The sequence below is a fragment of the Bos taurus genome, chromosome 1 (genome assembly GCF_002263795.3).
Source record: "Bos taurus isolate L1 Dominette 01449 registration number 42190680 breed Hereford chromosome 1, ARS-UCD2.0, whole genome shotgun sequence".
Lineage (NCBI taxonomy): Eukaryota > Metazoa > Chordata > Mammalia > Artiodactyla > Bovidae > Bos > Bos taurus.
In genome coordinates this window covers 151,470,954-151,759,311 of record NC_037328.1, presented here as the reverse complement: position 1 = coordinate 151,759,311, position 288,358 = coordinate 151,470,954, and the positions used below count along the sequence as shown (strand labels likewise).

At 42.0% G+C, this 288,358-nt stretch overlaps 2 protein-coding genes across 5 annotated transcripts; one reads left to right on the top strand and one right to left on the bottom strand.

The window, feature by feature from the left end:
- The first annotated feature begins 79,252 nt into the window (after nucleotides 1-79,252).
- COL6A6 (collagen type VI alpha 6 chain) lies at nucleotides 79,253-195,244 on the top strand. The gene is made up of 36 exons (XM_015474150.3): nucleotides 79,253-79,346; nucleotides 81,660-82,247; nucleotides 83,520-84,140; nucleotides 85,235-85,795; nucleotides 87,206-87,763; nucleotides 90,157-90,732; nucleotides 93,902-94,471; nucleotides 101,030-101,373; nucleotides 101,458-101,536; nucleotides 106,673-106,827; nucleotides 110,812-110,904; nucleotides 112,264-112,317; nucleotides 114,796-114,867; nucleotides 114,953-114,979; nucleotides 115,303-115,347; nucleotides 115,438-115,491; nucleotides 116,266-116,328; nucleotides 125,147-125,212; nucleotides 126,441-126,494; nucleotides 133,201-133,236; nucleotides 135,374-135,436; nucleotides 137,062-137,124; nucleotides 148,699-148,761; nucleotides 152,927-152,989; nucleotides 153,830-153,880; nucleotides 155,704-155,739; nucleotides 156,443-156,505; nucleotides 163,058-163,120; nucleotides 164,269-164,304; nucleotides 164,422-164,458; nucleotides 166,762-166,773; nucleotides 170,597-171,090; nucleotides 177,496-177,592; nucleotides 180,874-181,545; nucleotides 185,579-185,675; nucleotides 193,394-195,244. Exons 1-36 carry the CDS (start codon nucleotides 79,280-79,282, stop codon nucleotides 193,611-193,613), a joined length of 6,813 nt encoding a protein of 2,270 aa, XP_015329636.1. The 5' UTR covers nucleotides 79,253-79,279; the 3' UTR covers nucleotides 193,614-195,244.
- A 1,471-nt stretch (nucleotides 195,245-196,715) lies between these two features.
- Nucleotides 196,716-283,180, bottom strand: PIK3R4 (phosphoinositide-3-kinase regulatory subunit 4). 4 transcript variants are annotated; one of them, NM_001100314.2, is made up of 20 exons: nucleotides 282,732-283,180; nucleotides 280,733-281,516; nucleotides 272,432-272,565; nucleotides 270,550-271,132; nucleotides 266,336-266,470; nucleotides 263,694-263,915; nucleotides 255,862-256,035; nucleotides 246,744-246,889; nucleotides 244,345-244,548; nucleotides 236,834-237,035; nucleotides 234,745-234,932; nucleotides 233,809-234,019; nucleotides 227,868-228,033; nucleotides 214,836-215,000; nucleotides 204,340-204,551; nucleotides 202,651-202,782; nucleotides 199,072-199,172; nucleotides 198,406-198,494; nucleotides 197,996-198,104; nucleotides 196,719-197,286 (listed from the first exon to the last, which is right to left on the bottom strand). In NM_001100314.2, the coding sequence occupies exons 2-20, from the start codon at nucleotides 281,463-281,465 to the stop codon at nucleotides 197,116-197,118; spliced, it is 4,077 nt and encodes a 1,358-aa protein (NP_001093784.1). In that variant the 5' UTR covers nucleotides 281,466-281,516; nucleotides 282,732-283,180; the 3' UTR covers nucleotides 196,719-197,115. The 4 variants fall into 4 exon arrangements, with proteins under 4 accessions (XP_005202187.1, XP_024856833.1, NP_001093784.1 ...); XM_005202130.4 differs by lacking the exon at nucleotides 202,651-202,782 and having other exon boundaries at nucleotides 196,716-197,286; nucleotides 282,732-283,177; XM_025001065.2 differs by lacking the exon at nucleotides 255,862-256,035 and having other exon boundaries at nucleotides 196,716-197,286; nucleotides 282,732-283,177.
- Nucleotides 283,181-288,358: the final 5,178 nt, after the last annotated feature.

Genomic DNA, 288,358 nt, shown 5'->3' with positions numbered 1-288,358 from the left:
GATAGAATCTAGAATGGTGAGTCCTTTTCAGGTTATCCATTTACTTTGCACAGATTCATTAAAAAAAAAAAAAAAAACCACTATCTATGGCAGCTTTAGCCTTACAAAATGTACTTCTTAAAGAATAAGACTTAAAAGTCAAAATTACTTCTTGGTCTATGGGCTGCAGGATGGATGTTGTGTTGTTAGGCATAAAAGAAACATGAATCTTGTTGCACATCTCTGCCAGAGCTCTTGGGTGACAAGATGCATTATCAAGGAACAGTCTACTTTAAAAGGAATCTTTCCTTCTGAGCAGCAGGTCTCAGGGATAAAACTGTTCAGTAAACTGCTGGGAGCCAGCGTGAGGAACTCCGCCCATGGCAAAGGTCATGAGGAAGGAGGCTCAGCATGCGCAAAGGCGGGATCGAGCCTCAGGAGTCCCCCTGGAAATTCTCGAGCATCTACCCCTAAAACCAGAGTCTGCCTACTTTACTGCTTTGTGCTCTCACCTACACCTCTGACTTTACAGGGGGCTGTCCCCCACCACCTCTCTCTGAAAAAGAGTTAACTTACAGCTCCGGTTAATAAAGTTCCTGGGCGTGACAAGAGTGTTTCAACCTACAAACTCCTTTGGAAGTCCTCTAGCCTGCCTGAACAGGTTCTTCCGGCCACATGAGATTGTTCACAGCCTCCCAACCGTGAGAGGCATGAGATGTTCTAAACTGTCTAAATACAGATTCCTTTGAGCAGTTAAAAGATTGATTAGAAATTGTATTGGTGAAGGGTTTTTCACTTGTTGGGCCAATGTTTGCTGCTAAGTTTCTATATCCCTTACCTACTGTGTTCCTGGCAGTGTATTGATTAATATAATTGGTGTATAGGAATGTAAGTAGTAGCTTTAATGTTTGTAACCTTGGACCCTTGAGTTAATTCTTTTCTTGTTATAGCCCACCACACCTTTGCCCTATATGAATGCAACTTTATCTAATGCTTTCGGAGTGTGGCGCTTGACTTTAGAATAATCACCTTTAGAGAAAAATAAGTTTCTGAAGAAAGGGTCATAAAATGTTAACAGGTCCCCTGGCCAGAAGATGATGTAAATCACCTAAACTTTTGCATATGATAAATTTGAAAGCTTGGCTTCTATAAGGATCAAGGACTGCTGACCTTCCCCCATTATCCTCCATGCACAACTTAAGGTATAAAAACTACTTTGGAAAATAAAGTGCAGGCCTTGTTCACTGAAGCTTGGTCTCCCATGTCGTTCTTTCTCTCACCTTCTGGCTGAATTCCCATCTGGAGCGTGGAGGCTCATCAAGCCTACTAATTATGCCTGGGCTTCTAAGATCTGACCAGGGAGGCCTTAGTGTCTCCTCTCCTTCAGGAGAACGGGAGGATGCCTGTGGCCTACGTAGGTGACACAAATTCCTTGTCTTGGAATTATACTGGCTTTCCACGTAAACCAAGTTATTCAGCCTCTTTTCTCCACTGAATTTCTTCGCTGAGCTATCCTTATTTAACCACTCTTAATATCTTTAATTCTATTGTATCCTGATCGCTGAAGCCGTCTCCCCTTTGAATTCCCTGGATCCACCGGGGCTGGACCCTGGCAGTAAACCATGTTGTAGATAGATGTGCTGTCATCCAAGCTTTGTTCTTCCATTCATAGAACACAGCCAGAGTACATTTAGCATAATTCATAGGGGTCCAGGGATTTTAGGAATGCTAAATGAGTACTGGCTTCAACTTCAAATCACCAGATGCATGTATATTACCATATGTGAAATAGATAGCCAGTCCAGGTTCGGTGCATGAGAAAAGTTGCTCAGAGCTGGTGCACTGGGACAATCTTGAGGGATGGGATGGGGAGGGAAGTGGGAGGGGAGTTCAGGATGGGGGACACATGTAGACCCATGGCTGATTCATGTCAATGTATGGCAAAAACCACTACAATATTATAAAGTAATTAGCCTCCAATTAAAATAAATAATTTACAGAAAAGAAAAATAAATCACCAGATGCATTAGCCCCTGACTAGAGAGTCTGCTTGTCCTTTGAAACTTGAACCTGGGCATTGGCTTCTCCTCTATAGCTATGAAAGCCCTAGGTGGCATCTTCTTTCAATACAAAGCTGCTTTGTATACATTAAAAATCCATTGTTTAGTATAGCCAGCTTTATTAATGATCTTATTTAGATCTTCTAGGTAACATGTGTCAGCTTCTACATCAGTATTCCTGCTCCACTTTGCACTTTTATATATGAAGACAGCTTCTTTCTTTAAATCTCACCAAGAAATCTCTGATATCTTCAAACGTTTCTTTTGCAGTTTCCTTATTTCTCTCAACTTTCATAGAATTGAAGAGAGTTAGGGCCTTGCTCTGGATTAAGCTTTGGTTTAGGGAATGTGGTGGCTGGTTTGATTTTCTAGACCACTCAGACTTTCTCCATATCAGCAATAAAGCTATTTTACTTTCTTACCATTGGTGTGTTCACTGGAGCAACCCTTTTCATTTATTTCAAGAACTTTTCCTTTCCATTCACAACTTGATTCACTGTTTGCCATAAGAGACATAGACTTCAGCCAATTTCAGCTTTCACCATGCCTTTCTCAGTGAGTTTTATCTTTTCTAGTTTTTTATTTAAAGTGAGAGATGTGTGACTCTTCCTTTCACTTGAACATTTGGAAGTCATTATAGGATTATTAATAAGCCTAAATTCAATATGATTGTGTTTCAGGGAATTGGGGAAGAGGAAGAGATGGAGAAACAGTCAGTTGGTGGAGCAGTCAGAACACACACAACACAAGAGATCAAAATGTCTAATAGGAAGATGCTGGGCTCACTTCCCCTCATAAACACATCAAAACTGCTACTATATAGAGAGAGACTTTCACTGAAAGTGGTCTGGACAGCAGGTTGGCTTCTCTACAACTAAGGCCGTGAAGAAGAATCCACATGGAGTCTTATAAGAAGTGAGAGAAAGCAATCTGGTCAGTACCCACTTTACTAGCAGGGGACACAGAAGAGGAGGGGATATCACAGGCTAAGGGATCCTCCTTGGGGGGGTAAGAGGTACAAGACACATATTAGACACCCCAGACCTGGAGTCTGACATCAGGAACACAAGCTCCCTTGGCTGGTCTGAAAATCAGTGGGCCTAGCTGGAGAAGAGAAGCAGAAAATATTAAGAAAAGGTGGCAAGAATACATGGAAGAACTATTCAAAAAAGATCTTAATGACCCAGATAACCACAATGGTGTGATTACTCACCTAGAGCCAGACATCCTGGAATGTGAAGACAAGTGGGCCTCAGGAAGCATCACTACAGACAAACCTAGTGGAGGTGATGGAATTCCAGTTGAGCTATTTCAAATCCTAAAAGATGATGCTGTGAAAGTGCTGCACTCAATATGCCAGCAGATTTGGAAAACTCAGCAGTGGCCACAGAACTGGAAAAGATCAGTTTTCATTCCAATCCCAAAGAAAGACAATGGAAAAGAATATTCAAACTACCACACAATTGTACTCATCTCACATGCTAGCAAAGTAATGCTCAAAATTCTCCAAGGGAGGCTTCAACAGTATGTGAACCAAGAACTTCCAGATGTTTTAGCTGTATTTAGAAAAGGCATAGGAACCAGAGATCAAATTGTCAACATCTGTCAGATCACTGAAAAAGCAAGAGAGTTCCACTAAAACATCTAATTCTGCTTTATTGACTCTGTCAAAGCCTTTGACTGTTTGGATCACAACTGTGGAAAATTCTTCAAGAGATGGGAATACCAGACCACCTTACCTGCCTCCTGAGCAATCTGTATGCAGGTCAAGAAGCAACGGCTATAACCAACCACAGAACAACAGACTGGTTCCAAACTGGGAAAGGAGTCCATCAAGGCCGTATATTGTCAACCTGCATATTTAACTTATATGCAGAGTACATCATGCTGGGCTGGATGAAGCACAAGCTGGAATCAAGATTGCCAGGAGAAATATCAATAACCTCAGATGTGCAGATGACACCACCCTTATGGCAGAAAGTGAAGAGGAACTCAAAAGCCTCTTGATGAAAGTGAAAGAGGAGAGTGAAAAAGTTGGCTTAAAACTCAACATTCAAAAAACTAGGATCATGGCATCTGGTCCCATCACTTCATGGCAAAGAGATTGGGAAATAAGGGAAAAAGTGTCAAGGTTTATTTTTGGGGGCTCCAAAATCACTGCAGATGGTGACTGCAACCATGAAATTAAAAGACCCTTGTTCCTTGGAAGAAAAGCTATGACCAACCTAGGCAGCATATTAAAAAGCAGAGACATTACTTTGCCAACAAAGATCTGTACAGTCAAAGCTATGGTTTTTCCAGTAGTCATGCATGGATGTGAGAGTTGGACCATAAAGAAAGCTGAGAACTGAAGAATTGATGCTTTGAACTATGGTGTTGGAGAAAACTCTGAAGAGATCCAACTTGCAAGGAGATCCAACCAGTACATCCTAAAGGAAATCAGTCCTGAATATTCATTGGAAGGACTGTTGCTTAAGCTGAAGCTCCAATACTTTGGCCACCTGATGCAAAGAACTGACTCACTGGAAAAAAACCCTTATGCTGGGAAATATTGAAGGCAAGAGAAGGGGATGACAGAGGATGAGATGGTTGGATGGCATCGCTGACTTGATGAACATGAGTCTGAGTAAGCTCTGGGAGCTGGTGATGGACATGGAAGTCTGGTGTGCTGCAGTCCATGGGGTCGCAAAGAGTCAGACATGACTGAGCATCTGAGCTGAACTGAACTGAACTGAATAAGAAATCAAGACTGCCTTTGAAGAGCATCTGCATAGATTTAATGACTTCCCATAATAGCCTGGAGGCAGCAGATTAAAAATTGCCTGGGGCTCTGACCAGCTTGCCAGGGCCAAGCCAGCATGCCTCCCAGTCTGCACCTGGCTCCTGCCCCAGCTCCTCTAGCTCCAACACTTTTCCCCAAAAAGGAAGAGGCTGACAGGGCCAACAAGAATGCACACAGTTGGACTCAGTTGGAGGAAGCTGAACCAACATGGACCCCAGCCCTTCCTCTGACCAGGTGGGAGGCAGTTATACTCCAGTGCACAGACTCAGAGGGGAGAGAGACCAGCTCCAAAGCGGAGCCTGCCACCTCTGGAGTGCCTGTTCCTGTACACATGTGTGATGGAGTAAGGACAACTCAGTGGTGTGGTACCAACCACTTGTACAATTCACTCTCCAACTAAGGCTTGCACACTGGGGAAAAAGTAAAAGCAGCATAGAAACGCAGTCCCAAGCCCTCAGGCACCAATCATGCTTCAAGGCAAGGCAGAGACTGCTATCACACTCATAAGAAACCCAACTCCCTCAGGTCTTCAGGACTCCAGGGCTCCTGCCCTAGCCCTTTGGACTCCAACTCCACCCCTGATATGATGGAGATGGCCAGTGAATATAAGAGAATCCTCAGATTGCAGCTTCCATAAGCCTCTTATTCTTATCCATGAAAGGCCAGACAGAATGAAAACCACAATCAAAGAAATCCAATCAAACTGATCACATGGACCACAGCCTTGTCTAACTCAATGAAACTATGAGCCATGCCATGTAGGGCCAACCAAGAAGGACGGGTCATGGTGGAGAGTTCTGACAAAACGTGGTATACTGGAGAAGGGAATGGAAAACCACTTCAGTATTCTTGCCTTCAGAACCCATGAACAGTATGAAAAAGCAAAATGATAGGACACTGAAAGATGAATTTCCTAGGTCAGTAGGTGCCCAATATGCTACTGGAGAACAGGAGACATAATTCCAGAAAGAATGAAGAGACGGAGTGAAAGCAAAAACAAAACCCAGCTGTAGATGTGACTGGTGATGGAAGTAAAGCTCAATGCTGTAAAGAACAATGTTGCATAGGATGTTAGGTCCATGAATCAAGGGAAATTGAAGTAGTCAAGCAGGAGATGGCAAGGGAGATGATCAACATATTAGGAATCAGTTGACTAAAATGGACTGGAATGGGTGAATTTAACTCAGAAGACCATTATATCTACTACTGTGGGCAAGAATCCCTTAGAAGAAATGGATAGTTAACAAAAGAGTCCAAAATGCAGTACTTGGATGCAATCTCAAAAACAACAGAATGATCTCTGTTCATATCCAAGGCAAACCATTCAATATCACAGTAATCCAAGTCTATGCCCAAACCAGTAACACTGAAGAAGCTGAAGTTGAACGGTTCTAAGAAGACCTGCAAGACCTCCTAGAACTAACACCAAAAAAGATGTCCTTTTAATCATAAGGGACTGGAATGCAAAAGTAGGAAGTCAAGAAATTCCTGGAGAAACTAAAGTCAAAGAATAAAAGGAAAGACATATCCATTTGAATGCAGAGTTCCAAAGAATAGCAAGGAGAGATAAGAAAGCCTTCCTCAGTGATCAATGCAAAGAAATAGAGGGAAAAAATAGAATGCGAAAGACTAGAGATCTCTTCAAGAAAATTAGAGATACCAAGGGAACATTTCATTCAAAGATGGGCACAATAAAGTACAGAAATGGTATGGAACTAACAGAAGCAGAAGATATTAAGAAGAGGTGGCAACAACACACAGAAGAACTATACAAAAAAGATCTTCATGACCCAGATAATCACAATGGTGTGATCACTCACTTAGAGCCAGACATCTTGGAATGTGAGGTCAAGTGGGCCTTAGAAAGCATCACTACAAACAAAGTTAGTGGAGGTGATGGAATTCCAGTTGAGCTCTTTCAAATCCTAAAAGACAATGTTGTGAAAGTGCTGCACTTGATATGCCAGCAAATTTGGAACTCAGCAGTGGCCACAGAACTGGAAAAGATCAGTTTTCATTCCAATCCCAAAGAAGGGCAATGGCAAAGAATGTTAAACCTACCACACAGTTGCACTCATCTCACACACTAGCAGAGTAATGCTCAAAATTCTCCAAGGGAGGCTTCAATAGTATGTGAACCAAGAACTTCCAGATGTTCAAGCTGTATTTAGAAAAGGCAGAGGAACCAGAGATCAAATTGTAAATATCCATCAGATCACTGAAAAAGCAAGAGAGTTCCAGTAAAACACCTACTTCTGCTTTATTGATTGTGCCAAAACCTTTGACTGTGTGAATCACAGGAAAGTGTGGAAAATTCTTCAAGAGATGGGAATCCCAGACCACCTCACCTGCTTCCTGAGCAATCTGTATGCAGATCAGGAAGCAACAGAACTGGACATGGAAGAACAGGCTGGTTCCAAACTGGGACAGGAGTCCATCAAGGCTGTATATTTTTGTCACCCTTCTTATTAAACTTATATGCAGAGTACATCATGTGAAATGCCAGGTTAAATGAAGCACAAGCTTGAATCAAGATTGCCGGGAGAAAAATCAATAACCTCAGATATGCAGATGGCATCACCCTTATGGCAGAAAAAGAAGAGGAACTAAAGAGCCTCTTGATGAAAGTGAGAGAGGAGAGTGAAAAAGCTGGCTTAAAACTCAACATTCAAAAAACTAAGATCTGGTCTTAGTGATGGTATCTGGTTCCACCACTCCATGGTAAATAGATCAGGAAGCAATGGAAACGGTGAGAGACTTTATTTTCCTGAGCTCCAAAATCACTGCAGATGGTGACTGCAGCCATGAAATTAAAAGATGCTTGCTCCTTGGAAGAAAAGTATGACCAACCTAGTCAGCGTATTAAAAAGCAGAGATATTACTTTGCTGACAAAGTTCTGTCTAGTCAAAGCCATGGTTTTTCCAATAGTCATGTATGGATGTGAGAGTTGGACTATAAAGAAGGCAAAGATTGATGCTTTTGAACTGTGGTGTTGGAGGAGACTCTGAGAGTCCCTTGGACTGCAAAGAGATCCAACCCGTCAATCCTAAAGGAAATCAGTCCTGAATATTCATTGGAAGGACTGATGCTAAAGCTGTACTTTGGCCACCTGATTCAAAGAACTGACTCACTGGAAACAACCCCGACGCTGGGAAAGATTGAAGGCAGGAGGAGAAGGGGATGACAGAGGACAAGGTGGTTGGATGGCATCACCTACTCCATGGACATGAGTTTGAGTAAACTCTGGGAGTTGGTGATGGACAGGGAAGCCTGGCATGCTGCAGTCCATGGGGTCACAAATAGTCGGACCTAACTGAGCAACTGAACTGAATGATAGGACCAGATGCCATGATCATAATTTCTTGAATGTTGAGTTTTAATCCAGCTTTTTCATTCTCCTCTTTCACCCTCATCAAGAGGCTCTTCAGTTCCTCTTCACTTTCTGCCATTTGGGTGGTATCATCTGCATATATGAGGTTGTTAGCGTTCCCTGCCCCCCACAGTCTTGATTCCAGCTTGTGATTCATCCAACCTGGTATTTCACATGATGTACTCTGCATAAAAGTTTAAATAAACACTGTGATAATGTACAGCCTTGAGGTCCTCTTCCAATTTTGAGCCAGTCCATTGTTCCATGTCTAATTCTAACTGTTGTTTCTTGACCTGCATATAGCTTTCTCAGGAGGCAGGTAAGGTGGTCTGGTATTCCCATCTCTTTAAGAACTTTTCACGTTTGTTGTGATCCACACAGTGAAAGGCTATCTCCTAGTCAATCCTTTCTCTATGATCCAATAAATGTTAGCAGTCTGAGCTCTTGTTCCTCTGCTTTTTCTAAAACCAGTTTGTGCACTGGAAGTGTTTTGTTCACCTACTGCTGAAGCCTAGCTTGAAGGATTTTGAGCATAACCTTGGTACTACGCAGGAATCTTGTTTGTTTTGGTCTCTTGTACATCCTTAGTGTATAGAATAATGCCTCCCACTCAGTACATGCTCAATGGATCTTTCTGCAGTGAGTGATGAATGATTAAACAGCCCATATATCACCTCATACACTCCTATGGCTTCAAGTACCAATTTTATAATGAACCCAAATCTCATTTCCAATCGAGGTCTCACTTGTAGGTTCCATACCCATGTGTTTCCATCTGGCCACTGAATATCACCTCTTGAACAGCTCCCAGACATCTCAAACTCAAAGAAACTAAAAAATAGAAATATTTCCGTCTTGCCTCCCCTGTTCAAGCCCCCTCTCCCTCCTGGGTTCACTATCTCAGTAAATGGCCTCACATTTAAAGTCAGAAACTTGGGAGTTACTCTAAAGTCATCTTGCACTCACCCACATCCTGACAATTACCTGCTCTACCTTCTCCATGTTCACTTCATACCAGGCCCCTCTATTGTCCAGCCATCAACTTCCATGTTTTCATGGACACTGATCCCTCAAACTTCCTAATTCAACCCCAAGTTCAACATTTATCCCAAGTATCATCTCCCTCCAGGATTCCTCTTGTGGTACCCAGAGCATACAGACCACTATCACATTAATAATTGGCCTAGCTACTCCTCTCCAATACAAGACTCCACGGTCCTAATTGTGGAGACCATAGCAGAGCACATGCTAGTACCTAAGGCTGTATCTACCTCATAGTAGGTATTTAAAACATGTTTGTCAAATAGATCTCAGTAAAACAAGTAAGATGCCTGCATTCCATCAGATCAGATCAGTCGCTTAGTCGTGTCCGACTCTTTGCAACCCCATGAATTGCAGCACGCCAGGCCTCTCTATCACCAACTACCAGAGTTCACTCAGACTCATGTCCATAGAGTCAGCGATGCCATCCAGCCATCTCATCCTCTGTCGTCCCCTTCTCCTCCTGCCCCCAATCCCTCCCACCATCAGAGTCTTTTCCAATGAGTCAACTCTTCACATGAGGTGGCCAAAGTACTGGAGTTTCAGCTTTAGCATCATTCCTTCCAAAGAAATCCCAGGGCTGATCTCCTTCAGAATGGACTGGTTGTATCTCCTTGCAATCCAAGGGACTCTCAAGAGTCTTCTCCAACACCACACTTCAAAAACATCAATTCTTCGGCATTCAGTCTTCTTCACAGTCCAACTCTCACATCCATACATGACCACAGGAAAAACCATAGCCTTGACTAGACGAACCTTTGTTGGCAAAGTAATGTCTCTGCTTTTGAATATGCCATCTAGATTGGTCATAACTTTCCTTCCAAGGAGTAAGCATCTTTTAATTTCATGGCTGCAGTCACCATCTGTAGTGATTTTAGAGCCCAGAAAAATAAAGTCTGACACTGTTTCCCCATCTATTTCCCATGAAGTGATGGGACTGGATGCCATGATCTTCGTTTTCTGAATGTTGAGCTTTAAGCCAACTTTTTCACTCTCCACTTTCACATTCATCAAGAGGCTTTTGAGTTCCTCTTCACTTTCTGCCATAAGGGTGGTGTCATCTGCATATCTGACGTTATTGATATTTCTCCCGGCAATCTTGATTCCAGTTTGTGTTTCTTCCAGTCCAGTGTTTCTCATGATGTACTCTGCATATAAGTTAAATAAACAGGGTGACAATATACAGCCTTGATGAACTCCTTTTCCTAATTGGAACCAGTCTGTTGTTCCATGTCCAGTTCTAACTCTTGCTTCCTGACCTGCATACAAATTTCTCAAGAGGCAGATCAGGTAGTCTGGTATTCCCATCTCTTTCAGAATTGTCCACAGTTTATTGTGATCCACACAGTCAAAGGCTTTGGCATGGTCAATAAAGCAGAAATAGATGTTTTTCTGGAACTCTCTTGCTTTTTTGATGATCCAGCGGATGTTGGCAATTTGATCTCTGGTTCCTCTGCCTTTTCTAAAACCAGCTTGAACATCAGGAAGTTCGTGGTTCACATATTGCTGAAGCCTGGCTTGGAGAATTTTGAGCATTACTTTACTAGCGTGTGAGATGAGTGCAATTGTGCGGTAGTTTGAGCATTCTTTGGAATTGCCTTTCTTTGGGATTGGAATGAAAACTGACCTTTTCCAGTCCTGTGGCCACTGCTGAGTTTTCCACATTTGCTGGCATATTGAGTGCAGCACTTTCACAGCATCATCTTTCAGGATTTGGAATAGCTCAACTGGAATTCCATCACCTCCACTAGCTTTGTTCGTAGTGATGCTTTCTAAGGCTCACTTGACTTCACATTCCAGGATGTTTGGCTCTAGGTCAGTGATCACACCATCGTGATTATCTGGGTCATGAAGATCTTTTTTGTACAGTTCTTCTGTGTATTCTTGCCCTCTCTTCTTAATATCTTCTGCTTCTGTTAGATCCATACCATTTCTGTCCTTTATCGAGCTCATCTTTGCATGAAATGTTCCTTTGGTATCTCTGATTTTCTTGAAGAGCTCCCTAGTCTTTCCCATTCTGTTGTTTTCCTCTATTTAGCTTAATGTATGATGAAAAATACAGATTATCATTATAAAAATGATTCCAGTCCTTCAGAGTGCCTGACCCATGGAAGTATTCAATACATATTTTGTTGAATCAAAGAGTAAACGCAGAGGAAGCATCCTTGTCTACAGCAAGGAAGCACAAAAGCAACATGAGATCAAGCAATGGTGACTAATTCTAAGACACCAGACTTCATAAACAGTGGTGGAAGGAGGACAGAAGGGCAATGCAGAAGCCAGAAAGAATAGGAATAGACATAAAGGGCCCTGAGTCTGGGTTCTGATCTACAGGCAGTGAGGAGCCCTTTAAGATATTAAGTCAGAGATACGCAAATCAAAACCACAATGAGGTACCATTTCACGCCAGTCAGAACAGCTGCGATCCAAAAGTCTACAAGCAATAAATGCTGGAGAGCATGTGGAGAAAAGGTTGGTGGGAATGAAAACTAGTACAGCCACTATGGAGAACAGTGTGGAGATTCCTTAAAAACCTGGAAATAGAACTGCATTATGACCCAGCAATCCCACTACTGGGCATACACACTGAGGAAATCAGAAGGAAAAGAGACATGTGTACCCCAACGTTCATCACAGCACTGTTTATAATAGCCGGGACATGGAAGCAACCTAGATGTCCATCAGCAGATGAATGGATAAGAAAGCTGTGGTAGATAAACACAATGGAGTATTACTCAGCCATTAAAAAGAATACATTTGAATTGGTTCTAATGATGTGGATGAAACTGGAGCCTATTATACAGAGTGAAGTAAGCCAGAAAGAAAAACACCAATACAGTATACTAACACATATATATGGAATTTAGAAAGATAGTAATGATAACCCTGTATGCGAGACAGCAGAAGAGACACAGATGTATAGAACAGTCTTTTGGACTCTGTGGGAGAGGGAGAGGGTGGGATGATTTGGGAGAATGGCATTGAATATAATATAATATATGTATAATATAATATATGAAATGAATCACCAGCCCAGGTTCAATGCATGATACAGGATGCTTGGGGCTGGTGCACTGGGATGACCCAGAGGGATGGTATGGGGAGGGATATGGGTGGGGGGTTCATGATGGGGAGCACGTGTACACCCGTGGCAGATTCATGTTGATGTATGGCAAAACCAGTACAATATTGTAAAGTAATTAGCCTCTAATTAAAATAAATAAATTTATATTTTAAAAAAATTTTAAAAAGTTATTAAGTCAGCAGAGTGATTGAAAAGATGTGTGGTCTAGAAAGATCCCTCTGTCAGGAGAATGAAAGATAAATTGGCATGAATCAGGTGGGTTGGAGTGGGTAAGGAGATGGCCTGACTTCGGAAGGTCCAATAGAAGATAACTTTAGTAGCTTAAGGGTTTAAGCTGTGAAGGTCCACCTGGATTGAGTCCTGGATTTGTGAGAAAAGTAAACCTGGATATTCCCAAGCTGATGGAAAACACATTGATTCTCCCAAAGGCTGAACTATGAATGTACAAGGCTCCCAGAATCCCATCACTGTTATGGTAGAGCACCTATAAGTATGGATTAGGTTAAGAGTCATCCATGTTTTCTAATGAAATTCATGACCAGTTTGATGAGGCTGTTATAGGCGCCAAAAACCCATTCAAGCACATATGCTACCCATACTTCCTCGGAAGTTACAGATGTTCCTCAAAAAGCTCTGGAAATACAGCAAACAGAACTGGCCAGTTGCTCATTATTTCTCTGGTTCAGAAATTAAGGGTTGCACAATGGGAAGATTGGGGTCATTTTAGGCAACCACCTGCATTTACAAGATCTTTCTTCCTTCTCTGCATTTTTGCTCTAGTTTAAGTGAAAAGAAGCATTATTCTTTGGGTGCTGGTCAAAGTTTGATCCAGTTGTAAAATTGGTTTGGGCATCAAAAGATGCATAAAGCAGAGTATTTTGAGAGATCCCAAAACAATATGTTGAGGGGACTTGACTTGTTGTCAAGGCAATGCTATTGAGTCTTCACATTATTGATCTGACATGATCATTGGTTCTGGCTAGATCATGAGTCAGAGGTTTCTGAACTGCAGAAGCCATTCTATCAGACCGGTATTTCCTATGGTGCTATAATAAAACAGGCATTGTTTGTATGTGTGGTACACTCTCACAACTTCGGTGAGTTGGCTATTGGCTAGAAACCCTGTTAGCAGGAATTACATCTGCCTCTTTCAATAATGATCCTCAAGTAAGGAACGTATACTTGAGTTTTGAAGTGTATTTTAATAATATTAATGGTCTAGGAGAATATGAAAAGCTGAATTAATTTTAGTCATTTTAGGTAAAAACAACAATAACTTGAATGTTCCAATGTTTATGTGTGTGTTCCAATGTTATCTCAGTCTCCTTTGCACCAAAGCCACGGGACCCACAGAAGAGTCTCCATTCTGTAGTCACCTATCCTGGCTCTACCAAGCCTGTGAACCAGAACATGAACATTCAGTGAGGAGCATGCTGCTGAGTCACTTCAGTCGTGTCCGACTCTGTGCAACCCCATAGACGGCAGCCCACCAGGCTTCCCCGTCCCTGGGATTTTCCAGGCAAGAGTACTGGAGTGGGGTGCCATTGAGGGGCATGAGTAAGTGTCTTTATTTACATTCCATGGGGGAACAAACTAAAATTAATGACCTGGCCAAAATTACAGTTGGTGATGGTCTGAGTCTTGAAGTTATACCCCAGACTCCAGAGTAATCCTTGTTCTATGGGAACCATCTCTGCTTTGAACTCATCAACTTGTCGAGCTGACACTCCATGCTATACAAGCACCCCCTAGGCTAGACTGCCTGTGTTCAATTCCAATTCTACCACTTCCAAATTTGTCTTTCTTTAGATTTAAAATTTTTATTCACTTAGTATAACATTAAATAGTCAAATTTTTAAAACACTCTTAGTTACCGGGTAGAGGGACAGTGGAAACAGAACTCTGTCTTCCCAGTCTTTGCTGCTGTTGTTTCCTTTGTCTGGGACTCTCTTTTCCCTGTTGTATCACTGATCCTGCTCACAGTGCCAATTCTCTCATTGCATCTCACTGTGCGCACTGCTCATTGAACCCATGGTAGGCAAGGTGTGAACTAAAAGGCTGGAAGAAAACACAAGGAGCCCTAGCAACTGCAGATGCATTTATTTTCTCCTGGCTGGGGCAGCAGCCAGTAGCTGCAGATATAATATAATACAACATAACCACACACAACCCTCCAGGGCTTTTCCAGGGGAAGGTGCATGCACAATGCTATATGTGACCTCAGCTGTTGCATAATCATTATTCACAAAACGTGGAGCAAGAGCAGAGAGGCCAATTGGCAAAGAGAGCCTGACCACGACATCTTAGCTAATTTCTTTCCCTACACCTGCTTTCATGCCTATCTCACTCTTTAGACTTCAGTTGGAGCTTCATTTCCTTTGGGAAGAGTCTTTTGGCCCTGCAAGACTTGAATTAGGATCCCTTCTTCTGTGTTCTCCTGGCCTCACTTACCCCACCAGCAATTACCACCCCGGTTCCTGTTTCCGCTTGTCCCCCAGTGAGACTGAGAACGGAGAGCTCGGCTTGGTTTTGCATCCCAAGCACCTAATAGTAGCAATTACTAGGTGCTCAGATGTTTGTAAAATGAATGCATGGATAGACAAATGAATGGACAGTCAGTGGATGAGAGAGTCAGAAATACTCTGCTTTGGACCCTGAATTCCAAGTGGGGACCTCCGAGGGCACTTGACCTGCACCATGGAGTGCGCAGGGTCTAGTCTCCCTTCACAGGCAAGTTGGAGCAGTTCCCACCACCCTGCGCATCTGGCAGGCGCAAAGAAGGAGCGCACCTCCAACACCTCAACTTCTCCGACCTCAGCTTCCTCCCGGGTCTGCAGCCCGGGGTAGAGGTTCCACGTAGGGAAGGGGTCGGCGGGGCACTGGCAGCCCCAGGAACCCCTCAACGGCTTCCATCCCCTCCCTGCGGCTGCGGCCCCTTCCTCGGGGACGCGCGCTGGGCCGGGGCCGCCGGGGCGGGGAAGGGTCGGCTCGGGGCGGGGAGAAGCGTTTATATAGCAGCGAAGAGGGGTTGGGAGCTAACGCCCGCCTGTGGGACACCGGGAGGCCAGAGGCTGCCCGCGCCGCCTCCGTCCCTGCCAGGGTCTCCCCGGTCACCGCGGGTCTCCCGGGCGGGGGGCACTGGGCACTGCGCTCCCGCGGGTGCCTTGCGCTCTGCTTCGCGCGCTGCAAGGAGATCTGCTCAGACTCGGGAAGGGCCGGGGACCGCGAGGACGTTTCCCCGAGGTAAGTGCTGGAGCCGCGGTTAGCTGGACCGACCAGAGCCAAAACTAGGTTGGCAAGTGGTCAGTGGTTGCATGGAAGGGACGCGCCGGATGCAAGGGGCTACGTGAGGACCCCGGTAAAGAAACGAAGGTAAGAAGCTCAAACACGCTTCTTCTGTTTCCACCTTCTCCAGGCAGCGTTCGCTGCCCTTCATTGCGACTTTTTCTCGTATCCTCCCCTTGGAGCGCGCACAGCACACTCGGGTCGCTCTCTGCACCCGGCTCCCTGTCCCCCACCGCACGACTGCTCCACTAACAGTGTCCCCACGCCCAGCACAGGGTCTGGAGTGTGGCAAATACCCGGGACGGCACGGGAAATGAATGAATGAGGTTATAACCAGCCGGGGTCAAGAAAAGTCCCTTCTAAGCCCGTTCAGACCCTGCCTGTACGTTTGCTCCTGCAGTCACCCACATTCATTAAAGTTGGTTGAAGTTTTATTGTTGACTGAAGGGAGGAGAGAAGACGGGGGAAAAATCCGCCCTTTTATGAATGCCCAGTAACATTCTACAATGAGTGGAACCCTAGCTTACTGGCTCAGCGTCAAATGTGCAAATGATGTCAGCGGGGAGCGGGTAGAGGGGCAGGCAGGCGGGAAGAGGAAAAATATTGGCTCTAGGAAGTGATTTATTTTCTTCTGTGTCCTTTGTGATAAAGATTTCTCATTTCTCTTTTTAGAAGTCTACTCTATAGAGATATTAGAGGTGGCCTTTGTCAGTTGGAGGAAAGGTTTCCATAGGGGACTAGGATGGTAATGTCGATTAGCAATAGCTGAGGTGTCTGTAAAAATCATGAGGCTTAAGACAGGAAGGCTATTACAAGTCTTTCATTAAGAATTTCTGCAGTTAACCAAATCTGCAGTCATATTGCTTTTTTAAAAGAAGGATCTATTTGATGAGTACTATTTTAAGATAAAACTTTCCAGTATGGCATTGTGTAATACATAGGTGGCCTTAAAAGTTTTCCTTTATAAAGGAAGTTATCAGCTTTCTCTCTCCTTCCACATTTTATTCCAAAATATTAGAAGTGCAAAGGAAACCTGAAAGGGAAGCTTATCTTCTACTCAAAAGGCTGGATTAGAAAACTGTCCAAAAGGCCGCTGTATCATGTGAAATCAAATTTTATGGTGTACATAAAAGACTTTAGGGGAGGAATCCTTGAAGAATCATCTTTAACCTTTTCTGTATCAAGAAAAACCATCTACTTTTACTAAATTTTCTTGTGAAACAATTCTCAGAAAAGACCTTTGTTAAATATACTTGCAACTTGCACTTTTCACATCCCTTCAGATAGTCCAAATTGCAAGAAAGTTTGGATATTTGGAATGTTTATCAAGAGTGAATTTTTTTAAATCTATTTACATGGACAGTGCCAAGAGCAACTAATTAAGACACTAAACAAAAGTCAGATTATAAGCACTGTGGATAAAAGTTGGTGCATTATGCATCGATATACATGGTATTCTATGTAGTCCTGCTAATACAATAGTATTAAAAATGACTGAAAATACCTTCTTTGACAGTAAATATCTACTGTCCCTGAAATTTCTCAAGAATATACCATTGCCAGGTATACAATCTACAAATAAATAAAAGTGATCCCAACTAATGAGGGTGTATTTGTAACCAAAAATCACTCATTCTTACAGTCCCAAGAAATAAGTATGAAGATCAGATTGTTCTATGCTTCTTTTATAAATGTCATGAATATAAGACTTCTTCAGGGTGATCAAAAGTTGGACAAAACCTTTTTTTCTCTTGTCCTGATCTTTTTGTTGTTTCTTGTCTTTGCTGTTTAAAGTAGGAAGTGGATAAGCTTTGTTATGAAAAGAATCCAGATTCAAATTATAGAAGAGCTTGAAGTGAAGTGAAAGTCGTTCAGTCGTGTGTCTAACTCTTGCAACCCCATGGACTATACAGTCCATGGAATTTTCCAGGCCAAAATACTGGAGTGAGTAGCTTTTCCCTTCTCCAGGGGATCTTCCCAACCAGGGATCGAACCCAGGTCTCCCACATTGCAGGTGGATTCTTTACCAGCTGAGCCACCAGGGAAGTCCATAGAAGAGCTTGGACAGCCGCTTAATCTCTCTGAGTCTTTTCTCACCCGTCACAGGGAGCATGATACCTACGTACCTCACAGGGATGTGTGAGGAAAGAAAAAAAAGATTCTTATAAAATGCCAGGTACACATGATCAATAAGTGAGGGTGATGGTGATGGTAGTGGGAATTCTTAAGGGTCAAGGCCCCTAGGAGTGTTCCCAATAATTCATTTATCATTGAGCCCAATTTTAGTCCATATTTTGAGCTCACTGAAATACCTTGTTGCCATGCAGTGTAAGATGATTGTAACATGATTCATAGACATGCATAGCTCACCCAACGTTGTAATCTCCCTTTTCCACCTGGAAGTGTTCCCGTTGGTGGAGATCATTTAAGGAAAGACCAGTCACTCAGGCATGCTGCCATCCCGAAAGAGCTGTTTGGGAGTTGTGGCTGTTCTGATTCGTTCCGTGTCTCTTTGCCTCTTCTGCTTTACAAGTTAGAGGAAATTTTCTAGAAAAGTCCAGTGGTGCCTGCAGGTCGAAGACTTTGAAAAATGCACCCACTGTTTTAGTGTCTTTGGATAATGGTTTTGTGGTAACAAAAATATCTTTCTACTTTCAGCAGAAAGGTATTAAGTTTACATTTTCAGAATTTTAAATTGAAGGCCTATAAAGCAACCTTCAGTTCTTCAAGGGAAAGGAAAACTTAGAAAGTGTACAGGATGCTTTACAGAACAGTCAAGGCCAAACTTTTTTCAATGAAGAAATAATAGTTAGAAAGATTTGGTCTTGCTCCTTATCCAGATTCCTCGTCCTCCTTCCAAACTTGTCTTTTCTTGGGGTGACCCCAGGGTGCTGACAGGGAAATTTGGATGAAGATACTATGAGAAAAAATGGATACTGTTTGGCTAACATAAGCAATGCACAGAAGGAAAGGTCTCCTGTGGCTCTTGTAACCCTTATGTTTCCCACGGTACCTGGCACTTAGTCGGTACTCAAGAAATATTTGATAAATCAATGACTAATTTTAAGTCACTTTGCAATTTTAGTGAAAGAGTCTGGCTGAAGTACCCTTTTCATGTAAATCTGGAGCAGTTACACTTAGAAAATCCAGACGAAAGAATCGGGATCACCTCTTGCTTATGTCTTTTGCTAAAGAAGATTCTAAATCTTACCTTTATGAGTCATCTTGATTGACTGAGATAACCTTAAAAACTAACACTTTTTATGATTCCAAATAGCAAACCTCAGGAAATTTGCTGATTTAATTTTGCCATGAAAAGAAAGTTTTCCCCCAAATGCTAAAAAGATGAAGAGGAGGCAAGAAAAATAAAGCATCCAAACCAACTCTGTCTCAAGCCTTAGCATTCCCCTTAAGTCACAAAGAGATAATAAATATACATTTAACCATTCTTTTAGCCATTTATAGTTAAGGATGAGGTATTGATTTGACTCAAACATGTTTTTGCAGTGCTTTAAGTACTGTATCCTAAACTTAAGAGGGGAAAGATTTTGCCAGAGTTAGTTGGCAAAGGCATTTGTGTTGGCTTGAAAACCCATAAGCTAATCACTTATTGAGTCCTTTAAAAACAACTTGATGAATGTCTGGCAAGATATTATGACTGAAATTCTCCATTGCATGAGTCCAAATACAATAGAACTTTGAAGATTCTGGGCGAGTCAGAGTCATATTTGGCGATGTTTGTTTGGTGGGGAAAAAAAATACCAGAGTGTATCAAATGGCCCATGTGCTATCTTTCAGTACCCCACCTCACCATAAGTCAGTAGGTGTGGATAACACTATGATCAATCCCATTTATGTATGCATGTCTTTGGGCAGATGGCGTTTTGTGTTGTAGTAGATTTCCCTGATGCCCAGGCTTTTCTCTTCTCCACTGGCTGGCAGAGGATATCAGAGCCTTGTGCATGCCCCTTCTGCATTCGGCGTTTCGCTGCAGGCTTCTTATGTCAAGCCCCCCTGGAGGCCTTGAGGGTTTTCTCTGGCCTTGGGAGCATGGTTGACTCATGCAGAGCAGGCTAGAGGGGCCTGGAAGTTAATACTCTGGGAGCAACCCCTTAGCCAGTAACTGATGAAAGCTGGTGAATAAGTATCCTCTGGCTTCTCACACCTTGGGGGAGGCCACTCTTGAGGTCTGATCTTTATGTTCTTCCTGAGGTGCCCAAGGGGATGAGCTCCAGCTTCCCAGAACACTAACCCACTTGCTCATTCACAGTTCTACCTGGCTCCCTGTCTCACCTCCCTGCCCCTCTACTAGTGATTGGAAGGATCCTCTCCTCAATAAACTTATTGCACAAATTCTTGTCTAGACTCTGCCTTGAGGGAACCCAACCTACCACATGCTTGTTCAAGGTTTCAGTAAAGGCAGTGTTTTAGCCCTAAGTATTCTGTAGATTGTATCCTAGCCAAAAAGTGAATTGTATTGCTCTTCGTCCTGCTTGTGATGCTAGCTGTCTTGCTGTTTCTCACCATGTACACTATTCGCTGAACCCATGGTAGGCAAGATGCGAGCTGAGAGGCTGGAAGTTTTCTTAGCATTTTTGCTAGGAGCCATGGGAACTGCAGATGCATTTATTCTCTTCTGGCTTGTGCAGCAGCCATAGCAGCATATGTAACACAACATCCCCACACACAACCTGTGTCCAAGCGAGTACCATGTGGCATGCATGAAGTGAAGTGAAAGTCGCTTAGTCGTGTCCGACTCTGCAACCCCATGGACTGTAGCCCGCCAGGCTCCTCTGTCTATGGAATTCTCCAGGCAAAATACTGGAGTGGGTTGCCATTCCCTGCTCCAGGGGATATTCCCAACCCAGGGATCAAGCTGGGTCTCCTGCATTGCAGGTGGATTCTTTATTCACAGGTAAAGAATCTGCCTGTGACATGCATGCACAGTGCTGTAAATGATCTCAGCTGTTTCACAGTCATTATTTATAAGGCGTGAATGAGAGCCTGAGCATGCTGTCTTGGCTAATTTTCTCTCTCCCCAACTCTGCCCCTTCAGGGTCTCCTGTCCCACAGATTATGTAGGTTCTGCCCTCTGTAGCATCCTCCTAGCACACAATGCCGCCAGTTGAGCACACATCCCGCAACAGCAGTAGAGGCTACAACAGCAAACAGTTACATCCCCAACACATAGCAAAACTCAATGCCAGGCATCGCAAGGAATGCGTGTTGCAGTCCTTGCCCTCACGGGGTTAGAAGAGCCACCCACTGCATGTGGAGCGCCTTTGTCTGCCATGGCCAAGTCCAGTCCACTGGCTGTCCTTGGGAGAGTGCAGGAAAGCCTCTGCAGAGGCAACTGCACTCCTGCGGAATTTTATTACTATGGAACCACACATGCCAGGCCCACCCCTTCAAGCTGGGGATTTTTCTTTTTACGGCATTCACAGCTCATCCATATGATCAGTTTTCTAAATCTGAGGACACAGCCTTCACAATACACTGTCTACATCATAGGACACAGCCTTCACAGTACACTGTCTACATAGGACACAGCCTTCACGGTACACTGTCTCCATAAGACACAGCCTTCATGGTACACTGTTTCCATAGGATGCAGCCTTCACAGTACACTGTCTACATCACAGGACACAGCCTTCATGGTACACTGTCTCCATAGGATGCAGCCTTCACAGTGCACTGTCTACATCATAGGACACAGCCTTCACGGTACACTGTCTACATCATAGGACACAGCCTTCACAGTACACTGTCTACATAGGATGCAGCCTTCACGGTACACTGTCTACATCATAGGACACAGCCTTCACAGTACACTGTCTACATAGGACACAGCCTTCGCGGTACACTGTCTACATAGGACGCAGCCTTCACGATACACTGTCTACATGATAGGACACAGCCTTCACGGTACACTGTCTACATAGGACACAGCCTTCACGATACACTGTCTACATAGGACACAGCCTTCACAGTACACTGTCTACATAGGACATAGCCTTCGCAGTACACTGTCTACATAGGACGCAGCCTTCACGGTACACCATTCTCCATAGGACACAGCCTTTATGGCACACTGTTTTAAATAGGACACAGCCTTCATTCACAGTACGCTGTCTACATAGGACACAGCCTTCATGGTACACTGTTCTCCATAGGACGCAGCCTTCATGGTACACTGTCTGCATAGGACACGGCCTTCATGGTACACTCTCTACATAGGACACAGCCTTCTCGGTACACTGTCTACATCATAGGACACAGCCTTCACGGTACACTGTTCTACATAGGACGCAGCCTTCACGGTACACTGTTCTATATTGCACACAGCCTTCACAGTATACTATTCTAAATCTCCATCATAGGACACAGCCTCTACAGTACAATGTTCTGCATAAGAAAGTGAAAGTGAAAGTGAAGTCGCTCAGTCGTGTCCGCCTCTTTGCGACCCCATGGACTGTAGCCTACTGGGCTCCTCTGTCTATGGGATTTTCCAGGTAATAGTACTGGAGTGGATTGCCATTTCCTTCTCCAGGGTATCTTCCCGACCCAGGGCTCGAACCTGGGTCTCCCGCATTGTAGACAGATGCTTTACCATCTAAGCCACCAGGGAAGTCCTATGTCTGCATAAGACATAGCCTTTAGAGTATACCTTCGCACAAATCAGTCCGTATTTTCATCTGCATAACCCAGCTGGGGCCCCCGCCAGCTCGGGCCCCCTCTGGGGTCTTCACACTTTCAAAATGGCATCTCACATGCTGTTCCTTCTCAATAAGGACCCACAAACCACCCCCAAGCTCTGGGCCTACTCCTGTGTCCCAGAGTCACAAAAGCCAAGATGCCATGGCTCCCCTTGCTTTCACCAAAATTGCTTACCCCAGTCAACCAACTCCACCTGAGTATATGGTCGATATGTCATGAACTCAGTCACAATGGGGCCCCTTGGGGATGCCCTCCTTGAACCATTGGCTGCTCATGCTTCACTTTTTGCTATGTGACAGTCCTCACTGCCAAGTGGGGACTGGTGGTCTCACAGTGCTCCTTGTCATCATCCCTCATTACCCCATAGTCCAAGGCACTGGGCTCCTCAAAGCCACATGCCTCTTGCTCCAGCATGCATGTGCAATGCTCTAGCCTTCCTCCTGTCTCTGCAACGTGTGCCCTTGTGCAGCGTCACAGAGCTCACTGTCCATATTCACCATCAAGGCAATCAGGAACACCCACCCCCTGGTTCCAGTGGCAGTATGCCACTCTGTCCAGCAAATGGGAATTCACCCCCTGTAACACCTTCTCAAGGCTGTTTGGTGACCAGTCCACCACCTCCCAGTCTTCAACCAGGGCCCACACCAAAAAGACCCTGGCCACCAGGTACCACATGCTGTATGGCAGCCACTGGCTTCTGCCATCCAGCAGAGTCTTAGACTCCTCTACCTTCTGTGTGTCCTGCTGACTGTGCCCATTGTATCGCTGACCCTGCTCACTGTGCCAATTGTTCTCACTGTTCCTCATGGTTGTGTGCTATTCAACTGAACCCATGGTAGGCAAGGTGCAAGCTAAGAGGCTGGAAGAAAATGAGAGGAGGAACTTCAGACACAGTTGTTCTCCTCTGGCTGGTACAGCAGCCATAGCAGCAGATGTAACAAAGCACAGCATCGCCACACACAACCCGTGACCAAGCAAGTACCTCATGATGCTCCTGTGCAGCCCTACAAAGGCTCTCAGCCGTTACATAGTCATATTTACAAAATGTGGGTTCAGAGGGCCTGAACACATCATCTTTGCTAATTTTTTCTCTCCCCACATGAATCAAGAATGGAATTCTTGCTTTCCACAGGATTTTGAACAGAATTTTGTCCCCAGCTAGTGCTATTTCAATTGTATCTGGGTCAGTTGGCTTGTTGGTTGTGACCTGATCCTGAATTCCCATAAGCTCTCTGAGAACAGTGTCAGGAGCCTGTGGAGGGAGATATCAGCAAAGGCTCAGTGTGATCCCATCTTTAGAGACATAGCATCTTCCAGGGGTTATGAGAAGTGGCTCAAACCCATGCTCCGCAGAATGGGACCAGTGTCTTAATATTTCTGGTGGATGTTCCTACCTGCTCACAGCTTTGGTCACCATTTCTTTCCTGTGGTAGTGGTCTCTCATAGGAGATATGGAGATAGGTAGAAGTGGATATTGATAGGAATTGACTCACATGATTATGGGGGCTGAAAAGTCCATTTACAAGCCGAGGCCCAGGAAAGTCAGTGGTGTCATCAGTCTGAGTCTGAAGGCCTGAGAATCAAGAGCTCTGGTATCCAGCAGCAGAAGTAAATGGACTTTCTAGCTCAAGAAGGAGAGCAGATTCACCCTCCCTCTGACTTTGTGTTCTAATCAGGCCATCAGTGGATTGGGTGATGCCCACTTGCCTTGGTGAGGGTTATCTTCTTTATTCATTCTGTCAATTCAAATACTAATCTCTACAGGAAACACCCTCACAGGCAAATCCAGAAGTAATGTTTCATCATCTCTTGCACACGTAGTCGCTTCAGTCGTGTCCAACCCTTTGCAACCCTATGGACTGTAGCCAAGCTCCTCTGCCTGTGGGATTCTCCAGGCAAGACTACTGGAATGAGTTGCTATGCCCTCTTCCAGGTGATTTTCCTGACCCAGGGATTGAACCCGCATCACTTATGTCTTCTGCATTGGTGGGTGTGCTCTTTACCACTAGGGGCAACTGGGAAGCCCTTAGCATCTCTTAGCTCAGTCAAACTGACACATGAAACTTACCATCACATTTCCCAGTTACTTACTAATCCACCTCTAACCCCAAGCCAGACCTCTCCATGGAACTCAGACCCAGACATCTAACTGTCCAAACATCTTCCACCAAAACAGCCTAAAAGCCCCGTTCTTCTTCCGAGTCTTCCTCAGTCCTATCTGATCGGTCTCTACATCCTGCCATTTGTTTCCCATTGATTTCGGCAAACCCCTCTCCATCCTCCCTGTCATCCCTGCTCTTGGTCCCCAAACACCATTTTCTTTTTCACCCAGACCACAATTACCTCCTTGACCACCTCCCTGCTCTGATCTTTCTCCTAGCATTTTCCATATTTCAGCTTCAAGTGAGTTCCCTAGAACTGCCCGCTCTTACTTTTTTTCTGCCTAAAACCCTCCATTGCCTTTGGATTTTAAATTTAAAATCCTTGTCATGGTTGAAAATCCCCCACTACCCAACCTTTATTCACCTCTTTCTGTCTCCTGCCTATTTCTTTGCCACCACGGCCAATCCTTCAGGAGACATTGCTCTCTCACCTCCTGCCATTAACATTTGGAATTTCCTCGACCTAGAACAGTACTCTCTGGACTTAAATCTGGCTTACCCCTTCTCTCCCTTTAGGCTCAGCTAACACGCCCATTCCTTGGGAAAGTGTTACTGAGTCCTGCCCAGTAGGTAAGATACCCTTCCCTGAGTCCCTACTGTACCCTGAGTTCCCACCATTCCCCCTGAACTGTGATTGCTGTGTCTTCCATGTTCACCAGGTTATCTTCAGTACTAACCACTTCTTAGATAATAAATATCCACTGTAGAATAAATGAACTGAAATCGGGGCTTCCTTACTAGCTGATGACAAAGGGCAAGTCACACAACCTCTCTGAATTTTCATTTTCACATCTAAAGTATAAATCCTATCCAAACACAGAGGTTGAGAGGATTTTGTTAGTTGGTACTGAACTACCGCACAATTGCACTCATCTCACACGCTAGTAAAGTAATGCTCAAAATTCTCCAAGCCAGGCTTCAGCAATACATGAACCGTGAACTTCCAGATGTTCAAGCTGGTTTTAGAAAAGGCAGAGGAACCAGAGACCAAATTTCCAACATCTGCTGGATCATCGAAAAAGCAGGAGAGTTCAAGAAAAACATCTATTTCTGCTTTATTGACTATGCCAAAGCCTTTGACTGTGTGGATCACAATAAACCATGGAAAATTCTGAAAGAGATGGAAATACCAGACCGCCTGACCTGCCTCTTGAGAAATTTGTATGCAGGTCAGGAAACAACAGTTAAAACTGGACATGGAACAACAGACTGGTTCCAAATAGGAAAAGGAGTACGTCAAGACTGTGTATTGTCACCCTGCTCATTTAACTTCTATGCAGAGTACATCATGAGAAATGCTGGGCTGGAAGAAGCACAAGCTGGAATCAAGATTGTTGGGAGAAATATCAATAACCTCAGATATGCAGATGACACCATCCTTATGGCAGAAAGTGAAGAGGAACTAAAAAAGCCTCTTGACGAAGGTGAAAGAGAAGAGTGAAAAAGTTGGTTAAAGCTCAACATTCAGAAAATGAAGATCATGGCATCTGGTCCCATCACTTCCTGGGAAATAGATGGGGAAACAGTGAAAACAGTGTCAGACTTTATTTTGGGGGGCTCCGAAATCACTGCAGATGGTGACTGTAGCCATGAAATTAAAAGACACTTACTCCTTGGAAGAAAAGTTATGACCAACCTAGACAGCATCTTGAAAAGCAGAGGCATTACTTTGCCAACAAAGATCCGTCTAGTCAAGGCTATGGTTTTTCCAATGGTCATGTATGGATGTGAGAGTTGGACTGAAGAAAGCTGAGCACTGAAGAATTGATGCTTTTGAACTGTGGTGTTGAAGAAGACTCTTGAGAGTCCCTTGGACTGCAAGGAGATCCAACCAGTCCATTCTGAAGGAGATCAGCCCTGGGATTTCTTTGGAAGGAATGATGCTAAAGCTGAAACTCCAGTACTTTGGCCACCTCATGTGAAGAGTTGACTCATTGGAAAAGACTCTGATGCTGGGAGGGATTGGGGGCAGGAGGAGAAGGGGACGACAGAGGATGAGATGGCTGGATGGCATCACTGACTCGATGGACGTGAGTCTGAGTGAACTCTGGGAGTTGGTGATGGACAGGGAGGCCTGGTGTGCTGCGATTCATGGGTTGCAAAGAGTTGGACACGACTGAGTGACTGAACTGACTGACTGACTGAACAGAAGACTTTTCTTTTAGATTCATCAAGATAAGCATTATGCTTGACCTGAGCCTGTGATATTCTGCGATGGTAAAGCCCATGTTCCAGGATGCCTAAGTTTAAAGGGCACTCTGATAGATGGGCTTTGGGTGGGAGCCAGAAGGAGGAAAGTACCATGTAGCTAAAATTATCTTGCTTTCAAACCCTAGGTGAAGTGTGTGCTTGGAAATGAAAGTGATATAATAACAAATAAGGTACCTAATTCCCTCACACACAGTTTCTTCCAAATAATCCTTCTCCTCCAGCTTCAAGATCTGCATTTCCTGGATTAATGCCACGAATCCAGTTTCTAAACCGAGGAGCTTTTTCCAAGAGTTTTGCCTTAAAATATTATTCTCCACTGCAATTCCTCTCAGTTTCCCGCTTCTCCAGGACTGCTGTCATTGTTCTTGAAACACACCATTAAGCCTCTCATTCTTGGGCTTCCAGGAATTTCTGAAAATCGTTACAAACCCAGTTTCACATTTGTAGATGTAACTGGGTGGAGGCAAGCACTAAATTAATTAACAGATTTGCACTGGGCAATGATTAAGGCAAAAAACTTTTTATATTTAAGTAATGGAAAAGTGGTTAAATATATAATTTGGGTAAAAATTAGGATAATAAAGCACCTTCAAGAGCTATGTATCTGCACATGTTCAAGACTTTTATTTTTAATTTTAATTATTTAAAACTTTCTTGAAATACAGTTGATTTATAATGCTGTGTTAGTTTTGGTATACAGCAAAGTGATTCAGTCATACATACATACAGATAGATTTTTTAGAATCTTTTTTTTTTTTTCTAATTTTATTTTATTTTTAAACTTTACATAATTGTATTAGTTTTGCCAAATATCAAAATGAATCCGCCACAGGTATACATGTGTTCCATTATATATTATTACAAGATACTGAGTTAGTTCCCTCTGCTATACAGTAGGTCCTTGCTGTTCATTAATTTTATTTAGTAGTTTGTGTATATTAATCCCCAACTCTTACTTTATCCCTCCCCTCCTTTTCCCTTTGTTAACCATATGTTTACTCTCTACATCTGTGAACTTATTTCTGTTTCATAGATATGTTCATTTGTGTTGTGTCTTAGATTCCACATATACAAGTGATAGCATGTGATAACTATCTCTCTTCCTGACTTATTCCACTTAGTATCATTATCTCCAGGTTCATCCATGTTGCTACAAATGACATTATTTCATTCTTTTTATTGCTGAATAATATTCCATTGTATATATATATATGTGTGTGTGTGTCTGTGTGACAGTGAAAGTTGCTCAGTTGTGTCTGACTCTTTGCGACCCCATGGACTATACAGTCCATGGAATTCTCCAGGCCAGAATACTGGAGTGGGTAGCCTTTCCCTTCTCCAGAGGTTCTCCAGGGGATCTTTCTGACCCAGGAATTGAACCAGGGTCTCCAGCGTTGCAGGTAGATTCTTTACCAACTGAGCTATCAGGGACGTCTATCACATCTTCTTTATCCATTTGCCTGTTGACAGACATTAGGTTGCTTCCCTGTCTTGGCTATTGTAAATTGTGCTGCAAGGACATTGGGGAGCACATATCTTTTCAAATTATAGTTTTCTCCAGACATACACCCAGGAGTGGGATTACAGGACAGAAACTCATTGAAATTGACTTGGATTAATATTTTCAAAATTTCATTGTCAGTTTGTTGTTTGACTTTTCATTAGATTACAGGATCCCACTCCTGGAATATGTTTGGAGAAAACTATCATTTGAAAACTATAAATATTATAGTAGTTCTGTATTTAGTTCTTTAAGAAAGACTTTTAAATATTATTTGGTAAGTTACTGCTTTGGCACACCTACCTAAGTCTATGGCAATCCAGTTTATTTTTAATATTAATTTATTTATTTTAATTGGAGGCTAATTACTTTACAATATGGTATTGGTTTGCCATACATTGACATGAATCCATCACGGGTGTTCATGTGTTCCCAATCCTGAACCCCCCTTCCACCTCCCTCCCCATCCCATCCCTCTGGGTCATCCCAGTGCACCAGCCCTGAGCACCCTGCGTCATGCAATGAACCTGGACTGGCGATCTGTTTCACACATGGTAATATACATGTTTCAATGCCATTCTCCCAAATCATCCCACCCTCACCCTCTCCCACAGAGTCCAAAAGACTGTTCTATAATCTGTGTCTCTTTTGCTGTCTCGCATACAGAGTTATTGTTACCATCTTTCTAAATTCCATATATATGCATTATTATACTGTATTGGTGTTTTTCTTTCTGGCTTACTTCACTTTATATAATAGGCTCCAGTTTCATCCACCTCATTAGAACTGATTCATATATATTCTTTTTAGTGGCTGAGTAATACTCCATTGTGTATATGTACCACAACTTTCTTATCCATTCATCTGCTGATGGACATCTAGGTTGCTTCCATGTCCTGGCTATTATAAACAGTGCTGCGATGAACATTGGGGTACACGTGTCTCTTTCAATTCTGGTTTCCTTGGTGTATATGCCGAGCAGTGGGATCGCTGGGTCATATGGCAGTTCTATTTCCAGTTTTTTAAGGAATCTCCACACTGTTCTCCATAGTGGCTGTACTAGTTTGCATTCCCACCAACAGTGTAAGAGGGTTGCCTTTTCTTCACACCCTCTTCAGCATTTACTGCTTGTAGACTTTTGGATAGCAGCCATTCTGACTGGCATGAGATGGTACCTCATTGTGGTTTTGATTTGCATTTCTCTGATAATGAGTGATGCTGAGCATATTTTCTTGTGTTTGTTAGTCATCTGTATGTCTTCTTGGAGAAATGTCTGTTTATTTCTTTGGCCCGTTTTTTGATTGGGTTGTTTATTTTTCTGGCAATCCAGTTTTTAAGTTTGCTGAGCCTGGGATGCCCAACCCATCCTGAAACACAAAGTTTATGAATGCTCTTTATTTCTGTACATCCCCCAAACTTGTGCACACTTAGCCATTTACCGGCTTCCCTGGTGGCTCAGCTGGTAAAGAATCCACCTGCAATGCGGGAGACCTGGGTTCAATCTGAGTTGGGAAGATCCCCTGGAGAAGGGGAACAGCTACCCATTCTAGTATTCTTGCATGGAGAATTCCATGGACTGTATAGTCCATGGGGTTGCAAAGAGTCGGACACGACAGAGTGACTTTCACTTCACTTCACTTCAGCCATTTGTAATTAACAATCATTATACTGAGAAAAATGGGTAAATTAATGGTTGACAGCATTGTCTACATTTGAGACCCACTTCATAAATCCATATTTATGTAATCCCTAGATGCAAAGTACTTTAGATAGATGATTTTTTCCTCCCCAAAGCCTGAAGGTTTTATGTATCTCTTTTCTCCTTTTATTTATTTCTTGCTCCATTAGTTCTTTCCATTTCTTCATGAAGAAAGCTGCAATTAGGCATGGATGTTCTGCTGTTGTCTCAATCAACAGCTATCCAAGGAACAAGAAGAGACTATGACTCCATATTTGTATGTCTGTAACTCCCAGCTGAGAAAGATGTGTACCTTGCATGCAGAGCTGTAGCTGTCCAACCAGCTTCATCCAGGAGCAATAGGTGACAAGGTTAGAACCACCCGGGTAGAAAGATATGGCTGCCTCCAGATTTTTTTCACACAGTGGATCTCCAATACTCTATGTCATGGAAATAGTCTGAGTGAACTCTGGGAGATGGTGATGGACAGGGAGGCTTGGCATGCTGCAATTCATGGGGTTGCAAAGAATCGGACACGACTGAGCGACTGAACTGAACTGAACTGATGGATACTCTATGTCAGTTACCTTATCACTTATTAAGCATGTTATATGCATCATCACATTTCATCCACAACAACTCAATATGAAAAGTGGTACTATCATTATCCCCCTTTCACTGATGAGTGTCTGAGTGCATGAATTTCTTAAAATCACACTGGCCTGAGGGGTATTTGAATTCATGATGTCAGAGCCACTGCTACCTGTCTATTCTGCTGGGTCCTCTAGAAAATGTTTGCTTCTAAAGCCTAGAAGCTTCGAATGCTGACACTCAACTTAGATCCCTGCATGATCCAAATAATAATTCATAAGTCGGGTTTTTCAGGATAAAGGGAAATTCTGACTCAATGTTATTTGGTTTTCATTTATCTCTTTCTTTTGCTTTTCAGTGGACTGAATCTTCGTCATTGAAATTGACTTTGTTTAATATTTTTAAAGCTCATTCTCATTTTGCTCTTTGACTTTTCATAGGATCCAAAAATTTCAGAGCAAAAATGGGTCTTACAAATTATTTCAAGTAGGTTTTGGGCTTCCCAGGTGGAGCTAGTGGTAAAGAACCTGCCTGTCAATGCAGGAGATGTAAAAGATGCAGGTTCGATCCCTGGGTCCGGAAGAGCCCCTGAAGGAGGGCGTGGCAACTCACTCCAGTATTCTGCCTGGAGAATGCCCATGGACAGAGGAGCCTGGTGGGCTACAGTCCATAGGGTCACAAAGAGTCAGACACAATTGAAGCGACTTAGCATACATGCCCACATGTTTTGTAACAAAAGTGATTGTTTCTCCCCCATCCATCTCCACAATTAATATTTATAATGTCCTCCCACTAATCTTGGGATAAAAGCAAAAATCAATAGTAGATCCTGCAGATTCATGCATGGCCTGGCTACTTTTTCAGCCTCAACAAATGCTCCCTTTCACTCTGTTTTATAGTCATACTGGACTTCTTTTGGCTCCATGACCATTTTGTTCTTTCTGCCACAGGACCTTGACACAAACCATCCTCCCCTAACACACTCCTTTTGGCCTGGTTAACTCTCACCATTCCTCCACATATCACCTTGAACAGCAGCCCCTTAAGAGAGCCTTTCCTGACCTCTGAATTAATCATTTCTCTTTATTACATGTCATCCCAGCGTATGATAATTTGACAAATAATTATTGAGTGTCTTTCTATGTGTTAGCCTTATTTTAGGTGCTGGGAAACAAGATGGGCCAAGTCTTACCTCCAGGGAGAATACAAGTAATAAAGTCAACAAACATGTTAAATGCTAGGGAAAAACAGGTGTTTAATGGGGAAGTGGTGACAGTAAGGACATGGGAGGTTATTTCGGATGGGTGGTCAGGAAGGCCATCTCCTGCATCTCAGGAGGAGCTGACATTTGAGCAGAAAGCTGAGTGAACTTGGGAGCAAAGCAAGATTACCTGAGGGAGAAGGGACATTTCCAGACAGGAACAACATGGGTGTGAGAAAAAGCAAAGGAGGCCAGTGTGACTGAAGGTGGGTAATGAGAGGGAGTGTAAAAAGGACGAAATCAGATCAGGGGGCATGCCCTCTGTCCTAGAGACTTGTGGCCCATGCATGCAATACAGGGTTTTAATCTAAGCTTCGTGGGAAGTCATTGGAGATTTTGAACATGGGATATGGATCAAATGTATGGTCTCCAAAGATCATCCTGCCTAATGCCTAAAGAAAGTATGAAGAAGGGCAAGAGTCAAAACACGGAGACCTGCTAGCGTCATAGCCCAGGCAGGAGGCAGTGGCGGCGTGGATCTGGGTAGGAGGTGGCAAGAGTGGTTAGATTTGCAGGTCCTGTTGGCAGGCTCACCGACGGATGGGCTGAGGAGCCTCAGGGAAACGTCTTCTTTTCAGCACATAACACCGCTGCCATTTAACACTTATTGGTGTCGTTCTTTCAAGAGAACGTCGCTCTCTCAGTGGGTTGGAAGGTCCACAAGGATGAAGACCACATCTGGCTTTACCCCCTGCCCACCTGCTGCCTACACAGGGCCTCACGTTTAAAAATGAATGAATAAATAAGTATACTGACGTGAAGTGAAGTGGCTCAGTCGTGTCTGACTCTTTCCAACCCCATGGACTGTAGCTTACCAGGCTCCTCCGTCCATGGAATTTTCTAGGCAAGGATACTGGAGTGGGTTTCCATTTCCTTCTCCAGGGGATCTTCCCAACCCAGGGATCGAACCTGGGTCTCCCACATTGCAGGCAGACAGACACTTTACCATCTGAGCCACCAGGGAAGCCAAATAAGTATATTAAAACTACCTAATTTACAGATGACGGAAATGAGTCTCTGAGAGTTGAAGTTAAACGATCGGTCTAAAAGGTCTCTCAGTCTGGACTAGAACCTACTTTTCCACCTTCTTCATGCAAGCTACTTTCCCTTGTACAGTGGAGCTCCTTCCAAACTCTGCATTCTTTTACTTGAGGGAGGAAGGGGTTACCAAATGTACTGCAAATACTCCTGATGGGAGACTCCACACAATGCAGCAGCATTGTTCTAGTAACCCCTGTGAGGCTCTATTGAGGCAACTTGAGTCTGTGACATTCTTTCTTTCTTTGAGCTTGTTTTCTTCTGCAGGAAAAAATAATTGACCTTATCTTAGTATGTTTTGTTTTATTTATTTATTTGTATTGTATTTTATTGAAGTATAGTTGATTTACAGTGTTGTGTTAGTTTCAGATGTACAGCAAAGTGATTCAGCTCAGCTTCCTTTTCAGATTATTTTCCCTTATAGGTTATTACAAAATATTGAGTATAGTTTCCCGGGCTGTACAGGAGGTCTTTGTTGTTTATTTTGTATATGTTAATTCCAACCTCCTAATTTATCCCCCTTTCACAACTATACATTTGTTTTTTATGTCTGTGGGCCTGTTTCTCTTTTGGAAATAAGTTCATTTACATCTTTTTGTCTCATTATCGGTGAGTGTTATGCCTCAGACCAGAAGGAGGTCAGCCTAAGCCATCTGACTTGAGCTGTTTAAAAAAAAAAAAAAATGCTACAGCTTCAGACAAGAGCAACTGGCGTGCTTAATCTTCATACAAGAAGTTAGCCATTCAAAAATGTTCACTCCCCAAGGGCATTTTGGAATAAAAGTCAGTTGAGGCAAGCTGTGATTAAGAGGGAAAAAAAGAACAGAATGCAATTAAGAGTTTCTTTGGTTCACTTGGAAGGGAAAAGCGGCCTGAAATGTAGCTTTCTCAAACAGTGATCACATCCTTGGACCTCTGCCTTTCTAATCAAATTCCTGAGATTACAGAAATGTACATATGTACATGTATACGTACATATATATATATTTCATTTAATGAACAGCTGGTAAAATTGGATCCTTACTCTCTGCTCTGTGGAGCTTTACCAAAGCACTTCAGTGTTGCCGTGTGATTGAATACTAATATTTAACCCTGGAATACAAAGAGAAGAAATTAGATCTAACCTAGCTGCGCCTCACCCAGGAGCTTCTACACGGTACCCTTCCTGATCTGCACAGTAATTGGTTCTGTTATTTTCCATGTTGACTGGGAAAACACACACACGACCTAAAAACTCTGAGTTGAGTTTTATTGAGTGTCTTACTGAGGACTATAGCCTGCAAGATAGCTTTTTAGTAGCTCTGAGGAACTGCTTTGAAGATATGAAGCTTGGGAGGTACAGGCCAATGTAGTGTGATTTTGGTTAAAGAATACATGCAACCCAAAACGCACCTCAGTAGAAGGTCACTGCTAATTACAAGGAACACATTTTTCAGTTAAAGATTTTTCAGTTAGTGCTTTTGTAGGTATGGGAAGATGTAAGGATGTGGGTTCATAGAAATTTCTCCTAAAATATATCTAATTTTCTAAAGTCTTCTTTGGCCTGTTTCCCCAAAGCACAGAATATCTGTTCCTATTCTTCATCCTTGAACTTCTTTCAGAGTGTACTATAGATTAGCGACTACAGTGGCTAATGACTTAATCTTGTAGGACCAGGTGGTGAGTGACATTCCTTTGGTTTACATCCACCAGGTCGCCTCCAACATTGCCCACATTCTTCTTTCCATTGCCACTTCTTGGAAGCACCACTCAGAGTGATTTGTACCTTTCTGAGCTCTTTCTCATGCCGTGATTCCTAGCCTCCACCCTTGTGAAGCTTCCAGTCTAGCAGGGGGACAGACATGAATCAGATAAACACTCAAATGAAGGTTTAAACACAGATTTGTGATGTGTTATGAAGAAAAGTAATAAGGTGCCATGGCAGAAAAGTCACAAAGGAGATTTAATTTATGAGGACAGGAGAGGACCTCCCTAAGAAAAGAGGATTGCAATAAAGACCTGGAGGATGAGGACTTAGCAAAAGGAAGGGTAGAGGGCAGAAAAGTGGCCAGACAGATTTCCCTGGTGGTCCACTGGCTGAGAATCTGCCCACCAAAGGAGGGGACACGGGTTCAATCTCTGCTCCACAAAGATCCCATGTGCTGCAGGGCAACTGAGCCCATGAGCTGCAATTACTGAGCCTGTGCTCTAGAGCCCACGCTCTGCAACAGGAGAAGCCACCACAGTGAGAAGCCTGTTCACTGCAGTCAGAGTAGCCCCCGCTTGCCGCTGCTAGAGAAAGCCTGAGTGCCACAACAAAGACCCAGCACAGCCAAAAATTAAATAAATAAAATTTTAAGTGGTCAGAGAAACTACAGTGAGGTATCACCTCATACCAGTCAGAATGGCCAGCATCAAAAAATCTACAAACACTAAATGCTGGAAAGAGTATGGAGAAAAGGGAGCCTTTTTGTACTGTTGTTCCAACTCTTTCGCTGCCCAGTAGACTGTAGCCCATCAGGCTCCTCTGTCCGTGGGATTTCCCAGGTAAGAATACTGGAGTGGGTTTCCATTTCCTTCTCTAGAGGATCTTCCTGACCCAGGGATCAAACCTGCATCTCCTGCTTGGCAGGTAGATTTTTTGCCACTGAGTCAGCAGGGAACCCTCTTGCATTTTTGGTGAGAATGTAAATTGATGCAGTGTCTATGGAGAAGTCAGGACAACTGCTTCTTGGAAGGAAAGCTATGACAAACCTAGAAGGTGTGTTGAAAAGCAGAGACATTACTCTGCCAACAAAGGTCCATATAGTCAAGGCTATGGTCATCCCAGTGGTCATGTACAGTTGTGAGAGCTGGACTGTAAAGAAGGCAGAGCATCAAAGAATTGATGCCTTCAAGCTATGGTACTGAAAATTCCTGAAAGTCCCTTGGACAACAAACCAGTCAATCTTAAGGGAAATCAATATTTCCTGTATTATATTATATTCCCTGAATATTCATTGGAAGGACTGATGTGAATCTGAAGCTCCAGTATTTTGCTCATCCCATGTGAACAGCCAACTCATTGGAATCCTAATGCTAGACTCACTGGAGTCCCAGTCCCTAATGCTGGGAAGGATTGAGGGCAGAAGGAGAAGAGGGCATTAGAGGATGAGATGGCTGGATGGCATCACCAATGCAATGGACATGAACTTGGGCAAACTTCAGGAGATGGTGAGGGACAGGGAGACCTAGCCTGCTGCAGTCCATGGGGTGACAGAGTCAGACACGACTGAGAGACTGAACAACAACAGCAACTGTGGGAAACAGTCTGGAGGTTCCTTAAAAAGCCAGGAATGAAACCAGCACATGACCCAACAACCCCACTACTGGGCACATACCCTGAGAAAACCATAACTGAAAAAGACATGTACCCCCCAATGGCAGCACTATTTACAAATAACCAGGACATGGATGCAACCTTGATGTCAGTTGATTGACTGGATAAAGAGGTTGTGGTCATATATGTACAATGGAATATTACTCCTCCATTTGAGTCAGTTGTAGTGAGGTGGATGAACATAGAGCTTATTATACAGAGTGAAGTAAGCCAGAAAGATAAAAACAAATATTATGTAATAATGCATATATATGGAATCTAGAAAAATGTTACTGATGAGTCTATTTGCAGAGTAGAAGTAGAGACACGGGCACAGAGAACAGACTTGTGGAAACAGTAGGGGAAGGAAAAGGCGGGATGAGTGGAGAGACGAGCATGGAACATACAGTCTACCGTATGTAAACTAGATAACTAACGGGAAGTCGTTACATAACACAAGGGGCTCTACCTGGTACTCTGTGACAAGCTAGATGGGTGGGATGGGGTGGGAACATAGGCAGGAAGTTCAAGAGGGAAGGGACATATGTATACTATGGTTGATTCATGTTATTGAACAGCAGAAACCAACGCAACATTGTAAAGCAATTATCCTCCATTAAATACACACACACACACACACACACACACACACACACATATATGGAGATGCTCAAAACCAAAAGGTGACCAGAGAGAATGGCAGTGGTCAGAGGGCACTGGGCAGGGCTTCTCAAACCTTGCTGCACATACACATTGCCTGGAGATCTTGTTACACTGAAGGCTGATTCACTAGGGCTGGGGATTCTGCATTTCCAGCAGCCTTTGAGGGTGTTCTGCAGGGGTTGAGCTGAGAACAACACTCTGAGTAGCAGAGGTGTATGGCAAAGGTTGGTGAAGTTCGTCTGTAGAGAGTCAGACACTAAACATGTTAGACTTTGTGGGTCCTGCTGTCTCTGCTGCAACTACTCCCCAGTGCTATTGTGGTGAGCAGTGACTAGCATTCAGATCAATAGACTGTGGGTAAAGCAGATTACCCTCCATAATGTGGGGACTTCATCTAAGCACTTAAAGCCTCTAAGATAGGACAGGACAGTCTTGTAGGATGTTTAGAAGTATCCCCACCCGCTGCCCACTAGATGCTAAACACACAGACCCCTCCTCCCTCAGCAAAAATCAAAAAATCTCTCTAGACATGATTAAATGCCCCCAGGGACAAAAAAATCTCCTCCAGTTGAGAAACACTGGTATAAATAACTTTGAAATGCAGGCACCATTGCTCCAATTAAACGAGAGCTGCCCTGCCGCCCATGTAGGTCTCTTAAACAAGTTTATCACTTTCCACAAAATCAGACTCAAAACCCACTTCCAACAAAGGTGACCCTCCCTCCTCCAGATGCCACTTCTGTGACTGTCTTTCCTTTATGCACATTACACTCCATCACACTGTTTTCCAAGAGTCTTTTTGTAGTCTCACACATGTGTATACTTTGTCCTCTTGCACGGAACCAGGGGCAGCCTTGATAGGAGGAGGAGATAATTGTACTCAAGTCCAGATACTGCAGTTTGCCACCGTGGGTCTTGGGAGAATCACTCATCCTTCCTGAGTTTCAGTATTAATATCGATAAAATGGGAAGAGTTGAGTCTCCTTCACAGAGCTGTTATAAACTTTCGAACTATGAAAGCACAGTATCTCTGTCGTGTCCAACTCTTTGTGATCCCAAGGACTGCAGCATACCAAGCATTCCTGTCCTTCACCATCTCCTGAGCTTGGTTAAATTTATGTCCTTTGAGCAGTATTGCCATCCAACCATCTCATCCTCTGTTGTCCCCTTCTCCTCCTGCCCTCAATCTTTCCCAGCATCAGAGTCTTTTCTAATGAATCAGCTTTACGCATCAGGTGGCCAAAGTATGGGAGTTTCAGCTTCAATATTAGTCCTTCCAATGAACATTCAGGACTGATTTCCTTTAAGATGGACTGGTTGGATCTCCTTGCAGTCCAAGGGGCTCTCAAGAGTCTTCGCCAACACCACAGTTCAAAAGCATCAATTCTTCTGTGCTCAGCCTTCTCTATGGTCCAACTCTCACATCCATACATGACTACTGGAAAAACCGTAGCTTTGACTAGAGGGACCTTTGTTGGCAAAGTGATGTGTCTCTCTGCTTTTTAATACTCTGTATAGGTTCTTCACTTTCATGCATTGGAGAAGGAAATGGCAACCCACTTCTGCCGGGGACCAGCCCCGGCTGATCCAGGGTATTCGAAGGAGAGACGGCATAGGCGAGGATCAGGATACGATAGCTTCAATTAGGTATTAATTAAAGATATAAAGAGTAATAGAATAAGGATAGCTCAGTAGGAAAATTCAGTGGAGAAAAGAGGCTGAGTAGCTTGGTTTACGCGGGAGACCAATAAAACTTCAAGACAAGAAGCTTGCACCACTTACGTAGGCCGCAGGCGTCCTTCCGTTCTCCCGAAGGAGAGGAGACACTGAGGCCTCCCCGGTCGGATCTTAGAAGCCCAGGCATAATTAGTAAGCATGGTGGGTTCCGCGCTCCAGATGGAGACTCAGCCAGAGTGAGAAAGAGAGCGACATGGGGAGACCAGTATTTCGAGAAACTGATCCCAATTCTTTATTTTCCAGAGTCTGTTTTTATACACTGAGATGTTATACAAAAGTCACGTGGGGACAGCAGTCCTGACTTTTATTAAAGTCAGGTGCTTCACACAAATGTATACAGAGGTCTTAGGGGTGTTACATCATCTTCTGGCCAGGGGGGCCTGCTGACAATTTACGACCCTCTCCTTGTGACAGCGGTCAGTCAATCAGGACACTTATTTCTCCAGGGCTGATTATTCTCAAAACAGACGCCACCCAAATAAAGTTACATTCCTACAGGGTGAGGGTGTAGTGGGTTTTAGCTAAGGAAAGAATTTACTTAGCCTAAGGTCTAACGTGATTAATATCAAAGGTTAATACTTATTTCTTCTATATATTCATTAATGTGTGTAAGGGCAGGGGATGTGGAGACTTAGCAACAAACATTGGCTCAACAAATGAAAAACCCTTCACCAATACAATTTCTAATCAGCCCGTTATACTTATACTAATAGTTTTCTAACTTCTCTAAAGAACCCGTTTTTAGAGGGTTTAAAGCATCTTGTGCCTCTCACGGTTGGGAGGCTGTGAGCAATCACATGTGGCCGGACGAGCCTGTCAGGCAGGCTAGAGAACCTTCAGAGGAGTTTGTAGGTTAAAACACTCTTATCACGCCCAGGAATTATTATAAACTGGAGCTCTAAATTAACTCCTTCTCCAAAAGAGGTGGTGGGGGACAGCCCCCCGTAAAGTCAGAGGTGTAGGTGAGCACAAAGTAGTAAAGTAGGCAGGCTCTGGTTATGGGGGTAGATGCTCGAGGAGTTCCAGGGGGACTCCTGAGGCTCGATCCCGCCTTTGCGTATGTCGAGCCTCCTTCCTCATGACCTTTGTCACGGGCGGAGTACCTCACTCTGGCCCCCAACATCTCCCCCTTTTTTATTTCTTAAAACAACCAGATGCAGCTCAGTCGCGAGCTTCCGAATGCTCTGCCGAAGAATCCTGACAATACAAGGAAGAGTGATTATGAGAAGTAGAATTAGAGACTAGGGATATTAGACAGAATATTTTTTCCAGAAATAAAGTTAGAGAAGGTGTGAAAAAAGTCATTAGCTGCTCCAGTGGCGGTAAAATCCAGTCGAGAGTGTTCCAAGGTCTGTATTTGATTATGAAGTTTCCCTAAGTCCAGGCCAATATCAGAACTGTTCCAAACACCTGAGATATGATTTTTAATCTTTTCCCATTCATAATCTGTCTCGTTTACCTTCAAAGATGTCACGCATATCCACCTGTAATCAGCGTGGCACGTCAAAACCATCTTCACCTTTAAAGCCTGTAACTCAATCCCAATATGCATAATTGCTTCTTCTAAGGCGTCTACTCTCATCTCTAATTTCCTATCTATAGCTTCCTGTGTTGCTAGAGTTAAAGAAACAATTTTAGACATGGTATCAACATATTGGGCAGTATGCACTTGTTGAGTCAATGATATTGCTGCCGCAGTAACAGAAGTAATTGTTGCTATCAAAGCTGATATTCCTAGGATAAGCAAGACCACAAACCATCGCGATCGCATTAAATCCTGCAGTTGTTGTAACACAGTAAGACCATAGCTATCATATAGGCACCATAAGATAGGATGGGCATTGTTAACACCACAAAGGAGCAAACATTACATTGAGGGTTTAAATAAGATGAAAGCATACATTGTTCACAAGTCACTACGTTAGGTCCACCTGAATAATTCATGCCTACATTAAGTTTGTTGGAGTCATTAGTAAAAAGGAAAACATAAGGCAAGGGTGGATAAGCTAAAACAGAATAAGTAGAATTATTTTCTGGTTGGAGTTCACGCTGCAGCTGCCCTGTCAGTCTCGCCGGGATCTCGATGTTTATCTTGTCTCCCCTGCCAGCGGGCTCCTCTTTTGTGATCGAAGCAATGGGGGCTGGGGGTCTGCAACATGGAGAATCAACCTGTCCCGGATCTAAATTGGAGAATTTGCATCCTGTGGAAAAATACAAGCACATCCTCGACCGCTAGTTAATAATGGGTCAGGACCCTTTCACTGTCCTGAGAGGAGGTCCTTCCATTTGACTAACGGTTTTGCATTTAATTGCTCCAGGCACCAATGACGAAGCATTGCAGTAGTTCCAGCCTAAACGGCATTTAAAATATTTATTACAAAAAGAGCAAGTTGCAAGATTTGATGGGGAGAGCTATACTTAAACTCCCCTTCTTTTAATTTTTGAATTTGAAGCTTTAATGTTTGATGTGCTCTTTCCACAATGGCTTGTCCCCGGGGATTATAAGGGATGCCTGTATTGTGTTTAATTTGAAACTGTAAACAAAATTCCTGAAAAGACTTAGAAGTGTAAGCAGGAGCATTGTCAGTTTTCAGAGCTTTTGGTAGGCCCAAATATGAAAAACAAGTAAAGAGATGTTGTATAACATCTTTAACTGCCTCTCCGGTACGAGACATTGCAATAAGCACATGAGAAAAGATATCTATAGTTACATGAACAAAGAAAAGTTTTCCAAATGAAGAGATATGAGTTACATCCATTTACCAGAGTATGTTAGGTTTGAGACCGCGAGGGTTAACTCCCATAGAAACAGTGGGGCAGTGTAAGCAAGAGCGCACAATCTCCCTAGCAGTTTCTCTGGGAATTTGGAATTGATATCTTAAAGCAGTAGTGTATTGATGAAGTGAGTGAGAGGCTCTGGCCTCCTCAATCACAGTAGCCACTATATTTCTGGTTAAGTCAGCCAAATCATTAAAGGCATTTAAAGGGCCGGGCAATCCGGAATGAGCCCGAATGTGTCCAATGAAAAATATTTTATTTCTTTTCCAAATTTGTTGCTGTAATTTAGTTAACAAATGAAATATGGTAGTTTTATTTTTAGACAAAAAACGCAGTTTCAATGTGTGGAAACAACCTGACAATATACTGAGAATCAGAATAAAGGTTAAATTCTTCATCTGCAAACATAGCAAAAGCCTCTATGCTGTTTGAAGTTTCCCATGTTTCTAAAACCTTTTGGTGATTTTTAGTAACTATGGAGGCTTTACCGTCTGCTGACCCATCAGTAAAAACTATTTGAGCATTTGGAATAGGAGATTGTTTACATCTGACAGGAAAAATAACTGGATGTCTGGATATAAAATTTAGCAAAACATGCGAAGGTAAATGATGCAGAATTTGACCACAATAATTTCCTATGGCAATCTGCCAGTCCTCATCAAACATTAGAAGAGCATCAAGTTGTTCCTTATTATATGGAATTACAATTTCTGATGGCTCTTTACCAAATAATTTAATGCTCTGCTTTTTTCCTTTAATATCAAAGTAGCTATCAATCCTGGATAAGAAGCCACTACATTTTTAGTTTGAGCGGGAAGATGGACCCACTCTAGGGGGCCGTTTTGCTATAAAACCAATTTTTTGTCTGGCTACCACAATTACACCTATGGGGGTTTTATGGTAAAAGAATTGTCAAGCAGTTGTCAATTTAATTTTTAAAATTTTTAAAATTTTTAAAATTTGCATTTTAACAGCATAAATTTTGGGATATGTTAATTTAGGTCTAATGTTTAGTTTAAGTCTCTATATAAATTTAAATAATAAATGCATAATCTCCTTATCTCATTTTGGTATACAGATATATCTAAATGCAAAATGTATTTATATATGTATTTATACATGGCAACAAGTATAAACTTATTGACATAATCAATATACTTGAACTAATCTTTATAATTAATATGTTAATTAATATATATTACAGCAATACAACACGTACACAGCTAATACCAGCCAACACAAACCAATGTACTGCAATAATACATGTCACACATATACAATTATACAGTATATAGAACATATATCATCACAGCACATCAAACCATACCAATTAATATCAGCCACACACATTATACTACTGCAATATATATTTGATTATACAGTATATATATAATATGCATATATACTATACATATTAATTATATACAAATTAATTAAGTATAGATCTATAAATAGAATTAGGTATACCTCTATTATATTTTATTTATACCCATACCTAATTAGGCGAACTGCAATTAGGCAAATATATTTATATTATGTATTTATAATAATATATATAGTATTATTAATTGTACCGCCTGTTGATAACTAAGAAATTGAGAAAACCCTTCTCTGAGTATCTCCTATTTGAGACAGCATGTCCCTCCCCCATAGGGTAAAGGGGAGCGTAGGAACTACGTAGGGTTGGAAAGTTCCACAGGTATCTTCAAACTGCCAATCTAACATTTTTGAACTTTTAACTACTGTGGGGGCTTGAGGGCAAATGAAACAAAATTTGACCCCTGAAATCTATCAGGGCAACTTGCCTATCATCACTACTTTGTAAAAGACTTGCAGTTGATCCTTATTGAATGGAATTACTATATTTGCTACTTTTTTTTTTCTAAAAAGTTCCACGCTTCTTTTTTCCTCCTTTTATAATTAATTGTGCCACCAAGCTGGGATAAGATAAAACTATTTTTCTTGGGGTCACTGGTAGATGGAACCAATGGGCCTTTTTGTCACAAGCATCCTGTAGGTGTATGTTTTATGGCAAGAATAATTTAATCTCATCTTTTGGTAATATTAATCCTAATTAACTGACCATTTAAAGTCTCATCTACTTTAACAAAAGCTAACTCTGTCTCATTAGTCAACTTTCTCTTAGAACTGGAATTAGGATCAATTTTTAAGCAATCAAATAAAGGCTTTAAATCTGCAGTAGTCAGTTTTAAATGAGGGCATATCCAATTAATGTCCCCTAATAATTTTTGGAAACCATTTAAAGTTAGTAAACAATCTCTCCACAGCTTCAAAGGGGCATTATCAGTTTTTAAAACTTTTGGCACACCTAAATATGAGAAGCAAGTAAAGAGGTGTTGCACAACATGTTTATAAGCTTCTCCAGTTAGTTTTGTAAACCAAATCTGGTCTATAGCTTTTTAGATGACAAGTAACCATCTAATCTTTGCTTGGATACTTCCAACAACAGGAAACTCACTACTCTTCAAGGTTTTAAACTCTCCCTCACCCTTTTTTTTTTTTTTTTTTTCTACAGCATTCTCACCCCGCATATCACTTTCTCTAATCCCACCAACTCATTTTTAGTATTATACGTGGGCCAGGAACTAGGCCAGTCTTTCCCAGCAATGTTAAGAGATGTCTGTTCCTGTGTCTAATAGCCCTGACATTTTATTTTCTTGAATTAAAAGATCTTTTAAAGGCCTTGGAGCTGTAATTTCCTGCACCCAAAAGGCTAGATCACTAAATCCAAATGTTCTGTGGCTCCTAGCCTGAGAAGTCAAGGTTTTTCTTGTCTGATAATAAGGTAAAAAGCAAAAGCTGTGTTACTCTTTGACCTTTATTAATTTGCACAGTTTTAGTAGGCGGTGAGAACAAAACTTTAATTTCTCAATACAATCAGAATCTACTACACCATGCACCACCGAAATTTTCTTTTTCTTTTTATTCATTTATTTTTTCTTTTTCTTTCTTTCTTTTTTTTTTTTTTTTTTTAAGAAAGCGAGCTACGCCCTAGCACAAGTCCTACAATGCCCTCAGGTAGGGGGCCAGCCACTCCCGTTGGAATTGGAGTAACCTCGTCAAGGGTTAATATTGTTGCTAAATCCCCTTACCGTTTGGCTTTTCTCTTAGCCTGGGTGAGACCCCCCTGAGGGGGTTTTCTCCAAGGATCACGCTCTGCATATTGTGCATGCAGTCTGTTTTAAAAGCTCCACTGTTTAAAAAACTTTTTATCTTTTTCAGACTTAGGCAACACTTTGAGAGGCTTTGGGGGCAAAGTGGGGAACTCTTGGGCCCTGGAAGGCGCAAACGGAGGCGGCGGCTATCGCCCCAAATCAGAAAGTGGTGGATAAGTTTTTTTAAAAGTTTGCGCAGAGGGGGAGGTAGCTCGCCAGGGCGTCTGGCCACAGTGTCCTGTAAGTCCTCTCCTCTCTCCTCTGCTGATTTTTTCTTCCTTCTTCTCTTTAAATCTTTCTCAAGTTTTCTTTCCCTCACTCTATCTTTTTTCCTTCCTCTTCTCTTCTCTTTTACTTTCTATCATTTCCTTCTTGTTTCCCTCTTTCATTCTCCCTTCTTCCTTCTTACTACCTTCTCTTTCTTTCGTTTCTTTTCCTTTACCCTCTTTCTCTCTAACTTTTTCTTTCCTCCTCCCTCTCTTTCTCTCTGTATCTCTTTTTCTAACTTCCTTTTTCCCTTTTTCTATCTTGCTGCATTCCCTGATTCCTTCCTCCTCCGTTCCTCTCTCCTTTTCACTCTTTAGTTCTTTTTCTATCTTTAGATCTTTCTCTATATTCTTTCCTTTTTTCTTTTTCACTTTTTTCTTTTTTCTTTTTATTTTTCTCTCTCTCTCTTTTTTTTTTTTTTGCTTGGGTGAAGCCCCCCTGAGGGGGTTTTTCTGCAAGGAGTAGGCTCTGTATATTGTGTATTTTTTTTTTTTTTAATCTTTTTCAACCTTAGGCAATGCTCTGGGAGGCTTTGGATGTAAACTGGGGAATTTTTAGGCCCTGGGAGGTGCAAGCGGAGGTGGAGTAGTCGCCTTAAATCAGAAATTGTTGGATAAATTTTTAAAGGTTTGTGTAGAGGGAGAGGGGGCTTGCCAGGGCGCCCGGCCGCAGCGTCCTGTAAGCCCTCTCACTCCTCGGGAGGTAGAGCACAGTGTCCCTCCTTTTCTTCGTCAATGGCAGAAAATATGATCTGCGCAGAAGGTGGAGACCCACTACCATCCACCGCTATAGCCTCTCCCATAGGTCATCCCACAGCCTCATGACGAGGGTCCAGAACATTTTTAATCATATTTATAGGATAAGTGTTTAGTTGTTTTTTCACCTTCACCCAAGTATCTAAATTAAAGGTAGCTTCTTTAACAGTTTCAAGATTACTTGTATAAAGAGTTGCCATTCTTAGTTTCAGTGTTATCCATGTCAGAAAGTTAAATATAATAGAAGATAAAGCTTTTAGCTTTCAAAAGATCAGGCTTTTCTTTGGCCTTTTAACTTCAGAAACCATTTTTTCTCTCTAACTCTAACTCTTTAACACTTTCAACACTTCCCACTCCTACTCGCCCTGTCTATCCTACAGGGGGGTCCGCGGCACCCTGAGTGGGGTCCTATCCGTCCCTAAAATTCAACACTGGGGGAAAGGGTTGAGGACCTACCTTCGAATCGTCCCTGTATCGGGCGCCACCTGCCGGGGTCCAGCCCCGGCTGATCCAGGGTATTCGAAGGAGAGACGGCATAGGCGAGGATCAGGATACGATAGCTTCAATTAGGTATTAATTAAAGATATAAAGAGTAATAGAATAAGGATAGCTCAGTAGGAAAATTCAGTGGAGAAAAGAGGCTGAGTAGCTTGGTTTACGCGGGAGACCAATAAAACTTCAAGACAAGAAGCTTGCACCACTTACGTAGGCCGCAGGCGTCCTTCCGTTCTCCCGAAGGAGAGGAGACACTGAGGCCTCCCCGGTCGGATCTTAGAAGCCCAGGCATAATTAGTAAGCATGGTGGGTTCCGCGCTCCAGATGGAGACTCAGCCAGAGTGAGAAAGAGAGCGACATGGGGAGACCAGTATTTCGAGAAACTGATCCCAATTCTTTATTTTCCAGAGTCTGTTTTTATACACTGAGATGTTATACAAAAGTCACGTGGGGACAGCAGTCCTGACTTTTATTAAAGTCAGGTGCTTCACACAAATGTATACAGAGGTCTTAGGGGTGTTACATCATCTTCTGGCCAGGGGGGCCTGCTGACAATTTACGACCCTCTCCTTGTGACAGCGGTCAGTCAATCAGGACACTTATTTCTCCAGGGCTGATTATTCTCAAAACAGACGCCACCCAAATAAAGTTACATTCCTACAGGGTGAGGGTGTAGTGGGTTTTAGCTAAGGAAAGAATTTACTTAGCCTAAGGTCTAACGTGATTAATATCAAAGGTTAATACTTATTTCTTCTATATATTCATTAATGTGTGTAAGGGCAGGGGATGTGGAGACTTAGCAACAAACATTGGCTCAACAAATGAAAAACCCTTCACCAATACAATTTCTAATCAGCCCGTTATACTTATACTAATAGTTTTCTAACTTCTCTAAAGAACCCGTTTTTAGAGGGTTTAAAGCATCTTGTGCCTCTCACGGTTGGGAGGCTGTGAGCAATCACATGTGGCCGGACGAGCCTGTCAGGCAGGCTAGAGAACCTTCAGAGGAGTTTGTAGGTTAAAACACTCTTATCACGCCCAGGAATTATTATAAACTGGAGCTCTAAATTAACTCCTTCTCCAAAAGAGGTGGTGGGGGACAGCCCCCCGTAAAGTCAGAGGTGTAGGTGAGCACAAAGTAGTAAAGTAGGCAGGCTCTGGTTATGGGGGTAGATGCTCGAGGAGTTCCAGGGGGACTCCTGAGGCTCGATCCCGCCTTTGCGTATGTCGAGCCTCCTTCCTCATGACCTTTGTCACGGGCGGAGTACCTCACTCTGGCCCCCAACACACTTCAGTGTTCTTGCCTGGAGAATCCCAGGGACGGGGGAGCCTGGTGGGCTGCCATTTGTGGGGTCACACAGAGTCGGACACGACTGAAGTGACTGAGCAGCAGCAGTCTCATGTCCATGATAGAAAAGATTTGATTTATAAGCAAAGGTCCAAGAAGTCAAGAAAACATTATAAATGATCATATGAATCAAGGCCAGCATTTTGGGCAAGCTCTCTACTTCTGATGTTGTTGTCTTCTCGTCCTGGTGTGAGTGTAGTGTAGCTCCTAGGTTTGCTATAGCTTTTCTTCCAAGGAGCAAGTGTCTTTTCATTACATGGCCACAGTCACCATCTGCAGTGATTTTGGAGCCCAAGAAAATAAGGTCTTTCACTGTTTCCATTGTTTTCCCATCTATTTGCCATGAAGTGATAGGACCGATCTTATGCCCTGATCTTAGCTTTTTGAATGTTAAGTTTTAAGCCAGATTTTTCACTCTACTTTCACTTTCACCAAGAGGCTATTTAGTTCCTCTTTGCTTTCTGCCATAAGGGTGGTATCATCTGCATATATGAGGTTATTGATATTTCTCCCAGCAATCTTGATTCCAGCTTGTGCTTCATCCAACCCAGCATTTCCTATAATGTTCCCTGAATAGAAGTTAAATAATCAGGGTAACAATATACAGCCTTGACATACTCCTTACCCAATTTGGAACCAGCCTGTTGTTCCATGCCCAGCTCTAACTGTTGCTTCTTGACCTGCATACATATTTCTGAGGAGGCAGGTCAGTCTGAAATTCCCATCTCTTGAAGAATTTTCTACAGTTGTTGTGATCAAAATAGTCAAAGTTTCGGTATAATTAATAAAGCACAATAGATTTTTTCTGGAACTTTCTTGCTTTTTCAATGATCCAACAAATGTTGGCAATTTGATTTCTGGTTCTTCTGGCTTTTCTAAATCCAGGTTGAACATCTGGAAACTCACATTTCATGTACTGTTGAAGCCTGGCTTGGAGAATTTTGAACATTACTCTTCTACCGTGTCAGATGAGTGCAATTGTGTGGTAGTTTGAACATTTTTTGGCATTGCCCATCTTTGGGATTGGAATGAAAGCTAACCTTTTTCCAGTCCTGTGACCACTGCTGAGTTTTCCAAATTTGCTGGCATACTGAGTGCAGCACTTTCACAACATCATGTTTCAGAATTTGAAATAGCTCAACTGGAATTCCATCACCTCCAGCAGCTTTGTTTGTAGTGATGCTTCCTAAGGCCCACTTGACTTACCACTCCAGGATGTCTGGCTCTAGGTGAGTGATCATACAGGTTCGTGACATTGTATAGGCAGCATCGATCAAGACCATGCCCAAGAAAAAGAAATGCAAAGAGGCAAAACAGTTGTCTGAGGAGGCCTTACACATAGCTGAGAAAGAAGAGAAGCTAAAGGCAAAGGAGAAAAGGAAAGATATACCCATTTTAATGCAGTTTCCCATCTATTTGCCATGAAGTGATGGGACTGGATGTCACGATCTTAGTTTTTTGAATGTTGAGTCTTAAGCTAACTTTTTTACTCTCCTTTTTCACCTTCATCAGGAGGCTCTTCAGTTCTCCTTCCCTTTCTGACATTAAGGGTGGTGCCATGTGCATTTGTTGTTGTTCAGTCGCTCAGTCGTGTCCGACTCTTTGTGACCCCATGGACTGCAGCACGCCAGGCTTCCCTGTCCTTTACCACCTCCCAGAGCTTGCTCAGATTCATGTCCATTAAGTCAGTGATGCCATTCAACCATCTCATCCTCTGTTGTCCCCTTCTCCTCCTGCATATCTCAGATTATTGACATTTCTCCCGGCAGTCTTGATTCTAGCTTGTGCTTCATCCAGTCTGGCATTTCTCATAATGTGCTCTGCATGTAAGTTAAATAAGCAGGGTGACAATATACAGCCTTGACATACTCCTTTCCCTATTTGGAACCAGTCTGTTGTTCTATGTCCAGTTCTAACTGTTGCTTCTTGACCTGCATACAGGTTTTGCAGGAGACAGGTAAGGTGCTCTAGTATTCCCATGTCCTGAAGAATTTTCCACAGTTTGCTGTGACTCACACAGTCAAAAGCTTTGGCATAGTCAATGAAGCAGAAGTAGATGTTTTTCTGCAATTCTCCTACTTTTTCTATGATCCAACATACGTTGGCAATTTATCACTTATTCTTCTGCCATTTCTAAATCCAGCTTGAACATCTGGAAATTCTCATTTAATGTACCATTGAAGCCTAGCTTGGAGAATTTTGAGCATTACGTTGCTAGCATGTGACATGAGCACAATTTTGTGGTAGTTTGAACATTCTTTGGTATTGCCCTTTTTGGGATTGGAATGAAAACTGACCTTTTCCAATTCTGTAGCCACTGCTGAATTTTTCAAATTTGCTGGCATATTGAGTGCAAGACTTTAACAGCATCATCTTTTAGGATTTGAAATAGCTCAGCTGGAATTTCTTCACCTCCACTAGCTTTATTCATAATGATGCTTCCTAAGACCTGTTTGACTTTGCACCCCAAGATGTCTGGCTGTAGGTGAGTGATCACATCACTGTGGTTATCTGGGTCATTAAGGGTTTTTTTGTACAGTTCTTCTGTGTATTCTTGCCACCTCTTCTTAATATCTTCTACTTCTGTTATGTCCATACTGTTTCTGTCCTTTATTGTACCCATCTTTGCATAAAATATTCACTTGGTATCTTTAATTTTCTTGAAGAGACCACTATCCTTTCCCATTCTATTGTTTTCCTCTATTTCTTTGCATTGTTCACTTAAGAAGCCTTTCTTATCTCTCTTTTCTGTTCTTTGGAACATAGGATTTTTCCCTCTAAAAGCAGAACAATTGCTTTCACATTTTTGGTGAAAGAATAACCAGTACAGGGAGTGAAATATTACCTTGAAAAATACTAAACAAACAGTAAATACATGAATTTGCATGTCGTAGTTTGCATTTTGTTTTGATTTATTTTCTTCTCCGATACCTTTTAAAGTAATGTAGGCAGAGTCCTTTCTGTGTCCTTCTGATATTAATATATAAATTATGTATTGGGACAGTTGCCAAGGCAATGTAGTTTACCTCATTAGACTTCAAGTCCCCAGAAATGATGGTGCTCACTTATAATTCTACCTACCTCCCTGTCCACGTCTTTATTTCCTTACTGAGCACCCATGAGTGAGTGAGTGAGTGCTAAGTGGCTTCAGTCATGAGACTCTATGGACTGTAGCCCACCAGGCTCCTCTGTCCACGGGATTCTCCAGGCAAGAATACTGGAGTGGGTTGCCATTCCCTCCTCCAAGGGGGATCTTTCCAACCAAGGGATCGAACCCACATCTCTTATGTCTCCTGCACAGGCAGGCAAGTTCTTTACCACTAGCACCACCTGGGAAACCCTGAGACCACCCATGCTTGAGACCAAATATTTGTCTTTCAGAATTGGCTGAGGCAGCCCTCTTCCAGAAAAATCACCTCTTCAACCCTCAGCCCTCTCCCCTGCCAAGGCATCCACATGATGCTTTTCTGATTTCCCACAGCCCTCAGGGTTGACCACCTGCATCATAGTGCAGATCTGGCTCCCTGCCTCCTCAGTCAGACTGCGAGTACCCATGCAGAGGGCTGTGCTTGCTGGATTGGGTGTTCCCAGGGCCTGGTGCACTGTCTGGCTAAAGCAAGTGACTGTGCTCATGAGTGTGCTGATGACTCACTAGGCTTCAATCCCATTCGCCCACTGCCTCCACTTCCACAATGCATGACAGCAGAGATTCAGCACCTCAAAAAAGCTAAGCCTAGATCTTTCCCCTGTGCCAGTTATTTAATATTGCAAAACAAATCATTCCAAAACACTGTGATCTAAAAAATAGCAGTTTATCTCTTGTGGTTTTGTGGGCTCTCCTGGGCAGTTCTTGCTGAGGGGCTTGATTTGATGGCGGTTGGGACTGGAGGTATCAGAAAGCTTTTTAGTCACACACCACTGACAAATTGGTTGAGGTGGCTGGATCATCTGAGGGCTGGCCAATTGTCTCTTTTTTGTCACTTAACTCTTCTATGAGTCTAGCTTCCTCCTAACATGGTGGCTTCAGAATCAGTTCAGTTCAGTCTCTCATTTCTGTCCGACTCTTTGCAACCCTGTGAACTGCAGCACGCCAGGCCTCCTTGTCCATCACCAACTCCCAGAGTCCACCCAAACCTATGTCCACTGAGTCGGTGATGCCATCCAACCATCTCATCCTTTGACATCCCCTTCTCCTCCTGCCCTCAATCTTTCCCAGCATCAGGGTCTTTTCAAATGAGTCAGTTCTTTGCATCAGGTGGCCAAACAACTGGAGTTTCAGCTTCAACATCAGTCAATCCAATGAACACCCAGGACTGATCTCCTTTAGAATGGACTTGTTGGATCTCCTTGCAGTCCAAGGGGCTCTCAAGAGTCTTCTCCAACACCACAGTTCAAAAGCATCAATTCTTCGGCATTCAGCTTTCTTTATAGTCCAACTCTCACATCCATACATGACCACTGGAAAAACCATAGCCTTGACGACACGGACCTTTGTTGACAAAGTGATGTCTCTGCTTTTGAATATGCTGTCTAGGTTGGTCACAACTTTCCTTCCAAGGAGTAAGCATCTTTTAATTTCATGGCTGCAGCCACCATCCGCAGTGATTTTGGAGCCCCCCAAAAATAAAGTCTGACACTGTTTCCACTGTTTCCCCATCTATTTCCCATGAAGTGATGGGACCGGATGCCATGATCTTCGTTTTCTGAATGTTGAGCTTTAAACCAACTTTTTCACTCTCCACTTTCACTTTCATCAAGTGGCTTTTGAGTTCCTCTTCACTTTCTGCCATAAGGGTGGTGTCATCTGCATATCTGTGGTGATTGATATTTCTCCCGGCAATCTTGATTCCAGCTTGTGCTTCTTCCAGCCCAGTGTTTCTCATGATGTACTCTGCATATAAGTTACATAAGCAGGGTGACAATATGCAGCCTTGACGTACTCCTTTTCCTATTTGGAACCAGTCTGTTGTTCCATGACCAGTTCTAACTGTTGCTTCCTGACCTGCATACAGATTTCTCAAGAGGCCTGTCAGGTAGTCTGGTATTCCCATCTCTTTCAGAATTTTCCACAGTTTATTGTGATCCACACAGTCAAAGGCTTTAGCATAGTCAATAAAGCAGAAATAGATGTTTTTCTGGAACTCTCTTGCTTTTTTGATGATCCAGTGGATGTTGGCAGTTTGATCTCTGGTTCCTCTGCCTTTGGACTTTTTACATGGTGATTGGTGGCTGCTTCTCCGAGAACCCCATGAACAAGGATGGAAGCTGCAGGCTTCTTAGACATGCTGTTGAAAGTCTCAAGACATCACTTCTGCCACATTCTACTGATCAAATACATCATAAGGATAACCAGGGTTCAAGGAGAGGGAAATTAGATCTCCCTCTCAGTGGGAGCAGCAGCAAAGAATTCTACCACTTTTCTAATGAGTATAGTTTCTTGTTCCTGACAATGATTTCTTTTATTTTTTTTACTTCTCAGTAATTTTTTAAGGGAATGTATAGTGGAATGAAATAGAAATTCATTTATTCTCTATCTGGGATACTAAGTTTCCTTACCACCCTGGCTTTCATAAGACATGAACAGTCCCTTTTCAAAAGTCCCTTTTTCCTTCTTAATTCTTATGTTCTATTGCTGAGAATTCCTTTTTCTTTTCTTCTTAATGATTAAAAAAATACACATAAAAGAACAACATAATAAATATTCCTGACCCTAGTGTAATACTAACATCGTGCAATGGTTGTTTCAGCTGTAGTGGTGTGGGGTCAGGGAGCATGGAGAATAGATAAGAAGGAGATGGGCTCAAAGGATTTATAAGACTCAGATGCTACAGTGCCTTAATGGATATAAGGAATTTTGAGTAGATGTATGATATCATCTTATTTTCTAGTTTAAAATAAATCACTCTAGAAGAATTTGTAGTTGGGTAAGACTGGAAGAGGAAAACCAATTAGGAGGCTTTTGCTATAACCCAGGTGAGACAATGGGGTCTTAGATTAGGTTAGAAGTAAAAATGGTGTTGAGACATGGTTGGATCTGAGATCTATTTTTTAAAATAAAATCACACTGGTTTCTGGGTGTGAAAAAGAGAAATCAACAATCACTCGCATAGTTCTAGCCTGGGCAACCTTGTAGAGGTCATGCATTTTACAGAGATGGCAGATGCAGTTAACAGGCATCATTTAACAGTTAATTGTTCTTTAATTATTGTATTTGTTACAGGCCAATAGTCAAATTGTAGGTCTGTGTCCCTCAACACAGACAAGTACTGTGTTCACGCTTGACAGATGAGTTGATTCCACTTCTATCAGCTAATAGCTGTGTGACTTTTGGCAACTTGACTCAATCTTATCTGTAAAACAAGTATAGTATTTATTGATACTCATTGGGTTACTGAGAGAGTTAAGTGCTTTCCTTAGAAAAATGGCTGGCATATAACAAGTGCTCAGTATATATTAACTCTTCTTATTCATTCTGTGAATCCTCCCTCCAACCAGGGATCGAATAAGTTACTCTTTGCTGTATTTGCTCAATGTAAGGTCAGAATACTGTTCATACTGTTCATGGGGTTCTCAAGGCAAGAATACTGAAGTGGTTTGCCATTCCCTTCTCCAGTGGACCACATTCTGTCAGACCTCTCCACCAAGACCCGCCCAACTTGGGTGGCCCCACAGGGCATGGCTTAGTTTCATGGAGTTAGACAAGGCTATGGTCCGTGTGATTAGATTGATTAGTTTTCTGTGATTATGGTTTGTGTGTCTGCCCTCTGATGCCTCTTGCAACACCTACCGTCTTACTTGGGTTTCTTTTACCTTGGACGAGGGGTATCTCTTCACGGCTGCTCCAGCAAAGTGCAGCCGCTCCTCCTTACCTTGGACGAGGGGTATCTCCTCACAGCCCCCCCTCCTGACCTTGAATGTGGAGTAATATGAAAAAGCAAAATGATAGGATACTGAAAGAGAAACTCCCCAGGTCGGTACATGCCCAATATATTACTGGAGATCAGTGGAGAAATAACTCCAGAAAGAAGGAAGGGATGGAGCCAAAGCAAAAACAATACCCAGTTGTGGATGTGACTGGTGATAGAAGCAAGGTCTGATGCTGTAAAGAGCAATATTGCATAGGAACCTGGAATGTTAGGTCCATGAATCAAGTCAAATTGGAAGTAGTCAAACAGGAGATGGCAAGAGTGAACAATGACATTCTAGGAATCAGCGAACTAAAATGTACTGGAATGGATGAATTTAACTCAGATGACCATTATATCTACTGCTGCGGGCAGGAATCCCTCAGAAGAAATGGAGTAGCCATCATGGTCCAAAAACAGTGTCTGAAATGCAGTACTTGGATGCAATCTCAAAAACGACAGAATCATCTCTGTTCATTTCCAAGGCAAACCATTCAATATCACAGTAGTCCAAGTCTATGCCCAAACCAGTAACACTGAAAAAGCTGAAGTTGAGCGGTTCTATGAAGACCTACAAGACCTTTTAGAACTAACACCCAAAAAAGATGTCCTTTTCATTATAGGGGACTGGAATGCAAAAGTAGGAAGTCAAGAAACAACTGGAGTAACAGGCAAATTTGGCCTTGGAATACGGAAGGAAGCAGGGCAAAGACTAAGAGAGTTTTGCCAAGAAAATGCACTGGTCATAGCAAACACCCTTTTCCAAGAACACAAGAGAAGACTCTACACATAGACATCACCAGATGGTCAACATAGAAATCAGATTGATTATAATCTTTGCAGCCAAGATGGAGAAGCTCTATACAGTCAGCAAAAACAAGACCAGGAGCTGAATGTGGCTCAGATCATGAACTCCTTATTGCCAAATTCAGACTTAAATTGAAGAAAGCAGGGAAAACCACTACACCATTCAGGTATGATCTAAATCAAATTCCTTATATATATAGTGGAAGTAAGAAATAGATTTAAGGGACTAAATCTGATAGATAGAGTGCCTGATGAACTATGGATGGAGTTTCATGACATTGTACAGGAGACAGGGATCAAGACCATCCCCATGGAAAAGAAATGCAAAAAAGCAAAATGGCTGCCTGGGGACGCCTTAAAAATAGCTGTGAAAAGAAGAGAAGTGAAAAGCAAAGGAGAAAAGGAAAGATATAAGCATCTGAATGCAGAGTTCCAAAGAATAGCAAGGAGAGATAAGAAAGCCTTCTTCAGCGAGCAATGCAAGGAAATAGAGGAAAACAACAGAATGGGAAGGACTAGAGATCTCTTCAAGAAAATTAGAGATACCAAGGGAACATTTCATGCAAAGATGGGCTCGATAAAGGACAGAAATGGTATGGACCTAACAGAAGCAGAAGATATTAAGAAGAGGTGGCAAGAATACATAGAAGAACTGTACAAGAAAGATCTTCACAACCAAGATAATCACAATGGTGTGATCACTGACCTAGAGCCAGACATCCTGGAATGTGAAGTCAAGTGGGCCTTAGAAAGCATCACTATGAACAAAGCTAGTGGAGGTGATGGAATTCCAGTTGAGCTATTTCAAATCCTGAAAGATGATGTTGTGAAAGTGCTGCACTCAATATGCCAGCAAATGTGGAAAACTCAGCAGTGGCCACAGGACTGGAAAAGGTCAGTTTTCATTCCAATCCCAAAGAAAGGCAATGCCAAAGAATGCTCAAACTACCACACAATTGCACTCATCTCACACGCTAGTAAAGTAATGCTCCAAATTCTCCAAGCCAGGCTTCAGCAATACGTGAACTGTGAACTTCCTGATGTTCAAGCTGGTTTTAGAAAAGGCAGAGGAACCAGAGATCAAATTGCCAACATCCTCTGGATCATCGAAAAAGCAAAAGAGTTCCAGAAAAACATCTATTTCTGCTTTATTGACTATGCCAAAGCCTTTGACTGTGTGGATCACAATAAACCATGGAAAATTCTGAAAGAGATGGAAATACCAGACCACCGGACCTGCCTCTTGAGAAACCTATATGCAGGTCAGGAAGCAACTGGACATGGAACTGAACATGGAACAACAGACTGGTTCCAAATAGGAAAAGGAGTACATCAAGGCTGTATATTGTCACCCTGCTTATTTACCTTATATGCAGAGTACATCATGAGAAATGCTGGGCTGGAAGAAGCACAAGCTGCAATCAAGATTGCCTGGAGAAATATCAATCACCACAGATATGCAGATGACACCACCCTTACGGCAGAAAGTGAAGAGGAACTAAAAAGCCTCTTGATGAAAGTGAAAGAGGAGAGTGAAAAAGTTGGCTTAAAGCTCAACATTCAGAAAATGAAGATCATGGCATCCAGTCCCATCACTTCATGGGAAATAGATGGCGAAACAGTGGAAACAGTGTCAGACTTTATTTTGGGGGGCTCCAAAATCACTGCAGATGGTGACTGCAGCCATGAAATTAAAAGACGCTTACTCCTTGGAAGGAAAGTTGTGACCAACCTAGACAGCATATTCAAAAGCAGAGACATTACTTTGTCAACAAAGGTTCGTCTAGTCAAGGCTATGGTTTTTCCTGTGGTCATGTATGGATGTGAGAGTTGGACTGTGAAGAAGGCTGAGCACTGAAGAATTGATGCTTTTGAACTGTGGTGTTGGAGAAGACTCTTGAGAGTCCCTTGGACTGCAAAGAGATCCAACCAGTCCATTCTAAAGGAGATCAGTCCTCGGTGTTCTTTGAAAGGACTGATGCTAAAGCTGAAACTCCAATACTTTGGCTACCTCATGTGAAGAGTTGACTCATTGGAAAAGACCCTAATGCTGGGAGGGATTGGGGGCAGGAGGAGAAGGGGACGACAGAGGATGAGATGGTTGGATGGCATCACCGACTCGATGACATGAGTTTGAGTGAACTCCAGGAGTTCATCACCGGTGAATGGACAGGGAGGCCTGGTGTGCTGGTGTCACAGAGTCGGACATGACTGAGAACTGAACTGAACTGAAGGTCAGAATATTTTTCAAACATTTTTCAGTTATTTTTCGGTCTCTAAGTCATGTCTGTCTCTTTGTGATCCCAGGAACTGTAGCATGCCAGGTTTCCCTGTCCTTCACTATCTCCTGGAGTTTGCTCAAACTCATGTCTATTGAATCAGTGATGCTTTCTAACCATCTCATCTTCTGCCATCCTCTTCTCCTCTTGCCCTCAGTCTTTCCTAGCATCAGGGTCTTTTCCAATGAGTCAGCTCTGCATCAGATGACCAAAGTATTGGAGCTTCAACTTCACCATCCATCCTTCCAGTAAATATTCAAGGTTGATTTCCTTTAGGATTGACTGATCTTATCTTATGCTGTCTGAGGGACTCTCAAGAGTCTTCTCTAGCACTCCATTTCAAAAGCATCAGTTCTTTGGCACTGAGCCTTCTTTTTGGTCCAACTTTCATATCCGTATAGGACTACTGGGACTAGTAGAGAAAATTCATGCCAACTTAAGCATGTTACCGTGTCTGAATCTCTTTGGTTATCTCTTGATTTTCTTAACCTCCAACTTAGGAGGTCAACAATTAAAGAGGATCAGTTCAGTTCAGTTCAGTTCAGTTGCTCAGTCATGTCTGACTCTTTGCAACCCCATGAATCACAGCACGCCAGGCCTCCCTGTCCATCACCAACTCCCAGAGTTCACTCAGACTCACATCCATCGAGTCAGTGATGCCATCCAGCCATCTCATCCTCTGTCGTCCCCTTCTCCTCCTGCCCCCAATCCCTCCCAGCACCAGAGTCTTTTCCAACAAGTCAACTCTTCCATGAGGTGGCTAAAGTACTGGAGTTTCAGCTTTAGCATCATTCCTTCCAAAGAACACCTAGGACTGATCTCCTTCAGAATGGACTGTTTGGATCTCCTTGCAGTCCAAAGGACTCTCAAGAGTCTTCTCCAACACCACAGTTCAAAAGCATCAATTCTTCGGTGCTCAGCTTTCTTCACAGTCCAACTCTCACATCCATACATGATCACAGGAAAAACCATAGCCTTGGCTAGATGGACCTTTGTTGGCAAAGTAATGTCTCTGCTTTTGAATATGCTGTCTAGGTTGATCATAACTTTCCTTCCAAGGAGTAAGCATCTTTTAATTTCATGGCTGCAGCCACCATCTGCAGTGATTTTGGAGCCCCCCAAAATAAAGTCTGACACTGTTTCCACTGTTTTGTCATCTATTTCCCATGAAGTGATGGGACCGGATGCCATGATCTTCGTTTTCTGAATGTTGAGCTTTAAACCAACTTTTTCACTCTCCTCTTTCACTTTCATCAAGAGGCTTTTGAGTTCCTCTTCACTTTCTGCCATAAGGGTGGTGTCATCTGCATATCTGAGGTTATTGATATTTCTCCCAGCAATCTTGATTCCAGCTTGTGCTTCTTCCAGTCCAGCGTTTCTCATGATGTTCTCTGCATATAAGTTAAATAAGCAGTGTGACAATACACAGCCTTGATGTACTCCTTTTCCTATTTCGAACCAGTCTGTTGTTCCATGTCCTGTTCTAACTGTTGCTTCCTGACCTGCATACATATTTCTCACGAGGCAGGTCAGGTGGTCTGGTATTCCCATCTCTTTCAGAATTTTCCATGGTTTATTGTGATCCACACAGTCAAAGGCTTTGGCATAGTCAATAAAGCAGAAATAGATGTTTTTCTGGAACTTTTTTGCTTTTTCGATGATCCAGAGGATGTTGGCAATTTGATCTCTGGTTCCTCTGCCTTTTCTAAAGCCAGCTTGAACATCAGGAAGTTCACGGTTCATGTATTGCTGAAGCCTGGCTTGGAGAATTTGGAGCATTACTTTACTAGCGTGTGAGATGAGTGCAATTGTGTGGTAGTTTGAGCATTCTTTGGCATTGCCTTTCTTTGGGATTGGAATGAAAACTGACCTTTTCCAGTCCTGTGGCCACTGCTGAGTTTTCCAAATTTGCTGGTATATTGAGTGAAGCACTTTCGCAACATCATCTTTCAGGATTTGAAATAGCTCAACTGGAATTCCATCACCTCCACTAGCTTTGTTTGTAGTGATGCTTTCTAAGGCTCACTTGACTTCACATTCCAGGATGTCTGGCTCTAGGTCAGTGATCACACCATCGTGATTATCTTGGTTGTGAAGATCTTTCTTGTACAGTTCTTCTATGTATTCTTGCCACCTCTTCTTAATATCTTCTGCTTCTGTTAGGTCCATACCATTTCTGTCCTTTATCGAGCCCATCTTTGCATGAAATGTTCCATTGGTATCTCTAATTTTCTTGAAGAGATCCCTCGTCTTTCCCATTCTGTTTTTTCCTCTATTTCTTTGCATTGATCGCCGAGGAAGGCTTTCTTATCTCTCCTTGCTATTCTTTGGAACTCTGCATTCAGATACTTATATCTTTCTTTTTCTCCTTTGCTTTTCACTTCTCTTCTTTTCACAGCTATTTGTAAGGCCTCCCCAGACAGCCATTTTGCTTTTTTGCATTTCTTTTCCATGGGGATGGTATTGATCCCTGTCTCCTGTACAATGTCACGAACCTCATTCCATAGTTCATCAGGCACTCTATCTATCAGATCTTGGCCCTTAAATCTATTTCTCACTTCTACTGTATAATCATAAGGGATTTGATTTAGATCATACCTGAATGGTCTAGTGGTTTTCCCTACTTTCTTCAATTTAAGTCTGAATTTGGTAATAAAGAGTTCATGATCTGTTAAGCCTAATTCCTACTTTCCACCATCCTAAGCCATGTATGCTTTTAATTTAGCTGCAACAAATAAAAAATATTTTATCAATGACCCAATATATTTCATTACCTCTCTGGTCCTTCAACTCTCCAAATAGCTGATGTCATTGTTGGCTTTTGTGAATTGTGTCAGTATGGCTGCCCTTCTGTCATTTCAGCCAAATAGAGAAAAAGAGAAACTTGGAGATTAAGAGCCTTTATCCAGAGTTAATGGGTTCAACTGCAAAGAGCAGGAATTCACAGTTGACATTCGTTGAGAAAGAAGATAATTTAAAGAAATAATTTTCAGTAAAAAATAATTACAAACAGATGACCGGGTACATTCTAACACACAAGATAAAATTCCTCCTTCCTCAGAACTTGATAGCATGCAAAGCTTTGCCCCAAGGGAAGCTCTGTGATGTAGTAAAAAAAAAAAAGTCCTGGACTCAGAATTCGGGGACTGGCTGGGATTTGGGCAATGTTTAGCTTCTTTAACCCTCACATATTTCCTCTGTAAAGTGGGAATAATAATTCCTGTCAGCCTCACAAGGCTGCTATCAGGATTCAGGGAGGTAATGGCTGTGACAGGACTTGGAAAGGTGCAGAAAATAATTCCTCAGCAAAGGTTACGCCTATAAAAGCCTGTACAAGTATTGAGTCAAAATGTGTTGGGGGGAAAGCAGAGAAAGTAAATACATACCTTCTAGGTCATTCTTGCTGGTGTTTAGTTGCTAATCACATCTGACTCTTTTGCAACCCTGACTGTAGCCTGTCAGCCTCCTAGATCCACGAGATTTCCCAGGAAAGAATACTGGAGTGGGTTGCCCTTTCCTCCTCCACGGATAAAACGTGCATCTCCTGTGTCTCCTGTATGGGCAGGTGGATTTTTTTTTTTTACCACTGAACCGCCAGAGAAACCCAGGTTATTCCTTAGACAGTGTGTTTTCTAGGTTGCTTTACTTATAAGCTGTCCCACTGTGAAGATGGCAATTACAAGAATAAAAATAATGCTGATAGTAACATGTATTTAATATCAACTGCATAGCAATGCTACACCAACTCCTTTGCATGTATCAGTTCATTTAATCCCAACAACAGTTCCTTGAAGTGGCTGTGGCTACAAACACCATTTTATAGTTGAGAAATGGGCTCAAAGGATTTAAATTACTTGCCTGTCCTGCAGTTAGTGGGTCACATGAGCAGGATTTTAATCGTGCAGTCTGATGACAAGAGTCTGTGGGTCTAACTACGGGGCGACACAGCCTAGAGCTGAATCGTGGTGTAACTGGACTGCAACATCAGTGTTTGTGTTGCCGAGTCATCTTTAGTGTAGTGAATCCCTCTGGGCCTCAGGAATTTTTTCTCACTCCCCTGTGCCCTGGTCACACCCTCTCCTGTTCCTACTATTTCCTGCTACTCGACTAACACAGATGTTGTGGTCTATGTTGGTTTGGGTGAAACTTGCTGCTGTAGCAAATACACCTCAAAAATGTACACTGGAAAGCACAATAAGTTACTCTATCACTGATGGATCAGAACCGGGTGAATACACATGAATACATGAATACACATGTTCATGGGGCAGCCCCTCTCTACGGTCATTCCGACCCCAGGTGGACGTAGCTCCCCTCTCTTCAACGTTTGGCTTTGAGATTGTCTCCGTTCAAGCAGGGGAAAGGCATGGAGGGCCACCCTGCAAGAGGCATCGGGCTAATTGAAAGCAGGTGATGTCACTTCTGCTCCCATTCCACTGGCCAGCACTCCGTGGGTAGCCTCTGCAAGTGGGTCTGGGACATGCAGTCCCCAGCTGGCAGCCACAGCTCCATGACATCTCTACAACATGGAGGAAAGCAGTACAGACATTTGGTTAACACCTAGAGGGGTCTGCTACCAGACTCATGAGGCTAGGTGGTTTATCAGGGTGAAAATTTGTTGATCTAAGTTCCTTTATTTGGATCCCGTAAGATGCCATGGTGAGTTATGTATTCGGGGAAAGTTTTTTTTTGATCAAAAGATGTTCATGTTTCCTTGTTTCCCATGCCACTAAAATTAAACTTTTCACAGATAACAGTCACAGGGAGAGAAATTTCTCCCTGTAACTGTTCCATACCTGCCCACAACAGATCACTAGGCCCTTGGCTGAACTGCCTTTTTTTTCCCTCTCTTTCCTCTAACTGTATTTAACTTTTAAAATTGGTTACTCTTTTCTATACATATATTGGCTCTCAGGTACACAGATAGGATTAATTCTAAACATTAGTTCATTATACACATTCATCCATAGGTCCTTTCTATTTATTTGCTACTGTGTAATAATATAACAAACCCATGAAACTCTACCCATGTGAAAACTGGAATATTAACAATAACATATATCTGTAATAAGTTCCCTGTCAATTCCATTCCCCTGCCTCCCACATCCTATACATCCTAGGTCATCTGTTTATTATTCTTTTGCTTTTTTTCCCAATAGATTTTATTTTTAAAAGTAGTTCTAGATTCACAACAAAACTGAACGCAGGTACAAAAAAGGCACAGAGATTTCTCATGTACCCTAACCTCGCCGTATGCACATACATACCACATCAACACCCCCCACCAGAGTGGTACATTGGTTACAACTGATAAATATACATTTACACATTATTACCACCCAGAGTCTATATATTATGGTTCACTCTTAGTGTTGCACGTTTTAAAGTGAAGTCGCTCAGTCATGTCTGACAGTTCTATGTTTAAGTTTTGAGGTTTAAGTTTCTGTGTTTAAGGTTTTGAGAGATCTCAATACTGTTTCTCATAATGACTGCACCAATTTATATCACCACGAACAGTGTACAAGTGTTCCCTTTCTCTATATCAGCAATTTCTTATATCTTGTCTTTTTGATAATAGCCATTCTAACAGGTGTGAGCTGATCTCATTGTGGTTTTGATTTGCATTTCCCTGATAATTAATAATACTGACCATCTTTTCACTTGCGTGTTGGTCATCTGTATGTCTTCTTTGGGAAAATGTCTATTCAGATCTTATGACCATCTCTAAATAGAGTTGTTTGGTTTTTTGGTATTGCATGAGTTCTTTATGGGCTTCCCTGGTGAGTGCTTTATATATTTTGGATATTAACCCCTTATCAGATACATGATTTGCAAGTATTTTCTACCATTGGACAGGTTGCCTTTTCATTTTATTGATGACTCATGAACACCTCACCTCACATATGTATGCAAGAGCTTCCCCAGGAGTAGAATTGTCCGGGCACAGGGCTTGAGAATGTTCACTTTTATAAGATAATGCCAAACTGTTTTCCAAAGTGGTTGTACCAATTTACACTTGCACCAAAAATGTATATGAGGTCTTGCTCATCTATGTCTTGCTCATCTATTAATTTTGTGAGACTTTTAAATTTTTGCTGATTATAAGGTGACATCTCAATGTGATCCTGATTCATACTTCCCTGAGCATAAATGAATTTGAATATTGCTTCATATGGTTGGTGCCTATATGTTTTTCAGGCAGGTCTATGCTTTCAGTTTATGTTTTTTGCCCAATTCATAGAAATTCTAGGAGTATTATATATTTTTAATACCAATTTTTTTTCAAAAGTTTAAACTTTTTATTTTGTATTGGGGATATAGTTGATTAACAATATTGTGGTAGGTTCGGGTGAACAGCAAAGGGACTCAGCCATACACATACATGTATCCATTCTCCCCCAGACCCCCCTCCCATCCAGGCTGCCACATAACAGGGAGCAGAGTTCCTTGTGCTATACCATAAGTCCTTGTTGGTTGTCCATTTTAAATATTGCAGTGTGAATGACCTTCCCAAAGTCCCTAAGTATCCTTTACCTCTGGCAACCATAAGTTTGTTTTCTAAGTCTATATGCCTCTTTCTTTTTGTAAATAAGTTCTTTTGTATCATTTCTTTTTAAATTCCAACTGTAAGGAATGTCATATGATATTTCTCCTTCTCTATCTGACTTACTTCAGTTAGTATGGCACTCTCTAGGTCTATCCTGCTGCTGCTGCTGCTAAGTCGCTTCAGTTGTGTCCGACTCTGTGCAACCCCATAGATGGCAGCCCACCAGGCTCCCCTGTCCCTGGGATTCTCCAGGCAAGAACACTGGAGTGGGTTGCCATTTCCTTCTCCAATGCATGAAAGTGAAAAGTGAAAGTGAAGTCACTCAGTCGTGTCTGACTCTTAGCGACCCCATGGACTGTAGCCCGAGAGGCTCCTCCATCCATGGGATTTTCCAGGCAAGAGTACTGGAGTGGGGTGCCATTGCCTTCTCCACTAGATCTATCCATGTTGCTGCAAATGGAATTATTTCATTCTTTTTAATGGTTGAGTAACATTCCATTGTACATATGTATCAGACCTTCTTTATCCATTCCTCTGTTGCTGGACATTTAGGTTGCTTCCATGTCTTGGCTATTGTAAACAGTGCTGCAATGAACATCTGGGTGCATGTATTCTTTTGGATCATGTTTTTCTCCAGATATATGCCCAAGAGTTGGACTGCAGGCTCATATGGTAGCTCTATTTTTATTTTTCTAAGGAACTTCTATATTGTTCTCCATAGTGCCAATTTACATTCCCACCAAGTGTTAGGAGGGCTCCCTTCTCTCCACATTCTCTCTAGCATTTCTTGTTTGTGGATTTTTTAAGATAGCCATTCTGACCAGTGTAAGGTGACATGTCACTGTAGTTTTGATTTGCATATCTCTAATAACTATAGATATTGAACATCTTTTCATGTGCCTATTGGCCATCTGCATGTCCTCTTTGGAGAAACTTCTATTCAGGTCTTCTGCCCATTTTAAAGTGGGTTATTTGTTTTGATGCTGTTAAGCATCATAAGCTGTTTGTAAATTTTGGAGACTAATCCCTTATCGGTCACTTTATTTGCAAATATTTTCTCCCTATCTGAGGGTTGTTTTTTGCTTTGTTTATAGTTTCCTTTACCATGAAAAACCTTTTGAGTTTAAGTAGTTCCCATTAATTTTTTTCCCCCCATTATTCTAGGAGATGGATAAAAAAAAAATGTGGTTGTGATTTGTGTCATAAAGTGTTCTACCTATGTTTTCCTCTAGGAGTTTTATAGTGTCCAGTCTAACATTTAGGTCTTTGATCCATTTTGAGCTTATTACTGTGTATGGAATTAAAGACTAATCTAACTTCATTTTTTCACATGTGGCTGTCCAGTTTACTCAGTACTGTTTGTTGAAGAGACTGTCTTTCCAATATTGTGTAGTCTTGCTTCTTTGTCATTGATTAATTGACCATGGGTGCTAATGCTAAGTCACTTCAGTCGTGTCCGACTCTGTGCAACCCGGTAGACAGCAGCCCGCCAGGCTCCCCTGTCCCTGGGATTCTCCAGGCAAGAACACTGGAGTGGGTTGCCATTTCCTTCTCCAATGCATGAAAGTGAAAAGTGAAAGTGAAGTTGCTCAGTCGTGTCCAACTCTAGCGACCCCATGGACTGCAGCCTACCAGTGCATGGGCTTAATTCTGAGTTTTCTATCCAGTTCCATTCATCTATATTTCTATTTTTATGCCAGTACCATACTGTTTTGATGACTAAAGCTTTGTAGTATAGTCTGAAGTCAAGAAGCCTGATTTCTCCAGCTCCACTTTTCTTTCAAGATTGATTTGGCTATTTGGGATCCTTTGTATCTCCATACAAATTTTGAGATTTTTTTTATTAGTTCTGTGAAAAATGCCATTGGCAATTTGATATAGATTGCATCAAATCTATAGAATGCCTTCAGTAGTATAATCATTTTGACAATATTGATTCCTCCAATCAATAAACATAGTACATATTTCCATCTGTTTATGTCTAATAAAATAGACAACCTGGAAGAAATGGACAAATTCTTAGAAAGGTAAAGTCTCCTGAGACTGAGGCAGAAAGAAATAGAAAATATTAACAAACCAGTCACAAGCACTGAAATTGAAACTGTGATTAAAATCCTCCTAGCAAACAAAAGTTCAGGATCTTACAGCTTCACAGGCAAATTTTATCAAACATTTAGATAAGAGCTAACACTGATCCTTCTGAAACTGTTCTAAAAATTTGTAGAGGAAGGAAAACTTCCAAACTCATTTAATGAGGCCACCATCACCCTGACACCAAAACCAAAGACAGCACAAAAAAGAAAATTACAGGTCAATAACACTGATGAACATAGATGCAGAAATCCTCAGCAAAATACTGGGCAATCTAAATCCAACAATACATTAAAAAGATTTTACAGCATGATCAAGTGGGATCATCCCAGGAATGCAAGGATTTTTCAACATCTGCAAATCAATCAATGTGATATACCACATCAACAAATTGAACAATAAAAAACATACAATCATCTCAATAGATGCATAAAAAGCTTTTGACAAAATTCAGCACCTATTTACAATAAAAACACTCCAGAAAGTGGGCATAGAGGGTACATAACTCAACATAATAAAGGCCATATATGATACACCTACAGTTAGAATCATACTCAATAGTGAAAAGCTGAAAGCATTCCCTCTAAAATCAAGAACAAGACAAAGATGTTCACTCTCAACCACTTTTACTCAACATAGCTAGATACAGCAATCAGAGAAGAAAAAGAAGTAAAGAGAATCCAAACTGGAAAAGAAGTTAAACTGTCTTTGTGTGCAGATGACATGATACTATACATAGAAGATCCTAAGGATGGGACCAGAAAACTACTAGAACTCATCAGTGAACTTGGTACAGTTGCAGGTTACAAAATTAATTCACAGTAACCTGTTGCATTTCTGTACACTAATGTTGAAAGATCAGAAAAAGAAATTCAAGAAACAATTCCATTTACCATCACATCAAAAAATAAAATAAAATACTTAGGACTAAACCTACCTAAGGAGACAAAAGACCTGTACTCCAAAAAGTATAAGATGCTGATGAAAGAAATCAAAGAAGACATAAACAGATGGAAAGATACAAATTCTTTATCAGTATTGTGAATATGTTTCCAATATGTACACATTTCACATTTTAGCAAGGTTATGCTCAAAATCCTTCAAGGTAGGCTTCAACAGTATATGAACTGAGAACTTCCATATGTACAAGGTGGATTTAGAAAGGCCAGAGGAACCAGAGATCAAATTGCCAACATCAGTTGGATTATAGAAAAAGCAAGGGAATTCCAGAAAAACATCTACTTCTGCTTCATTGACTATGCTAAAGTCTTTGATCGTGTGGGTCACAGAAAAACTGTGGAAATTAAAAAAAAAATAGGAATACCAAACCACCTTACCGACATCCTGAGAAACTGGTATTCAGGTCAAAAAGCAGCAGTTAAAATCAGACATGGAACGATGGACTGGTTCAAAATCTGGGAAGGAGTACATCAAGGCTGTATATTGTCACCCTGCTTATTTAACTTACATGCAGAGTACATCATGCAAAATGCCAAGCTGGGTAAATCACAAGCTGGAATCAAGATTTCTGGGAGAAAGATCAACTACCTCAGATATGCAGATGATACCACCCTTATGGAAGAAAGTGAAGAGGAACTAAAGAGCTTCTTGATGAAAGTAAAAGAGGAGAGTGAAAAAGCTGGCTTAAAACTCAACATTTAAAAAACTAAGACCATGGCATGTGTTCCCATCACTTCATGGCAAGTAGATGGGGAAACAGTGACAGATTTTATTTACTTGGGCTCCAAAATCACTGCAGACAGTGACTGCAGCTATGAAATTAAAAGACGCTAGCTCCTTGGAAGAAAAGCTATGACAAACCCAGACAGTTAAAAAGTAGAAACAACACTAATCAAAGCTATGGTTTTTCCAGTAGTCATGTATGGATATGAGAGTTGGATGATAAAGAAGGCTGAGCACCACTGAGCACCAAAGAATTGATGCTTTTGAACTGTGGTGTTGGAGAAGACTCTTGAGAGTCCCTTGGACTGCAAGGAGACCCAACCAGTCAATCCTATAGGAAATCAACCCTGAATACTCATTGGAAGGACTGATGCTGAAGCTGCTCCAGTACTTTGGCTACCTGATGTGAAGAATTGACTCATTGGAAAAGACCCTGAGGCTGAGAAAGATTGAGGGCAGGAGGAGAAGGGGACAACAGAGGATGAGACAGAGAATGGCATCACAGATTCAATGGACATGAGTTTGAGCAAACTCACAGTGAAGGACAAGGAAGCGTGGTATGCTGCCATTCACGGGGTCACAAAGAGTTGGATACGACTTAGTGACTGAACAATAGCAAAGCAAGGTTGAAAATATATCCACCTAAATTAATACAAAATACTAGTTTTTACCTAATATTTTAAAGTTTTGTTTTTAACATTTAAGAACTTTATCCCTCTGTAGTTGACTTTTGTATACAGTGTGAAAGAGAGATCCAGTTTCACTTATTTCCATGTAAATAACCATTTCCCTCCCACCCCACTGGTTTACCAAGGCTATTAGAGGCATGTCATCTCTGGACTGTCTATTCCATTCCCTTGGTATATTGTTGTTCAGTAAAATTGTATAAACTTTGCTATCAACCCTTTCAGTTCAGTTCAGTTCAGTCGCTCAGTTGTGTCCAACTCTTTGTGACCCCATGAATCGCAGCACACCAGGCCTCCCTGTCCATCACCAACTCCCAGAGTTCACTCAAACTCATGTGCATCGAGTCGGTGATGCCATCCAGCCATCTCATCCTCTGGTGTCCCCTTTTCCTCCTGCCCCCAATCCCTCCCAGCATCAGAGTCTTTTCCAATGGGTCAACTCTTTGCATGAGGTGGCCAAAGTACTGGAGTTTCAGCTTTAGCATCATTCCTTCCAAAGAACACCCAGGGCTGATCTCCTTTAGAATGGACTGGTTGGATCTCCTTGCAGTCCAAGGGACTCTCAAGAGTCTTCTCCAACACCACAGTTCAAAAGCATCAATTCTTCAGCGCTCAGCCTTCTTCACAGTCCAACTCTCACATCCATACATGACCACTGGAAAAACCATAGCCTTGACTAGACAGACCTTTACATATTACATATTTTAACGTTTTTTGGGGAAGAGGGTATTTGACGTTGATGCTATGTTAACATGACTCTTCTAAAAGAATTATTAAGTTTTCTGGTTCCTTATTGTATATATATGGAAACACAATTGGCTTTTATATCTTGATGTTATGTGAAGACACCTTGAATACTTGTTATTTTTAATAACTTGTCTAGAGATGTAGACAGTCATATCACTTGTAAACAGTGACAATTTTATTCATTCTTATCCTCTTTTTCACCCTTCAGGCTTTAATTTCGCCAGAACCTCAAAGTAAAGGAGGACCACCCCTATGCTTCTTCATTTTAGAGAGAGTATTTCTAATATTTTCCCATTAGGCTGGTTATCTATTGCATATTTTAAATATATATCCTCTACCAAGTTAAGCTTCCTTCTATTCCTAGTTTACTAAGTTTTTGTAAAATTATGAATTAAGTGGTTTTCCTTTCATATTTACAGTTTATCTCCTTTAGTGTGTTGATGTGGTAATTAGGTATTTTCTAATTTTTTAGACCATATTCGGTCCTTTAAAAACTTTTTAATATACTTTTCCTCAATACTGTATGTTTATACAGGACTTCCCTGGTGGCTCAGATGGTACAATTATAAATGTACTTTCATTTGCTGTTATTACAAAATATGGACTATATTCCCTTTGAGCCTGTCTTACACTTGTGCCTCCCATTCCTCCCACCATGTTGTGCCCCCTCCCAAGTGGTAACCAGCAGTTTGTTCTTTGAGTCTGCATCTTTTTTGTTATACTCACTAGTTTGTTGCATTTTTTAGATTTTACACACAAATGATATCATACAGTATTTGTCTTTCTCTGACTTACATTACTTAGTCTAACGCCCTGCAAGTCCATTCATGTTACTGCGAATGGCAATATCTCATTCTTTTTATGGCTGAGCAGTATTCCATATATATATATATATATATATATATACATATATATATATATATATATCACATCCTCTTTATCTGTTCATCTGTTGATGGGCATTTCGATTGCTTCCATGTCTTGGCTTGTAAATAATGCTGCTGTGAACACTGGGGTGCATGTATCTTTTTGAATTAGTGATTTGTTGTTTTGAATATATATCCAAGAATGGAATTTCTGGGTTATATGGTAGTTTTATCTTTGTTCTTTGGGAAACCTCCATACTATTTTCAATAGTGGCTGAATCGATTTATATTCCTACCAACAGTGTACAAATGTTCCCTTTTCTCCATATCCTCACCAACATTTGTTATTTGTGTTCTCTTTGATGATGGCCTTTCTAAACAAGTGTGAAGTGCTAGTCTTGTTGTGGTTTTGGTTTGCATTCTCTGATGACTAGCAGTGTTGAGCATCTTTTCATGTGCTTTTTGGCCATCTTCATTTCTTCTTTGGAAAAATGTATTTTCTAATTTTAAAAATCCTTGCATATCTGACATAAACCCAACTTGATAATGGTGTATTGTCTTTTTTATACACTAAAGGAATTGAATTGCTAGTGTTTTACTTAGGAATTTTTTGTGTTTATACTCATGAATAAAATGGATCTTTAATTTTCCTTTCTCTTACAGTACTTAACTGGTTTGCATATTGAGATTTTACTGGTTCCATGTAACTGAAAGGATGAATATTCATCTTTTTCTAATCTCTGAAATAATTTATAAAAGTTTCAGATGATTTGTTTCTTAAAAGTTTGGTGGAACTTACCAATAAATCCATCTGGGCCTGGGATTTTCTTCCTGTGAATATTTTAAAATACTGTTTCAATTTTTTACAAGTCCTTGCCTTATTTATTACAGTTATGTCTTCTTTTTCATTTATACAATTACTAAATTATGCCTTCTCTCTTTATTTTCATTTTGATCAGTCTATTGTGAGGTTGATGTTTTCAAAACTGAATTTTCTTTATATATTTTTAATTGAATTTTAAAACAAAATTAATCAGTAAATTAAAATCAATTAATTTCAATTAATTTTCTTTTACTTTTCCATTAATTTAAACTTAATTTTCTTTATAAATTCAGTTTATATTTTAAATTGCATTTTAAACATTATAATTAATTAATTAATTTCAATTAAAAACTATACAGGCAATCTCTGAAAGTATTTTATGTTTGTTTTATAATTTGCTGATTTCTGCTCAAATTTTAGTACTTTAGTCTCTCTGGAGTACTTTTGGATTTATTCTGTAATTTTTCTAAGTTGGGCACTTCATTCCTAGTGGATCTGCCTCCTTGAAACTGAGTCCCCTCAGGTTTATGTCATGGGATCTAGGAGGATCCCAGCATCTTTAGACCTAGAAAGGATCTGTAGTCAAGATAGGCTCCTCCTCTGGCTGGAGTGAGCCCCTCCCACACAGAACCTACAGGGGTTCTAGGGCAGCTTCCTCCACAGGATTGTTTCAGAAGGTGGGCTCAGTATTTCCTTGTGTTCTTAGCTTAATTATCTGTGGTTTTTTTCCCCCCTTCTAGTAATCCCATGGATGGAGGAGCCTGGTAGGCTGCAGTCCATGGGGTCGCTAAGAGTCGGGCACAACTGAGCAACTTCACTTTCACTTTCCACTTTCATGCATTGGAGAAGGAAATGGCAACCCACTCCAGTATTCTTGCCTGGAGAATCCCAGGGATGGGGGAGCCTGGTGGGCTGCCATCTCAGGGTTTGCACAGTCAGACACGACTGAAGTGACTTAGCAGTACTATTTACTAGATCACAGAACGGTTCCCTGTGTGGAGCTGCTAGAATTTAGAGAGAATATAGCTCTTGTGCCTCAGATGAGAAGCGTACAGAAGTGAAGTGTATCTGAAGTCACACAACAGTTTAGAGACTTCAAGAACCCAGGTCATGAGACTCTATAGCCAGAGCTCTTTCTGATGAGCCGAGCGCCCCTCAACAGAGAAGAGTGTGCATTTTATAGTGTCGAGGGCACCTGCATGACCTTGTTCAAGTATGACCTCCACGCATAGCCTCTTTCTGTGTTTCTAGAAAATGCACTTGGGGGAAGTGTGACATGAACAGTAACTGAGTTGGGCCTCAAGCGCTCGCTCACGTGCTCTGTTTTGCTCACCATCACCGATTCAGTGTGTATTTGTTGCTGCTGTCTGCCAAGGATTTATCCCACAGCATTTCAACATGAACTTAACTCTCACTTTGAATATTTTTCTTTTTAGTTTTTGACTTGTAAGAAGGGACGAAGGGAAACTGTGAGGAGATGAGGCATTTACTAAGCAAACAATCATTTGTCTTGAACTTTGTGACACAGACCCAGCATTGTTTCTTATAATACAGAAGCTGACAGTATTCTTGTTTCTGAAGAAAAGTAAAATTGGTACTCAGAAATGATGTTTTCTGGATGCTCATTTAAAAGGAAATAAATGGCATTTATCTTTATTCTGCTGAAGTCTTTTTTGTATCCCATACTGATTTTTAATATTGTGAATTGGCTCATAGGGGCAGAGATCTCCCTGAAGCCCCTGGTTCTTCATAGCCTCAGCAGAAGTGTTGCACGAGTTCTAAATATTCTGGGTGTGGAGCCAAAGACTGGGTGACTGTATTGCTTTTGCAGCTGTAGTTTAAATTAGAAACATTCTACCTTCTCAACAGAAAGTTTAAAGAGATCCAGATTTTTTCACTCTATTTTTCTAAAATGAGTTATTATTAATATACATTATGTTAGTGTAAGGCATACCACATAGTGATTTTTTAACTTTTATACATTATGAATGGTCATTACTGCAAGACCGGTTACTGTCCGTCACCAAAGTAGTTATGATGTTGTTGACTATTGTGTATACATTACACCCTGTGACATTAATTTTATAGCTAGAAGTTTGTATCTCTTACTCTCCTTCCTCTATTTCATCTGTTCCCCACCTCCAGCTTCCCTTGGGCAATAACGAGTTTGCTCTCTGTACTGAGTCTGTTGCCATTTTGTTTTGTTCATTTATGGTTTAGATTCCACATAAAAGTGAACGTGAAGTCGCTTAGTCGTGTCTGACTCTTTGCAACTTATGGACTGTAGCCTACCAGGATCCTCTGTCCATGGGATTTTCCAGGCAATAGTACTGAAGTGGATTGCCATTTCCTTCTCCAAGGGATCTTCCCAACCCAGGGATCAAACCTGGGTCTCCCGCATCGTAGACAGAGGCTTTACCGTCTGAGCCACCAGGGAAGTCCTACATAAAAGTGAAATCAGACAGTATTTGTTTTTATCCATCTTAATCTAAACACAGAATAATGGATAAACAAGATGCACATATACAATGAAATGTTACTCAGCCATAAAAAAGAGTGGACTCTTGCTATTTGCAACCACATGGATGGACCTTGAGGCTATAATGCTCAAGATTTGGAGACCCAAATTTTTTTTAAGGTTTCTCTTAAAGTGTTTAACTTTGGAAAAAGTATATTAGCCCAGTTTGCTCAAATCAGAATGCTGCTGCTGCCGCTAAGTCGCTTCAGTCGTGTCCGACTCTGTGTGACCCCATAGACGGCAGACCACCAGGCTCCCCTGTCCCTGGGATTCTCCAGGCAAGAATACTGGAGTGGGTTGCCATTTCCTTCTCCAATGCATGAAAGTGAAAAGTGAAAGTGAAGTCGCTCAGTTGTGTTCGACTCTTAGAGACCCCATGGACGGCAGCCCACCAGGCTCCTCCATCCATGGGATTTTCCAGGCAAGAGTACTGGAGTGGGGTGCCGTTGAGTAGAGTACTAAAAATTCTAATTAAAGAGATTTGTACTTTTGAGACTGTTTCTAAAATAAGAAGTGATCAGACTATTGCTATATTAACATGGGGTGCACCATGAATTTAAGTTTTATGTTATTACTCTAAATACTATCTCCTTCATTCTCCCCTCATTCCTTTGAGTATTTACAATTTTGATTTTACATAATTAGGTATTTAAAAAATTTAAGAATGTAAGCCCTGACTGTGTCTGGTAAAAGAACAACATACAGATTATAGGCAGTGCATCATGTGGTAAGAATGGACTCACGCTTGCCCTGCATTAGCCTGGGGATTCAGTCTTCCTGCTCTCCCTGCTAGCCCTTTGTGCGCTTTGTCACACTCCCAAAGCAGTGCACATGAAACCCCAAGAGCCCCTTCCGCTGGTCTCCACATTGTACATAGAGCCTTACAGTACACTAGATTTTGCATTCCATTTAAAGGTTCAAAAAATTGTTTGACAAGATGCTATCTGAAAGAACTCAACTTTCCAGAAGATGGCAAGATGGAACATTGACATCTTAGGAATCGGTCAACTAAAATGGACAGAATGGGCGAGTTTAATTCATATGGCCATCGTATCAACTACTGTGGGCAAGTGTCCCTTAGAAGAAATGTAGTAGCCCTCCTAGTCAACAAAAAGACCAAAATGCAGTACTTTGGTGCAATCTCAAAAACAGCAGAATGATCTTAATTCATTTCCAAGCCAAACCACTCAGCATCACAGTAATCCAAGTCTATGCCTTAACCACTAATGTGGAAGAAGCTGAAGTTGAATGGTTTTATGAAGAGCTACCTTCTAGAACTAACACCAAAGAGAGAGAGATGTCGTTTTCATAGTAAGGGATTATAATGAAAAAATAGGAAGTCAACAAGTTAGGCCTTGAAGTACATAATGAAGCAGGGAAAAGGCTAACAGAGTTTTGCCAAGAGAATGTACTGGTCATAGCAAATACCCTCTTCCAACAATACAAGGACAATCTACACATGGACATCACCAGATGGTCAATACCAAAATCAGATTGATCATATTCTTTGCAGCTGAAGATGGAGAAGCTCTATACAGTTCAAAAACAAGACCTGGAGCTGAGGGTGGCTCAGATCATAAGCTCCTTTTTACAAAATCTGGGCTTAAATTGAAGAAAGGAGGGAAAACCACTAGGCCATTCAGGTATGACCTACATCAAATCCTTAGGATTATACAGTGGAGGTGATGGATAGATTCAAGAGATTAGATATGATAGACAGAGTGCCTGAAGAACTATGGACTGAGGTTCATAACATTGTACAGGAGGTGGTGACCAAAACCATCCCCAAGAAAAAAAATGCAAGAAAACAAAGTTAGCTGCCTGATGAGGGCTTACAAAAGCTAAGCAAAGGAGAGAAGCAAAAGGCAAAGGAGGAAGGGAAGAGAGACAAACCCACTGAATGCAGAGTTACAGAGACTATCAGGGAGAGATAAGAGAGCTTACTTAAGAGAACAATGCAAAGAAATAGAGGAATACAATAGAATAGGAAGGCTACAGATCTCTTCAGAAAATTAGAGATACCAAGAAAACATTTCATGCAAAGATGGGCACAATGTAGGACAGGACCGAGAAGGACCTAACAGAAGCAGAAGATATTAAGAAGAGGTGGCAAGAATACATAGAAAAACTTTGCAAAAAAAGGTCTTAATCACCTGGATAATCACATTGGTGTGATTACTCATCTAGAGCCAGATATCCTGGAATGTGAAGTCAAGTGGGCCTTAAGAAGCATCACTACAAACAAAGCTGCTGGAGGTGATAGAATTCCAGCTGAGCTATTTCAAATCCTAAAAGATGATGCTGTTAAAGTGTTGCACTCAATATGCCAGCAAATTTGGAAAACTCAGCAGTGGCCGTGGGACTGGAAAATGTCAGTTTTCATTCCAATCCCAAAGAAAGGCAATGCCAAAGAATGTTCAAACTACCATTCAATTGTGCTCATTTCATATGCTAGCAAGGTAATGTTCAAAATCCTTCAGGCTAGGCTTCAACAGTACAAGAACTGAGAACTTCCAGATGTATAAACTGAATTTTAAAAAGGCAGAGGAACAAGAGATCAAATTGCCAACATCTGTCGATGTTGTAGAGAAAGCACTGGAGTTCCAGAAAAAACATACTGCTTCATTGACTGCTAAAGTCTTTGACTGTGTGGATCACAACAAACTGTGGAAAATTCTTAAAGAAATGGGAATATCAGTCTTCTGAGAAACCTGTATGCTGGTCAAGAAGCAACAGTTAGAACCAGACATGGAACAGTGAATGGACTGGTTCCAAATTGGGAAAGGAGTACATCAAGGCTATATATTGTAATCCTGTTTATTTAACTTACATGCAGAGTACATCGTGTGAAATGCTGGGCTGGTTGAATCAAACTAGTTAATCCTAAAGGAAATCTACCCCAACTATTCATTTGGGAAGACTGCTGCTGAAGCTGAAGTTCCAACATTTTGGCCACTTGATGTAAAGAGTTGACTCATTGGAAAAGACTCTGACGCTGGGAAATATTGAAGGCAGGAGGAGAAGGGGCTGACAGAGGATGAGCTGGTTGGATGGCATCACCGAGTCAATGGACATGAGTTTGAGCGAGCTCCGGGAGACAGTGAAGACCAGGAAGCCTGTTGTGCTATAGTCCATGGGGTCGTAAAGAGTCAGACACAACTTAGTGACTGAATGACGACAACAGTATGACCACCTTCATGGGGGAATTTCCAGATGCTACATGCTGTTTGTGTCCTTACCTAACCCTCATTTTTCTATCCAGGTTTTAACTTGCATTCAGTGCTATTTTCTTCCATCTGTTATTTATCCTATTGAGCAACCTAAAGCTTCTTCTCTTATCTCTCATAACTCCTAAAGATAGCACTCATTTATAAAGTTCATAATGTAAACAGATGAGAAGTGAACAACATAAAGCTCTGATTTGAAAAGCAAAAATAAAAAGGCATGAAAACAAATACCAGTATCCCTTCAGTCAGTCAGTTCAGTTGCTCAGTCGTGTCCAACTCTTTGCGAGCCCATGAATTGCAGCATGCCAGGCCTCCCTGTCCATCACCAGCTCCCAGAGTTTACTCAAACTCATGTCCATCGAGTCGGTGATGCCATCCAGCCATTTAATCCTCTGTCATCCCCTTCTCCTCCTGCCCCCAATCCCTCCCAGCATCAGGGTCTTTTTCAATGAGTCAACTCTTTGCATGAGGTGGCCAAAGTATTGGAGTTTCAGCTTCAGCATCAGTCCTTCCTATGAACACCCAGGACTGATCTCCTTTAGGATGGACTGGATGGATCTTCTTGCAGTCCAAGGGACTCAAGAGTCTTTTCCAACACCACAGTTCAAAAGCATCAATTCTTCGGCATTCAGCTTTCTTCACAGTCCAACTCTCACATCCATACATGACCACTGGAAAAACCTTAATACTTAGGAAAAAGAAGACATAGAACCAAAAACTTGGAGACACTTTTTGTGCTAATAATATTTTTTGATATTTTATATAGAATGAATAAGCAACAGGGCCCTACTGTACAGCATTATTGTTCAATAAACTATAATGGAAAAAGGATAAGAATATATATATATATATATATATATATATATAACTGAATCATTTTGCTGTATAGCAGAAATTGACACAATATTGTAAATCAGCTATCCTTCAATAAAATACATTTTAGAAAAATAATATTAGTTTGGGATGCAGAGGAACTGAGTGCTACAGTCCACATTTTGAATCAGAGTGATTTGGGTTTTAGTCTTAACTAAGGCCCATTTTATCCATGTATCTTGAATCACATTCCCCTTTATGAATTTGATTCCTTATCTGCATAATAGGGACAATAAGATGACCTGCTTATAGGTTTGCTATCAATATCAAACAGGAGAACACGTGTAAAGCTGCCGGGACAGGGCGTGGCACATGGTCAAGGCTGACCAGAGAATTTGTACAGAGAGTATGACTTAATTTTCACTTTGGGCAATCCACGTTTGGGCTAAACTTTCTCTTAATGAGAGGATGGACTGAATATAACCTCTTAAGGGCCCCTTCCAGATTTCTGATTTCCTCTGAAACAGAATGGATAAACTGACTCACAGCCTGAAAAGTTTATATCATCCAAAGTTCCTATGAAGGAAAGAACAGCATCCCAAATTCCAGAATGTCAGAGGGACGATGGAGTAGGTGAGGAAATGGTGATGGAATTTTTTGTGGCAAAGTTCCATTTTCTGAAAGGGTGAAATATTACACAACAGGAGACTGCCTGACAAAGGAATGAGATAGCCACATGTATCAAACACATGTTTGGGTAAGAATTAAGCAGGAAAGAGAAGATGAATGAGTGAATGAATGAGCCCAACCTGCTTAATTATCAGATTTATTGTCAATATCTTCAATATCCTAATTTATCCCATGAAATGAAAACTCAAGGTGGCTGAAAATGTTTTCAGTTTAGTTCAGTTCAGTCGCTCAGTCGTGTCTGACTCTTTGCAACCCCATGAATCGCAGCATGCCAGGCCTCCCTGTCCATCACCAACTCCTGGAGTTCATTCAGACTCACGTCCGTGGAGTCAGTGATGCCATCCAGCCATCTCATCCTCTGTCGTCCCCTTCTCCTCCTGCCCCCAATCCCTCCCAGCATCAGAGTCTTTTCCAATGAGTCAACTCTTCGCATGAGGTGGCCAAAGTACTGGAGTTTCAGCTTTAGCATCATTCCTTCCAAAGAAATCCCAGGGCTGATCTCCTTCAGAATGGACTGGTTGTATCTCCTTGCAGTCCAAGGGACTCTCAAGAGTCTTCTCCAACACCACAGTTCAAAATGTTTTAGGCCAAATTAGAATCAGAAAGCCCTTGATTCATATGGTTATAAGTAGTTGGAAGCAAAAAGGTGCAAACTGTGTCATTCTGAGGAGCAAGACATCGTATGGAATATGGAGGATCACTACTTATTGCTTTATGTCTTCTCTCAAATGTAAGAATAAAGGGAAATGGTTACTTGCTAATTATGTAGGAAACGGAGTAAATAGAATTTTGACCACATCTATAAATACTTCTCAAATATGAAACATAACTACCTGTTCATGGTGGAAAAATTGCAAGTCAGGTCTTAGACTGTGTCCTAACTGTGAACTCTAAATTGTCTGTGTAATGAGTGGACAGAGGATGAGACGGGGGAAAATAATTACAAGGAGCACATAATATTGATGGAACTAGAATGCATCTGGCTACTTCCATTGACTATCCAAAATCACATGTTTCTACAGGGTCTGGGGGCCAGAAGAAACTGTTTTATGATTCTGTAAATGTTGTAAATGTTGGTGGTTCATTTTTCCACAAAGCACAGATCAAATAGTCAAGGAACCTCAGAAATTCCTCGTCTTCTGTTGCACTGAATTTCTTATGTAATTTTGTGTGCTCATATGTGTATGAGTCTTGATTTCTAAGTAATATCCACAACAATTTTACATGTTTATGTTTTTGCCTTTTCAGATTTCCAGCTGGCAGTTTTTCAGGTTAAAAGATGAAAATGCTGCTCATTTTGTTCCTTATAATAATTTGTTCCCATGTTTCTGTCAACCAACATTCTGGTAAGGAAAATAATGAAAGGAATTCATTTCCTTAATTCTCATTATGGAAAATAGATAATATATGAGTCTGACTTGCTTAAAATTTAAGAGTTTTGTTTTGTTTTGTTTTGACTGTGATGATGGGGGTGGGGTGGGGAGTGAAAGCTCAATTTCTTTGATGTCACCCCATGTTCCTTTGAAAACCATTTGTTTCTGGGGTTTATTCCCTTTTCATGATAGAAAGATATGAGAGCTGTTTTCTTGTCCTCCAGTTTCAACTTCTTCTAGGTCTTCTGGGAGGTTGCGTTTTCATGCAACCTTCTCTTTTCACATTAAGTTTGGGCCTGGAAAATTTGAAATGTCTGTTCCTAGTTTGTTTGTTCCAAAATATCTGTCTTGGTCAAACATCCAGATTTGGCTCCAGTTGAAACTGTGTGTCTGCTTATTGTAAAGCAGGTGCTTTTTACCCTGAAGAGGGAACTCCAGAGCTGTCCACTGTCTGTCAGCAGTCTATGTCCAAATGGACTTGAAGTCAAAATACTGGTCAAGCCTTCACGGCCCTTACCGTCTCCTAAATAACCAGTCACTTCATGTCCAGGGCCACCTAGATTGGTTTTACAGTTTTGTTTTTTTTTTTTTTCAAGGACTCTGACCTTGGAAGCAACTTTTCTGGAGAGATAAATTCTTCTTTGCCCTGAAAACATATTCCTTTGATGTCTCACTGGGCCTGATATTAAGCTTTTCAAAGAGAGGCGATGCTTTTTCTCCAGTTGCTCCATGGTTCAGATACAGTGATGGGCCCGTCCTGTGCCAGTGGCTACATTTCTTTTCTCCACCAGGATGTGGGGGTTTGTCTGTGAATAGAAAGCTCACTTTTGGTCCCAAGTTGAGCCACCCTGGGCAGTCCTCACCTGACAGCTCTCGGAGGGGCCCCAGCCTTCTCTCGCTGGTTCCCCTCACTTAGTATTTTCCCAGAGATGCTGCTGGATATAGGATCATCAGAGTCTCAGACTGGCTGAAATCAGGTTGCTTAGAAGAAAAGAAAGGACAATTGGAATCCACTATGCCTTGATTGGACTACTCTAAAGAGAATAAAGTAACATGCAGGGGTACTAAGGCTGTTTTCCTAGCAGTTGTTGACAGGAAAAAACTGAAGTTCCTTTAATTTTATCAGAATTTATATAGTAACTATTTCAAATAATCAGAATATCAGAGTAAAGAGAGACCTTAGATATTTTCTAGTCGAATCTACCCATTTTAATTATGAGGAAACTGAGGCCCAAGTATGTCAGATGGCTTGACAGAGCTGGGAGAATTAGCTGATAACAAAGTTAAGACTCGCATTGCCTGTTCAGTTACACTGTGTTTTCTTAAACATACAACATCAAGACACACACAGGTATGTCCCTCCCTTCCCTGGACAAGACATGGATCTTATAGGACAGTCATGAGAGCTCTGAATTCAAGCCAGCAGACAAACCACCAGCATATTATATTTTGTGCTTGAACCAAATGCTTCTCTATCACATACAAATATAATTTCACATACCTAACATTCAATCTGGCATTGAATGAAGCCTTAAAATCTCAGCAAAGTATTGCATTCCTATGTAAAAATTACATTATCAATAGAAACTTAAACTGTAATCTCTTTCCTAGCTTAAGGTATACTGGTTTCTGTCACATTTTTCATATGTAAGAATAAATTTACCAATTATAATGCCCACTCATGACTCGTCAAAAGATATCATAAATAATTTTAAGATAGATTAATACATCTCATATTTATGATTTTTAGGATTTTGTAAAACTCATCAATTTGACACTTCGAATACAAAACTAACATGTTTATAAGTTTAATATGTTTATAAGTTAATTAGGTTACTTGTACTGTTTAAAAGGAAGTCAAAATGAAAGGCTATTTTTCAGATTTCTCCATTCAACAAATTTGATTCATTCTCAATGAAACTGTTTATCTTGTTTCTATAAACTGAGGTCAAATTCTGAAAGAAGAAAAGGATACAAAGGGAAATTATCCACTAACCATGTAAAAACCCATGATATTTTACTTCTTTATATGTAGCTATTTCTATTTAATTCCTTGCAAAAGTGGTACTTACTTTCATGATCAGTTCAAATGAGAAGGTGTATAAAAGAATTAGCCTGAGAAACAAATACTTTCATTGAGAGAATATGTATTATTTTTCAGTGCATTGGAAAGATGTTACAAAGGCAAGTAAAAGAGGGAAGTCAGTTTTCCCCATGTGGTTGGCATTAAGCTTGGTAGTAAATGTTTGAAGTTTACTTTCACTGTGTTTGTCTGTGGGTTTGTAGGCCCTGAGTATGCTGATGTGGTGTTTCTGGTGGACAGCTCCGACCACCTGGGAATTAAGTCCTTCCCATTTGTGAAGGCCTTCATCAACAAGATGATCAGCAGCCTCCCCATAGAGGCTGACAAGTACCACGTGGGCCTGGCCCAGTACAGCGATGGGCTCCACAGAGAGTTCCTGCTCAGCACCTTCAAGAGCAGGGGCCCCATGCTGAACCACCTCAAGAAGAACTTCGGGTTCCTGGGGGGCTCCCTGCAGGTTGGGAAGGCTCTCCGGGAGGTGCACAGGGCCTACTTCTCAAGCGGGAGGGACAGGAAACAGTTTCCCCCGATCCTGGTGGTCCTGGCCTCCGGCGAGTCTGAAGATGCTGTGGAAGAGGCCGCCGAAGCGCTGCGCAAAGATGGGGTGAGGATCGTCTCCGTGGGGATGCAGGGCGTGTCCGAGAAGACCCTGAAGGCCATGGCCACGGGCCAGTTCCACTACAACCTCCGGACTGTCAGGGACCTCAGCTCGTTCTCCCAAAACATGACGCAGATTCTCAAGGATGCAGCTCAGTACAAGGACAGGGCAGTCAATGACATCCTTGTGGAAGGTGGGTCAGGGCACGTGTGTAGGGATGATGATGATAAAATACTTTCAGAAAATCAGCATGAGGAAAGGATGCAGACTCTGTGAGCATCTCTTTCCCCAAAAGCTGACCTGCGTTTTCAGATGGTAATTTCTGCATGCCCCACGATTGTGGCCTTTTTAATCCAATAAACATGGGAAGCCTTGGTTTTCCGTGTTTCACTTATCTTATTGCCTGTTGTTTATAGGCTACCTCCTCCCTGCCACCAGCTATCTGAGCTTTCTCCTTGGGGTTCAGCTACTATGTAGTTTCATTTCCGGTTCGTTTAAAAGGACAATTTGCTCCTAAAGAAATCCTTAATTCCTAAAACCATATAAAGTCACCACAGACTGTTACAGCTTGAAACAACTTCAGGGAGTCCAAAACCTCTGTTCCACAGAGAGGAAGCTGCAGGCGCTCTTGGAAGCGATATGACCTGGCCCTGGGCCAGGCTGTGGTCTGGAGTTAGAGCTACACCTGTGTGGGTTCAGCCCCGCACTTGCTCCTTCCTGCAGCTCTGTTCTAAATTAGCTTTCCCATGCTCTGCTCCAACTCCAACCTGCTCTCTTGGTCTGTCCCCTTGTACTATTCTATTAGCAAGGATGGCCAAGCGTTTATGAACACCACCCAAGACAGGGACAGGGGAGAGCTGGTAAAAACAAAAAAACAAAAAACTTTGCTTTAAGTGTACAAGTTCAGACAAGTGACATAATAATGTCTGGTTGTCAGAGTGAAGTGATGTATACTGACAACAGAGAATGCTTTCTTGTAGTAATCTAAGAAAATATGGAATCTTATTACTAGCATTTTCCCCAGATAAAGTATTAGAACATCAACTGCTATTACATTTCCATCCCTTAAGAATGTTTGGACTATAAACTGCTGATTTTAGTAGTGGGTTTTAATACGATAGCAGCAGCTTCTGTTAACTGAGTGACTTTTTATGTGCCAGGCCCCATGCTAAACTTGACATGATCTCATTTAATCGCTACAACAACTCTATGAGATCAATATTCTTGTTACCTGTATTTTACAGATGTAGGAATTGGAGCCTGGAGGTGAGCTAAGATCCAGCTTTTGTGCCCAGGACCCTTTGATCTCAGCTGCATCATCAGTTTCGATACCTCCTTACTTAAGTGCAAAACTGCTTGGTTATTCTATGTGTATTCTATCTATAATTGCTCATAAGTCTACGTGTCTTTAATGCTGAGCAGAGAAGCTGAATTAAAACTCTGCCTGTCCGTTCCTTGCCCACAGTTTGCCAAGGCCCTTCCGTGGCTGACGTTGTGTTCCTGTTGGATATGTCCACCAACAGCAGCTGGGAGGACTTTGACTATCTTAAAGAATTCCTGGAAGAAAGCATATCTGCTCTGGACATCAAGGAGCACTGCATGAGGGTTGGCCTCGTGGCCTACAGCAACGAGACGAAGGTGATTAGCACGCTGAGCAGGGGCGTAAACAAGTCGGAGGTTCTGCAGGACATCCAGAGCCTTGCTCCCCAGGCCGGGAAGGCCTACACTGGAGCCGCCTTGAGGAAGATCAGGAAGGAAGTCTTCAGCGCGCAGCACGGCAGTCGGAAGAACCAGGGGGTGCCACAGATCGCCGTGCTCGTGACCCACAGCCCGTCCCAGGACAATGTGACCAAGGCCGCCGTGAACCTCCGACGCCAGGGGGTGATCGTCTTCACCATCGGTGTAGAGGGGGCCAGCGACACCCAGCTGGAGAAGATCGCGTCTCACCCCGCTGAGCAGTACGTGTCCCAGCTGAGGTCCTTCTCTGACCTGGCTGCCCACAACCAGACGTTTCTGAAGAAGCTGCGGAATCAGATCACACACACGGTCTCCGTCATTTCCGAAAGGACCGAAACCCTCAAAGCCGGTAAAGCCTGTTGCGGAGAGCAGGATCAGTCTCATCCTTTTGCTTTTTTCCTTGTCTTGCAGGCATTCTGTCTGCCCAAGGGCTTGGTGGGTGTGATGCAGGGAGAGAGAGTTGAGTTCCTGGTTTCTTAATTTAACCCAATAGTTTAATTTAATTTAACCAATAATAGGAAATGTAAATTGGGAGAGAATAAAAGCTATTGAGGTGCTGGAATGGGAAGAAGGGATTTTTTTTTTAAATTTCCTCTTTTGTGCAGCTTTACTTATATTCTTCATTTCTTGACACCCTGGAACACCTTCCTTAGCTATTTCTCCCCCTGCCTTGCTTCATTTCTTGCCTTTGCCTCTCGTGTTTCTCTGCTCTTTCCTTAGTTTCTTTTTGTGTGTGGACTTTTCTCTCCCTTCTCTCCTTCCCTCGGCCTCAAATTCCAATGTAGAGAATACGCAGGAAGCATGGTCTGGACTGAGGACAGGGTAATGAATTTACTGGAAAGTATTATTCTAGTATCTGTGAGTTTAGAAGGAGAGAGAGAGCAAGGTACTTGTATATTTCATACATAGACATGTATGCTACATAAATTATGTGTGTGTACACATATGTCTGCATCCTTCAACATGTATTTATAGCATGTTGACCACAAAAGTGTCATTGCCCAGTGTAAACTAGGCCCCTGACAATACCCCTGTTGTGTTAATTGAGCAGCCATGGATGAGGAGTAAATGACTCCTAGGTCCACCGTGTCCAGTTAAATCCCTTCTTCAGTTAACAGAATGCCAGCTGACCTTTTGCTAAGCAGTTGCTCCCTGGTAAGAGAAGCGAGTTATAGAAAGCATCTTCAAGTTTTCTTTCTGATCTTTTTCTATATTCAAATGGACTCCAGTTCTCGATGCAAATCGTCTTAAACAGTCGCACACAATTGACCCACCCGGTGCTAAGATTCCCCTGAGTCATGGCAGCAGAACCGGTCTTTCATGCCAAGAAGCTGTTTCCATGTTTTCTGTCTGATGAGGCCGGTGTTGGCCCTTCCTCTCTCCTGCCTCCAGGTCTCTGTCCCACTTGCCAGATGCCACACTCAGTTCTGGGTTGCATTTTAGGTTGTGTGGACACGGAGGAAGCAGACATCTACCTGCTCATCGATGGCTCCGGGAGCACCCAGGCCACAGACTTCCAGGAGATGAAGACCTTCCTGTCAGAGGTCGCAGGGATGTTCAACATCGCTCCCCAGAAGGTGCGGGTTGGGGCTGTCCAGTACGCCGACCGCTGGGACTTGGAATTTGAGATCAGTAAATACACGAACAAGCACGACGTCAGAAAGGCCATCGAGAACATCAGGCAGATGGGCGGGAACAGGAACACGGGCGCCGCCTTGAACTTCACCCTGGGGCTGCTGCAGAGGGCAAAGCAGCAGCGGGGAGGCAGAGTGCCCTGCCACCTCGTCGTGCTGACCAACGGTGCGTCCCGGGACAGCGTCTCGGGGCCCGCAAACAGACTGAGCGAGGAGCTCATCCACGTCTATGCCATCGGGGTCAGGGAGGCTAACCAGACTCAGCTGCGCGAAATCGCCGGCGAGGAGAAACGGGTCTACTACGTGCATGACTTCGATGCCTTGAAAGACATAAGAAACCAGGTTGTTCAAGAAATCTGTGCTGAAGAAGGTAGGACTCCTTACCTTTGGACTTCAGCTCCCAAGCTGCCTCCCTGCAGTATTTTCTTAAATGTTTTGTTGCTGTTGTTGAAGTATAGTTGATTTACAATGTTCTGTTAACTTCTGCTCTGCAGTGCCACATGTAGAAACATTCTTTTCCATATGCTTTTCCATTTATGGGATAGATCCCTGTGCTATGCAGTAGGACCTTGTTGTTTCTCCATTCTATATAGTTGGCTTCTGCACCCTTCAGTATTTGACATTTCAGGTGTGGAGAAAGGGCATAAATATCCCAGCTGAAATTTCTTGACTTTGTAGAGCTGTTTATTCCCCAGAACAAAATGGAGGACCCATTAGAGTGTTGCTCTATTACCTGATGCATAAAAAGAGTGTTTTATGTTTATTTAAATTGCTTTTTAACAAACCCTGTATAAAATCTTCTAGAGCTAGGTAAGTGATTTTCAACCAGGGGTGACTTCCCCCCACCAGGGGATAGTTAGCAATGTCTAAAGACTTGGTGGTCATAACTGGGGGAAGTGCTAGTTAATTGGCTTCTGCTGCTGCTGCTGCTGCTGCTGCTAAGTCGCATCAGTCGTGTCCGACTCTGTGCAACCCCATAGACAGCAGCCCACCAGGCTCCACCATTCCTGGGATTCTCCAGGCACTGGAGAACACTGGAGTGGGTTGCCATTTCCTTCTCCAATGCATGAAAAGTGAAAGTGAAGTCGCTCAGTCGTGTCCGACTCTTAGCGACCCCATGGACTGCAGCCTTCCAGGCTCCTCCATCCGTAGGATTTTCCAGGCAAGAGTACTGGAGTGGGGTGCCATTGCCTTCTCCGAATTGGCTTCTAAGAAGTATTATTTAGTATCTCCCCACAAATTCCTATGAGGATAGATCTATGATTAGACCATTGCATGTGTAATATGATCAAATGATTTCTGGTTTTAAGGAGTATTGGGGGTTTATTTAATAACTTTGTAATAAAACTTGTATGAAATCTTCTAGAGTTAGATCAGTAGTTTTAAACCAGGGGTGATTTTGTCCCTAAGGGGATGGTTAGAAATGTCTAGAGACATTTACTTTTGGGGGTCATCATTGGGGGGCATCTAACAGGTAGAGTACAGGGATCCTGCTAAACATTCTTCAGCATCCTGCAGTGCCTGGATTGCCGTCCACAGTACAAACTTTCCAACCACAATGTTAGTTGTGCTGAGGTTGAGAAGCCCTGGGTTATACGTTAAATAATAAAGAGAATAGGTTCCCCTTCATCATCTTCAACGCTTCATTTACCTGCTAACAACCCTTAGCAAGCACACACTTAACTTCGTATAGAATTGTTTGTGTTTTAGATTTTCCTGTTCACTCTTCATCTTTTCACATGAAGCCAACTTGAATATACATCTCCTTTCTCCCGTGCAGCCTGCAAAGAGATGAAGGCCGACATCATGTTCCTGGTGGACAGTTCTGGCAGTATAGGACTAGAGAACTTCATCAAAATGAAAACATTTATGAAGAACCTGGTGAGCAAATCTCAGATCAGGGCAGATCGAGTGCAAATCGGTGTGGTCCAGTTCAGCGACGTCAATAAGGAAGAGTTTCAGCTCAACAGATACACATCCCAGGAGGAAATTTCAGATGCAATAGACCGAATGGCTCACATTGGAGAAACCACCTTGATGGGTAGTGCCCTGACCTTTGTGTCTCAGTACTTCAGCCCTGCCAAGGGAGCCCGGCCCAATGTCAGGAAATTCCTCATCCTCATCACGGACGGTGAGGCTCAGGACATAGTCAAGGACCCAGCGGTGGCACTTCGGGAAGAAGGCATCATTATCTACTCTGTAGGGGTGTTTGGCTCCAACGTCACCCAGCTGGAAGAGATCAGCGGGAGGCCAGAGATGGTTTTTTATGTTGAGAATTTTGACATTCTGAAGCACATTGAGGATGACCTTGTGTTTGGAATATGCAGCCCCCATGAAGGTAAGCATGGGGACATTCACCAGGGGGGTCACTGAAACACCACATATCCATGTGGGTCCTTGCCTCTTGAACTAAGCAATCTACTATTTGAACACTATAAACCAGTTTTGTTCAATTGAACTATTTATCCTAGTGGCTTTTGGCTCACATAGAGAAATGCAAGTTTCCTCAACAGAACTGTTAAAATCAGACAGTAAGGAACAATTCAGATCTACCTAGGTTCTTCCCCATTTGTAGACAAAGCACTAGGGGGATGAATCCTCCATTTAAGGAAAATAGTACCATACAGGATTTTAGGTCTGGTTCCCTAGTAGGATCTGAATCAGGAGTTCTTACGGAAGCAATTTATTTACTTATTGCTTTAAAAAAAATTATTGAAGTATAGCTGATTTACAATGTCATGTTAGTTTCAGGTGTGCAGCAAAGTGATTCAGTTACACATACATACAGTGTGTGTGTGCGTATGTGTGTGTGTGTATTCTTTTTCATATTCTTTTCCCTTATAGGTTATTATAAAATATTGAGTATAGTTCCCTATGCTATATAGTAGATCCTTGTTGGTTGTCTATTTTATGTATATATATGTTAATCCCAGCCTCATAATTTATCCCTCCCCCTACTTTCCCCTTTAGTAACTATAAGTTCATTTTCTATGTCTGTGAGTTTGTTTTGTAAATAAGTCTATCTGTATCTTTTTTTTAAGATTTTTAAGATTCTGCAAATAAGTGATATATAATATTTGTCTCTTTCTGTCGGACTTAATTTAGTAGGATAATCTCTAGGTCCATTTATGTTGCTGGAAATGACATTATTTCATCCTTTTTATGACTGAATGATATTCATTCATTTCATATAAGTATTCATTTAAAATACTTATATGAAATGAGATAATCTTTGTAAAAACATGTCAATATTTATTAAATCTTATAAAGGAGGGATAAGATATAGGAACTTGAGCAATGGATGCTTCAGAGGAAATAAACAGGCAGTCATCACGGTGTTCCCAGGGTGCTGCAGAATGAAAGTAATAACAGTTCAGCAGGAATAAGGGACCCATGGGGCCTGACAACAGAGGCATTCTGGAAAACTTCTAGGAAGGAGATGAATCTTAACGGAATTTTAAAGGAAAAAAGGGACGTCATCGTGTTGTTCAAATAATAGTTCTGGCCAACCTACACTAGAAGTATTGGTGACTGCAATCTATGTTTTGTGGCTAGAGGAGTACACCTGGATTGTGCGTCCTGGTAACTCCAACCAACACAAATATGACCTCTTTGAAGGGTGCTTTGACTGAACAGCCTACCCTGCAGCCTCCCAGGTAATCCAAGCAGGCTCCCCTGAGCAGCTGAAGGCCCAGGGGACAGCGTTTCTATTTGTGTGGAACCAGACTTTCTGGGTGATGTGGTCATGGCTCTGTACATGTGGCCTCCAGTTAGGTGGGTAAGTGTATTGGCTTTAGGGTTTGCAACAACCCTACCATGTTGTAGGGAAGTGGCTCCAAAGAAGGGAATGTGGTGAGCCTTGGGGAAGGGTTAGGGAAACCTTCTCACAATTCCATTTCTCCAAAATGGATGAGGTAACAGTTGAAACATACCTTCCTCAGGCCTGTAGACAGACGGTGCTACATAAAGGCTAAATCGTTCACCATCCTACAGTTCCACTTCTCTAGAATGAATGAGTTGGAGTTTGGAACTCTGCACTTGAGAATACAATGTGATACACACATGGATTACTTTACTTTTCCATGGCATTGACCCCACATTTAAAAAGTTAATGAGAGGTCATGCTAGGATCACTTGGTTGGGCCAAGTGTGGAATGGGCCAATTTCTATAACAAAGCCCAGACATGAATACAGATTATGTTTTAAGAAAGTCAGAAAAGGAGAAAATGCAACCTTGGAAAGTTAGCCATGAAGAAAATATAGTGTTGCCAAATTTATTTTCATTTGGTCATTTCCCCAAGGTTTATCTTAAGAATAAAACCTCATGATCCCTGTGGCTTAAAAAAAAAATATATATAGACAGATTTGCATAAATGAAAGCACATGTTGAAGGTACCACTTACACAGGAAAATTTCCTCAGAATTATGAATTGGGTTTTTTTGGTCCAAAAGCACTTGTCCTGTTTATCTCTGATGTCCTGTAACTGTCACCCCACCCGCTTCCCACCCACTGCAGCAGGCTTCATATCACATCTGCCTTGTCCTAAAAGAGACACAAATGAGTATGTGTACTGTGTCTGTTATCCAGAGAGCAAACATCCAGATGCACAGCTTGATCCTATGGAGGGGACACCCTGGCATTTAAAATGCAGGGGGACATGGTGGGGGATGTGAATCCCCCATAATGTGCAAGGCTAATCTCATCAGTTTTCCTTTTCCTTCCTCTTTCAGAATGCAAGCGCATTGAAGTTTTAGACGTCGTGTTTGTAATCGACAGCTCTGGCAGCATTGACCATGACGAATACAATATCATGAAGGACTTTATGATCAACTTGGTGAAAAAAGCTGATGTGGGCAAGAATCACGTCCGGTTTGGGGCTCTGAAGTACGCGGATGACCCGGAGGTGCTGTTTTATCTGGATAACCTGGACACCAAATGGGAGGTGATTTCGGTGCTCCAGAATGATCAGCCCTTGGGGGGCAACACTTACACCGCCGAGGCCCTGGGCTTCTCAGACCACATGTTCACGGAAGCCCGGGGCAGCCGTCTGCACAAAGGGGTCCCACAGGTCCTCATCGTGATCACCGATGGGGAATCCCACGATGCTGATAAGCTCAATGCTACAGCCAAGGCCTTGCGAGACAAGGGCATCCTTGTCCTGGCCGTGGGCATCGCCGGTGCCAACCCTGTGGAGCTGCTGGCCATGGCAGGATCGAGTGACAAGTACTTCTTCGTGGAAACTTTTGGAGGTCTGAAGGGGATATTTTCAGATGTGTCTGCCAGCGTATGTAACTCTTCAAAAGTAGGTAAGATTCATCCATTACATTTTCTTAATTATCAGAAGAGGTCCAAATAAGCGGGAAACCAAATGGGGCACTGAAGATTCTATAGAAGTTCCCACCTTGTGAAATCTTCAACCTTCTACACCTCTGCATAAATTCTTCCAGTGATGGAAAATTCACCTTTTTTTTTTTTTTCTGTTGATGAAGAGGGGCTATACTTCCTTTTTTAATTAAAAAAAATTTTTTTTAATTTTTATTGACACCAGAAACATTTTGTATCGGGGTATAGCCAATGAACAATGTGGTGGTAGTTTCAGGTGAACAGTGAAGGGACTCAGCGCTTCATACACATGTATCCATTCTCCCCCAAGCCCCCTCCCACCCAGGCTGGCACATACCATGGAGCAGGAACCATGTGCTACGCAATAGGTCCTGCTATATTTAAAATGAATAACCAACAAAATTCACCATTTTTTGAACAGACTGTATTTATTGGAACACAAATGGGTTTCTGCACGCCACTTTCACCCACAGGAAGTTCTTCTTTCTGTTTACACAAGAAATCAAGTCCCTCTCGTGCTCAGAACCACTGGCTGGAGTCCTGTCTCCTCCAGTCCGGAAGTTCCCTGTGCCTTCGCAGGTTTCTGTTACGGCACAGGCTCATTTGAAACATGGAGCCCAGTGCTAAACACCCAGTTTTAGCCTCAGATGTTTCCAGAGCAGAGAGCATACAGGACTTCTGCCCTAGGTGCTATGTTTCTGTTCTGGCAGCTCGAAATTGCACTGCCACATCCATGTATGTATTCATTCATTCATGTGTTCAGCTGCCAATTTACGGTTTCTTATCAAAGGGAGACTATGGTCTTTTAAAACTCCTTAGTATTTTTATTAGGATGTGTTTTACTAAAAATACCAAGTATTTTTGTTAAGAGAGTTAATATTAACCTAGGATTTCAATATCTTGGTGCAGTTCCTTTTAAAAATTATTTAACTTTCCTGTTTTTCATATGCTATGCCTCCTGAGACTACAGCTACTATCTTTTTCGTTCACAAAACTAACAAAATCCATCTGGATCTCAACAAAAGCTGGGATGAGTCTCTTACCTTCTACTGGCCAATGTCTTAAATTCAGTCTGACCTTTTCAAGTCCACTGTAGAAGTCGAAACTGAATTTTTATATTGAATGTTCTCCCTTGGGCACAAAGAAAGTTCATTTCCTTTATTTGAATCTGAAACAAAGGCATTTAATGAACTAACCAGTTCCTGAAGGATCTATTCACCCGATAGTTTATCTCTACCTTGTTTATCTCAGTCACAGAAATCTCAAGATATCTTTCATCTTTTCTGAGGCTAAAATGAGAATTAATAATGTTAGGTCAGTGATGAGCTCTATGGGGAATTCAAGGAAATTTTAATGCTTTCCAGAAGGCTGAAGAACACACATGAGCATGCGCCAAGCATAACTCACTCACTGGCAATGGCCTTTCACATTCTTTTTGTTAATTTGCTGTGATAAGACAAGGGCAGCATAGTGCACTAAACCATCGTGAATTGTTCAAAATCACTTCTCTCAAGCCGACATTTTTGCCTGTATGCACCAGAAAGCGGGCTGGTTAGGAGACAAAGAGACTAGATAGAGGCTTGAAGTCTTGTGTCTTAAAACTCAATTTGCCGGAAACGAGAAAAGTGCTTATTGACTCAACTGGCCAGCAAGGCCAAGTCAATAATAAAGACCATCTGTCTGTTTGTTCGCATCCCTAGATGGATGTGTCATTTATTTTTCTTGTTATGCTACCACTGTCACTGGGCTTTCTGGAAGTCAAGCCTAGATTGCAGGTGAGAGCTCATTTTCTGTCACATCACCCCCAGTTCGCTAGCATCTCAGAAAAGAAAATGGTGTGAAGCCAGACAGAAAAGAGAAGCCTAAAAGGATGTGGGACTATGCCTCACACTGACCCTATGGCAGGATTGTGTGTCTCTGTTTTCTTTCCAATTAATGGGACCACAGGGTGGCATAAGCTAAAACACCACCTTCAGAAATAGCATTTCCCTATCAGTTCAATTCAGCTGCTGAGTCGTGTCCAACTCTTTGCAACCCCATGGACTGCAGCATGCCAGGCTTCCCTGTCCATCACCAACTCCCAGAGTCTAGTCAAACTCATGTCGGTCAAATTGGTGCTGACATCCAACTATCTCATCCTCTGCCATCCCCTTCTCCTCCTGCCTTCAATCCTTCCCAACATCAGGGTCTTTCCAAATGAGTCAGTTCTTCACATCAGGTGGCCAAAATATTGGAGTTTCATCCATAACATCAGTCCTTCCAATGAATATTCAGGACTGATGTCATTTAGGATTGACTGGTCTGACCACCTTGTAGTCCAAGGGACTCCTCAAGGTCTTCTCCAGCACCACAGTTCAAAAGCATCAATTCTTCAGTGCTCAGCTTTCTTCACAGTCCAACTCCCACATGCATACATGACCACAGGAAAAACCATAGCCTTGACTAGAGGGACCTTTGTTGGCCAAGTAGTGTTTCTGCCTTTTAATATGCTGTCTAGGTTGGTCATAACTTTCCTTCCAAGGAGCAAACATCTTTTAATTTCATGGCTGCAGTTACCATCTGCAGTAATTTTCGAGCCCAAGAAAATAAAGTCTGTCACATTTCCCATTGTTTCCCCATCTATTTACCATGAAGTGATGGGAGCAGATGCCATGATCTTCGTTTTTTGAATGTTGAGTTTTAAGTCAACTTTTTCACTCTCCTCTTTCACTTTCATGAAAAGGCTGTTTAGTTCCTTTTTGCTTTCTGCTATGAGGGTGGTGTCATCTGCATATCTGAAGTTATTGCTATTTCTCCTGGCAATCTTGATTCCAGCTTCTGCTTCAACCATTTTTTCTTCTTGAGGATGGTTTTGACCATGGCCACCTATACAGTGTTACAAACCTCCATCCATAGTTCTTTAGGCACTCTGTGTATCAGATCTAATCTAATCTAATCTAATCATAAGGGATTTGATTTAGGTCATACCTGAACGGTCTAGTGGTTTTCCCTATTTTCTTCAATTTAAGTTTAGTTTTGCAATAATGAGTTCATGATGTGAGCCACAGTCAGCTTCCAGTCTTGTTCATTTGACTTACCCTGCTCAGTTAGAGAAAGAATAACAATCTGATTTTGTTGTTGTGTTCTTTGTAGACTGTGAAATTGAAAAAGTTGATCTCGTGTTCCTCATGGATGGTTCAAATAGCATTCATCCAGATGACTTTAGGAAGATGAAGGAATTCTTGGCCTCTGTCATTCAAGACTTTGATATCAGTAACAACAGAGTGCGTATAGGAGCTGCCCAATTCAGCCACACTTACCAGCCAGAGTTCCCCCTGGGAATGTTCATCGGCAAGGAGGAGATCTCATTTCAGATTGAAAACATCAAGCAGATCTTTGGATACACCCACATCGGTGCCGCCCTCCGGCAGGTGGGGCACTACTTCCGGCCGGACATGGGCAGCCGGATCCACGCAGGTACCCCCCAGGTGCTGCTGGTCCTCACGGATGGCCAGTCCCAAGACGAGGTGGCTCAGGCTGCCGAAGAGCTGAGACACAAAGGCATCGACATTTACTCCGTGGGCATCGGGGATGTAGATGACCAGCAGCTCGTTCAGATCACCGGGACCGCCAATAAGAAGCTGACAGTTCACAACTTTGACGAACTGAAGAAGGTCAAGAAGAGGATTGTTCGTAACATCTGTTCCCCCCGGGGTGACAGCAGTGAGTATCCAACAGGTCCCTAGGGTCTCTGCCATCTCTGGGGCTGCGGGGAGAATGCAGATTTGTGCCTGTTGTTTCAAATGGAACCTTTCACAGTTATCAAGTGTTTTCTGTCCCTTGTAGATTGAGACACAGGATGAGCCTCTTGTCAGTTTTCCTCTCCTGGGAGAGTATGCCCTCTTTGTGATGGGAATGCCTCACCTTCTGAAGGTGTGAGGACAAGGCCTGTTTACACTCTGGGTGGTTTCAGAGGCTGAAGAATGTGTTCCCCGAAAACAAACTATTTGACAGATTTGGGTTGCCTAGCAGTGGGGCTGCCAACTGCTGCCACAGGTAGTGAGGGAGTATCTTAGAGTTTAGAGTGTTAATGTGAAACTTCAACGCAGAAGTTGGTAAATATTTTCTTAAAAATTAGCACATTTTGACATTTTTTTCCAACAGATGGAAGAAAAGGTCTTGAAGGAGAAATAACTTTCTATTTTTATAAAAGTCCCCACTGGGTTGGCTGTGATTCTGTATAACTATCTATGGTAAAGAGTAAGCCTAGATTTCCACCAGGGAGAGGAAGGCTACACAGTTGTTAAGAGGCAGCTCTGGAGATGAGTGGTTAGTGGACTATAAGTGCCCATTTAATAGCCACTTTTTCCTGCACAAGTGGCTTAACTTTCCTAAGTTTAATTTTCTCATCTGTAAAAATAAACCACAAAGCGTCTAGTTCAAATGAAATGAGGAATGCATATTTAACATTACTTTGAATAAACGTGACACCTGGGCCGTCGTCCTCAAGTCACTGCACTTCTGTCTACCATCGACCCATTCGATTCATTCATGGGGTCACCTCTTGCCTTGCCCCCAGCCACTTTAAAGAAGTAAGTGGCCCTCTTCTTGGTGATGAATATGTCCATCCTTGGATAACTCTTCAGACTCCACACTCAGTCAAGTTCACTGTGCTTTCCCTGCTGCAGGCCGATCACCACGACCATTTTAGCTGGTCGGCATTTTAGCTCTCATCCCCCACCTCCTGTGATGCCCCCTCCTCCCAGGCCTTGCCATCTCCTTACTGATCATGGTGTCCAACCTCTCCAGCATGGGCTGGCCAAGGGAGATGGGCCAAAGAGGATCAGGAAAGTTCTTCACTTGATGGTACTTTTCAGAACTCCATTTTATCAGCAACCCTTGTGTAAACTGGGCCTACTCATGACTGCTTCAAAGACTTCCCCTTCTGCACATTTGTCAGAGGCATCTGTCCCTTGAGGAAAGTGAGCATCTCTCAATTCCAGCTGTTCCCTTATGCCTTCCTCATCTTCGGGGCATCTAGGGATGCCTCCCGCTTTATCTTGGAGAAGGCAATGGCAACCCACTCCAGTACTCTTGCCTGGAAAATCCCATGGATGGAGGAGCCTGGTAGGCTGCAGTCCATGCGGTCACTAAGAGTCGGACACGACTGAGTGACTTCACTTTCACTTTTCACTTTCATGCATTGGAGAAGGAAATGGCAACCCACTCCAGTGTTCTTGCCTAGAGAATCCCAGGGACAGAGGAGCCTGATGGGCTGCCGTCTATGGGGTCACACAGAGTCGGACACAACTGAAGTGACTTAGCAGCAGCAGCCCGCTTTATCTGCTGCTATCTCTTTGCCCCTCCAGGCAGCTTTCTTGGATGGGAGACCAGAGAAGCCCAACACAGCTCTTTCTTATGTGCAGCAGTATCAACTCCATGGGAAACAATTATGTGTCAGTTTCCCCAGGAAACTCTGGAAGTTCCAGCCCTTCAGTGTCGGTGTTCCAGTGTGGGTGCCTCTCCTTTATAGAAGGCAACATTACATCATGTCTCACTCTTTAGAACTTCTTGACCGTATCATCTCCAGGTTGCTTCTCAGAGTGCTTCTCTCTTCACTTAAAGAGAACATTATCTCCTCTCTTTGTGTGTCTGTGTGTGTGTGTGTGTGTGTGTGCATGCACTTGTGGGCAGAGACTCATGGCACACCAACTGTCCCCTCCATAAGTCTTCTGGGCTCTAAGCACAAACCTTCCATAAGGCCCAGTATGTGAACCAAAGTTTAAGAGTCCTGCCATTGGTCAGGACTGTCTATGTAAATTGCACCCCACTTTCCTCCCATACTTTGTAATGTGCCTGGTGACCTCAGCCAAACCTTCCACATGAATTTCCTGTTTCACATGAAATGCCCATTTCCATTTATTCACATCAGGCTGAAAATGATCTTGGAAGTATTTAATCTGTCCTTAATAGGGTGAAAGAAAGCCAAGTGGAAAGTCAAAACAGAAGTCATGAATGTATAAATAAATAAGAAAAGTACACTTTAAAGATAATTCAAGTGATTACTGTAACAAACAAGAATGTGTGAGGCCTTTGTGGCCAAGCTGTGGTCTGAGGACTAATGAGGTTGGAATGATAAAGCCTGTGCAAACACGGTGGAGGATACCAGCTCCTCTTGAAAATAAGCTCCCAAATCAAGGGGAATCAGACAGTAGCTTGATGTGTCTCAAAAGAAACCAGGTTCAGAGCCTGAACATCCAGCTTTGCTTCTTATTAAAACATGCACCACTTTGGAGTGGTCACTAGCCTTTCTTAGTTTTCTCATTTGTGCAGTTAAATTATTTCTGTTTCTCTGATTGTACTTAGGATTTAGTTTATGGGAAAGGATGGTTAGCTGCATGGAGATATGAGGGAAACATCAGTATTTCTTGTGCCTCTATGGAGGGTCACGCATTTTCAAATACTGTAAATGCATTATCTCATTAAACCCCCAAACTCTCTGTGGTTTGTATTTTCATTCCCATTTACAAATGAGGAAAAGGGAGCTCTAAGGAATATTGGAAGCCCAGCCCAGATTATACGGAAGGCAACAAAGTAAGCAAACTTCTATGTCTGTCTGATTCCAACACATTTGTGGGTTGTTAAATTTGTTGGTATAGTGGCTGTCTAGGTTATCTGGTGTTCATGTTATAAATATTGTGCTTCAACTATGAAGTGCTGGAACTTATTAAGACATCATGGGTTTATATCTCAAAAGCTTCTGCTATGTAAAGAAGCCACTCCCTGCTAGGCTGTCCCTTCCAGCAGCATAATATAGCACTTGAAACCTGCATGACCTAGCATCACTGGCCACCCAGGAGGTGGTGAAAATAAGGTCGTTCAGTGCAGGGACTCCAGACAGGCCTGGATCTCATTCCCACATGCGAGATCCACAATAGCAACCGTGAGACCTCGGGCAAGCCTCTCTAGGCCACAGCATCTTCTTCTGCAAAACGAGTATTAGAAGCATTTCTGCTTATTCTGTGTGTCATAGGGACACATGAGGAATGCATGAGAACAAGCTCGTGTAAATATTCAGTGAGTCTTAGTAACTCTCAGCGTATTGCCAAAGGTATCTTGAAGTAATTTTATAAGTCCAGGTGCATGGAGTGATAGAGTAGTTAAGTTCACAAAAGGACAGTTTGCCAAGAGTTCCTTGGCTCAGCAACTTTAATCGTTTAGCAGTTCAGAGCTATATTTCAATTTACTGCCTCAACATACACCAAATTCCCCTAAGCAACTAAACTGAACTCTGTTTTCTTATCTTTATCCATGCTAATCTCCTGATTTTTCTTGGAGTCTGCCTGTTCTAACCACCCAGAGGAGGCCCCCAGCAGTTTTCAGGATATGGACCTGCTGCCTTTTCTGGCATGGAGCCATGACTAGGTAGCAAAAGAGTCGAGAGTACCTCTCGTCTTTCACATCAAGGAAGATGAGTCAAAAAGGACATTCAACCAAAGGCCAGTCTGATAAGGACGAAGTAGACACACCTTCAGGAACTGACTCAACGAATATGGGAAATATAAGAAAAAATTGATGGTCATTTCCAACTTTTCTTGATAAGGATCTCTAGGTCCCTGTCTTACTGGGGTTCTCTAGGAAGCAGAGCTTGAAGCACAGTTTATGTGGCAGTACTCCAGTGGGAGTACAGTCCCGGGGAAGCAAGAATGAGTGATACAAGAAAGAAGAAAGTAAATATGAGCTGTGTGTTACCAAGCTCACTACAGCTTCTGAGAAGGCATCACTGGTACGCTGGTCCTGCAGAAGGTCACCCGGGAAGCCCGGAAACACTGCACAGACCAGCCAATCGGGGGAAGAAGAGCCGCTTATCTATTGGTTTTTTCCCACCTTCTGCCTTTCACTGGCCACAGTTCACCCCCATGGAGAGCTGCTCTCCCACACTACAGAACTGTGTTATCCAGCCCTTTGGAAAGTCAGACACAGGAGCGGCAGTGTGTTGAATCTGTGGCTGAAGTAGTGGAAGGGGCCAGAGCTCTCATGAGTTCAGTTGGGTTGGACATGGGTTAGACCAGTCATTGAAGACCTACTGCAGGGAGGCGGTGTCAAACCCTACCCAAGACACACTGTGTGGGAGAGCCGGCAGTGGTGCCGCCGGGGATCTCCAGGGGACAAGTGTCCAGCTCCTGTGTGTATGTGCGGATAGCAGGTCTTGGAGGTATACAAACTAGGTCTTTACCTAACTGTGGGCGTCCCTGGTGGCTCAGCTGGTAAAGAATCCGCCTGCAAAGCAGAGACCTGGGTTTGATCCCTGGGTTGGGAAGATCCCCTGGAGAAGGGAAAGGCTACCCACTCCAGTATTCTGGCCTGGAGAATTCCATGGACTGTATAGTCCATGGGGTCGCAAAGAGTCGGACATGACTGAATGACTTTCACTTTTACTTCACTTACCTAATTATATTTTCTAGATCTTTCTTTCTCTTTTTTTCATCTAAGATATCCCCTTCTTTTAAATCTCCAACAAAATTTTTCTCTCATCCCAGCTAATAACCAACAGCCCAACTTTGTGCTTAAAATAAGTGTTTTCTCCAGAATCTGTCTTCTAATCTTATTAATATACCCTACTATCTTGACCATATTTCTTTCTTTTTTAAAAAATTTTATTGAAGTAGAGTTAATTTATAATGCTGTCTTAATTTCTGTTGTACAGCAAAGTGATTCAGTTGTACATATATATTCTTTTTCATATTATCTTCATTATGGTTTATGATAAAATATTGAATAGAATTCCCTGTGCTACACAGTAGGGATTTGTTGCTTTTCTATTTATGTATATGGTAGTTTGTATCTACTAATCCAACTTGTCTCTCCCCTATCCCCATCCCTCTTTGGCAATCATAAGTTTTTCTCTATGTCTGTGAGTCTGTTTCTTAAATAAGTTCATTTGTTGGACAGTGTTTCTTAATACTAAAACTCTGCCATCATTAATTCCAATTAAGGACTTTCTTTATAAGTCAGATAATTAAAATCAGCTTTGGGGTTTGGCAGGGAATCAGGAGACCATTACTGTCTTGCCCAATCCTTTCTTTTCCCTGTTCTTTTGTACTTTTATCTTGAAATATATAATCTTCTTATTTTTATAGACAAGAAAATAGAGAGGTGAAGAGAGGTGAAGAGATCTGGCACAAGTGGTTCAGTAGTAACACAGTAGTGACCTGTACAGTACTGAAACTAAAGTCTGCCTCCCCACTCCAGGGCTCCTCGCTGCTAGTTGTCAGATTCTCAGAACCCTGGTTTATTTGTTTTTACCGCCCTTGGTAGCCAGTCCTCACCCCCTTTTGATTCCCACTCCCATCCACTTTTAGCCTTCTTCCTAGCCCACTTCCAAAATCGTCTCTGCCTCCTCTTGCTAGCTCTGAAGGGCTCTTGATTTGAGGGCAGACATCTCTGTAGAGTCTGCAAGGTCATTCCATGACAGCCCACTTGACTTATATGATCCACTCTCTCTGATTGTATTTAGGCATATGACTGCCCCCTCTGGACTGTTCCCCAAATTCCATTTCTTTGATCACATTATCATGGACTCATTCATCAATCTGAATTAGTTAAATAAACACCAGGAACTTATTTACTAGAGTTTGTAATTTTAGTAATCTAGGTAAAAAGCTAAAATACTCCATTTTTCAAGAGGACAGTTCCTAGGAACACTCAGTGATGACATTTTGGCATCTTTGTTTTTTCACAAGAGAGTGTTTTCCTTGAAGGCAGTAATGTGTTCTAGTAATTCAGTGGTTTTCTGTTCAGGGATTAAATCATCAAAATCATTCCTTTAGGGGTTTTTCTTTTTTTAATTTATTTTTCTAAACAACTTTCTGTTTTCAAATGTTTTTCCCTTATAATTATAATTTAATATTTGTTGAATGACCTCAGTTGATACGTAGCATGAAATGAATTTCCTCTTTTGGACTATTAACATTTCCACAACATGTTTCAGCTATTTAAGTGACTCTTCATAGCTTCTTCAGTGGACACATTGGGATCTTTCAGACCTTTGTTATAGAATCATCTAGATTTTATAGATGCTGGGGGAAAAAAAAAAACCCCACTTTAGGTTGTGAAAGAGTGATTCTGAGCCTTTGCACTATTCACATCCTCTTCCTTGTTTTCCAGCTTTATAACTGGGATGGAAACAAGAATTCCAAGTCTCATGATTCAACCATGACATACAAGCCAAATGAAGTTCTTTATTGGTCTAATACAATATGCTTTTCCCTTGAATCCTAGATTGCTTTGTGGACGTTGTGGTGGGATTTGACATCTCAACTCAGCAGAATGGGCAGACTTTGCTCGAAGGCCAGTCCTGGATGGAAACCTATCTTCAAGACATCTTACGTGTCATCAGCTCCCTCAATGGGGTAAGCTGTGAGGTGGGCACGGAGACTCAGGTTAGTGTGGCTTTTCAAGTGACCAATGCTGCAGAAAAATATTCCCCCAAGTTTGAGATCTACAGTGAAAACATCCTGAACAGCTTGAAGGATTTAACAGTTAAAGGACCGTCTCTTCTCAACGCAAACCACTTGAGTTCTCTGTGGGATGCATTTCAGAATAAGTCAGCTGCTCGGGGAAAGGTAACTTAGTTTTATTTTATTTATTGGTTTTTGGTTGCAGTGACTTCCTTTTCACTCATTTTTCTTTTTTGAATACTCTCCTAGGTGGCCCTCTTATTTTCAGATGGATTGGATGATGATGTTGAAAAACTTGAACGAAAATCTGATGAACTTAGAAAAGAAGGTACCACACAAATGGGGAGGGCTGGGAAACGAGTGTTGGCGAATTTTGAATCTCAAAACTGAGTCCTGGCTCTTACATTTGCAGACTCTCAGATAGCACTTAATTTGCAGCCTCTCCACTCTGAATGTGCTTGGGAGGGCAAGCAAGCTCTCACAACATTTTGGCATCTACTTTTTTCCTCCTGCCCATATGAAATAGCACTGAATGCAGTGTCTTATCCTTTCTCTCGTATTACTTTATTTTTTCTTCCTAAGCTTTCCTGGAGTATGTTCCTGCCTCCCTTGCCCCATGCTATCTAATATTTCTACGTCTTAAGTGCCAGCAGAAGTGAACCATGTACGTTTCTGCTTGACTAAGGAATGAGAGGGTTGGACGATTTTCTTCTAACACTCTTAAAGTTTTCAGAGTTCCAAGCGTTGGTGGACAAGTTTACTCATGTCTTGGGACTTCGTAATCAGTTCCTTCTCTCAGATGACAGATTGACCAACTATGGTGTTAATGAGTTTTTCAAGCTCTGGCACCAGGCTTTTGGCTTTAGGAACCAATGCTCAGTCTGATTTATTGGCTATTTGTACTAAACTATGGATCAGTGGAAGGAAAATGCACTCACATGTTTTGGTTTGACTAAGAATAGAAACAGATTTTTGTAAGTGGATGTTACTGGTACCCCACCCAGACCCCCTTACAGACAGGCTCCCTCATCATCCAGCTGCTATGAGCACTGGCTGCTCACATGTTACTCACAGGTTCCCCCTCTCTCTGAGGAACTGCCCTTCACCAACCTTGCCTGGAAGTTTACTCCCTGTCCCCATCTTTGGGCAGCAGGTGGAGTGCAGAGACTTGGATGCCAATTGTGTGGTGTAACTCTGGCTCCGGAGTTCCCCACGGGATCAGGCTGAAGCTAGACTTTAGCTGAAACACTGTCTTGCTCAGCTCCTTCTCCAGCCTGACCCTGCTTATCTTTGTTCCCTTCTTCAGAGAGTGCTTCCTCAATAAATCATGGGCATCTAAATGGCTATCTAAGGCTCTGCGTTGAGGGCATCTGACCTGTCTCTCTGGTTAACTATTAGAGGTGGATTGAAAGTGAAAGTGTTAATCACTCAGTCATGTCTGACTCTTTGCAACCCCATGGACTATAGCCTGCCAGGCTCCTCTGTCCATGGGATTCTCCAGGCAAGAATACTGGAATGTGTTGCCATTACCTTCTCCAGGGGATCTTCCCGACTCAGGGATCGAACCTGAGTCTCTCATGTCTCTTGCATTGCAGGCAGATTCTTTACCACTGAGCCACCATTAGATTTTGTCTTTTCACTGGTTCTTATTCCTCCATCTTAAACAGATTGCAAAGTTCACTGAAGTCACAGCTGAAGGGTAAGGGTTTTATTTTTATTGTATTTACTAAAGCTATTTCTCTTTATTCTATCGTCTTGGCCTTTATTCTTGATCTGAAGAGGAAATATGAATGAAGACTGAGATCAGGAAAGGTGGATAGGAAAGGCTTTTTCAATTTCAGCTTTTCTTTTGTGGGAGATGTACCTTTGCAGACAAAATCACAGTTTTATCCAGAAAGTTTCTCTTGGAACACCCAGGTTTCTAAGACTGATCTTCTTTCTTCCAACTCCTGAGGAAAACTGGTAAATGAGTTTTAACTTCAGAAGCTAGATTTTGAATATCCTCAGAAATTTAGAATCTTTTTCCAGTATTCAAAATCAACTGTATTTCCAAATGCTGACAGTGAAAAAGTGGAAAACAAAATTTAAAAAGCCATTTGCAATGTACACATGACAGGAAGTGCCAAGGTATATATTTAACAAAATATAGTTGTCTATTTGCTGAAAATTATTAAAACAATGATAAAGAAGACTGAATACGGTTAAATGTCAATTCTCTCCAAACAGATCTATAGATTCAGTTAAGTCACAATCAAAATCAAAGCAGGGTATTTGTTAATATACAAAAAAAAAAAAGGTTCAAAATATATGTGGAAATGTAAAGGACCCAAAATAGCCCCAACAACTTTGAAAAAGAGGTAAAGGTTGGAGGACTCACACTAGCTACAGCCTTTCAGTGGGAAAGATAAAAGGGTGTGGGTCACAATGTTCTTTGAAAGGTGTTGAATGTCTCCCACTTGGAACAGAGAGCACCTCTGGCTGTGAACTCCCACATTTCATGTAGATGCTGAGTTGATGCTGAGCCCTTGATCTGTTCAGCCTGGAGAGCCTCTCTAACTTGAGGCCCAGACTCTGTACATGTAAACTGAGCCATCACCGTGGAACAAGAGGAGACCAGGAGAAAAGGATCCTCAGGGATGGATATCACTTTATAACCAACACATGTAGATTGGGGTTTGAATCTGTTTTTTCACTTTAAAAAATCCAGTACTCTAGAATCTACTCAGTGATTCTTTATTCTCGCAACTTTTGAAAGCTTCTTTTTCTTAATTCATTTTTTAAGAATTCAAAACACTCTGTTTAAGATCATATGGACCAGATGAGTCCAGAAAGATCGGGATTGGAGTCCTCTGTCCTGAGAAAAGTGAAAGTGAAAGAAAGTGAAATCACTCAGTCGTGTCTGACTCTTTGCAACCCCGTGGACTATAACCTGCCAGGCTCCTCTGTTCATGGGATTTTCCAGGCAAGAGTACTGGAGTGGGTTGCCATTTCTTTCTCCAGGGGATCTTCCCGACACAGGGATCAAACCCAGGTCTCCAGCATTGCAGGCACATGCTTTACCATCTGAGCCACCAGGCAAACCTGAGTTACAAATTATAGTTACATGCATATTTCCTGCAAATCAACAACCCCGTGGTTCTCATAACTCTTAAACTTCTACCTTTCTTGGAACTTACAAGAAATATCGGATGTGAGATCTTTTCGCCTTCTAGATAGGCCCACTGGCACGCCTCCTTTTGATCATTAGACACGAGTTGATGAACCTGGCGCTCTTCGTGGCCTCTCCCAGCCCCGATCCCGCTTCTCCCCATCATTCTCACTCTTGGAAGTGACCTGTCTTTGTTTGCTTGAGACAAACCAGAGACTGTCAGCACTCAAACCAGGAGAGTTCTGGCAAACCAGGACAGGTTAGGCACCCTATTCTTTGGTATTTCTTCCTTTATTTCATGTCAGCAACCACATTGTTTGCTGTTGTAGAACTTGAGTCTCCCCACTGTATCCCTGAAACTGTTCTCTTTACTCTCCTTTTCCTCTCAAAATCACATAGAAACTTCTATAAGAAAGCACTCTTGACTCTGCCACGTCCTTGGAATATTCTTTATCTATTCTGATCCACTGGTTTTCAAGTCTCATCCAAAGAATTCTTCACCTATCCCTAATAAACTGAGAAAGGGTATGCCAAATAGTTATGTTTTCATAAAACTGAATTTATCCAACTTTAGGACTGGCCTTTATTATTATGTCTTTAGTACATTTTTGTTATTAAAATGTCCTTTGAGTGTAAGCTTTGGAGTCGTGCTGTTGGATGAAAACCTTTGCTCATCTGTAAAATAGAGGTGTAATCACACTTACCTGTAATGTTGTATTTATATCTTAAAAATTAGGTAATGCATGTAAAGCACTTAGCCAACGTCTAGGCACATAGTAATTATCAATAAATGAGAGCGCAGTTGTTGCATGGTTACCTCCACCCTAATGATTGCCCGGCTTAGTAACATCACCATTTAATGTCCTTACTTTATAAAATAAGTCAACACTTTCTTAGTCTCTAAAAGTCCTCTTTGAAATATGTTGATCTATAAACTTCCAGAGTCTATGAGTCACAGCTCTGGTTGGTTATATGACATTTGCTTCTAATTGCCTTACAAGAGACCTTTAACTGTCTCTTGTACATGTAATTCCAACCAGATTGTCATTTAGAGTTACGCTTCTCAAGCTTTAATGTGAATCACCTGGAGATTTTATTAAAAGATAGATTCTGATTCTGCGGGTCTGGATGGGGCCTGAAGTTCTGCATTTCTGATAAGCTTCCAGATGAAGACCCCACTACTTCTCCAAGGACCTCCCTTTCAAGTGGCAAAAATTAAGAATACTTACTTTGCTGACATATGAATTCCTCTGTGCTTTAGTATGCTCTGTGGATTCCTTATTGCTGCTACTAAAATAGTTGACTTACAATGTGCTGGTTTGTGGTATCGTGCAAAGTGATTCAGACATGGAGGTGCAGTCCTTTTCAAATCCTTTCCCACCGTGGTGCATTACAGAGTACGGGCTACAGTTCCGTGTGCTGTGTAGTAGGCCTTTGTTGTCTATTTTATGTATGGTAGTTTTGTCTGCTAATCCCAAAGTCCTAATTTATCCTAATTTATCCCTCCCACCTCCTCTCCCCTCTGGTGACCATAAATTCGTTTTCTGTGTTTGTGACGACTCAAGCGTAGAGTCCGTTTTGTCTTGTGAATAAGTTCGTTTGTGTCGTAGTGTAGATCCCACAGATAAGTGATATCATATGGTATTTGTCTTTGTCTTTCTGACTTCTCTCAGTACCATAATCTCTAGGTCCATTCATGTAGCTGCAAATGGCATTATTTCATTCTTTCTTTTATGACTGAGTAATATATATACGATATGTATCCCACTTCTTTATCCATTCGTCTCTTGATGGATATTTAGTTTGCTTTCATGTCTTGACTATGGTGAAGAGTACTGCTGTGAACATTGGGGTGCGTGTATCTTTTTGACTTATAGTTTTGTCTGGATATATGCCCAGGAATGGGATTGCTGGGTCATGTGATAGCTCTGTTTATAGGTTTTTGAAGAACCTCCATAATGTTTCTGTAGTGGCGGCATTTACATTCCAACCACCAGTGTAGGAGGCTTCCCTTTTCTCTGTGGAGTCTTTTAAACTCACTATTTTACTTTAAGTCACCAGAGACCTCAAGGATCTGTTATAATTTATTATATAAATTATTCTCCGCTCTAGTTTTGAAAAATGGAAATTCTTTCATTCGCTAGTGATGACTCTGTCACTTGTCAGTTTTACAGTGTGTGGTTGGGGAGAGTGAATGAGGGTAAAATGAGTGTTCCTCTTGCAACCGGCTTCCTGGAATGGCAACTCTCATACCTATGCAAAGAGCGTAAAGGAGCCCTACTCTGCTTAACTGGAGAACTGTTGACTGTTGGCTAGGCCTGAATGCCCTCATCACTGTTGCTCTGGATGGACCCACCAGTTCCAGCGACCTGGCTGATCTTCTGTACATTGAATTTGGGAAAGGATTTGAGTACAGGACGCAGCTCACTCTTGGGACCAGGGATCTTGGGAGCCAATTGTCAAAGCACCTGGTGAGTCACTCAGAAAAGGCTCATGAGTTTAAATTTTCTATTTGTTTTGTATATAGGGTTCATATTTAGGCTTATGAATGTGAACTAATTTTGTTCATTTGGGAGTAGAACCAGGCTTTTCTGATTTTGTGAAAAGCCAAAATGAAGAGGTGTTTTGAAAGAAACATCATATCGTCGTATTGTAGAGCAATGTCAAAGCATGTTTCTTTTTGTTATTGTTCTCTATTTGTTTATCAAAGTATAGTTTATTTATATTGTATTAATTTCAGGTTACAGCAAAGTGATTAAGTTATAAATGTATATATATATATATATATATATGGATATATATATACACATATTCTTTTTCCAATTCTTTTCTCTTATAGGTTATTATAAAGTATTGACTATAGTTCCCTGTGCTATACAGTAGGTCCTTGTTGGTTATCTATTTTATATATAGTAGTATGTTTATGTTAATCCCAAACTCCTTATTATCCTTCCCCCACAACTTTCCCCTTTGGTAACCATAAGTTTCTTTTCTATGTCTGAAAGCATGTTTAATTTATATGCGTAGCCAAGAGAAAAAGAAGAAGGAAGAAACTAAATAGCACCTATAATCCTGCCCAAATTGCAGTCAATAAATATGCCACCAAAGGGTGTCTGAGCTGTAAGAGTGACTTGGCTGATCCCCCAGTCAGCCAGTTTTCACATTCCTTGCAGATACTAAATGCCAAAATTCACCACACTGAATATGATTCTGCTGTTTAAGATATGTGTTTTTTTTCTGCAAATGGCCTGTGAATAGAGCTGATTCCATAGAGTTCAACTGAAAAAAGAACATCTGTTCCAATCTTGGAAGAAAAACTAGTGATGTGATGATGGACCTCCCATGTCATACTTTACGATGGAAAGATGTTTAAAGGTTGTCTTGACTGATGGAAATTTTTGCCTTATGATCTATCTATTTTTAGAACCTAATCCCTAAATAAGATGCATCACAATCCTTTTTCTTTTAGAAATATACAAGAATTCAAACTAGCTTGGTGAAGGTTTTCAAGTTATCTATGACTAGTTTCACCTTTAATGAGAGACTGAAAATTTGCAATTTGCTTATAATTTATAAAATCTGTAATCAGCATATCAAGACACTTCCCAGTAAGGTGCTGGCTCCTGCTACTTTTTGTTTTATAATTAAATTTATTTATTTTTGGTGGTGGTTTAGTGGCTAAGTTGTGTCCGACTCTTGAGACCCCATGGACTGTATGTAGCCCACCAGGCTTCTCTGTACATGGGATTCTCCAAGCAAGAATACTGGAGTATGTTGTCATTTCCTTCTCCAGGGGATCTTCCCAACCCAGGGATCAAACCCAGTCTCCCGCTTTGCAGGTGGATTCTTTGCCATCTGAGCCATCAGGGAAGCTCTATTTATTTTTAATTGAAGGATAACTGCTTTACACTCCCGTGGTGGTTTCTGCCAAATGTCAATGTTAAATCAGCTATGGGCATGCCTCTGTCCTCTCCCTCTTAAACCTCTCTCCCCACCCCACCCTTCCAGGTTGTTATAGAGCCCTGATTTGAGTCCCCTGAGTCATAGAGCAAATTCCCATTGGCTATCTAGATTACATACGATAATGCATATGTCTCCATGTTAACTCTCTCCATACATCCCACTGTCTCCTTTCTTGCCTTCTGCCCACGTCCATAAGTCTGTTCTGTATATCTGTGTCTCTATTGCTGCTGCTGCTATTAAGTCACTTGAGTCGTGTCTGACTCTGTGTGACCCCATACACGGCAGTCCACCAGGCTCCCATTCCTGGGATTCTCCAGGCAAGAATACGGAGTGGGTTGCCATTTCCTTCTCCAATGCATGAAAGTGAAAAGTGAAAATGAAGTCACTCAGTCGTGTCCGACTCTTCACAACCCCATGGACTGCAGCCTACCAGGCTCCTCCGTCCATGGGATTTTCCAGGCAAGAGTACTGGAGTGGGGTGCCATCGCCTTCTCCGACTGATGCTCTGCAAATAAATCCATCAGTATCATCTTTCTAGATTCTATATATATGCATTAATAAATGATATTCGTTTTTCTCCTCTGACTTAGTTCACTCTGTATAATAGGCTCTAGGTGTATCCACCTCACTAGAAGTGACTCAAATGCATTCCTTTTTATGACTGAGTAATATTCTATTGTATATACATACGACAGCTTCTTTATCCATTCTCCTGCTACCTTCTGACAATAGATCTCGCATATAGATATTTAAACAGTGTGTTCAGTGTAGTAACCATGTAAAAATAATTGCTTAGAGAATATCATCTCTAAGCATCTCTTGGCTTCCCTGGTGGCTCAGACGGTAAAGCGTCTGCCTGCAATGTGGGAGACCTGGGTTCGATTCCTGGGTTGGGAAGATCCCCTGGAGAAGGAAATGGCAATCCACTCCAGCACTCTTGCCTGGAAAATCCCACGGACGGAGGAGCTTGATAAGCTACAGTCCATGGGGTCGCCAAGAGTTGGACATGACTGAGCGACTTCACTTCACTTCAGTGTAGTAACCATGTAAAAATAATTGCTTAGAGAATACAGAAGTTTTCTTGTAACTTAATATGGAAGTTTTGCTGTAATTCCTTTCTACATGGGAAAATGGTGTCTATTTTACAAAATTTTTTTCTGTCTCTGAAATTTGTAATTTAAAATTGGTAATTCATAGAGGGAGGAAGTTATTCTTCAAACGAGGTTATCAGTTTTTAGATGTCACATAAATGCAATACTGTATAAGAAATGTTTAATTTTGGAAATAGCCCATTTTAATGTTAATAGTAAAATATGCTGTAGGATGTTAGTGATCCAAAGAAAATTGATATCATCTAACATGAAATCACAGAATCCATTTTGTTGTTGTTGTTTGGTTTCACACATTTCAAGTTTTATTGGGTTTTCTGAGGTTTATGGGGCGGGGGGGAAACAGAATTTTCCAATATCAGAAAAGAAACAGTATATAAAAAGAAACAATTTAGAGGAGAAATTGTGAAATGGTTATAACAAAATATTTTCATTTTTCATCACACTAGAATTTTGATGGGAAACTTCTCAACACAAAGATTGATTCTACCCCACTGAGGCAAATCACAGTATTTACCGCAGACAGAAGTTTCCTTAAAGTAAATATTATGGGTTAATTGTTCTCCAGGCAAGAATACTGCAGTGGGTTGTCAGTCCCTTCTCCAGGGGATCTTCCTGACCCAGGAAGTGAACCAGAGGGGATCTTCCTGACCCAGGAACTTAACCTGGGTGGCCTGCTTTGCAGGCAGATTCTTTACCAACTGAATCACCAGAGAAGCCCCCAAATGTGATGGACTATGTCAGTTTTTCAGGGGATGACTAACTAGGTCCAGGATGAAATTCACTCAGATTTTTTAAATATATAACATGCTTTTTATCCAGAGTAAAAAAACGTAACCAGAGTATAAAATCTCTTCATATGCCCACCCTCTACAGCAAGTGCTTCTGAATGTTGAACACATAATTGGTGTCTTTGAAATCCTGTCCCACACAAACTGTGCTAGAAGTGCTGACCATTGAACTCCATGCCAAGCAATGTGACAATGGACAGTGTCTAAATTCTCCAGCATACAAATATTTCACAAAACAGGAAAAGGGAAAAAAAAAAAAAAACCAGCATGTATTCTTTTTATTGAACAAACTATTAGGGGCAGAATTATACAGGGTAATTAACAATACCATGGTCAATGTGGGCACAGGAGAGCCCATTAATAAATTAGTGTGCAGTGAGTTGGATGTGGCAAAACTGATGCTTTTTTGAGAACACAAAAACATCTTTGAGGTTATTCTGAATTCGTCATATGGTGGAGAATGAAGATCACAGAAGGAAAGATGAAAGGTAAAGCCTGTCTCCCTCATCCTCTCTAGAGCACCTTGAGCTTGTGTGTGAGTGTGACTGGGCAGTGATACCACCAAATGTAACGTATTCCTACCCTCCTCAAGGTCAATGTTGCGGAAAGGACGTGCTGCTGTTTATTCTGCAAGTGCATTGGAGGAGATGGCACAAGGGGAGACCCTGGACCAGCAGGGAAAACGGTGATTTTAGTTGCAATAGTGGCTCATTTTATTTGAATATAGTATGTTTTTCAGAAACAGGTTTAGGTAAAAATAAGGGCTCCTAGGTAGAGCCTTTGAGGTAACCATTTATCATACTGCTTATATGTCAAATTAGATAGGCTTCTTCTTGGTTTTCTAAATTGGAGTCTTAAAAAAACAAAAAACAAAAAAACCTTTTTATAAAAGCATCAAGAGAAAAACTGCTGATGAGATGTCCCTGGCAGTCCAGTGGTTATGAGTCCATGCTTCCACTGAGGGAGTGTAGTTTTGACCTACATGCCAGGCGGAACAGCCAAAAGGAAAAAAAGAGAAAGAGAGGGAGAGAAACTGCCTAGACTGTTGATTATCCAGTGTCCTGGCAGTGATGACAAGATGCAGAAAAACCAACTGGGATCTCTTATGTTGAATAATGAAAGCTTCCTAAATACTAAGGAGTCAATTTAATTTCTGTTTTTAATGGCTGCAGAGTTATTTAAATCAGATAGGGAATAAGTTGTATAGTCTGCTGAAAAGCTAGATCAGCTCACCCTGTCACAGCAAGAGATGCCAAGATGTTTCATTCAGCTCTACCCAGACAAAAATACTGCCATAAATATATAAGTAAAAACAGACCAAGTCTGAAAACAGTAACTAACAACAGATTCATGTATTTCCTAACCCAAAGAAGTTAATGTACCCTTACGTGAAAATATGATTTGGGCTTTGAGGAAATGTTCAAATATGCACAAACATACCATAGATGTGTTTAAAATGTTCAGTCCTACTTATTTACACATGTGTTTGATTTTGGATAACTTATAGATAGCACTGTAACTTCCAAATCACCATGGCTGTCTCTCTGAAGAAAGTTTTTGGGCTAATTATTTCCTGAGTGCTTTGATTTCATGTACAGAGAATGGTAGAATTTTTTTAAACAGGTATCAGGAAAAATGGAAAGAAATATGTGTGGTCTATTTTACATGTAGCATAAATCCTCAAAAAGAATTTTTAATGAGAAGAGGATAATTCTAGCCTGTCAGGGGCAAATATAGCTGTGTTCATAGAATGTTTGTCTAGGAAAAAAACTCCAGCTCTATAAACTCCAGCTCTAAACCCCAGAGAGAGCTATGGAAAATGTTTCTCACACACCCACCCTTGAGTGATCTGGATACTTGTCTCAAAATTCCATTATTTTTATGTGTGTAAATGTAGCTTAGGTTGGGGGGGGGGGAGGCTGTATTTTGCAAACTCATACTATTCTACATAAAGTAAAACTGTGAAGTTGAGGAATTCTTGCTTGATTACCTCTGAGTTTTGGTCTATGGAGTGCTAATGTATCCTTCCTTTCCTTATTCCCAGGGACTTCCAGGTTTTAAAGGCAGTGAAGGCTACCTGGGAGAGGAAGGCACTGCTGTAAGTCAAGGTTTTTCCAGCTCCATTTATTCCTAAGAACATATCTATGCTATGAAAGCATTTGTATCATTTCAGAAGGAAGCAAGAAAAGTTCTAAGGATTCACTCGCAAAGTTTGAGGTTTTTCCAGGTCACCAATGTTTTATTAACTTACTGTCCCCTCTTGGACTATCCACCAACACTGTATAATCAACTCAATGAAAAACTTCTCTTTTTCACTGCTGCTGCCGCTGCTGCTAAGTCGCTTCAGTCGTGTCCGACTCTGTGCAACCCCATAGACGGCAGCCCACCAGGCTCCCCCATCCCTGGGATTCTCCAGGCAAGAACACTGGAGTGGGTTGCCATTTCCTTCTCCAATGCATGAAAGTGAAAAGTCAAAGTGAAGTTACTCAGTCGTGTCTGACTCCTAGCTCTTTTTCACTAGGAGAGTCAAATCACTGCCATTTCCCCCTTCCATTCTGCATGAGTAAACCCACTCACCACACTGCTTGTCTAGGACCTTGCCCTTTCTTGAACCTATTCATCCATTTATCTTTCCTTCCTTCTTTCCCTCCTTCCTTCCATCCATCCATTTAATAAGTGTATATTAACCATCTTACAATTTATCACATTATTTATCAAAGACCTCATCATAAATACACTCATCATTCATTTAACAGATACATCTTAAGGTATCTTTCCATGTGCCAGGCACACTGCTAGACCACAGAAATAAAAATAAAGAAAAAAAAAAGATCGATCCTATCTCAGGCAAATTCCAGACTATTGGAAAGACACATGAGAAGCAGTAGGTCTAGGTGTTATACACGAGAACTCTGCTCGAGGTATACGAGGTGCAATGCGATAGAGTGTGGAAGTGCAAATACTGAACCGCCTCAGGTGACAGCCTGAGAGGAAGGCTGCAGACAGGGGGTAATGCTTGGGTGGCATCTGAGGACAGATAGAACTTTCTCCAGGCTAAAGGGGGAAGAATATTCTACTACAGGGAGAACAGTGTGATCAAGGGTGTGTAACTGAGTCAGAGAATTGTGTTTGCAGAATGACATATGGTCAACATGGCCAGAATCCAGGACACAGTGAGAGATCAAGGTGCAAGACCTAGAATTCTGGGAGTCTCGAGTACTCTGAGAAAGATTTGGAGGTGTCTTCCAGTTGATGGGCATCACTTAATGATGTTTAGTTAGTTAGTTCAGTCACTCAGTCATGTCCAACTCTTTGCAACCCCATGGACTGAAGCACAACACGCCTCCCTATCCATCACCAACTCCCGGAGTCCACCCAAACCCATGTCCATTGAGTCAGTGATGCTATCCAACCATCTCATCCTCTGTCGTGCCCTTCTCCTCCTGCCTTCAATCTTTACCAGCATCAAAGTCTTTTCAAATGAGTCAATTCTTTGCGTCAGGTGGCCGAAGTATTGGAATTTCAGCTTCAGCATCAGTCCTTCCCGTGAATATTCAAGACTGATTTCCTTTAGGATGGACTGGTTTGATCTCCTTGCAGACCAAGGGACTCTCAAGAGTCCTCTCCAACACCACAGTTCAAAAGCATCAATTTTTTGGTGCTCAGCTTTCTTAATAGTCCAACTCTCACATCCATACATGACTACTCGAAAAACCATAGCCTTAACTAGATGGACATTTGTTGGCAAAGTAATGTCTCTGCTTTTTAATATGCTGTCTAGGTTGGTCATAGCTTTTCTTCCAAGGAGCAAGCATCTTTTAATTTCATGGCTGCAGTCACCATCTGTAGCCCCCAGAAATAAAGTCTGTCACCGTTTCCACTGTTTCCATGATGTTCAAGCACAGGATTAAAAATGGCTAGGGCATGGGCTTAGAAAGCATGCTCAGGCAACATCATGGAGGATGACAAGGTAGGGATTGCAGGTAGAAGCCTTGCAGCAGCAGGTGCAGGACAAAATTTAGGGCAGTGCGAATAGATACGCTAAGGAGGTTGAATGGATGTGCCTTGGTGACCACTTGGGGAGACAGTGGCTGAGGATGACATCTTTGTTTCAGCTCACAAGACTGCACCGGCTGGTGGGATTAATAAGACCAGATCACAGGAGTGGGTTTAGGTTAAAGATAGAGAGAAAGGGAAGGAATTTGGTCAAGAAATCTGCCCCTTGCTTAGGTCATACCTAGAGCATCATGCTCCGATGTCTCATCAATTCTTCACTGTCTATTCCCAGAATGTCTTCTGAAATCTTGAGAATGCATCTTAGCTGCCAGTTGTTGTATGTCTGTTTTACTTAGATACTATCCCACCCTGGAGAGTATCCAGGTGGGATCCAACACAGAGGATTGTCATCAGAGTAGCTCTGATTTACTTCCACTGTCAGTTTTCATAAGCATGAATTCTGGGTTATAAACCCATGAGCAGTTGCACTTTTTTAATCCAACACAAAGGTTGTCAGATTTCCAAGACAGATTCCAGATGACGATACGAAAAGCTCGTCTGAGTATGTGCTCTTCCTTAGGGAGAAAGAGGAGCCAGTGGACCTGTGGGAGAACAAGGTACTAAAGGATGCTATGGTGCCAAGGGCCCTAAGGTAAGGATTGCAAGAAGCACTGTGAAGGCTTCCCAACGTTAATTCCTTTTCCTACACTAACCCCTGCTGTCCTTTCTATTTCCAGGGAAACAGGGGACTAAATGGACAGGAGGTATGGTACCAAACATCATTTATCTGCCCATCTGTTACCTAGAATTATTTTTGAGGTGATTGACCAGTAGATTGTACAAATGAAGTTTTGTTGACCTTCCTTTTTATTGCTAATTATTTCATTTTGTTTACTAATGCCTTTTATTGCAGACCATGTTTGGTTTTGGTTGACAATTTCTATGACTCAGTAATCTTAAATATGACCCAGGGCCAGCCTAGCAAAGAGCATGTATATAGAACACAAAATTTGACTTTTAATTTGGTGTCTGGCTTCTTTCCACGTAAATGCAGTGCACTGTATTCTGATCACATCTGTCTTTTCAGGGAGAAGCTGGGGAAAGTGGAATTGATGGCTTAAATGGAGAACAGGTCGACCCTTCTCTTTGTATCATGAAAACCCTCTGAGCTAGTTCTCGTTAAGAAAATGAGAATATGAGTTTATTGTTCTCTGTGTTTTAGGGTGATAGTGGTCTTCCTGGAGCAAAAGGAGAGAAAGGCATTGAAGGAGCCCAGGTAGGCATTCAATAAAGGGATAATGTAGAAACTGTACTGGGAATTCAAGGTGTGACTTGTAAGGCAGCTACACCAGGAATAGCTGTCAGCTAGGATCATGAAAGGGTTTTAGGATAACCGGAAGACCTCAACTGCACACAACAAGAAGCAGTAATTTCTGATGTGTCTGGGAAGTTCCGCTGGTCTAGGCGGTACGTGGCTGAGCTTGGCTCATGTGTCTGTAGGTTGGCTGGGGGCTTTGTTTCACTTCTCTCTTCTTATCCTTCTGGGAGCAGAGAGCTGTCCGGCCTTTTATGGCCACAGCTGAAGCTCAAGGGAACAAGTAGAAACACACAGGCTCTCTCGAGGGCCCTTGGGGCCGAGGCTTGGCACTCTCATGGTGACACTGTAGATCTTACAAGTAGATCTTATTCTTTCTGTTGACCAGAATGAGCCACAACCAAACTCAGGGGTAGGGAGTCAAATATGGATAATGAATCTCAGTTGCCTCATCAAAAGAAGGATAAAACCAAAACCTGGTGCATACAGTAGTTACAAAATAATGGACAAGACAATGAATCTGTCTGGAACACAGAATTTATCACTGTGGCGAATAATTGTGGCCACTGTTAAATTATTCACATGGTGCCTGAATCTATTGGTTGTTCCTCTTCTCTACAAAATAACTTTAGTAGGAAAACATTTAATAATTTAAATCAGGGAGAAGATAAGCTCCTTGTTTTTATTAATGTCACTTAAAATTCTTGTCCTTCTTCTCCTTTGTGTTGACTTTAGGGAATCCCGGGAGAGAGAGGAATTTCTGGGGACCATGGAGCAAAGGGCTTGCGTGGAGACCCAGTAAGTGTGCTTTGACCGAGGGGCTGCAAACTAACGTCACGTCAGGGCTCATTTCCCATCAGCGCTTCCGGTGGGGAGAGGGAGCGCTACTTTAAAGCATTACCGTGGCAGTTCTGAATTGAAATCGTCATGGGCACAACTGTTTAGAGTTTTAAAAGCAAGTCCCTTGTGCCTGATACTCTTCATGTACAAGATGAGAATGGACAGTGACACAGTCTTGCCACTGTTTGCATATGTAATTTTTGAGAAAACATTTTCAGAACTTCCTTGTGCTTCAGAGCTATGAAGGAATTCCACTTCATTCCATTATCTTCCTCAAAATACGGACAGGATGAAAGAAATGGAGCCATCTCTTTTTTCTCTTCTCCAAGAGTCTTTCTCCATTGAGAATATTAGCTTCATTTCCTTGAGTCCAAGTCAGCTAAAAGTACATTAGGCAAAAAGTACATTAGCCCAGAAATACCTGCTTTAATGGGGATGCAACCCAGTTGAGCAAGCATAACCTACACCAAAGCCAACAGGACGCGTGCCAGCCTAGGGGATATGCCAAGTCCATTGGACATCAGTACTCTAGGACTTTGATCACCCACACGTCAATCTTCAAAACCTTAATGAATTAGGATTTTGTAGGTTTTTTTAAACATTCATTAAAACTTTAGAAGTTGAGATAAAATTGTATATACAATGTGATATCTATATAACGTTGCATAAGTTTAAGATGTACAACAGGTTCAGTTCAGTTCAGTCGCTCAGTCATGTCCGACTCTTTGTGACCCCATGAATTGCAGCACGCCAGGCCTCCCTGTCCATCACCAACTCCCGGAGTTCACTCAAACTCACGTCCAGATTAGTTTGATATATTTACATATTAGCATTACCGCCTTAGTGTTAGCTAAGTCCTTTAACAGGTACATAATTATCACTTTTTTTGTGTGGTAAGAATATTTAAAACCTAGTCTTTTAGCAGCTTTGGAGTGTATAATACAGTATCACAGCTTATAATCACCATGCTATTCATTATATCTCTTGAATTTACTGTTAAGCTGTAACATGCATCAGAAAAGTACACAAATTATGAATTCACAGCTTGATGACTATAAGTACCCTGTGCCCTCACTACTCAGGTAAAGAAACAGAACATCAGACAAGAGTAGAATAATGCCCAAACCCCCTCATGTGTACTTCAGTCACTACCAGCCCTCCCTAAGGTAATCACACTGTCTCAGGACCATGAATCAGTTTTACCCATTATTGAACTTTTCACTGGTATTATACAGGATGTACTTTTCATTCCCAGCTTCTTTTGCTCAAGTATATACTTCTGAGATGAATCAGTGTGGTGAATATCAGTAGTCCATTCAATCTTACTCAGTTGAGTTAGCTTCAGTTCAGTCACTCAGTCATGTCCGACTCTTTGCCCCAGGGACTGCAGTACACCACACTTCCCTGTCCATCACCAACTCCCGGAGCTTGCTCAAACTCATGTCCATCGAGTCGGTGATGCCATCCAACCATCTCATCCTCTGTCATCCCCTTCTCCTCCTGCCTTCAGTCTTTCCCAGCATCAGGGTCTTTTCTAATGAGTCGGTTCTTTGCATCAGGAGGCCAAAGTATTGGAATTTCAGCTTCAGCATCAGTCCTTCCAATGAATATTCAGGACTGATTTCCTTTAGGATGGACTGGTTTGATCTCCTTGCAGTCCAAGGGAGTCTCAGGAGTCTTCAACACCACAGTTCAAAAGCATCAATTCTTTGGCACTCAGCTTTCTTTATAGTCCAACTGTCACATCCATACATGTCTACTGGAAAAATCATAGCCTTGACTAGACAGACCTTTGTTGGCAAAGTAACATCTTTACTTTTTAATATGCTGTCTAGGTGGGTGATAGCTTTTCTTCCAAGGAGCAAGCATCTTTTAATATCATGGCTGCAGTCACCATCTGCCATGATTTTGGAGCTCAAGAAAATGAAGTCTGTCACTGTTTCCATTGTTTCCCCATCTATTTGCCATGAAGTGATGGGACCAAATGTCATGATCTTAGCTTTTTGAATGAATGAATATTTCATTGTGTGAATATTCCTTGATCTGTTTCTCCATTCTGCTACTGATAGATGTTTCAGTTGTTCTAGATTATGCTTTTATAAATATTACTGATACATACATTCTTGTATGTGTCTTTCGTACACATTTTTACTGGGTCTATACTTTGGGAGTAGACTGTCTGGATGACAGTCACTTAAATCTTTACAGTCAAACAGTTTTCCAAAAAGTTTGCACTGATTTATACTCCCACTATCAATGCACCAGAGCAGTGTACCACAACCATCAGAGACCCTAAACTGTATAAAACTAACAGTACTAAGTGCTGATAAGGATGTGGGGCAACTGGGAATGTCACAGGACCTTGTCTTTAATAACCCCTCCTCCAGCACACGTGGTTGTTCAGAGAAAGAATTTTATACTGTACACACTGACAAGTATCAATGTTATGTATGCATTGGAGATAACTCTATTTAAAAAGCAGAGGAATTTGTACTTGAAGATAACATTGGCATATGATAATACTCTGATAATGCAAGAGTTTCAAACAACTTCAAAGTCTCTAATTAGAAACAAAAATATATCCACAAATAAGGGTAATGAAGAAATAGTAGTTCAAACGCAAGGACATTTCAGTCATTGGTGTATGATGGCCCAAAATTCACTTGGGGTGTTGCTATAAAATTGTGATTCAATTTAATCAGCTGCTGCTGCTGCTTCTAAGTTGCTTCAGTCGTGTCCGACTCTATGTGACCCCATCCCTGGGATTCTCCAGGCAAGAACACTGGAGTGGGTTGCCATTTCCTTCTCCAGTTCATGAAAGTGAAAAGTGAAAGTGAAGTCGCTCAGTCATGTCCGACTCTTCGTGACCCCATGGACTGCAGCCCACCAGGCTCCTCCGTCCATGGGATTTTCCAGGCAAGAGTACTGGAGTGGGGTGCCATTGCCTTCTCCAAATTTAATCAGAATCCCCCCTAATTGTCTGCATGATTGTGTAATACCTTTAAAAGAATCTGAATAATATAAAAATACTTTTATTTAAAGAGAAATATTCTATGACTTCGAGATGGCTGAAAATTCAACCCATGGGAGCTTCCCTGTGCTGTATTGTAACTATCCTGACTTCAGATGGTTTTTCAATAAATAATAACTCTTCCCAGCCACTTGGGAATGTACATCTCAAATCGATGAAAGCTCTCTCTACTTTTTCCGAGTATTTTTTGGTGGGTTACTATATGGAGAAATATGGAGAGAGCAAGATTGATAGAATAAATAGGACACAAGCATAATCTACATGCAAATGGCACAAATTGCTGAAAATATATGCTTTTTTCAGAGAGAGTTTTTGATCATAAAAGCTAGTTTGTTTGAAATTGTAAATTTAAATTGTAAATTGTTGATTTACAATGCTGTGCTAATTTCTGCTATATAGAAAAATGATTATATATATATACACATACATATATATGTATATATATACTCTTTTCCATTATGGTTTATCACAGGACACTGAATATAGCCCTGTGATAAGCCACTGAATATAGTCCAGGATTTCCCTGGTGCCTACAATTCAGGAGAACCGGGTTCAATCCCTGGATCGGGAAGATCCTCTGGAAAAGGAAATGGCAACCCACTCCAGTACTCTTGCCTGGAAAATCCCATGGGCAGAGGAGCCTGGTAGGCTACAGACCATGGGGTCGCAAAGAGTCAGACACAACTGAGCAACTTCACTTCACTTATTCGATATAGTTCCCTGTACTCGTTGCTTACGCATGCTGTACACAACAGTTTGCATTTGGTAGTCTCAAACGTCTAATCCCTCCCTCCCCCACTCCTACCCTGGGCAAGCACAAGTGTTTCCTCTACGTCTCTGCATCTGTTTCTGTTTCAAGGTAAGTTCATTGGTGTCATATTTTAGATTCCACATATAAGTGATATCATGTGATGTTTATCTTTCTCTGTCTGATTTATCTCACTTAGTATGATAATCACTAGGTCCATCATGTTGCTGCAAATGGCATTTATTTCTTTCTTTTTATGGCTGAGTAGTATTCCATTGTGTATATATATTATATCTTCTCTATCCCTTCATCTCTTGATAGACATTTAGGTTGCTTCTATGTCTTAGCTATTATAAATACTGCTACAGATATCAATAGCCTCAGATATGCAGATGACACCACCCTTATGGCAGAAAGTGAAGAGGAACTCAAAAGCCTCTTGATGAAAGTGAAAGAGGAGAGTGAAAAAGTTGGCTTAAAGCTCAACATTCAGAAAACGAAGATCATGGCATCCGGTCCCACCACTTCATGGGAAATAGATGGGGAAACAGTGGAAATAGTGTCAGACTTTATTTTGGGGGGCTCCAAAATCACTACAGATGGTGACTGCAGCCATGAAATTAAAAGACGCTTACTCCTTGGAAGGAAAGTTATGACCAACCTAGATAGCATGTTCAAAAGCAGAGACATTACTTTGCCAACAAAGGTTCGTCTAGTCAAGGCTATGGTTTTTCCTGTGGTCATGTATGGATGTGAAAGTTGGACTGTGAAGAAGGCTGAGTGCCGAAGATTTGATGGTTTTGAACTGTGGTGTTGGAGAAGACTCTTGAGAGTCCCTTGGACTACAAGGAGATCCAACCAGTCCATTCTGAAGGAGATCAGCCCTGGGATTTCTTTGGAAGGAATGATGCTAAAGCTGAAACTCCAGTACTTTGGCCACCTAATGCAAAGAGTTGACTCATTGGAAAACACTCTGATTCTGGGAGGGATTGGGGGCAGGAGGAGAAGGGGATGACAGAGGATGAGATGGCTGGATGGCATTACTGACTCAATGGACGTGAGTCTGAGTGAACTCCGGGAGTTGGTGATGGACAGGGAGGCCTGGCGTGCTGCAATTTGTGGGGTCGCAAAGAGTCGGACACGACTGAGCGACTGATCTGATCTGATTTGAACTGTTTTTATTTATTATTATTTTTTTAGCTTTTTTTTTAACTTTACAATATTGTATTGGTTTTGCCATACATCAAAATGAATCCACCACAGGTATACATGTGTTCCCCATCCTGAACCATCCTCCCTCCTCCCTACCATACCATCCCTCTGGGTCATCCCAGTGCACCAGCCCCAAGCATCCAGTATCCTGCATCGAACCTGGACTGGTGACTCGTTTCATATATGATATTATACATGTTTCAATGCCATTCTCCCAAATCATCCCACCCTCTCCCTCTCTCACAGAGTCCAAAAGACTGTTCTATACATCAGTGTCTCTTTTGCTGTCTCGTATACAGGGTTTTCGTTACCATCTTTCTAAATTCCATATATATGTGTTAGTATACTGTATTGGTGTTTTTCTTTCTGGCTTACTTCACTCTGTATAATAGGCTCCAGTTTTGTCCACCTCATTAGAACTGATTCAAATGTATTCTTTTTAATGGCTGAGTAACTGTTTTTATAGTTTTCTCCTGATATATACCCAGGAATGTGATTGTTAAATCATACGGCAACTGTTTAGTTTTTTGAGGAACCTCCGCACAGTTCTCCATAATGACTGCACCAATTTGCACTCCTACCAACAGTGTTGGAGAGTCCCCAATTCTCCACAGCCTCATCGGTATTTGTTACTTGTGGACTTTTTAATGATGGCTGTTTTGACCTGTGTAAGGTAGTAGTGACTCATTATAGTTTTGATTTACATTTTTCTATTAGCGATGTTGAGCGTCTTTTCATGCACCTGTTGACCATCTGTATTTATTCTTTGGAGAAATGTCTGTTTAGATCTTCTGCCCATTTTTTGATTGGGTCGTTTGTTTCTTTATTATTGAGTTGTATGAGCTGTTTACAGATTTTGGAAATTAAGCCCTCACTGGTCACATCCCTTGCAAATGTTTTCTCCCCGTCTGTATGTTTTTCATTTTGTCAGTGGTTTCCTTTGCTGTGCAAAAGCTTATATGTTTGATTAGGTCCCATTTGTTTATTTTTGTTTTTATTTATATTGTCTTGATGGACTGATCTAAATATATTGGTAGGATTAAATTTCTTGTAATTTGAGGGAAGGCTGAGGTAGGTCATTTGTCTGAGCACACTTTAGTAAAGCTCATCATTCTAAAACATATCATTATTAGAAGCCCATGTTTAATCATCAGTTCAGTTCAGTTCAGTCGCTCAGTCGTGTCCAACTCTTTGCGACCCCATGAATTGCAGCACGCCAGGCCTCCCTGTCCATCACCAACTCCCAGAGTTCAATCATAAATTTGTATTAAATGATACTCTTTTGTCTAATTTCATAAACACTTAAAGAGTGGGCCAGATCATACTCAGACTGACCACACAGCTGGTCTGCATGGAAAGTAGGACGTTCTGTTCTGTAGAATGTGCTGGCATATGGTTTTTTATGTCATCTCTTCAATCAAATAGTGCAGAGTTGGACTATAGTAAGCAGTGTATATACCCAGTGGAAGAAAATTTGAGACTTTACCTTCCTTTTTCTTCCTTGCTGTTCTAATGAAGATATAACTCTTTAATAGTGTAATTCATCAGATAAATATTAAATAAGAATAAAACAGAAGATGTAAGGAAATAATCTTTGGCTTTGGTATGTGGGGAAGAGAAATAATTATTCATGTAAGTTTTAGTGCTAACAGTTGTAAAATAAATTCTAAGCCCATTTTTTTTTCTTCACTCTGTCAGCCTATAAGCCCTGTGAGTATAGAAACTGCATGTTTAAAAAGGTTCCAAAGTATCTGGAATGATGCTATGGTCCTGTTGGTGATCTCAAATTACTTACTGGTTGATGAAGGTCATCTAGTCTGCTATCAGCCAAGCAGCCAGGCAGGTGGCTGTCGGCAGGACTGGATAGTTGCCCTCCCCTCTTCACTTACTGATGAATTGGCGGGTTCAGTTGATCGTCCGGGCATTATGGCTGCTCTGTTTGTGGTCTGAACTACCCAAGGGAGAAAGCTTTCAGTCTGGCCTGCCTAGGATACCATCCCATAATGTGTGCCTGTTCCCAGTGCTCCTGCTAGAACATCTGTATAAATATTGAGAAAAACTCAAGATTCCAAGACTTTCTGAAAACCAGAAAAGTAGGATATAAGCCAATGGTGTTAGAAGGTGTCCAGGGACCCAGGAGGAGAAAGAGAATGTGTGTGGCAAATAAAGCCCTCAGTGCTGTTCGGAGTCCTCACATTCTTGGGGAAGAACCCATTACAAACCTTTGCCTTAGATATTACTCCGTCATTAAAAAAATGCCATTTGAAGCAATATGGATGGACCTAGAGTTTATCATACTAAGTGAGGTAAGCCGGAGAGAGAAAGATAAATATCATATGATATCACTTATATGGGTAATCTAAAAAAAAAATGATACAAATGAACTTATTTACAATTGACCTACAGCCATCAAAAACAAATGTATGGTTACCAAAGGCGAAGGCAGAGTGGGGATAAATTAGGAGTTTGGGATTAACATACACACAGTATGTACAGGTCACTTGCTAAGTCATGTCCGACTCTTTGTGACCCCATGGACAGCCACACACTAGGCTTCCCTGTCCTTCACTATCTCCCTGCTGCTGCTGCTAAGTCACTTCAGTCGTATCCGACTCTGTGCGACCCCATAGACGGCAGCCCACCAGGCTCTCTGTCCCTGCGATTCTCCAGGCAAGAACACTGGAGTGGGTTGCCATTTCCTTCTCCAATGCATGAAAGTGAAAAGTGAAAGTGAAGTCATTCAGTCGTGTCCGACTCCTAGTGACCCCATGGACTGCAGCCTACCAGGCCCCTCCGTCCATGGGATTTTCCAGGCAAGAGTACTGGAGTGGGTTGCCATTGCCTTCTCCCAGAGGTTGCTTAAACTCATCCACTGAGTCGGTGATGCCATCCAACCATCTCATCCTCTATTGCCCTCTTTTCCTCCTGCCTTCAATCTTTCCCAGCATCAGGGTCTTTTCCAATGAGTCAACCCTTTGCCTCAGGTGGCCAAAGTATTGGAGCTTCAGCATCAGTCCTTCCAATGAATATTCAGAATTGATTTCCTTTAGGATTGACTGGTTTGATCTCCTTGCTGTCCAATGGTCTCTCCAAAGTCTTCTCCAGCAGTAGAGTTTGAAAGCATCAATTCTTCAGCACTCAGATATACACACTGCTATGTATAATGTAGATAAACAACAAGGACCTGCTGTGCAGCACAGAGAACTCTACTCAGTATCTTGTAATAATCTATAAGAGAAAAAAATCTGAAAAAGAATATATATATATATAACTGAATCACTCTGCTGTACACCTGAAACTAACACACTCTTGGAAATCAACTAAACTTCAATAAAAACAAACAGATGAAAAAAAAACTTTGCCTTCCCCAAGGGAAGGGAGTGGGGGGTAAAATCTACCAACCCTCAAATATAAACTTGCCAAGGTCACAAGAATGAAGACCAGAAGCTAAGAGAAAGAGGGCAGTAGCAAGAAGGAAACACCTCCAAACCCAGGATGGGAGTTGCCCTAAACACAACTCATGTCTCCCTGCCTCCTCGGCTGTGTGTCCCATTATGAGCTCTCACTTGGGCCCCACGTACTTGCCGTAGGTCTCCATGCTCTCCTGCTAATGCAGAGCTTGGGAGGAAAGGAAGACATTTATAAGCCGTTTATAATTTAGCCTACTTCTGCTTTCAAATGGGTTAACCTTCTCTTGTCACTTTTTTGGGGGTGACCAGGTATGTTACAACCATATTACATTTTTAAGGAGAAATGTTCAAAGCCTATTATTTTCTATTTTTTAGGGAGTTCCTGGATTTGACAATAGCATAGAGGGACCCAAGGGCTTGAAAGGAGAACTTGGAAGACAGGTAACTGTGGGCTTTTGGAAGTAACTTTGTAAATATGTGACAATGGTGGGCTCAGGGTTTTAGTGATAGAATATGAAATGCTTATAAAAAACTTGGAATCAGAGTGAATATACCTGATACAGAGAATCTATTTTTCAGAAGCAGAAAGATTCTTTTATTCCTTCTTATTTGCTACACTGGAACTTAAGACACATTCTCTCTTCTGAATCTGATGCAAAGATCTAACCTCTGATTTAAAATGTAGGGCTAGCTGAAAGAAAGCACTGGCAAAAGAACTCCTGGCCTTCCCAGAATCCAGAGGACACATGTCCTAAAAAGATATCATATTATACTTGGTACCTGATTTAAAAAAAAAAAAAAAAAGAAGCAGAGAGAGAATAAGATCTGATAGATATCTACAGGCTGCACTCTCAAGGCAAGTCTCTTGAGATTAGTCTTATGGGATAGCATGCGTCTAAATCTGATCATGTAAGCTTGTTTTTCAGGACTTTAGGAAAACAATTTTCTGGGAAACTGTGTGTCACTGGATTCATGGTGGGGAAGTTCTTTGGTGACTCCACCTGTGAGAAAGCCCTTTGGGAAAAGGCCTAGCCTCCATTTCAGGCTCTGTTCCTTAGCCGGTCTGTGGCCTCAGCTACTTTCTACAAGCCTCTGCTTTCTCATCTTCAACACTGGACAAGTAGCCTACTTTGGAAAGGGATGTGGGAATTCAATGACAGAGCCTTCCACATCATAAACTCCCAGAGAATGTTACCTGTCATTTTTTATTAAGTGGCCAGTGTATGCCTTGTTATAGACTCTATGTCCCCGTTTCCTACCTTGAGAGGATGTGTATTGGGAGATTTTATTCAGATTAGGGTGCTAATTAGGCTGTTACACAGGCTAGCCAGACAGAACAGGAAGTTCCAGGAGAGAAATTCACACAAGTTGCAGCCATCCCATCACACGGATGATTCTATGGCAACGCAGCGGGAACAGTTTGATTGAAATACTCTTAACTAACAGCCCAAACACAAGTTAGATGGTGGTGATGAGCAGATGAGGCCACATCATGCACACAGAGAGGTGTGGTTTGTGACCGGTGGGTTAGGGCCTCATCCCTCAGGGAGGATAAGTCTAACCTGCGTGTCCCTATCCACCCTCCCGGGAACACGACAGGCCGGTGTTGAGGAGCGCCCTCGTCAGTGCCGTGTCGTTATTGTCACACCTGTGTCTGTTCCTTTGACAGGGAAGAAGAGGCCAGCCAGGGCCCCCTGGAACTCCCGGCTCCAGAAGGACGACAGTAAGGACCCACAGAGGCCAAGTGGCCCGCTCTGGAGGAGCTGAAGTGGGGTGATGAAATGGCTGATGTGGGGCGGTTCCCCGGGACTTACTACCCTGAGGAAACTGACTCAGGGCAGAGCTGGCAAAGGAGGCAGGAAGGGCCTGAAGCCAAGGCCAGACGGCGCTGGCTGCAGGGGAAATGACCACATCGGAGGAAAGCGCTGCCCAAGGAGAACACAAGAGTAGCCAACTAGGGGAAGAGTAGTCAAAGTCTGGCCTGCTCACTAGGCCCACGGAGGTTTGAAGTCCAAGGCTCCATTCCTCTGCCAAGTTTTATGACTGCTTAGAAAAGTCAGTCCTGATGCGAGTGCTCTGGTCTCCTTTCCATTTTCTCTGACTCGAAGAGGAATGTGCTCCAAGATATAAAAATATTTTCTTGGATGAACTACAATATATGGTTCTGTGAATTTCTCCTCAGAAAACAGAATGCATAATGAATGCAATATATTAAACTAGTGTTTATTTGTGCTAAATTTTTAAATGTTATAAATATATATTTTACTGAGATGTAATTGATAGATAATATTAGTTTCAGATGTACAACATAATGATTCCATGTATGTATATATTACAAGATGATCACCATTCAGCTAGTAAGTCTAGTTAACATCCATCACCACACATAGTTATGATTCTTTTTTTCTTGTGATGAAAACTTTTTAAGATCTGCTCTGTTGTTGTGTAGTTGCTATGTTGTGTCCAGTTCTTTTATGATTCCATGGACTGTAGCCCACCAGACTCCTCTGTCCATGGGATTTCCCAGGCAAAAATACTGAAGAAAAAAAAAAAAAAAAAGAATACTGAAGAAGGGTTACCATTTCCCTCTCCAGGGGATCTTCCTAACCCAGGGATTAAACCCATGTCTCCTGCACTGACAGGCAGATTCTTTACCACTGAGCCACCAGGAAAGCCCTTCTACTCTCTTAGCAACTTTTAAATATACAATATAGTTTTACTGGGCTTCCCTAGTGGCTCAGCAATAAAGAATCTGTCTGCCAATGCAGGAGACGCAGGTTCAATTTCCGGGTCAAGAAGATCCCCTGGAGAAGGAAATGGCAATCCACTCTAGTATTCTTGCCTGGGAAATCCCATAGAGAGAGGAGCCTGGTGGGCTATAGTCCATGGGGTCGCAAAAGAATCGGACACAATGCAGAAACTACACAGCAACATACTATTATTGACGATAGTTACCATGTGAAGTGAAGTGAAGTGAAAGTCGTTCAGTCATGTCCAACTGTTTGCGACCCCATGGACTAGCCCATGGAATTTTCCAGGCCAGAATACTGGAGTGGGTAGCCTTTCCCTTCCCCAGGGCACCTTCCCAACCAGAGGTTGAACCCAGGTCTCTGACATTGCAGGCAGATTCTTTACCAGCTGAGGCACCAGGGAAGCCCAAGAATACTGGAGTGGGTAGCCTATCTCTTCTCCAGGGGATCTTCCCAACCCAGGAATAGAACTGGGGTCTCCTGCATTGCAGACAGATTCTTTACCAACTGAGCTATCATGCTATACATTAAATCCCATGACTTATTTATTTTCTAACTGGAAGTTTATGCCTTTTGATTCCCTCTACCCATGTCACACTACCCCCCACTCCTCAGCTCTGTTCTCTGTATCTATGAGTTTAGCTGGTTGGTTTATTTGTTTTGTTAAGATTCCACATATAAGTGAGATCATAGGGTATTGGTCTTTTTCTGACTTATTTCACTCAGTGTAATGCCTTCAGGACTCCCCTGTAGCTCAGACAGTAAAGAATCCTCCTGCAATGCAGGAGACCTGGGTTCGATCCCTGGGTCAGGAAGATCCCCTGGAGAAGGGAATGGCGACCCACTCCAGTATTCTTGCCTGGAGAATCCCATGGAGACAGGAGCCTGGTGGGCTACAGTCCATGGGGTCGCAAAGAGCCAGTCACGACTGAGCGAGTAACACAAGTGCCTTCAAGGTCCATCCACGTTGTCACAAGCGGCCAGATTTCCTTCTTTTCATGACTGAATAGTATTCCACTGTGTGCATACACACACATATGTACACACACACACGTGGTGGGTATATCTTTCTGAGTTCGTGCTTTTGTTTCCTTTGGATAAATACCCAGAAGTGGAATTTCTGGAAGATATGGTATTTCTATATTTAAGTTTTTTGAGGACACTCTGTACTGCTAAAGAGATTATATATAATAAGTGAAAGTGAAAGTGATGTCGCTCAGTCGTGTCCAACTCTTTGCGACCCCATGGACTGTAGCCTAACAGGCTCCTCCCTCCATGGGATTCTCCAGGCAAGAATACTGGAGAGGGTTGCCATTTCCTTCTCCAGGGGATCTTCTAATACATGCCTATAAAAACATATCTGAGGGCAATATTAGGTCACTCGCTTATGAAACCTTTTGGGATCTTTCTCGTTATTTTTTTCAATAAGTATAGGAGTTTCTGTGCTTGACTTCTTGGAAAAGAATTGACATTATAAAATAAAATCTTTATCCGTTAAGAAAATATAACTTCAATAAAATATACTTAAATGCCTGCATTGGGTTCTGAACTAGAACCCAAGGTCTCTTCTTATGGTGCAATGCTTTCTTTCCATTCTTTATTTAGTTATCCAGCCTTTTCCGACTTCCTTCATCCCTCCCTGCCCACTACATGTAAGGATAGATGTTAACTAGATTTATTAGCTGAATGATGGTCTTCTTGCAGTATATACATATATGGAATCATTATGTTGTACATCTGAAACTAATACAATTTTAACATTTTAAATTTGAGGACAAATAAAAACTGTTTTAACATATTGCATTATTATGCATTGTATTTTCTGAGCAGAAGCTCATAAAACCAGCTATTATACTCCAACAGGAAAATATTTTTATATGTTGGAACATACTTTTATTCTTTGTAAGACAGAGAAAAATAAGAACAGGGATTATGTTTAAAACCTGCAGAATTTAATTGGTGGGAAAGCCCTTTCTAATGCATCTAAAGATTTTTAAAAGTACATTTGCTATTTATTTGACTTTCTAAAAGGGTGTAGCCAGTTTACATACCCCAGGAAAGTATTTTGAACTTAAAGAATATCATCCAAAAAATCCTGGTGTGGGAGATGAACTTTTCTTACTTTATAGAGGCTATAATCTCTCTGGAGGATAAGGCAATATCACCATGTATTAGCTAAACTATACAACTCCTGAGAAATATGGCCCCTTCTTGAGTTATAGATTCAGCAGTGTCATTTAGGAGTAAAAACAGAATTCCACCTAAAGATGGTAAAGTCAAGGGATTTTTTTTATACTACTCCACTTCTATGCAACTCACCAAAAACAATAAAAGAAATTTAAGATGAATTAACAAAAAATGACCACAACTTCAAGCCACACATGATGACAGATATTGGCCAACTATTTTATTTTTAGAGGTTTTACTTTATTTTGTGGAAATACAGTTGATTGTTGTATTAATTTCTACTGTACAGCAAAGTGATTCAGTTATATGTATACATGTATATATATATATATATTCCTTTTCGTATTCCTTTCCATATGTTTTATTACAGGATATTGAATATAGTCCCCTGTGCTATAAAATAGGATCTTGTTTTCTACCCATTCTATATACAGTAGTTTGCATCTGCTAATCCCAAACTCCCAGTCCATCGCTCTCCCACATGCCCTCCCCCTTGGCAATCACGAGTCTGTTCTCTATGTCTATGAGTCTGTTTCTCTTCCATAGGTATATTCATTTGTCTCCACTTTTAGATTCCACACATAAATGATATCATATGGAATTTGCCTTTCTTTTTCTGACTTACCTCACTTAGTATGATAATCTCTAGTCCATCCATCGTGCTGCAAATGGCATTATTTCCTTCTTTTTTACGGCTAATATTCCACTGTATATATGGACCACGTCTGCTTCTGTTCATCTGTCAATAGACATTCAGGTCACTTCCATGTCTTGGCTATTATCAATAGTGCTACAGTGAACACTGGGGTACATGTGCTTTTGAACTTATAGTTTTGTCTAAATATACGCCCAGGAATGGGATTGCTGGATCATCTGGCAACTCGATTTTTAGTTTCTTGAGGAACCTCCGCATTGTTCTGCATAGTAGCTGCATCAATTTATATTCCCACTACCAGGGTCAGAGGGTTTCCTATTCTCCACAGTCTCTCTGATGGCCATTCTGCCTGGTGTGAAGTGGTTGTTGTTCAGCCACTCAGTCGTGTCTGACTCTGGAGCCACATGGACTGCAGCACACCAGACTTCCCTGTCCTTCACCATCTCCCAGAGACTACTCAAACTCATGTCCATTGAGTCAGTAATGCCATCCAACCATCTCATCCTCTGTCATCCCCTTCTCCTCCCGCCTTCAGTCTTCCCAGCATCAGGGTCTTTTCCAATGAGTCAGTTCTTTGCATCAGGTGGCCAAAGCTTCAGCATCAGCCCTGAATATTCAGGATTGATTTCCTTCAAGGTCGACTGGTTTGATCTCCTTGCAGTCCAAGGGACTCTGAAGAGTCTTCTCAACACCATAGTTCAGAAGCACCAATTCTTTGGCATTCAGCCTTCTTTGTGGTCCAATTCTCACATCCGTACATGACTACCAGAAAAACCATAGCTTTGACTATATGGACCTTTGTCAACAAAGTAATGTCTCTGCTTTTTAATACACTGTCTTGTGGTCATAACTTTTCTTCCAAGGAGCAATCATCTTTTAATTTCATGGCTGCAGTCACCATCTGCAGTGATTTTGGAGCCCCAAAATAAAGTCTGTCATTGTTTCCATTGTTTGCTCGTCTATTTGCTATGAAGTGATGTGACCGGATGCCATGATCTTAGCTTTTTGAATGTTGAGTTTTAAGCCAGCTTTTTCCACTCTCCTTTTTCACCTTCATCAAGACACTCTTTAGTTCCTCTTCACTTTCTGTCATAAGGGTGGTGTAATCTGTGTATCTCAGGTTATTGATATTTCTCCCAGCATTCTTAATTCCAGCTTGTGCTTTATCCAGCCCAGCATTTCACATGATATACTCTGCATGTAAGTTAAATAAGCAGGGTGACAGTATACAGCCTTGACATACTCCTTCCCCAATTTGGAACCAGTCCATTGTTCCATGTCCAGTTCTAAGTGTTGCTTCTTGACCTACATACAGATTCCTCAGGAAGCAGGTAAAATGCTCTGGTATGTCCGTCTCTTTAAGAATTTTCTACTGTTTGTTGCAATCCACACAGTCAAAAGCTTTAGAGCAGTCAGTGAAGCAAAAGTAGATGTTTTTCTGGAACTCCCTTGCTTTTTCTATGATCCAACAGTGTGAAGTGTGCTTCATTGTAATTTTGATTTGCATTTATGTAGTAATTAGCGATGTTGAGCATCTTTTCATGTGCCTGTTGGCCATCTATTTTTCTTCTTTGGAGAAATGTCTATTAAGTCATTTTTCAATTGGGAGAAACCCATATTTCTGTCTTCCCCTTTCTTACGGCATCTGATATATTCTGTCTTGTAAATATTTACAGTATTTATCTCCTCCCCACTAACCCAAGTGGTGAGGACCTTCTGAGGTCAAGAACTGTATGTCACCTTTATGATCCTATGGTTCCCATGCTACATACTTTGTGGATAGTAGCTGTTGGATAGATATTTTTCTGAATGAAACTGCTGTGAATTGAACCAGAAAAGATAAATCCTTATGTGAAAGAGTAGAGAAAACTGCTCTTCATCCCTTTGATATGGACGTTTTGACATTCATCATTTGGTGTTAAAGAAATAGGCCTCTAATCATATCCCAGACACATAGTCTCTTTCCTAAATAACAAGAGATTTTCACTGAAATATAATTAGAAGAATTTAAAATTTTCAAGACCAGCCTCACATAGAAATTTGACTTGACTATCTCAAATAAATTTCCATCACAAAAATGTCTGATATGTATTGAATTTTACAAATCCTGGATATCAGTCATGCTCTAATCTGAGTTAGACAATAAAATGTCTTTGTCTCTTGATTCCCATATTTATGAAATATTGATCTAGAAATACTGAGATTTTCACTTTATACATGAGAGTAGCAGGAAAAATCCATTTAGTCTAGCCATTTATTTTTCGATCAAGTATTTTGTTAACATACTAAACTGAGTAATCTTGAGTGCTTAAGTTGATTTTTCATTTTTGACAGGTAAGCATATCTGACTTCTTGAAGGGGAAGAGGGATAAAATTAGTTTTGCTATCAATAGCTTCTGAAGTCCATCTATAATAATGTTGATGAATCCTCCTAGTGTTTCCTCTGGGTTCCTGCCTTTTGGCCATTTCTATACTTAATTTCTGGCTTACTTTGTAACACTTTGGAAAAATGAAAAGAAATACAATTCGAATCAGCCAATTTTGGTGCTTATGCTAAGTTCTAGTAGTAATTTAGTAGAGGATGAATTACTGATGACAATCTGTTCCAACAAGTATGTATAGATTTACATTGTCTATGGTTTTATTCATCTGTTGCCCTAGGATAGAAATTCAGAGTTGGCAATATTTTGCTTTCACGGTGCAGTCAGTAATTTAAAGCAGTATGTGGTAACTTTTTGTTTTAATGTCGATGCCCCAAGGGGTCTGTTATTAATTTAAGTTAAACTTTAGAAAGAATTTTTCAGGGTTAATGATATCTACTTTTTTCCCTATTGTAGGCAGCTCATGGCCAGAGGGGACATACAGGCCCACAGGTACAAAGATCTTTCTTTTATTTTTTATTTTTAAAATTTTCTAAACTGCCAATGATAAACAATGTGTGTCCAGTCAAGGAGCCTGAATAAAGCCTTTAGAAAGTCTAGATTTATTTTGCTTTTGGTTAATATTGGTTGTGGAATCAAATTTGGGAAAACTTTTAGGCTATAACTTAAAGAACTCAGATCTTTAGAGACAATTAAATATGGGCACTTTGATTAAAAAAAAACTATAAATATTAAAGATAAGAAATAATACTTGGCCCAATTAGTATTAAGTTTAACTTTGTTTGGATTTCAAATGCAAACTCTAGTAATTCAAGTTGTTTTCAGAAAAATAACCTACAATTTTATACCTAGCTGTACTATGAGTGATTATAAGACATTTCCAGATAGACAAAGACCAACAGTTTACTGTCTACAGACGCTACACACACACACACACACACACACACACACACACATACACACACACACCCCTTTCTTTCAAATTTTTGTTCAGTTAACTCTTAAACCTTATTCATAATTTACATAAACCCCTTTTTAACCAAGAGAGTACAATAAAACTTTAATACAAATTGGGTAATCTGAATGTTTTATTCAAAAGTTGACCATGCCAGCTGTCATATCATGTTCCTTTGTACATGTTGGTGACATATTATACATGAACTTACAATATTTATAAAAGAGAATTAGAATTAGATTTAGAATTAGAATTTAGAATTAGAATTGGAATGATTTAAAATTTTACAAAATTGAAGAAACACACATCCTCGGATTGAAAATACAATAAGGATAAATATTAAATCCATTCACAATCACATCATGGTAAAACTCCTGAATGTTAAGGAAACATCGCAAACACTACCAGAGAGAAAAAGCATTTTTACCCATGAAAGGAATAACCAATTAGAATTGCAGCAGGCTTCTGCTCAACAATGCTGCTGCTGCTGCTGCTGCTAAGTCGCTTCAGTCGTGTCCAACTCTGTGCGACCCCATAGACGGCAGCCCACCGGCTCCCCTGTCTCTGGGATTCTCCAGGCAAGAACACTGGAGTGGGTTGCCATTTCCTTCTCCAATGCATGAAAGTGAAAAGTGAAAGTGAAGTCACTCAGTCATGTCCGACTCTTCACAATCCCATGGACTGCAGCCTACCAGGCCCCTCCGTCCATGGGATTTTCCAGGCAAGAGTACTGGCTGGAGTGGGGTGCCATTGCCTTCTCCGCTGCTCAACAATAATATTTGCCAAAACAACAAAGTAATGTTTTGCAAGTGCAGAAGAAAAATAACCTACAATTTTATACCTAGCTATACTATGAGTGATTATAAGACATTTCCAGGTAGACAAAGACTAAGAGTTTACTATCCACAGATGCTACACACACACACACACACACACACACACACATACTTTTCAAAGTTAGATAGCAACAAAATGGATAGCAAATCCAAAAACGAAAAAAAAAAATAGCATGAAGTGAATGAGATGAGCTTGGAGGGAGAAAGTGTTGAGAAATTTCCTCTTTATTATTTATAGGAAAAGGCATCAGTGAGGGACAGTTAATCTCATCTGTGTAACGACTGAGGCATAAATGTAGGCTATCCAATTGTCTAAATTAAACATTTTAATCTTATTTGAAATTCTTATCTGTGACACAGTTCAAAGGCAATGTGAAGGGAATGCTCAACTTTTGATCCCTAGATATTTAAGTATTTGAATATAAGTATAATGTAGTATTTGAATATAAATATAATGTAAGATAGATGCATGGAGATCTTTTAAGAAAATGTGAATGAAGTAAGTTGTGAGTTTTTTTAGTTCAACACCCAAGTTTGGTACAGTATATAACCAGTGTTACAGGCAAAGAAGGGAGTGTTTGTATATTTGTGTGTGCATGTATGCACACACACATGAGGTGTATGAAGAATGAAAGTAAATACACCAACATATTAAGCTGTGGTTATCTCCCCTTGATGAGATTATAGAAGAGTTTTGTTTCCCTTCTTGTATTTACATTTATTTTTCAAAGATCCTGCATCGCCATTATGAATAAAAAAAATATTTAGAAACTAGCACATAAAGAAGACAAAGTTTCTTAGAAAACAATGTTAACCGTTTGATTCTCCCTCCCCATAGGGGAAACCAGGCATCCCAGGTCCAGACGGACTTGCAGGGTCACTGGGACTTAAGGGCCCTCAGGTATGTAACAAGACTAATCAGGCTATGAGAACAGAAAGAAGAATCTGAGCCTTAATAGAATACAACCTCCTTGCAAACGTTTGCAAACGTACAGATGTTTCAAGTGATTCAGAGTAATGAAATCAGGAAGCAACACAGTCTTGACTTGTACAGCGCTTGTACATGTTGGTGATATATCTGAACTTACAATATTTATAAAGAGCTGGTCCCGGTCAGGAGGTGAACAGGAAATGAACTCTGGGCAGCAGTCTCTGTATAATGATCCAGGCTGACTAGTGAATCCTAGGGAGACCTTGAGCCAAATACAATGCTGGGCCTCAAAACTGGGAATTTTGGTCAATTTAGCTATGTATCTGGCTGCCTGTAATGGAGAAAAATTGGCTCTACCCTAGCAAAGAGGTCTTCAGTGGGGGTGATGTATAGTCATCTTTTCTAGCTCACTTCTCTAGGGAGCTGCCTCAAGCAGTTTTTCCTTTGCAAAGAACAAGCAATGGTTGGCTCTTAACACTGCTTACATGAGGGGTAAGGAAACATGCCAGAAAGAGCAAAATGTAGCCTAAAGCAATCATGAGAAGGGAAGGGAAGTCCTCAGAAATGCTGAACAAAGGTCAAGAATAAGAACGTTAAAATATTTTTTTTCTCTCTGAATTTTTACTTTTGAAATCTTGAGAAGTAAATTTGATCTTTGGCAAATGTAGGACAGCAATGATCCTGCAGCTTTTCAAGGTTGTAATCTATGTAGCTAAAAAAAAAAAAAAGTGGGGGGGAGGGGGGAGTAACTTCTATATGTTGTCAGCTTGCTGCATGGAAGTTGGGCAAAATATCCTGAAACATCAGAGGAGAAAGTTAATCCACATTTCAGAGCAGTAAACAGTCTACTCCTTGGACCTCTTATTGCTTTCTAGCTTGATTGCTTTTGTTTCTCTTACTTGGCAGCTGAGGATTGTTCATTTTTCTTACCTTCAAGTGAGAATATTTGCCACTGGGATTGTAGGGAATCATTTCAATAGGTTGGCTGGCTTTATTTCATGCTAAACAAGTAATACTACATCTCCTCATCCATTTTATAGGCTGTTACTTTTTTATGACATAATTTAAAACGAGATACAAAAGCCAAACACAGTATGAAGGTTTCTCTGCATAACATATGGAATCCAAAATTAATAGAAAGCATAATACTCCAGATGTACAATTATCTAAATCTTATCTTACAATGTGCTATGTCTTATTTATGACCAATCTTTAGTGTAGTTATTAAATAGAAAATCCACTTAATTATTCCAGCTTCAGATTTACATAAGTAAAAATTACTTTTAAAGTAACAGATACATAAATTTTAGTACAAAGATCCTTTAGAATAATTATAAAGCAATAGTGGAAATTTTAGCTGTTCAGTGTTTCTTCACTTTGATGGAAAATGCCAAGCCATTTAGGCACTAGATTGGACCCTTATGCCTTGGAGAGAAGGAGAACTTGACTGATCACGACAGAACCAAAAGCATGAATGGAGTTTTCTTTTCAATTGCTGTCCATGTTACTGACTTAGCATTTCCATTTTTAATATTCAAGTGAATATTCTAATGTTCTCTTTTTGGGAGAAAGTAATGTTAATTCTCTATATGTAGGGTCCAAGAGGAGAAGCTGGTGTGAAAGGAGAAAAAGGAAATCTGGGAAGTAAAGGTCCCCAGGTATGTAACGAGAGACAGTGTCTGCCTCTGGCTCTAATCTTGGTTTGCATGTGGATGTCCTTGTGGTTGCCTCTCCTCAGATGGAGTTATCTACTGCCTGTGAACCCGCAAAGTGTATGAGGTTTGACCTTGGAGCTCAATATGGTGGCCGCATCATGTTCTGGTCACTACCTTGCAGAGTGGGTGTCATTATGTCAGACACAGAGGCGAAGATAACAGCTCAGCCGTTACTGTGACGTTAAGAATTTCTTCTTTATGTAAATCAGGTCACATGACTCACTAATCCCAGTCCTCAGGGGCTCACCCTTGCACCCAGAATACAAACTACTTCAGTGGTCCTTAGCTAACCACACATAAGAATCTCCTGGGAGGACTGTGAAACACCGTACCACCTGGAACCCTCTCCAGACCACTTAAATCCACATTCTCCTCAGGTGGTTCTAACATACACACCCAGGATTGCAAGTGACTGTCCAACATCAACACTTCTTCACCTTCAAGATACTGAACAAACATAAAGAACTTAAACCGCAGATTCTGGTTGAGCAGGTGTGAGATGGGGCTTGAGGTGCTCCATCTCCAGCAAGCTCCTAGGTGATGCCAATGCTGCTGATCCCTACACCACACTTTGAGCAGTAAGTCTCCTCCCTGCTATCACAGACTATATTTATTTTCTTAGCTTAGCTATTTATGAAATGGGCAAGTTTAATCCATATGACCATTATATCTACTACTGTGGGCAAGAATCCCTTAGAAGAAATGGAGTAGCCATCATGGTCAACAATGGAGTCCAAAATGCAGTACTTGGATGCAATCTCAAAAATGACAGAATGATCTCTGTTCCTTTCCAAAGCAAAACATTCAACATCACAGTAATCCAAGGCTATGCCCCAACCACCAGTGCCCAAGAAGCTGAAGCTGAATGGTTCTGTGAAGACCTGCAAGACCTTCCAGAACTAATCCCCCAAAAAGATGTTCTTTTCATCATAGGGGTCTGGAATGCAAAAGTAGGAAGTCAAGAGATACCTGGAGTAACAGGCAAGCTTGGCCTTGGAGTACAGAATGAAGCAGAGCAAAGGCTAACAGGGTTTTGCCAAGAAAATGCACTGGTCATAGCAAACACCCTCTTCCAACAACACAAGAGAAGACTCTACACATCAACATCACTAAATGGTAAATACCAAAATCAGACGAATTATTTTCTTTCCAGCCAAAGATGGAGAAGCTCTATACAGTCAGCAAAAATAAGACCAGGAGCTGACTGTGGCTCAGATCATGAACTCCTTATTGCAAATTCAGACTTAAATTGAAGAAAGTAGGGAAAATCACTAGGCCATTCAGTATGACCTAAGTCAAATCCCTTACGATTATACAGTGGAAGTGATGAGTAGATTCAAGGGATTAGATCTGATAGACAGTGTGCCTGAAGAACTATAGAAGGAAGTTCGTAACATTGTTTAGGAGGCAGTGATCAAAACCATCCCCAAGAAGAAGAAATGCAAAAAGTCAAAATGGTTGTCTGAGGAGGCCTTACAAATAGCTGAGAAAAGAAGACAAGCAAAGGGCAAAGGAGAAAAGGAAAGATGTATTTATCTGAATGCAGAGTTCCAAAGAATAGCAAGGAGAGATAAGAAAGCCTTCCTTAGTGATCAATGCAGAGAAATAGAGGAAAACAACAGAATGGGAAAGACTAGAGATGGCTTCAAGAAAATTAAAGATAGCAAGGGAACATTTCATGCAAAGATGGGCACAATAAAAGACAGAAACAGAACGGACCTAACAGAAGCAAAAGATATTAAGAAGAGGTGGCAATAATACACAAGAGAAATATACAAAAAAGATCTTCATGACCCAGATAACCATGATGATGATCACTCACTTAGAGCCAGACATCCTGGAATGTGAAGTCAAGTGGGCCTTAGAAAGCATCACTATGAACAAAGCTAGTGGAGGTAATGGAATTCCAGTCGAGCTATTTCAAATCCTGAAAGACGATGCTGTGAAAATGTGCACTCAATATGCCAGCAAATTTGGAAAACTCAGCAGTGGCCACAGGACTGGAAAAGGTCGGTTTTAATTCCAATCCCAAAGAAAGACATTGTCAAAGAATGTTCAAACTACCACACAATTGGGCTGATCTCACATACTAGCAAAGTAATGCTCAAAATTCTCCAAGTGAGACTTCAACAGTACGCGAACTGAGAATTTCCAGATGTTCAAGCTGGATTTAGAAAAGGCAGTGGAACCACAGATCAAATTGCCAGCATCCATTTGATCATAGATAAAGCAAGAGAATACCAGAAAAACATCTACTTCTGCTTCATTGATTACACTAATGCCTTTGACTGTGTGTATCAGAAAAAACTGGAAAATTCTTCAAGAGATTGGAATACCAGACCACCTTACCTGCCTCCCAAGAAATCTGTAGGTCAAGAAGCAACAGTTAGAACGGGACATGGAACAATAGACTGGTTCCAAATTGGGAAAGGAGTACATCAAGGCTGTATGTTGTCACCCTGCTTATTTAACTTATATACAGAGTACATCATGTGAAATTCTGGGCTGGATGAGCACAAGCTGGAATCAAGATTGCCAGGAGAAATATCAGTAACCTGAAATATGCTGATGACACCACCCTTATGACAGAAAGTGAAAAGGAACTAAAGAGCGACTTGATGAACATGAAAGAGGAGAGTGAAAAAGCTAGCTTAAAATTCAGCATTCAGAAAACTAAGATCATGGCATCTGGTCCCATCCCTTCATGGTAGATAAATGGGGAAACAATGGCAAACAGTGACAGACTTTATTTTCTTGGGCTCCAAAATCACTGCAGATGATGACTGCAGCCACAAAATTAAAAGATGCTTCCTTTTTGGAAGAAAAGCTATGACCAACCTAGATAGCATATTATAAAGCAGAGACATTAGTTTGATGACAAAGGTCCATATAGTCAAAGCTGTGGTTTTTCCAGTAGATATGTATGGATGTAAGAGTTGGAATATAAAGAAGGCTGAGCACCGAAGAATTGATGCTTTTGAACTGTGGTGTTGGAGAAGACTCTTGAGAGTCCCTTGGACTGCAAGGAGATCCAACCAGTCCATCCTAAAGGAAATCAACCCTGTATATTCATTGGAAGCACTGAAGCTAAAGCTGAAACTCCAATACCTTGGCTACCTGATGGGAAGAACTGACTTATTGGAAAAGACCCTGAATCTGGGAAAGACTGAAGCCAGGAGGAGAAGGGGATGACAGAGGATGAGATGTTTGGCTGGCATCACCAACTTGAGGGACATGAGTTTGAGCAAGCTTCAGGAGTTGGTGATGGACAGGGAAGCCTGGCGTGCTGCAGTCCATGGAGTTGCAAAAAGTTGGACACGACTGAGCGACTGAACTGAACTGAACTGAACTAGCTCTTTGTCTTCCCTTCTAAACTGTAAGCTCTGTGAGAGCTAGGACTTTGTCCCAGAGCCCAGGATAACAGTGCTGCCACCCAACAGAATCAACGCATATTTGTATAATGAATCAATTATTAAATGAAAGAATGATTCTCAGTTGGGACTTGTGCTCAGGGCTAACATGAGGGTAAAGCAAGTCCATTACTTTGTGTCCATTAGTTAAACTGGGCAGTGGTCCAACATTTAAGTGGATATGTTCATCTTCAAAATTTTTAAGAACCTCTTTGCATGGTTAAATAAACAATATTTAAAAGCATATTAATTACTGTTCATAATGATATTTGTTCCTAATTTTGAAGAATGTGCCCCTTCAAAAAGCATGAAAACCTTAAAATTTCATGTAGAACGAAATTAATGAAAAGTAACTGTTTTGCATTCACATCCTTGAATCTAAAAAAGCTTGCTGGTACCACAAATTGGGATTTTAAAATAACAGTAAGTGCCAAAGGAAATATATATATGTGGCAATTATATCATCTGTTTATGTGAAATATTGAGATGTAGATTGGTTGAAATCCAGAGCTTGATAATTCCCTTGCTCTAGAATCCAGAATTTTATCCAAGTGGCTATTACTCAAATAAGGTATTTCATTTGCTACGGGTGGGTGCCCCTTAACCTCGCCTTGGCAGGATTGGTCATATCATAAATCATCCAGCCTCTTGGCATTGCCAGTTAGTCAAAAGGCACCCCCTCCCTCTAGCTGAGCTCTTCTGTTTATCTGCCTGGAAAGCATGGTTCCTTTCTTTGCTTTTCTTAAAACGCCCTTGTCAACACAGTTAAAATACTATTTTAAAATGTATAGAATTTTCTATGCTTAGGATGTGATGAACTAGATCTCAAAATTATTGCTTTCAGAGGAAAACCATGGGAGACAAACAATCCGATAACAAGAGAAAGTTATTCTTTATTGGCTCTATAAATCCACCGACACAGGCTTCACAATATTTTACAGCACAAGGACCAGTGTCTCAAATGGAATTACAGGAGTGTTTTCTAACTGCAGCCTTTTGAAGTTTTTCCTAGGATGTACAGTTAGAAAAAGGGATGTGATTTTTGTTGATGGTGTCCTGCAGACTTAATAATTTATGCACTGTTGAAGCATTCTGCATAAATCAAACATGCTGATGCAGTCAGATATATGTGATAAAAGAAATACAGTCCATAGCATAATGAAAAAGAAGGAAGAACTTTGAAAGGAATGGCATATTCTTTTTTACCTTCCTTTGTTCCCTTCTTGTTTGGTTTACTTTTAAGCCCTTTGCTAATGTAACCAATGCCTAGAAAAGACATGGAATATAGATGCAAAATACTAATTCCATTTAGAACTGGCACTATTCCTTGAATACTTAGACTTATTAGTGAGATAATCACTAGCATCATATGAAATATCAAGGAAGGTTGAGATTATCCAGTGCAAATTTGGAATACAAAATATAATTTCTACTGTAACGTTTACAAAGCCTAGCATAATAGTCAAGGGCACAGAGTCTGGAGCCAAGCTGCCTGGGTTAGATTGCCAGATTCATACCCTTCTTAGTTGTGTGGCCTTGGGTAATATATTTAACCTCTCTGTGCCTCAACTTTCCCAGATGCAAAATGAGAATAGTAATAATAGCTATTATAATCATATAATAATAATAGTTATAATACCACATTGGATTGTTGTGAAAGTTAAATGGTTTAATATATATAGGAATTTAGAATGATGCCTGCATTACAATAAGCATCATATAAATGTTTATTCCTACCATATTGTATCAACATTACCTAACAGGTACATTCTATACCCAAGGCATGCTAATGCCAATCCAAGGAAGGCCATAATAGTAGTACTTCCATGACAATACATAATCTGTATTGCAATTATTGAATTTCATCAGTCTGTGTAATCTAGGTTGGCTCATCGACCATTTCTTTCACTCACTTGACGAACAAGTACTGATGCACACTTCCTGTGGGTCAGGCCCGATAGTGAAATAAAGGCTGAGATAAACACAGACCCTAGCCTCAGATGCTCCCAATCTCATAAAGGAAACTCGTGCAAACACATCGTTGAGATGTGACATGCTGAATGTTAAAATAGAATTATACCCAGGGGATAGAGTGGTGGGAGAGAGGGTGGAGTTTAAGGAGGAGGACAGTGGCTTAGCTTTTATAGGATAAGGAGGTGTTTTCCAGGTGACCAAGGGAGAGCCAGGCATGGGAAAGGAACTGTGTTGTGCAAAAAGAGATCATGGTGAATTGGGGAAGCCATAAATGGTTCAGTGTGCGTGGAGTGTAGGGTATACGAAGAAAGATCAGCAGTTGAGCTCGGGGGCCGTCTCCTAGACTAGGACTGTCCAGGTCAGCATCTTCTCGGGTGTCTCGGTGTTTGTTTTTTGCATTAACCCTCCCCTTGCTGGTCTCTTGATTTTCATTTTCTCAGACTTAGCTCATATCTGGCTCTTTCAGAAGCTGAGAATTTTATCTCCTTGAGGTATTCCATCCCGGCCTGATATCTGCTGGTTGTGAGTGTAGAAAGAATTTTCCCCCCATAAAAATAGTGAGACAGATTTCTTTTCAGTGTGGAAAGGACCCATGTCTTCTTCCCCTGCCCTGTCATAGCCTATCCAAAGTCAAGGTGTTCTTGGCAGCGTCCCAGCCATTTATCCCAAACTCCTAGTGCAACCCTTTCTGATAAGATGCTACTTAAGACATTAAAAAAAGAAAAAACAACATTTAAGCTCTAAGCATCTCCTTTCTATCCTCACTTAAGCGGTTGTGATTGCCAAGGACTCTGTGTCAGAGTTGGAGGTTAGATCTCTCTAACCTGTTAGATCGCCCATGTTGGAGGTTAGATCTGTCCCAGCCTCCTGCATCAAGTTTGGAGATTCACATTTTTAAAACTCCAATCTCAGATGGTACATGTATGGTCAGTTTTGAAATCCTCTCTGAAACATGGGCCTCAGGACAGAAGACACAGTGGCTGGGAGTTCAGTCTCTAGAGACAGAATTGAGTTCAGTTCCCATCTCATCCTCTTATTAACTGAGTGATTTGGGGTTAAGTGCTTTGAGACTCTGTTTTTAACTGGCAAAATGGTGTTAACAACATGTATCTCATTGTGTTGTTGTAAGGGTTGGATAAGTCTATATATAAATATCCTGGAGAAGGGAATGGCTACCCACTCCAGTATTCTTGCTTAGAGAATTCCATGGACAGAAGAGCCTGGAGGGCTACAGTCCATGGAGCTGCAAAGAATATATACCTTTCAGTACAATGCCTTGCACAAAATAAATGCTCAATAAAAGCCCACCATTAGAGCAAAGCCGATGGAGACTTGACCTCTAACCAATGTCCTTTCCTTTTCAGTTCAGTTTAGTTCACTCAGTCGTGTCCAACTCTTTGCGACCCCATGGACTTCAGCACGCCAAACTTCCCTGTCCATCACCAACTCTCAGAGCTTGCTCCAACTCATGTCCAGTAGGCCTGATGCTCTGGGCACCTCTGTATTCTCCACAGCTGCTCTTCATCTCAGATCAAGTCAGTTTTTTGACTCCATATCTTGGGAGTCACAGGGAATTTTCCTTCTTTCCTTTAGAAACATGTCCCTTTTACGATCAGCAGTATTTGAGTAGGTAACATATCTGGGTGATAATCCACTGAAGCTTGAGCCCCACTCAAGCAGTCACAGAGCCCAGTTTGTGTGATCCAGCCTAGGAAATAGAATCAGGTTTTCTGATGTTCTAATTACAAATCTGTCCAGTTCCACCCACCCACCCATCCATCCATCCAAGAAACCTTTTTTACTTTGGATGACTTTCAAACAGGATAATCTGCCATTGTGCTTGTGTGTGCTTGTAGGGACTATACATGAGTAGCTCTGAGAAGCCTGCTTTGTCTCACAGAGCTCTTTATGTCTAGGGGAAACACACAAAAAATGAGCTCTTAAATAAGACTTCTAATATATCCCTATTGTCAAGGAAAAATAAAAACTCTACTTTAGAAGTATCTTTCATGTCCATGTGAAATACATGCAAATTTCATATGGAAAACCAACAAGTTAAGCACACTATTTCATCCCTCTTGGGGACCATTCTTGGATAAGTGGATGGATAGATAGAGGCATGGATGGGTGGACCGATTGGTTCTACATACAATACTAAGTTCCAGAAATACAAAGTCAATAAGACATGTCCCTTCCTTCAAGGAGTGTACAGGCTGGAATCTAGTGGATGAGAGAAATAAATGAACAACTACATACAGAGTAGAAGTATCTGTGGGACAATTATGAGGTCCAATTCATCCAGGGGATTCAGATCTTCCTGAAAAAGTGATACTAAAAGTAAGATTTTTTCAGGAAAGGGAGATTGTACCTCTCCCTAGACAGAAAATGGAACAGCTAAAGTAACAACTTGCCTAAGTGTGGAGCCGTAAGACAACAAGAATTTGAGAACTTCACATGGTTTGACGAGCATGACCATAGAATGACTGATCAGTGCACAGGCATGCAATAGCCACATTTTGAGGAATTTTACATATCAATAAAGACCTTCAGCTTTATTGTGAAACTTACTTAGAATTCAGAATTTCAGACAAAGTGAGAGTGTCATCAGCCTGACATTTTAAATCAAAAGGGAGAAAGAAAGGAGAATGGATTAGAGCAAGGCCAGGCTACATTTAGGGAAGCTGGGAATTGGGGTGAGAATTCAAGAAGGGCCTGAAAGTAGGTGATGGCCTTGGGAATGGAAGAGAGATGGCTAGAGAAAGGAAATAGAATCTGTAGGACTTGTGGCTGAATGGCTTTGAAAGATGATCTAGAGGGAGGGGTCTAGGATGATTCTTAGGTCTCTGACCTGGGTTTCAAGGGAAGTCAGGGTGGCAACATTCCTTATGAAAAGAATAGACTGAGCGTGGTTGGTGGTAAATATAACTATCTCTGGTAATCAATTTTTATGAAATACCCAATTATTTAGTTGCTGAGTTGTTCCCAACTCTTTGCAACCCCATGGACTACAGCCTACCAGGGATCCCCCGTCCATGGGATTTTCCAGGCAAGAATGCTGGATTGCCATTTCCTTCTCCAGAAATACCCAATAGGCATCTTAATAGACAAATCTGCTGGCCAGTTGAGTGGTTTGGACCAGAATCGTATATTTAGGATCATTTTATGGAAGTGGTATGTGAATCTATGGGGCTGTCACTCAGGAATAGCAGATGAAGTAAAAAAATTAAGATCAGAGGAGCCCTGGGTACATGGAGACTTACGAGGCCAATAGAAAGGGGGTCTTCAGTGGTTACTGAGAAGGAACCAGAGAGGAGACAGGAAAACCATGGTAACTGGGTGTTACAGAAGTTAATGGAAAAGCTTCAAAGGACACAGTATTAAATTCAATAAGATAAAAACATTATAAAGTCAACTGGATTGAACACACAGGTCATGGGAACTCCATGCAGCGGTGGAAGTAAGTTAGAAGGGAAAGGAATAAGAGCCACGGAGGGTGAAGAAATTGAGACTCTCCCTGTTTTGGGGTTGTAGGAAAACTATTATTATCTTCCCTAGTAACCAATTCGTTGTTCAGCAGTCTTTCCTATTAGGAAATTTTTTATGTCCATCTTATCAAATCTCTAATTCTTTAAATGATGAAAAGTTAATGTTAGTTTTTTCATCTTGAACAAAATTAACTTACTAAGAATCATGCTTATTACACAGATTTGGTTTGTTTATTTTTAAATTATAGTAGCCATGGCAAAAAATGGGAAAATGACTCCAATTCACTGGTGTTTGGATTATTTACAAGTACCTGTAAACAGTTTAAACAAAAGAGATTTCTGTTGCCATATGTTTGGAAATCCCCAAGGAAAAATTCAATCTCAAGTGTCAATAACATAGGAAGGCAGTTGGGCTGCTCTGAGTTGGGATCTTCGAATGTTTCGCTCTAAAGCTGTTCCAACAAAGTGTGCTTCTCTCCACACCCTCTCCAGCCTTTATTGTTTGAGGACTTTTTGATGGCAGTCATTCTGACCGGCTGCGTGAGGTGATACCTCATTGTGGTTTTGATTTGCATTTCTTTAATGATAAGTGATGTTGAGCATCTTGTCTTGTGTTTGTTAGCCATCTGTCTTCTTTGGAGAATGTCTGTTCAGTTCTTTGCCCACTTTTCGATTGGGTTGTTCGTTTTTCTGGTATTGAGCTGCATGAGCTGCTTGTACATTTTGGAGAGTAGTTCTTTGTCAGTTGCTTCATCTGCTGTTATTTTCTCCCAGTCCGAAGGCTGCCTTTTCACCTTGTTGTGAACAACTTGATGTTGTTCACCTAGTTCCTTCATTGTGCAAAAGTTTTTAAGTTTAACTAGATCCCATTTGTTTATTTTTGGTTTTGTTTCCATTACACTGGGAGGTGGATCCTAAAGAATCTTGCTGTGATTTATGTCAGAGAGTGTTCTGCCTATGTTTTCCTCTACAGTTTTATAGCTTCTGATCTTACATTTAAATCTTTAATCCATTTTGAGTTTATTTTTGTGTACGATGTTAGAAAGCGTCCTGGCTTCATTGTTTTACGCATGGTTGACCAGTTTTCCCAGCACCATTTGTTAAAGAGATCTTCTTTTTCTCCATTATATATTTCTCTTACACTGTTGGTGGGAATGCAAACTAGTACAGCCACTATGGAGAACAGTGTGGAGGTTCCTTAAAAAACTGGAAAGAGAACTGCCATATGACCCAGCAATCCCACTGCTGGGCATACACACCGAGGAAACCAGAATTGAAAGAGACATGTGTACCCCAATGTTCATTGTTTACGATAGGTAGGATATGGAAGCAACCTAGATGTCCATCAGCAGACGAATGGATAAGAAAGCTGTGGTACATATACACAATGGAGTATCACTCACCTGTAAAAAAGAACACATTTGAGTCTCTTCTAATGAGGTGGATGAAACTGGAGCATATTATACAGAGTGAGGTAAATCAGAAAGAGAAAAACCAATACAGTATATTAATGCTTATACATGGAATTTAGAAAGACAGGAATGATGATCGTATATGCAAGGCAGCAAAAGAGACACAGATGTAAAGAACAGACTTTTGGACTCAGTGGGAGAAGGCGAGGGTGGGATGATTTGAGAGAACAGCACTGGAACATGTATATTACCATATGGAAAACAGATGACCAGGAAAATTCAATGCATGAAGCAGGGCACTCAAAGCCAGTGCACTGGGACCACCCTGAGGGATGGGGTGGGGAGGGAGGTGGGAGGGGGTTTCAGGATGGGGGCACATGTGCACCCGTGGGTGATTCATGCTGATGTGTGGCAAAAACCACCACAATATTGTAAAGTAATCATCCTCCAATTAAAATAAATTAATTAATTAAAAAAAGAAAGCATGCATGCTTTCTAGAATACTGAAGAGACTTCTATCACATCAAATAGATTCTCCGTATTGACACATAGTATGCTTATTTGTTTGTTTTGCTATTTTGTTTGTCAAGAAAATCTTAAAACTTTATGTAGATCTTTTATCTTTGTTGTTAAATTTATCCTGAGTATTTTGCAGCTTTTTTTCTCTTATTGGTAAATGGAAATTTATTTTGGTTTACTCTTCTGATTTATCTAAGAGAAGAAAATGTCAGAATGTTTATCTTGTACCACCTGGACATGTCTTATGAGTGTTAATTGTTTATGGTAAAGTCTCTTGAGTTTTCTATCATACTAATCATATTATTTACAAACAAAGATAAGTTTACCTTAACAACAACAACACGCTTTTTCAAAACGAGGAACGAGGGAGAATACACTTCTAGGCAAATGTCATCTGGAATGCCTTCTTCAATGTTAGACATTTTGACAACATCTGCTCTAACAGCAAAACACTGAGAACCCAAAATCTCTTTGGAAGAGAAGACTCCCCGGGAAACACAGTCATTTAGGCCACATCTGGTCTGAATTACTTGATTAATTTTCTTTTATTTACTAGTCTTCATTTGACAGTCGTGGTACTTTTTTCCAGAGCAGGAGTCAATAAAGCTGTAACTCTTTCTCCATCTGTGGTTCATTTTCCTCTTAGAAGAGATACAGAGGGTTTCAAGGAAAGTTGCTTTATGTTCTGCTATATTTGCAATCCTTCTTTTATTTCAGGGGCTTCCAGGACCAGCAGGAGAGGCAGGGAGTCAAGGCCGTTTGGGAAGCCAAGGAAATAAAGTAGGTCACATTCTTTACACCCATGAAAGCTGAGGTTTTCTTCTCAAGGGAAATGTGTCTGGTTATATTAGCCAAAGCCCTTTCAACACAGAAGAGAACATATCTCATTGCCCCTGTACCCTGGCTTGATTCTTAGAGAGCCAGCAACATCTAAGGACTTGGGTGTGGACCCAGCTGAGGTCAGGGAATCCAGCTCAGCCTCAGCTCATGAGGGGCTACACCCAATCTGAGAATCTCAAGGAAGGGGGACTCTTCTAGGACAGCCCTTCGTCCTTTCTCCACCCCCACCCCTTCCTTCTCTTCTTTTATTTCTATCCTCCATTCATACGAACATTTGCTGAATACCTTTAAAGACAATGTCACTGTGCTGGCCCTCAGCTGGACTGACGTCAGCTCCAAAAGGGCAGAGGTCTTTGTTTTGCTCACTGATGCATCCCTAGAGCTTTGAATAGTACCTGGCATCTCATAAGCGCTTAGAAAATATCTGTTTAATGAAAGAATTTCTGGGTTGTGAGGTGATAAATATGACAGAATCAACACCACAAAATTGAGAGAATGTTCAAGACAAGAATCTATGATGGTTCTCTGGTGGTTCAGAGGTGAAGAATCCACCTGCCAATGCGGGAGACATGGGTTCCATCCCTGATCCAGGGAGAGCCTACATACCACGGAGCAACTAAGCCCAAGCACCATGACTACTGAGCCTGTGCTCTAGAGCCTGGGAGCCACACTACTGAAGCCCCTGTGCCCAGAGCCCATGCTTCACAGTAAGAGAAGCCGCTGCAATGAGAAGCCTGTGTGCCGCAACTAGAGAATCGCCAGGGTGGCCATGAAGACCCAGCACAGCCAAAAATAGAGAAATGAAATAAAATTATAAGAGCAAGAACCTATGACATAGGGATAAGGGACTGAACAAGAAGTCTAAACTCAGTGTTCATAGAAGTACTTCAACAAATATTGAAGAAATAAATAAAACACAAGACTGGAAAAACGCCACGAGCAAGTGTTTGGGGGGTGAAATTATCCTCCTGGGGGACCACAAAGAACAGGAAAGTCTGTCGTGACTGACTGACTAGGCAGCCAGTACAGTGTTATTTACAGGTTGTGATCAGCACGTGTGAACACAGTCGGGTTTGGAAGCTTCTAAATAGGCAACTCAGTGTGGGAATATTTTGAAGATGGAGAGATTGTAAGCTAGGAGGAGTGCTGGCCCCCACAGGCTCCAAGACAAGCGAGACTGGGTGACCTGACAGGGTGGGGCCAGGAGGGACTCGGGAGGGGCCTGTGGAGCTTTCCCAGGAGGGGATGGAGACACAGAGGAGAGGGCTGGGCGACTCTGGCCCCCGACTTGAGTGGGAACCCCATCTCAGAAGCGGGAAAGGCAGAGTGGGCAAAAGAGTGAGGGAAACCCCTTGGTCTGTGGGTGGAGCAGAGAGTCTAAGACTGACTGAAGATGCAGGTTTCAGAATCATTGGAATTTAAAAAAGGCTCTGGTGATGACTCTTTGTAAGAAGGGTAAGAAGAGGCAGAAAAGGAATCATTGGAAAGGAGGGCAAAGAAGCACACTGGATGCTGAGAAGGAGAGTCTGGGAGGAGCTGGGAGCCTCAGCTGGCATCAAGTAGGTAAGGAGGAAAGGACTAGAGAAGCCACCACTTCTGGTGGCCAAGATGCACCTAAGAATAGATTCCAAAGTGTAGCAGTTGGCCAGCTGCATAGGACTAAACAGCATGTATGGGATGGAGACCCCAGTAAGGCAGACATGATGGAGCCAGCAGTTGAGGGTCACAAAGACAGCTGATCGCAGGATGAAATGAGATCCATCGGTGACAAAGATAATCAGCTCCGAAAGGGATTACTAGAGATGCGGCATAGCAATAACGGTCTGGAGAGGAAAGTTTGGAACAGATATGATGGTGCCTTCTTACCCTGGAGAGGGCTGCAGGGGAAGTGGTGTCTCCGGAAAAACTCAGTTTGTCCTACAGTGAGGATGCATGTGTGCAGACATCATGGGCGTATAGAGAAGGTTTGAGTGTGAAATGAAGGCACTCCATAGGGTGTGACGGAAGAGACCAAGACAGAGGTAGGCAGAGATGGAGGGACCTAGAGCTGGATGTAGATAAGAGTGTAGAAATGTGCAAGGAGATAGATAGCAGCAGGGTAGTTGTGCCAAAGAATATCACTGTTAGTAAGAGAGATTTTTGAATGGGAGGGGCAAGAATTTGGGAGGCAAGTGCCCTCAATGCCAGCCCAAATCCCTTGGGAACCTCAAGGTGGATCAAGTTCTCCAAGTCTGAGATGAGCCCCAGACACTTACTCCTGTCTTATTCCATTAAGCTCAAGTTCCCAGGGGAGCAACCAACCTGCCAGTTTATCCCAGGCTTGGTGTCTGGCTGTAACCAGTAACAAAGTGATCTTGAACAAGCCTTATGGCTTCCTTTGTCTCCCTATCTTCAAGCAGATGGCATCAAACTTCAGTGTGTGTAAGAATCAGCAGAGAAGTGTATTCATAAAGCCATATCCCTGGGCTCCACCATCAGAGACCGCCACCAGTGGGATCCAGGGATTTCCTTTGGCGTGTGGACTCTAGGTATATGGGAGGCAGGTGGCTTCCAGAGCGCACTTTGGGGGCCACTGCCCTGGAAGAAAGTCTGCAAGGCGGGGGGTCTTCCGCCACCCTTCCATGAAGCCCTAGTCTCTGTGCCCCTCCAGGGATCGGTGTTGGTGGACACTTGCCCATTTGGACCCCTCACACGTACTGTGTGGTCTTTCTAATCGTAACAATGAGTTCACCACTCCTTCAGTGTGGGCTGCGCACACTTCCACTCTCTTGGAAAGGGAAAGGAGAATAACGAGACAGTGGAGAAACTTAGCCAAACCTTCCTCAGCCAGATGGCCAAGGTCAACAGTGTCAGCCATGTTGACAGGATACACTGCTGATGTGAGAAGAAGGACCCTTCACTTTCTCTCACTATGGGTCTTTTCTCCCCAAACTCATAAAACATAGCATAATCATGAGGAAAACATCAAACTCCAATTGAGGGACATTCTGCAAAATACGTGATCAGTACTCCTCAAAACTGTCAAGATCATCAGAAACCAGAAAATCAGATAAACCGTCCCCATCTAGAGGAACCTACGGAGACATGGGATCCTGGGACTGGAAAAGGAGATTTGGTGGTAAAAACTAAGGGAATATGAATAAAGTATGGACTTGTGGCTTCCCTAGTAGCTCAGTTGGTAAAGAATCTGCCTGCAGTGCAGGATACCCAGGTTCGATCCCTGGGTCAGGAAGATCCCCTGGAGAAGGGAATGGCAACCCACTCCAGACTTCTTGCCTGGAGAATCCCACGGACAGAGGAGCTTGGTGGGCTACAGTCCATGGAATCGCAGAGTCAGACATGACTGTGCAACGAAATTTCCTTTCCTTTTATTAATAAGAATGATTTAATATCCATGGGTTTGTTCTGACAAATATTCCCTACGAATGTAATTAATGTGAAGTTACCAATAGGGGAGGCTAGATGTGGCCTGTATAGGAACTCTTTATACTGCCTTCACAACATTTCTGTAAATTTAAAATTGAGATTTTAAAAGCTTTTTTTTTTTTTTTTCACAAAAAGGAGTTAACCTGCTTTTGTAAACCTATGTTAACTTTCCCAAGTAGCTATATTTCCTCAGTGTGAGACTGAGACTGATTTATAACCCACAGTAGACATGCTACTAGTCAGAAGTCAGAAACTGTTGCCAGTCATGTCGTGCTATCTTGGTTATCTTGATTAAAACTTGATTAATAGGTCAGTTTCTGCAGCATCCAGATCATTTGTATGGCTCCTCACAGAGAACAGCTTTGTTAATTTTTAAAACTGTCCAGAGCCGGCCCTTTGACTCATGGTAAGACATTTCCGTGGGTGCGGCTCATGGCCCCGAGTTGCTAAGATGGCAACTTGTACCAAACAATATGTCAGACTTGCCAGGGCTTCATTTATCAACGGAGGAGACTTCACTCACCACCAGCAGCGCCTGTTGAATTGCTTACAAACTCAGTCCCAGCCACAAACCCATGGTCATGGATGCAATTGAAAATTCTTGTCTTAGTTCCATCATTTCTAATGTCCTTTACAAAAGCAACCTAATGAAGACAGATGTCATTTTTCTGTTTGACAGGGAGAACCTGGCGATCTGGGGATAAAGGGAGCCATTGGTCTTCGGGGTCCTCGAGGCTTGCCGGTTTGTGTTTTATTCCTACTTTTGATCTGGCTCTTGGACTCTTTTTAGTTCGATAGGTATCTCTTGATGTGAGAAGAAGGGCCCTTCACTTTCTCTCACTTTGAGTCTCTAAAGTCTTTAGAGTGGTTCTCTAAAGAGTGTGATGAAGATAACAGCCCAATCTAGTTGTAGAACTTTCTAGCAATTGAGATTTCATCTTCGTCTTGGCCAGCTTTTCCAAATGACAACTTCCCAGGTCCCAAGCATCCTGGGCAAGGGTACTCTTAAAGCCAAATGACAAAAGGGACAAAGCCTGTGCTTGACATCCTCCAACCTGCTTCCACACTTTCGTCTCACCCAAACCCCTTCATGGGAAACCCAGTCCACCCTTCCACCCATGCTAGGGGCTTCTCACTGAGGCCTGTACAAGGATCCAGCAGCAGCCAATACCCAGACACTTAGATCTTTCTTTTATCCAGCAAACTGAAATGCTTCAGATATAAGGTATATCTCTATATAAATACAAATGTTACCCAGGAGAGATAACACTTCTGCCTTCTTTTATTAAGATTATTATACATCTGAAGTTTTCTCATTTCATTCTCAGAACACGATTCGCAGGTGTAATTATGATTTTTCCTTTATGATGAGACAAGTGAGACTAAGTGACAATGCCTTGTCTGCATTTGCTACTGAGAGTTCCGTTGAGCGTCACTATGTCAGTGGCCTGTCCCCGAGGGAGACTCCTGCTGCTTGATTTTTCCTAAGCAAAACAAAAAACTGTCTGTCTAGTTCTCTTGTGAAGAAGCCTATCTGCATCTGCAGTTGGGGGTGTTTGTAAATAATTGCTTCTTCTTGCAGGGTGATGACGGCAACCCAGCTTATGGGAGTGTTGGAAGCAGAGGAGCAAAGGTAAGACGCGTCGCCTGAAAGCCGGTCACTTTCAATTCTGTTGTTGCTGTTTTGGGCCGCATTTAAGAGGAAAAAAAGGAGCGAATAAGGTAGCCTTAGATCTTTGGAGATAGATTTTGATCATTTATTTGATGATATCTTATGGAGAATACAGTAGGAAAACACTTGATAGTTTAAGGGGCATGCAACAATTGAAACTCGAAATTAATTTTCAGTTCTTTGCAGAGATGCGTATTCAGGGGCTGACTGGTTCCAGCTTGAACACGTCATCTAATCTAGAGCCTGAGGGAGGCTGTAGACATATTCCAAAATATGTCCTCTGAATATGTTTACTCTAACTGTTTGTGAGGAGTTCTCCAGGGCCTTTCCTAACGCAATGGGCCAAGCAGTAATTTTAAGATTAAACCTCATAACTTTATATGAGAATTTTAACTTAACATTGTCACTGAATACTTCAGTGCTGGAAGTAAGACAGATAACTTTACCCAAAGCAGTGATTGCTATATACCAACAATAACCACTTAGAAATCATAGTAACACCCATAAAAACATAATATAGTTAAGAATATCCTTTCTACAAAAATATTCAAGACCTAAAACAAAAATTACTGGGATATAAAATTTAAGTAATTGGAGACATAACAAATACTTGTTGGAAAGTCTAAAATATTACAAGGATCAATGTAATTTCAAGTGAAATCCCAATGAGAATGATGTAAGAGGCTGTCTAGAAGGATAAACAAACCCCCAAAAGCTAAAATTTCTTTTTAAAAAACCCTAATGAATGAAGGATTTCCAGTGAAATTTTCATGGAAAGTAGCCTTAGTATTTGATAAAAGTGGAACTATTGAGTGGCTAATAGCCCTGGAATATTGAAAGTGTTAGTTGCTCAGTTGTGACTAAGCTCAGTTGAAACCCCATGAACTGTGACCCTCCAGTCTCCTCTGTCCATGAGAATTCTCCAGGCAAGAATACTGGAGTGAGTAGCCATTCCCTTCTCTAAGGGATCTTCCTGACTCAGGGATCGAACCCGAGTCTCCTGCATTACAGGCAGATTCTTTACCATCTGAGCCACCAGTGAAGCCACTGAAATATTAGCCGCTCTTTAAAATGAATGTGAATGCTTTTATACATAATACATAGAACTTAGGTGACAATGTCAAGTAAAAATCAAAAGGTAATAAGAAAAAAAAATGTATCCTAACTGTGCTAAAATGCATTTTTAAAAGATTAAATAAAATATGGCAAAAACTTTATAGTAATGGTTCTGGGAAGTGAAATTTGGGTGAACTTTCTTCTTTCTGTCTTTTTATTATTTTAAATATATTTGAGGAGATATTACTTTTAATGTCAGAAAACAAACATTATCTTAAATAAAATACTTTTTTCATCAAGTTAGGATTATCATACATTTACAACTATAGCCTGTGGCCAAAGTAAGGTAAACAGAGCACCAGAAACCAAACGATCAGATTTAGTCTGCAGGCTTCCCCAATTTCTCCCTCAAAGTTGAAATCCAGTTTAAGAACACTGTTTCAGAAACACACGGTCAGATCACCAGCTGTCCTGTTGAATGTCTACATTTGAAGGAGAGCCAAGGTGTACGTTTTACCCATTGATCTTAGGTTGTCATGATGTTTTGGTGAGACCGGTCAATAGTTTAATTTAGAGACCGGAGTTAGTGTCTCAGACCATGCAGTACAGTTTGTTTTGGCCCTTTGTTGGTTCAGAGGCATTTAAAATAAATAAGGCAGCAGGCAAAATTAAAGTCAATGTAAACCGACGCCAGTGATATGTGCATATATTAATTTTCTCAATTATAGGGGCAAGAAGGATTCCCTGGAGAAATCGGACCTAAGGTACTGTGTACTTTATGCTAACTAGAGATCAGAGATGCTCCTGGGTTTATGAAATGTGTTATAGGACAAAAGAAGAAAAATTAATTATAAATGAATAAAAAGAAATCTTTATGGAGCAAGGGGAAAAGAAAGAAGCAGGCTTTTAAAAATAATCTTTTATTTCTAGCTTTTTAATTCACTAGGAAGAAATCATCCATATTTTTCTCCTCACGTGTCCTCCTCCCCCTCTACCATATGTATTTTCTTCTTTGCCCAAAGGGAAGTAAAATGTGAGAAAAACCAGAATTACCTGATCTCACTTGCCTCAGTTCTCCTAATGTGTTTGTAAGTCACCTTCAGGTAATAAGTTTAGCCATGATGTCCTCTAGCTTAAGGCTTCCACTCCGACTGGAAACACTGACTGAGCTCAGTAAATGCCAGCTCCTGTGATAGGATCAGGGGACAAAGTAAAAAGCACGGTCCGTATCTCCAAGGAGGCTGTGTTCCATCTGGAGAAACAGAGAAATAAAACAGTGAGACTCCAGGGGGCTGTGCTGAGAATCAGAAAATGGGGTTATCAGGGCAAAGACACTTCACAGAAGGCTATTAAAGATAAAAGCATATGTGAAAAATGTCTTCATGTTGGAACCAGTATAAAAACACACTGAGATATACCTCTTTGGTTTTAGTAACCGTTTTGTTTTATTTTTCTGAACTTATTTAGGGTGAGGTCGGGGACCCTGGTGGCCCAGGACAAACTGGACCCAAGGGCGCTAGAGGCAAGACGGTGAGTTTCGTCGGTCATAAAAGCCTTACAACCTCAACTACCGTGGGAAGTCCTTTCTCAGGCTCTTACAGTCGTTTGAGTTGGCACTCGGTCCCAAAAGCTTGTAAAACGTGTAGGTTTTGTTAAGGCAAACTTGGGGCAGGGAGATGGATATTTGGCTCCTTCTTTGCCAGCAATAAGGCAACGAACCATTGGCTCTTAGTGACCGGGTTCACCTGATCTGACTGATAAGGTACCAATCTTAACACTGGAAATAAATTGTGCATTTTTTTTTTTAAGGAACCCTTGTGGTCCAAAACAGTGTTTGCATTTAATCCTAGCCCCTCAGCAGACCTCATGTAACTTACTGCCCACTGGCGTCTTATCTCCCTTGTTAAGGTCTCGTCTAACTACTTTAAGGAGATGATCTTCTCCCAATTTAGCTCAGGAAAGTGCCTCTTGAGCTCTCTGAGAAAGTTTCCATTTATCATGTAAGACGGTGCCTAAAGCTTTGGGCCACTCAGAATAACATCCCATCTCCCGTACCCTAGAAGCATCCGCACTCGTAACTTGAGCTTGCCTCGGGTTCTCGTGGGCTAACAATGGCTTTTGCCTTTGCTGACTCTATTTACCATACATTGCAAAAGTGAGATGGTCACTTTATAAAAGACACAATCTTATGACAGTCATCTCCTGAGACTTTATCTCTTTTCATCAGAACAACTCCGATCAGGTAAATAGATCTTGATACCATGTCAATTTCTGGATAAGAAAAACACAAAGTCTGATGAAAAAAAAAGCTGTTACTTGAGGCGGCTTTTCAGTTTTGTCACCATAGTTAGTTTGACCCTAATCTGTTTTCTCCTACAAAGTATAGCGACAACTGTATGCGAAGGGACTATTCATGAGGGCTTTAGGGGTACGAAGTAAAGAAACTTCTTTCCCTCCATCCTGCTTTTCCCAAGAGGCCTGTTTCCTGGCTGTAATTCTTTTCCTTATACATGTTTTTGGTTGACTGTCCCTTAACATTTTTGGTCTCAAAGGAAAAAAAAAAAAGACTGATAAAGATAATTGGAAAAGACCTTCAGATTAATCTAGATGTCATCTGCATTGAAATACATCTGGATCTTTTCCCTCAACGTGTTAATGAGGTAGTTTACCCTTGAACACTGGAGGCCCGTAAACACGGCCAGCAGTTTCTTGGGTTCTCTTAGTACCCAGTGACATATTCATCATTAAAAAAAAAAAAAATATATATATATATATATATAGCTAATGGGGAATATATAATCTTTTTCTCTTGGCCTTTGGTTACTTCATTTTTTTTTTTTCCCACATTGGACAATTTATCACTATCTTCAACTTGTTTATTTCACCTGCCAATCTGCCTTTTTCTACAACTTGTATTTTTGAGTTTGAAGTTTAGACACTGAAAAACTTCCAAGTTTTCGTTGGAGGGTTTTGGTAATAAAGCTTTGAGTATCTCTTTAGTTCTCTTGGAATGATTACATTCCTAGTTTGCTGCTGCTGCTGCTGCTGCTGCTAAGTCGATTCAGTTGTGTCCGACTCTGTGCGACCCCATAGATGGCAGCCCATCAAGCTCCCCCATCCGTGGGATTCTCCAGGCAAGAACACTGGAGTGGGTTGCCATTTCCTTCTCCAATGCATGAAAGTGAAAAGTGAAAGTGAAGTCACTCAGTCGTGTCCGACTCTTAGGGACCCCACAGACGGCAGCCCACCAGGCTCCTCCGTCCATGGGATTTTCCAGGCAAGAGTACTGGAGTGGGGTGCCATTGCCTTCTCCGACATTCCTAGTTTAAGTTTTCTAAATCTTTACCTTTTTTCACCCCAACTGAAGCATTTGTTTTTTCGTTTTTTGTTTTTTTGAAAATGCCATAATTTTTAACCTGCCTTGTTTGGGGTATAAAGGTATGTTTGTATTTATACTTTTTATCAACTTTACACGTGCACACCCTTCAAGGCAGGGCTCCTCAGCCACAGTACCACTGGCATTTTCAGCTGGGTAATCGCTGTGGGGGCTGTTCCTTGCTTTGCAGGATGTTTAGCAGTGCCCCTGGCCTCTACCCATGAGGCTCAGTGCCACCCACCCCCCTCTCCCCATCATGACAGCCAAAAATACCTCCAGTCATTGTCAAATGTCCCCACAGGAGTCAGGGTTGAGGGACACAGACTTGCCCCCAGTTTTTTTTTTTTTTTTTTCGTGCCTGAAATTCTTTTTTAAACTATCCTATCCAGTCCCACCACTTCATGGGAAATAGATGGGGAAACAGTGTCAGACTTTATTTTTCTGGGCTCCAAAATCACTACAGATGGTGACTGCAGCCATGAAATTAAAAGACGCTTACTCCTTGGAAGGAAAGTTATGACCAACCTAGATAGCATATTCAAAAGCAGAGACATTACTTTGCCAACAAAGGTTCGTCTAGTCAAGGCTATGGTTTTTCCTGTGGTCATGTATGGATGTGAGAGTTGGACCGTGAAGAAGGCTGAGCACCAAAGAATTGATGCTTTTGACTGTGGTGTTGGAGAAGACTCTTGAGAGTCCCTTGGACTGCAAGGAGATCCAACCAGTCCATTCTGAAGGAGATCAGCCCTGGGATTTCTTTGGAAGGAATGATGCTAAAGCTGAAACTCCAGTATTTTGGCCACCTGATGCGAAGAGTTGACTCATTGGAAAAGACTCTGATGCTGGGAGGGATTGTGGGCAGGAGGAGAAGGGGATGACAGAGGATGAGATGGCTGGATGGCATCACTGACTCGATGGATGTGAGTCTGAGTGAACTTCGGGAGTTGGTGATGGACAGGGAGGCCTGGCGTGCTGTGATTCATGGGGTCGAAAAGAGTCGGACATGACTGAGTGACTGATCTGATCTGATCTGATTTTTGTTTCATGGCTGAAACATCTCATCTCTCTAAGGATATAAATTAGTACTTTTGAAGTCTCCTTTGCCCAACATAGCCTGTTCCTGGCAGTGTTTTTTTCTGCCCTGCTCTTTGTCTCTCTCTGCCCAGCTCACGAGTCTCTCTATTGAAGAGTTAAGGACACAAAATCTAACTGGAAGCCCCAAGGAAATGAATGGGGCTCGTCAACTACAAGTTTCACTGAGGAGTGATCTGACTGAGTTGCTACTTAGCAAACATCTGAGATCAGCATCCTGGGGTCTTTCTTCTCTGTCTAGTCAGATTCCCCTGAAAAGATTGTTTCAGTCTTCCACCTAAGGGTGAAGGTCTGGCTGCCAGCTTTCTGGGACCCCCCGCTTTCTAGGGGTCTCACATCTATTCCTCAGCTTCAGATTGCCTTGTATTCTGGACCGTACCACCAACCTTCAGCTCTGCCTGGGTTTCCTGGTGTGTAGCCACCTCAGTTTCACCTTTGCCATCAAGGAGAAAGAAGGGACATTCGACTCAACTGTTGAGAATGGGGAGGAAGCCCGGGAATTCCCCAACCAAGCTGCCTTATTTGCCCTCTCTCCTACACCCGCACTTCTAGAGGTACTTTCTGAGAATGCATCATAAAACACTCAACCTCCTAGCTTTCCCTGCTGCTGGCCTAGGATTCAGCTTTTTCAGCTCTAAGTCATTTAATGCTTTCCAGTTTGAAAGCTATTGTCTCATTTCTCATTCCCCCTATGTTTGTTATTTTTTGTCTTAAAAAAAAAAAAAGTCTGCTTAGTATTATTTTAGTAAAACACTGGAGGGAACAAAAGTAAGCACTTATGTCCAATATACATTTTTCCCCCCTGGAGGTTAATCTATATCTTCTAAATAAAATAGTAAGGTTGCATTTTGTCTTGCTTTGTCACTCAACCCAGCATGCTGTGCATATCATTGGAAGACACAAAGGTCATCTAGTAATTATTTGCTATTTAATAGGCAATGGTTTTACAGATTAAGTTGGTTTTAAACAACCTTGTTTTTCACTCTCATAAAGCTTGTACATCTCATGACATTACTAATGAACAAAGAAATACTGTCCTAATTTTTAAACTAAATTCTTGCTTTCTTTATGATAAATTATGTTGTTGAATGCACACACGTAAACTAAGTAGTCAACAGCTGGTGTTTTTTTGCTGCTGCTATTCCCCATTTTACTACAGATATTTCCAGCCACGTGTTCTATGCTTTCTTGTGGTTCTTTCAAGGGTTTTTATATTTAAATTTTTGCTTTTCTGAGTTTTTTTTGTTGTTGTTGTTTTCATGTGTTTGTTAGTTTAGTCACCTACTAAATTCAGATAAATTGAGATAAAAATTCATTTAGATAGAAGTTTCTCCCTTGACCCAGCAATTCTAGTTCTAGCAATCTTTCTTAAGGAAATAATCAGAATTGCACATATGACTTTATAGTGGCATGCTTATTGCAACAACAGCAAACTTAAATGCCAACAATAAGGAACTGATTAAATAAATCAGTATATTCATTTGATAGAATACTATGGCAGCCATGATGGAGAAGGCAATGGCAACCCACTCCAGAGTTCTTGCCTGGAGAATCCCAGGGACAGAGGAGCCTGATGGGCTGCTGTCCATGGGGTTGCAGAGTCAGACACGACTGAAGAGAAGTAGCAGCAGCAGCAGCATGGTGGCCATGAAAGGCAATTTTTGTGAAAGAATATTTAGTTACATGAAAATGTCCAGAAATACATGTTTAGTTTAAAAGGCAGCAATAAAAAGTATATAAATATATTAAGATGGAATGTAAAATACCAGATATGAACTCTAATGTAAACTATGAACTTTGGGCGATTATGATGTCAATGTAGGTTCATCAGTTGTAACAAATGTACCACTCCAGTTGGGGATGCTAGTAACCGGGGCATCTAGGAGTGTGAAGGATCAGGATACATATCGGAAACGTATGTAACTTCTTAATTTGTTTTCTGAACCTAAAATTGCTTTTAAAAAATACTCGTTAGAATTAAAAATAAAGACCATGATTTTAATCTAAATATATATATATAGATAGATAGATAGATAGATATAGATATAGATATAGATACAGATATATATAGAGTAACACCAAAAGGATAAATAAGTAAAATACTAGAAGAAGAAACAACAAAATGTCAGCAAGTATTATCTGGGGGAGAAGAGGCTGCTGAGGATGTTTTTCCTTCTGTGTGCTTTTTGGGAATCGCTCAGTTTTCTAAAGTGAAAGTGTGCTGGGGTCCAGCCCCAGCTGATCCAGGGTATTTGAAGGGGAGATAGCGTCGCAACTATTTAAATATTCATCAAAGATATAAAGAGTAGTAGAATGAGGATAGCTCAGTAGGAAAATTCAGTGGAGAAAAGAGGCTGAGTAGCTTGGTTTACGCGGAAAAGCAATATAACCTGTGACACCAGGTTAGCTCTGACCATGGACGCCGCAGGCGCCCTCTCGAATAGCAGAAGGTGCCCCACCTTAGACACCTTCTCAAGTGGGTCTTAGAAGCCCAGGCAAATAAATGGTCGAAGAGGACCTCCACACTCCAGATGGAAACTTCAGCCGGAATGTGAAAAGAATGACATGGGGAGACCAAGCTTTGCTGAGCAAGGCCCGTAGCTTTATTTTCAACAGGGGCTTTTATACCGTAAGTTGCACATAGAGGATAATAGGGGATGTGAAATCATACAAAGTCAGCAGTCTTTGATCCTTATCAAAAACCAGAGTTTCTTTCCTGCAAATTTATCGTATTCAAATGGTTTAGGTGATTTACATCATCTTCTGGCCAGAAGGCCTATTAACATTTTATGACTCTTGGCAAAGGTTTGTCAACTGTAAGACTTATTTTCTCTAAGAGTAATTATTTTAAGGTTTGGCGCCATCCTCCGAAGGCGTTAGATAAAATTGCATTCCTATAGGGCAGAGGTGCAGTGGGTTTACAACAAAGGAAAGAATTTATTACCTTAAGGGTCTAAAGTTGCTAACACCAAGGCCACTACTTATTTTTTCGACATACCAACTATATTAATTAATACACATTCAAGGATACAATACAGGGGATGTGGAAACTTGGCAGCAAGCATTGTCTCATCAATGAAATCTTTTACTAGTTTTATTCTGACAGTTTCTAACTCTCTGAGAGGCTCTAAGCTAATTGAATATCTTAAGCTTCCCGTGCCTCTCGAGGCTGGGAGACTGTAAACAATCATATGCATAGCTGTAGGAGTCCAGGTAAACTTGTCAGGCGAGTTAGAGAGCTATCTGAGGGGTTTGGATTTAAACACTCCTAATGCCCAGGAGCTTTATTAACTGGAGCTGTCAGTTAACTCTTTATCAGAGAGAGCGAGATGGTGGTGGGGGACAGCCCCCAGTAAAGTCGGAGGTGAGAGCACAAAGCAGTAAAGTAGGCAGACTCTGGTTTTTGGGGGTAGATGCTCGAGAATATCCAGCGGGACTCCTGAGGCTCGATCCCACCTTTACGTATGCCGAGCCTCCTTCCTCATGACCTTTGTCATGAGTGGAGTGCCTCTCGCCGGCTCCCGGCAAAAGTGTATTGCTTTTGAAATGTAAAACACCCACATAGCACACAAACATATATGTATAATTTTAAGGTAAATAAATTCTGCTTTAAGGTATCTGCTGGGCTTCCCGGAGAACCAGGATCCCCTGGGGAGCTGGGACCTCCTGGACGCAAGGTAAATCAAAAACCCATAAATCACATCAGCTCCTTTTCCAGATAAAAAGTCAGTGCCCGAAGTCTTCATTATCCAAATGCATATGCTTTCTGTGTTTGCAGCTTGTCAATGATTTCCACCACTTTTCCACCTTCAATGTCCTCAGGGAGAGGAGGAAAAAAAATGCTGATTAAATATTAGTTGCTATTTCTCGGGTGGTGGGGGGAACCGAGGAAGGAAGCAAAAAGACATTTCTTATTTCATCTAGAATGAGGTTTCTCAATGATCAGTGAATTTTATTTATCTGACCAATCCTTGCCTTTTTTCTCAGAGTCAGTGATCAGTGAATGAAAGAAAGGGAGAGGAAATTAACAAATAGTGAATAAGCTCCCAACAGTGCATTCACATGGAACTTATTTTCTTGAGGAGTTTGGGTGGGGCGCCGTCACATTTTTCCCCGTCTCTTTGAGCTCAGCCAGACTCTTCCTGTTCCAACTTGAGACTGAACAGACGAAATACAAAATAATTCCACTTTGTTCTTTCTATCCCCTACCCAGATAGATAGAAATGTACATATATATATATGTGTGTATATATATATATATATGATCATATATGTATATATGGTCATATACATATATATATATATATATACTCATTTTTGGAAGACAGTGCGGATTGCCTTTCCAGATATTTGGCCTGTCTAGGCCCTTTGTCATCCAGCTGATGATGGGCACAGATTCAGGCTCTGCTCAGCGGCTGCCCAGTGACCAAGGCAAAGTGTTGGGGAACTCGATACCTCTGCATTAAGGAGGGCCCGGCACAGGGGATGGCTCAGCCTTGTCTAGTTCTAGCCCCAGGGTCTGCTGCAAAGCTCTCCCGGCCGGTGTCTCATTGCCAGCTCCGTCTTTATCTTCTGGACAACCCTTATCGTCCAGAGACACAGCAGGAGGACAGTGGCCGCTGGAGGCTCACTACGTACAGTTCCCTCCCCTTAGAACGTTATTGTTAATCTAATGATGAGTATCCTACAGGGAGTTTTTTTCTCCCTCTTAGTGAGAATAAAAAGGTTAAGAAGCTATCTTTTTCTTAGAGTAATGTTGATGCATATTCTGGCTCCTGCGATGTGCTTCCAAAACCCTGAAACCACATTCTTTTTGTTTCCCCAGGGTGTGAAAGGGGCCAAAGGATTGGCTTCGTTTTCTGTATGTATCTGTTGACTCCAACAGAGCCCAAGCATCCCGTGACATTTATTTATTTCTCAACTTGCAGGACCTGGAGTCTGTTGGTTAATTCATTCTGTTTTATCTTTTGAACTGCAGACATGTGAGCTCATCCAGTATGTGCGGGACCATAGTCGTAAGTACCGCGCTTAGGATGATCACCCGGGGTGTCAGCAATCGTAGGAAAAAAGCAGCAAATTCTGCATTCAAAATTGAGACTAGTTACCAGACAGTTTCTTAAAATTAGCGATGTCACTGTGTGTATTTGGAGGTGGCATAGACTGATGTCTATTAACTCCCTCTCTGGCTCCCAGCATGTCTACTGAAACGCATCCCAACACTAACGAAGGATACATCTAGTGCTTTTAATCAGGGAAAAATGAAGATAGGAGGTCAGAACTCTCCTGATGGTGAGATCAACCAGTGAGGAGTCACATTAAACTTTATAAAATTATTAACCCCTGACAACAGCTAAGGATCGAATTCAGCTGCTGTGAAAGAGCCAGCCATGGCAAGGAGGTATCCTGGCAGGTGGGAACTCTGACCTTTATCATTCCCTGAGAAGGTGTGCTTGACTGCCTTGAATTAGACTCATTTGCTTCTAAAATTACCCAGTCTACCTGTATTTTCTTTACTTTCAAAGTTTTAATAGCAAGAAATGGGTTTTGATTTGGCAAAGGCTCTTTTGAATTTGCTTTGAGACCCTTAGAACAGGCTCTTCTATCAAAACGTGTGTTAGCAGCATCAAAGGAATGCCATGGACAAGATGAGGAGACTTGGTTGCTTAATGTTCACCTACAAACGACTTCTTAGATAAACGTTAGGATTCAAAGAAATGTCACAGTTCCCTCAAGGCATCTGGGGGGAGAAAACAGACAAATTAAGATCCTATTTCTGGAGAGAGTATGGGTCTCAAAGACAGACTTTGCAAAGCTTTGAATGCAGTGCTGATCTTAACTCTGCCTTGTAGCAGAATGGAACCATCCATTCTGGGAATCAAATCTATGCATTGGATCATGAAGATTGCTTGCTTTGAGGCTGGACTAACAGAGTGGGCTTTCTGATGTTAGAGCCATATGACATATATTGACTCAAGGGTAGACCCAAGTGTGATGAGATCTGAGCTTTCAAAATGTGAGTGATTTAACACAGAATTATAAATCCAAAACGAGGTACAAAACTGCTTCAGAAGTGTCATTTAGAACAAGAAAGAAAATTACAGCCAATGACTTCTGCCTGTTATAAAAGTATGTAATCATGTGAACACACGGCTGGGCCCTTCTCAAGGCCTTGCCAGGGGCCCCTCGGGTGAGAGGCTGGCAACAGTGCTGCCCAGAACTTTCTGCAATGATGGAAGTGTCCACTGTACTGTCCAACATGTAGCCGCTGGCCACAGGGGAATTTGAGCCTTGATGGATGGTTAGTGCAAGTGAAAAGCTGCATTTATCTCATTTAATTTAAATTAATTCAAATGTTGATAGTCACACGAGACGGGTGGCCTTCTTATTGGACAGTGTGGCCCTAAAGTTTAAGCTTCATTTGTGTTAGCTGCTCGTCGCATCCAACTCTTTTTAGACCCCCACGGACTGTAGCCCCCCCAGGCTCCTCTGTCCATGGGATTGTCCAGGCAAGACCACTGGAGTGGGTAGCCATTCCCTTCTCAAGGGATCTTCCCGACCCAGGGATTGAACCTGGGTCTCCTGCCTTGCATGCAGATTCTTTACCGACTGACCCACTAGGGAAACCCACATAAGAGAGTAATCTGTCAACTTTTCACTTTCATGCATTGCAGAAGAAAATGGCAACCCACTCCAGTGTTCTTGCCTGGAGAATCCCAGGGATGGGGGAGCCTGGTGGGCTGCCGTCTATGGGGTCGCACAGAGTCGGACACAACTGAAGTGCATTGAAGTTGAAGATGTTTGATGCTCTGTGTCCCAGAAATTCTGTTTCGACACAAATCCCTAGAGAAAGCTTCATTTACTTAAGACTAAATCTATCGAGGATGTTTACACATACACACATGTATATAAATATGTATATATGTGTACCTATATGTAATCAATAGCTATAGACACCTACACAGGGAAATTTAGAGTGAAAAGGGGTTAAGACCTTTTAACTTTCCAAATTCGGTGCCTCTCTCTGCAATGTGCTGCCCCCTCCCAGGCAGAGAGCCTTTGCCTCTGGCAGCTGGCTGCCTGCTGCTGACTTATGGCCCTCCCGAGTCTCCAGCCCTGTTTCTCTGTGGAAGGACCTATGTTTTTACCAAGATGCTTGATCTGTCTGCATATCTTCAAACACTATTTGTGGCCTTGATTTGTTGAGTCGTCTACAAAAAGCTCACGAAGTAGAGTCTCGGTTGCCATGATTTCTTACACAATACAGAACGCTGTTCTCCTACCAAATAATAACCAAACTTCTTTTGTTCTTCTTCCCCAGCTGGCAGACAGGGTGAGTAATTTTATTTATAGCATATTATAATCAAGCTCCAAAATGTCGCACATCTGGAAAGATGAGTTAGAACATTGTGTTGCCTGCCAAATTATAAAAAGTTTATCTAAGCCCTCTTGGTAGTACAGCCGTAGCCCTGCCTCCAATAAATCACTCACGTTTAAGCTGAGTCTCACAACTCTTTGTCAACCAAGTGTTTGATCTTTTAATTATTAACATTTTAATGACTTCCAGTACCATTTACCTTACCAGTAGACTTTCTGTAATAATATTTTTTCCTCCCTCCCTTTTCTCTCTCTATTTATGTCTGTAGTCTAGTTTTTAAGGATTAAGGGCAAAGGGCAAAAGTGCATGGAATAAAGCTAGGGATGATAAGATAGCAAGTAAGCTACATGTGTAGCTCAGATAGTGCTAAAACCTATGGAGATCATGGCTGATGTTAATTACCAAATTGGCTTAATATCTTTCTGGGCCAGTTTTCAGGAATATTATAAAAACTGGATACATGATGTTTCTGTTATAACCCAGAGGGCGATGGCCCTCCATACCTTTATACCCTTATACTTTTTTTATATAAATGCATCTGTGCCCTCTGGTTGCTTGTTCACTCATCCAGCAAATATTTATTGGAAGCCCATTATATTGCAGTCTCTGTCCCAGACAGTGCTGACTAAGAGGGGCATAATTCCTGTCTTTGGAAGCTTCCATTCTTGTGGAGGATCCAGATAAGTGAACAAGCAAAAGAATTACAGAATCCTTTGGTTACTATGAAAGAGATAAAGAATGGAATATTCTGTTACAGAATAACATTAGAGGAGGGGAGAAATGCCTCTGAAGGGCGGGTTCATCAATGAGGCAATGACACTAAAGTTTGGATGAAGAATAAAAAAGAAGCTGGCTTTGCAAGATCCCGGCAGGGAATCCTGCAAGTGCAAAGGCCATAGCACAGGAGAGACCCAGGTGTTTTCAAGTTCCTGATGGAAGCCCACGGCCACAGAGACTTGATGATGAGGGGGACGTGGCATGTGAAGAACTGGAGAAGGAAGCAGGGACTTTCCCACTGGGTTTTGTAGGTTACATTTAGGAGGCCAGGTTTTATTCAAAATGGAATGGGAGGGCATTAAAAGTATTGAAGGTATAAAAGTGAACTGACGAACAAGTTTTTAAGGTTTATTTTGGCTGCTGTGGGAGAGTGCATTGTAGGGAAAGTGAAAGTTATTAAGTCGTGTCCGACTCTTTGCCACCCCAAGGACTACACAGTCCATGGAATTCTCCAGGCCAGAATACTGGAGTGGGGAGCCTTTCCTTCTCCAGGGGATCTTCCCAACCCAGGGATTGAACCCAGATCTCCCGCACTGCAGGCAGATTCTTTACCAGCTGAGCCACAAGGGAAGCCCAAGAACACTGGAGTGGGTAACCTATTCCCTCTCCAGGGGATCTTCCAGACCCAGGAATTGAACCAGGGTCTCCTGCATTGCAGGCAGATTCTTTACCAACTGAGCCACCAGGGAAGCCTTGTAGAGAGGATGTGTGTAAAAGCCAGAGGACTCGTGTTAGAGGGAGGGGCCGTGTGGGGCTCTTCTAGGCCAGCCTGGCAGTGGCCTGGACGGGCCTCTGTTGCTGGGTGGTGGTCCCCTGGAGGGGCCTGGGTTCGCCTCCCTCTGTCCTCATTGTCACTTGCTCTGGGCTGTGCAGTGACTGTCAGCACATCGGTCCTCCACTTGGGGACTCACGTCTGGATGGGTCCTCCCCAGGGCCTCTACAGTCCAGCCCAGCGTTCCTGAGAATCCTCGGGGTGCTGGCAGCATGCTGGTGAGCCTTGAGGGATTTTTCTCGAAAAGCTTGAATTTTTTGTTATCGTCAGCCAGTGTGCTTGTATCTTTTTCCCCCTTTACAGAGCTGAGGCTGCAATGCTGTTATTGCTGCTGTTGCTCCCATGTGAGATAGCAGCCCAAACAAAATCTACTGGAAACTTGGTCATGTTTGGTCACAATTTTACTCGGTTTTTATGGTAAAATTGCCATGACCTTGATTTTCTGAAATTTCTGAAATTTTTAAGTTTCTGCTCAGCCCACTAAATTAGACTCAGAAGATAGTAATTCTGCCCTTCTGCCTTGAGACGCGCAATTCGGGGGTTGAACATTTATTCTTGCTAGGCCTTTTGCCTGTGAAGGTCCCAGCGCCTAGGACCAGAAGGAGATGATAGCCTGGCACTAAGGTGATGGGGCTTCCCTGGTGGCTCAGTTGGTAAAGAATCTGCCTGCAATGCAGGAGACCTGGGTTCTATCCCTGGGTTGGGAAGATCCCCTGGAGAAGGAAATGGCAACCCACTCCAGTATTCTTGCCTGGAAAATCCCATGGACAGAGGAGCTGGCAGGCTACAGCCCATGGGGTCACAGAGTTGGACACGACTTAGAGACTAAACCACCACCAAGGTGATGAGGTCCAGGTGGACCAGCTGAGAAGGTGACCCCCTCCTGGGCCCACTTGGCCAGACACTGTGGGTCAGAGTCCTGAGCTTGCCTAGGAAGAGCTGACTTGCTAGCCTCTGAATGAGAGGAGGCCCCCCTCCAAGGGAAGGACATCCCTCAACTTTCCTCTTTACCAACATGCATCTCAACACCAGGCATCTCATCCATCCTGAAAGTTCTTTTCTTCTTCCCGTCCCTGTTCCAAAGAACTGTCCTTCGTTTGCTTCTTTTTCATTCAACCTTTATGAGACCCCAGATACATGGCAGGGACTAATCATCTGGCAGATCAAGAGAGACCGTCTCTGTCTCCAGACTTCATAAAGTGGTGGGAGAGGCAAACGTTCCTCAGATAATTAGATATAAATCTCTGACTGTGGTAAGTGCAGGATACTGGGATTAGAATGAATGAATTGCAATCAGTGAATAAATCTTGACACATTCGAGTTTAACAGTCTTAAAGTTTCTCTAAGTAAGAAGGCATATTTATTGGTTAAGTTTGTTTTTCTAACATAAATAAAAATTCATCAGTTAACACTCTCCTTATTCTTTTAAGTAATATAGCTCTTCTCTCTCTCAATGGGTAAGTCAATAACAATAATAGTAATGGCGGGCATTAATTGAGCACCTGGCGTGTGCCTGGCACTATGGTCCCTGTCCATCACCAGCTCCCAGAGTTTACCCAAACTCACCCATTGAGTCAGAGATGCCATCCAGCCATCTCATCCTCTGTCGTCCCCTTCTCCTCCTGCCCTCAATCTCTCCCAGCATCAGGGTCTTTTCCAGTGAGTCAGCTCTCCGCATCAGGTGGCCAAAGTAGAGTTGATTACAGTATGTTAGTTTCTGCTGTACATAAAAGTGATTCAGTTATAGACATACATACATGTGTATGTATATATATTCTTTTTCAGATTCTTTTCCATTGTGGTCATTACAGGATATTGAATATAGTTCCCTGTACTCTACAGTAGGAGCTTGTTGTTTATCTATTGTGTATATAATATTGTGTATCTGCTAATCCCAAACTCCCAATTTATCCCCAACCCCTTTCCCCTTTGGTAGGCATAGGTTTGCTTTCTATGTCAGTGAGTCTGTTTCTGTCTCATAAATGAGTTCATCTTTTGCTTTATTTAAGAGAGCAAAGTCAGTTTTTAGAACATAATCTTAATTATTCAAGATTTAAATATTTAAGTATGTGTTTTACTATTTGAGTTATTAACATTTAATGATTTAGTTGTTTCCATATTTTAATGTTTAACATTTAAAATTACTTAGCCTTCTATGTACGCATCATTTTTTTTTTTTTCATTTTAAGCGAGTGGTCTCATAGTAAGGTGCCTGTTCTGGCCTTTCAGGAGCGCCTCAGTGCCCCGTGTACCCGATGGAGCTGGTGTTCGCGCTGGACCAGTCCCGGAGCGTCACAGAGCCCGAGTTTGCGCGGATGAAGGCGATGCTGTCCTCCCTGCTGAGCGGCCTCCGGGTCCGGGAGGACCACTGCCCCACAGGTGCGCGCGTGGCCGTGCTGGCCTACGACTCCCACGCCAGACTCCTCATCCGCTTCTCCGACACGTACAGGAAGGACAGACTCCTCCGAGAGATCGAGGCCCTCCCTTACGAGCGCTCCACGGCCAGCAGGGACATCGGCAAGGCCATGAGGTTTGTCTCCAGGCACGTCTTCAAGCGGATGCTCCCGGGGTCTCACGCCAGAAGAATCGCCACCTTCTTCAGCGGCGGCCCGTCTGTGGACCCCCAGACCGTCACCACCGCTGGCCTGGAGTTCAGCGCCCTGGACATCATCCCAGTGGTGATCGCCTTCAATCAGGTGCCTGCCGTCCGGCGATCGTTTGCGGTAAGAAGGGCCACCTGCCTCAGAAGTCTTCTCTGTCTTTCTGCCCGTGTTCAGGGGCATTTACAGGAAAGCGTGGAGCTAGGCAAAGTTTTTGTTACTATGTACCAGGAGCATGCCAAGCCCTTGATACCCACCTTCCTGTTTAGTTCACACAAGCAGTGTGTGAGCAGTGTGTGTGAGATGGGAATCACTGTTATTCCCACTGTGTAGATGAGAACACTGAGTCTGCAGAGTGAGTGAGTGAAAGTTGCTCAGTCGTGTCGGACTCTTTGTCACCCCATAGAGTCCATGGAATTCTCCAGGCCAGACACTGAAGTGGGTAGCCTTTCCCTTCTCCAGGGGATCTTCCCAATCCAGAAATCAAACCCAGGTCTCCCACGTTGCAGGCAGAGTCTTTAGCAGCTGAGCCACCAGGGGAGCCCAAGAATACTGGAGTGGGTAGCCTATCCCTTCCCCAGCAGGTCTTCCCGACCCAGGATTTGAACCTGGGTGTCCTGCATTGCAGGCCGGCTCTTTACCCGCTGAGCCACTGGGGAAGCCCAACAATACTGGAGTGGGTAGCCTATCCCTTCTCCAGCAGATCTTCCCAACCCGAGATTTCAACCAGGGTCTCCTGTATTGCCGGAGGGCTCTTTACCCGCTGAGCCACTGAGGAAGCCCGAGTCTGCAGAAGTGGACCCATATGCCCAGGTTCACACAGCTGATTCGTGGCAGAGTCAGGGCTTGGATCCAGGCCTCTATTCTCCAGGACTCCCTGAGTTGGCTCTGGTGTATAGATACCAAGTTGGAGGGCCAATAGATACTCAAGGATGTCACTGAGGTGGCCAGCGTGTTGGTCTCTGCTATGTGATGGGAACCCATGGACCGAGTTTATAACGTTACCGATCGTGTAAATATCCACCCTTTATGAAGGAAGAATCATTCCAGTTACAGCCTCTTAGGTTGAAGATTAAAAATCTTGCCACATAATATTTCTATTGACACTTTATTTTTCATTCTTGAGTGCCCAGCAGCCTGTGGGATCTTAGTTCCCCGACCAGGGATTGAACCCTCACCCTCAGAGGTGACAGCATGGAGTCCCGAGCTCTGGACCACCAGGAAATTCACTGTACTGTAGCATTTGTAGATAAACCACCCAGTATCACAGTGATGTTCAAAACTCCCTGTGAGTAGAGCCTCTATGGCAGAGGTTCCTTACAAAAAAAGAACACCCACTGGACCTGGCACAGTGTCCTTCTGGTCATCGGTGTCCACCCAGCGTGCTGGTTTGTTCTCCTTCGTAGGAGGGCCATGAGGAGAGACTGCAGTGCAGCTGCAAAGGGTGTTGGGAAATACAACCTGAGCCAGGAGGACAAGTGTTTGAAAACTATTTCATGGAGAGAAAGGGAAGTGAGAAGCAGCTGAGCCCCTGCCTTGAGGTGTGTGGAGGGTTATTACTACAGAGAACTAACCAGCCGACTCCAAGACAGCAAGCATCAGAGAAACTGGGAGCCATAGCAGTGGAAAACCCTGGTTTAGACTCAAGTAGAAACTTTCTGAAGGCAAGATTTATGGATGTTGTCATGGGCCAGGTGACTAAATGTAAGTGGGCAAGACACTGCCTTTCTCTGAGGCCTTCTCTAGGAGTGGTCACTCGCCTGGCAAGGGCGACCTCCATCTGTCCTGGAGAAGCAGGATTAAGATGCCTTTTAGAGACCCTCTCCAGCTTCCTAATATTTTCTGTGAAAGTGCTAAGCTAAGCAGATCAGAACTGAAATATAGTACTCCTCCATAAAATGCAGAAAGCGGTGCTTGTTTCCTGAAGTTGGTGCAAAGATGAAATGATGTTGCTCCATGCACCAGTGCCTGGGATATAGCAAACACTCAAGAGAGTAGTTCTTGTTTTAGTTAGGACTGTGATCAGTTTCTTGATAGTGAACTGAACTCCATTTAATAATATTAAAGTCTGCATTGTTAAGGAGCTGAAACTGGGATTAGCATCATTGAACAAACTCAGAATTACGAAAAGAAACAGGTTGGTGTATGAAACTCACAAAATAAAATGCTTGCACATTAGAAGCTGGAACCAGCCTACGCTAATGAAGTTGCTATGAGAGGTAGTGGCTCAAGAGCTCTGTGACTGGATACACAAAAGAAAAGTGAAAGTCACTCAGTCCTGTCTGACTCTTTGTAACCCCATGGACTATACAGTCCATGGAATTCTCCAGGCCAGAATACTGGAGTGGATAGCCTTTCCCTTCTCCAGGGGATCTTCCCAACCCAGGGATGGAACCCAGGTCTCCCGCATTGCAGGCAGGTTCTTTACCAGCTGAGCCACCAGGGAAGCCCAAGAATACTGGAGTGGGTGGCCTATTCCTTCTGCAGTGGATCTTCCCCACCCAGGAATTGAACTGGGGTCTCCTGCATTGCAGGCGGATTCTTTGCCAACTGAGGTGCGAAGGAAGCCCAGAGTCCTTCTAATTCCCTGTCTTTATTGGGAGCCCCCATTGTCCTTTGACTTTATTTAGTCACAGAAAAGGCAACTTAATATCCTGACTCAAATAATCGATGGTACCTGTGATACAAATTTAAACAGACACAATTCCACCCTCCCACTCAAAGGTATGTGCATCACATACAGCTTAAGAAAAATGTATTTTGTTGAGTTTTTCTTTTAAGCTTTGGAGGACTGACAATCCCACTTACAGTTTCTACCCAAATCACCTGGAGACTCCTTGCTCCTTTATTGAAGGAGTTTATCTCAAAAGAACACCAGTGGAGGTTCAAATTCTTGACCAGAGCAGTATTGGCTTCAACATTCCTTGGGCAGAAAAAGAGTTAAACATGCAGTTAAACATGCAGTTAAACATGCAGTTAAACAAACAGGCTTGGTTCCAAGGTTCATTCATCCTACAAATGTTTAGTGAGCAACTGAAATATGCCAGATGCCATCTGAGACCCTGGGGACACAAGAGTAAGTAGAAAACCAAAAGACCTCACCCACTAGAGGATGGAGCTATGCAGGGTTGTCCAGAGGGCTCAGAACAAATGGATGGGAACCTAATACCAGGCATCGCTCAAGAGAGATGATGTTACTACTTTTACATTTACCCTCGGCTTCTTTTTGAATTTATTTTTAATTGGAGAATAATTACACTATTGTGATGCTTTCTACTGTATAGCCACATGAATCAGCCATAAATATGTCATTTGTTAGTATTTTAGGAGCAGAGCTCAAAATTTTAATGACACAATACATTTTTATTTGGAGGCCATATTACAAAGCCATCATCTGTTTCATAACCAATGTGACTCTTCCACATCTCCATTTGTCTGAGAGTTCAGCAGAATCCATCTGAAATTCAAAACTGGTGTAGACGTGTATGGCAGATCTCAGACGCAGCTGCTCTGACAACATGGGCTCATTTCCCTGTGATTCTGAGTGAACAGATTGTGTGACCCCCCTCTTGGACATTTTTCATGATGGTGTGAAGCTGAGTGATGAGCCATTCATTCTTCTGGAACGAAGGCTATTTTGATTGAAAAAACTTTAACCTCAGCTTTGTTCTGTCCCAAAGGTTTTCTCTTATGATTTGTTGGGCAATTACCTCTTAATTCTGGTGGACTTTTATTTGCTGCATGTGAAGAATTCTAGAGTAGAATGGGCCTCCCTTTACAATATACTTACAAGAAATGTATCCTTTTTGGCTAGCCTTATTTTCTTTCCTTTACTCTGCTGTTTAGCATTCCCAGTGAAAGAAACATTAGGTGTAATAACTGACATCACAGATTTTTCTACTGATGAGGCACAGGTGAAATTTGGCGGAGAGGCGGGGGTTGTGGGTAGTGGAAAACTTCAGCACTCTGAGCACCCAGGCTTTTTATTTTCTGAAGGATTTCCTTTGTTGATAGAGAATTGTCTAAAGAAAGAAGAGAACTCAGAGTATTAATTGTATCTTCTCGAATGCACACAGTTTTGGAACCCATGATGTTGAGAAAGGAAAGAGCAAGGTATCACCCAGAGCCATAGACTGAAGATCACGTTGCCAACCTGTGGACCATCCAAGCTGGCGCAGCTTTGAATCCACAGGATACTGAGCAATCGAAAAATTGAACCTAACGCAGGGTGCCCAGCCTGGCACTCTGTGATGACCTAGAGGGGTGGGGTGCTCAAGAGGGACATGATTTATGTAGGAAATAGCTCAGCTGGAAATTTCATGACCTCCAGTTGAGCTGTTTCCTAGAGGAAATCCTGAAGGAAATCAGTCCTAAATATTCACTGGAAAGATGCTGAAACTGAAGCTCCAATACTTTGGCCACCTGATGCGAAGACTTGACTCGTTGGGAAAGACCCTGATGCTGGGAAAAATTGAAGGCAGGAGGAGAAGGGGAGGATGAGATGGTTGGAAGGCATCACTGACTCGATGGTGATGAGTTTGAGCAAGCTCCAGGAGTTAGTGATGGACAGGGAAGCCTGGCATGCGGCAGTCCATGGGGTCACAAAGAGTCAGACATGACTGAGCGACTGAACTGAACTGATATAGGCATGATCATGGCTGAGTTGTGTTGTTGTATGGCAGAAACCAACACAACGTTTTAAAACAATTTTCCCCCAATTAAAAATGAAAAGTGAACCAGAGGATACCTTTATTTTAACTCCCCAACTCAGCTTGGGTAATTTTTCTGTAATATGCTAACAGTAGTTGCTCAATGCTGTGTGGTAGGATGAATGATCTCTAAGAGCACATCTGCCGAACTTTATTGATTAGGAGATTACTTGGGGGAGGGGGAGGGGAGAGCACAGTCCCCCTGGGGTCCTCCATGTTTAAAAAAAACATGCGCTAGCATCGGTGAGTAGGAAGTATGGCTTTAGGTTGACACCACCATGTTGCCACAGGATTAAACGTGAAGCCTAAGTTACCAACTAGCTGCCACATTTTAGACTCACAGAACACACACTAGTGCACCAGGGGCGGCAGTCTCTGGGTGACATGGTGAAAGCTGTGTTCTGAGGTAGGTTTGAACCCTTGATACAGAACTGCAGTCATCCAAGTAGCTCAGGCAGAGCGTGGAAGGCAGGTCTTACGTGGGGAAAGCAAAGTTTAAGCTGGAGGTGTCTTTGTTCCACCCTCCTCTGGGCTCACTGTCCTCATTGCTGAAATGGTGGAACTGGCTTCTGAGATTCCTTCTAGCTCTAGCATTCTGTGACTTGCTTCCCTGAACCCTGACAGTTGGCAGGAAGAGGTGACTTTGCCCCTGTCACATGGTCTGATCCACATTCTCTGGATGTGGTTTCCTGGTCCCTGATCACAGTGCAGACGAAGTCATGACACGATTCACTGGAAAGATTGCCCAGACACCTAAGAAAAGCCACTAGTAATTAAAAGCCATTAATGAATTATTAATAATTAATAAAGACTAATTGTGTCTGCTGGTGGGTTAGGCAAGAGTAAAGACCCTGTGCGCACAGGCCCCTGTTGACAAAGCATCCCCATTTGGTTCCCACTGCCCACCCCTTTTCTGCCGCCTGACCACCACAGGCTCTTCTTTAAATTAATTTTTATTGAGGTGTAGTTGACTTACAGTGTTGTGTTAGTTACTGCCGTACAGCAAAGTGAATCAATTACACAGTCACATATAATCCCTCTTTTTTCAGGATCTTTTCCCATATAGGCCATTACAGAGTATTAGAGTCCCCCGTGCTACACAGTCAGTCTGTTCAGTGGCTCAGTCGTGTCTGACTCTCTGTGACCCCGTGGACTGCAGCACGCCAGGCCTCCCTGTCCATCACCAACTCCTGGAGTTTACCCAAACTCATGACCATTGTGTCAGTGAGGCCATCCAACCATCTCATCCTCTGTTGTTGCCTTCTCCTCCTGCCTTCAATCTTTCCCAGCATCAGGGGCTTTCCAAATGAGTCAGTTCTTTGCATCAGGTAGCCATCAAGTATTGGAGTTTCAGCTTCAGCATCAGTCCTTCCAGTGAACACCCAGGACCGATCTCCTTTAGGATGGACTGGTTGGGTCTCCTTGCAGTCCAAGGGACTCTCAAGAGCCTCCTGCAACACCACAGTTCAAAAGCATCAATTCTTCGGTGAGAAGGTAGACTGCGGTGGTATCTACCTGATACCAGTAACATGCTTTTCAGTTATGAACTCATTTTGTGTGCACACTTGCTCTTTTAAAGAGTAACATGACTGTTCTGTTTCACAGATGAGAAAAGAGAGGCATAGCTGCTTGTCCTCCAGCTAAAGGGAGAGTCACTGATTTAAACTCAGACCAGTGTTCTTAGGGCCCACTGACGTTCTGCCTCCCCGGGGACCCTCTGAGAGGAAGGGGGCTCTTTTGCTCTCTGTAGCCCTCTGAACCATCCTGGGAGGTTCCACAGCCCCACCCATGAAGCTCTTCTGGCTTTTGCTTCTTGCAGATTGACGACACAGGCAGATTCCAAGTCATCATTATCCCATCCGGAGCTGACTCTGCACCAGCACTCGAGGGACTCCAGCGGTGTACTTTCTGCTACGGTGAGACCCCCGGGGAGTGTGTAACTTGCTCAGGTCATTCAGCAGCACAGTGAGTCACTATCGAAAGGAGGGGCTGGAACTCGGCAGCAGCAACGTGAGTGATCTTGGGAAAGTCTCCCCGTGGCTCACCCTGCCACACAGCCTCGTCCACAGATGGATCCTCTCAGCTCATGCACGTTCTGGGAAACAGGAATCATTTTTAGAAAACCTCAGCCTGTCTCATGGCCAACTTCCTTGTGCAGTGAAATACTTTTATGAGCTTTCTAAACCTCAAATGTTCATAGTCCCAAAGAAATGCTTTATGGTGGAAGTGGAAGTTAGCAGAAATGGATTTCTCACTGGAAAGAGGCTTTCTCAAAGCCCCAAATGTTAGGGATTCGAAAGATTTGCGATGCCGATTTGCCTGTGACTGCTTTACACACAGTATGTAGTTCTAGCTAGAGAACTGGCCAAAACCTGCATTTGAGTGTTCTAATAATTTGAACATGCTAATAATTACAAGAGTGGGAGTCGCTGAGGTTTCTGGTGGGTGTGATAGCTAATGGTTATCAGACATTCATTATTAGCCGCACACTGTTGTAATTGCTTTATGTAACAGTGATGGTGGTGATGATAATTTTTACTACTCAGGCTGTTGGGTTTAACGCTTTCCAAGTGTAGTGCAGTGCAAGTTGCTCAGTCATGTCTGACTCTTTGCAACCCCAGGGACTTTACAGTCCATGGAATTCTCCAGGCCAGAATACTGGAGTGGGTAGCCTTTCACTTCTCCAGGGGATTTTCCCAACTCAGGGATCGAACCCAGGTCTCCCGCATTGCAGGTGGATTCTTTACCAGCTGAACCACCAGGTATGCATTCCAAACACCCTTCTAATGGTTTTATTTGATCCTTATAATGGCCCTAAAATTTTTGAATGACTATTAGATCCATTTTACAGATGAGGTGAAATAATTGGCTCACAGCCAAATCGAAATCAAGAAAGCTAGTTTTAAGACGCCTGCAGTTTATGAGAAACACAGATCGCACTATACTGTTCCCCGAGACTCTGAACTTGGCCTTGAAGTAAGCAGTTAATTCCTCTCCTCTCCACATGTGTCAATGAGACGCTCCTTCTGGCCATGTGAGTGATTCATGGGCCAGTGGCAACTGAGAGAGAGGGGGATTCTCTCTTCACACCCCTCTCTTCCTGCTGTCTTGCCCTCTGCTGTGCTCTGATCAGTCATTTCCCCCAGCCCGAGGAGCTCACCAGACTGCGGGCAGACTCTTCCCCCTCGAGTTCTCAGCTGTGGGTTCAGACTCCTCAGTGACACATGTGCCAGTGTGATTTGTGGTCAGAAGTGGTCCGCGTGTGTCTGGAGATAGATCTGGGCTCCATTTCTTGGCTTAAAGCCTTGTCTCTGAGGCACATAATGGAAGGTATTTTGGCTGTTGTTTCCCGCAATTAAGAAACCCCACAAAACTGAGCAAATGGGCAGGCTGCTGTCCCTGGTTTGAAATATGTATTTATTTGTTTGGCTCTGCTGGGTCTTAGGTGCAACACACGGGATCTTCAGTTGTGACATGCGAACTCGTAGCTGCAGCATGTGGGATATAGTCCCCTGACCAGGGGCTGAGCCTGGGCCCCCCTGCGTTGGGAGCTCGTAAGTCTTAGCCACTGGACCATCAGGGGCCTTCCCAGAGTTTATATCTTTATTGAGCAAGACGGGAGTTCTGAAGTTTGCTCCATCCATTAAGGATCTGCACTCTGGTTATTACCCTTTCATCTAATCCCTTTTATTCATGGCTGGGCCCTTGTCTAAGTACTGGCTGTCCACATGCGTGGCTTTTCATTTCTCTTTGGTTTTTAAAGAGAAAAGTCTCTTTAATGCTCATCCTTAACCATCAACTGGAGAAGGCAATGGCACCCCATTCCAGTACTCTTGCCTGGAAACCCCCATGGATGGAGGAGCCTGGTAGGCTGCAGTCCATGGGGTCGCTAAGGGTCAGACACGACTGAGGGACTTCACTTTCACTTTTCACTTTTGTGCATTGGAGAAGGAAATGGCAACCCACACCAGTGTTCTTGCCTGGAGAATCCCAGGGACGGGTCAGCCTAGTGGGCTGCCATCTATGGGGTTGCATAGCGTCGGACACGACTGAAGCAACTTAGCAGCAACCATCAACTGTTATTGAAAATGTAGGACTGCAGAGTGTTGGCTCTATAAGGGCTCTCGAGGTGCATCTAATCCAACCATCTCATTCTATGGAACTGGAGCCCGGTGGAGGCTTGGACAGGAGCACACAGCATGTTTGTTACTGGGGACAGCCAGACCAGAGCCCAAATATCCTGACTTTCAGGCCAATGGGCCTCCCCACCCTGCGGCACCGTGTGGCCCTGCCTCGCACAGTACAACACTGACTTCATATGCAGATACTTCTAGAAATGCTGATGTCCTTTGGCAAAATGATTTTATTCTCCTGCCCTCAGGTTCTTTGGTAAAATTAGAAGATTAGATGACCTCTAAGATCCTTTAATTTCCAAGTTTTTTTGTTCCTCTGAGTATTGTGGTCAGATTCAGTAAAATGCACTCTGTTTTATTACTACACCTTCTTTTAAAAAATGAGATATGCACACATTAAAATGACCTCATATTTTATGAAAGCCCATTAACATGTAGTATTTATATTCATTTATTTAATAAATACGTACTGAGCTTTCAACTGATAGGTATAACATATAAGTGATAGCTCTGTCCTTAATGTCTCTACAAAAAAAAAAAAAAAGACATCGAGTTATAAACCTTTATTTAAATTGAAATAAAAGATGCACTGCTTTTTTGCACTCCTACATTTTAAGCATATTTCTTTTCATAATAAGGTAGTGTGTGTAGAATGACAGGGGTCCTTGGTTTAACCTGTATATTATCAATTAGAGAGGTCATTACTTTTTATGTCATGATACAGTAAACACACACACAAGCATGAGATCAACTGTCCAGGTCGATCTTTACAAACTTAGAACTCAGCCAAGATGAAACTTCTGTTGAAAGCAACCTAATTTCAAAGAGTCAGATAGCGTCAGTGAATGGAACTCAAAACACGGGCTGAGTATAAAATCTGTACTTTGCGGATCAGGGTGCAAACCATATTCTAGGAAATGTTCTGTTGCTGACCTCAAAGTCATTCAGTTACTATATTAACATCAAAGATCATGCAGCCTCCAAATGTCGAAATGTTTGAGATGCTATCTTCCCTTTTTCTGTCTGTTTCTGTTTAGTAACCCTAAATGACTTTTGGTCTGCAGATGTATGCAAGCCGGACGCTTCTTGCGATCAAGCCAGACCACCCCCTGTGCCATCTTACGTGGACGCTGCTTTCCTTCTGGACGGCTCCCGGCATGTGGGAAGTGCAGAATTTGAAGACATACGAGGATTCTTGGGGGCGCTGTTAGATCACTTCGAAATCACCCCAGAGCCCGAGTCCTCTGTCACCGGAGACCGGGTGGCCCTATTAAGCCTCAGTCCCCCTCACTTCCTACCCAACACTCAGAGGAGCCCTGTTAGAAGCGAATTCAACCTGACCACCTACAAGAGCAAACGCCTCATGAAGAGACACGTGGAAGAATCCGTTCAGCAGCCAAATGGAGATGCTTTTATTGGTCACGCCCTCCAGTGGACTCTGGACAATGTCTTCTCAAGGACACCCAATCTGAGAAGGAATAAAGTCATTTTTGTGGTATCTGCTGGGGAAACCAGTCACTTGGACAGGGAAACCTTAAAGCAAGAATCCTTGAGGGCCAAGTGTCAAGGTTATACCCTGTTTGTGTTTTCCCTTGGGCCTTCTTGGAATGACCAGGAACTGGAAGATCTAGCCAGCTACCCTTTGGATCACCACTTGATCCAGCTTGGCCGCATTCATAAGCCTGACCACAGATACGCTGTGAAGTTTGTGAAGGCTTTTATAAGCTCAGTCAGGCGTAAGTCATAAAATCATATTCTTTCTTGCACATTTCAGTATATTTGGGATTCCCCAAAGAAGGGCTGATGAACTGACATGGATTCTTGGAAGCCTCTGTCTTCAAGGGCACTGCAGGGTGAGAAAGGAAAACAGGGAATGATGGATGGTGCAGGGAGGAAGCCTATGATTTCTAAGCATTGAATTCTCTGGCTCCTCTTTTTTATGCCTCTGGTTTCTATGGAGAAGCAGTCATAACAAACAGCTACTCACACATCTGTAGTCACAGCCGGGATACTAGCCACAAAGTAGAAACGCTTGCCATATAACATTATCACGCTGCCCTTTGATGGAAAGTTTGACCAGTTAACACTCCGAGAGAGAGCTAGAGAAAAATTCAACAATCCTTGGCTTTGCTTTTACAAGTTCTAAAGGCAGAGTCTGAAGTTTTAGGAGGTACCACTTTACATGTCAGAATGAAAGATGCATCCTTGCAAAACTTTCTTAGCTTTGTTAATGATTCTTTATGACGCCAGTAATTAGTGTAACTGTTGCCCATAAAAAAAGAAACATGGGTTATATTTCTTGGCAGGAGCTTGTCTCGAAAGTTTGCAATTCATTTTGAATGCAGCAGGATGGATTCAGAGAAGCCTGGTCCTGATATGGCTATGGAGGTCGAAAAGCACTGTCAGACTTCTGATGATTTTACTTTTGGAGTTCAGACAAGGGAAAGCGGACATGCAGGCTAAAGGGCACCCAGTGCCACATCCTAGGTCGCAAACTTGTCACTGACATTCACCGTGAGACCAGCTAAGGCTGCAGCTGCAAAGACCCTGACTGGTCAGGGCCGGGGAGGTCTGAGGGGCCTTGGGGAATAGTCGGTGGGGCTGATGCCGTGTCCTCGAGTTCTCTACTACTCGAGGAGTGAGTCTAGGACCAATGTCCCAGCATCTCCTGGGAGCCTGTGAAAAATGCGGACTCTCCCGCCCCACCCCAGACATTTTGTTCCAGAATCTGCATTTTATCAAGATCCCCAGTGATTCCTATATACATTATATGGTTTGAGAAACACTGATGCACGAGGCATATGCTCCTAGAATAAAATTTCTGTGGATTGGGTTCTGGAATAGGAACCAGAAAGAAGAGCTGGGAAAATGAGGGGGAAAAAATAAGTGAAGGCCAGGGGTCGTTTGGAAAGAAGAACTCATGAGGCATTTGTAAGGGTAAAACAGAAGAGCACCTTGAAACTCAGCCACTGAAAAGCCACTGACTCTGTTTATTAGCATTCCCCTCCCCCTCCTTCCTTCTCCTCTCTGCAAACGTGTTCTCCTGTCCTTCAGATCAGATCAGATCAGATCAGTCGCTCAGTCGTGTCCGACTCTTTGCGACCCCATGAATCGCAGCACGCCAGGCCTCCCTGTCCATCACCAACTCCTGGAGTTCACTCAGATTCATGTCCATCGAGGCAGTGATGCCATCCAGCCATCTCATCCTCCGTCATCCCCTTCTCCTCCTGCCCCCAATCCCTCCCAGCATCAGAGTCTTTTCCAATGAGTCAACACTTCGCATGAGGTGGCCAAAGTACTGGAGTTTCAGCTTTAGCATCATTCCTTCCAAAGAAATCCCAGGGCTGATCTCCTTCAGAATGGACTGGTTGGATCTCCTTGCAGTCCAAGGGACTCTCAAGAGTCTTCTCCAACACCACAGTTCAAAAGCATCAATTCTTCGGTGCTCAGCCTTCTTCACAGTCCAACTCTCACATCCATACATGACCACAGGAAAAACCATAGCCTTGACTAGACGAACCTTTTGCTTGTGGCTTGCAATGTTCCAGACCCTGAATTACAAGTGTCTGCTGATCCCAAATAAACCCATTTTCATGGAAAAGCAGAACAGAAAACACCTTGAAAGACTGAGAAATTTGTCAAGAAACACTCCTTATAAGGCAAAAAGTTGAAAGGAGGTTAAGATGGAATTTACTTCCCTGGCCCCACAAAATTCTTAGTGGTGTTTCATGGTAACGAGTCAAACTATATGATTAGATAAATCACCACCCAGGGAAAGGGGAGGAGATGCTTTAAGAAGAATTACTTGGGGTGGGTGAGAAATATATAAAGTGCTTGTGAAAAACTATAGTCATGACACCACTTTTCTAAAAAGTATCTAGAAATCTCCAACATTTATTTTTTTGTGTGTGTAATAAAGTTTTATTAAAGTATAAAGGAGATAGAGAAAGCTTCTGACATAGGCATCAGAAGGGGGCAGAAAGAGTACTCCCCTGCTAGTCTTCAGCTGGATGTTATACAGTCACTGCTGCTACTGCTGCTAAGTCGCTTCAGTCGTGTCCGATTCTGCGCAACCCCATAGACGGCAACCCACCATGCTCCCCCATCCATGGGATTCTCCAGGCAAGAACACTGGAGTGGGTTGCCATTTCCTTCTCCTAGAAATCTCCAACATTTAAACTATAGCTTTCAAAGTACAAAAAGTTGAAAAGATTTTGACATTCAGTTTAGCTGCTCAGTCATGTCTGACTCTTAGTGACCCCATGGACTGTAGCAGGTCAGGCCTCCCTGTCCATCATCAACTCCCGGAGCTTGCTCAAACTCATGTCCATTGATTTGGTGATGCCATCCGACCATCTCATCCTCTATTGTCTCCTTCTCCTCCTGCCTTCAATTCTGCCGTTAACAGGGTCGTTTCCAAAGAGTCAGTTCTTCGCATTAGATGGCCAAACTATGACTTTGACATAATCATATTCAATCCCACATCCTCCATTCAGAGCAGGCCCCCAGACCCACACGCACCTCTTCAATATTAACACATATGTAGGGGCTTCTCAGGTGGCTCAGGGGTAGAGAATCCACCTGCCAATGCAGGAGATGCAGGATATGTGGGTTCAATCCCTGGGTTGAGAAGATCCCCCAGAGGCAGAAATGGCAACCAACTCCAGTATGCTTGCCTGAAAACTCCCATGGACAGAGGACAGGCTCCAGTCCACGGGGTCACAAAGAGTCAGACACGACTGAGCAAATAGGCACACGGCACATTAGGTACCTACTTTGAGCCACTGACTGTTGAGGGACGGGGTATCAAGAAGGGACCAAAGTAGATCTGGTCCCAACCCTCCCAGGCATGCCCATCCAGCTCCCTAAGTAACTCCTGTTTATCCCGCTACTGTGACAGAATTGGCTACCAGACACAATTCACAGAATAAACATATTTTCTAAGCAAAACTACTACTGACAAAAGCTATTGCTGATACTTAGAGTGAAGACAGATAACGAAAAATCAGATGCGCATAAAGGAAACACCCCAGTCTGGGCCGTTCAGTCTAGAAGCACACAGCTCAGTCTGCAACAGCAGCTCAGGAGATGGTGCTGGGTCACAGTCCAGGACCAACTTGTAACTACGGGGACCCAGGATCACCAGGAAGAGGTTTAATCATGTTTAACATACAATTAAATTAAAGGCTTCAAGGAAATAAATAGTGCAATTTTAAAGTTTCTCATCAAAAAAAGGCTTTTTAATGTTTTAAATGGTATCGGAATAAGCATGCTTTAGTATTATGAAAAAATAATATATTTCAGATGAAATGAATCATAATGAATTAAACCCAAAATGGACCACAGTTACTGTTGCTGTTAATGATGCAGAGAACATAAAAGGAATATCCTTTTCCCTTTGCAATTTGGCATTTCAAAGGAGCAAATAAAAAATAACTATTCTGATTAGTTCAGGTCAGTTAGAGGCCAGACTTTTAGGATGGGCTCATGATTTCTCCTCTAATGTTCAATGGACTTTGGGAGCTAAGAGCATCTTACTGAAAAGTAAGTTGAATTCTCTACTTATACATTTGGCCGTCGTGACTTTTCTCAGCCTAGTTTAGAGACTCCATGAGAAATCTGCTTTCATCTCACGTGGCCACCCTAGTTGGTGTCTTTCTTTCATGGGTGTTGAGTACAGTGATGTGATGCTTTGCACGCAAAGCAGATTGCGGTCATGTTCATTGCTGTGAATAAGAGTCTCCTCACAGATTTTCTTTTTCTTCCTAGGTGCAATCAACAAATATCCACCAATAAATATCAAAGCAAAGTGCAACAGACTCAGCTCTATGGAGCCGCAGCAGCACCCACTCCAGTTTGTGCGAAGGTATAAACCTGCTTGGTATTTACTCGAACAATGAATGTGCCACCCTCTTCCCCTCCTTCTTTTCTCCCTCTTCCTCTATGCTATTTGGACAAAATATATCACTATGTGATAATAAGACATAAGTTGAGGGAACAAGAGATAATAAAAAACACCAGGTTGATCTGAAAACAGAGTTTTTTAAAACAGAAAATCTAATTGTTGAACTAAAACAACCAAAGGGACCCCCCAGTGGCAATGAGCAGACCAAATAACCAGATCTTGGTTTCTACGTATCATTTCCATTGAAAGGAATCAGGGTTTCTTCCAGAAACAACTAATCCTAGGCTGTAACAGGGAAAGTACAAGGTGAGCCTGGAATATTCATTATGCCAGAAAGCAAGAAAGTAGCAAAATAATAATAATAATAACAGTCATGTCACAAGGGCAAATGAGTTGTCTTGAAAGGGTTTACCACTGGCAGGATTTTGGACTATTTGAACATCAGAAAGAATAATGATGGTCGTGGATTACAGCACTGAATTTTAAAAATCCACAGCTCTATGTAGAGACCCAAAAAGAAAGGAGGGGAGGAAATGTTATTTTCTTATACAAGTATGCTAGCTAATAAATGAAGAAGTGGTAGAATGAGAAAACCAGGAGCTTGTAATCCCTGCTGTAATAACTGAGTCAGGCAAGAATCAAGGAATGCTAAACCCAGCCCCAGAGAAGCCTTCCCACACTTACTAATTACAAACAAGGGATGGTAGCCTTTCCTGCTGAGGTCTGGCCACACCTACTGTGACCAGGATCTGATACTATGTATCTCCTGAGGGGAGGCAGGGGAGACACAGTATCAAATGTGGGATTCTGGAGGGAGAGCTTTGACCCAACTCAAATAATGAGGAAACCACCAGACAATTCCAGAATGTGGAGGGTCCTTCAAAACAGCAGGCCTGTCTTCTTTCTAGGTGTCAACGTCACGAACAGCAGAGGCTGTGGGGTAATGTCCTAGGATGGGAGAGACCACAGACAAAATGGCCCGGTGGGGTGGTTGCATCCTAGAGCAGGAAAAAAAAAAGCCTCTATTAATGACATTTGGAGAAATGGCAACCCATTCCAGTACTCTTGCCTGGAAAATCCCATGGATGGAGGAGCCTGGTGGGCTACAGTCCATGGGGTTGCAGAGTGAGACACGACTAAGTGATTATAACACTTTCATAAAGTAATACTGAAATATACAAAGTGAAAATTGAAAAAGGAGTAGTTGCTATTAAAATATCATCAGAGCTGGAGATTTTAGTACATCAGTTTGAATAGTTGGGTCAAGCAGACAAAAATTAAAGTGATTTAATCATAAGTAACAAGCTTGAGTAGACTCATATAGAATTCTGCACAGAAAAATGAGACATTCTTCTGAACTTCTTAAATGGAATGTTAATGACTCTCCATCAGGGTAGAGAGTGTACAGATGTCTATTGTGCAGTTTTATTTATAAAGCAACTATCAACAAATCTCTAAGAACTGGCTTCATACAGTCCAAATTGATCACAATCAAGTTAGAAATTCATACATGCAATATTTTCACAGTCCATATGCTTTTAAATCAAAATCACATTTCTAAATAACTAATGAAAAAATTCATAATAAAACTTAGAAATATTGTTAGAACTACATAATAATCAAAATACTACATGCCAAAATTTGTGGGATGCTTGCTTCAGAATTCATATTTCAGCAAAGTTCATAGTTCCAATTCTCGTGTTAGGGGAATGTCTTTACAAACAATGTTATATTAGTTTCGGGTATGCAACACAGTGATTCAACATTTGTGTACATTACTAGATGATCACCATGACAAGTCTAGCTATTCTCCATCACCACTTAAAATTATAACCATATTATTGACTATATCCCATTTCGGTATGTTGCATCCCCATGACTTCTTTATTGTGTAACTAGAGGAGTTTGTGCCTCTGAATCCTCCTCACCTGCTTTGCCCATCCTCCCATCACCACTTAAAATTATAAGCATATTATTGACTATATCCCATTTCGGTATGTTGCATCCCCATGACTTCTTTATTCTGTAACTAGAGGAGTTTGTGCCTCTGAACCCTCCTCACCTGCTTTGCCCATCCTCCCACACGCCCTCCTGTCTACTAACCACCACTTCATGTTGATGAATCTGTTTCTGGGTTTTTTGTTCATTTGCTTTGCTTTTTAGATTCCACATGTAAGTGAAATCATATGGCCTTTGCCTTTCTCCGTCTGACATATTACACTTAGCATAATACTCTCTAGGTCCACCCATGTACAAATGGCAAAATTTCTCTCTTTTCATGGCTGAGTAATATAACATTGTGTATAAATTCCATATCTTTATCCATTCATCTATAGATGGACACTTAGGTTGCTTCCATATCTTGGGTATCGTAAATAGTGCTGCAGTGAACATACATACATCTTTTCAAATTAGTGTTTTCATCTTCTTCAGGAAAATACCCAAAAGTACAATTGCTGGATCATGTGACAGTTCTATTTTTAATTTTTTGAGGAATCTCCATACACTTTTCCATGGTATGTTAGGGAATCTTTTAAACTCTAAAAGCTAATGAGCTAGACATTGCTCTTAAGATGTAATAGAAAATATATACAAAAAAAAAATTAAATAACAAGATTCTACCATATAGCACAAAGAACTATATTCAGTGAAAGTTGCTCAGTCGTGTCTGACTCTTTGCAACCCCATGGACTATACAGTCCATGGAATTCTCCAGGCCAGAATACTCGAGTGGGTAGCCTTTCCCTTCTCTAGGGGATCTTCCCAACCCAGGAACTGAACCCAGGTCTCCCACACTGCAGGTGGATTCTTTACCAGTGAGCCACAGGGAAGCCCATTTAATACCCTATGATATTCATAATGGAAAGGAATATTATTTAAATATTATATTGAATATTTAAAAAAGAATGTGTATATATATGTGTGTGTGTGTGTGTAACTAAATCACTTTGCTCTATGCCAGAAATTAACACAACATTGTAAATCAACTATATTTCAATTAAAAACTTTAAAAATACTTCAGTAAAAAAATACTTCAATAAAAAAACAGAAACTAACACAACATTGTAAATTAACTATACTTCAATTTTTTTAAAGATGTAAAAATGTAATTAAAAATAATTTAAAAAAATTTTAAAGTGTTATAGGACAAAAACAGAAATACTCAAAGAATGGAATGAGATTAGAACATACTTTTTAAAAAATCTTAATTTAAAAAATTGCCAGCAACAAAGGCAAAAGTTAGTTATTTTAAAACAATAATATACACATAGATCATATCCTTTGCATGTACAAATATTACTTATTTTTTAAATTAGAAATAATTGAAATCAAGCAGTTAGGAGAGTGTCTCTTTTCAGTGTGAATCACACTGTACTAACACACACGTTCCCCACGTACAGCTGAAGTCAGAGTGCCCAGTCTGAGGCTGAGGCAGACGCCTCCGAGTGTGGCTTCTCTGGATGTGTGGAGGGTGCATCCCTGTGCGGTGACGGGCCGGAGAGCCCTTCCGACCCGGCTCCAGAAGCCGCAAGAAGCCTCTGCCTGGAGGCTGCTCACCTTGCTGGGAGGCAGGGGAACTGTCCAGCAGCAAGCGCTTCTGAAGTAAGGTTCCATAAGCCGGGGCAGTCAGTTCGGGAGGGGCAGGGCTCCCCCTGCTGCGGTGTCTGTCAGTGTGGAAAGGGCCCTCGAGTTTGCATGTGCATCAGGCTTCATATATTATAGATAACTGCAAGGCACATGCGGGAGCCAGCCTATCAAAATTAAAGACATTTTTGGAAAACCTTCCCACCCTGCATATCCTCCTGCTTCTGCACTTTGCCTTAAGATGTACTCAGTTCAGTTCAGCCGCTCAGTCGTGTCCGACTCTGTGTGACCCCATGGACTGCAGCATGCCAGGCCTCCCTGTCCATCACCAACTCCCAGAGCTTGCTCAAACTCATGTCCATCGAGTCGGTGATACCATCCAACCATCTCGCCCTCTGTCATCCCCTGCTCGGATTCTCCTGCATACCTGGAAGGGTGAGATGCCAGGAAACGCAGGGGCATATGGAGGAGACAAATCCACACTGCCGTCGGTGATTCCCTGACAGTGTGTTCAGCCAAGACTCCCCAGGCGTGTCCTGTCATCAAAGGCCGTAATAAAAGGTAACAAGCCACACGGCTGCTTCTGAAACTCCCTGCCGGAGCCTTTCAAGAACTGGGCACACGCAACTGAGGGAGACAAGAATGCCTGGCAGCAAGAGGCCTGGCCACCAGGATGACTTCCTTTGTCCTCAGAATGACTTGCATGAGAAGTAGGTCATTCCACTGTCAGATTCTGAGAAATACAGACAGAAGCTGGTACTTCTCCAAAGGGGAAAAAAAAAACATTGAACCAAATCACAAGCAACCAAGGAAACAGATGCCCATGAGGGAGAGATTGCAGGGCAGCCTCTACATAAGCACCTACATCCACTCAGACAATAAAAGACCAAAAGCCACCTGCCTATTCATCTCGGCAGGCAAGCACCCCTGCCAGACTTAGAAGCGATGGCAGGCCAGAACCAAAACAACTGAACTGTTAAAATAGGCACAGTTACCAGTGCCATGTAAATACACATCTATTGTAATTCTAATTTCCAACATGTGTTTTCTAGATGCACAAAATGTGTGAGATGAAAAGAATTCTTGAAATAAAAGCCATCTTGTCTGCATTTTCCACGCCACCACATCCAGTCAAGTAATAAATGCAGCTTGACTGATTCCTGGTCGTCTGCATAGTTGAAGGAATCTGTGATCACAGGGGAATGAAATCTGCAACTAGCCCCACCCATTTTTCTTTCCCAAGTTTTACTGGAGCTGGGCACAACTGCAAAATGAATGGACAGTATTTCATTCCTGTTTCTTCATCTTGACTACATGCTGTTTAAATTACCCATCAACAAAGGATCCGAACGACACAGAATGAGAGGAAGAAAATCAGCAAGTCTCTATGATTCCTGGAATAATCAAATCATTCTTACTGAGCGCTTAACCAATTATACACTCCATATATGACACAATGGAAAAGATGGAAGATTCAGAGATACAGTGTTTATTATGACCAACCCTATTAAGAATAAAAATACTCGAGGGGGGAAAGTAATATCACAATGCTGTAGAAGGAATTTAACTTTTTCTTAACAAAGAGGGAGGAGGAAGACAAAGACAGCTAAATTTGCTGCAAAAAGGATCGAATACAAAGGGAGAGCGTGAGGCTGGATGAGAGAAAGCAGTGCAGGCAAGGTAAACTCAGCCGTGTGTCCCAGGCCTGAGAGAATGTCCCCTCACTATCGCGGGGCCATGGTTTGTGCATATAGACAGTTACCACTTTGGAGGATTTGAGTTCATAACATTTAGTCTGGAAGTTAACAAGAAAATGGGGCTTCTCTGATAGCTCAGTTGGTAAAGAATCCGCCTGCGATGCAGGAGACCCCGGTTTGATTCCTGGGTCAGGAAGATCCGCTGGAGAAGGGATAGGCTACCCACTCCAGTATTCTTGGGCTTCCCCTGTGGCTCAGCTGGTAAAGAATCTGCCTGCAATGCAGGAGACCTGGGTTTGATCCCTGGGTTAGGAAGATCCCCTGGAGAAGGGAAAGGCTACCTACTCCAGTGTCTGGCCTGGAGAATTCCACGGACCATATAGTCCATGGGCTTGCAAAGAGTCGGACGTGACTGAGCGACTTTCACTTTCACTTTAACAAGAAAATATAGAGAAAAGCACAAGAGGGGAAGGTGTGCAGAAATCGCATTTGCCCTGGAATTGCACCAGGGCTGCCATTCTTGGTGACTGAAGGAGCTTGTTAATCAACATAGCACATTCATGAGAGCACGACAGAAGCCCAGACATGCTGTACACGAGGTGCAGTGGCCTCGGGGTCTGTGTTACAGGACTTATCTGTTGGTCTGATATCTCCCTTACCCGCAACCCTCACTACAGACCAAAGAAGAAAACGTGAGTGTGTGAGAGAGAGAAAGGGGGCAGCAAGATAACTTTCACTTCTTTTTACGGCCTTTACTTACTCATTTTCTAAATCATGATGCTTTTGTGAGAGAGATCGGATTGACAGCTGGACAAAGCAGAAAAATCCAGATGCAGAGGAAGGGACTATGGTGGATGTGGTGAGCGGCTGCCGCTGTCCTCCTGGTCTCAACATTCTGCAGTTCTCACGTATGACTCTTCCGCAATCAAAACACAGTGACCTATGCCACCAGGCCCCTCTCATTTTTAATTTAAAAGTACTCATGAAGAGTTCATAGCTTCCTAACTTCTGCCCCTGGCAACCTGCCCTCCTGCAGCCCTGCACCCGTGCATCCAGGTCTTCTGACAGCATGACGTTCATCCTTTCACTTTCTTATTCCAAATATCCTGAGAGTCCTCCGTAGTTTCCTGGGTAAAAACCTAGTTTCACGGAAGTAACACAGGACTCTTACTCTCAGAAGAATCCGGTTGTAGACTCAGCTCTGCCTCCCACGAGCCCCATACTCATGTCTGAGCAGCTGACACCTTGGGGCTTTGTCTCTCACAGCATTGGTGGTTTGTATTCTGACTTTCCACCTGAAGAAACAAGGATCCCTCTAGTTGAGTGGGCTGCTCAGCTAATAACTAGAGGACCTAGAATACAAGAGTGTTTCAGGACCCACGGCTCTTTCCACGGCCTCCCTGTAAGATAAGGTCGGAAACAGCTCCCTGTCCGTGCTGTCCACTTCTGTTGCCACCAGCTTTCAACTAAAAAAATCTAAAAATTCACTTCCTCTTCACACTACCCACATTTCAAGTGCTTGATTGCACACGGGGCAGCGGCTGCCCGGCCAGTGCAGCCCAGGGGACCTTTCCACCAGCACAGAAAGCTCGATGGGACAGGCTAGGACTTGTGGTCAGCAGCACTCGGCTTCTGACTTCCCCGACTTGCCGGTCTGGCATTCAGGGCCTCTCCAGGTCTGACCCTAGCTCCACTTTTTTGTTGGATTACTCTTGACTCCCAAACACCGGCGTGGCTGCCAGACTGGGCGCTACATCTGCATCCCCCACTGTACCTAACACAGTGCTTTCATTAGAGCGTGAACCTTTGGATGGATGGATGATGGATGGGTGGGAGGGAAACAGGAGGAAAGAAGGGGGAAGGAAGAGGACATCCACGCTTTCACTGGATCAGTACTGACAGCTAACGTGTGCTAAGCACGCCTCTGGTTTCCTGGGGTAACTATAGTGACCAGATATGGCTTCATGACACTTTCCGTCTGGGGTGGTGGGAGGGTGGGGAAATCACAAAGAAGTTTAGGAGTAAAAACTCAGATAGTTGTTAAGTTAGGAAAAAAGTAAGAGCATGTAGCGCTGAGTGTCTGGGGCAGGGACACCTGTACATACGGTGGTCTCTAACGAGGTACCACTCGAACCAAAATCTGGGTGAACAGGAGCCAATCATATGAAGTTCTGGGTAGAACATGCTCCACGAAAAAGAAACGTTGCTGTGAAAGTTATACTTTTGGGCACTTTGACAAGGTGTCTTATTCATCCCCCATTGAATCATCTCAGTGCACTTACCCTGAAGAAGGATAAAGCAAAGAATGGGTCCACAACCATTAGGAAGACAGGTTAATGCTGAGTCCGCTCCAGCTGACACGGTAATATTTATCTCCTATGTTGTCTCTCTGTGTAGCGTTGTTCCTGGGCCACACAGAGCTACCCTCAAAGAAGCTGCATTGCAGAAGGTGAAGTTCTTTCAACACAAAAATTACTTTTCAAAAATAGCAAGAGGCGGCAGAGATGGTACTGTTCAAAATTTTACCAGAAACATATTCCACGTCTTCGAAAATGGAAAAAGGGTGATAAAAGCAGCTCCCAAACAACATGCTAAACGAGGCGCTCCGAGAGTGTAACCTCAGGGAGCGTGGTCAGACTCTGGGCTCAGACAACTGCATTCACAGTCACGACGTCGGGCAACTTTACTTGCATTTCTCCCTGCATCCGAGGCCCAGTCTGAACATGCCACAGGTGGTGGGGCACCGTGCAACTTGACCCCTTGCACTCATTGGCAGTAAGATATATCTTGTGCATTTATTTGACCATTCCTGATAATTCTAGCACTCGGAGACGGGTATGTTCAAGAACTGTTATCATCAAAAGACAGAAAAATAAGAGGAGTGTTGTGAGGTCTCATGGAGATTCGATGTGAAGATAAATGTTGCATCACGTATGCATGTGTGCACACGGGCCAGCGCTCATGCTTTTCAAACTGCATTTCTGCGTCTAGTCCACCTTCTACAGGCCGAGCCCTTGCTTCTCAGCTTAGGACTGATGAGCTCTCATCTACTTAGCCAAAGGTTCATGTTTTGGAAGATCTCAGCATCAACCCTAGAAAGCAATGCTATTTGTATGCCTAACTTTGAAAATCTGACCTCCCACATGATTCTGTTTCAACCCACCTCTGTCTGCCGGGACTGACTGGACCTCCGACGGGCTTGTGCTCGAAGACTTCCTCCACCTTGTGTATTCTTGGCTTGGACAGAAACAGAGGTGAACTTCCCCAGCTCCCAATCCTGTTTAAACTCGCTGAAAATCAACTCATATTTGCTCAGAACATAAGCAGTATTTTGATAGTACTTTTCTGCTTTCCCATTACTGTCATCATCATTATTATTAACTAACCTGCGTACGCTCAGGCAAGAACAGTAAAGACCGAGCACGTCGTGGGTGAAGCTTTGCGTTGCCGGCCAGGTAGCTCCTGTTAATCGTGAGCAGCACCAAAGAGGACAGGCAGAGATCTAAACAGGGCTTAAGTGCACACTGAGTTTGGAAAAGACAAAGGTGTCCTTGTCCTCATCTACAAATTCTCATGGGGGCGCGGGCAGGGGAAATGCAAGAAGAGATCCCTGTGAGCGCCAGCAGGCAAGGCCTTCAAAGTGCATCTCGGGTGGCTCTTTCTTCTCACTCCCATCCAGAGCACACACCGAATTTTTAATCAACTAAACACTGAAGGAGCAGTACTCAAGTTAGACATAAAGTCAAGTTCTCAGAGCCTGCTCCACAGCCGGTCACAGGAGCCTGGCCGCGTAGACGGCCGTGGTCTCCGGGGAGAGGGGAGCCCTGCAGGGGTGGGTGAAGCACACGGCTACGGACACCAAGACCAGCAGGGACCCCGACTCTCCTCTTTATGCCTCTGCTCACAAAACCTGGGGAAGAGCCATCTGCAGTGTTTGCTCCAGATCACGCCTGCCATCCTTCCCCAGGCAACTCCACAGAAACGGCTCCCAATGTCTCCAAAGAGCAAGGAGGTAAACCGTTGTATCCACACTCAGGTAACAGAGAAGAATACAGCACATTGGCCTTCTTTGTGTATCCTAAATGGTGCTTAGGGGTTCAGGAAAAATTCAAGTACTGGAAATTGATGAGCAATATGTAAGAGGTATTTGAATAAAAGGGATTTTCCTGGTTAGCTTTGGATTAAGCAAAAATTCCTTTTCTTGTTGTTTATTGTTGGAAATACTATTAAAATATTATTTGTCTAGCCTCTCTGTATTGGTAAGTACGCCAAACAAATATCCTGTTGGTGATTTGAGATTCTTTTAGCATTTTGCAGCATATTTTTAATCATTAGTTAGTAAGGGGTCTGAAAACATAATGTAAATATTAAGTTCCTTTAAAAAATATTAATCCCTAATATTAGCATTTTTCCGTGATTTCTCTCTTTCTCTTAAAAGGGCAAGTACCACAAACTATAAATTAAATAAAAACCTTTTTAAACCAAGAATCACACAAAATAAGCAGCAATGCTCTTGATATAGAAAATCAAATTAACTGACTATAAAGGACAATTTCTTCTATTATCTCTGCACTGAATATGAGTCAAATGTATTAAAAAACAAACCTATGGATGTCCAAAAGAGATGCAAACTTACTGTGGCAGCAGGCGGTAACACTCAGAAACGATTCAACCAAAGGGCCTTTTTTAAAGCAGTGGAGGGTGGAGTGTTATTTAAGTGGGGAGAGTAAGTCGAAGAAGACGGGGAGAAACGGGCGGTGGCTCCATCTGTCCCCTCGGGATCTCCAAGTCTGTCCCTTTGTGGCTTAGCTAACGGCTCCAGGCTTAAGGCCCCTTTTCAGCCTAAGCTGATGTCTCAAAAACTTCCCCCAACCCCTTCAGACTCTAAACCTGACTTAGTAGCTAGAAACTCTGCCCATGTGGTCTCAGCAGAGCTTAAGGGAAACAGGCTCTGCAACGTGGCAGTGCCCACGTGAAACCTGCAAGTTTGGGCGATCCGCTGGCGCCCGGCCCAGTCCTGACCTGACGGGGCTGCCCGACTGCGTCACTGTTCTCGTGTCTCAACACCAAGGGCACTGAACCCCGTGCCCTGCACTAAGTTAGGTACATAATTACAGAAAGGGAAATTTTTGGCATACTTCTTAAACAAGTATTTTCCCTGGACTCAGGTTATCTGTTCAACTTGGTTTTACAGACTCACGCTAATTTCAAATCAAAATATTTCTGAACACCATAAACCCTTCGGCAAGTGGATGGACAGTGAGATGTGGATGGAGAAGTTCCTGTGCTAACAGTGATCGATAAATTTGAAGGGTTCATTTTAGTGGGGAAGACCAAATTTTGGACTCTTGAAAATATAGATTTTGGCATGTTTTTAACAGCTTAATCTTTTTATTTTTCTCTCTTCGTGCATTTAATAAATAATGCACACTGGATAAAAGCAAGTTGATGGGCCAAGTTTCAGAATTTATAGTAGAAACTATAAAAAAACAGTCATGATGACCAAGAAGAGACACATTTCTCTGGAGCTGACGCACAGGAGATCAAGTCTCCAGGGTTGAACATCTAAGAAGGATGGCTCTCAAACACAAGGGAGGAAAGATGGGCCGGAGCAGGACGAATGCCACAGGAGTGCCTGTGACACGGGTCCACACACCGCTGAAGGTTATTCTGCCCACGTTTATCGTTAAAAACACCAACAAAAACAGACAAAACCCTCTTAAGATGCTTGACTACAGTTTATTGGCTGGTTTGAATAGCATTTTTAATAGCAAAAGAAAAATGCATTTACATTGTAATAGCTTACAACAAACTTTCAACTGTCTTTAATACAAAGTAAATTGAGATCGTGTAAGTCATTTTAAATTCCTTATCTCTGTGATATATACAGTAAGAAAAGCGCCAGATACTGCTGTCTAGCTAATTCCAGCTGAGACACACACAAGGATGCCAGCAAGTTCCTTAGCCACCTTGCATGGGATCTGTTTAATCATGAAATAATAGCCATGATTCTGAAAACTAAGCAAAGGGATCTGCACTCACTCTGTTCTCTAAAAACACTTTTTCTCGAGTCACAGGGTATTGCTGTGTTTTTGCAAATTACACACATCTCCCGGGCTTCACTTCCAAACCTTAACAATGCCGTCCCTAGAGGCGGTCACGATGAAGCCCTGCGTGGTCTGGAAGGTGGCGACGTCCGTGATGATATCGTGGTGGCCCACAGGCAGGGACTCTGGGCCCCTCCGTGGGCCGTCGTCACTCGGTCCCACCTTCTGCTTGTTCTGAATCTCCTGTGTGGTGGTTAAAAGCAAGAAGGCCACAGTCAAAGGCGGGAGCACATCCTGCCGCCTGTCCGCACCCCTCCTTCTAAGGAGCACTGCTCTTTGTTTAGGCTGGCGCTGGTTCGAAGGAGCCACGCTTCACAGAGGCACCGCAGGGGAGTCCAAAGTGAGGGTCTAGGTGTCCAGTCCCTGGACTCCATAAGCACCACTTACAGACATGGAAACTTACAGACAGGCTGATAACCTGTGAGTGCTACCTCTGTCAGCTTCAAAGAACAAAGGGGAAGAACTGAGAGGCAGCGACGACCGGGGCTTGGACACACGTATGTGTCAGACGCTCCAGCCCTCCCAAAGCTCGCTGCCACTCGTGAGTCCCCACACTGCCGCTTACAAGCCGGCTGACCTGAGATGAGCGACTCAACCTCGATGTGCTCAACTTTCTCATTTGCGGAAGGAAGATGATAAAGGCACGGAGTTTTTATAAAGGACCCGGCAAGTGTTCAAAGTGCTTACTTTGGCTCATGTAATTATATGTGCACTTTCTATGTTTATTCTACCTTAGTAAACTCGATTTTAAAAATACAGAAAAGTCAAGAGAAAATAAAATTTTTTTAAATTCAAAGAAATACTGCCACTCTTGGGCAAAGCCATTTATGATATTTATGTCAGCTGTTTTTGTTCCTACAAGAGTTGACAGGAAAGCAAGGAACGCTGATACCTGGACAACTTCAGTGCCTTCAATGACCTTCCTGTAGTAGGACACGGACGGGGAGCCCGCGCTCCCCGCGACGATGTAGGACCTCTCTGGGTAGGCCAGGTCCCAAAACCTGCGGAGGAGGAGAGAAGGGGTCATTGTGTCGCAGGAGACAAGGGATGGCTGATCACTGACTGACACTCGTCAACGCTGGTGTGTCCTCTTCTGTGTTTGAAATAGAGATTTTCTAGAAGAGCCTAAAATCAGTTACAAATGAAGTATTAACAGCTGTCCCTGCAGGGTGTGGATGACTGCCAACATCATCCCACTGCTGGTATCTGCAGTAAACACCACCTTGTGGTAACCACGGTATTCACACACATTTAACTGCCCTTCTCCTTTCAAGTGCTGAATATGAAGTCTCTTTACTGTACCTTATTTTCATGTCTGAGCCGGCCGTTAGCAGGATGGGGTTCCCATCCGCAGGACTACAGTAGAGCCCGTGGACACTGTGAGAAGAAGGCTTAAAGGAAGTAAAGAAATAGAGAGTCAAATGTCGCCCATAAAGGATGCAGCCATTTCTAGAGATAAGTCAGCTATTAGCAGTTAACTGAAGAGACCAGAGACAGATCACTTATGTCTTAAATCTTTCTTTGGGAATTTAAAATACATTTGTTCTGTATCACCCTGAATGAAGAAGCAAAGCCTCCTCAGCTTCCTAAAACTTTCCATTTGGAATGAGAAGGATCACAACTAAAGGAGAGAAAAAACTTTCCTACCCTCTGCCCCAACAAAGCAGCTTTAAAAAGTTATGTATGACAGGGTCACGTTCCATTTTTCTAATGATCTAAGCTTTAATCTTTCCTTTTCTAATTAACCCAGATTCTATTGGGTTCCAAAGAAACATCACACACCTTATGGGGCTGGGAGCTAGAACACCCACAGAAGCAGACTTGGGGAACTGGAAAGCAGAGGGCAGCAAAGCCCGCTTAACACTTACTTAGTAAAAACCCAAGCTTAAGGCACAACCCCAAAGCCCAACAAGGACCACGGCTGGCAGAGACGCCCAGCCGAGCTGGGGATGTGGGAGATGGCCTTACCTGTAACTCAGACAGCGGGGGAGCACTGCTGGCCCAGAGCGTGAACCTTCGGTCGCCTGTCTCCATGTCCCACATGGACACCTCGTTGTTGCCCTGGACAGCTGAGGGAGACAGGCCAGTGTTACTCGGACGAGGGCTCCGCTCAGCGAGTCCACGTCCTGGCAGAGGAAGTTAGCCTGCACACATTTCCATTTGCTCCCCATCCTGTAGGAAATGCTCACGGACACTTTAAGTCATGCTGTGACCCTGCCTCCACACTGAAGTGCAAAAGAGTAATGTTTCTGCTAACCTACTGGTCAGTATTTTACTGGTGTCGAGCTGAGTGTAGAGAAATGTCAGGTGGAAAGCAGATTCTGCCCTCAAGAAACCTACAGTCTAGCAGGAAAGAAAAAAATACAAAGCGTAAGACAATGAGCACAGAAGAGAGAATGCAAAAGTCCACGTGCACTCAAGAAGGAAAGGTCACATCCGGTGGGCGAGATGGAGGCCGCTTTGAGGAGTGTGTCACTGGGATAGACACAGGGGACACGCGAATCACGGGGGGCAGACAGGATGGAAGGAGCAAAGCACACACACCCGTGTCCGAGTGTCATGGTCTGACTGGGGCACGTCTGTGATGGGGAGAGCGCAAGGAAGGGCAGAGGGAGATGCTGGGGAATGGTCCCTGCAGGCCTAGGAGGGGCTTTCTCGAAAGTACTTTTGAGCTGGGGAACAGTCCCTGCACGCCTAAGAAGGGCTTTCTCGAAAGTACTTTTGAGCAGTGTTCTGAGGAGTGACAATACCCCAGCCTTCACTTCTTCACTAATGTTTACTGAACTGACTATGTTTACTGTGAGCCAGTCTCTGTCCTAGGTCCTGAGGAAGAGAGGACAAATAATGCAAAAAAAAAAAAAAAAAGAAAACTCCTTTTCACAGAACTCACACCCTAGTGGTGACAACAATCTCACAAAAACGCAGAGGCCCTAAAGCAGGAATCTGCCCTAGCTCAAGGAAAAGTTCAGAAAGCCCCTGTGGCTGGAACCGTTTCAGTGCACCTTTGGAAACAGTCCCTGGATGGTACATCCTCCTCAAATGACCCTACTCTGGGCATGCCATCTGATTCCTGCTGGGACTGGCCAAGAGGGTCGTGAGGAAGCAGGAACAGGGCCCATAGAGCCTCCAGGCCATGGGGATGAGCTGGGCTGTTCCGTGGGAGGCACTGGCAGGTATGGAGCAGAAGAAAGAACAGGCTAGGAGGAGCGACTCATTAATAGGAACACGACACGCTGTCATCTGGGTGAGGGGACGGTGGTAGGAACAGTACAAGGGGGTCGGCTCTGGACACACTTTAAGGCAGGACACACAGAGCTGGCTGATGGATGCGAAGTGGGAAGAGAAAGGGAAAAGAAACCAAGGACGATGTCAGGGTTCCTCAGGAGCTTCAAGCTGAGTCGGCTGCCATTTCCTGGGACGATACTGCAGGTGGAGCGAGCTTGTCTGGGGGGAGGCGGCAGTGGGTGGGGGGCGGGTGGACAGGAGACCAAGGGTCCGGCTTGGGCAGGTCAAGTTTCAGCTGGCTGTCAGACATCTTAGGGAAGATTTTATTTTCTAATTATTAGACTTTTATTATTAAAAATGATGTTGAGATTTAACAGGAGTGATATAATCTTAGGTACTAATGTTGAACAATCTTTGTTGACTAAGTTGTCACCCTTCAAAAAATAATGAGCCAAACTGAACTTGAAAAGTAGAAGACCAACAAAATGAGCAGATATGCAGATAAGCAGTTCACTAACTGCTTTCCTTTGCATCAGTTTCCATGTCTTTAGAAACCTATGCCCTTCTCAATACACAGGGAGGCTGAGGTGCTGAAGCAAATCTTCAAAGATCAGTATTACAGAGTAATTTTCTCTTTGTGAGTGACAAAGCACTTCTGTTCTTAACTGTCTTTAATTTTTTAATTAATTTATTTTAATTGGAGGATAACTACTCCACAATATTGTGACGGCCTCTGCCAAACAGCATACATGTGTGTCCTGATCCCGAACCCCTCTCCCACCCCATCCCTCTGGGTGGTCCCAGAGCACGGGCTCTGAGGCTCTGCTTCACGCATGGAACCTGCCCTGCCGTCTGTTTCACACATGGTGATACACATGTTTCAATGCTACTCTCTCGAATCATCCTACCCTCGCCTTCTCCCAGAGTCCAAAGGTCTGTCCTTTGCGTCTGCGTCTCCTCTGCTGCCCTGCATGGAGGATATCAGCACCGTGTTCTAAATTCCATATCCGTGGGTTAACAGACAGTATTTGTCTTTGTCTTTCTCACTTACTCGCTCCGTATAATAGGCTTCAGGTTCACCCACCTCATTAGAAGTGACAAATGTGTTCCTTTTTATAGCTGAGTAGTATTCCATTGTGTGTACCACAGCTTTTAGGGAAGATTTTAAATAGGTAGATATAAAAACATGAATAAATTTGGTACTGTTTTGCCTGGGACTGGATGTGCTCACACAGGGAGACAGCACAGAAGGACCAAGACTGAGCCCTCGGGCTGGCCACAGATTAAAAGTAGGAAAAGGGGAAAAATAGCAAATAAATCAACAAAAGAACCAAGAGAGTGACGTCCTCAATATCAAACAAGGAAAGTGTTTCAGAGAGAGGAAATGATCAACCAAGCAAGCACCAAGTCCTGTAAGACGCAGGATGTGTCATGGCCATGGGAGGAGGCAGCGTGAGTGACCGTGACAGCAGGCGTCATGGAGAGGAGGGGCGGGGGAATGGAGGGGGCGCGGGAATGGAGAGGCGAGGAGAGGAGCGGGCAGGGGAATGGAGGGGGCGCGAGGAGAGGAGCGGGCGGGGGAATGGAGGGGGCGCGAGGAGAGGAGCAGGCGGGGGGCCTGAAGGGGACGCGAGGAGAGGAGGGGGCGGGGGAATGGAGGGGGCGCGGGGCCTGGAGGGGGTGCGAGGAGAGGAGGGGCGGGGGGGCCTGGAGGGGGCGCGAGGAGAGGAGGGGGCGGGGGCCTGGAGACAAGAGACCAGGAGGAAACACAGACGGTAAGCGCCACCGCTTATCTGGCACTCGCTGTGTACCAGACCGTATGCATGACATGTGTTACCTCACATTCTTCCAACTCTGCTAGACAAGTTTTTTAGCCACATTTTACAGTTGGGAAAAATGAGTTTCAAAGAGCTGCCCAAGTGTCTTGCCTAAGAATCTATACAAGGAAATCTGAACACCCAATAAGAGAAGGGGAGGGAGGCTTCAAGAAATGCAACAGAAATGGCAGCTGAGGGATGACCTCAGGCTTCCAGCTCAGATTTCCAGGAAGATGATGGCAACTAAAAACAGGGAACACAGGAGAAAGACGACAACGGGAAGGAAGCGGTGGTGGACAGGAATGGACAGTGGTGGTGTGACTGATGAGACTTCACAAAAGACAATAAATGAGAAACGACACTGAGATATCCATGGCAGGAACTTCCACGGAATCAGAACTGACCACAAAAGCCAGCATTTGGCTCACAGGTAAAAACTCTTAAGGTCATGAACCTGGGCAGCAGGGTCATCTGCCCCGGCCCCGCCAGCCCGCCTGCCTCCTACCTGCGATCACCCAGGACTGGTAGAGCGGGTGCATGGAGAGGCGCCGGACGCGGGCCCGTGACGGGTGGCAGTGACTGGAGATGGGCAGCTGGAAGCGCATGTCCCAGCAGGCCATGGTGCCGCTGCTCGTGCCTGCGAGGGGAGAAGCCCGGACGTGACTGCCGCAGGCTCGGCATCAGTGCCGATTCCCGCTGACGTTACGTTCAACCTGGCTGGCCACTTAGGAAAGAGGCTTTACTTCCGGGAAGCTGCCCGCCCCACTCCTCGGTTCCCAACAGCACCTTTAGCCCAAAGGTACAGAGTAGTAGCACAGTGCTACCACAAACCTAGCAAGTGTGAAGCAAGAATGAATAACTCGTTAATGACTGACACTTACTAACTGCCGAAGGCACCCGTGGGAAAAACCCAGAAGGCCTAGAGAAGACATGAATCTGATAAAGCAAAACATTCAGACTGCCTTAAGTAACCAGAGGTGGTTTACTAGCGCTCGGTAATCTCAGTCAGCCCTCAAGCAGCAGCAGCTCTGCAGCCGTCCTCAGAGCTCAATCTCTGCCACGTGCCCTTTTCTCTGAAACCTTCTGGAGACAGGCATGGCTGTCTGAGCACAGCAGACACTGGGGTGACTGCCTGCATGTGTGCCCACGACATCTGAAACCACACAGAGAGAATGCCACCCAACTCGAAGAATAACGTGCACTCTAATGCCAAGGCTGGTCTCCAGGTCCAGTGGAGACGGGGGTGGGAAAAGACCAAAGGGACAGCGGGCCCCTCCGTCTCCTGGCCCCTCTGCAGGCCCCTCAGAGCTGGTGGGGCTGCATGAGAGCCACCGGGGCAACTCACTAACCTTGTGGCGCATGTGACAGCTACTTTTCCAAGCCTGGCACAACATCTTCCTGTGCCAGGGCAGCTTAGTCTCGCAAAAGGCAAAAAATAATGCACTTCACACAAACCATATAAAATAAAGGGCTGATAATGCTGCAAATTCAAGACAGGAATCTACTGAACAGAAACTAATATTCAAGCGTAGCAGAGTCTAATTCTTCTGAAAGAGTGTCGAGTGACAATGAATAAGCTCCAGTACCTTCTAAAGGGGCAGGTTCAAAGCCTGGCAGGGGGAGGGGGGCCAGTGAAACTAAAACAGGAGAGAAGCAAGGTCACAGGGTGCTCTTCAGCAAGGAAAGGCGGGGGAAGGGGTCACAAGGCCAGCGGCCACTGTTTGGCTCTCCTCCTGTGCTGGAGCCTTTCACCTCATTAAATCCTCAAAGCTGCCCTTGGAGGGAATGGGCCCATCTAAAGACGAGAACAGTAAGACCAGAAGGGTGAAGCAGCTTGCCTGTGGCTACCGGGATTTAAAACCGAGCTGCTCAAATTCAAATGTCCTCATCCCGTAAACCCAGCCTGTTGCTTCCCTGGCAGAGTAAGAAAATGCCAGCAAATCTGACCACTGTAGGGGTGCGTTTAAAAACGAAGGGACAGAGGAAATTGTTACACGTGCTGAATATTGACCTCACTCTTTCAAATTTGTTTTTTAATGAAAAAATTGAAATGTAAGTATTATAATAATTATAGGGGGGAAAAAAGAACATAGGGGAAAATTAGCAATGAAGACAAAGGAAAAGAGCTTTCTTAAGAGGCACGCCTGACAGCAGCATCCAGACCCAGGCGAGGACCTGAAAGGCAGCTCCCTACCGATGCAGAGCCAGCACTGGTGGATGTCCACGGCAAAGGAGGTGATGAGGCCTGCCTTGAGATCGTGCCTCAGCGTCCAGGCGTTGCTGGAGGAGCGCAGGTCCCAGCCCACCAGAGCACCATTCACAGTGGCGTAGGCCAGCACGGACTGCGCCCCGGAGCTGAAGTGATGCAGGTCCACCACGCAGCCGTCCTCCTTCTGGTCTAGGACTCTAGGAGACACACGTCAAGAGGCAAAGGCTCGTCCATCACGAAAGACACAGCACTCGCCTCCACTGCAGATCAATCTACCTTCTAACCATGGTCAAGAAACTCTGTGGCCCATCGAAGACAAGGACAGTTGAGCATTTTTAAAAAAATTACTTCAGAACTACAGAAGAGCTGCAAATGTAGTGCACAGACTTCCATGTATCTTTCACTCACTTCCCCTCATGCTGATGACTTCTTTTATTAGAAAGGATTTAAGATTCATTGCTGTTACTGAATGAATCAATCATTCGCTCCCTTTTATTACTAATAATAAAGTGAAGTAAATAAGATTAGTGATTCCTTTGTAAGTACTATTCCATTCCTTGATATACCTGTTTTTTGTTTTTTTTTCAAGCTGAGGAATTTTTAAACTAAAATAATGCCATAAACATGCTGGCCGGCTTTCTTGGTCAGTGCGTATCAGGCCTCTGAACACTGCTGTTTTGGCTTTGTTGAGGGTCAGCAGCATTGTCTGTGAGAGCCAGGCAGTGAATCTGCCAGGATTTAAAGCCACACGCATCTCTGCTGCATGTTCTTTTTTTTAAAACAACCCTTTGAAAATGCAAAAATCATTCTTAACATGGGCCATACTGCTGGCTGTAGCTTGCTAACTCCTGTCTTAGGCAAACAATTATAAACATTCTAACCATGACAATATTCCCTAAGGTGATGATGAAAAGTCCAAATGCCAAACAAACAGTGAAAAGGACCCACAGATCCTAAGTATTCAGAGCCAAGGTGACACGGGAAGACCAAATACGCGCCCCTCGCGGGGTTTCCTGGGAGCGCCCGCCACCAGGCAAAGCCTCCTGGGGCAACCTGCCAATCCAGAGAGTCGGTGTTGCTCAAAGTTGCTCAGTTGTGTTTGACTCTTTGTGACCCCTTGGACTATACAACCCATAGGATTCTCCAGGCCAGAACACTGGAGTGGGTAGCCTTTCCTTCTCCAGGGAATCTTCCCAACCCAGGGATCAAACCCAGGTCTCCCGCACTGTATGTGGATTCTTTACCAGCTGAGCCACAAGGGAAGCCCAAGAATACTGGAGTGGGTAGCCTATCCCTTCTCCAGTGGATCTTCCCGACCCAGGAATTGAACTGGGGTCTCCTGTATTGCAGGCAGATTCTTTACCAACTGAGCCATCAGGGAAGATATAAGTGTTGCTCAGGGTAAACAGTAAAAACTAATATTCGCAATGAAAAGTGCTGTCAGCTTAGAGGCTCTCCCACACGAAATGTATACTCTGCTGCAGGGTCCTCACACCATGCACTCCACCAAGAGCCCTCTGGAGATTTATGCCATGCAGAGGCTGCTCTGTAACCACTCTCTGCTGAAAGGACTTAGTTCAAGATTATTATAATGGGTCCTGGACAGAAGCTGCCCAAGTCTCTTTAGTGAATGTGTTAAAAAAAAAAAAAAAAAACGTAATTGGTAAAAGCAAAACAAAGAATAAACAAAATGATACAAAGAAATAATAAAGTCCCAGGTGACCCAATCGTCACCCCCTTCTTCCTCAGCTGCCCAGTGGAGGTGAGCTGTAATCCACTGAAACTGTGACGAGGCATCTGGGGGCTCTGCTTCCTCCCTGAGGGTCCCCGCTGTGCCCGCCCCGCCCTACGCCACCACCCTGCTGTGGCCACATGGGGTGGCGCCCCCTCCAGGCCACCTCCCCGATCCACCCCTAAGCTGGTCCCCCGTCCCCGGCACAGGGCACGCTGTCATACTGCACTGAAGTCATCTGTTCGCTGGTCTGCCTCTCCCACTAGGCTCGTTTCTTAGAGAGTATAACAAACACATCTTACTCATTTCTGCAATTTTCCGTGTGCAGCACACACTCATCAGCTGAAAAATTGGCAGGTGGCGCCCGAGACAGGGACTTTCGAAGGTAAGCTCCCCAAAGCAATCAGAGCCATGAGCTCTACTGCTCCCCGTTCTTGGAACAACTGGGTCAGCAGCCCTCTTGTTCCCCCACGGAGCAGTTTGGGTCACCAGCCCTACTGCTCCTCCCTCGGAACAATCTGGGCCATCAGCCCTATTGTTCTTCCAATGTTCGGGACGGCTAGGACCCCACTCGAGGGTGCCGCGGACCCCCCTGTTGGATAGACAGGGCGAGAGGAGTGGGAAGTGTTGAAAGTGTTAAAAGAGTTAGAGTTAGAGAGAAAAAATGGTTTCTGAAGTTAAAAGGCCAAAGAAAAGACTGATCTTTTGATAGCTTAAAGCAAAATCTTTTACTATATTTAATTTTCTGACATGGATAACACTGAAACTAAGAATGGCAACTCTTTATACAAGTAATCTGAAACTGTTAAAGAAGCTACTGTTAATTTAGATACTTGGGTGAAGGTGAAAAAACAACTAAACACTTATCCTATAAATATGATTAAAAATGTTCTGGATCCTCATCATGAGGCTGTGGGGTGACCTATGGGAGAGGCTATAGCGGTGGATGGTAGTGGGTCTCCACCTTCTGCACAGATCATATTTTCTGCCATTGACGAGGAAGAGGAGGGACACTGTGCTCTACCTCCCGAGGAGTGAGAGGGCTTACAGGACGCTGCGGCCGGGCGCCCTGGCGAGCCCCCTCTCCCTCTACACAAACCTTTAAAAATTTATCCAACAATTTCTGATTTAAGGCGACTACTCCACCTCCGCTTGCACCTCCCAGGGCCTAAAAATTCCCCAGTTTACATCCAAAGCCTCCCAGAGCATTGCCTAAGGTTGAAAAAGATAAAAAAGTTTTCTTTTAAACAAAGGAGCTTTTAAAGAATACACAATATACAGAGCCTGCTCCTTGCAGAAAAACCCCCTCAGGGGCGCTTCACCCAAGCAAAAAAAGAGAGAAAAAGAAAAAGAAAAAAGAAAAAAAGTGAAAAAGAAAAAAGGAAAGAAAATAGAGAAAGATCTAAAGATAGAAAAAGAACTAAAGAGTGAAAAGGAGAGAGGAACGGAGGAGGAAGAAATCAGGGAATGCAGCAAGATAGAAAAAGAAAAAAAAAAGGAAGTTAGAAAAAGAGATACAGAGAGAAAGAGAGGGAGGAGGAAAGAAAAAGTTAGAGAGAAAGAGGGTAAAGGAAACGAAACTAAAGAAAGAGAAGGTAGTAAGAAGGAAGAAGGGAGAATGAAAGAGGGAAACAAGAAGGAAATGATAGAAAGTAAAAGAGAAGAGAAGAGGAAGGAAAAAAGATAGAGTGAGGGAAAGAAAACTTGAGAAAGATTTAAAGAGAAGAAGTAAGAAAAAATCAGCAGAGGAGAGGAGAGGACTTACAGGACACTGTGGCCAGACGCCCTGGTGAGCTACCTCCCCCTCTGCGCAAACTTTTAAAAAAACTTATCCACCACTTTCTGATTTGGGGCGATAGCCGCCGCCTCCGTTTGCGCCTTCCAGGGCCCAAGAGTTCCCCACTTTGCCCCCAAAGCCTCTCAAAATGTTGCCTAAGCCTGAAAAAGATAAAAAGTTTTTTAAATAGTGGAGCTTTTAAAACAGACTGCATGCACAATATGCAGAGCGTGCTCCTTGGAGAAAACCCCCTCAGGGGGGTCTCACCCAGGCTAAGAGAAAAACCAAACGGTAAGGGGATTTAGCAACAATATTAACCCTTGACGAGGTTACTCCAATTCCAACGGGAGTGACTGGCCCCCTACCTGAGGGCATTGTAGGACTTGTGCTAGGGCGTAGCTCGCTTTCTTAAAAAAAAAAAGAAAGAAAGAAAGAAAAAAAAAAAGAAAAAGAAAATTTCGGTGGTGCATGGTGTAGTAGATTCTGATTATATTGAGAAATTAAAGTTTTGTTCTCACCGCCTACTAAAACTGTGCAAATTAATAAAGGTCAAAGAGTAACACAGCTTTTGCTTTTTACCTTATTATCAGACAAGAAAAAACCTTGACTTCTCAGGCTAGGAGCCACAGAACATTTGGATTTAGCGATCTAGCCTTTTGGGTGCAGGAAATTACAGCTCCAAGGCCTTTAAAAGATCTTTTAATTCAAGAAAATAAAATGTCAGGGCTATTAGACACAAGAACAGACGTCTCTTAACATTGCTGGAAAAGACTGGCCCAGTTCCTGGCCCACACATACTACTAAAAATGAGTTGGTGGGATTAGAGAAAGTGATATGCGGGGTGAGAATGCTGTAGGAAAAAAAAGGTGAGGGAGAGTTTAAAACCTTGAAGAGTAGTGAGTTCCCTGTTGCTGGAAGTATTCAAGCAAAGATTAGATGGTTGCTTGTCATCTAAAAAGCTATAGACCAGATTTAGGTTACAAAACAAAAACTGGAGAAGCTTATAAAGATGTTGTGCAACACCTCTTTACTTGCTTCTCATATTTAGGTGTGCCAAAAGTTTTAAAAACTGATAATGCCCCTTTGAAGCTGCGGAGAGATTGTTTACTAACTTTAAATGATTTCCAAAAATTATTAGAGGACATTAATTGGATACGCCCACATTTAAAACTGACTACTGCAGATTTAAAGCCTTTATTTGATTGCTTAAAAATTGATCCTAATTCCAGTTCTAAGAGAAAGTTGACTAATGAGACAGAGTTAGCTCTTGTTGAAGTGTATGAGACTTTAAATGGTCAGTTAATTAGGATTAATAGTACCAAAAGATGAGATTAAATTATTCTTCCCACAAAACATACACCTACAGGATGCTTATGACAAAAAGGCCCATTGGTTCCATCTACCAGTGACCCCAAGAAAAATAGTTTTATCTTATCCCAGCTTGGTGGCACAATTAATTATAAAAGGAGGAAAAAAGTGTGGAACTTTTTAGAAAAGAAGTAGCAAATATAATAATTTCACTCAATAAGGATCAACTGCAAGTCTTTTACAAAATAGTGATGATTGGCAAGTTGCCCTGATAGATTTCAGGGGTCAAATTTTGTTTCATTTGCCCTCAAGCCCCCACAGTAGTTAAAAGTTCAAAAATGTTAGATTGGCAGTTTGAAGATACCTGTGGAACTTTCCAACCCTACGTAGTTCCTACGCTCCCCTTTACCCTATGGGGGAGGGACATGCTGTCTCAAATAGGAGATACTCAGAGAAGGGTTTTCTCAATTTCTTAGTTATCAACAGGCGGTACAATTAATAATACTATATATATTATTATAAATACATAATATAAATATATTTGCCTAATTGCAGTTCGCCTAATTAGGTATGGGTATAAATAAAATATAATAGAGGTATACCTAATTCTATTTATAGATCTATACTTAATTAATTTGTATATAATTAATATGTATAGTATATATGCATATTATATATATACTGTATAATCAAATATATATTGCAGTAGTATAATGTGTGTGGCTGATATTAATTGGTATGGTTTGATGTGCTGTGATGATATATGTTCTATATACTGTATAATTGTATATGTGTGACATGTATTATTGCAGTACATTGGTTTGTGTTGGCTGGTATTAGCTGTGTACGTGTTGTATTGCTGTAATATATATTAATTAACATATTAATTATAAAGATTAATTCAAGTATATTGATTATGTCAATAAGTTTATACTTGTTGCCATGTATAAATACATATATAAATACATTTTGCATTTAGATATATCTGTATACCAAAATGAGATAAGGAGATTATGCATTTATTATTTAAATTTATATAGAGACTTAAACTAAACATTAGACCTAAATTAACATATCCCAAAATTTATGCTGTTAAAATGTAAATTTTAAAAATTTAAAAAATTAAATTGACAACTGCTTGACAATTCTTTTACCATAAAACCCCCATAGGTGTAATTGGGGTAGCCAGACAAAAAATTGGTTTTATGGCAAAACGGCCCCCTAGAATGGGTCCATCTCCCCGCCCAAGCTAAAAAGGTAGCGGCTTCTTATCCAGGATTGATAGCTACTTTGATATTAAAGGAAAAAAGTGGAACATTGGATTATTTGGTAAAGAGCCATCAGAAATTGTAATTCCATATAATAAGGAACAACTTGTTGCTCTTCTAATGTTTGATAAAAATTGGCAGATTGCTATAGGAAACTATTTTGGTCAAAATTTTGCATCATTTACCCTCACATGTTTTGCTGAATTTTATATCCAGACATCCAGTTATTTTTCCTGTCAGATGTAAACAATCTCCATTCCAAATGCTCAGATAGTTTTTACTGATGGGTCAGCAAACGGTAAAGCCTCCGTAGTCACTAAAAATCACCAAAAGGTTTTAGAAACACGGGAAACTTCAGCTCAAAGAGCTGAAATAACAGCAGTCATAGAGGCTTTTGCTATGTTTGCAGATGAAGAATTTAACCTTTATTCTGATTCTCAGTATATTGTCAGGTTGTTTCCACACATTGAAACTGTGGTTTTTGTCTAAAAATAAAACTACCATATTTCATTTGTTAACTAAATTACAGCAACAAATTTGGAAAAGAAATAAAATATTTTTCACTGGACACATTCAGGCTTATTCCGGATTGCCCGGCCCCTTAAAATGCCTTTAATGATTTGGCTGACTTAACCAGAAATACAGTGGCTACTGTGATTGAGGAGGCCAGAGCCTCTCACTCACTTCATCATCAATATGCTACTGCCTTAAGATATCAATTCCAAATTCCCAGAGAAACTGCTAGGGAGATTGTGCGTTCTTGCTTATATTGCCCCACTGTTTATAATAGTCTACCTATGGGAGTTAACCCTCGTGGTCTCAAACCTAACATACTCTGGTAAATGGATGTAACTCATGTCTCTTCATTTGGAAAACTTTTCTTTGTTCATGTAACTATAGATATCTTTTCTCATGTCCTTATTGCAACGTCTCATACCGGAGAGGCAGTTAAAGATGTTATACAACATCTCTTTACTTGTTTTTCATATTTGGGCCTACCAAAAGCTCTGAAAACTGACAATGCTCCTGCTTACACTTCTAAGTCTTTTCAGGAATTTTGTTTACAGTTTCAAATTAAACACAATACAGGCATCCCTTATAATCCCCGGGGACAAGCCATTGTGGAAAGAGCACATCAAACATTAAAGCTTCAAATTCAAAAATTAAAAGAAGGGGAGTTTAAGTATAGTTCTCCCCATCAAATCTTGCAACTTGCTCTTTTTGTAATAAATATTTTAAATGCCGTTTAGGCTGGAACTACTGCAATGCTTCGTCATTGGTGCCTGGAGCAATTAAATGCAAAACCGTTAGTCAAATGGAAGGACCTTCTCTCAGGACAATGGAAGGGTCCTGACCCATTATTAACTAGTGGTCGAGGATGTGCTTGTATTTTTCCACAGGATGCAGATTCACCAATTTGGGTTCCAGACAGGTCAGGTTCGCTGCGCGCACTCGCTCGCCCCGCACCCTCCTCGCTGCACCCCCACGACCTAGAGCAAAGAAGTTTGTGCAGCAAGTGAGGGCCAGAGAGGAGAGCGCACCCGCAAAGTGCCGTCCAGACCAGCGCGGCGCTGGCCAGCAGGGGAGACAAGATAAACATCGAGATCCCGGCGAGACTGACAGGGCAGCTGCAGCGTGAACTCCAACCAGAAAATAATTCTACTTATTCTGTTTTAGCTTATCCACCCTTGCCTTATGTTTTCCTTTTTACTAATGACTCCAACAAACTTAATGTAGGCATGAATTATTCAGGTGGACCTAACGTAGTGACTTGTGAACAATGTATGCTTTCATCTTATTTAAACCCTCAATGTAATGTTTGCTCCTTTGTGGTGTTAACAATGCCCATCCTATCTTATGGTGCCTATATGATAGCTATGGTCTTACTGTGTTACAACAACTGCAGGATTTAATGCGATCGCGACGGTTTGTGGTCTTGCTTATCCTAGGAATATCAGCTTTGATAGCAACAATTACTTCTGTTACTGCGGCAGCAATATCATTGACTCAACAAGTGCATACTGCCCAATATGTTGATACCATGTCTAAAATTGTTTCTTTAACTCTAGCAACACAGGAAGCTATAGATAGGAAATTAGAGATGAGAGTAGACGCCTTAGAAGAAGCAATTATGCATATTGGGATTGAGTTACAGGCTTTAAAGGTGAAGATGGTTTTGACGTGCCACGCTGATTACAGGTGGATATGCGTGACATCTTTGAAGGTAAACGAGACAGATTATGAATGGGAAAAGATTAAAAATCATATCTCAGGTGTTTGGAACAGTTCTGATATTGGCCTGGACTTAGGGAAACTTCATAATCAAATACAGACCTTGGAACACTCTCGACTGGATTTTACCGCCACTGGAGCAGCTAATGACTTTTTTCACACCTTCTCTAACTTTATTTCTGGAAAAAATATTCTGTCTAATATCCCTAGTCTCTAATTCTACTTCTCATAATCACTCTTCCTTGTATTGTCAGGATTCTTCGGCAGAGCATTCGGAAGCTCGCGACTGAGCTGCATCTGGTTGTTTTAAGAAATAAAAAAGGGGGAGATGTTGGGGGCCAGAGTGAGGTACTCCGCCCGTGACAAAGGTCATGAGGAAGGAGGCTCGACATACGCAAAGGCGGGATCGAGCCTCAGGAGTCCCCCTGGAACTCCTCGAGCATCTACCCCCATAACCAGAGCCTGCCTACTTTACTACTTTGTGCTCACCTACACCTCTGACTTTACGGGGGGCTGTCCCCCACCACATCTTTTGGAGAAGGAGTTAACTTAGAGCTCCAGTTTATAATAATTCCTGGGCGTGATAAGAGTGTTTTAACCTACAAACTCCTCTGAAGGTTCTCTAGCCTGCCTGACAGGCTCGTCCGGCCACATGTGATTGCTCACAGCCTCCCAACCGTGAGAGGCACGAGATGCTTTAAACCCTCTAACAACGGGTTCTTTAGAGAAGTTAGAAAACTATTAGTATAAGTATAACGGGCTGATTAGAAATTGTATTGGTGAAGGGTTTTTCATTTGTTGAGCCAATGTTTGTTGCTAAGTCTCCACATCCCCTGCCCTTACACACATTAATGAATATATAGAAGAAATAAGTATTAACCTTTGATATTAATCACGTTAGACCTTAGGCTAAGTAAATTCTTTCCTTAGCTAAAACCCACTACACCCTCACCCTGTAGGAATGTAACTTTACTTGGGTGGCGTCTGTTTTGAGAATAATCAGCCCTGGAGAAATAAGTGTCCTGATTGACTGACCGCTGTCACAAGGAGAGGGTCGTAAATTGTCAGCAGGCCCCCCTGGCCAGAAGATGATGTAACACCCCTAAGACCTCTGTATACATTTGTGTGAAGCACCTGACTTTGATAAAAGTCAGGACTGCTGTCCCCACGTGACTTTTGTATAACATCTCAGTGTATAAAAACAGACTCTGGAAAATAAAGAATTGGGATCAGTTTCTCGAAATACTGGTCTCCCCATGTCGCTCTCTCTCTCACTCTGGTTGAGTCTCCATCTGGAGCGCGGAACCCACCATGCTTACTAATTATGCCTGGGCTTCTAAGATCCGACCGGGGAGGCCTCAGTGTCTCCTCTCCTTCGGGAGAACGGAAGGACGCCTGCGGCCTACGTAAGTGGTGCAAACTTCTTGTCTTGAAGTTTTATTGGTCTCCCGCGTAAACCAAGCTACTCAGCCTCTTTTCTCCACTGAATTTTCCTACTGAGCTATCCTTATTCTATTACTCTTTATATCTTTAATTAATACCTAATTGAAGCTATCGTATCCTGATCCTCGCCTATGCCGTCTCTCCTTCGAATACCCTGGATCAGCCGGGGCTGGTCCCCGGCAGTTTGACCTTTAAATATCTTACCTTGCATGGGTTTAATCTACAAGCAACCACAATCTGTAAGAAGTGGAGGAAATTCTTAGATAAAGCCAGCCAGGATCTTCTTTTTAAAATGATAAGCAAACAATATGATTGAACACTCTGCTCCATTCCCAGCAACTTCAGAGGCTTTACTGCCAAGTGACAAAATGCTGACACCACTTTTGAGCTTCCTTTAATGAAGAACACTCACATTTTCGAAACCAGCAGCCAGAGCTGAGACAGAAGATGTAACTGATAATTAGGTTATTCAGATTCCAGACTGGGATGAGCCACATGTTCAAAGCTGCCCTTCTGACCTTTGGACAAATTGGCAGAAATAGTTTCCTCAAACTGTGTGTGATAGATTTGAGTTGGAAACCCAATTTTATTCATTTCATGTGCTTAAAAACAGAAGTACATTGTCACAGGCCCTCAGCTGATCCAAACTATTACAGAAGCAGGGTTACATTATCCCAGGACACCAAATGCAGTTTAAAAAACACAAACGACAGACAGATACCTGCTTTGCAGAGGATGAATCTTGGGAGACTTGGGCAGCTTGGAGGCCTCAATCGCGAGAAGCTGGACGGCACCATTATCGGACGCTACGGCTAAGTAGTGGGAACCCTGGCAGAATGTGAGCGTCTTGACACAGCCCCCGACTCGGCTATAGGTGAGAATAGACCTGCACAAAGAAAAGCAGAACTGCGTTTCTGAAAAGCCACAGAGTATTACTATCGCTGACATTAAACAGCCACAGGACTGTTAACAAACAAAAAATGATACTCTGAGGTCTGTTTCCCTCCTTGATCGTGTAACAAAAATAATCCCCCTCAGAAGCACTGGCACAAAACCACCTTTCCTTCTGATACTTTCAAGTGGCCGTCTTCACACGCTTCTCTCTGATCAAGGAAAGACTGTCCACCCTCCTTTCCAGCTGGACTTCCCTCACTGTGGCCTGACCCAGCTTGCTTCCTTTCTGCAATTCCTGAAGCCCTCCTCTTACCCCTGCAGTTATTCCATAATCCCGCAGATGCAGCCTGCCACAGCAGGACGGCACTGGCTTGGGAATCACAGGGCCGAGTTCCACTAACTGACCACCAGTATGATTTGAGTCAAGCCACTTAACCTGCACTGCACCTCAGTTTACCCGTTTACAGCCCAACATTTCTAAGCAGGACATAGTGTAGCTCAATTAACATGTAAATCATGAAACGTTTATTAACACACAGTATTACTGTAATATTCAGTCTCTCCCACACACACATTGACCCCTCAAGCTGTCTGTCCCCCTCCTTTAAATTTACCACCGAACTTCCTGAATGTGATGAGCGGTGCCTGCAGAGTTCCTCCTTCATCACCCTCCACAAGGGTCACATACTCAGCCTTCTAAGCGGCCACTCCTTAAAGGTCACAGCCCCAGAACACCAAATTTATTCACCTTTATCTTCTATAATTTATTATACAAGTTAATACATCTTAAATATACAAAAACTATTAAAAAAAAAAAAGAAGTAAAAACATAATTCTAACACCCAGAGAGAAACACTTTTGTTGTTTAGTCGCTAAGTTGCGTCTGACTCTCTGCGACCCCATGAACTGTAGCCCACCAGGCTCCTCTGCCCACGGGATTTCCCAGACAGGAATACTGGAGTGGATTGCCATTTCGTTCTCCAGGGGATCTTCCCGACCCAGGGACTGGACCCAGGCCTCCTGCATTGTTAGGCGGATTCTTTACCACTGAGGTACCTGGGAAAACCACAGAGGAACACTACAGACATTATTATATAGCTTCCCAAAGAGTTTTCTATGCATATTACAGTATATTTATATTTGATTTATAAATAAATATGGAACATTTTATATATTAATCATGCCTCTCTAGTTCACTTTTTAATAGCAGCCTTGCTGAAATATATGTCATAAAGTGTAACATTTTAAAGTGTACAACTCAGTGACTTGGAGCATGCATGGGCATTTTATCCCTTCTATGGCTAAATAATATTCCATTATGTGGATATACTGTATTTGCTTATCCATTCAATAGCTGATAGACATTATGGTTTCCACTTTTTGGCTATTATGAATAATGCTACTATGAACACTCATTTATAGATTTCCATGTGAACAAATGTCTTCAGCTTTCTTGGGTTTATACCTAGGAGTAAAACTGCAGAGTAACAGGTAACTCTATGATTAGCATTTGAGAAACTGCCGAACCTTTTTCCAAACTTGCTGCATCACTCGACACTCATACCAGCAAAGTACAAAGGTGCTAATTTCTCCACGCTGTCTCCAGCACTTGTTCTTGTCTTTTTGATTAGAGTCATTCTAGTGGGTGTGATGTGGTATCCCACTGTGGTTCTGATCTGTATTTCCCTAAAGATGCAGAGTACCTTTTTTGCATACCTCCCAGTTACCCTTTATATTCTTAGGGGACTGGTTCCAGGACGCCCAGCAGATTCTAAAATCAGAATGCACTAGTCCCTCTAGGCCCTCTGTATCCAAGGGTTGCATATCAACAGAAAATATTCTATCCCTGGTTGACTGATTCTGCAGAACCCACAGGTATGAAGGGCCAACTCTATCTGAGTCCTCTGCTTTGTAATTACTTGTTTTCTTACTGTTGAATTAAAACAGTTCTTTATATATTCAGAGTATTTATCTCATTCTGTGGGTTGTCCTTTCACTTTCTTGACAGTGTCCTTTGAAGTACAAATGTTCATAATTTTGATGAAATCACATCTATTTTTGTCACTGTGTTTTCTGGTGGCATATTTCAGAAGTGAAAGTTGCTCAGTTGTATCCGACTCTTAGAGACCCCGTGGACCATACAGTCCATGGAATTCTCCAGGCCAGAATACTAGAGTGGGTAACCTTTCCTGTCTCCAGGGGATCTTCCTAACCCAGGGATCGAACCCAGGTCTCCCTCATTGCAGGCGGATTCTTTACCAGCTGAGCCAGCAGGGAAGCCCAAGAATACGGCAGTGGGTAGTGTATCCCTTCTCCAGCGGATCTTTCCAACCCAGAAATCGAACCAGGGTCCCCTGCACTGCAGGTGGATTCTTTACCATCTGAGCTGCCTAAATCCAAGGTCATGAAGAATTACATGCCTATGTGTTCTTATACAAGTTTTACAGTTTAGCTCTTACGTTCAGGTCTATGATCCATTTTGAAAAATTCTCTGCAAACCCATTCTTTTGCATGCAATTGCCCAGTAATCTCTACACCATCTGTTCAGGCTGTTCTTCCCCACACTCAGCTGTCCTGGCACCTATGTCAGAAAGCAGCGACCATAAACGCACCTCTGCATGTCAGCTCTAGCCCACTGACTAATGCATTTATCCCTATGCCATTAACACAGTGTCTTGACTGCTGTAGTTTGGTGGCCAATCTGGGAGTGTGATTTCTCCAACTCAGTTATTTCCTTAAGACTGTCTTGGCTATTTAAGTCCTTTGCATATCTTCATGAATTTTAGGATCAGAATGTCAACTTCTGGTAGAAAAGGGCAGCTGGAAATTTCATAGGGAAAATCTGAGGATCAATTTGGGGATGTCAGCTATATTAACAAACAGCAGAAGTTTTCCACTGAATGAACATGGGATGTGTTTCTACTTAGGTCTTCTATAAATATTTTAAAATATTTCTTTCAGTGATGTTTGTAGCCTTTAGTATTCAAGTCTTGTATGTTTCTGTTAAATTTATTCTTCAGTACTTCATTGTTTCTGATGCTCTTGTATACAGAATTGCTTTCTTTAGTTCATCTTTGGATTGTTCACTGTTGGTGGTGGTGGTTTAGCAGCTAAGTTGTGTCGGACTCTTCCAAGTCTGTGGACTGTAGCCTGTCAGGCTCCTCTGTCCATGGGATTCTCCAGGCAAGAATATTGGAGTGGGTAGCCATTTCCTTCTCCAGGGGATCTTCCCAACCCAGGAATTGAACCCAGGTCTCCTGCATTGCAGGCAGGTGATTTACCAAGTGAGCTATGAGGGAAGCCCATAGTTCATTGTTAGCACACAGAAATCCAAGTGACTTTTATATATATAAATACAATATGATCATATGTTCTACAACTTTTTGTTGAACTCATTTGATAGTTCTAATAGGTTTTTCTTTTTATTGCTTACTGACTGCCAATACAATTTTACTACTTCCTTTCCAACCTGGATGCCTTATATTTCTTTTCCTTATCTAAATGACCCCACTAAGAACCATGAAAGCAGTCAGAGTGGACATTCTTACTTACATGGCTCGCCTCACGGGCAAGTGTTCAGTCTGTAAGTATGATGTTAGTGGGCTTTTCATAGACGTCCTTATCAGCACTAAACTGTAACTACTTGAGTTGCTTTTAATCATAAAACAGTGTTAGATTTTAACAAAATCTTTCTAAGAATCTTTTGAAATCATCTGTGGTCTTCATCCTTTATTCTATTAATGTGATATATTCACTGACTGATTTTCAAATGTTGGAAAGGGTTTGCATTCTTGGGATAAACTGCACTTGGTCATGGTATATTATCCTTTGAACATGCTGAATTCCGTTTACTAGTATTTTGTTGAGGATTTTAATGCCCATATTACCTGTGCGTCTTGGTCTACTGTTTTCTGGTCATATATTTTGCCTGGTTGTGGTATCAGGGTAACACTGCCCTTATAGAATGAATTACAAAATGTTCCCTCATCTGTTTTTTTTGAAAAAGTTTTTGAAGGATGGGCGTTAATTCATTAAGTATTGGTAGAATGCACCATGAAATCATCTCAGCCTGGGCTTCTCTTTGTGGGAAGTTTTTAATTACTAATTTAATCTTATTGTTATAGGTCTAAATATTCAGGTTTTCTATTTCTTATTGATTACCTCTGATAGGTTGTATCTCTCTAGGAATCTAATCTGTCCATTTCATCTAGGTTATTTTATTTGTTGGCATACAATTGTTCATAGTATTCTTCTGTGCTCCATAGTGATGTACTCAACAGTAACATTCCCTCTTTCCTTCCTAGTTTTAACTTTAATAACTCTCCCTTTTAAAGGTTTGCCAATTCTGACCTTCCCAAAGAACTGACTTCTGCTTTTGCTGGTTTTTCTCCGTTATTCCCTATGTCATTTGTTTCTTCTTTGGTCTTTTATGATTTCCTTCCTTCTACTTGCTTTGGGTTTACTTTGCTCTTCTTTTTCTAGATTTAAGGTTAAAGCTAAGTTACTGATTTATGATTTTTCTTCTTTTTAAATACAGCTGCATGCAGCTATAAACTTCTTCAATACTCCTTTAACTGCACCCTTAAGTTTTGGTTTGTTGTGTTTTCATTTTCAGTCACCTCAAAGTATTTCTCTAAATTTCCCTTTGAGCCACTGGTCATTTTGCCATGTACTGCTTAACCTCTACAAACCTGTGAATCCCCCGAATTTCTGTTACTGATCTAGTTTCATTTCACCGTGATTAAAGAACATGTATGTTGATACAGCTCAGTGCCTTTAAATTTATTGAAGCTTGGTGTCTGTCCTAGATAATCTGCTGCAGTCGGGTAGAGTGTTCTATAGATGTCAGACCTGGTAGGTCTGCAGTGTGCTCAACTCTTCTTATGGGAAGAGCATTAAAATCTCCAACTATTACTGTTAAACTACTTTCCCCTCCAATTTTGTCCGTTCTTCCTCCATGCAGGGGCTCTGCTGTTAGCAGCATGTTTGTAATTGCTATGTTTTCCCAATGGGATGACCCTGTTGTCATTATAAAATATCCTTGTCTATCTCTAGTATCGATTTTTGGGTTAAAATGTCTGAGATAAGCATAGCCACTCCAGCTCTTTTAGAAACTGTCTGCATGGTGTACCGTTTTCAGCCCTTTTACTCTCGCACTGCATCTCTTGAATTTAAACTGTTGTCTCTTGTGGGAAACAGTCATATCATGTTTTGTCTTACTTCCTGCCAACTCTGCCTTTGACTACGTTTAATGTGATTAGAATAAGGTAGGGCTTAGGTTTGACACTGTGCTATTTGTTTTCTCTACGTCTTACGTGGGTTTGGTGGTTGCTCTAGTCCACCGCTGCTCCCGTGTGTTATAAAGACATCTTTCAGTACATGATTTCAATCCCTAATTTCCTCTATCACACATTTTTGAGTTTTACTAAATGTTTTTAAGGGTTTCTTTTAGTGGTTTCCCTGGAAAATACAATCAACATCTAAACACAATCAGATGAGCACCAATTTTGCTCCAATACATCTGCTCCCTCCTCCCTTGTCTGTACTATTACTGTCATACAAATTACACCTTTATGCACTATAAACTCAATGCAGTTTTATAATTATTTCTTTACGTAGTCTTCTTTTAAATCAGACAGCAGAAAGAGTTACAGAAAAAAACTAACTTGTACTGTCTTATGTTCACTCCTGTATCTATTGATACCTTTACTTGATGCTCTTTATTTCTTCATGTGGTTCAAGTTAGTCTCATGTCCTTTCCTGTCAGCACGACAGACTCCTTTTGGTATTTCTTTCAGGTGAAATCTTCTGGCAATAAATTCCCTGTTTTTATTTACCTTGGAATATCTTAATTTCTCCTTTGTTTCTGAAAGACAATTCTGCTGGATATAGAATTACTGTCAGTCTTTTTCTTCCTAGACTCTGAATATATCATCTCACTGACTTCCAGGCTCCACCATTTCTGATTGAATGTCAGCTATTAACCTTACTGAAGGTCCCTCGTACAAGATGAGTCTCTTTGCTCTTTTGCTTCAATATTTTTCAACAATTGCTTCAACAATTTGCTTATCATGTCTCTCGTATGGCTCTCTTTGATCTTTGTCCTATTTGGAGTTAGCTGAGCTCCTCAAATGTGCAGATTAATGCTTCTCACCAAATCTGGGGGTGGGGGCGGGGGGGTGGTTCAAGCCGTATTTCCTCCAATGTTCTCTCTCCTTGCCTTTTGGGACTATCATGTGTATGTTGGTACACCTGACAGTGGTCCACAGGCCTCTGAGGCTCTGTTTGGTTTTCTTTATTCTCTTTTAGTTTTTATACTTCTGAATGGATGTCAACTATTTTCTATTTTCAAGTCCCTGGTTTTTTCTCTCGCCAGTTGAAATCTGCTGTTCAGCCCTGAACTCTTCATTTCTGTTATTATACTTCAGAATGCCAGGATTTCTGTTTATCATTTCTATCCCTTTATTGACATTGTCTATTTGTTGAGACATTTTTCTCATAATTTCCTTTTAATCCTTTAGACATAATTTCTTCTAATTTTTTGAACATATTTTTAATCACTAATTTAAAGTCATTGTCTAAAAAGTCCAATTTCTTGGATTAGTGAGGTACTGTTTCTATTGCCTGCATTTCTTCCTGTATATAGGACATACTTCTCTATTTCTTTGCCTGACTTTTAACTTTTGTCCAAAACTAGACATTTTAACTGGTATGTATTGACTTTGGAAATAAGATACCAATGTTGTCACTGCTTGTTTAGTGACTTGCCTAGAGACCAATCCTACAAAGTCTTTATTTCTCATGCGTGGCCACTGAACTCTCGCGTCAGTTAAATTAATGATCAGCTAATGACTTTCCTGGGGTCATTAAAGAATCTGCCTGCCAATGCAGAAGAAATGGGTTCGATCCCTGGGTTGGGACGATGTCCTGGAGAAGGAAATGGCAACCCCCTCCAGTATTCTTGCTTGGCAAATTCCATGGACAAAGGAGCCTGGCGGGCTACAGTCCATGGGGTTGCAAAAGTCAGATACAACTTAGTGACTAAATAACAATGACATTCCTTACATCTCATGAACTGATGCGAGGTCCAGCCCTTGTGAGGCTCTCCGTGCTAGCTGTGGCACACCCTCAACAAAGCAGTTTACAGCTCGGCCTCATCCTTCATCTCCTGCTCACACAGAGACTCAAGGTCAGCCACAGCTGAGAACCTGCAGCCTCCAGAGTTCTTTCTTGGGCTTATACACAACCCTGCAAGTGCATGTGGTCTTATAGACACCCATGCACACATCCAAACTTTTCAAAAGCCCCCTACTGATATCACACGCTTGCTTTAAAGTTTTTCGTGAGCCTCTTCTTAGCTACAACTGGGACTGCCACCTCAGGCAGCTGCAATGTTAAACAAATCCCATCAATAATTTCAACAAATGCTCCATGGGTAGAGTTTTTCCTCAAAGAACAAAGTAACAGCTCAAATGAAGACAGGACAGGCCCTGATCGTGGCGGTTTACAGCAAGCTGGTCAAATGGTGATAATTCTCTGGAAACGGGGCCTTGGAGGAGTTCAAAGCCTTTAATGACCCCTCCAGGGGCTACTAAGCTGTTGGTTTTCACGGTTACTGTTAAGTTTTCCAAAGCCACTGTACAGCTTGGAAGTAGTGGGGGATGAAATCAGGGCTCACATCCATGGCTTGCTGTTCTGAGAGTCAGCCGTTTTTCTCAAACAACAATTTTCAGATTGATGAAGGACTTTAATTTCTAGAATCCTGAAAAAGTTGATTTTGACAGTTTTTGCCAGTGTTCTCATTGTTTTTGAGGAAAATAATTTTGAAAATTCTTACTCTGTCTTTCTAAAAACAGAAATCCTACATGAGTTCTTAAACCAACTTCTCAAAACTGTATTTTCACAGACTGTATCAATATAGTCCATACCAAAAAAATGTATTTCTACAGCAATCACTTTATTACCACAATAATCACTTACTTATCCAGTTTCTCTCCTTCTGCTGCATCTTTAGTTTGCTCCCAGTTTTTTATAATTAAAAAGAAGGCAAGAAAAGACAACGCTCAGAATGGGAGGAAACAATAAACAAGTGAAACAACTAACAAAGAATTAATTTCCAAAATATACAAGCCACTCATGCAACTCAATACTATAAAAGCAAACAACCCAATCAAAGAGTGGGAAAAAGACCTAAACAGACATTTCTCCAAAGAAGACAAACAGATGGCTAATAAACACATAAAAAGATGATCAGCACTGCTCACTATCAGAGAAATGCAAATCAAACTACAGTGAGGTATCACCTCACATGGGTCAGAATGGCCATCATCAAAAAATCTACAAACAATAAATGCTGGAAAGGGTGTGAAGGAAATGGGCCCTCTTGCTTTGTTGGTGGGAATGTAAACTGGTACAGCCACAATGGAGAACAGCCTGGAGATTCCTTAAAATACCAGGAATAAAACCACCTACGACTCAACAATCCGACTACTGGGCATATACCCTGAGAAAACCATAACCGAAAGACACATGTACCCGAGTGCTCACTGCAGCATGGATACAACAGCTGGGACGTGGAAGCAACCTGGATGTCCACCAACAGATGAATGGATAAAGCCAGCTTTGGTATATATATACACAATGGACTATTGCTCAGCCATAAAAAGGAACACATCTGAGTCAGTTCTAATGAGGTGGATGAACACAGAGCCTATTATACAGAGTGAAGTGAGTCAGAAAGAGAGAAACAAGTATCTCATACTAACACATATGTGGACTCTGGAAAGACGGTACTGAAGAACCTACCTGCAGGGCAGCAGCTGAGATGGAGATTAGAGAAGAGATGTGTGTGCGGACTCAGCAAGGGGTGGGTGGGATGAATGGAGGGAGAACAGGGAAACAGATGCCCGACCATGTGTACACAGAGAGCCAGCGGGAGTTTGCTGGATGACTCAGGGAACTCACACTGGGGCTCTGTGACAACCTACAGGAGTGGGATGGGGTGAGGGGTGGGAGGGAGACTCAAGAGGGAGCTGTATATGTACCTATGGCTGATTCATGTTGATGTGTGGCCGAAATCAAAACAATACTGTAAAGCAATTATCCTTTGATTAAAAATAAATAAAAATGTTAGGGGAAAATAAAAGCCAATCTGAACAGCCTCAAAACTAAGTATCTGAATTAAATCTTTCTTCTTCTTAGAATATGTTCATCATAAAGGCTTGTGATACATAAAGTCCAAAGCTTTCCATGGATGATGGATGTATGAACTATACTCACCAAAGGTCACTGTGTGAGAACACCCAATTGTTTTACTAGGCTTTCATGCCACTTGGCACTTTTACTGCATTTGAGAGCTGCTGATAAATCTAGATAGCATATTCAAAAGCACAGACATTACTTTGCCAACAAAGGTCCGTCTAGTCAAGGCTATGGTTTTTCCTGTGGTCATGTATGGGTGTGAGAGTTAGACTGTGAAGAAGGCTGAGCGCCGAAGAATTGATGCTTTTGAACTGTGGTGTTGGAGAAGACTCTTGAGAGTCCCTTGGACTGCAAGGAGATCCAACCAGTCCATTCTGAAGGAGATCAGCCCTGGGATTTCTTTGGAAGGAATGATGCTAAAGCTGAAACTCCAGTACTTTGGCCACCTCATGCGAAGAGTTGACTCATTGGAAAAGACTCTGATGCTGGGAGGGATTGGGGGCAGGAGTAGAAGGGGACGACAGAGGATGAGATGGCTGGATGGCATCACTGACTCGATGGACATGAGTCTGAGTGAACTCCGGGAGTTGGTGATGGACAGGGAGGCCTGGCATGCTGTGATTCATGGGGTTGCAAAGAGTCGGACACGAATGAGCAACTGATCTGATCTGATCTGATAAATCTCTTTCTTAAACGCTCCCTTCTGTTGCAGTATGACATAACTTAAATGGTTTCTTCTCTCTTCTTTTCTGACTGCTCTCTTCCTATCCCCAAAATTCAATTTTGTAAAGTTCAGGCCTCAGGTTAACCCTTTACTTCAGGGTAGCCATATCACTCAAAAACTTCAACTTCTAATACTATCTCAGACTCTAAACTATGTAATCCTAACACTGATAATTTCTTGCACTACTCTTCATTGGAATAACACTATACTTAGATGTTTTACCATCAAATTTGGCAAGTACCAAATACATCAGTGTTTCCTAAAATCGAGAAGCTAAATGAGCCAAAAATGGGGAAGCACAAAGAGCATATATGGAAAATACAGTTTAGAATACTACAAAGGGTTAAATTTTAAAAATCTATGTAAAAGTTAAAAAAAAAAAAAAAAAAAACACAGCAATTTTTCAAGAATTAGTCCACAAAGGAAAAACTAAAAGTTTAACTGAAATAAGAAAGAAGCAAACAGCAGAGCTAAGATCCAGATGGCCTAAATCACCGATGCAATTCAAGGAGAAAGTCAGAGCTGCAATGGGGTGGTCAGCCAACATACTGCATGAGGGAAATACCCAGGCAGTCAGAAGGTACTAGTGAGACCGCCTAAGAAACACAGCACCGCTTTGAAGGCCTCCTTCTCCCTCATCAGCTCACAAAGGCACATGATGAGGGTAACACTTCCTATTCCCTCGCCCTCTTTCTCTCCCTGGACCTGGAATGAAGCATCTCCAAGCTAAGGCTTACAGTCTGCTCTTACAGACAAGAAAGCCCCCGTGTCCAGAGGACACCCATTCTCCTAAACATCATACAAACGTTCCAAAGACTACAGTTACTGCCAGCTGAACTGCCACATTTTCTGGTTTACCACTGCCTAAAATATGACACGGGGACAAAGGCATGGCTCTGTGATAAAAAGCATCTGGAATTAACAAGAGGTTTCTGCAAAGTTAATGGATGATTCCAAGTTTTTACTTGAGAGGCTTACTCAAACCAATTAAACTTACCCTACTAATAAAAGCAAAAATGAATACAACTAATGATGATAATAACAAAGAACCATTTGGAAAATAGTTATCAGAGATTTTTAGAACATTAATCAAAATGCTAATAATGGTGGGGGAAAATCAAAAGAATGGCTGTAGGCAGGGAGGAGGCAGGCATTTTATGCAAAGGAACATGAGGGAACATTCTAGTTATGTTCTGTATCTTGAGAGTGGTTTTTAAGTTGCACAAGTTTGTGTATTTGCTGGATCTTTTGGAATGGTTAAGATCTGTGTGCTTCACAGCATACAAACTTTATGCCCAAGAAGAAAGGGAGAACTATAAACAAATATTAGCAATATACATGGCTGAAATTTTTGGGAGAAATGTTCTGATATCTGTGACTCGCTCTGAAATACATTTTTAAAAGATGAATTGATAGGAAGATGGATAATTATACGACACAGCAAATAAAGTAAAATTGTTAAGTATTTAGAGTCTTGCCACAAGCATGTGTGTTCACTGGAAAACCTCTCTCAAGGTTTGAAAATTTCATTTAAATATTGACCAAAAAAATTGCCTCATGGAGCCAAGATTCTTTTACTGGTTTTCAACTTATGTTCTGACCAACGCAATGCCAAGAGTGAATGAACATGAAAAATAACTAAGCGTGCTGCAAAGATTAGAGCAGAATTAACAGAATAAAATCATATCAGGTCGGTAAGGAGTAAACTTATTAATTAGTTTATCAAAGATATTTTGTTGACCATTTTGTGGTTACTGGTCAAATGGTCAGTGGTCAATGATTAGACATCAATGACTCAATGGTCATAAACTTGAGCAAACTCCAGGAGACTGGGGACAGAAGAGCCTGGTGTGTTGCAGTCCGTGGGGTTGCAAAGAGCTGGACACAACTTAACTGACTGAAAAACAGCATGGTCAATGAACTGATAATGAGAAAAGTACCAAAGGTTCCCCACATCTTTTCATGTACAGAGATTCAATTTTGATTTCTAATAGCTTTCTTTTCGGATCCAGACCAAATTAGGCACACAACTACAAAGTTGTACAAATCTAAAATATCTCCCCCATTTATCATAACCTCATCGTGCATATGTGAAGAGTCTTCAAGATTTCAACTAATAATTATGTCTCTCTTGACTGGGCACTCTTATCATTTCCTACTTTCTCTGTTGCTCACACTCCATCTAACCCATTCAGCAAATCTTGTTGACGCCAGCATTAAAACATACCCAGAATCTGATCATTTCCCACTATGTCCCCCATCTCGCTCAGTTACAGAAAAAGCCTCCTAATCCTTCTACCCTGCACCTCCTCAGTCTATTCTCAACACAAGAGCCAGAGTAATTCTGTTGAAGTTTGACTCAGATCATGTCTCTCCACCATGCAGAACCATCCAAAGGCCCCCCCACCTCACTCAGAGGCTAAGCCCCTCACGACAGCCTGCAAGGCCCTGTGAACTCAGGCCCTCTGACTTCCTTCTCCCTCACACAGACCTTCCTGTTCTTCCCCGAACATGCCAAACATTCTTCTGTCTCTGAGGCCCATGTTTCCTCTGCAGAGAAGGCTCTTTCCCAGGACATCCGTGGCATTTTCTCTCATCTTTGTCAGGGGCTTCTTTAAAGGATACCTTCTCCGTGAAGAAGTCTCTAGCCAATTTCTTTAAACTCTAGTCTACCCCACCCACTCACCCTCTACCCCTCTTTTTCTGCTATCATTTTTTCCAATAAAATTTCTTACCATCCAAAAACACAACCTGTTTTACTTACTTACACAATGTTTATTGTCTGTCGCCTCCCACTGACGTTAAGTTTCCCAGAACATGTATTTGTGTCTATTTATCACCACTGTATTCCTGGTACCTAAAACAGTACCTGTCACCGAGTGAGCACTCAGTGACTGGGTCGGGGGGTGGCCTCTCCGCCTAGGTGCAGGTTACCTGGTGGTGGTGGTCTTCCCCTCCATCTTCTGACTGTTCCAGATTTTCACTGTGCCATCATTTGAACACGTGGCAAACAGTGAATGCTCGTCAGAGACTCTAATCCGATTCACAGCAGACTTATGTTCGTGAAGATGTGCCACAAGTAGCCCCTTAGGCCGCCACCCTGAGGAAAACCAGGAGCATGTCTTAAGTTTCAGTTTACAGATACAATCTTCCCTTTACACCCAGCTACAAGCATCAACAGCCAACAGGAGAACAGTTCATAAGAACTAAACAAAGGGTCCCAAGAGCTAGTCAATACTGAGTGGCCTACTGGACCACGTCAGATATTATCGCCTATGGAGGAAGATATCCTTTCAAACAGCCTTAGAAAGACTGCCCTAGGGCCTTCTCCAGCATCTAAGAGGGCACACTAGCCATCTGCTACCAGGAAAAACCCCAACTACTTGCTCAACGGCAAGAGGTAATGACTACCTTGATGTAGAGAAATGGGGCACTAGGGAGAGAGCCCACTCCAAAAGCCTCAAAGACCCAGATCTATCACACCACAGTGTGACCTTGGGGTACTAAGGTTTCAATTCCCACAAACGTAAAATGAGGGGGAAATTACTCAACCCACACAATGACTGTATGGGTAAATGAGATATAAAGCGTCTAACACTGCCCCAGGTCCACAGTAAAACCCAAATGTGGACTTCTTCTCTGCCTGCAATCATATATTCTATGACATCAACAGATTGGTATAAACAGGATTATAAATTAGGCTCAGAATACCCAAGGATTTTCTAGTACCTTATGACATCTATACACTCTGCTCGTGTATATTCTTTTCATAAATAATTAATATCCTCTAGTAAACAACAAAGTCCCTGAGGCCAGAGACTATGTTTTATCCATCCTGTATCATTCACAATATCCAGCATAGGTCTTTGCATATAACAATCTTCAATGTTTGATTAAAAAAAAACTTTATATTTGGGCATAACATTTAATAATATTTAATATTAATCAATTTTTTAAAAAACCTAGGGTGTGGGATGGGATGGAAGGTAGGAGGGAGGTTCAGAAGAGAGGGGACATACATATATTGTTCACTTGCTCAATCATGTTCAACTCTGCGACACCATGGACTGCAGCACGCCAGGCCTCCCTGTCCATCACCATCTCCCAGAGCTTGCAAAAACTCATGTCCATTGAGTCAGTGATGTCATCCAACTATCTCATCCTCTGTTGTCCCCTTCTCCTCCTGCCTTCAATCTTTCCCAGCATCAAGGTCTTTTCTAATGAGTCAGCTCTTTGCATCAGGTGACCAAAGTATAGGAGCTTCAGCTTTAGCATCAGCATCAGTTCTTCCAATGAATATTCGGGATTGATCTTCTTTAGGATTGACAGGTTTGATCTCCTTGCAGTCCAAGGGACTCTCAAGAGTCCTTTCCAACACCACAGCTCAAAAGCATCAATGTTTCAGCGTTCAGCCTTCTTTATGGTCCCACTCTCACATCCATACATGACTACTGGAAAAACCAAAGCTTTAACTAGATGGACCTCTGTTGGCAAGGTAATGTCCCTACTTTTCTAACACACTATCTGTGTTTGGCATAGCTTTTCTTCCAAGGAGCAAGCGTCTTTTAATTTCATGGCTGCAGTCACCCAAGAAAAGAAAATAAAGTATGTCATTGTTTCCCCATCTATTTGCCATGAAGTGATGGGACCGGATGCCATGATCTTAGTTTTCTGAATGTTGAGTTTTAAAACAGCTTTTTCCACTTTGCTCTTTTACCTACATCAAGCAGCTCTTTAGCAGCTCTTTGCTTACTGCCATAAGAGTGGTATCATCTCCTTATCTGAGGTTATTGATTTCTCTTGGCAATCTTGATTTCAGCTTGTGCTTCATCCAGTCTGGCATTTCGTATGATGTACTCTGCATATAAGCTAAATAAGCAGGGTGACAATATACAGGCTTAACATATTCCTTTCCCAATTTGGAACTGGTCTGTTGTTCCATGTCTGGTTCTGTTTCTCCTTAAGCTGCACACAGATTTCTCAGAAGGCAGATAAGATCATCTGGTATTCCCATCTCTTGAAGAATTTTCCACTTTGTTATGATCCACATAGTCAAAGGCTTTAGCATAGTCAATGAAGCAAAAGTGGATGTTTTTCTGGAACTCTCTTACTTTTTTGATGATCCAATGGATGCTGGTAATATGATTTCTGGTTCCTCTGCCTTTTCTAAATCAAATTTGAACATCTGGAAGTTCTCAGTTCACATACTGTTGAAGCCTAGCTTGGAGAATTTTGAGCATTACTTTGCTCAAAGTATGTGAAATGAGTGCAACTGTAGTTTGAACATTCTTTGGCAATGCCTTTCTTTGGGAATGGAATGAAAACTGACCTTTTCCAGTCCTGTGGCCACTGCTGAGTTTTCCAAATGTGTTGGGATATTGAGTGCAGCACTTTCACAGCATCATCTTTCAGGATTTGAAACATCTCAACTGGAATTCCACCATCTCCATTAGCTTTGTTCATAGTGATGCTTCCTAAGGCCCACTTGACTTCACATTCCAAGATGTCTGGCTCTAGGTGAGTGATCACACCATCGTGGTCATCTGGGTCGTTAAGATCTTTTCTGTCCAGTTCTTCTGTGTATTCTTGCCACCTCTTCTTAATATCTTCTGCTTCTGCTAGGTTCATACTGTTTCAGTCCTTATATCTGCCCACCTTTGCATGAAATGTTCCCTTGGTATCTCTAAATTTCTTGAAGAGATCTCTCGTCTTTCCCAGTCTATGGTTTTTCCTGTATTTCTTTGCACTGATCACTGAGGAAGGCTTTCCTATCTTTCCGTGCTATTTGCTGGAACTCTGCATTCAGGTGGATATATCTTTCCTTTCTTCCTTTGCCTTTTGCTTCTCTTCTTTTCTCAGCTATTGGTAAGGCCTCCTCAGACAGACATTTTGTCTTTTTGCATTTCTTTTTCTTGGGGATGGTTTTCTTCACTGCCTTCTGTACAATGTCACAAACCTCTGTCCAGAGTTCTTCAGGCGCTCTATCAGATCTAATCCCTTGAATCTATTTGTCACTTCCACTGTATAACCATAAGGGGTTTGATTTAGGTCATTCCTGAATGCCCTAGGGTTTTCCCTATTTTATTCAATTTAAGTCTGAATTTTGCAATAAGGAGTTCATGATCTGAGCCACAGTCAGCTCCTGGTCATTTTTGTTGACAGTATAGAGCTTCTCCATCATCAACTGTGAGGAATATAATCAATCTGATTTTGGTATTGACCATCTGGTGATGTCCATGTGCAGAGTCAGCTCTTGTGTTGTTGGAAGGGGGTGTTTGCTATGACCAGGGCGTTCTCTTGGCAAAACTGTTAAGTCTTTGCTCTGCTTCATTTTGTATTCCAAAGCCAAACCTGCCTGTTACTCTAGGTATCTCTTAACTTCCTACTTTTGCATTTCAGTCCCCTATAATGAAAAGGACATCTTTTTTGGGTGTTAGTTCTAGAAGGTCTTGTAGATCTTCAGAGAACCATTCAACTTCAGTTTCTTTGGTGTTAGTGTTGGGGAACAGACTTGGATTACCGTGATATTGAATGGTTTGCTGTGGAAACGAATAGAGATCATTCTGTCGTTTTTGAGACTGTACTCAATTACTGCATTTGGACTCTTTTGTTGACTGATAGCCACTCCATTTCTTCTAAGGGATTCTTGCCCATAGTAGTAGATATACTGGTCATCTGAGTTAAATTCACTCATTCCAGTCCATCTTAGTTCTCTGATTCCTAGAATATTGATGTTCACTCTTGCCATCTCCTGTTTGACCACTTCCAATTTACCCTGATTCATGGACCTGACATTCCAGGTTCCTATGCAATGTTGTTCTTTACAGCACCATACTTCAGTTTCATCACCAGTCATATCCACAACTGGGAGCTGTTTCTGCTTTGGCTTAGCCTCTTAATTCCTTCTGGAGTTATTTCTTCGCTCTTCTCCAGTAGCATATTGGGCACCTACCAACCTGGGGAGTTCATATTTCAGTGTCATATCTTTTTGCACCCAGAAGTCAATACAGTAATGTAAAGCAATCATCCTCCAATTAAAATAATTTTTTTAAAAAGCTATACTGAAGGATCTATGCCTGCTAAGTAACGTTATCTTAAAATCAACTTATTTCTTTTACCAAGAAACAAACCTGAAACCAAGACCATTGCCAAACCCGGTATATTCAACCAAAATACCGTTCCCCTTGCATCTCTAGGTCACATGTGTGGAAAGAACAGCTGAATGTGATTTCCAGGGAGGATATGCTAGATTTGAGAATACTAAAAAACACTCTGCCATGAAGTCTAGACAATAGAACAGGCTAGGTTGAACATTTCCCCCAAGAGAAAATCAATTTCACAAAACCACTCAAGTGTGGAAAGGAAAAAATCAAAAGTCCAACAGTCATTGTACATTTCATGAACCACAAAATCTGATACCTTTTCTGGGATTACTGAATAAAACGTATAGCTGCACTTAGGTATAAAATGCGACTTATAAAGACAGATTCTATAATAAAATAGACAGAGCGTGATCAACAGTTTTTGTTTTTAAAGCAGGGCTGATAAACCATATTGAACTGTATTATAGAAACAAACATTCCAGGGTATTTATTTTCTTAAAAAAAAATTTATGTGACTACACAGACCACTTAATAATATTTCTGAAATCTTTAAATCATTGGTCTCCACTGGCATTTTTCCTACATTCACAACGGAAGCCTGTGGGAACTCATGTGGTTTTTCAATCTCTACCCAATATTTTGACCACTTGATGCAAAGAACTGACTCATTTGAAAAGACCCTGATGCTGGGAAAGATTGAAGGCAGGGGGAGAAGGGGACGACAGAGGATGAGACGGTTGGATGGCACCACTGACTCTATGGACATGAGTTTGGGTAAGCTCCCGGAGTAGGTGATGGACAGGGAGGCCTGGCGTGCTGTGGTCCATGGCATTGCAAAGAGCTGGAAATGACTGAGCGACTGAACTGACTAATCCACAAGCATATATTTCGTCTCAGTTTTTAAGATACATTTTTATTATTAAAACTATACAGAAATTCATTAAAAACGTTTTTAAAAATCTGCCAATCCAATATCAGAGATGAGCTCCATCACATAACACTGGGCATGTCTGTTAACACAGCTGAGGCACAGTTTCCATCTAAAATATCTCAAGTTTCTTTAAATTTTCTCAGAATACAGAAGTGTTTTCCCAAAAATCTTAATGTTGACAATTGCTGAGTGATGGTTGGTTATAGGTGATTTTGATTTATTTTTAAAGCATTCATTATTTTTCAAATGTTTCTACCTATTTTTTAAAGAAAATTCATAGCTATTAAACCCTTCAGAAATTGAAAGCCAGAGTTTACTTGAGGAGGTCTGACATTTAGTGAGAAAGTGGCACGACACTAAGCAGGCAGGTAAAACCCAGCACTATGAATGGGGAACATGCACCACAGACAGGATAAAACAGTAGGTAACAGGCCTAAAAGGCACTGCCAGAGCCAAGATCCCAATTCCACGAATAATGAGTTGGGATTTCTCACTTCTTGGTTCTTCCTGTGGGCTTTTATATATATATATATATATATATATATATATATATATATTATATATATATATATATGTATGTATGTATTTAGGTTGCACCAGGTCTCAGGTGCAGTATGCAGGATCTGGTTCCCCGACCAGGGATCAAACCTGGCTTCCCTGCACTGGACGCGTGGAGTCTCAGCCACTGGACCACCTGGCAAAAACATTAGGTATCGTGGGCTTTCAAAGTGACAGCTTTGTGATCACTTCCTCTGCCAGTAACTGGTACCAGTTTCTTCCACTGGATTGCAGGCCCTGGCACCCAGGCTGGAATACCACTGCCCGTCAATGGCACACTTACCCGGTGGGGGGGGTTTACTCTCCCACTCAGCGTTTTCCATCATCTGCTTAGCTATCCTCTCGGCATTGCACTGCTCCCGTTTCTGTTGTATGAGCTGCTGAAGCTCAGTTTTACACGTTGTGATCCGGATCTGGTAAGTGGACGGTAAAATTGTACTACTTAAAACCTGTATTGTTGGTTTTCTATTTTGGACATTTGTCACTTCTGGAATCTGCAAAACCAAAAGAATAAGTATCTGTGTCATAAGTACAGTATGTTTGATGATTAAAATGTACCCATGTTCTACTTATTACACCAGACTTTTGTCCTTAGTTATGTACCAGTTTTTAAATCCATCTAAATACAGGGACATATTTTTCAGTGAAAACCTAATTAAGATAAAGTTTAACCACTAATTCCAAATCTCCATATTTAAAAAAAATTATCAGTGTAGGAATAACATTAAACAAAAATATTCATTAATTTAACTGAAAAAAAGAAAGAGAATTTTATCAGTTCATTCAATTAAAATATATTGCCTAGGGAAGAATTACTGCAAATTAAAAACTTACTTCAAATATATCCAAATCATGACATTTCTCACACAGAGTAAACCTGGGACTTTTCTTAATAGAAGTATTTTTGCTATCTTACAGATGTAACTATGCTATATTAAATGAAGAATAAAAGAAGATTTTAAAGGTTCACTGCAGCCTATGAGTAGAATCATAGTTCATAATGACGACCTCACCCCAGTTTCAGATCACCTTATTTGGTGCTTTCAATACTAGATTTCTCTTTGGCTATGAAAATAAACCTCTTCTGGAAAGAAAAACATCCTTCCTAAAAGACAAGTCACTGTATTGATTTTTCCACTACAGTACACAGCCTTTAAACATCCAAACAGTAGAACGAGATCCACAGACAAAAAGCGCACTACTGCCGGGATGACAATACCTGTGGAGAAGTCGACAAAGGGACGCAGACAGCAGCGGAGGACTCGGAACGAGGCGGCTTCCCAGCCGGCACCACCTCCTGATCACTCCCTTTAGGCAGGGCCTGCTGCATGCTTGGTGGCTCCAGAGAGCCAAACATGCTTTTCCACTCTTCATTGACATTTGAGTCTTGTTTAACATGTTTTCTAGCTATGAAAAAAGATCAGAATAATCTGAAGGAAGCATCTATGACAAATCCGTGCTTTTATTACTCTGCGTGTGTGGGCTGGAGGAAGGGGGACAACATGGACTTCATGAGGGCCGATTTATTTATATTCACGCATAAACATGTTAGCTCTCATTTCATCTCTAGGACAGATGGACAGATGCACTTTCAGTAGTGTTAGTAATCAGACCTAACTGCTTCCTAGTTGTCCAAGGCTAGCTCAATTTCAAGGAACCACTTTATCTGAAGAACCAACAAAAATATAACTTTTTCAAATGTCCTGACTACACTGATAAATATGACCTCTCTATATCCAGAATCAGTTACACGGGGTGAAGAAAAGAAAAAATAAAAAGTCATTTGCATTCTTATGCATATTCCTTCACATGTCTGTCAGCGTTTCTATGAGAAATTTCCAGAACTGAAAATATAAGTCAAATAGTAAAAAATAATAGTATTAATAATATGTTCAATTTATAAGCTCAAAAACAATGAATTTAGTGAAAATGCCCATTCCCTGCCGCTTGCTGACAAGCATCATCAGTCTTCACTAATCACAAAGGCAGAGAATGGCATCTCATTTCTATTTGCATTCATTTCACTGTTTACCTTTTAAATGTGTATCTCTATTCTATAACTTGTATGTTCAAATCCTTCACTATTTTTCTTTCGGGAGCTTGTGGTTTTTCTTATGAATGGTATAAATGCTTAACATTTTATGTCTATAAGTCAGGGGTCCCCACCCCCAGGTCATGGATGGATAGGAACCAGGCTGCACAGCAAAATGTGAATAGCCAGTGAAACGGAAACCAACCTCATCCCTCACCCGTGGAAAAACTGTCAGCCACTGGTGCCAAAAAGGTTGGGGACCGCTGCTGTAAACCGTTAATAGTTAAGTTGCAAATACTTTATTCCAAGTTCAACAGTTAGAGGTCTTTTCTTTTTTTAAAGTAATTCATCAGCTGCCCTCAAAAGCTGATACTAGAATGTTGTTGTTAGGTTGTAAATTGTGTCCGACTCTTTGCAGCCACATGGACTGTAGCCCACCAGGCTCCTCTGTCCATGGGATTTTCCAGGCAAGAACACTGAAGTGGGTTGCCATTTCCTTCTCCAGGGGATCTTCCCAACCCAAGGATCAAACCTGTGTCTCCTGCATAGCAGGTGGATTTTTTACCACCCAGCCACAGGGAAAGCCCGATGCTGGAATATAAGGATTTTAAAAGGCATGTACTTAGAAGTCAGTATATCTCCAAAAAAGGTTAAAGGGAAGAATGCATGAGATTTTAAAACCCTCACACAATCAACATCAATATCACAAGAGCCAACAGGTTTAAATCTCAAGACTTAAAATCATGAAAATTCCATGTACAGAGGAGCCTGGTGGGCTACAGTCCATGGGATCAGAGAGTCAGACACGACGGTACGACTAACACTTTTACTTTCAAATCATGAATGCATCTCTCCTTTGCAAGACTATTCAATTCACTGGCCGTTACCCACTAGTAACAAGATAGGAAACTTTACCCTCTTTTTACATAGACTATTGACCTTGGGTTGGTGCTTAAAGGATTAAAAAATAGAATTTTGCCTTCAATCATATACTGCCGCAGAGGCAACTAGGCTTTGGAGTCAGACTTTGGATTGAATTCTGACTCCACATGTACAAATCCATGAATTTGGAAAGTTACTTAATTTCTTAACTGTATGTCCACTTCTCCACTTTTCCTCTCCCAAGTCTTCTTGCTATTAAATATAAATGGAGTCATTCACTCACTGTATTTGAAAGTTCTATATGTGAGAAATGTGACTTCTTAGTTTTACTACTAAAAACTTATGAAATAACTAGTAATAACAAGCTAACACACACACACAGAAATATACTAACCTCGCTTGTCATCTGGTTCCTGTTTGGTTTTAACAAGATCAACTTGTCTCCCAGTTATACCTAAGGCTGCCAAATCAATTACACCTTTCTGACTACTATCATGGAGATGACTCTGATCCACTATATTGGCCTTTGCCTTGTTAGATTTCATCATGAAGTCTTTCAGAGCCAAAAGCTTGTCTTCCTCTTCCTCTGTCATTCCCTAAAAACAAATAAAACCTAGGTTATTTTGCAAGTAATAATAGGCCTCAAAATGACTCACAACTGAAGGGTCAGACCACTCAATTTAAAATTTAAGAGTGAGAACAGTAAAATGAAGCAAGCAAAGGCAAGAGGAAAGGGAATTCTCACTACAGAACAACAGTGCTCTGATCTCGGAGGACACTCTCCCTCTACCGGGCATTTTCTACTCTGTATCATGATTTATATCTTAACATTCTTTCTAACAGGCAACATTCAAATACAATTCACCTTTGAAATCTCCAAAGAACTTACTACAGTGCCTGGTAGACCTGTGATGTATAACTTCTGCAAGTGCAGGAAGCAGAAGAAAGCGTGTACTTGGACTTTGTCCCTAGATGTGGTGGACTGTGTGGTGGGACACTGCTGGGAAGGCACTCTGTGATGCATAACGCATTCTGAGCATTCTCAACACACGCCTCATGGACCGACAGGCAAGTGTAAGCAACACACTGGCATCCTAAGGTAACAGGAAGACTAGAGTCAGGCCGCTGTGGTTCAAATTCCAGCCGCATTACTTACAATCTGTATGGCCGTGAGCAAGCCACCCACTTTCTCTGGACCTCTGTTTACCTATGAGGGTAATTACTAGTACCCATCTTATAAGACGATTATAAAATTTTAGTAAATTAATCCACGTAAGACAAAACACTTCAAACTGACAGCTAATGAATACTACTTAATTTAAATAATGAATTCAATGTGCAAAGTAAACATTCTGGTACTTGGAGCAGTTCTGCATTTTCTTAACTTTCCCACCTCCAAGAACTCCTGTAGAATGTTTTTACTACGCAAATGAAAAAATTAATAAAATGACAATTCCCTAAGGCCTCAATCTAAAATCCCTCTAAAACTGGAGCTTAAAGTAATAGTCACAATCCACTGGCACAAGAGGAAAATCAACTCTAGAAAGTCAAAAAGCTAAGAAATAATGAAATAAAATAACATTAAAGTATAATACTTGTACAATATCCTTGACAAATTTTTTCCAATATTAACCTGAAATTGATTTATTTACATTTCTCCTAAAATCTACCTAGACAATGACACAGCTAACAGTTCTTCTCTTTTTTTAGCCTACATTTCAGCTCATAGGAAAGGATGGCTCTGCTTCAATCCACACAAGGGAAGGCCAGAAAGAAGGTTGAGTGCAGAGACTCCCCAACCATGGAGCTCTAAACATATTCTGCTGAGCAAAAGCAGCCAGTCACAAAAGTCACATACTGTGTGATCTCATTTACATGAAATATCCAAGACAGGCAAATTCACAGAAACACAAAGCAGACTGAGTGGCTGCCAGAGGGAGAAGCAAATAGGGAATGACTGCTGATGGAAAAGGACATTCTTTTCAGGCTGATGAAAATGTTCCAGGGGCTTCCCTGGTGGCTCAGAAGATAAAGTGTCAGCCTGCAATGCGGGAGACCTGGGTTTGATCCCTGGGTCAGGAAGATCCCCTGGAGAACGGAATGGCTACCCACTCCAGTATTCTTGCCTGGAGACTCCCATGGATGGGGGAGATTGGCAAGCTACATACAGTCCATGGGGTCCCACAGAGTCAGACACAACTAAGGGACTTCACATATTCTAGAAAATGTTCTAGAATTAGTGGTGATGGTTTCACAACTTTGTGAATACACTAAAAACCACTGAACTGTGTGCTTTTAAACACTAAATTTCACTATGAACTATATCTCAATTAAAAAAATGTTAGGAATGCATCATCAAAAAACAAAGAAAAAACCCTGACAAGGACAATTAGCTCAGTTCAGTTGCTCACTCGTGTCTGATTCTTTGCGAACCCATGAACACCAGGCTTCCCCGTCCTACCACCAACTCCCGAAGCATACTCAAACTCATGTCCATTGCGTTGGTGATGTCATCCAACCATCTCATCCTCTGTCGTCCCCTTCTCTTGCCTTCAATCTTTCCCAGCATCAGGGTCTTTTCCAATGAGTCAGTTCTTCGCATCAGGTGGCCAAAGTACTGGAGTTTCAGCCTCAGCATCAGTCCTTCCAATGAATATTCAGGACTGATTTCCTTTAAGATGGACTGGTTGGATCTCCCTGCAGTCCCAGGGACTTTCAAGTCTTCTCCAACACCACAGTTCAAAAGCATCAATTCTTCAGCGCTCAGCTTTCTTTATAGTCCAACTCTCACATCAATACATGACTACTGGAAAAACCATAGCTTTGATGAGACGGACTTTTGTTGGCAAAATAATGTCTCTGCTTTTTAATAGGCTGTCTAGGTTGGTCATAGCTTTTCTTCCAAGGAGCAAGCGTCCTTTAATTTCGTAGCTGCAGTCACCATCTTCAGTGATTCTGGAGCCCAAGAAAATAAAGTCTCACTGTTTCCATTGTTTCCCCTTCTATGTGCCATGAAGTGATGGGAGCAGATGCCATGATCTTAGTTTTCTGAATGTTAAGCTTTAAGCCAGCTTTTTCATGCTCCTCTTTCACTTTCATCAAGAGGCTCTTTAGTTCTTCACTTTCTGCCATAAGGGTGGTGTCATCTGCATATCTGAGGTTATTGATATTTCTCCCGGCAATCTTGATTCTAGCTTGTGCTTCATCCAGCCTAGCAATTCTCATGATGTACTCTGCATATAAGTTAAATAAGCAGGGGGACAATATACAGCCTTGACATACTTCTTTCCCCATTTGGAACCAGTCTGTTGTTCCATGTCCAGTTCTGTTTCTTCCTGACCTGCATACAGAGTTCTCAGGAGGCATGGAGGGTGGTCTGATATTCCCATCTCTTGAAGAATTTTCCACAGTTTGTTGTGATCTACACAGTCAAAGGCTTTGGCATAATCAATGAAGCAGATGTTTTTCTGGAATTCTCTTGCTTTTTCGATGATTCATCAGAGGTTGGTAATTTGATCTCTGGTTCTTCTGCCTTTTCTAAATCCAACTTGAACATCTGTAAGTTCATGGTTCACGTACTACTGAAGCCTGACTTGGATAATTTTGAGCATTACTTTGCTAGTGTGTGAGATGAGTGCAATTGTGCGGTAATTTGAGCATTCTTTGGCAATGTCCTTCTTTGGGACTGGAATGAAAATTGACCTTTTTCAGTCCTGCGGCCCCTGCTGAGTTTTCCAAATCTGCTGGCATATTGAGTGCATTTGTTCGTAGTGATGCATCCTAAGGCCCACTTAACACTGCACTCCAGGATGTATGCCTGCAGGTTAGTGATCTCACACCGTGATTATCTGGGTCCGAAGATCTTTTTTGTACTGTTCTTCTGTATATTCTTGCCAACTCTTCTTAATATCTTCTGCTTCTGTTAGATCCACACCGTTTCTGTCCTTTATTGAGCCCATCTTTGCATGAACGGTTTCCTTGGTATCTCTAATTTTCTTGAAGAGATCTCATCTTTCCCATTCTATTGTTTACAGCAAAAGTGTAGTCCCTTAATATTCATCAGACTTCTGCTTCCAGCCATGATGTATAACAGGGACAAGATTTACCCTCTCATTTAAAACAACTTTAAAACCAGACAAAAAATACGATATGACACATTTCAGACACTGGAAAACAGGAAGCACAGGGCTCTGATTCCCCCAGATAAAGGTGAGTCCTATGACTGTCCCAGCTTACTCTTTGGAGAGTTTCCAGGCCATGGCGTGAGGAGGGCGATGGTGGGGGGGACTCAGAGTTCATCAGAGCCACATTCAAGAGACAAATCAGAGTTCCAGGAAGCCAAACGGCCAAGAATGGGGCAGAGCCCTGAAGAAGAGAGATCCCCTGCCAAGCAAGAGCTGTGGTCAGGGCGCCACCAGTCTCCCACTGAGTGCTGAGCTACATGCGTATGAACACCAACACCTGGGACCAGGAAAAGGCAACAGAAAGCAGCAAGCCAAATAACCCCAGAGCTGACAAGGCTGAGGATCACTCACTCTGCTCCTACCAGCCGGAAGTGAGACCCCTCCTGCCACAGAGAACATCATGTCCTCACAAGTCCCTAGGAATCAAGCTAAGCTGGCCACTGACCAAAGGCTGATCTGGATCTCTTCTAACAAAGCTCAAAACCAAGGCTTAACATCATCAAACCAACTCCAAATAACTTTAACTACAGAACAAATCCAACACAATATAGCCATCCTCAGGACCCCCAACAAAATCCACAGATGCTTGATCCTCTAAATAAAATGGCAGCACAGTATTTGCAAGGAACCTACAAACATCTTCCTATATACTTTAAATTACCTCTAGATTACTTATAATATCTAAAACAATGTAAATATTATGTAAAAAGTTGTAAATACAATGTTAACAGTTACCAGTATGAGGCAAATTCAAGTTTTGCTCTTTGGAACTTTCTGGAATTTTTTTTTTTTTTTAATATTTTCGACCCACGGTTGGTTGAATTCATGGATGTGGAATGTGTGGATATAGAGGGCCAACTGTGTAGTGTAAAGGGATTCAGCACCCAACAGTATAAAATTCACAATCAACAGAGAAAGAAAAACGGATGGCCAGGAGTCAGAGATTAGACGAAAACTTACATTTTATTGTATATCTTCTTATACAGCTTTTCAATTTTACACCATGCATCTATACTACCAAGTCAAAATCTTTTTAGTTAAAAATATGTAAAAGTTTAAAATGTTAGTTAAAGTGTCTGTTCTAGTATCTGATTAAATGAATATGAAAAAAACAGGGAGCTCTCATAGATGAGATCAATCTAAAATAATCCTGACATGTGTTACCTCCAGATGGGAAATCCTATTGAAAATCTGGAGTACAGGCAGATTTCAACTCCCACAGAGGTAATTCCAGAAGTGTACTTTAAGTCTATTATCTGGTGCTCTGAATATATCAGAGAAACAACACTAGGCTGCTCTGGAAAGGCCTATTTTAGTCACACTGTATCTCAAGTGTCCCCAAGTGGTACTACAGAAAAGAGCACTGAAGAACCCCGAGCAAAAAAAAAAAAAAAAATTCTGCAGGAGGGTAAACTCTGCAGAGGCTAATTTCTCCCCTCTGTATTCCTAACATTAGGACAAGGACTCAGTTCCCACCTCCAAAACCGCCTCTGGCTCCAGGCCTCTTCTAGTAATCCCAACAAACTCAGTAGCAAAGGGACCAAAAAGACAGACTCACAAAGGGCTGGAAGAGATGAGCGGCCCAGAGGCCTCTTCCTAAGTCCACATAAAACCCCAGCAAGACTCTCAGCTTTAGTCCCTTATCCTCTGGGCACTTTGAGAGGCACGATGGCACTTTGCGGGGGTGGGGGACTTGGGGAGGCATGCAGAGTGAAGACAGGTTTAGGTTCCAACATTAGCTTTGAAATGTAATGTTCACTAAGTGTGCATGCACAGGAGCTTAACTACCCTCACTGAGCCTCAGTTTCCTTATCTAATGAAATGATGCCAATATCTACTCATCAAACCTATTTCAAGGACAGGCACACAACACAGAAAGTAGACTCACTGCGTGTTCTCAACCTGGGGAAGCCAGTGCTGTGCTGCTGTTGCCCAGGGCCTCGGAGACTCTAGCCTGCTGTCCTTTCCAGCAGCAGCACCTAGCCCTTAAAGCAGAGCATCCTTGCCCCTGAGGAGTCTTCTGAGACTGTCTGTGACTAGTCTCCTAAGATTATTCACAGAGACAGCATATCCCCGTTTCCACTCACAGGAAGGAGAGATGAGTGAGGACCTCAAGCACTGAGACTCAGGAATACAAGTCAGTCAGAGTGCAGTGCTTTCACTGGGACCCCAGTGATGGGGGCTGGTGCCGGGGAGCAGCAGGGCCCTGGGGCTGGGAAGAAGAGCAGCAGGATGCAGAAGGGCTATGCCAAGGGTAAAGGGAGGCACGCTGCCCCTCCCCTTGCCCTCCCTTTACCCGTGGCAGCGGAAAACTGACACCCACGGCAAGGTGAAAAGCAACAATCAGGAGCTTAGGCGGTTCCACAAAATAACTAACGACCTACACGGAAGAGAAAACTTCTGCATAGAAGATTTCAACTTAATAAACAGGATTTGCATGGAAGAGAGAAATACAAAAGAATTACACTATTCAAGCTCCAAGAAACATCTAAACTGGGGTGGTTTTTAATGCATGCGGAAATCTTTTTGATAAGAATTACTTGCTCTGGAGAAAGAACTGGAAGATGTGATTCAATATCCAATTTTCCATAAACTGGAAAATACATCTAATGTACAAGCCAAGGTTAAAAGAAAACTCAAAGAAACAAGCTCTCTGGCAATTCAAGTCATATCAAATTGAAGTCCTCTGAAACACAGGAAACAGAACCACTGGGTTGCAAGGGACTTTCAGAGGCAGCTCAAGTCTCCAGATAAAGTTAGACCTCAAAGAACCAAGATGGGTTATTAACCAGCATCCACAGAAGCCTATTGCAGAGTTCAATCACCCAAACCGATATCTGGGCATCAGACAGCACCGGATATTCAGTAACAGGCATCGATGTGAGAAAGGATTTATCTCCCGAAGCTGACCGATTCTCTCTCCGCAGCAGAGGTGTTCTCTCTTCTTTTCTCTTAGACAAGGTAGTGACCGATACTCATGTTCTTAAACATCATGTCCCACAGACTTAAAGACACTCATTAACAGTGACCCCAAGCATTCGCTTTAAGGCCCACTGAACATCTTTTCAGGAACCGTACCCTTTATTTCTAACGAGTTACACTCCTACTTTGTCTTCTCTAGGATCCACATGTCCCCTCTAGAACAGGATGCTGAGTCTAGATTTAAATAATGCCAAGCATAACAAGGATTCCTAGTTCTAACGAGATTTGTTAACAAGGATTCAGATCCACAGATTTGCAAGATACAGCACTAAACTGCTGGTTTATTCAATCTAAGACACATTATAAGTCCCAGCATTTCAGCTGTTTGCATGTAGTGAAGACTCTAAATTTTGAGCTGAATTAAACCAAGAGTTTTATTGCATTTGTGTTCTGTAATTTTTTTTTCTAACTGAATTTCTTTATATTTTTGACGAAATATAAAATGCAATCGAGAATATTACTTAAATCTAAGGTTGTATCTACTTTTTCCCTCATGTACATAGCCAGTAACCACAAACAAACTTACACAGTCTCCCATGATTCCTTATTTAACTCAACCCAGTGCCTTATCATCGTCACAGCATGCCTTAGATACCAAAGCAAATGCATATCTGTCAGATTTATTTACTCATTTGCTATGCTACAACTTAATCAAAAATATTTTTACATGCTAGATGTATCCCTCCATGTTTTTATAAAATCTGCATTTAAATGTAAGATTCCGGAAAGGTGATACTACCTGTGAAAGCAACTTCTTCAGCAGCTGTGCTATGGCAGGATCCTCGGGTGGAGGGCAGTCAGGAAGAGACCCGTTTCGCTTCTTCTGACGCATGTGAAGATGTCTGAACAAGCTAGTGATATCTTTAGACCTCAAAGCATAATCAAATATAGAACGACTTACTGGCTCTTTTAAAACACTGAGTAGAACAAGTTTTCTTTCAATCTATATTAGAAAAATAAAAAGAATCAGCCAAAGATATAACATACAGTACAGCTGTTTTCAAATTCAATAAATATAACCTGTGTAAAGTTAACATGGGCATTCATTTTCTAAGAAAACGGGAGATATTTACATCTGCAACTTTTGCTTAGAAGAAAAAAGAACACCAGGGACCTTTAGAGAGTGAAGGTATTTCTTCATTCATTTTTAGCATCTGAGTATACATTTGTGTCTATCATACTTGAATATTACCAATGTCCAGACTAGAAAAGTTTAGACCCCAAGTTTTCTAGATCTTAAAACATCAGATGAATTTCCAGATCTATGAAGTATCTGAAGTTTGCAGGTCTAACAGCCAAAAGGTACTAATCCAGAGAAGATGCTCAACAGCCACAAGGCCACCCTTCAGTCATCAGGTTTTCCCAACAGCTTCAACCACTTCTAAAAAACATTACTCTCTCCATAGAGTTCTTAAAATCTGTTCATTTTTAATCCCCAAGAATATTCTCCTTGTCAATGCATTTATAATAAAAGGAGTTAAACAGTAACCAAGAGGACTTTTTTAGATAGATTTAACTACCTGGTGAGTTGGCCAAAAGAAACCAGCATACAAAGGTATCTTTTGTCTAATCCAAATTGCAGAAAAGTGAGAACTGTGAAGCATATAGATAAGCAGTCTCTCAGCTCCTAAACCTGGCCTTTCAAAATATACAACAATGATAAAAGCAAAAAGTAACACTAATAACAATTTCTGAAAAACAAGGAGAATGGTGCAATTTCTAACAAACAACGTTAATATCAGGTTTATTTTAGTGAAACACAACTAAAAGTTATTACAAATGAATCTAATTTTTCAATCCCAGAAACACTTCTTTCTTTCTTAATAGTTTAAGAGCCAAACTTGCTTGCTTGTTCAGTCACTTCAGTCGTGTCTAACTCTCTGCGACCCCATGGACCACGGCCTGCCAGGCTCCCTGTCCATGGGATTCTCCAGGCAAGAATACTGGAGTAGGTTGCCATTTTCTTCTCCAGTGATAAAGTATGGAGTGAGTGAAGTGAAGTCACTCAGTCGTGTCTGACTCTTTGTGACCCCATGGACTGCAGCCTACCAGGCTCCTCAGTCCGTGGGATTTTCCAGGCAAGAGTACTGAAGTGGGCTGCCATTGCCTTCTCCAAAGAGCCAAACTTCTATGGCTCAAAATAGAATAAGCAGTCAAAGCAGTAGGAATCTCTAGACCTGGCTTCTAAGAAAGCCTTAATAAACTTCAAAAAAGGTCATGTTTTAGCAATATTATCTATCTTTCAAGGATACATAAATTGTTCTCAGGATGAAAATTTTAATTTACAAACTCTATGAAAGAAAGAATGATGATTCCCCACGTTGGATTACTCTATTATGAAAAGTAAAGACGGAAGGCAGTCATAGCCACTTATTTGCAGAGGATATCCAAGGCCATTTTCTCCAACCACAGGGAAGGCACACTGGGCTTATAAAAGTAGGAGAAAGCTAGAGAGGAATAGGAACTTGCAAAAGAAAAACAGGTATTTTAGGATGCTTTAGCAACTAGAATCACCTCTCAAAAGTCCATTCAATTTAAACATCTATCAATATTTTGATAGCTGGCTATTCAGCAAAATGAAGGGTATATACACTGACAAGCTGGATAAATAACTGCCTTGTACAAACCAAAGACCCAAAGTTTATCAACAAGTGCTACACTGCTTAGGAAAGGGTGGGGGAGGAGCAGGGAGCAAGAGGGGTCAGTTGTCTTTAGATAAAAAAAAAAACAAACCAGAACCAGTGAGTGCTCTAAAAACCAATTTTGGAAAAAGCCTGCTTCCAATTTATTATCAATGTGGACTTGGGCTGGAATCAGCTATACAAAAGCAGGTCCATCAATATATATTCCTGCTACACTTCCCGTAACAGCAGACGCTTCAGACACCACACGAAAGGAGAAAGGGTGAGCCACGGAGCTGCATTACACTCAACATGATGGACAGCATACCAGCTCCCTGGCTCCTCTCATAGTCCAGAGCGTTTGTTCATTAACATTAACTACCGCAAAAGAAATGTGAAAAGTCTACAGTCCAATTTAAATCTTTAAAAGTTTAAATAAAAATAGGACTCTCCAAACCTTTTTCTTAAAGGGGCACAGTTGGAAGGGAGGGTTGATTCCAAGCTGGAACATGCATACCTGTATTATTGGCTGAGTAATATATGGGTCAAGGTAAGGCATCAGTTTGCAGTAGACATCAGCTGTGCTTATTTGGTGAGCTACCACAGTGATAAATCCCACAGCACCATAGCGTATCCATAGGTTGGGATGACACAGAAAGGGGGCTAAGAGGGAAAAAAAAGGCATGGATTAAACCATGTTCATAAAGAGGTCCGTACTATCAAGATACCATGTTCATAAAGAGTTTCCCACTATTAAGATAAACAAATTTTTACCTTATAACACTATTGATAAAGGGATTATACCAAATGTTACTATCAGGTTGCCTCTGACTGTCCTGGGACATAAACTGAGCCAGGTGAACATACTGACATTATATTATTCCCACCCATAAATATGAACAATACCATAAGAGAGCAAAACAGTTCCCTCTTTCCTTGGGATTCAAACTGTTATGTTTGTAGTCAGGGCTGAAGATTGGGGACACATACTCACTCAAGAGACTGAGTTAAAAACCACAAGACAGAGACCTGAGTCCCGGCAGCACACGGCAGACTGTGACCCCATATAATGCACCCAAGGGAGGTTCAGGGACGCACAGCCACCACACAGAGGGCAAGGAAACAGCGAAGGCGTTTCTCCTCCAAGTCACAGTTTGGATTAAGGGAATGATCTCACCTGACTGACACTCATTTAAATACAAAGATCTGATTGTATTGAATACAATACTCATGAATGCATTCACAAGGCAATATGAATTGAGACTGAAAGGCAGAAAACATATGCTGCCCATTGTTAAAGAGTTAAGATGTAAGATTAAACCACAAAATTCAATGAGTATCTTTCACATCTTTTAACTATTTTCTGTACGACACTTAAAGTCAATGATTTCAACTAACTGAAGATTTAGGATAAAAGTCAAACAGCTAAACTAACTGGATTTAACAACAATAAAGCAAAAACCTATTAGTTCTGAGGATACAAAGACATCATCATTTAGAGAATACTGACGTCATAAGAAATTCAGGCTAACAGAGAAATAAGAATTCTGTCATCACAAAGTCAATACTATGGTGGAGTGAGATGCTCCTTTTGTCTTCCTTTTTTACTCTACAATCAGTACAACACCAAAAACTCAACAAAGGTGCCTCTGCCCAACACAACCAGGTGCAGAATTCCACTTACCTAGACATCTATAGAAGTGGGGGGACCGGAGCAAACAGGGAAGGTGGGACCAGGGAATACACAGTGGTGACTTCAGTCTGCCCTCCGCCCACAGCAGCTGAGCCGCGGCCCCAGAGGCGGCGGCTCTCACGGCTCTGGCCTCCTCTGCAGCAGCACCGACAGCCTCCGGTGACCGGGCGGCAGTGGGCCAGGACCCCGTCCCCCTAGTCACAGAGGCGCCCACAACTCCAGCCCCCACACCTCCCGCCACGGCAGCAAAGCCCTCAGACCTTGCAACACCAGACTGGTCAGAGATGGGCCCGTGACCCCAGCTCCTGTCCACCCTCCCCTCTCCTGTGAGAGCAGTGCCTGGGGCTGCACGTGACCAAGGGCCCACTACCCTGGTGCCCGGGCAGTGACGCTAGCAACAGCGGCAGTGCAAGGCACACCGCCACCAGAGGCTCGGGAGCGGCCAGGAGGTTGCGGGGCGACACCTCTAACGAGGCAGCAGAGGGTGGGAACCTCGGGCTCCCAAAGATAACCAGAGGCAGCACAGACAAAGGAACTTTAAAAGTTAGGCTATAGTGCCACCTAACGGACAGCAGAGAAAGACTACTGCCTTCCAGCGTGGTGAATCAGAATCAAGAAGTGTTCACTATTTCCAAGGCACAGGAAGAGAAACACCCTCATCAAGCACCCTGAAGAACAGCAGGAAGATTGTGTCACAAAAAGGAAATGAAAAATCTCCAGAAACTAAAGCCACTGAATACAGGGATCTGACAGAGAATTCCAGATAGCTGTCATGAGGAAACTCAAAGAGCCACAAGAAAACTCACAGAGATAGTCCAGTGAGCTCAGGAATGAAATTAATGAACAGAAGGAACACTTAACCAAAGAGACTAAAACACACACACACACAAAAAAAGTTGTTTGCGTTTATGACTCTGTCAGCGAGCAAGGACGCCTCTGAGAAAACAGAATGGCACCAGCACCCGAGAAGGACCACCCCCTTCAGTGACCATCCCACCGAAAGGTCAGAAGGCATCTTCTGAGGTCTTCTGGAGCCCCGCACAGGGCTCAGCCTCTGTGACTGCAAGGAGCCCGCCAAGGTGCGCGAGGTGCGGGCAGGCTTCCCCGGAGGAAAACAGGAAATCTTTCTCCCGATTCACCAGAAAAACACTGACCACCGTCATCGCTGAGGAGGTCCCAGTGTCTGAAACTGAAACCTTTAAACCCCATGTCTCTAGAATAAGAACACACGAGGAGCCCCTTGTGCTGGGACTGGCGAGATCCAGCCCTGAGCCTCTGCAGTGGGAGCACTGACTTTAAGCCTAGACAACCAGAGAACTAACCCTAGGGAGTATCAAACAGTGAGAACTCACACACAGGAAACCACCTGAATATAAGACCCAGCATCACCTAACCACCAGCAGCACCCTATGCAGGATGCCTCATCTGAACAACAAACAAAACAAAAATACAAACCCAATCATCAGCAGACAGGATCACCACCTCACCCAGCCTTGCCCATCAGAGGAAAAACAAACAAACAAACAAAAACTCAGCACAAATCTCACCCTATATGAAGCTTACACAAACCACTGGACCAACCTTAGAGGGCAGAAACCAAAAGGAAGAAAGAATTCAAGCTTGAAGCCTGGGAAAAGGAGACCTCAAACACATTAAGTTTAAAAAACAATCGTGAAAAGGCAGACAAATATTACACAAATGAAGGAACAAACTTAAAAACACAGAAGTCCAAATAAATGAAGTTCAGTTCAGTTCAGTTGCTCAGTCGTGTCCAACTCTTTGCGAGTGCATGAACCACAGCATGCCAGGCCTCCCTGTCCATCACCAACTCCCGGAGTTTACTCAAACCCATGTCCATCGAGTCAGTGATGCCATCCAACCATCTCATCCTCTGTCGTCCCCTTCTCCTCCTGCCCTCAATCTTTCCCAGCATCAGGGTCTTTTCAAATGAGTCAGCTGTTCGCATCAGGTGGCCAAAGTACTGGAGTTTCAGCTTCAGCATCAGTCCTTCCAATGATATATATGTCATATATATATAAATAAATGAAGAGGAAACTACAAATCAAAACTACAGTGAGATATCACCTCACACTGGTCAGAATGGCCATCGTCAAAAAGTCTACAAACCATAAATACTGCAGAGGGTGAGGAGAAAAGGGAATCCTCTTGCACTGTTGGTGGGAAAGTAAACTGATAGAGCCACTATGGAAGACAGTATGGAAATTCCTTAAAAAACCCACCATATAACCCAGCAATCCCACTCCTAGGCATATACCCTGAAGAAACCAGAACTGCAAAAGACACATGTACCTATGAGATGTTTCATATAAACCTCATGGTAACCACATGGACTGTAGCCTGTCAGGCTCCTCTGTCCACGGGATTCTCCAGGCAAGAATACTGGAGTGGGTGGCCATTCCCTTCTACAGTGGATCTTCCCCACCCAGGGACCAAAGCCAGGTCTCCCTCATTGCAGGCAGATTCTTTACCATAGGGGCCACCAAGGAAGCCCATGACATCCCTTATATGTGGAACCTAAAAGCAAATGTTTCAAATTAACTGATCTGCAAAGCAGCAAGAGACTCACAGACTTGGAGAATGAAACTATGGTTGCCATGGGGAAGGATGGTGGAAGGCACAGGGGGGGAGCTTGGGGTAGATTTGTGCACATTGCTATACTGGAAATGGATAACCAACAGGGAACTACCCTATAGCACATGAAACTCTCTCAATGTCACGTGGCAGCCTGGATGGGAGGGGAGTTCAGGGAGAATGGGTACATGTTATGTATGGCTCAGTCCTTTGCTGTTCAGCTGAAACTGTCACAACAGTGCTAATCGGCTATAACCCGATACAAGATAAAAGGTTAAAAGGAAAAATAAGACCCAACTATATATGCTGCCACCAGGACACTTACCTCGGCTCTAAGGACAAACATAGGCTCAAAGTGAAGGGACAGAAGACTCCAAATTACAGCCTAAACAGAAGGAATGTATCCATACTCATATCAAGTAAAACAGGCTTCAAGCCAAAAAAGGTAACCAAAGACAAAGATGAACAGTATATAAGGATAAAATGGACAATTCATCAGGAAGACATAACAGTGATTTATATATACATACACACACACATAGCTAACTCAGGAGCATCAAAACATACAAACGATCATTATCAGACCTAAAGGAAGAACTGACAGCAAGAGAGGAACTAAAGTGAGTGAAGTCACTCAGTCGTGCCCGACTCTTTGCGACCCCATGGATAGTAGCCTGCACCAAGCTCCTCCATCCGTGGGATTTTCAAGGCAAGAGTACTGGAGTGGGTTGCCATTTCCTTCTCCAGGGAATCTTCCCAACCCAGGGATCAAACCCAGGTCTCTCACATTAAACAGATGCTTTACCGTCTGAGCCACCAGGGAAGTCCAAGAGGGGAACTAGGGGACTTTAACACCCCACTTACATCAGTGGATAGAGCATCACCCAGAGAGAAATAAACCCACACTTGTGGACAAGAGCACATGATAACACAATGGAGAAAGGCCAGTCTCTTAAACAGTGCTGGAAAAACGGAACTAATGAAAACATAAACAGCATGCTCTCTGACAAAAGTCTTGGCAAAAATCTTTAGACATGTCTCCTCAGATAAGAGAAACAAAAATAAACAAATGGGGCGACACCAAACTAAAAAGCTTCTGCACAAAACAAGAAATCGTCAACAGAATAGACAACCTACTGAGTGGGAGAAGCTATCTGCAAGGCCTGTAGCTGATAAGGGGTTAATGTCAATATATATAAAGAACTCAGACAATTCAACAGCCAAAAAACAACAACCTGCATAATAAATGGGCAGAGGAGCTGAATTTCTCCAAAGAAGACATACAGTTGGCTGGCAGACACGTGAAGATTTTCACCATCATTGATTATAAGGGAAATGCAAATCAAAATCACAATGAGCTATCACCTCACACTCTTAGCATGGCTGTTATCAAAAAGATGAGAAACAGCAAGTGCTGGAAAGCGTGTGTAGAAAAGGAAACCTTTTTCACACTGCAGAAGTGGAGACTGGAGGAGTCACTATGGAAAACACTGTGGAGACTCCTCAGAAAGGTGAGAACAGAACTCCCATAAGACCCAGCTATTCCTGGCTGTTTGGTGTGCCACATGTAAGTGACTTATCCGAACAATAAAACATTAATTCAAAAAGATGTATGCACCCCTATGCTCATTACAGCTTTATTTACAACAGCCGAGATGGGGAATAACCTAAGTGCCCGTCAATGGATAAAGAAGATCTGGAATAAAGATGGGATGGAATGTTAATCAGCCATAAAAAAAGCAAAATCTTGCAACGACATGGACGGACCTTCAGTGTATTAAGCTAAGTTAAATATGTCAGACAGAGAAAGAAAAATACCATATGATTTCACTTATGTGTGGCACACAAAAAACAAACAAAAAATAATAAATGAACTCAGCCAAAAAAAAAAGCAGCGTATAAATACAGAGGACACCGTAACAGTTACCAGACAGGGAGGGGCAGGGAGGAGGGCAAGACGGGTAAAGGGGATCAACTGAACGATGGTGGACAGAAACCCGATTTTTGGTGGGGAGCACACTGCAGTGTGCACAGAAGCAGAAATACAATGCTGCACACATGAAACCTGGATGACGTTACAAACCAGGCCCAGTTCCATAAACAATAAATTTAAAAAATAAGAAATGATAAAAAAAAATCCTATTTTGTACTAATATTACTTAAATAGGGCAAGAGAAAAAAATTGTTCAAGGTATCTGTCTCCAGAGTTTTTCCATTTCCAATTCTTCTACACATGGAGGTGATTTTGGTTATTCCATTAACACCCTACAGCTTCTGAGACAGCCAACGATGGAAGGGCTGGAGTTTCCCTCTGACAATAAAGAAAATGAGGGCTGGAAGAACACTGAAAAACCTCCAAAAGGTAACTCAATTCAAGACGACCTGGCAGAAGTTGGGCAGAAGACGAGGCTGAATCAGCGGTCCAGTGCTCTGTGTTACCTGTGTTACAGTCACACCCTTACCTGGCGCTCACCTGCACAAAGGGTCCATCTCCGGCCGCCCCTCGTCTCCGTCACAGCACCTGCTCTAGCCAATGGAACGTCTGAGGTGTAACAGACAGAGGCTCGAAATGCGCAACACAGCTAGGCTTCTGCCACCACCCAGGACGTCACCTGGGTAGCTGCTGCCCCTCCGACATGGGCCCAGGAGGGCACAGATACATCCCAGTCCCCACAGACAGTCCGGGAGACGCAAGGCCTGAAGCAGAGCCGCCCACAGAGCTCACACCTAGATGCATGATGAGAACCTGACTGAAGCGCTTCCTGAGATCTCGTGGTTGATTTTCACACAGCATTACTGTGTCGGTAAGCAGCTAACGGATACAAAGAACTTCAAAGATGCCAAATACAAGAAAACAGAATCAAGACGATTTTCCGTAAAACATCCAATACACTCCCAGTTTTCTGGGGACAGGTGGAGGGAAAGGCAGAGGCTTCACAGGTGGCTCAGCAGTGAAGAACTCGCCTGCCAGGGAAGGAGACGCAGGTTTGATCCCTGGGTCGGGAAGATCCCTGGAGAAGCAAATGGCAATGAGCTCCAATATTTTTGCCTGGGAAGTCTCATGGACAGAGGAGCCTGGTGGGCTACAGTCCATGGGGGTCGCAAAGATTCAGACATGACTTGGTGACTAGAAAACGAGGACAAGAGGGAAAGGTGAGTTTTCATAAATTCAAAGTGGGAAGCTTGATTAGTATCATTCACGATCATCACCACCACCAGCACAATTCCCACCAAGAATCTCTAGAACAGACTAGCCACACACAGTTTAAAGACAGAACAGAGAGATGCACACAGTTTATCATCTGCTTTGTAAGTAGGTGTTTCTAAGTTATTAAAAACGTTTTTCTTTTTTAAACAGTTCAAAATGCCAACAAATGATTATTTGCTTGATTTTTCCCAGCAAGGCTCGTCTTCACCCCCATAGGTAGTATCAACTTCAGTTCTAGTCCCACGGGAGGTCCACATCCAAAACAACCCAAATCCAATGTGCCGCGCTGGGTTTATTCTACACCTCAAGATAATTGCTTTTACGTTAAACTGAAGATACTTGAAGACCCCGACTAGAAACAGCAGAACTCAGAAAACATCTCGGTAGATTTTGACGAGAGAGGTAAAAAACTATCTTTTATGATAATTTTTGCTTAAAAATTGACAGACATCCATTTTGCAGATAAGTAAAATGCTACTTATCTACTATAGTAAATCTCAAAAACAATTTCCTAATAAGCAACAGAAGGAATACATTTATGTGAAATTATAATATACAAGCACATATTTATATACAGAGGATTTTCATTACAATGCAGAATATCAAAGTCAAAAGCAAGGAAAATTTGACCCTTAAAAGGCAATGCCACTTTCACAGGAGGAAAAAAAACAACACTGATGTGAGAACTGAGCAGGAAAATATTCCAAGCAGCAAGATATTTGTTAGGATGATACATTTTCTCTTTAATATTCTTATGAAAAGTGGTGCTTTCTACATCTGCCTTATACTACATAGGACAAGAAACTCAAAAGACCTTCTAACATCTTTTATTATATTAATAATTTTTGCTTCCCAAGCTATTAGCTCTTTAAAAACTGAGGAAAAGAGAGAGATGATTCCCTCAAGGTTTAGTACTTTGTATATTACACACAAAAAAGTATTTCAGTGTAGCAGAGATTTTTATCATGATTACATTACCAACACTCAAAACTTCACTATTAAATTCTTTTTAACATAATCTTCCAAAAATTCAAATTAGGATTACAATCTAAAAGAATGATTATAGATATTGGAGTATAAAATAAGAAATCTACATATACTCAAGTCTCCACAATTTTTTTCTTTTAAAAATCTATATTCATGCATAAAAAGTTTTAGAAATTTTATACCTCTACTATCTAACCATCTAATTTAAATAATCAAAATAATAATTTCTTTGTCTTTTTTTCTCCAAGGATTGCCTCAAGAAAAACTTATCAACCAAATCTAACTAATTTTGAGTTTTTATAAATTTTATTGGCAAAGCATTAAGCAGTAATAAAATATTATATCTAAAAAGGTAATTGTCTAAGATTTCATGTTTTCTCAGTACAAAGCCAACTTGCAATCTCATACTGGTTACTTCCTTAAAAAGAAGTGGTAAGAAAACTAAAAGCTTCTAATATTTTTATTTTTACAAAGGGTCACATGTATCTGTTCTTATTCTGAATTTAAAATTGATAAACACAGGTTAACTATTATAAAGGTCAAGGAATTAATCCTTTCATTGGTTAATAAAATTACTAACAGTAGTAATGGCAATACTGCAAGTGTTTAACTGGTGATCAGTGTAATGACAGAAGTCACAGACAATCTTCTACATACAGTCTCAACATAGCTAACAATCAAGTGTCCAAAAACATAAGCTAACTCTTAGGGCAGTTAAAGACTTTATCTACATTGTATTAAAAAAAAAAAAAATCTTCATCTTTCCAGGATCACCAAGACTTAACTACAGATTAAAACAAAGATGTATTTCCCAGCCTGGGCTGGAGAACCAATGCTCCTGTGAGTGGCCTGCTTGTCACTCACATATAACATGAGTGCAGGCATAAGCATGCATGAGGGTATGCACGCTTGTGCACACACACACAAAAGAGACCCAAGAGCTGAAAATCTGACTGTAGATTGTCTAGAAATTCCACAATGCTATCAATCAGTTGTGGTCATTCCCTTTCCCAGGGAATCTTCCCAACCCAGTGATCGAACTCAGGTCTCCTGCACTGCAGGCAGATTCTTTACCATGTGAGCCAACAGGGAAGCCCATATTTCTCTTACCTTTCCCTCATTTTCCCATCCTAATTTTAAGAAGCAAAAACTTACCAATATCACTGGCAAACTCGTAGACATGGGGTTTTTGCAGCAGCCCTAATTGACACATACAGGTAAGGGCGTTAAGAGCTTTCACAATAACAAATTCCTCAGCATCACTAAGACCTTGTTGCAGCAGGGGTTTGAGAATTGAGGAGCTCTGCCAGCCAACATAGGCAGCGACGCCTGAAAAAGAGACGCAACCATACGTGATTGTTTTACACCTGAAAGTACAAATGTTATTAGTGAAAGTGCTAGTTGCTCAGTCGTGTCCTCAACTCTTTGTGACCCCATGGACTGTAGCCTGTCAGGAATGTATTCATGGAATTCTCCAGACAAGAATACTGGAGTGGATTACCATTTCCTTCTCCAGGGGACATTCCCGACCCGGGATTGAACCTTCTTTACCACTGAGCCACCAGGGAATAAAATGAATCAAAAGCCAAATATATTAAGCAATAACCCACAGAGAGACACTGCATTTCCTACCCAGCACAATAAATAAAAAAGACCCACACAATGCCAATCATCAAGAAATTCTGCGATGCCAAGGGGGAAAAGATCCTATAAGCTTACAGAAAGGAAAATACAGATCCCTTAAAAAGGAAGTAGAATTAGACTGGCATCAGATGATCATTTCAGCACCCATGCAGGCTAGAACACAACAGGGCAAGATCTTCAAGATTATGGAAGAAATGTTATACCCAAACTGTCAATAAAATAAGGATACAAAAATGAGCCATCATGAGACATGCAAGAACTATACGTGGTTACCTCCCATGCAAACATTTCTAAGAAAGTTTCTTGAGGATGTTTGCCAACAAAATGAGGAAAATGTAGAAACACAAAATGGTAGATATAAACCAAGAATTCAAGGGGGGAAAAGGATAAAACCTAGTAAAGACCTAGAAATCAATCAGCCCAAATTAAAACTAAAAGTCAATAAACTTCAAAAATGCTATTAAGAAGAAAAATGGAAGACATTACAAGCAATAGATAAAACTAGGAAGAAAGAAGCTAGATATTATAGACAGAGTGAAGAAGGTGTATTTTCTCTCTAAAAGGAAAAGAAAAAAGTCAAACTCCAGGATGAAAAAAAAAAAATGTTCAAGAAAGTCATATGTAAAAATGAAATAAATTACAATGTACTATGTATGTGGTTGTTTGCAGAGGACAGAAGAAAGAATCCATTGACCTTGACGCTACAGACTTTCTCATCAACTGAGAGAGTCATGGCATCAGAACTGTGGTGAAGCAATTATAAATACTGCCCACTACTTGGTGCTAAAGTCAATAAAATTTACATACTCATGTAACTTATTTTGAATTTTCAGAATCACAAGCAGAAGATACAAGCAGAAGATAATTTAAATATCATCAACTATAAAAATGCAATTGTTAGTTGAATTAGCAACCAACAGAAGAAGCAGAAAGAAAGAAAAAGATAAAAAAGGAATGAAGGAAGTGAAGGAGGAAGGAGGGAAACACAAAATTCTTTGCAGTCCAAATCAGAAGGCCAATTAAGAAACAACTGAATTACTTAAAGTTACAGAAACAACAATCTAAAAATAACCACTGCGAACACAGTGACCAACACTTCAAAACAGAGAGGACAAGGGGGATCAGATTATGATATGAGTGAGTTAACTCTTCATCTGGCACAGAAAAAAGTCAAGAGATAAAGTATAAAACTGATACTCCTAAAAAGAATAATATGAAAACACTACATAAGATAGCGATAGTCACCTGAAGGCGGCAAACCACAACCACGCACCAGGGTACGTGCTGCGAAGTGCAACTGCTGCCTGTCACACATCACTTCTTAAGTTTTGAGTAATGTGCAGAAGCGTGTTTCCCTTATAATTGAGAAAGAATTTTAGAATTTTCTTCTGTAGTAAAAGAAAAAACACTGTCTAAAATTCCAGTGAATTCTATTTAGAAACTTTACAAACTAAAACGTGCAACAAACTAAAATAGCTCAAAATATTTTGGAAAGGAAGACTGACATTTGAGGAGCTTATTCTACCAGATACTAAAGTTGTTAATAAATATATAATAATTAGAATATAACTATAGAGAGTATAATATTGAGTAGCAAAGTGAAAAAAAAAAAATCAATGGAATAGGATACCCAGAAAAGCGACCCTAAAAGATATATGCATGAAACAGATACTAATAGAAGCTTCACAAATTAATGGAAAATAAATGAAATGTTTAGTAAATAGTGTTGGGAAAATTGGTTACATTCCTGAGAAAAATTTAGATTTCACCTCATACCACAGCCCCAAATAAAGATTAATCAAGCAGTTCATGCTATGCTGTGCTTAGTCACTCAGTCGTATCTGACTCTCTGCAACCCCAGGAGTGCAGCCCGCCAGGGTCCTCCGTCCATGGGATTCTCCAGGTAAGAATACTAGAGTGGGTTGCCATGCCCTCCTCCAGGGGATCTTCCCAACCCAGAGATTGAATCCAGGCCTCCTGCACTGCAGGCCAGATTCTTACTTCTACGTTAAAAAAAATAAAGCTTTAATACAAAAAAAAGACATGCATCCAATGTATAATTAACCTAATTCTGGAATGGAAAAAGATTTAAGTGCAAAAGTAAAAAAAAAAAAAAACAAGAAGGAAAAGATCAAATAAATTGACAACACTAAAGTTATTTTAAATGACATAAAAAATTATAGTCAACTTATTTGAGAAAAGATTATTTGCCATAGAAGTGATAAAATGTTGTTTTTAATGTAGATATAAAAGGCTCAAAAAAATTATAAGAAAAGCATAACACCATCCAAAAATGGGAGCCAGAATAATAGATTAAAAATTCATAGTAAGAAATATGAATGGGTAATCAACATGAGGAATTTTTTCACCTCCAATGATAAGCAAATAAATATACATCAAAACAAGTCATCATTTTAAGCTATCAACACTGATTGAAGCCTAGTCCATACTGGAAGGCTGTGCAATACTATTGAACAATGCCCACCAATGATATTATCGCTTTGAAAAGCTTACAAAATGTGTCAAGTTCTAAAAATATACTCATATTATTTAACTCAGTAATTAAAATTTCTGACTCCCAACCTGAGAAAATAATCAGAAGAAAATATTCATGTAAATGGTTAGATGTATAATTGAAGGTGGGAGGAGAAGGGGACAACAGAGGATTAGATGGTTGGATGGCATCACCAACTCAACGGACATGAGTCTGAGTAAGCTCCGGGAGTTGGTGATGGACAGGAAAGCCTGGCATGCTGCAGTCCATGGGGTTGCAAAGAGTTGGACAAGACTGAGCAACTAAACTGAATAGATGTGTATAATATATGTTGACCAAAGTAAAAACAATCTAAATATTCAAAAGAACAGTTCATTAAATTTTGGTAAAACTATAATAAAATATTTCTACTTATTAAATTATGGTTTCAAAGAATTTTTAATAACATGAGAAAATGTTTAGAATATACATGTTACTAGATAAAGGTTTAAAAAATAACAGGACTGAGAAGTAATATAATACATACAGAGCACTTAGGTGCTAGGCATTATTACATATGTTAATTCATTTTATCTTCAAAACAACTAGTGGGTTAGTAATATTGTTATCCTCATTTTACAGACAGGGATACAAAGGCACACAAAAGACTGAATGATTTCCCCTAGAACCACAATCAGTAGGTGACAAAGCCTGAACTTGAACCTAGCAATCTGGTGTCAAGAGTGGCTGCTCTTAAACCCTCGATGCAAGTGTTCAAGAGCAACCAAATCAAAGCAAGATCCTTCTACGACCCACCTTCTAGAGTAAGGAAACAAAAACAAAAATAAACATGTGGGACCTAAATAAACTTAAAAGCTTTTGCACAGCAAAGGAAGCTACAAGCCAAGGTGAAAAGACAATGCTCAGAATGGGAGAAAATAACAGCAAATGAAACAACTGACAAAGGATTAATTTCTAAAACATATAAGGAGCTCATGCAAGTCAATACCAGAAAAACAAACAACCCAATCAAAAAGTGGGAGAAGATCTAAACAGACATTTCTCCAAAGACATACAGATGCCCAGCAAACACATGAAAGGATGCTCAGCATCACTTATTATTTCCCCAGGTAGCTCAGATGGTAAAGAATCTGCCTGCAAGGCAGGAGACCCAGGTTTGATCCCTGGACTGGAAAATCCCCTGGAGGAGGGAATAGCAACCCACTCCAGTATTCTTGCTTAGAGAATTCCACAGACTGAGGGCTCTGGCAGGCTACAATCCATAGGGTCACAAAGAGTCAGACACTACCAAGTGATTATTAGAGAAATTCAAATCAAAACTACAATGAGATATCCACCTCACACTGGTCAGAATGGCCATCAGCAAGAAGTCTACAAACAATAAATGCTGCAGAGGGTGTGGAGAAAAGGGAACGCTCTTGCACTGTTGGTGGGAATGTAACGGATACAGCCACTATGGAAGACGGTATGGAGATTTCTTTAAAAAAACTAGGGATAAAAACATCATATGATGCAGTACTCTCACTCCTAGGCATATACCCTGAGGAAAACAAAATTGAAAAGACACATGTACCCCAGTGTTCACTGAAGCACTATTTACAATAGCTAGAACATGGAAGCAACCTAGATGTCCATCGACAGGTGAATGGATAAAGCAGCTGTGGTATGTGTGTGTGATAATGGAATATTACTCAGCCATAAAAAGGAACACAATTGAGTCAGTTCTAATAAGGTGGATGAACCTAGAGCCTATTATATGGAGAGAAGTCAGTCAGAAAGAGAAAGATAAATATAATTTATTAAAGCATATATATGGAATCTAGAAAGATGGTACCAATGAGTTTATTTGTAGGGCAGTGATGGAAAAACAGACATAGAGAACAGACTTATGGGGTGGGTTGGGGGGAGTGGGTGAGATGTATGGAGAGAGTAACATGGAAACTTTCATTCAATTCAGTTCAGTCGCTCAGTCGTGTCCGACTCCTCGCAACCCCATGAATTGCAGCATGCCAGGCCTCCCTGTCCATCACCAACTCCCGGATAGACAGACAATGGGAATTCGCTGTATGACGCAGGGAACTCAAACAGGGGCTCTGTATCAACCTAGAGGGGTGGGTGGGGAGGGAGACGGGAGTGAGGTTCAAGAGGGAGGGGACATATGTATACCTATGGCTGATTCATGTTGATGTTCAACAGAAAACAACAAAATTCTGTAAAGCAATTACCCTTCAATTAAAAAAATAAAAAAAACACAGTGCTGCTCTTAGCCAGTACATAACAGTGCCTCACAGCATACATGGCAGAATGGAACGACGGGTGGAAAGAAGAGGCAAGGATGACCCAGAGGAAGGGAAAAAACAAAACACTAACAGAGGCTGTACATGGGCTGGAGAACTGGAGGGGAGTTGTTTTCTTTAAGCTTTTTAGATCTTCCAATTTTTCTACATCTGTGCTAAGTCATGTCAGACTCTTTGCAACCCTGTGGATTGTAGCCCACCAGACTCTTCTGTCCATGGGGATTCTCCAGGCATTAATACCGGAGTGGGTCGTCAGGCCCTCCTCCAGGGGATTGTGACTCAGGGATCAAACCCACATCTCTTACGTCTCCTGCATTGGCAGGCAGCTTCTTTGCAACTAGTACCACCTGGGAAGTCCAATTTTTCTATAGCACGTATATATTAACTTTTATACACAAAAAATAAATGAAAATTACTTTAAAAGTGAAAAAAGAACATAAAGGCCATGTTTCAAAATACACTTGGGGGTTTTGCTGGTGGCCCAGAGGTTACAAATCCACCTTGCAGTAAGTACACGGGACACGGGTTCCACCCCCGGCAGGGGAAGATCCCGCACGCTCTGCAGCAACCAAGCCTGTGCACCACAACTACCGAGCTCGCGCCCTGGAGCCTGCAAGTCACAACTCCTGAGCCTGCGCGCTGCAACTGGTGAAGCCATGCACCCGGAGCTTGCGCTCCACGACAGAAGTAGCCACGGCAGTGAGAGGCCCACACTCCACAACAAGAGGAGTCCTCGCTCCCCGCAACTAGAGAAGCCCAAGTGCAACAACAAAGACCGTGCAAAAAATAAAAAGCCAAAAAAACCAATCAATCAATCTTTTTTTTTAAAAAAATCCACATGAACTGACCAGTAGATAAAGTTTCAAGAACTATCTTTTACAAAGAAAAGAAATAAAAACAAGATTACTTAAAGGAACAAGACAGACAGAGGGAGGTGAGAAGCAAAGGATACCGTGTCTAGGAGCTGAGTTAGCTGGAGTCCAAGACAGAAGGCTGAGATGAATCAATGAACTAATGCAAAAGTTAAAAACAAACTATAAAGGTATGAAAAGAGGAGGTACAGTAATCTCCAGTTATAGCAAAGCAAGAACAGTAATTTCAAGACTTTTCAAAAGTAGGAAGTATCCTTTTCTCTACCACATTATACAGTTATATTTGCAGAAACAGGAATACTATTGCTAGATGAGTTTCCTTCCTATTTTTATTTTTTAGGAAAAACATCCAACAGCAAACCTTTTATCAGTTACTTTCCCAGATTACTGAAAATCAAAACCTAGAAACTCCACAGTTTCTGCTACACGAGAAAGTCTTGATACCTGTAAAGCTTACCCGTGTGCAGAACCGTTTTTAAGCTTTTTTGAGTTAATAGACAAGTTTTACAATCATGTGTAAAATGATATATAAAGGGTTAGTGGGTAATTGGGAAAAGGAAATGGCACCCCACACCAGTACTGTTGCCCAGAAAATCCCACGGACTGAGGAGCCTGGTAGGCTGCAGTCCATGGGGTCGCTAAGAGTCAGACACGACCCAGCGACTTCACTTTCACTTTCCACTTTCATGCATTGGAGAAGGAAATGGCAACCCACTCCAGTGTTCTTGCCTGGAGAGTCCCATGGACAGGGGAGCCTGGTGGGCTGCAGTCCGTGGGGTCGCACAGAGTCGGACACGACTGAAGTCACGCAGCAGCAGCAGCAGCGGGTAATTTTAACAAGATAGCTTTAGCACATAATAGTTCATAAATAACCAAATCTAAAATTGAAAAGGTCAGTACAATCAGGTAGAAAACAATGAGTTATTACTCCAAAATGGAAAAGTATTAAATCTTAGTGTAAAACATGACTTAATCTACTCAAAATAAGTTCATTTCTAATTCTGAATCCAAATACAACAGGAATTATACGTAGATAAAATACAAGATTATTTCTCTTCTTTAAATAAATCTGAAAATTAAGAATTGCAACATTTTGAAATAGTGGGAAAAAAGTCGACTAATTTTTCACAAATTTTTGGTTTTACAAAAAAGCAAAGCCTGTAAGCTTCCTTTTTAATTACACTGATTTTCAATCATAATTATACTGTTATTTTCTGATTGTAAAAGTGCTGCATGTTTACTATAGAAAATTTGACAAATATGGAAAAATGAAAAAAAGAACCCAATTACCTGTAATCCCAGCCTCAGAAATAATCACTGTTCACATGTTAGTATATTCAGCCTTTTTAATAAACATATCATTTGTTATTATTACCTGTACTCAACTGAGTTCAGTCACTTTAGTAACACTTCATGGTACCTTCCCAGGTCATTAAATATTCTTTCAGAACACACTTTTTAATGACCACATGGCATCCCTTTGTATGTGCATCTCAGTCTCTTGATCAGCTAAGATATTTCCATCACCCAAAAGCATGAAGACAGACAGAAATACCAGGAATTCATTTCCTTTTTAATGAAATTTGGTAGTACTGTCACCTTTCAGACCGCATGGAAGTTATCTGTTTGAGAAGATAATTCAAATCTTAAAGATAAATTTGAAAACAAACAAAAACGTACCAACTATACTATCAAAAAAAGCTCCACGAAGATGCCAATCATTTTTATCATTCAGGAAAGTGATCATGTGGGACAGCAAAACATCATTAGCTTTCTGACGTCCAAAGAATACGCACAGCCGTGTTATCCCATTTTCCATTAAGGTTTGTTTCACGATATTTTCAGGGTCACTTAGCAAAGTGACAACTTTCTGCTGGACCATTTCATGTAAGGCTTGGAGCTCTAAAAAAAGAAAACAAAGAAAAATGTGATCAATTTTCTTTTCTCCACACATACAGACCCAGTCTTTCTCACTCCTTGCAGGAAACAGAATGATCACAGGAGCCGCCACAGAAAATGTGCAATCACTAACCTTTTCCACTACGCAAAGCGTGGAAGGCTAGCTGGGAAGATGAAACATAGATCAAAAAACACAGCAACAAGCAGATGCTACAAGCAGGGCCACTACCTTGCTATTCACTAGCTTTATTTATGAGGCTCAGAGAAAAAGGCTACAGGGAAGCACCAGAGAGATGCTGTCCAGTAAGATTGATCTAAGGATGCAAAACCGCTTAAGACTGGTCAGGATATAATCTGATGGTGCAGGTGTTGGTTAATTACAGTTTAGAAAGCCAGAAAACACACTGCAAGTCCTGACAAGACTTCACATGATCTGGCCACCACCTCCTTCTCTGATCTTATCTCCTACCCACCCTTCATTTTTCACTCATTTATTTACTCAGTTGGTTGTCTTCCCCTTACTAAAACAGTCTCAAGAGAGCAGAGATCTTTTCTGTCTCACTTACCACCATATCCCTAAATGCTCACAGTAAGCACACAAACTGCCTGGGGCCAAGCTTATGTTTAACAGTTATCCACTGACTAAATGAATGAAGGCGGAGCCCACTTCTGGTGCAGCCACTGTCAAGGGAAAAGGTGGTCTGAAAGACCCAAGTCTATATTCATGTTAAGAAAAACTTTAGATTAACTCCCCCAAAGTTTTATTGCCTAACTTCATTAGTTAAAACACCCAAGGACTTTCCTGGTGGTCCAGGGGTTAAGAATTCACCTTGCAATGCAGGGGACGTGGGTGTGAGCCCTAGTCAGGGAACTAAGATCCTACATCGCCTGGAGCAACGAAGCCCCTGCGCCACCATGAAAGATCCCAATGACACAGTGAAAATTCCGAGTGCCCCAGCTAAGTCCCAATGCAGCCAAATAAACATATTTAAAAAAAACAAACAGTCCAATTACATGCTTATAGGATGTACAACAGTATTATTTTCCAAGTAATTCCAAGAATTTCCTGATACATTATTTTATAAGTTTAAAATTATTCCCGTGTCTTCAACTCCAAATAATATTTGTTGCATAAAATGGTCCATTTAACAAGTAAATGAGACACTATAGTTGTCTTCAGTGCAGTTCAGTTCAGTCGCTCAGTCGTGTCCAACTCTTTGCGACCCCATGGATTGCAGCACGGGGGGCCTCCCTGTCCATCACCAACTCCCGGAGTCCACCCAAACCCATGTCCATTGAGTCGGTGATGCCATTCAACCATCTCATCCTCCGTCGTTCCCTTCTCCTCCTGCCTTCAATCTTTCCCAGCATCACTGTCTTTTCCAATGAGTCAGTTCTTTGCATCAGGTGGCCAAAATATTGGAGTTTCAGCTTCAACATCAGTCCTTTCAATGAACACCCGGGACTGATCTCCTTTAGGATGGACTGGTTGGATCTCCTTGCAGTGCAAGGGACTCTCAAGAGTCTTCTCCAACACCACAGTTCAAAAGCATCAATTCTTTGGCGTTCAGCTTTCTTTATAGTCCAACTCTCACATCCATACATGACTACTGGAAAAACCATAGCCTTGACCAGATGGACCTTTGTTGACAAAGTAATGTCTCTGCTTTTTAACATGCTGTTTAGGTTGGTCATAACTTTCCTTCCAAAGAGTAAATGTCTTTTAATTTCATGGCTGCAGTCACCATCTGCAGTGATTTTGGAGTCCAAAAAAATAAAGTCTACCACTGTTTCCCCATCTGAAAAGTAGATTTCTCTAGTTTTTCTGAGCTAGAAATACCTTAGAAAACATCTTAGTATATTATCTGACTTACAAATATTCAACCCAATAAACATTAACTAAAAGCCTGTTAAAAACCTGTTATCGATGTAGAGAAACATGAGTCAGGGATAGACCTTACAGAGTTCACTGTTGTTATATTGTTGCTTTATGATAAAAGGTATGGGTTTTGATACAAGAATCATAGGTAGTATGAAATAAACAGTTTATGACTGAGTGTATGTCAGAATATTCTTACATAAGCAGGAACGGTTTAGATTCCTTAGCTATGGTGTTGTCAATGTTTTTCTTTTTATCCTATAATTATTTTATAATTCAGCTAGCTTTGCTGTTGATACAAGTCAATTCTGGCTGAGAAACTACTGAGCTTAGAGTCTGTGGTGACAGGTTGGTCATGTTCTGGCGAGATAACAATGCATAAGAGTAGAAGAGAACAGTCAAACGGTAGGAACCTTCCCTCTGTACGTCTGGTATTCTTTCATTTTACATTAGAATTATAAAAGACAGTTTGCTGCAAGTTCACATTCTAAATACAGCAATTCATTCTAAGTAACAGAGAATTTGGAAGAGAAAATCATACTACCTGTGTCATAATTCCCATTGGGATGTGTAACTTCATCTATTTCTTCACTATTTGGGTCATTTTCCATATTGAGATTTTTCAACTGTACTAATTCCAGGAATCTCAAAGCTGTTTCTGCCAGCAGAGCTATGTTTTCTATAAAAGAGAGAAAATTTATAATAATTATAATCATAAATTTGTATAATGCTTATAACTTATTTTCCCTAAATTTTAATACACATAAATAATAATAAAACTAAAGAAAAGCAAGACTTTCCAATTTAGCACTTAACCTAATCTGACTTTTAGTGACTAATCTCATAATCTACAACTATACCCAAACTATCAGTTTTAACCATAAAACATAAACTTCTTTTAAAAATACAGAAATGTACAACCTGGTAACTACAGTTAACATTGCTGCATGGCATATATGAAAGTTTTGGAGTAAATCCTAAGAGTTCTCATTACAAGGAAACAGAAATTTTTCATTGTTTTTTATTATATCTTTGTAAGACGACGGGTGCTAACTAAACTTACTGTAGTAATCACTTCACAATACATGTAAATCAACCCAACATGCTCTACATCTTAAAACTATACAGTGAGGTATGTCAATTACATCTCAATAAAACTGGAAAAAATACCAAATAACCAAAATACAGCAGTCAAATCATTTGAGGCAAAAAAATAAAAATAAAAAAGCTTAATTCTTCCACAAAGACCTATCTTTTCAACAGCATCATCTTGAGTAAGAGATACGCAATAGGCTACCAGAGAAACACATTTCACATTAAATTAAAAAGCTGACCTTTAGGATCACCCAGGTCCTGGTTCAAACCTTGACCTTGACACTTACCAGCTGACTGCTCAGCCAACCTGAGTCTCAGCTTCCTCACACATAACTGAGTCAGGACTTCCTCAGAGGACCACTACCCACATGCAGCACCCCTTAAGGGCCTGCCTTACAGTGATCCTCGGGTTCCTGCTGAACCAGTGTGACGCTGTCTGCCGTGCTCCTGCAGCGGTCCACCTCCTCTCCTTTCTCTCTGATGAGACGTCTAAGACTATTTCCCACTCTTGGCCACTGTGAGAACGCCTGCTCCTTAGCGTTGCTGTCTCACCTGAAGCTAACTCTACCTGCTCTGGACTTACGCTTTCCTCCTCCTCCCATTCTTGTGTATTCCTGCCTCTGCCCTTCCCCTCTGACTCCCATGCTTAATATGTGACCATACCCTCAAAGACACACTCTTTCTCTTCTCAGCAGTCAGTGGCACGGAACATGAACTACCTTGTTCTATTCATTCTAAGACTCACTTTTTCTTCACTTTTTAACATCTCTGAAATAGAGATGCATCCCACCATAATTGATGTTTTTTAGTCTACCAAATACAGTGATTCCCTTCATGGTGGAGTCCCACCCCCTACGCTTGCTAGGTTCAACAGTTTTCTGAATAGAACGAAAATGTACCTCTAAGCAAGCAAGTTATTGATACCTCGCAGCACCTACTCAGCCTAAAGACAGGAGAATCCTATACCATTCTCTGATGATTCCAGACGAATACTCCCACTTCAATAAAAATATCTTTATTAGGAAAAGTCTCTTCTTTTCCTGGGCACTTCTCAAGTCTGAATAGATCTATTACTTATCCCCCCATTTATGCTCATAAACCACAACACACTTGTCAGTTCACTTATACAAGATACAAATCTATACCAGCATCTCTTGAGTTTAAAAACACTACAACAAAAGAAAATTTTAATTGATTTTTAAACATTTATCATTATTGACATGTGTGGTTTAATTACACTTAGCCATACAAGTTCAGAGACTTCTGACTCTATGTAAAAACACAGCCTGCTCATGCTTAAGCCATGCCTCACCACGGCTGGGTAGCACGGGGCACTGCAAGGTCCTGGCACTGACCCTGGGTCACCATGGCCTCTCACCCTGAGACCCAGCAGACAGATAAAAGCAGGGTGCCTCAAAATCCAGATCCACACCCGCAGCTCTGAGAACTGAGAAAGAACCAGTCCTGGTACACTCTGGTGGTATACCGCAGCCTCTCCCATCCCAACTCCTCAGCTGGGAAATGAAGAGACTCTAATACCTACTGCTCAAGACTGGTGTGTCAGCTTCAACAGCTAGACAGACCTTAAATTCCAGAACCTAGAACCTGGAGCCTATTATACAGAGTGAAGTAAGTCAGGGAGAGAAAAACAAACACCGCATATTAACGCAGATATATATGGAATTTAGACAGACGGCACCAGCGACCCTACATGCAGGGCGGCAAAGGAGACACAGACGTACAGAACAGACTTCTGGCTCAGCAGGAGAAGGCGAGGAGGGGATGATTTGAGAGAACAGCGCGGAAACACATACATTACCAAATGCGAAACAGATGACACGCGCAAGTCCAATGCCTGAAGCAGGGCACCCACAGCCGGTGCTCGGGACAACCCAGAGGGAGGGGGTAGGGAGGGAGGTGGCAGGGGGTTCAGGATGCGGGGACACACGTATACCTGTGGCCGATTCATGCTGATGCACGGCAGAGCCCATCACAGTATTGTAAAGGAATTATTCTTCAGTTAAATTAATTAATTAAAAAATAAAGAATCCAGAACCTATTTCAGAATCTCTATATCTTATCCAATTAACCCTTGCAACCAGGAGCAGTAGATGTCCTGACACAAAGCAGATTTTTCAATAAAGTCGCTACTGTTTTTATGCTATTACTGCTAATAAATGAATGTAAATATATTAATATAATACCCACACATCAGAATCTTACCTATTCACTACAACTGAGAAAAGACTAAGATGGGCCAAAAGTAGCTCATAATAGTCTAAAACACACAGCTTGTTTTTAAAAACCATAGGCTTTTCTTTCATTTAATTTTATTCAGTGCAATTAAGTTGATCCTTGAACATCTGAATTTTTTTCAATATTAAATTTAAATATTAATATAAATATTTTATATTTATATTACTAAATAATATTAATAAATAATTCAATATTAAATTAAATTACAGTATCACATAATCCATGGCTGGCTGAAATCCACAGATGCAGAACCATGGATGGAGGGCCAACTATAAATTATAAGAGGATTTTCAACCATGTGGAGGGTCAGTATCCCTAAGCATGACGTTGTTCAAGGGTCAACTGTATTTCTCTTTACCAAGTGAATTATAAACATGCTTTGTTCCAAATAATAAACCTGGATATGTCTTTAAAGAAATCCTGAATTTCCTAAGCCTAAAATTTACACCTATACAGCTATGGAAATCAGAAGCTGTAAATAGACAGATGGATAAATATTTTTTAAAAAGCCAACAAGCACCGATCACTCTGTGGATGTGTGTAGCCGTAAAGACAGAGTCCAAAGATCATTTCTCATAGTCCAGTAAAATAACAAGTATATCATCAAATAATGAACTAATAATAAGCAAGCATCTTTCAAAGAAAGAGACATTATCACCACCACATATGTCACATACTATTTACAAAGACTTCAGAATTCCTAATTTCTATCAGATTATATTTCAGAAATAAATCATGGAATTATGTGAATATTTCAATGACACTTTCCATGCAGAAATAAGCATTCAAAATTAATTTAGGGAATTAAAAATACAAATGTGTATCATTTGATTTTATGAATGAGAATTATAAATATTTATAAAAACAGGCAGATGTGTTACTGTAACACACCCACTTCACCACAAAAAAGCCACACTTCCTAAGCATCACAGTAACTGAAGGCACCTTCAAATTCAGTAACCTAACAGGCTAGGTCCTTTCAACACCAAACTACCCAGCAAAATTAATTTTTTTCAACAGCAATAGACTGTTATACCCTAATACTAATATTCAAGCAAACATATCTGTTCAGAGAAACTTCAGAAAGGCCTAAAGACACTAGATCAGAAGCACATACTTGTAAACATCTTACTCCAAATTAAATGTTAATACTCCCAGTAAAATCATAAAATTCTGTGCTATGTATTTTTCACTTAATAATTCTGATCACTTCAAATCAGAGTAAACACAAAGCTTGAGTTTCATGAACAGATTAGCTATAAATATTACCAAAATGTACACAAATAGTTCAAGGACCAAAGTTCAAGGTTCTCTTTGGAATTTCCAAAAATATCAGAGAAACAAGAGGTATTACGGTCACTAACTTCAGGATGTCAGTGGTCACTTACTGGGACAATAAGCTCTTACCAGCGTAGGCTAGCCTGACGATCGTGGCGTCATCCTGGGCCAAGTGGGCTATGCCTGGCAGGATGTACTCTGGGTAAATGTTGACATCGTTGCGAGGAACCTCCTTCACCAGAGCAAGAACTTTAGTCAACGTCCGCAAGGCTTCGGCCCTTACTCTGGGAACAGAGTCATTGCTGAAATGTAAAAGATAAGGAGTAATACGATCCAAAAGAATTTCTACACTTAATCTTGGGGCCAAATGGAGAATAAGTTCCAAAGCGGCAAGCTTGGAGTCGCAGTATTTCAGGGTCTGCAGGCAGGACGTTATAACTGACACCAAGATAACCAGCCCATTCTCCTTGGGCTCTCCATCCGCTTTCTCCAGCAGATCGTGTCCACAGAGATTGTGAATGATGTTGTCCAAATCCTTCCTTATAACCAGAATACGCTCATCTGCAGAAAGAAATGTTTCTTTGGCAAACTGGGCCATATAGGGCTGAAGAAAAGTGTAGAATATTTCAGGAAAGGCATTGCCACGTTGCTGCTTTAAGTAATCTTCTGCCTCTAAACGTTTATCTGGTTCCCGGTGAATCATCTGAGTTACCTACACCAAGGGGAGAATGGGAGTAAAACACAGATTTGAGAAAAGCAAATTAAATCAGACCAAAGCAACACCACCAACTTACATGTAATTTAAAGGGACTCTGAGGTAATACTGACTCTTTCCAATCTTCACCTTTCAAACTACTTTCAGAACATGACTACTGAGTAAAATGTGACTCTACCATCATCCTATAAAGCAAGAGAAAATCACGCAGTAACGTACTCTAGATGGTCCAGACACATAAAGAGGATCTAGTCTTTAAAAGTAGTCAAATTCATTCCTTTCACAGCTAAGAAAAGGTAGGCCCAAATTCATACTTAGCTAACACAACATGATAATGGGCGCCACCCCGAGAACAGACAGGTATGCCAGCTCCTAAACCCAGTGTACTGTTCACTGGATGTGAGCTAAACTGGCTTCCTCTGGGGCATCTTACTTTTTAATATTTGCCATTTTTAAAAGAAATCAAAATGCTTATTTCCCTACCTTACTAAAGAATATTTTAAATATACCATAACCTTTCAATGGCTCAGAGTCATCATCAGATGCATGTTACTGTAGTAAATGCTGTAAAAAACATCCCCTCAAAACAGCAGTGTGGATACACGGCTGACATGACCTCCCAGAATTCCTCACGTCTGATCTGATGCCGTAAAAAACATCCCCTCAAACAGCAGTGTTGATATACGGCTGACATGACCTCCCAGATTTCCTCACGTCTGATCTGATGCCGTAAAAAACATCCCCTCAAACAGCAGTGTTGATATACGGCTGACATGACCTCCCAGAATTCCTCACGTCTGCTCTGCTACACTAACAGGTGATTCAACAGCCCCGCTGCCAGAACTGCCCTCAGGTCAAGGGAGGTCTACAAAGCTAGCGGCTTCTATATGAAATGCTCCTATACTACTGTATTATACTCAAGCTGATTCTCCTGTCTCCTCATTTTACATATTTATTCTCTTTATTATTTATCAGCAAGCTCTATCTTGGACAACCTCTCTAATGCCCAAGTACCTCCTTATTTCCTTCCAAATCTGTCCAAAGCAGAGTTAGGATTCTAATGGAAAGATGTGTGTGTATTTGTGTGTTTGTAACATAAAGTCAAATGAGCTCTGTGTCTAAGAAGGGGGAAAAATTATACATTTCTGCCTAACAAACTAAAAATGATAGGAGGCGTATATTAGTCTACGGGGCTTTATTGCTCGTCCCAAATTCAGAATGTTCCAGAGAACTAATACTGAAGGGAGAATATAATTCTATTTAAAACATTATGGTAAATATTTGCAGCATAGTTACCAGTTCTCTGATACTGCGATCTTCAATTTTACTCAGCACCTGCTCAGGGAAAAACTGCCCATTTCTATAGGCCAAAAGTTGAGAGAGATCAAACAAAGGCACGCCTTCTGTAAAAAGCTCAGCGATCACACAACCTGGAAAACAGCAGGAAATAATTCCATTAAAACTGAAAGGCAAGAGATCCGTAATACAGATCAAGAATTCAGAGAATTCATGAAGCTCAAGATACATAACTTCTTTAATATAACACACAACTACAATCAAGCAAGGCAGAAAAAACATCTACTGGTGAATCATCAGTTTCCAAAAGTATGAAATCAAAAAAGGCCTACTTAATTTTTCTTCTTAAAAAAATTAAATCAAATAAAATTACTTCCTTGTTCTGTAGTTTAAAACAAATGTACTACACATGCATTATACATCAGATCAGATCAGTCGCTCAGTCGTATCCAACTCTTTGCGACTCCATGAATCGCAGCACGCCAGGGTTCCCTGTCCATCACCAACTCCCGGAGTTCACTCAGACTCACGTCCATTGAGTCAGTGACGCCATCCAGCCATCTCATCCTCTGTCATCCCCTTCTACTCCTGCCCCCAATCCCTCCCAGCATCAGAGTCTTTTCCAATAAGTCAACTCTTCGCATGAGGTGGCCAAAGTACTGGAGTTTCAGTTTTAGCATCATTCCTTCCAAAGAAATCCCAGGGCTGATCCCCTTCAGAATGGACTGGTTGGATCTCCTTGCAGTCCAAGGGACTCTCAAGAGTCTTCTCCAACACCACAGTTCAAAAGCATCAATTCTTCGGCGCTCAGCCTTCTTCACAGTCCAACTCTCACATCCATACGTGACCACAGGAAAAACCACAGCCTTGACTAGATGAACCTTTGTTGGCAAAGTAATGTCTTTGCTTTTGAATATGCTATCGAGGTTGGTCATAACTCTCCTTTCAAGGATTAAGCGTCTTTTAATTTCATGGCTGCAGTCACCATCTGCAGTGATTTTGGAGCCCAGACAAATAAAGTCTGACACTGTTTCCACTGTTTCCCCAGCTATTTCCCATGAAGTTGTGGGACCGGATGCCATGATCTTCGTTTTCTGAACGTTGAGCTTTAAGCCAACTTTTTCTCTCAACTTTCACTTTCATCAAGAGGCTTTTCAGTTCCTCTTCACTTTCTGCCATAAGGGTGGTGTCATCTGCATATCTGAGGTTATTGATGTTTCTCCCAGCAATCTTGATTCCAGCTTGTGTTTCTTCCAGCCCAGCGTTTCTTATGATGTACTCTGCATAGAAGTTAAATAAACAGGGTGACAATATACAGCCTTGACGAACTCCTGTTGTTCCATGTCCAGTTCTAATTATTGCTTCCTGATCTGCATACAAATTTCTCAAGAGGCAGATCAGGTGGTCTGGTATTCCCATCTTTTTCAGAATTTTCCACAGTTTATTGTGATCCACACAGTCAAAGGCTTTGGCATAGTCAATAAAGCAGAAATAGATGTTTTTCTGGAACTCTCTTGCTTTTTCCATGATCCAGCAGATGTTGGCAATTTGATCTCTGGTTCCTCTGCCTTTTCTAAAACCAGCTTGAACATCAGGAAGTTCACGGTTCACGTATTGCTGAAGCCTGGCTTGGAGAATTTTGAGCATTACTTTACTAGCGTGCGAGATCAGTGCAATTGTGTGGTAGTTTAGCATTCTTTGGCATTCCCTTTCTTTGGGATTGGAATGAAAACTGACCTTTTCCAGTCCTGTGGCCACTGCTGAGTTTTCCAAATGTGCTGGCATATTGAGTGCAGCACTTTCACAGCATCATCTTTCAGGATTTGGAATAGCTGAACTGGAATTCCATCACCTCCACTAGCTTTGTTCATAGTGATGCTTTCTAAGGCCCACTTGACTTCACATTCCAGGATGTCTGGCTCTAGGTGAGTGATCACACCATCGTGATTATCTGGGTCGTGAAGATCTTTTTTGTACAGTTCTTCTGTGTATTCTTGCCACCTCTTCTTAATATCTTCTGCTTGTTAAGTCCCTACCATTTCTGTCCTTTATCGAGCCCATCTTTGCATGAAATGTTCCTTTGGTATCTATGATTTTCTTGAAGAGATCCCTAGTCTTTCCCATTCTGTTGTTTTCCTCTATTTCTTTGCATTGATCACTGAAGAAGGCTTTCTTATCTCTTCTTGCTATTCTTTGGAACTCTGCATTCAGATGTTTCTATCTTTCCTTTTCTCCTTTGCTTTTCGCTTCTCTTCTTTTCACAGCTATTTTTAAGGCGTCCCCAGGCAGCCATTTTGCTTTTTTGCATTTCTTTTCCATGGGGATGGTCTTGATCCCTGTCTCCTGTACAATGTCACAAACCTCATTCCATAGTTCATCAGGCACTCTATCAGATCTAGGCCCTTAAATCTATTTCTGACTTCTACTGTATAATCACAAGGGATTTGATTTAGGTCATACCTGAATGGTCTAGTGGTTTTCCCTACTTTCTTCAATTTAAGTCTGAATTTGGCAATAAGGAGTTCATGGTCTGAGCCACAGTCAGCTCCTGGTCTTGTTTTTGCTGACTGTATAGAGCTTCTCCATCTTTGGCTGCAAAGAATATAATCAATCTGATTTCGGTGCTGACCATCTGGTGATGTCCATGTATAGAGTCTTCTCTTGTGTTGTTGGAAGAGGGTGTTTGTTATGACCAGTGTATTTTCTTGGCAAAACTCTATCAGTCTTTGCCCTGCTTCATTCCGTATTCCAAGGCCAAATTTGCCTGTTACTCCAGGTGTTTCTTGACTTCCTACTTTTGCATTCCAGTCCCCTATAATGAAAAGGACATCTTTTTTGGGTGTTAGTTCTAAAAGGTCTTGTAGGTCTTCATAGAACGATTCAACTTCAGTTTCTTCAGCGTTACTGGTTGGGGCATAGACTTGGATTACTGTGATATTGAATGGTTTGCCTTGGAAACGAACAGAGATCATTCTGTCGTTTTTGAGATTGCACCCAAGTACTGCATTTCGGACTCTTCTGTTGACCATGATGGCCACTCCATTTCTTCTGAGGGATTCCTGCCCGCAGTAGTAGATATAATGGTCATCTGAGTTAAATTCACCCATTCCAGTCCATTTCAGTTCGCTGATTCCTAGAATGTCGACATTCACTCTTGCCATCACTTGTTTGACCACTTGCAATTTGCCTTGATTCATGGACCTGACATTCCAGGTTCCTATGCAATATTGCTCTTTACAGCATCGGACCTTGCTTCTATCACCAGTCACATCCACAGCTGGGTATTGTTTTTGCTTTGGCTCCCTCCCTTCATTTTTTCTGGAGTTATTTCTCTACTGATCTCCAGTAGCATATTGGGCACCTACTGACCTGGGGAGTTTCTCTTTCAGTATCCTATCATTTTGCCTTTTCATACTGTTCATGGGGTTCTCAAGGCAAGAATACTGAAGTGGTTTGCCATTCCCTTCTCCAGTGGACCACATTCTGTCAGATCTCTCCACCATGACCCGCCCGTCTTGGGTTGCCCCACGGGCATGGCTTAGTTTCATTGAGTTAGACAAGGCTGTGGTCCTAGTGCGATTAGATTGACTAGTTTTCTGTGAGTATGGTTATACACATATATTAAGAGATACAAAGATAGATTGAAAGTCATCATAATAGTGTTTTTATTATGAATTTATAGACATTAAGTTCATAAGAAACTACTAAGAAGTCATATCTGACAACTCATTTACTAACCATTAAACAAAGAGTTATCAGGTGCCTACCACACACTAGACTTTAACAGTGCATGAAACAGATAAAATCTCTACCCTCATGAAGCTCTTATTCTAGAAGAGAGAAAGTAAACCAGTAAACAAACACAATTATAAAATGGGAAGTGCTAAGAAGTGTGGTTGTAAGATTAAAGGGGGAGAAGAGATACTCTGCATAGTGCACTTAAATAATCTTCAAACAAGAAATAAAGTATCTACATTCCCAAAAAGACGAAGCAGTTTCACTGAATCATTACATGACACACATTTAACAAGTTTTAAGGAGATCTTTGAACAACCTGAGTCATAGCTTTGCATGTGCCAGTCCCTCTGCCTGGGATGCAACTCTGTCGAGAATCTTCATGGCTTATACCTAAACCTGTTTCAGATCTTGAATCAAATGTCATCTTAGCAGTGTGGCATTTCTTGACTGCCAGTTTAAAACTGCAAGCCCCCTAAGACAACTACCCCACCCTCAACATGTAGCACAATACTCTCCCAACAGCACCGAACGCCACATTTTATATTTTATGCGTGTATTTCTTTACTGTCCATATACCCACTGAACTCCATAGGGATTTTTGTCTATTTTGTTCACTAAAAAATCTCTAGCGACTAAGACAGTTCCTGATATAAACACTCAATAAATTTCTTAATTTCTATCCATATAGTATCCAGTTTTATAATAAAAAAAAAACTAAAAATGGCTATTAAGAACACCAAAGCAAAAAGAAAACAGAAGAACGGAACAATACTATAAACTAGATCTAATGGATATCAAAGGAACACTCATTCCATCTAACAGAATACAAAATTCTTCTCAAGTACATGCAGCACACTCTCCAAATGAAACCATATGCTAGACCATAAAACAAGCTTCAAGAGTTTTAAAGGACCGGAATCATAGAAATTATGTCCTTCAAACCACAATGGAATGAAATAAATCAGTAACAGAAGAGAAATCTGAAAAATTCACAAATATGTACAATGAAACAACATATTCGTAAATAACCAATGATCAAAGAAAACTTACAAAACACTTTGAGATGAATGAAAATGAAAGCAATATACAAAAATGTATGGGATGCAACTAGAGCAGCATTTGGAGAAAATGTAAACTATAAACACCTAACTTGTAAAAGAGCTCAAAACAATAACCTAATCTTAACCTTGAGAAACAAACTAAAACCAAAGGAAAAAGAAGGAAAGGAAAACCAGAAATTAGAGAGAAAATTTATGCAGTAAGGTATAAAATACACTAGAGAACATTACCAAAACCAAAAGCTCGTGCATTGAAAAGCTCAACACAACTGACAAACTTTTGCTGAGATGACTCAAACTACAAAAATCAGGTAGGAAAAACAGGACATAAATCCAACCTCACAGAAATGAAAAGAATTTTAAGGGAATAATTTAAACAAATGTATGCCTGCCAAAAATTAGACAAACTAAATGAAATGGACAGATTCCTAAAAAGATAAAGATTACCAAAGGTGACATAAAAGAAAATCTGAATAGACCTTATAAAGTGATGGAATTAGTAATTACAAACCTCCCACAAAGAAAAACCTAAGCCAATTAAACAAGTGAATTCTGCCAAACATTAAAATAATTAACAGCCATCCTTGAGAAATCCTAACAAAACAGAGAGAAGGAACACTTTCCAAGTTATTCTATGAGGCCAATCTTACCCTAGTAGCAAACTAGACAAAAGGATCATAATTAAAGAAAACTATACATTAACATCCCTGATATAAATATCCTCCAAAGAATATTAGCAAACTGCAGGTAGGAACTGAAGAGTCCATAGTAGTTGTAGTGAATTTTCTCAGTCGTGTCCGACTCTTAGCAACCCTCCATGGGCTGTAGCCTACCAGGCACCTCCATCCATGGGATTTTCCAGGTGAGAGTACTGGAGTTGGGTGCCAATGCCTTCTCCAGAAGAGTCCATACCAACAATAATAAACAAATTAGGGGAAAGAAAGGATACTTGAGCCCACAGAATGCTGAAGGCCTACGGTGGAAGGTGCTGGAATTGGAAGATCATCATTTTGCAACCATCACAGTAAAGATCAAATAAGACAAGAATGATTAACAGATGCCAAATCAAAGAGGAAATCGTGATGACTGGCAGGATACTAGTATGGTGTTGAAAGTTTTTTCCCACAGGTTGCTTTACTAATTGCAAGGGATTAAAAACAAAAACAAAAAGTAACCACAGCAAGGAGAAATTGGGCAAGAATTTGACCACATGATCAAAATAAACATCACCAATACATACCATTTGCTCCAGATACCACAGTATGAAGACATCATCACCTACACAGAGGCCCTGAGAACGAATAACCTGAATCTAACCACAAGCCTTCTTACATGAACAGTGCAAAGAAACAGAGGAAAACAACAGAATGGGAAAGACTAGAGACCTCGTCAAGAAAACTGGAGATACCAAGGAAATATGTCATGCAAGGACAGGTACAGTAAGGGACAGAAACGGTAGGAACCTAACAGAAGCAGAAGAGATTACGAAGAGGTGGCAAGAATACACAGAAGAGCTATACAAAAAGAGTCTTAATGACCCAGATAACTATGATGGTGTGATCACTCATCTAGAGTCAGATATCCTGAACTGTGAAGTCAAATGGACCTTAGGAAGCATCAATATGAACAAAGCTAGTGGAGGTGATGGAATTCCAGCTGAGCTATTTCAAGTCCTAAGAGATGATGCTATGAAAGTGCTGCACTCAATATGCCAGCAAATTTGGAAAACTCAGCAGTGGCCATAGGACTGGAAAAGGTCAGTTTTCATTCCAATCCCAAATAAGGGCATTGCCAAAGAATGTTCAAACTACCGAACCATTGCACTCATTTCACATGCCAGCAAGGTAATGCTCAAAATCCTCCAACTTCAGCTTCAGCAGTACATGAGCCAAGAATTTCCAGATCTACAAGCTAGATTTAGAAAATGCAGAGGAACCAGAGATCAAATTACCAACATCCACTGGATCACAGAGAAAGCAAGGAAATTTCAAAAAAACATCTGTTTCACTGACTACACAAAAGCCTTTGACTGTGTGGATCACAACAAACTGTGGAAAAATTCTTCAAGAGATACCAAACCACCTTACCTGTGTCCTGAGAAACCTGTATGCAGATCAAGAAAAAACAGTTAGAATCAGACATGAAACATCGGACTGGTTCAAAATTGGGAAAGGAGTACATCAAGGCTGCATATTGTCACTGTGCATATTTAATTTCTATGCAAAGTACATCTTGCGAAGTGCTGGGCTGAATGAACCACAAGGTGGAATCAAGATTGCTGGGAGAAATATCAACAACCTCAGATATGCAGATGATACAACTCTAATGGCAGAAAGTGAAGAGGAACTAAAGCGCCTCTTCATGAGGGTGAAAAGAGGAGAGTGAAAAAACCGTCTTAAAACTCAACACTCAAAAAGCTAAGATCACGGCATCCAATCCCAACACTTCATGGCAAACAGGTGGGGAAAAAGTGGAACCAGTGACAGATTTTCTTGGGCTCCAAAATCACTGTAGATAGTGACTGCAGCCATGAAATTAAAAGATGCTTGCTCCTTGGAAGAAAAGCTATGACAAACCCAGACAACACACAAAAAAGCAAATACTACTTTGCCAACAAAGGTGTGTATAGTAAAAGCTATGGTTTTTCCAGTAGTCATGTATGGATGTGAGAGCTGGACCATAAAGGCTGGGCGCCAAAGAACTGATGCTTTTGAACTGTGATGCTGTCCCTTGCACAGGAGATCAAACCAGTCAATCCTAAAGGAAAAATCAACCCTGAATATTCACTGGAAGGACTGATGCTGAAGCTGAAGCTCCAATACTTTGGCTACCTGATGGGAAGAGCCAAATCACTGGTAAAGACCCTGTTTCTAGCAAAGATTGAAGGAAACAGGAGAAGAGGGCAGCAGAGGATGAGATGGTTGGATGGCATCACCGACTCAATGGACATGAGTTTGCGTAAACTCTGGAAGCTGGTGAAGGACAGGGAAGCCTGGGGTGCTGCACTCCATGGGGCTGCAGAGTCAACTACAACTCAGCATCTGAGCCATAATCACCTTTCAGGTTTCAGTGTAATTATCATCCTTCCAATAAAGATTCCTTTCCTGATTCTGCCTCTCTACCCATCACCACCAAAGACTCATTTAAGTATCCTTATGTTCCTGTAACAGTACCCTAAGCATATCACCACCACAGCAAAAAACACTGCACCGAAATCTCTTTTCAATATCAATCTCTCCAATTAAAAGGCAAGCACTTTGAAAATAGAAACAACTACTCATCTCTCACTTAAGACAGTGCCTGACCCATACAGAAGAATTCAAATATTCCTTAAACATCTGAATAAGCAGACCACTCTCTGCATTTTCTAGGTACTTAAAACACATTCAATAAAATAATGCTTCTGACTGAAGAGTAGGTGGATTTACCAAAAAGTTAATTTCTGTATTCAAGAGTTAAAATAAATGCACATTCCCACCTTAGCAAAGCTGACCAACTCAAATACCTGCTGAAAAGATATCCATTGCTCGCTTCAATTCTCCTCTTGTTCTCTGATTGCTGTTTAAGTCTACAAGTGGAGTTGAAGGATCTCTCATATATTCTAACTCTGTGGCAAACAATCCACCATCGACAAAACGTTCGGGAGCAATGTAACAAGTTCTCCTCCGTGAAGTGTCAAAAAAATAGTTGAAATCTGCCGGGTTGTCCTCTGGAAGGTAAGTGGGCTTGAAACTGGCAAAATCCGTTAGAAGAACCCAGTTCCAACTGGTGACCATCACATTCTCCGTCTTGATGTCCCCATGACGGACGCCAGATTTGTGCGCTTGGTCCACAGCTGTGAGGATCTGGAAAGCGACCCAGCGCTTCTCGATGTTATTTAGGAACGGACGGGTGCTGATTCGGTCGTAGAGGTTGTCTCGCACGTACTGCCTGAAGAGCATGGCTGCCTTCTCAGAGGCTTTTTCGGCAGCTTTCTGGAAAGGCAGACAGTTCTGGGCAGAATGAAGCCTGATTTTCAGTTCCTCCAGCTCCTGTTTATAGCTGGTGAGAGGCAATGTGGGATCCTGAATTGCAAAGACCTTCACAACTACCAGGCCTTCTCGGTGCTTCGCTCGAGCAACTTTAAAGAACCGAGTACTCCCCAGACTCTTATCATATTCAAAGTCATGGATGTCTGAGAAATAACTCTCCACAGAAAGGATCTGGGAGGGAGCAATGCCAGCGAGCTGGTTTCCCATGATGGCAGCAAGCACCTCTGAGACAGCAAGTTAGGATACAACACGTACTTTCTGAAAAAAAGAAAGAAAAAAAAAGAAGCAATGAAACATCATTTTTTATCTATCCTTCTACAAGGTAGATACATCATATTTCTCTTCCACCCCACAGGACTGTACTTAACAACTTCTTGGCAGCCTCTAAATTTCAGACATATTTATCTCAAAAGATATTATTTTGTCGTCCTTTCCGGGATATTAAAGGAAAATAGGCCCCATCAATATTAAATTGAAATGTCACAATGTGTATTTTCTGACACTTGAAAAATTTAACAAATCTTTACTACGTGTTCAGTATTGTGCTTGGGGCTGAAAGAGGCACCAAAGTGCTATGTGACACAGTTATCTGTCCAAGAAGAATGTGTAATCTTGAATACGAAACCCAAGCACATCTTAAATCTAACTGCTGCTGCTGCTAAGTCACTTCAGTCGTGTCCGACTCTATGTGACCCCATGGACGACAGCCCACCAGGCTCCCCCGTCCCTGGGATTCTCCAGGCAAGAACACTGGAGTGGGTTGCCATTTCCTTCTCCAATGCATGAAAGTGAAAAGTGTAAGTGAGGTCGCTCAGTCATGTCGGACTCCTAGTGACCCCATGGACTGCAGCCTACCAGGCTCTTCTATCCATGGGATTTTCCAGGCAAGAGTACTGGAGTGGGGTGCCATTGCCTTCTAAAGTCGCCAAATACAAACAGGTTAGGTTTGGCTTCCCTGGTGGCTCAGATGGTAAAGAAACTGTCTGCAATGCAGGAGACCTGTGTTCAGTCCCTGAGTGGGTAAGATCCCCTGGAGAAGGAAATGGCAACACATTCCAGTACTCTTACTTGGAAAATCCCATGGACAGAGGAGCCTGGTAGGCGGCACAGTCCACGGGATCGCAGAGTGGCATACCACTGAGTGGCTAAAAAAAAAAAAAAAAATCCAAACTATCACTATATCGTGGACCCGTCCGGCCTTAACTCCTGCGTGCCTTCCCACTCAGCTAACTGAAGGCAGAAGAGCTGTCTGGTTTACAACAACAGGGAAGAACCCCTGGCAGAGATGTTAAAGGAAAGTAAATCAAAACACCCTCCTTGCCAAAACACAGCCCAAGGTTCTCCTAGTTCGGATCTTGCAGGAAATCAAAATACCCTTCTTGCCAATCACAGCCCAAGGTTCTCATAGCTCAGATCTTGCAGGAAATCAAAGCACACAAGCACGCACGGCTGTGCACACACGCAAACCTTTACCCTGGGGCAGTAGGAAGTGTCACAAGCCGACGGCTCGCTGCCTCACTTGGAGCTCACGGCGGATCCCTTCGGGGTCTGGGCGGCGAAGGGAGCCAGCAGCCGGGCGAAGCCCGCTCAGAGGGAGGACGAGGGAGCCGTGGAAGGCGTCCGGGACCCCGGCGGCCCGCGCGGGACACGCGGGGAGCTCTCGGGGCCGCGGCTGACGAGAGTCCAGCCCCCTCGCTTCAGAGGCCACGCGTTCCCGGGCCTCGCCGTCCTCTCAAGCGGGCCTGAACCGTCAGGGTCCTCCGACTCCCCCAGGGCCTCCCGCACAAGCGGGAGTCGGAGCCCGGAGGACGGGCCGGCTTCCGGGGCCCGGGGAAACGCAGCCTCTCCGGCGGCGGCCGGCCGACGCCCCGCGGGCCGAGCTCCCAAGAGAAGCCGCCGGCTCGGACCCAACTTCCTGTGGCGGAGAGGAAGTGACGTCGAGGCGAAGCTGGCGGAGGAGGAGCGCGGGGGCGGGCCTGGTTGCTGGGAAACCAAGGAGGGGCGTGGCCTCGCTCCAGGAGCCTGGAGGAAGAAAACAGGAGGGTGTCTCTGGTGGCTCCGCTGGTAAAGAAGCCACCTGCGGTGCGGGAGACCTGGGTTCCATCCCTGAGTTGGGAAGCTCCCCTGGAAAAGGGAACAGTTACCCACTCCAGGATTCTTGCTTGGAGAATCCCATGGACAGAGGAGCCTGGTGGGCTGTGGGTAACTCCAGGATTCTGACCTGGAGAATTCCATGGACTCTATAGTCCATGGGGTCGCAAAGAGTTAGACACCACTGAGCAACTAAGCACACTTGTTATGCCACAGTTTGGGGATTTATTTATTAAAACACACTATTATTTAATTGATATAACTCCTTAGATTATTACCCAAATTATAACTGAGAAGCAGTTGCCCTTGTTGTTGTATTATTTGTATTTTTTAATTTATGTATTTGATAGGTTGGGCTTTCCTGGTGGCCCAGTGGTAAAGAATCCACCTGCCAATGCAGGAGATGCGGGTTCCATCCCTGGGTCAGGGAGATTCCCCTGGAGAAGGAAATGGCAAGCCCACTCCAGTGTTCTTGCCTGGGAAATTCCTTAGGCAGAGGAGCCTGGTGGGCTGCAGTCTATGGGACTGAAAAGAGTCAGATAGGACTAAGCGCTAAAATAGCATACAGCAACAGTAATTTGATAGGTTAGTCTTCACCTGTTGACTTCCAGAGCTTATATACATACATACTGTTTTCCTTATAATTATTTTTGTGAAAAAGGTTATAATTACCATCCTGGTTATATTATTAGATAACAAACATTTGTATGCCTACTACCTGCTCGTCCTTGAAAATGAGGATATCAGATCAGATCAGATCATTCACTCAGTCGTGTCTGACTCTTTGCAACCCCACGAATCGCAGCACGCCAGGCCTCCCTGTCCATCACCAACTCCCAGAGTTCACCCAGACTCATGTCCATCGAGTCAGTGACGCCATCCAGCCATCTCATCCTCTGTCGTCCCCTTCTCCTCCTGCCCCCAATCCCTCCCAGCATCAGAGTCTTTTCCAATGAGTCAACTCTTCGCATGAGGTGGCCAAAGTACTGGAGTTTCAGCTTTAGCATCAGTCCTTCCAAAGAAATCCCAGGGCCGATCTCCTTCAGAATGGACTGGTTGGATCTCCTTGCCGTCCAAGGGACTCTCAAGAGTCTTCTCCAACACCACAGTTCAAAAGCATCTATTCTTCGGCACTCAGCCTTCTTCACAGTCCAACTCTCACATCCATACATGACCACAGGAAAAACCATAGCCTTGACTAGACGAACCTTTGTTGGCAAAGGAATGTCTCTGCTTTTGAATATGCCATTTAGGTTGGTCATAACCTTCCTTCTATGTATAAACCAGGGGCTCTGTTTTCTAGTATGGGATAATCCGCAATTAGGTAAGAGCAGTTATGCTACTTGTGCTTTGAGACCATCAAAGGGACAAATGGCTAATTGAACCCAATCGTGGTGTTGAGGGTCCTTAACGTGTATTTTGATGAGATTTTATTTACCCATGTTGTTCTTATAATATTGTTTTCTCTCATTCTTGGTGGACAAGAGCCATACATAGCCTGAGTAAAATATCCTTTTAGAGGAGCAAAAACTATAAGTATATTTTTGGCAAATTGGTGTTACATGGGGGTATTTCATTTAGGTGTATGTTTTGGGCTTCCCTTATGGTTCAGCTGGTAAAGAATTTGCCTGCAATGTGGGAGACCTGAGTTCGATCCCTGGGTTGGGAAGATCCCTTGGAGAAGGGAACTGCTACCCACTCCAGTATTCTGGCCTGGAGAATTCCATGGACTGTATAGTCCATGGAGTCACAGAGTTGGACAGGACTGAGCGACTTTCACTCAGTTATTCCCCATCTAGGTCTTATTCCCCATCTAGGTCTTCTACACAATCCCTAAACTCTGAGGCTTTCTGACATCCCGCACAGCCTGTTCAAACGGCCTTCACCCAAGTACACCAGAGCAGAGTCCTTTAAGAGAATTCACAGGCTTATTTAAGAAAATTACGAGGAAATCCAACCAGTCCATTCTAAAGGAGATCAGCCCTGGGATTTCTTCGGAAGGACTGATGCTAAAGCTGAAACTCCAGTACTTTGGCCACCTCATGCGAAGAGTTGACTCATTGGAAAAGACTCTGATGCTGGGAGGGATTGGGGCAGGAGGAGAAGGGGATGACAGACGATGAGATGGCTGGATGGTATCACCGACTTGATGCACATGAGTTTGACTGAACTCTGGGAGTTGGTGATGGACAGGGAGGCCTGGCGTGCTGCAATTCATACGGTCGCAAAGAGTTGGACATGACTGAGAGACTGAACTGAACTGAAGTTGAATTTTTTAAGAGCTTTATAGAGATATAATTTACAGACTATAAATTTCACCTAATTAAAATACACAAATCAGTGGGGTTTTTGTATATTTACAGAGTTGTGCAATCATCCCTATAATCTAACTTTAGAACTTTTCCTGACCCCCAAAATGAAACCGTGTAACTGTTAGCAGTCACTCTTCATTCTGCCCATTGCTCCTCCCCTTCCCAGCCCTAAGCAACTGCCAATCTATTAACACTTTCTGTTTCTTGCCTATTCTGAACATTTCCTATAAATGGTATACAGCATGTGGGTCTTTGTGACTGACTTCTTTTACTTCACAGGTTTCTGAGGATTATAACTGTTGGAGTTGTGTTTCATTTCCTTTTACTGCTCAATATTCTACTGTATAAATACATCACATGAATTGATAAGCATCTGGGTTGTTTCTACTTTTTTGGTTCTTATAAATAATGCTGCTATGAACAGTAGTGCGTAAGGCTTTCTGAGGTCATATGTTTTCACTTCTCTTGAGTAAACGCCTAGGAGTGTGGAGCCACAGGGTAACTCTGTTTAAAGAATTTCAGTTCAGTCGCTCAGTCATATCCAGCTCTTTGTGACCCCATGAACCACAGCATGCCAGGCCTCCCTGTCCATCACCAACTCCCAGAGTTTACTCAAACTCACATCCATCGAGTCAGTGATGCCATCCAGCCGTCTCATCCTCTGTCATCCCCTTCTCCTCCTGCCCTCAATCTTTCCCAGCATCAGGGTCTTTTCAAATGAATCAGCTCTTCACATCAGGTGGCCAAAGTATTGGAGTCTCAGCTTCAACATTAGTCCTTGCAATGAACACCCAGGACTGATCTCCTTTAGGATGGACTGGTTGGATCTCCTTGTAGTCCAAGGGACTCTCAAGAGCCTTCTCCAACACCACAGTTCAAAAGCATCAATTCTTCTGCGCTCAGCTTTCTTTATAGTCCAACTCTCACATCCATTCATGACTACAGGAAAAACCATAGCTTTGACTAAATGGACCTTTGTTGGCAAAGTAATGTCTCTGCTTTTTAATATGCTGTCTAGGTTGGTCATAACTAAATTTGTAACCTGACGTATAATAACTGGTTTCCACAAGGAGCATCAATGGATTCTAAAACCATGTGTTAAAAGGCTCTGGGGCAACAAGATAGACTTATGGTGCCCAAAGAATATTTGCAAGTTACTTTTTACATTAGAAAGAAAGGGGGGAATGAATCTTTCACAGTGGAAAACTCTGGTAGTAAATTTCTTATCCATGTGTTCAAACTTGACATCACGAATAGCACACAGTATCCACCAACAAAGCATTCTCCCAAGAATATTTAACCTGAATCTAATTTGGCCCTTAGACCTCACTGTTCAATACAGTAGCCACTAGACACGTTTGACACACTTGGAATGTGACTTGACTCGAAATGTGACTCCTCCATATTGAGATGTGCTCTAAGTGTGAAACACACACAGCATTTAAAGAGCTTGATACCAAAAAAAGAAAATTTTAAGTCTCAAGGATAGCTTTTCAACATTTATGATATTTTGAAGTCATATTTTAGAAATAGTGGATTAAATGAAAATCTTGTATTTGTATTAAAATTAATCTTTTTTAACTTTTCAAAATGTGGCTACCAGAAATACTTTCACAAGTAAGACGAAGACAAATACCATATATCACTTACATGTAGCATCTAAAGTATGACATGAATGAACTTATTTACAAAGCAGAAACAGACTCACGGATGTGGAAAACAGATTTATGGTTACCAAAGCAGAAAGGGAGGGATAAATTAGGAGTTTGAGATTAGCAGATATGAACTACTATATATAAAATAGATACACAACAAGGACTTACTGTATACCACAGGAGACTACATCTAGTATCTTGTATCTATATCTAGTAACTATATCTAGTATCCTATATCTAGGATCTGAAAAAGAATATCAGATCAGATCAGATCAGTCGCTCAGTCATGTCCGACTCTTTGCAACCCCATGAGTCGCAGCACACCAGGCCTCCCTGTCCATCACCAACTCCCGGATTTCACTGAGACTCATGTCCATTGAGTCAGTGATGCCATCCACTGACTCGTCCCCTTCTCCTCTTGTCCCCAATCCCTCCCAGCATCAAAGTCTTTTCTAATGAGTCAACTCTTCGCATGAGGTGGCCAAGGTACTGGAGTTTCAGCTTTAGCATCATTCCTTCCAAAGAATATATATATATGTATAAATGAATCCATCCTGAAGGAAATCAATGCTGAATAATCATGGGAAGAACTGATGCTGAAGCTGAAGTTTCAATACTTTGGCCACCTGATGTGAGGAGCTGACTCATTAGAAAAGGCCCTGATGCTGGGAAAGATTGAGGGCAGGAGGAGAAGGGGATAACAGAGGGTGAGATGGTTGGATGGCATTACTGACTCAATGGACGTGAGTTTGAGCAAGCTCCAGGAGATAGTGAAGGACAGGGAAGCCTGGTGTGCTGCAGACCATGGGGTCACAAAGAGTCAGACATGACTGAGGAATTGAACAACAACAATATAACTGAACCACTTTTTTATACACCAGAAGCTAATATAGCATTGTAAATCCACCATACATCAATTAAAAAAAAATCAAGCCTTCACAGCTACCATAACTCTTTTGACAAAAAAATGGGCACTGTGGCTCAGCCAACCTGACACATGAAATTAACCATCGAGGAACATTCCTGGTGGTCCAGTGGCTAA

Bases quoted from the DNA above. Each gene is read 5' to 3' on its own strand.
- COL6A6 (XM_015474150.3), top strand. From the start codon at position 79,280: ATGAAAATGCTGCTCATTTTGTTCCTTATAATAATTTGTTCCCATGTT. The intron at 110,905-112,263 runs GTGATTTTAGTT...CCTTATTCCCAG, and splicing joins CTGGACCAGCAGGGAAAACG to GGACTTCCAGGTTTTAAAGG. The intron at 135,437-137,061 runs GTATGTAACAAG...CTCTATATGTAG, and splicing joins TGGGACTTAAGGGCCCTCAG to GGTCCAAGAGGAGAAGCTGG.
- PIK3R4 (NM_001100314.2), bottom strand. From the start codon at position 281,465: ATGGGAAACCAGCTCGCTGGCATTGCTCCCTCCCAGATCCTTTCTGTG. The intron at 198,495-199,071 runs GTAAGGCCATCT...ACTTCCTTTAAG, and splicing joins CCCCGCTGTCTGAGTTACAG to CCTTCTTCTCACAGTGTCCA. The intron at 197,287-197,995 runs GTATCAGCGTTC...ACCACCACACAG, and splicing joins AAGGCACTGAAGTTGTCCAG to GAGATTCAGAACAAGCAGAA.